Source organism: Sus scrofa, chromosome 12 (genome assembly GCF_054392235.1).
Source record: "Sus scrofa isolate SSC_HxYL_T2T_F1_AM1 chromosome 12, Sscrofa_HxYL_maternal_Yorkshire_Landrace_v2.0, whole genome shotgun sequence".
Lineage (NCBI taxonomy): Eukaryota > Metazoa > Chordata > Mammalia > Artiodactyla > Suidae > Sus > Sus scrofa.
Genome location: NC_139394.1, coordinates 20,380,836 through 20,659,056, shown reverse-complemented (window position 1 = coordinate 20,659,056; position 278,221 = coordinate 20,380,836). Strand labels below are relative to the sequence as shown.

Genomic DNA, 278,221 nt, shown 5'->3' with positions numbered 1-278,221 from the left:
CCCCTGTGACTCACAGCTTTGGACTGCTCTCCTAGGCCCACCCAGTTTGCCTGTTGCTACAACAACTGCCAACACAATCCCAGAGCACCTCCCCCACCCCTGGGCACACACAGGCCAGGCACCCTTATCCCACCCCTGCTTCCCCGGCAGAGCTCCGAAGCCAAAAGAAGGGCCTCGGGGTGACAAAGAGGGAGAGCTCTGCTCGTTTTTTTTCTATATTTTTATTAAACAAAACCACCAGTCCCAACAGGCTTGGTTTCCAGAGTTGCCTTTAATGACCAGGTCTGAACAAAAGCATGCACAGATTCCCCCGTGGCCCCCACCTCCACCCTGCCACACACACCAGGCACACACGACTCCCTAACCCAGCAACACCCCAGTCCAAGGATGAAGTTAGAGGCATCCTAGGGTGGCTCCCATCCCCCACCTCTCCACTCCCAACCCTACTCTGACCTTAAGATCCTCTGGCTTAGGAAAAAGACTTATATGATTATAATTTAATTGAGCACCTACTATGAGCCTGGTACTTGGCCAGGCACTTCACATCTGTCAGGGAAAAGGGACAAGTGTCCTGTGGCTCTGGGTAGAGCCTCTCTTGACTTAGAACTAACCAGTTCTCTCCCCAACCACTGCTTGGGAATGGCCAGAGGAGACACTGGAGAGGTAATTCGGAGACCGAGGATCCGCTTGGGGAGCATGTTAGAGGAGGCTGCCAACTGGCGGAGAGGCCAGAGAGAGGGAGAGTCTTAAAAATGCAGGACCGCCACCTTCGGTTGCCAAGACAAGGGGGTGAAAGATACCGAAAGTACATGGGACCTTCTTTTCTGCTGTAGTATAATTCTCGACAGGGCGATGTTGCCCCGGAGAGGATGGCAGTTGGTTCTCAGGGGTGCGGCATCTTAGATAGTGCAGTAGTTTGTGGTATTCCAAAAAGTCCCAATATGTAGTATATCTGTAGTGTTAAAATTTCATGGTGGGAGAGGACAATTAGGGAAAAGAATGTCTAAAAGGACTCCTTAGGGGAATGATCATATTAACAACAACAAAAAAAAAAGTTGAGAAACACTGTGCCATAGGGAGACCAGAAGATTCAAGCCAGAGCCAGTGAAAAATGTACCTCCTGCTGGCCTCTCTGAGTTGGCAGCTCTTAGGTGCCTCGCCCAAGGCAGGATCTGGCAATCATAAGGGATCGCTTTGCAAAAAACATTTTCTAAAAAAACTGGAAAAAATAAGTATAAATGTTTCCCCCAGCTACAGGGAGGGGGTGGAGAGGGCTCAGAACAGGCCCCAGGCCTGGGCCTCATGAGAGCCCGCTCCAAAGAGGCTTGGAGTCAAAGTGGCCTGTCCCTGAGGAGGAGGCCAAAAGGGGAGGAAGGGGGACTCAGAAGCGTGGGCAGTTTCAGGCAGTCTCATGCAGGTGGCAGTGGGTGCAGCTCAGGTTTGGTGTCTGGAGCATTTACTATTAAGACAGAAACCAGGCAGTAGGGGAGGGCCCCTTCCTGTCACCTTCCACCGGGTGGCTTGAACTCCGCATAATGCGAGTGTTTTCACAGTACCCGTCATCCACTCACAAGGGACAGTGTTGGAAGAGGCCGGCCATCCCAGACTGGCCACTGCTAAGCAGTGAGCCGGTGGTGGACTGGGGGCATGACTCCCCGTGCCCACGGCCCCACGGGACCCAGGAGACCCTAAGCGCCCCCGCCGGTTGTTGGCTCCTCTGGGGTGGGCAGAGGCCCAGGCTCAGGGTAATAGGGCAGTGTCCTAGGCGTCTGGTCAAAGGGTGGGAGTTCAGGCACTGTCTCAGGCTTCAGGTCAAAAGGCTCAGTCTCAGGCAGAAGGTCAAAAGGCACGATCTTGGGTGTGGCCAGGTCTGAGGGTGCATTCAGCTTCTTCTTGGGCTAAGATGAGGAAAAGGGGTTTAAGTGGGGCTTGGGATGAGTGCACGTGGGGTTGAGAGGAGGAGGCCTTGGCTGGCATGCAGACTTGGGGCTGGTGAGTAGGGGGAGGGGAGCACACAGGTATTAGGATGGAAAGAAACCCCCCTGTTTTATTGGCTGCACCTGTAGCATATGGAGGTTCCCAGGCCAGGGTCAAATCCAAGCTGCAGCTGCGACCTGTGTCACTGCTGCGGCAACACTGGATCCTAAGCCACCATACCGGGCCAGGGTCTGAACCTGTGCCTCCACAGCAACCCGAGCCTTTGCAGAGACAAGCCAGATCCTTAACCCACTGCACCATAGCAAGCGCTCCAAGAAACCACATTTTAAATTCTTCATCAAGAGGGCCCCAGGGCCACAAGAGGAGGGACAAACCCAGGTCCATGAATTAATAACTACAATTTAATCAGCACCTTGTGTCTTCCTCCCTCCAGAATCTTCCCCAGTGTCCCATCCTCAGCCTCCTACCTTCTACCCCCACCCAGCTGTGGTGGTGGAATGATGCTATCAGGGGGTGGAATGGTGGGGGCAAAGAGGCGGCTGCTGGAGAGGGGGAAGGAATTCTCTAAGAGGCCACTTGTTAAGACTCCAACTGGGAAGGCTCCAAGGAGTAAAAGAGCAGATGGACAACTTTACTGCCTTGAGTCAGACGCCGCTGATCCCAGTTACTCCCCAGGGCAGGGCGGGCACAAGTGCTGCCCCGGATGAGAGGGCGAGGCATGGAAGAGGGACATCCTGGCTATTTCCCTTTGGCCACGTCCCTGCCTCCTGCCTCCCTTGCCACCCATCCCACCATCCACTCATGGGCTTTCAGACACCGTGATGCACAGAGAAATCAGGACCAAAAACCAAACAATTTTATGACAGGTGAGCCTTTGTCTTGAGGTACCCAGCAGTAGCTCCCAGCTCTCCCTCCTAAGTGGCTGAGCTGCCATTCTGGCTTTGGACAGTCAGGACAGGTGGGGGGAAGGATGTTTGTGGTCACTACCAGACTCTGGTGACAACAGTGTTAAGTAAGGCGTGCAGCCACGAAAACCCAAAGCAGCAGGTGCCCACCTTCCCTGTAGCAGGAAGAAAGGAGCCAGTGTGATCCTCTCTTAGCCAGGGGACACCCCTGCTGGCCAGGGAACCCCTCTTTTTACACCCAGTACCCCTTCTCTCCACTGCCATTGGGCCAGGTGACCACACAGTGCCTCTGCTTCAGCACCAAGAGTCTGAGCAGGTAATGGCCACCAACCTTAGCCACTCAGCCAGCACTGCATGTGCACACACACACACATACACACACACACACACACACACACACGAGCGTGTGCACGCACAGACACAGCAGCCCCAATGCCAGAACTATCCTAGGTTAGGGGTAGCCTTTCCCCACTGATTTCTGCTTTAGAGCCTGGGAATGGAAGGTGGAGGTGGGGAGCAGAAATTAGAGCAGAAGAAGGGGTACACCTGGGCTCTGGCCCCAGCTTTGACTCCCCCAGTCACTGGAGTGGTAGTAAGCAAGTGACTTTTCCTTTCTGGGCCTCCACTATAAAATGAGAGAGCTGAAGTTGATTATCTCCAGGCATCTTCCAGCTCAAAATGTCAAGAATGACAGAATGATGAAATATTCACAATGGTATGGTTCAAAGTGATGGAACAAACGACCACTCATCTCTGCAGCTGGTTGCCTGGCAACAGTATTTCCTCTCCTTATCAGTTGCCACTCTTGCCGTCTCCTCCCTATTTTATTTTGACCATTATAATAGTCAGACTTTATTACTTAAAAAAAAAATTAGCAGTAATGAACCCTACTAGTATCCATGAGAACGCGGTTCGATCCCTGGCCTTGCTCAGTGGGTTAAAAAAAAAAAAAAAAAAAAAAAAAAACCAGAGACAGGAATATGATTTCCTTTGGTCTTAGGAATACCCCTAAAAATATGCTCCCATGCTCCCTGCTTTGAATCTGGTGACTGGAAAAAACAACCCAACCTCAGCTTTTTGGAGGAAGGGTATAGTAAGCACTCTCCACTAGGCCACCCAGGTAAGGAGTGAGAGGGACCAGGGCCCCAAGTTGGGAAGATTTTTGGACAAAAGTGTGGGGTTCTTCTCGAACAAGCTAGCCCTGATTTGCTTTGAGTCCAGGCAGGAGCTATAGGTTGGGTTAGGATTTGAGAAGGAGAAGCCAGCAGGCCCTCATCCCAGCCCTGGTGTCCTCCCCTTTAATTCCCATGAACCACATAAGCCCTTAAATGCTTCCTGGTCTTGTCCTCATGCACTTGGAGCAGGTCTGATGGGTCCATAGGTAGCTCACTAGCTGCCTCATCAAAACTACTTCGGAAAACGTTTGTTTCCATTTTAGCCTCCTTTCTGGATTCTGAAAGAACTCTGATAATACCCAGATCAATGACTGTCTGGAAGAATTGTCTCTTTGATGACAATGCCTACCGCCTGCTTGCATGGTGCCCACACTCTGCCTGATCTTCCCAGCAGTTCTCAGTCCACTGAGCCCTAGCTACTAGTAGAATTCCCTCCTTCACTAGCTGTTGCCCAGCTGGTTGTCGCCTGATAGGATGGGATGCCAAACCGCTAGCTTTTGTTTGGGAGACAGAGAGGAAAATGCCAAAGGACAAAGGACAGTAATGACTCAAAAGAGAGTTCAAGGTGAGGGCTCTTGATCCTGTGATGGGAGGGGCTGAACTGTGTGTGTGTTGAGGGGGGGATGTCAAATGCAAACTTGACCTGTGAAATCAATATGTCTAGCAGTCCCCTGAATCTGGGTGGAGCCACACAAGGGATTCCCTCTCTTATCCCCCAGGAAGAAGGTATGGGAGGCCAGATGGCCTGACCCTGAAGCTGGGGCCTTCCCACCCTTTAATGCTCCCTCCAGCCAGAGGGCCCCCCCCCCCGCCACATCATCACTTCCTAAGCTCCCCCCCACACACACACATCATCACCTCCCACGTCTGCAGTGGGGAATACCACATCCCCTCCCTGCTCCCACACTGGGAAACACACACACCATCCCAGGAGGCCTTTTTCTTTTCTTTCTTTCTTTTTTTTTTTTTTTTGTCTTTTTGCCATTTCTTGGGCCACTTCCACGGCATATGGAGGTTCCCAGGCTAGGGGTCAAATAGGAGCTGTAGCTGCCAGCCTATGCCAGAGCCACAGCAACGCAGGATCCGAGCCGCGTCTGCAACCTACACCACAGCTCATGGCAACGCCAGATTGTTAACCCACTGAGCAAGAGCAGGGATCGAACCCGCAACCTCATGGTTCCTAGTCGGATTCGTTAACCACTGCGCCAAGACGGGAACTCCCCAGGAAGCCTTTTTCTAAATCTCTCTGCCTGGCCACCCAAACATTCTACCCCTCAGCCTGACTTTATCATCTATGTTGGTGCCCCCAGTCTTCCCTATTAGGTCTGCCAAGGCACAGAGCTATTTTTACCTCATTCTTTTCCCAGGCCTGCGGACCTCAGGGAGAAGCAGCATCTGCTTTCCTCCCAGCAGCTGAGTACCCGCCCCCCACCCCGGAGGGGGGGCCGCCACCCCCATCTGGAACATCTGCTCTGCAGCTCAGGGAAGTTCTGCTTCCCTGAGCCCCACCCCTGCTGCTAGAATCCTGTCCTTACCCCTCAGTTCCTCTGCAGGCTGCGACCGCTTGAGCTATCAGTTATTTCCCCCATGCTTTGGGAGCTCAGAGACCCCCAGCTAGAGACATTCCTTTTTTTTTTTTTTTTTTTTTTTTTTTTTGTCTTTATGCCATTTCTTGGGCTGCTCCCACAGCATATGGAGGTTCCCAGGCTAGGGGTCTAATCGGAGCTGTGGCCACCAGCCTACGCCAGAGCCACAGCAACGCAGGATCTGAGCCGCATCTGCAACCTACACTACAGCTCACGACAACGCCAGATCCTTAACCCACTGAGAAAGGCCAGGGACCAAACCCGCAAACTCATGGTTCCTAGTCGGATTCGTTAACCACTGCGCCATGACGGGAACTCCCTAGAGCCATTCTTTCTACCTTAGCTCTCTTTCCCTCACCAGCCTTGATGCAGTCAAAGCCACCCTGTGGTTAGACCTCCACTGTGCCTCAGATACACAATATACAGACACAGTCCAGGCCAACTGCCTTGGGGCAGTAACAAAGGCACGCCAGGGGCTTCTGCACCGAAGTTTTTCTCCATACCCGTCCTCTCATCTTTGACAGGGAGGTTTACCTCCAGGCTGAGAACTTCCCCAGGTCCTGGGTTCTGGGACATTTTGAGTGACAAGGGTCCACCCTTCCAAACCCTTCATGACTCCCCTCTAGCACACCAGCCTCTGGAGAAAAGGCAGAGCTGGCTTGCTGTCCCAGACCCCTGCCTTGCTCTCCTTCCTTTGATGCACTTCAGTGCTCGGTGGTTCTCTTAAAAAAAATCTTACCTCCCTATCCTCCTTCCTGGAAGCAGTTAAAGTCGAAACAATCCTGAGCAAATATTTCCTACCAGATAGTGTTGTGTGGGGGGTGGCCGACTGCTTAACTGCCAGTACCTCTTGGTAGGAGTTCTGGGCTTTGGGGAAAAGGGGGGGAGTATCATTTCGGCCTCTGTCCCACCACCACCTCCTAAGATAAGTGCCAGCTCACTTATGTCTGTTGCCCCCAAACTCACTTGCCCCAATCTGCGTTACCCTCAGCTGTACCAAATTGACCAAGCCAAAGGCCTCAGAAGCAGCCCTGATGGTCAGAATCCAGCTTACCAGGGCCTCTGAGCAGTGAAACCACGGCTCCATGACAGAGGTCCTCTCCCTGGGGTGGGGGGGGGGGGAATCTGGTCTTCTTTTCTTTCCATTCCCTTTGGTAGGGGGAGGAAGGGAAAGAGAGGGCACAGACTAACCCCTCCACCCCCACGATCCCAAGGGAAGCAGAGAGGAGGGGAGGCTGGGCACATTGCCAGCCCACCATAGATCACTGGAGCCCTTGGCTCAGACCCACCCCTAGTGGAACTGGGGAGGCAGAGTAGAGAGGAGCAGCAATACTGAGATTTCCAGGTTTACTTGGTTATGGTAGAAAAACTCGGTTTTTATCCAGGCAGGAGGAATGGGGAAAGGTACAGAGGAAGCAACAAGCTGGCTGGGCGGAGCCTGGGGCGTGCCAGCCTCCAGCTGCCTGTCCCCTGCGCCTCTGCAGCCCCCGCAGTTATGCGGGGTGATTCACCGCGCCCAGATCTCGGGCCGCCGGGGCCGCCCCCCCCCCCTCCAGCCCCTCTAGCACTCCTCACACCACGCTCCCGTCGATTGCTTCCAAGAGGCCAAGGGTACGGGGCGCCCTGGGTTAGGGTGCCTCCAAGGGCTGAAAGTGCGAAGAGGCCAGGAGGCGGGAGCAGATGCAGCGCGGGGACGGCGTAGGCAGCCGAGGCTGATGCGTGGGCGAAGGGTCCGCGGGGGCGTGCTGGCAGTCGCGTCCCTCTCCTGGCGCAGCCCCCGCAGTGCGTGCCTGAGCCCTGAATCACCCGCTATATCGGGCGGGCAGCGCCGGAGGCCCCAAACTCGGGCCCGCGCGGCCAGTGTCCGCTTACAGCGGGCCCCAGTGTCCGCCAGGCACCCCGGCTTTCCCCAAAACTTCCTCCAAATAGGGAGACTTGACAGAGCTAGGTCGGGAGCTACCTGCGAGGGTCATTGTTCCTGAGACCAGCACCCTAACTCAGTTCTGCTACGCATTTGACACCGGAGGGAGGGGCCTGGGTAAGAGAGGAGGCGCGGAGTGCAGAGCGCGCCCCTCTGCGCGCTCCAGGAGCCCGCCACCCACCCCACGGCACCCCACCCCTGCAACCCTCACCGGAAGAAGGCTGGGTCCCCCGAGCGGAGCCAGGCTGGCAGAAGAGCCGCGCCACGGGCGGCTTCCCCCACCCCAAGCTCCAGTAAGGGGAAAAGTGGGCCTCTGGGCGCGGTCCGCCCGCCAGCTCACCTGGTAGATCATGACTTTAAAGTTTCGGCGCCGCAGCAGCTCGGCCTCGTTGACCTCCAGCTTCTTGATCTGGCCTGCCTGGCGTTCCAGGCTGCCGCGCACGGTCTTCACGTTGACGCTGACCTTGCGCACCTTCTCCAGCAACTTGCTCACCGTGTTGCTGGTGGTGGCGTGTGCCTTGCCCAGCTTGCTCAGCTCGCCCTGGATGCTCTGCACGGCGCCCTCCATCTCCGCCTGCCGCTCTTCCAGCTGGGCTTGGGTCAGCTGGATCTGGTCGACGGCGCCGATGATTTTGTCCAGAAGGCTCAGTACCAGCACGCCGTTCACCTGGTCCGATTTGATCAGCTCCTCAGAGCCGGCCCCCGACGGCTCCTCGGCCGCCGCGGCCGCCGGAGCCCCCATGGAGGAGGACCCCTGGTCCCCGGCGTCAGAGTACCCGGGAAGCGGCTGCTCGATGATGTGGAGCTGGGTGTCCTCCATGGCTGCCCGGAGCCGTGCGGGTCCTGCCGGCTGGAGCTGGAACAGGAGACCCGGAGAAGAGGAAGAGCAGGAGGGGAGAGAGTGGATAGCGGAGGAAACTCGAGCCACGTCCGTGCGCACCGGGACGGTGGCCAGAACTGTGGGGCGGGGGATCGGTGAGTTCCCCGGCTCCCAGACCAAACCCCGGAGTCTCATCGCCCATTGGCTGGCCCGACCCCAGAAAAGGAGGGACCGGGGCAGAAGGGGAGACCGACGCTGGGGAAGGGGGGGCAACCCAGGGGGACCCAAGAGCCGAGCGCCCCACCCTTCCCAGGATGGTTGGAATAGTTGGAGCGGGAGACTAGGGCCTCCGCCGGCAGCGGAGGCGGCGGGAGCGGGAACGGGGCTGAGGAATGTGAGCTGGGGAAGGGAAACAGGTCCCGGAGTGTTGCTGTACGTTTCCCTCTCGCTTTTTTCGCTCACTCCCAAACCCACCTCTGCATTTTTCAGTTCCAGGTCGGGTCGACAGACGCGACAGGAGATCCCGAGATTATGTGCAAAATTTTGTATTTTGTCCAGTTTTTGAGAGGGAAAGGATCCATGGCTTCCACAGTCTTTTCAGAGAGGTTTCTAATTGTCTAGCCCGCCAAGTTACCCACCAGTGTCGTGAAAGCTTGAGGGGTGGTTTGCCCAAGGCAAGGGAGAACTGAAATTAGAGTCAGTGGTAGTGAGGGGCTGCCAAGCTTCCTGGAGGTTCCTCTTAGAATTATCCTCAGAGGAGGATTCAGATGGGTGATAAAATAGAAACTAAAGCCTTTTACTCATCTCTCACCTTTCGCTGTGTTTCTGCCTGCCTCAGACGTCTGGCTGACACCAGTCTGGAGAGCAGGGTTGGGAGTACCTCTGCCTCTCTGGAGACGGGTGCTCCGCGGTCAGAGCCATCGGACCCGGAATGAGGGATTGGAGAGGGATGGTGACTTGCCAGGAGGTTATTAGCTGGTTAGCACTGACGTGGCACTCGAACCAGGTGTGAAAACTCCTCTCTCGCACTTTCCACCTTAGCAGGCTGTACTGGGACAGGGAAGGGCCGACCCAGATGTGCACCAGCCTGTTGACTTGAGGATTAACTACAAACATGTTTTCAACCATAATGGGTGTCAAGCAGCAGGCATCTCTGAGCACAATCAAGGAGGGCCCATAGCTCAAAAGTCCAGGGAGGAGAAACTGCCCATTCTCCCCTATTTAGGCCCCTAACACGGGACTGGAGCTGTGAGTTCCCTGAAGCAGCACTGCCCCCCTTTACCCTAGAAAAGCCACAAACCTTTTCCCTGCTTAGGAAACCAAGCTTGGGTTTCCCCAGCTGGATAGATGATGGTCTTGGCAAAAGGTCACTTCTAGTCTGGCAGGCATTATCATTAGGAAGAGTGGGAAAGTGTTTGGTGGGGAGCCCGGGCCCTATTAATCTAGTTAGAGAACCTACCAAGCCAGAAAGGAGCTGAAAAGTTGACTGTCTGGAATAGTGTGGGATAGCCTGGGATCGTCCGCGATAATCTGGGGTAGTGGGGGGATAGGCTGGGATTGTCTGGGGTAGCCCCAACAACTATTGAACAAGATATTTCCCCTGACACTTCATAGCTGTTTCCACAGAAACAAGTGGCTTTCTTGAATCTCGAAGAGCGTGAACTGGTACATAAAGCCACTGGTATTTATATGCTGGAACTGACAAATTAGCAATTTATTTTAGAATTTGAGAGAAAATGTGTTATAACATTTTAAGTTTCTTCCATTGAGGATTGATAAGACTTCTAAGGAAAAAAAAGTGTGACAGTCGAGAAATGTACTGGATGTTCATAAGGTTCTGACTTTTATAACTTGATTAGGTTGTTTTCACAGGTGACATGTAAGGTACAAATTGCAAATAGAAATATAGCAAAAGATGTTTTCTTTCTACTTCTGTCTGCAGCAAATTAATTTCTGACTCAGGAGACAACAATTGCTACTGTTTTCTTGTGTAACTTCTAAACCAAGTCTCTGCACATCATGTATATAAAAGCACTACACTATGCTTTTTGTCAATTACCAATACATCTTGGAGGTTATTCTATCTCAGTATATATAGAGCCGCCTTGTTTTCTGGTATAGGGAGGTACTCTACTTATTTAACCAGTTCTCTATCAATGGACATATACAGATTACAATTTAAACCTCACTTGGTGTAGGAGAGCTGCTGAAGAGGAGTTTTAGTGCTTGATTTGTTTTTTGTTTGTTTTGTTTTGTTTTGGTTGCATGTTTCCTAAAAGGAATCAAGTCCATGCCATTCTGATTTTCTCATCAGGAAAGTATTTCTCTTCTTCAAAAAGGAATGTCCGTATTTATGGATGAGTCAAATTATGTCCCAGGGATAGTCTAGTGGCTATGTCTCTGACTCATCTGATGCCTCTTTAACAGACAATTTCACGGAAAGGGCCCTACCCCTGCATGCCTATGTCCAACACGTATTTGCATCAGTATTTCTTTCCTTTTCTTCTTCTTACTAAATGCCAGCCAAATCCAACAGGGGGCGTGCTGAGCCTTGGTGCAGTAGCTTTATCAACACCAACACCGACACCCAGAAATGGAGCCGAACAATCCTTCCTAGAGGACTGCAATCCAGTTCAGTGAAAATAAGCAGTTTCTCTTCATTTGGAACTGCTTTCAGTAGGCCATCGCTTGCATTCAGGGTTGATGCTTTGCATTTTCCATTGCTCACTCTATTTGCTGAAAGGCGCACTGTTCCATTGTGTGCTTTCAGCTGGTGAGGCAGTCTTTAAAAGGGATAGAGAGGTGGAAACAAACAACCCTTTGGCCCAGAAAAAGAACACCAGGATGCAACCCTGTCAGCAGCTGAGATCTCACAGCTCTCTGTTATGCTCCTCCATCCATCCATTTGTTCAGGAAAGTGTGACTGTTTACCACGAGCCAGCTGCTGGGCTAGGGAATTCAATAAAGCCCAGGAGTTCTTGTCCTGGCTCAGCAGAAACAAATCTGACCAGCATCCATGAGGACATAGGTTCAATCCCTGGCCTCTCTCAGGTGTTGCCATGAGCTCAGTGTAGGTTGAAGACGAGGCTTGAGTCCTGTGTTGCTGTGGCTGTGGTGTAGGCCAGCAGCTATGCTCCGATTTGACCCTAGCTTGGGAACTTCCATCAGCCGGGAGCAGCCATAAAAAGATTAAAAAAAAAAGAGGAGTTCCCGTCGTGGCGCAGTGGTTAACGAATCCAACTAGGAATCATGAGGTTGTGGTTTCGATCCCTGGCCTTGCTCAGTGGGTTAAGAATCTGGCGTTGCCATGAGCTGTGGTGTGGGTCGCAGACACGGCTTGGATCCCACGTTGCTGTGGCTCTCCGTAGGCCAGCAGCTACAGCTCTGATTAGACCCCTAGCTTGGGAACCTCCATGTGCCGCAGGAGCGGCTCTAGAAAAGGCAAAAAGACCAAAAAAAAAAAAAAAAAGGAAAGAGCAGTAGATGCATAAATAGTTTTGTTTTGTTCCTCCCCACCCCTGGCCCCTGGCCGCCACAAGGCATATGGAGTTCCCAGGCCAGGGGTCAGATCAAAGCCACAGCTGCGATGATGCTGGATCCTTTAACCCACTGTGTCGAGCTGTGGATCGAACCTGCGTCCTGGTGCAGAGACTCCGAGGATCCTGCACATCCTGTTGCACCACAGCAGGAACTCCAGTAGTTTCTGCGCAAAGGGTAAGGTGCTCCAGCAGCTCAGGGAAGGTGACCACTACTTCCTGGCAGAGTGAGGAAGGCTTCATGGGATACATCTTTGCCCCCCACCCACCCACCCACCCCCACTCCCGAGTGGTGACTCGAGGTGTAAAAGCCCAGGCTGGATGAGGTGGAGGCGTAGCCAGGCATTCTCATCTCTTACCATGGTTCTGCCATAAGTCTTTACCAATTTACATTTAGGGAGATTCATCAAGATATGAGGGGTGCAGCATGCAACATGTTCCATTCAGTGTGGGATCTGTGCTGGGGGAAACCCTAGGGAGACAGTGTGTTTTGTTAAAAACAAATGACTGGGATGAATGATGTGGCTTAACATCAGAGAAACCATCTCGAATGCAAAACAAGTCTTCAGCAGCGGTCTCACAGCTGCCACCAACAGCAGAGTGTTTTTCTCCCCAGATTTATAGGCACTATTCTTGTCCTTCTGACATATTTGAAAAGTGCCCAAATATTTGTATATTTCTCCTCCTCAAAAATTCCTTCCTTCTCCATTGAACATTAAAAAAATAGAATAGCTTTCTTGAACCAGAAAGCAATCAAGGAATTCCTGTTGTGGTACAGCAGAAACGAATCTGACTAGGAACCATGAAGTTGCAGGTTTGATCCCTGGCCTCGCTCAGTAGATTAAAGATCTGGCGTTGCCATGAGCCATGGTGTAGATCACAGACGAGGCTTGGATCCAACATTGCTGTGGTGTAGGCCAACGGCTGTAGCTCCGATTTGACTCCTCGCCTGGGAACTTCCGTATGCTTCGGGTGTGGCCCTAAAAAGCAAGACAAACAAACAAACAGAAAGCAATCGAAATTATTTATTAAGTGCTAATTTATGCATAGTTTGTGCTAGAAAACATTCAGAGGACACAGAATTTGCTGTGGGGTAAGAGCTTTGGTCTCAGAGAAGCAGTCATTCAGGCTCATACACATAAAAGTCAAGAAAGTAAACGAATGAAAATGCCATAAAACGTCTTTTCATCCTCTGTCTTCAACATGCACTGGTCTCATCCTAAAAAGCAAACAAAAACAAATCAAAACTGCCATCTTAACTGGTTTTACTTTCCTGCCTCCCCACGGTTGGGTCCATCTGTTTTCTCCTGTTCAGATTTCACTGTTTTCTAGAACTGTTGGTACATATCCCTTACCTCTAATTCAGTCCTTAAATTTCTGCAGTTTATCCAAACAGGTAGTTTCCTTTCTACTAAAAGAACACATAAAAGTCACTAATAAACTCCATGTTCTACCAGTTGTCTCTCCTTTTCCAGTTTTCCTGGAACTCTGCACAGCATCTAGCACTACTGACCAATTTGTCCTTGAGACTCTCTCTCTTGGCCTTTGTGGGGCTGTATTATTTTTATTTACAGTATTTCTTTTTCTTTTTCTTTTGGCCACACCCACAGCGTACAGAAGTTCCCAGGCCAGGGATCTAACTCTGCGAACAAAGCTACTGCATGCAGTGACAACTCCAGATCCTTAATTTGCCGAGCCACAAAGGAACTCCTACTTATAGTATTTTAATTTTTTAATTTTTATTTTATTTTTATTTTTTATTTTTTATTTTTTTAAGAGCTGCACCCCCGGCATATGGAGGTTCCCAGGCTAGGGGTTGAATCAGAGCTGCAGCCTCTGACATACACCACAGCCACAGCAACTCGGGATCCTAGGCACATCTTCGACCTACACCAAAGCTCACAGCAGTGCCGGATCTTTAACCCACTGAGCAAGGCCAGGTGTCGAACCTGCAACCTCATGGACGCTAGTCAGATTTGTTCCCACTGAACCACGACAGGAACGCCTAAATTTTTTTTTTTTTTTTTTTTTTTTTTTTTTTTTTTGTCTTTTTGCTATTTCTTTGGGCTACTCCTGTGGCATATGGAGATTCCCAGGCTAGGGGTCTAATCAGAGCTGTAGCCGCCGGTCTACGCCAGAGCCTCAGCAACACGGGATCCGAGCCGAGTCTGCGACCTACACCACAGCTCATGGCAATGCCGGATCGTTAACCCACTGAGCAGGGGCAGGGATCGAACCCACAACCTCATGGTTCCTAGTCAGATTTGTTAACCACTGAGCCACGACGGGAACTCCTAAAATTTTTTTAATTAAGTATATATATTTGGTTTACCATGTTCTGTCCATTTCTGCTCTACAGCAAAGTGACCCAAACATATATATATATACACATTCCTTTTCTCATATTATCTTCCATCATGTTCTATCACAAGTGATTGGATATAATTGCCTGTGCTGTACAGTAGGACCTCATTGCTTATCCATTCTAACTGTAATAGTTTGTCCCACTAACCCCAAACTTCCATCTATCAACCCCAAACAGTATTTCTTATCCCATTTGCTAACTTATTTTTTCTTTTTTTAATTGTCTTTAGAAAAAAAAAAACAAAACAGATTTTAGGGAGCTCCTTAGTGGTTTGGTAGGTTAAGGACCCAGCATTGTCATTGCTGTGGCAAAGGTTACTGCTGTGGCGAAATTTCGACCCCTGGTCTGGGAACTTCCTCAGGCCTCAGGTGCAGCCAAAAAAGAAAGAAAATAAAACAAAAACCAGATTTTAAAACAGCTCAAAAAAAGCAAAAAAAAAATCCCAGCAACAACCATTAAGCCTTTTTAAGATATAACTCACATACTATACAGTTCACCTATTTAAAGTACACCATTCGGTGAATTTTAAAACATTCACAAAGGTGGCAACTGTTAATCAATTTTAGAACATTTTCATCACCTGAAAAATAAAGTCTTTTGAAGAAAAAGCAACCCAGAGTTAGTAAACAGAGTTTTTACTAGAAAGGATCTTTGCAGCGGGGGAAAGGGACTATTGCACGGAGAGGAGGGGGTGTATTGTAATAAAGGAACGCTGTGACTGTCAGATCTTCAAGTGTGCAAGGACCAGGCAAAAAGGGGTTTTCTTTTACAGAGAGGAGTAAACAAAGCTAGAAGGAACCAGGAGCAGGGAAGGGATGGAAGGGTGGCATGATCAGGGAGCAGATCAGAAAACACTTTGCCCTGAAGCCAGCCTGTCCTCAGCACCAGTTGTGTGCTGGCCGGGGCTGAGAGTGGGCCAAAAAGGTCAGGGACCTGGAAGCAGAGGAGTTTAAGCCAAATTTTGTTAATACGCGTTTGGTTCCGAGTGATCGGTAGGGATGAGCTGTTCATTTCATTTCTTTTTTCTTTTCTTTTTTTTTCTTTTTAGGGCCACACTTGTGGCATATGGAAGTTCCCAGGCTAAGGGTCAAATTGGAGCTCCAGTTGCTGGTCTGGCCTATGCCACAGCCACAGCAATGTGGGATCAGAGCCGAGTCTTCAACCGACACTGCAGCTTGCAGCAACACCGGATCCTTAACCCACTGAGCAAGGCCAGGGATCAAACCCATGTCATCGTGGGTACTAGTCAGGTTCGTAACCTGCTGAGCCACAGTGGGATCGCCTCATTTTAATTATTTAGGAGGCAAATATGGCAATGAGGAGGGTCTGTGTCTGTTCTTGTCATAAATAAACAAGAGAGGCATCCGTGAGTCATAGGGAGAAGGGTGGTTCTTTGCAGAACCGAAAAAAGGGAGATTCCTTTAAAACTCAGTGTTTTCCAGGAGCACAGGACTGAGGTTACAATTCAGTTTTTCACCCCATACCCACAAGCTGTCACTCCCCATTCTAGTCCCCGACTAATCTACTCTCTGTCTAAAGATGTGCCTATTCTGGAGCTTATACATGGACTCGTACCGTATGTAGCCCTTTGTGTCTGGCTTCTCTCACTTAGCATAGTGTTCTCGGGTTGACCCAAGTCTTACTGTGCATCAGCCCTTCATTCCTTTCAATGGCTGAATAACATTCTGTCGTATAGACATGCTACGTAGTGTTTATCTGTTCATCAGTTGATGGACATTTGGAGAGTTTCCTTTTTTTTTTAGCTATTAGAGATAATTCTAAGAACATTCATGCTATTTTCTTTTTTTCTTTTTGGCTCCACCCTCAGCATTTGGCATTTCCCTGGGTGAGGGATCAAAGCTGCACCATAACAGCGACCCTGGGCTGCTGCAGTGATATCGCCAGATCCTTAACCCACTGCCTGCTGTGCCACAAGGGAACTCCATGCCATGCTGTTTTCTTTTCTTTTTCTTTTTCTTTTTTTTCTTTTTCTTTGTTTAGGGCTGCACCTGCAGCATATATAAGTTCCTGGGCTAGATTTTGAAGCAGAGCTGCAGTTGCTGGCCTAGGCCACAGCACCATCAGATCTGAGCCACATCCTTGAGCTATGCCACAATTTGTGGCAATGCCAGATCCTTAACCCACTGAATGAGGCCAGGGATCAGACCCTCATCACAGCAGCGACCCAAGCTGCTTCAATGACAACACCGTATCCTTAACCCACTTCACCACAGAACTCTATTAATTCTGTTCCTTTGCATTAAACTCCTGTTATTCCAGTTTGCCTGATAGACCATGTTCCAAAAACATGCCATGAGCATCGTTCCTTTTGAAGTCTCTCGTGTTAGTATTTCTGTGTTTGCTCCCTTCATTTCCTATGGGCTTGGAACTTTTTGAAATCTATACAGCACCTAGCACTGCTTGATATATTCAGAAGGTACTTAGTTTAGAATTATGGCTTGAAATAAATGAATTAGGGAATGTTTCATCAGTAAGGGATCCCAGTAATGTTCTCTCACGGTCATGTATTACCTTAGGAACCACCTGATTAATGTTTTTCAGATGAGGATTTCCGTCATGGTGCAGCAGTTAATGAACCCAACTAGCATCCATGGGGATGCAGGTTCGATCCCTAGCCTTACTCAGTGGGTTAAGGATCTGGCACTGCCATGAGCTATGGTTTAGGTCACAGATGTGGCTCAGATCTGGCATTGCTATGGTGGTGGTGAAGGCCAGTGGCTGCAGCTCTGACTGGACCCCTAGCCTGGGAACTTCCATATGCCGAGGGTTCAGCTCTAAAAAGACACACAAAAAAATATTTTTCAGATGAGAAAACTAAGGCCCAAAGAGGTGGGTACCTAAATGGAAAATTGCTTCACTGCAAATAATTTTAGGAAATGAATTAGTAGGGTTTAAATTGTAGGATAGTAAACAATTTTGAAAAGAAATTCAACTTTATTGTTTCCTGTCGTGTATAGTTACTCTGATCGCAAGTTTTCCTAGTGTGGATTATGCTTAATCCTTCTGTGATAAACACATTCAGGCGATTTGAAAAAAAAAAAACCCAAAACAAACAAACAAAAAACCCCTATCTATTTGCATGCCAGCAATACTTAGCACAAATCCTTCTATAAAAACAGTTTAATTTTTTTGATTTTTGGCCACTCTGTACCATACAGAGTTCCCCGGGCCAGCCTATGCCACTGCTATGGCAATGCCGGATCCTTAACCCACTGTGTGTGGAGCTGTGACTCAAACCTGCCTCCTAGGGCTCCAGAGACGCTGATAGTCCCATTGTGCCACAGTGGGAACTCCTAATTTTTTTAATGTAACCAGAGTCACCTATAGGCAGAACTGGTGGCAATAATGAGTTTCTCCTAAACAACTTGGAAATAGGATTGTCTTTTGGGAGTTTAACAAATTTAATTAACACATAGTATGAGTATTCATGGCGCCTCCTAGACATTGGAAATAATGACTTACTTGAGTTTAATCAGACCTCCCAGCAAGCTGAAGAAAATAAGGATTCTGGACCAAGTTAATAGAAAAAAATGTATCCCAGTTCAAACTGAAATATAATAAACAGTCCATTTATCTGCAAAAGCTAGAGGAGGGATCCTGTTACTTTGATATTTGTTTAATTGAATGTATTAATCTGATTAAAATAGATTGTACATAATCTATTAGACTAGATTTTACACAAAACATCTGATGAACAGAATGTTTATCCACAGCTCTGCCTCCAAATCAGTGTGTGATTTCAAGGGAATAACTTTTCTTCTCTTTGCTCCTCACCTCTCTCTTAGTTCTTAGTTTTTTTTCAATCTGTAAATGAAAAAATAATAGATGATTTCTAAGATTCCTTTCAGTTCTGACATTCTGTGACTCTGATTCTACTCTCAGAAAGCCCTTTGGGATCTTATAGTATTTCAGAAGAGTTTTGAACATCATTAATTCAAGCAAACATTTAGCAAATAGTTATCAAGTGCCTATACATTGCTAGTTCTAGTGCTAGGACATAGGGACTCAAAGATGGAAAGACATGGTCCCTGCCATCAGGAGCTTATGGTGGAATATGGGAACCAGATATATATCTCAACAGTTACAATTTAGTGGGATAACTGCCATAAAAGGCAGCATATACAAGGAGCAAATGTTTACATAATTTTCAGAGTGCTTATATTTACGTAAGGGACACAGGGGACACTTCAGGGGAGTTGAGTTGTAGCTTGAAGAACAAATAGGCATCTGCCAAGCAGAAAAATGTATCTGGGGGCTGGGATTCTAAGGAGAGGAAAGATCTTGGTAAGGGCATAAAGACCTCTGAGCCTATGGCAAATAGCTTATTGAGGCTGAAATATAAGGTATTCAGAGGCAGAGAGGCTAAAGGTGAGGCTGAGCAGTAAATGTCCAATCACAGAGCCTCATGAAATCATACTAAGAGGTCTGGATTTTATCCTAAGGGTTATAAGGCACTATTTAAGGACTTTAACCTAAAAAGGGAGAGGAACTGATTTGCATTTTTTTTTTCGTTTTTTGTCTTTTTAGGGCTGCACCCATGGCATATGGAGATTTCCCAGACTAGGGGTCTAAACGGAGCCGTAGCCACCGGCCTATGTCACAGCCACAGCAACACCAGACGTGAGCCATGTCTTCGACATACACCACAACTCACAGCAACGCCGGATCCTTAACCCACTGAGCAAGGCCAGGGATCAAACCCGCAACCTTACGGTTCCTAGTCGGATTCGTTTCTGCTGCGCCACAACGGGAACTCCTAATTTGCATTTTCGAAAGAAAATTGATTTGAGGAAATGCAAGTGGTGGTTTGGAAGGGGCTGAGATCAGAAGCAAGGAGATCTATCAAGAGGCTACTGCAGTAGTTCCAGCAGGAGAAGATGATCATCTGAACTAAAGCAGTGCAGTGTACATAGAAGGAAGAGATCTGGTGGGAGAACTCTGTAGGAGGGAAAATCAGTAGGGTTTGGTGATTGATTAACGTAGAGAATGAGGGAAAAGGAGGAGTCTAAAATATTACAGTTTTCAGGAGTTCCATGGTGGCTTAGCGGGTTAAGGATTTTGTGTTATTACTGCTGTGGCTTGTCTCTCTGTTCAATCTCTGGCCCAGAAACTTCTGAATGCCATGGGTGTGGACAAAAAAGTATTACAATTTTCATTATGTAGGAGCACATCTGTCGAAACTGTAGATTGGATTATATATATACTAACCCTGTGCTAGTCCCTGGAAGTGCTTTTTAAAATTTTCTCTCTTTTTGTTTTTTTTTAATAGGTTCAGAAGTTCGTATTTATTTATTTATTTATTTATTTCTGTCTTTTGTCCTTTTTTAGGGCCGCTCCCATGGCATATGAAGGTTCCCAGGCCAGGGGTCGAATCGAAGCTATAACTGCGGGCTACACCACAGCCACAGCAATGGGGGATCCGAGCCGCCTCTGCGACCTACACCACTGTTCATGGCAATGCTGGATCCTGAACCCACTGAGCGAGGCGTGGGATCGAACCTGCGTCCTTGCGTCCTTGCGGATACTAGTCAGGTTCGTTAACTGCGGAGCCATGATGGGAACTCCCAAAATTTTCTCTCTTTATGGAGGTCTAGTTGATGTACAATATTATATGTTTCAGGTGTATAACATAGTGAGTCACAATTTTTACTTATTACTATTATTATTTTTCCTTTTAGGGCCGCACCTGTGGCATACGGAAGTTCTTGGGCTAGGGGCTGAATCAGAGTTGCAGCTGCCAGCCTATGCCACAGCCACAGCAACTTGGGATCTGAGCCTCATCTGTAACCTATGCCGCAACCACAGCTCACAGCAGCACTGGATCATTAACCCACTGAGCTAGGCCAGGGATTGAACCCCCATCTTCACGGATACCAGTTGGGTTCTTATCCCCCTGAGCCACAATGGGAACTCCTCGCAATTCCATATATATGGATTATAAATGGGTTATATTCCATCTATAACTATAAAACATTGGCTGTATTCCCTGTGCTGTACAATATATCCTTGTAGCTTATTTATTTTATACACACTAGTTTGTACCTCTTAATCCCTTACCCTTATCTTTTTTTGTGTGTGTGTCTTTTGTCTTTTTAGGGCCACACCCATGGCATATGGAGTTTCCCAGGCTAGGGGTCCAATCGGAGCTGTAGCCACCAGCCTATGCCACAGCCACAGCAACACCAGATCCGAGCTGCGCCTGCAGTCTACACCACAGTTCACGGCAGTGCTGGATCCTTAACCTACTGATCCAGGGATGGAACCTGCATCCTCATGGATGCTAATCAGATTCGTTTCCACTGAGCCACTACAGGAACTCCCCCTTACCCTTATCTTGCCCTTCCCACTTCCCTCTCCCCACTGATAACCATTAGTTTGTTCTCTATATCTGTGAGTCTGTTTCTTTTTTGTTATATACACTAGTTTATTTTAAAGATTCTACATATATGCAATATCATGCAGTATGTCTTTCTCTAACGTATTTTACTTAGCATAATACCCTCCAAGCCCATCTATGTTTTTGCAAATGGCAAAGTTTCATTCTTTTAAAGACTGACTAGTTTTCCATTGTATATTTTTTACCACATCTTTTTTTTTTTTTTTTTTTTTTTTTGTCTTTTGTTGTTGTTGTTGTTGTTGCTATTTCTTGGGCCGCTCCCGTGGCATATGGAGGTTCCCAGGCTAGGGGTCGAATCGGAGCTATAGCCACTGGCTTACACCACAGCCACAGCAACGCGGGATCTGAGCCACGTCTGCAACCTACACCACAGCTCACGGCAACGCCGGATTGTTAACCCACTGAGCAAGGGCAAGGACCGAACCCGCGACCTCATGGTTCCTAGTCGGATTCGTTAACCACCGCACCACGACGGGAACTCCTTTTACCACATCTTTATCCATTCATCTGTTGACAGACACTTGGGTTGCTCCTGGAAATGCTTTTTTAAAAAATTCCTTACGTTAGTCTATTTCTTTATAATTAATCTCTTTCTTTATATAAATAGCAAAGTATGTGTAGAAAAGCATTGTTAGTTTACTTGTCCAGTTGTTTGATTTCAGATAATTTACATCTAATACATTTAAATCCATGAATTCATATCGATGCTAAGTAAACAAAAAAAACCTCCTTTGCCAAAAAGTAGAAAACCGACTCATGATTCTGATAACTGGAAATGTAAGGAAATACTTAAGCATTTACCCTACCTTTTCTATTTGAATTATACCTCAGGGCTACCAAATAGTTGATGAGGGGAAGTTTGTTTGCTTTTTGTTTATTTGTTTTGGCCACTACTGCAGCATGTGGAAGTTTGGAAATTCCTGGGGCCAGAGATTGAAACTTCACCAGCAGTAGCAACCAGAGCCACTGCAGTGACAATACCAAATCCTTAACCTGCTGAGCCACAAGGGAACTCCCAGAAGGTTCTTCTTTGTAGAATAATTTCAGCTCATAGATAAAGAAGGAATTAGTCAGAATGCCACTATTTTTTCGACTCTAGTGAAATAATGATCTGGTAAATTGTCATTAGGAGTTCCCACTGTGGTGCCATGGGTTTGGCAGTGTCTTGGGAGCGCCTAGATTCGAGTTGGATTCCTGGCCAAGCACAGTGGGTTAAGGATCTGGTGTTGCTGCTGCTGCTGCTTAGATGGCAACTATGGTTCAGATCTGATCCCTGGCCCAGGAACTCCATATGCCACAGGGTGGCCAAAAAAAAAAGAAAAACAAAAAAAAGAAAATGATCACTAATGCCTGCTAAAAATATTAGGTAGAAACTGATGGAGAACTCTGTAATTGTTTTATCAGACTAACAACACCTAAACCCATCATTAACCTTTTTTTGGCAGGGGTGATGGGGTGTGTTTTCTTTATTGAATGAAGATTCAGGAAAATGCCCTCCCACCATTCATTAATCATAATATCACTCAAAAGAAGAAAGAACCGACATATGTGTCTGGAGTGTGATGTAATAGGAAGTACATGCCAACACTTAGGAAGTATTCTTGGCAAAAAACAACAACAAAACAGTCAAACTTGAATCTGATCAAAAGTCCAGATCTAGCTACCAGTTCACAGGATATATAGGAGTCATGGAAATACATTAAACAGCACTGTAAGTATGCAATAAACAAAGTCCAGAGGTGGGAAATTCTTCAGGACAAACAAAGTAGGGGGGAGGGGGAGGAAGAGATGATGATGAAGGGAGAAACCACACGAAATTAAAAGGGACTTTAAAAATCTATTTTATAGTACTGTATCGCATATTTGAAAGTTACTGAGTAAGATCTTAAAAGTTCTCACCTTAAAAAAAAATTCTGTAACCATGTATAGTAATGGATGTTAACTAGACTTATTCTGGAGATCATTTCACAATATAAACATCAAATCATGTTGAATAAAAACTAATATAATGTTTGTGTTGCCTTAAAAAAAAAGCCTATTTTTTAAAAAAAGGAGAAAAGAAAAAGAAAAAGCCAGTCAATGAATTAGTGTATGGACCTTATTTAGATCCTGATTTGAGCAAATTGTTAACAAACAAACAAAAATTATTAGACAATCAGGGAAGTTTGAATACTTATTAGGTATTTGCTGACATCAGGAATTATTATTAAATTTTAAAGTGCGATAGTGGCATTGTGATCATGCTTAAAAAAATCTCTATTTAAGAGGTACATACTGAGGTATTTACAGATTTACAGATGAAATGAGACCACTTCTAAGATATGGTTTAAAATAATCCTGAGGGAAGTGGATAAGGGTATAGATGAAAAAGGATTGGGCATTTATTAATAATCATTGGGGAGTTCCTGTTGTGGCTTAGTGGTAATGAATCCAACTAGTATCCATGAGGATGTAGGTTTGCTCCCTGGCCTTGCTCAGTGGTTTGAAGGATCCGGTGTTGTCCCGAGCTGTGGTGTGGGTCCCAGACGCAGCTTGGATCTGGCGTTGTTGTGGCTGTGGTGTAGGCCAGCAGCTGCAGCTCCGATTAGACCCCTAGCCTGGGAACTTCAATATGCTGGGGGTGCAGCCCTAAAAAAAAAATTGTTGAAGCAAGCGATAGGTACATAGATATTCCTTATACTCTTCTCTCTACTTTTCTCTTCATTTGGACCTTCCCATAATAAAAAATACTAAGGTTGTTTGAGGATGAAATGTATTCATATATGTAAAGGCATACGTCTGAATGGTTGACCTCCCATTGGTGTCAAGACACACAATTCTTTTCCCTTTGGTGTACTTGAACCTGTCAAGAACTGGTATTCGAAAAGATTTTCTGATAAACCCATTCTGTCACACATAAGAGGAACCCCTTCCTTTCAATTTTGCAGTTGAAAGATCTGCAGTTACAGATCTTTAAAACCAGACACTCTCAATAAGCACAGTAAGTGTTTAGCAGCTGTGCACATTTGAGCAAAACCATTTCATTTATGGAATCTGGCCCTTTTCCCAGGAAACGATGTTTCCATTACACAGTAACACAGTGTAACAGAACAGGAAGCTGTGAACTCTTGTTCGGATATAGATTCCTTGTGCTCCACTTAGATTTCCACATTTCCATTGTGGTCTGGGTGTGAGAGTCCAGCTGCGCGTTGGTGGAGTGACTCATTTTTCCACCAAGATGCATATTTCTGTGAACCCCAGAGGCAATTAATTGGTGTGAAAGAATAGTCAGCACAGACTTGGTTCCTGGATTCATCATGTGACTTAAGAGGGGTGATTTAGTGGGGTTTTTTTTTGCATGGGCTTGAATTGAAAGAGGCAATTCAACTATTCAGATAATTCATGCTCCAAAACCTTTAGTATTTACAAGTGGCTATTAAGAGCAGCTACTTGATAGCACAAGGAAATACAAAGGAAATAGAGGCAAAATTACAGCCTTTGGGTGTTTAATAATCTCATCAAGGAAATAAATGCCTGAGAAGTAGAAAGATTTCCAAATGAGTAGATAATATCCAACGCAAATGTATATAACATACATCCATCAGTGTTTAGGGGCACTAGAATAATAGAGTGATCAAAATGGAAAGAGGCCATCTGGAAATGTTTTTAATTTACAAAATTTTTAAATTCTTTAAAAGTTACAGAAAAGAGGGGGTGGGTTGGGGATTTGGGATGGAAATGCTATAAAACTGGGTCGCAATGATTGTTGTACAACTATAAATGTAATAAAACTCATTGAGTTAAAAAAAAGTTACAGAAAAGTCTCTTTTAGGTACAAAAAAAATTTTTTTCTGAACCATTTGGGAGTAAGTTGGCAACCTGATATCTCATCACCCCCAAATTCTTTAGTGTGAATTTTCTACAAATAAGGGCATTCTGATACATAACCTTAGTACAGCCATCAAAATCAGGAAATTTATATTGATACATCTGATTCTCAGCAGCCTATTACATTTCATTGTTTGTTCCAGTGGTGTCCTTCATGACTTAATGATCCATTCTAAGAACACTTTTTTTTTTTTTTTTTGGTCTTTTTAGGGCCAAACCGGCAGCATATGGAGGTTCCAGGCTACGGGTTGAATCGGAGCTGTAGCCACTGGCCTACACCACAGCCACAGCATTGTGGGATTCAAGCCACGTCTGCGACCTGCACCACAGCTAACAGCAACACCAGATCCTTAACCCACTGAGCGAGGCCAGGGTTTGAACCACCACCTCATGGTCACTAGTTAGGTTTGCTAACCACTGAGCCACAACAGGAACTCCCTAAGATCACATTTTCAACTTAGTTGTCACATCTCTTTAGTCTCCTTCAATCACAGGAATAGTTCCTCATTTTTTTACTTGACTTTCATAATGTTGGTATTTTTAAAGATTATAGGGCAGTTATACAGAATATTCTCAATTTGGGCTTTCTGATTTTTTTTCCGTGATTGGATTTAGGGTTTTATCCTAGACAGGAAGAGCATGAAAAGGATACTGGTTCTTTTCATTGGATCCTATTGGGTGGTAGAGATTTTGATTTGTCCCTTGCTAGTGATCTTAATCTTGATCAATAAGATGATCTCTGTCAGACTTTTCCAGTGTGAAGTTACTCTCTCTGTACCCATGGCATATGGAAGTTCCCAAACCAGGGATCAAACCCTCGACACAGCAATGACTGGAGCCACAGCAGCGACAACGCCAGATCCTTAACCACTAGGCCATCATGGAACACCCTGTAAAGTTACTCTTTTCCCCCTTGTCATTCATAAGTATTTTTGCAGGGTGGTATTTTGAGACTAATTAAATATTCCACACTCCAATTTCTCAAAAAGACCACCACAACTCAATATGAAATAGATAGTTTGGATCACTCTACAACTATAAAGAAATTTAATTTGTAATTTAAAAGTCTAAAAAAGGGAAATATTCAGGTACATATGGTCTTAGTGGAGATTCTACCAAACGTATAAATAATTAACACCATTTCAACACAGTCTTTCCCAGGAAATAGGAGAGAATCCTTCCCCGCTCATTTTATGACAATAGTATAACCCTGATATAAAAAGCACACACACACAAAAAAACCAGACAGGAGTTCCCTGGTGGCCTAGTAGTTAAGGATCCAGCATTGCCACTGCTGTGGCACAGATACCTGGCCTAGGAACATCCATATGCCATAGGTGTGGCCATAAAATTAATTTTTTTTTCTTTTTAGGGCCATACTTGTGGCATGTGGAGGTTCCCAGGCTAGGGTCAAATCAGAGCTATAGCTGCCAACCTACCTCACAGCCACAGCAACTCGGGTCCTGAGCCTTGCCTGTATGCGACCTACACCACAGTGCATGGCAACGCCAGATCCTTAACCCACTGAGTGAGGTCAGAGATCGAACCCAAAACCTCACGGTTCCTAGTTGGAATTGTTTCCGTTGCACCACAATGGGAACCCTCTAAAAATTTTTTAAAAATATTGAAGTATGGTTGATTTACAATGTTGTGTTAATTTCTATTGTACAGCAGAATGACTTGGACATTCTTTCTCATATTCTTTTCCATTATGGTTTATCACAGGATACTGAATATAGTTCTCTGTGCTATATAGTAGGGCTTTGTTGTTTATCCATTCTTTTTTAAAAAAATATGTAGTTGCACTGACGGCATATGGATCTTCCCGGGTGGCCAGGGATTGAATCTGCGCTGCAGCTGTGACCCACACTGCAGCTGCGGAAACACTGGACCCTTTAACCCACTATACTGGACCACGGATAGAACCCCTGCCTGCCCAGCAACCTGAGTCACTGGAGTCAGATTCTTAACCCACTGCACCATAGTGGGAACTCCTGTTTACCTATTCTATATAAAATAGTTTGCATCTGCTAACTCCAAACTCCCACTCCATCCTTCCCCCACCCCCTCTTGGTAGCCACAAGTCTGTTCTCTCTGAGTCTGTTTCTGTTTTGTAGATAAGTTCATTTGTGTCATATTTCCAAGGAATGTACTTTTAAAACCCCTAGAACTAATAGACAAGTTCAGCAAGGTTATAGGATATAAAATAAACATCTAAGAATCAGTTAATTTTTTTTTTTGTCTTTTTGCCTTTTTTAGAGCCGCTCCTGCGGTATATGGAGGTTCCCAGGCTAGGGGTCTAATTGGAGCTACAGCTGCCGGCCTACACCACAGCCACAGCAACATGGGATCCAAGCCGGGCCTGCAACCTACACCAGAGCTCACGGCAACACCGGATCCTTAACCCACTGAGCAAGGCCAGGGACCGAACCCGCAACCTCATGGTTCCTAGTCAGATTCATTAACCACTGAGCCATGATGGAACTCCAGAATCAGTTAAATTTTTACACAGTATCAGTGAACCCATGGAAGCTGAAATTAAAAATATAGTACCATCAGCACAAAAACAGACATATGGATCAATGGAACAGAACAGGGAGCCCAGAAATAAACCCACACACCTATAGTCATTTGATCTTCAACAAAGGAAGCAAGAATATACAATAGGAAGAAGACAGTTTCTTCAGCACCTGGTGTTGGGAAAGTTGGACGGATGCATGTAAATGAATACAGTTAGAACACACCCTCACACCATGCACAAAAATAAACTCAAAATGGCTTAATGACTTAAATATAAGACAGGACCCCATAAAACTCCTAGAAGAGAACAAGAACAAAACATTCTCTGACATAAATTGTACCAGTGTTTTCTTAGGTCAGTCTCCCAAGGCAACAGAAATAAAAGCAAAAATAAACAAATGGGACTTAACCAAACTTATGAGCTTTTGTACAGCAAAGGAAACCATAAACAAAATGAAAAGACAACCTACAGCATGGGAGAAAATATTTGTAAACAGGGTGACCAAAAAGGACTTAATTTTCAAAATATAAAAACAATACGGCTCAATAACAAAAAAACAAACAACCCCATCAAAATATAGGCAGAAGACCTATAGATATTCCTCCAAAGAAGACATGCAGATGGCCAACAGGCCCATTAAAATATACTCAATCTCACTAATTATTAGAGAAATGCAAATCAAAACTGCAATGAGGTACCACCTCACACCAGTCAGAATAGCCATCATTAAAAAGTCCACAAATAATAAATGCTGGAGAGGTGTGGAGAAAAGGGAACCATTCTACATTACAGGTGCGAATGTAAGTTGGTGCAGCCACTATGGAAAACAGTATGGAGGCTCCTCAAAAAAACTAAAAATAGAGTTGCCATACCATCCAGCAATCTCTCTCCTGGGCATATATCCAGATAATACTATAATTCAAAAAGACACATGCACCCCTATGTTCATAGCAACACTATTCATAATACCCAAGGCATGGAAACAGTCTAAAAGTCCATTGATGAATAGGTAAAGTCCATTCCATTCCACATATACAATGGACTATAACTCAGCAATAAAAAAAGAATGAAACAATGCCATTTCCAGCAACATGGATGGACCTAGAGATTATCATACTAAGTGACGTAAGTCAGGAAGATAAAGACAAATACTGTATGATATCACTTATATGTGAAATACAAAATATGACACAAATGGGAGTTCCCGTTATGGCTCAGTGGAAATGAATCTGACCAGCAATCATGAGGATGCAGGTTCAATCCCCAGTCTTGCTCCGTGGGTTAAGTATCTGGCGTTGCTGTGAGCTGCGGTGTAGGTCGAAGACATAACTTGGATCTGGCATTGCTGTGGCTATCTCGTAGGGTGGTGGCTATACCTCTGATTTGACCCCTAGCCCTGGAACCTCCATATGCCACGGGTGCAGCCCTAAAAAGACAAATAAATAAATAAATAAATAAATAATATGACGCAAATGAACTTATCTACGAAACAGAAACAAACACACAGACATAGAGAACAGACTTGTAATTACCATGGGGCAGGGGAATGGGGGAGAGTTGGAGTGGGAGTTTGAGGTTAGTAGATGCAAACTATTATATATAGAATGCATAAACAACAAAGTCCTACTGTATAGCACAGGGAACTATTTTAATATCCTGTGATAAACCATAATACAAAAGAATACGAAACAGAATATATACATGAAAAACCGAATCACTTGGTTGTATAGCAGAAACTAACACAACGGTGTAAATCAACTATACTTCAATTTAAAAGTGCAATACTATTTATAGTTGCTAAAAAATGAAGTATGTATGAATCTAACCAAAACATAGTTAGGGGAGTTCCTGTTGTGGCGCAGTGGTTAACGAATCCGACTAGGAACCATGAGGTTGCGGGTTCGATCCTTGGCCTTGCTTGGTGGGTTAAGGATCCGGCGTTGCCGTGAGCTGTGGTGTAGGTCGCAGACTCGGCTTGGATCCCACGTTGCTGAGGCTCTGGCGTAGGCCGGCGGCTACAGCCCCAATTAGACCCCTAGCCTGGGAACCTCCATATGCTGCGGGAGTGGCCCTAGAAAAGGCAAAAAGACAAAAAAAAATTAAAAAATTAAAAAATAAATAAAATACATTAAAAAAAACATAGTTAGTTTTGTTAATTTAAAATGTTTTATTTTTATTTTTTACTTATTTTAATGGCCACATGCACGGCATATGGAAATTCCTGGGCTAGGGATTGAATCCACGCTGCAGCTTCGAGTTACACTGCAGCTTCGGCAACACTGGCTCCTTTAACCCACTGTGACGGGTGGGGGATCAAACCCATACCTCCGCAGCGACCCAAGTCACTGCCGTAGAATTCTTAATCCACTGCACCACAGTAGGAACTCCTATTTATAATTTTTAAAATAAAGTCATTCAGTATGTTAAAGTTCTATAACATTTATACTTAGTTTTATATAGTATTTTCATGTTTTATCTTTTTTTAATATCTGCGGTTAAAATCAAATCTCATTCTTATTATATTTGCCGTCTTTTTCTCTCTCACCCTCTGAGATATTTTTCCAATTTATATTAATATTCAAAAAAATGAGGGGTTTTTTGGCTGGTTTTTTTTTTTTTTTGCTGTGTCTGAGGCATGTGGAAATTCCCAGGCTAGGATCAGACTTATTCCACAGCAGTCAAATGCCTGATCCTTAACCCACTGCAACACCAGGGAATTCCCCCAGAGAACTAAATTTTATATTTGTTACTCTTTAAGTCATTTGTTAAAGTTTTTAAATTTTGAACTCATGTTTTGTACTAGGGTGTTTTTTTTTTTTTAATACATTCCTTGGAATTTTCTGCATGGAATTTACCATGCCATCTGCACAAAGGCAAAATTTATTAATTGTCCCTTTCTGCTTATTTGGGTTTATCTTGTTGTGTTTTAAAAGCATGTTATGGAGTTCCCATCGTAGCACAGCAGAAATGAATCCGACTAGGAACCATGAGGTGGTGGGTTCGATCCCTGTCCTGGCTCAGTGGGTTAAGGATCCGGCATTGCCGTGAGTTGTGGTGGAGGCCACAGACAAGGCTCGGATCCCACGTTGCTGTGGCTGTGATGTAGGCCGTCGGCTACAGCTCCAATTAGACCCCTAGCCTGGGAACCTCCATATGCCACAGGAGCGGCCCTAGAAAAGACGAAAAGCCAAAAAATAAAAATAATAATAAATAAAAATAAGTACATGTTGAGAGGGGAGTGACCAAGATGGCATAGTAGGGAGACCCTGAACTCATCTCTTCCTGTGGGCAGACCAAAATTTTAACTATTTTCAGAGGAACTATTGATGAGAAAGACCTGAGGACTAGCAGAAAAGATCTCCTACAGTTAAAGATATAAAGAAAGAGGAGTTCCTGATGTGGTGCAATGGAAACCAATCCAACTAGTATCCCTGAGGGTGAGGATTCGATCCCTGGCCTTGCTCAGGGTTAAGGATCCCGCGTTGCTGTGAACTGTGGTGTAGGGCGCAGATGTGGCTCAGATCCCACGTGGCTGTGGCTGTGGCGTAGGCTGGCAGCTTTAGCTCTGACTCAGCCCCTAGCCTGGGAACTTCCATATGCCACAGGTACAGCCATAAAAAGCAAAAAAAAAAAAAAAAAAACAAAACAAAAAAAAAAACACAAACAAACAAAAAAACACACATGTAAAGAAAGAATCACAGCGAGATGGGTAGGAGGGGCATAAACACAGAATAGTCAAGCCCCATACTCCTGGGTGGGCGACCCACAAATTGGAAGATAATCACCATTGCAGAGCTTCTCTCCAAGGAACAAGGAGTGAGAGCCCCTCACTGGGCTCCCGGGCCCAGGATCTCTGCACTGGGAAGGTGAGCCCCTGGAACGTTTGGCTTTGAAGGCCAATGGGGAGAGCCAGAGAACTATAGGAAATAAAGACTCCACTCTTTTTTTTTTTTTTAGGGCCGCACTTGCAGCATATGGAGATTCCCAGGCTAGGTTTAATCTGAGCTACACTGCTGGTCTACTCCACAGCCACAGCAACGCCAGATCCAAGCCCCGTCTGTGACCTACACCACAGCTCACAGCATCGCCAGATCCTTAACCCACTGAGCAAGGCCAGGGATCGATCCCGCAACCTCATGGTTCTTAGTTGGAATCATTTCCACTGCGCCACAATGGGAACTCCTAAAGACTCCACTCTTAAAGGGTGAACACAAAACCTCATAAGCTCTGAGACACAGGGAAGAAGCAGTAATTTGAAAGGGGCCTAGGTCAGACCCACCGGCTGATCCTGGAGAGCCTGCCAAAGAAACAGGAGGAGTCTGGACCTCACGCTGGGGACGTAGGTACTGGCGGCAGCCAGGTGGGGGAACTCATTCTGCCACAAGGACACTGGTGTTGACAAGAGCCATTTTGGAATCTTCCCTCTAGCTTATTAGCCCTTGGGGCCTGGCCCCTCCCACCAGCATGTCCGCACTGGGACACCTCAGGCCAAGCATCTTGCCAGTAGGGGACATGGACCCTCCCCATCAGGCCAACTGCCTTGAGACCCTCTGATTCCCCAGATGCTCAGACCCCAACCCTGTCCGCTAGTGGGCAGGCACTCGCCCCAGGAAAAGGGCAGGCACCACCCCTAGGAGCAAGCCCTTGGGCTCTGGCCCCACCCACAAGCAGGTTGACACTGGTTTGTGGACATCCTCAACCCCATGACCAGCTGTGTCAGGAAGCAGCCCTATCTACCAGTGGGCCATCACGAGCCCTGGGACTCCCAGGGTCCTTCAGCTCCACTCACCAGTGGGCCTATACCCACTAGCAGGCTGACACCAACTCTGGGGCCTTCAGGGCCCTGTAGCCAGAGACCACAGGACCAGCTCCACATATCAGCAGGCTGGCAATAGCCCAGTACCCTTTGGGCCCAGACCCCACCCATCAGCAAGTTGGCACTGGCTGCAAGACACCATAGACCCCCTCGGCCAGCTGCTCTGGAATCCAGCCCCACTCACCAGCAGGCCAATACCTGACTCTGCCCACCTGTGAGCTAGCACTTGTCCCCAGACCCCTGGGGCTCTGCAGCCAGCCACCTGGACCCATCTACCAGCAGCTGACACTCTCTGCATAAGGCAGGGCCTGGCAACCTACCAAACCAGGGACCAGTCTACCAGAGCTACCACACCACCCACAGTAGTCAACCCACATAAGGGACACCCCTAGAGCGTATAGCTCTAACGACCAGAGGGGAATGTGCTTCTGGGGTACATAGGACATCTCCTACAAAAGGCCACCAAAAGGGGGTCTCCAAAGGCAGGGTGAGAGGAAGAAAGAAATAGGTGAGGGAGATTAAGAGGTACCAACTTTCAGTTGCAAAATACATGAGTCATGGGTATGAAATATACAGTGCCATTAGTCAATAACAATATGATATCTTTCATGGTGACAGATTGTAACTAGACTTATCATGGGCATCATTTTGAAAAGTACTAAAATTTCAAACCACTATATTATGTAACAGGAACTAACATGATAAATATAGTTAACACGGCTGCATGTTATGTATGAAAGTTAAGAGAGTAAATCCTAAGACTTCTCATCACAAGAAATTTTTTTTCTATTTCTTTAATTTTTAATCTATATAAGATATTCACTAAACTTACTTTGATAAGTTTAATGAACATCTTATCACTTTGTGATGAGGTAAGTCAAATCATTATGTTGTACACCTTAATCTTAGACAGTGCTGTATGTCAGTTATATCTCTATACGACTGGAAGAAAAAAGCATGTCACTTATGTAATTATTTCTTGTTTGATAAACACATTTTAAACTATATTTATTTTTTTAACTTTTTTTTTTTTGTCTTTTTAGGGCTGCGCCTGCAGCATATGGAAGTTCCCAGGCTAGGGGTCAAATCAGAGTTGTCGATGCCAGCCTACACCACAGCCACAGCAACGCGGGGTCCTTAACCCACTGAGCGAGGACAAGGATCAGACCTGCATCCCCATGGATACCAGCCAGATTCTTGACCTGCTGAGCCACAACAGGAACCCCTCCACTACATTCTTAACTCCCATAAATTAAGAGGTTTCTTGCCTCATGTGTTGGTCACAAGAATCTAAAGGGTTGCATAAAATGTCACATGCCTTAAGCCTATTCATATGCCCTTGTGAATGTAATCATTACCAGAGCTAAAGGAAGCTAACATTCCTTGAGTTTCAAAGGGAGATTCAAGATATATTATGAATAGATTTTTTACTTAAAGGCTTTTCTTGGAAACACTGACCGGCTTTGCAAGTAAAAGCAGAGTATTGTCTTGAGGAACTCAGAGTGAAACTGCAAAAGTAATTACCTGGTTCTGTGGAAATAAACTGCTAATTAATATTTTAAGAACAATGGTCAAGGTGATGACATGTCATCTAAAAAAAATGGTCAAGATGATGACAAAGCAGCTAAAGGTTGTGGCAGGAGAATTCGCTCAGCCAACACTCAAATTAGATTTTTTCATATAATAGTTTAAGAATTAGAGGTCATCTTTATACAAAATGGAAAAACAACAACAAAAAAATTTTTTTGTTTTGTTTTTTGTCTTTTCAGGGCCACACCTGTAGCATATCAAGGTTCCCAGGCTAGGGGTCAAATAGGAGCTGTAGCTGTCAGCCTATGCCACAGCCACGGCAGATCAGAGCCGAGTCTGAGACCTACACCACAGATCATGGCAATGCTGGATCTTTTACCCACTGAGCAAGGCCACAGATCAAACCTGCGTCCTCATGGATGCTAGTCAGATTCGTTTCTGATGAGCCACGATGGGAACTCCCAATGAGGTTTGTTTTGTTTTGTTTTTATTTTTCTTTTTAGGGCCTCACCCTCAGCATATGGAGGTTCCCAGGCTAGGGGTAGAATTGGAACTGCAGCTGCTGGCCTATACCACAGCCACAGCAACGCCAAATCCTTAACTCGCTGAGCAAGGCCAGGGATCAAACCTACAACTTCATGGTTCCTAGTCGAATTTGTTTCCGCTGTGCCACATGGGAATTCCTGGATACACACCGAAGGAAGAAAGCCCTGTGAAGACAAAGGCAACAACTGGAGTTGCATCCCCAAGCCAAGGAACATCAACGGTTGTGGGCAACCACCAGAAGCTAGATAGAGGGAATAAAGGATTCTTCCCTAGAGCCTTTAGAAATATCATGAACCTGTGGATACCTTGATTTCAGACTGCTATCTCCCAGAACTATGAGGGAATAAATTTCCGTTGTTTTAGGCCACCCAGTTTGTGGTAATTTATACGGCAGTCCTAGGAAATTCATACAGGAAGCATGTAGAAGAGGGAGACACTTGAGAAAACAGGTACTTCAAAATACTTGGTTTAACTTTAATATTCTTCTCGAGGCCCAATCTCAGAATCTAAGCTGATGAGCAAACATGAGCTAACCTTTCAGTGGTGGAAGTTTGGACAATTGCTGTGCATTCATTCAAAGTGAAAAGTAAAGAAACCAACTATGATGGAAAAAATGAAAATCATTGAAGTTAAAAAAAAAAAAGAGTTCCCATTGTGGTGCATCGGAAACAAATCCGACTAGGAACCATGAGGTTGTGGGTTCGATCCCTGGCCTCGCTCAGTGGGTTAAGAATCCAGTGTTGCCATAAGCCATGGTGTAGGTCGCAGATGCGGCTCGGATCTGGCGTTGCTGTGGCTGTGGCCGGCAGTTGTAGCTCACATTTGACCCCTAGCCTGGGAAACTCCATATGCTGTGGGTGCAGCCCTAAGAAAAAAAAAAAGACCAAAAAAAATTCTGTAATGGAAAAAAAAAAATAAAACTTTTAAAAAATTTTTAAAAAGAAAGAAAGAAAAAGGAAGAAATTCCCTGGTTTGCTAGTAGTTAAGGACCTGGCGTTGTCACTACTGTGGCTGGGGTTCTATCCTCAGCCTGAGAATTTCTGCATGCCACGGGTACAGCCAAAAAAAGAAAGAGGAAGGAAAAAAAAAAAAACATTTATTTTAGTCATTCCACTATAGTAACAAATTCTTACAACCTTTTTTGGCCATCCCGAGGCATATGGAATTCCCAGGCCAGGGATCAGATCTAAACCTTTGTCCTGGTGCTGCAGAGACACCACTGATCCTGACGCACCACAGCGGGAACTCTGTAACCTTTGTAACTTTTTGAGACTTGGTTAGATCACTGCCTCTGTTCTCTCCTTTATCTTGGTAGCAGAATTGATTTTTGTAACTATTGTTTAGACATTTCCACAAATGCTAAGAGGTAGCTCAGTTTAGACACTTAGAACTGCATTAGTGGCCATGAGCCACTTCAATTGCTGTCATATCATGTATGTTATATCATAGTTGTTTGTCTCCCTGATAGACTGTGAGCTCCTTACTCCTCTTTGCATTTCCAGTTTTTAGCATTGTGCCTGGTATAAAGCATGCACTTAATAGATGTTTGCTGAAAGAATGATGGATTTTTGATGACTGAAACTATTTGTTAAAGTGCTCATCATTGAACTTAAAGAACATTTTCCTCAAAGGAATGCTCAAATGTAGAATAACTTTGAGAACTATAAACGGAATACAAACATCAGCACTGTTATTGTTCTGAACTTGATGACACTGCAAGTTTTCACGGATTCCATACACTTTTTCTGATTCTAGCTTCTGCCCTGAACCCTTCCCAGCTGTACCTCATATCTCTATTACCGGAAGACAGCATCTGTCATGAGCTCACATCCTCAAAGATAATGAAGTCCATAAAACAAGAGGGACAGGGAAAAAGCAAGATGTGATCATATTCCTTTTGGTCTGACATCTCTGTTCTTTTGTTCGTTTGTTTCTTTTTAGGGCCACTCCTGTGGCATGTGGAAGTTCCCAGGCTAGGGGTCGAATCAGAGCTGCAGCTGACAGCCTAGGCCACAGCCAAGGCAATGTGGGATCCGAGCCACATCTGCAACCTACGCCACAGCTCATGGCAACGCCAGATCCTTAACCCACTGAGAGAGGCCAGGGATCAAACCTGCATCTTCATGGATACTAGTCAGGCTCTTAACCTGCTGAGCCACATGGGAATTACCTCTGTTTTTCGTTGATAGTAGATATCCATTAGGAAGACCCCATTTCTTTCAGGGTCATCTGCCCAGTTACCCATTCATTCAAGAAATAATACTTGCTATTGAATGACTAGGCTCAGTGCTATGGGGGGAAAGTCAGGTGGGAAGTACTGTGTTTTCGAGTTCCCCAGTGGCCCAGCAGGTTAAGGGTCTGGCGTCATTGCTGTGGCTTTGAATACTGCTGTAGCATGGGTTCGAACCCTGGCCTGGGAACTTCTGTATGCTGTGAGTGGGGCAAAAAAAAAAAAAAAAGTACTATGAGTTCCCATCATGGCTCAGCGGGTTAAGAACCCGACCTAGTGTCTGTGGGGATGTGGGTTCAATCCCAGACCTCACTCAGTGGGTTAAAGATCTGATGTTGCCACAAGCTGCAGTGTGGGTCACAGATGCAGCTCGGATCCCACATTGCTGGGGCTGTGGTGTAGGCCTGCAGCTGCAGCTCCGATTTGACCCCTAGTTCAGGAACTTCCATATGCTGCAGGAGTGGCCCTAAAAAAAAAAAAGTACTGTGTTTTAAAAAAGAGATACAGTACCCTTGAGAGTTCCAGTGAGAAACATGAAGCTCAAAGAGGTGAACTAACTTGCTCAAGTTCACACACCTTGTAAGTGTTAGAGCTATATTCCTCTTACATTGATATCAGACGGAATAAATGAAGGAACTGAGATTCAGGCCTAGTTCGGGATGGTACAAAAGCTTGTGGTCTTCTATTATACTACACCACGCTGCCTCCCATAGGCTACTGTTTTATTTCTCTAACAGAGGAATATGGATCTGTACTAGGTTATCAATGAAAATAAAAAGGATAAAGGGGTAGAGGCAAGAAATAAATGCAGAACATACAATGAGTACAACATAGTAGCTGACTAAATTTGGAATGTGAGGGAAATAATGGAATTAAAGATGACTTAAGCTTGGAGCCTGGGTAACTAGGAAAACAATAATGTCATTAGCAGGATTAAGGGTCTCAGAGGAAGAGACAGTTTTTATTCAGTGAGAGCTCTAAATCTTCAAAATTCACATTACCTCCTCAATATAACCTTTTTATAACATCCTCAGGTCGATTACATAGTATTTTGTATCTCGACAGTAATAATGATGGCTAACAGATTTTTTTTTTTTTTTTCCTGCATCCATGGCATGCAGAAGTTTCCAGGATAGCAGTTGAAGCCTAGCCACAGCAATGACCATGCAGGATCCGTAAGCACCACCAGGGAACACACCCCTCCATCCTTTTTTTTTTTTTTTTTTGTCTTTTTGGGGCTGCACCCACAGCATATGGAGTTTCCCAGGATAGGGGTCTAATTGGAGCTGTAGCCACCGGCCTACACCAGAGCCGCAGCAACACAGGATCCGAGCCACGTCTGCAACCTACACCACAGCTCATGGCAATGCCGGATCCTTAAGCCACTGAGCAAGGCCAGCGATCGTACCCGAAAACTCATGATTCGTTAACCACTGAGCCACAACAGGAACTCCCCGAATGGCATTATTTAGGCGTTTGAAATTCTGTCTTGAGTCTTGGAGAAAGGAAGTGGATGGAAAAATAGGTATGAGTCCTACACACAGACATATGAGACTGACAATAGGCAAGACTGCCAAGAAAGAGAGCATGGAAGGAAAAGAAATAGAACACTGGAGAAAGATTGATGGCAGGAGATGAAAAGAGACAGAAAAGGAGAATATACTTTCAAGGAAGCCATGAAAAAAAGAGAGTTCGGGGAGTTCCTGTTGTGGCTCAGTGGTTAATGAATTCGACTGGGAACCATGAGGTCGAGGGTTCGATCCCTGGCCTTGCTCAGTGGGTAGAGGATCCGGCGTTGCCATGGGCTGTGGTGTAGGTCGCAGATGCGGCTCGGATCTGGCATTGCTGTGGCTCTGGCTCAGGCTGGTGGCTGCAGCTCCAACTGGACCCCTATCCTGGGACCCTCCATGTGCTGCAGGTGTGGGCCCTAGAAAAGGCAAAAAGACCAAAAAAAAAAAAAAAAAAAAAAGAGAGAGAGAGAGAGAGAATTCAAGGGAACTGAGATTAGTCCAGATAAAAGGTCATAATAAAGGTATCAGTATGAAAACTTGTGGTTAGCAAACAGCTGACCCTGAGGTTAAACAAAATTTTTTTTAAGATTCAAAGGAAGGAAATGACAGTCATTGTGTAACTGTTTTTGAAAACTTGGCAGGCTTTCAAATGTGGGTCCCTATCTACCTTGAGGGGGGAGGGGGGAAGTTGAGAGAACTAGGGAGCATTTAAGCACAGAGGGAAAGGGAGGGTCTGGGGCTCTCCAAGGTGCTACTTCTCAACTAAATCAAAATGAAGTCATTTTATCTTCATTCACGATGTGAGATACAAAATGCAAATAAAACATCCTCTCCCCCACCCCTTATTTCATGAGGCTGGTAAAGCAAGATTGATATGTTTTGCCAGGTAGCCTTATCTCCTTCACTACATCTGAATCTCAGTAGGGTTCCACCACCCACGAAGTATGAATAACTGGTTTTCCAAGTTTTTCCTGACACAGTTCTGGTTATGATAAACGATCTACGATCCCTACTCCACCTTAAAAGAAGGTCAAGACATGCCTAAGTAATAAATAATAGGTAAGCCTCACTTACAAGTTTTTAAAAACTTAAGTTATTCTTCTACAAATTTTACAAATGGGTGCATGGGCATCCACAAATTTTACATTCATAATATATGGTCTAATAAGGGATCGCTGTTTTTTTGCTTTTTTTTTAAAGGACCGCACCCGCAGCATATGGAGTTCCTAGGCTAGGAGTCCAATCCGAGCTACAGCTGTCAGCCACAGCCACAGCCACAGCCACGCAGGATATGACCCGCCTCTGCGACCTACACCACAGCTCACAGCAAAGCCAGATCCTTAACCCACTGAGCGAGGCCAGGAATCGAGCCTGAAACCTCATGGTTCCTAGATACATTTCCACTATCTGGATACGTGCCAGGACCGGAACTCCAAAAAGGGACCACTGTTAATGGGAGAAAGACCCTGGACAGTTGCTGGAAAGACTGAACCAAATACTGTTTTGTTTTTTGTTTGTCTTTTTGCCATTTCCTGGGCCGCTCTCGCGACATATGGAGGTTCCCAGGCTATGGGTCGAATCGGAGCTGTAGCTGCCAGCTGACACCAGAGCCACAGCACCAAATACCTTTCTAAAGAGTTTTCCTAGAGTTCCCATTGTGGCTCAGCATTAGCAACCCAACTAGTATTCATGAGGATGCGGGCTGGATCCCCAGCCTGGCTCAGTGGGTTAAGGATCCAGCATTGCTGTGAGCTGTGGTGTATGCTGGCAGCTACAGCTCCGATTGGACCCCTACCCTGGGAACGTGCAGCCCTGAAAAACAAAGAAAAGAAAAAAAATAAAGAGGGTTTTCTCATATTTACATGAGCCCCTGTTCAAGGCTGGACTACAGGACCTAGCACCTTTAGCAAGCCGCTCCCCAATCTAGGCCTCAAATTTTCTCCTCCTTAGAATAAGACGTGTGTTTGTGTGTGTGTGTGTGTGTGTGTGTGTGTGTGTGCGCGCGCGCGCATGCCCTTCATAGAATAAGGGAAACGGGTGTGTGCGAATAGAGGAAATTGGTTGGAAGCCCTTTAAAGCTCCTCTCGAGCTCTCTTTTCTAAAGATTTCTCCCTTTTATGCTAATTCCCTAGAGAAGGAAAAAATTGTGAAGTAATTAATTAAGTCCTTCTGTATGAAAATAAACCGGGCAGGCTGACCTCAAGGATATGTGTTAGGGAAAAGAGATTCTGAAGGGCTCAAGAACGTAAGGCCTCAAGCACATACGGCGCTGACCCCACACACCCGCCCTTCCCGGGCCAGCAGACGCGACTGCGGGATACAAGATGGCGTCAGCACACCGGGTCTCGCCCGCGCTCCGCGACTCCGCAATGCGGCAGGCGGCCGAGGCCGCACCCCATTGGCCAACGGCAATGAGGTCACCGTGGGGGCGGAGGCCGGCGGCTGCGCGGGGGCGGGGCTTTACAGACGCACGCACGTCAAGGTTCTGCTGCTCTGAGCTGCGGAGGCTGCGGGTTTGGTCTTCGGCGGCTGCGGGTTTGGTCTTCGGCGGCTGCTTTGGCTGCGGCCCGGCCCGCGGCTGGAGGTGAGCCGGGGCTGTAGATACAGGGCAGCAGGGTGCGGCCTCCGAGGGGCACAGCAAATCCTTCTAACGGCCTCCCTCACTTGTCAAAGGAATTAGCAGAGACCTCAGGTCTCTGAGAGAAAATAGGGGTTCACCTCTCTTCGGGCACCCCTCCTGTGGGCAGAGGAACTGGAGGTTCACTCCCTTTTGGAGTCCCTGGTCCCGTCCCCCATTTAAGTGGAAGAAGAGGGAACTGAAGGTTATTGGGTAGGCAGAAGAATTTGGGGGGCTTATTAAAAGGGCTTCCAATTTGAGGAGCCTTTTATTCCCCACTCCAGGAGATAGGTGTGCCTGCGCTCAGAGAATTCCTGCTTTCTCACTGGGTGGACAGGAAATGAGGCAGGTGAATTTAAATACCTCCTTAGGTGGCGAGGACTGTAAGACTTGTAGTGAGGCTGGGCGCGGGAGCTCTTTATTTATTTGGATTTATCTTGTGCAGGATATGACAGTTTCTTCATATTTTGTTTTGAGACACCCCCCGCCCCCAGCCCACGGATCGCTTTGGCCTTTTTAGTTTTTCTTTTTGGCTCCAGTGGAATAGAGATGTTCTCGGGAGACCTGTAATCTTTAAAGAACAGAAACGGGCGACTCTTTGACAGCCTCTGAATTATGCTGATGAGGCATAATTTTATATGTTTAGAGGTTGTAGGATCTACTCTTGCTGAGGGGGGTGTAGGGGACTGGTAACAGCTGTTTTGGATGATTCAGGTGTAGGCAATCTTAATTAAAGTCAAGCTACATAATCTCTTGAGAAATTCTTGCTTCTATGTGAATGTGTTGTTTTGCTGCCTTGAATATCATCAAATGCACAAAGGTTTTTTCATTCAGATTTCTCAAAATGTCTCCCAGGCTTCCAGAAGAATAACTCTTCTTTTGATGCCACTTTCACCTATCATTAGGGATGCTCTCATGATACTAAAAATACATTGTGTGGGTTTTGGTAAGGGCTGTGCCTTACAATAGCTGGTTAAGAATAAATAATTGCAGTTTCAGGACCACTGATAGCGCCAATTGTCTTTCTTACCGGGTAATGGTTAAGACCGCCCCCAAAGGAAACCTTTATTGGCTCATGCCTGAGAGGCTTTAACAGATGGAAGAATGTAGTTAATCTTGAAGGTGGGGATAAGAAACAGAAAGCTGCGGAGGTCAAAAGCTTATTCTGTGCTTGATAAAATTGCTTTGTCATTACCAAGTGTTCCTGACATGCTTGACTTGAAATTGAGTTTAATGTGCAACCTGTTTTTTGTGCCTTTTTTTTTTTTTTTTTTTTTAATGCTTATGTGTTTAGATTCTTTGGGGAGAAAACGGTGTCTTCTGAGGAGTTTGGAAAGTTAAACCCTTTAAGTTAATATCTTTAGGGCAATGTTGGGACTTTGGCTATTAGAAACTAATCAAAAAGGGTAGAAAACTAGTTGCAACGGAGACATCCTTTTTAAGAGGATAACCCAGGACTCGTCTGTTTCCTGACACAAGCAAAAAACAAAACAAAAAAAGTGTGACTCTCATAATATTGTGTCCAAGGTATTTAAAGATCTGTTTCAGATTCCCAGTTCCTGTTTTTAATCTGTATACATGCTTCTGTTTTGAGATGTCCCAAATTATTGTCATTTGATCCTGACATTGACTGCAAAGGAAGTGACTGTCAGGCTCGGGAGAGGATTCCGTATCAGCCTTTGGAATTCCTCCATTCTGTCTTTGTAAGGAGGATGTCAAAACAGTTGTTAAAGAAAGATCTGTCACCATGCAGTGAAAGAAATGAAATGCAAAATGGAAGAGGCTTTCTGGGGTGTTGTTTGCTCTCAGTTCTCTGGTAATCCCAAGGTCATTTAATTTTCTCTTTTTGCCTTAGTTTGGAGAGAAATCCAGGTACTCAGTTGACCCACCCTTTCTGCTGCCATGGGGGAGCTTTTCCGGAGTGAGGAGATGACGCTGGCCCAGCTTTTTCTCCAGTCAGAAGCTGCTTATTGTTGTGTCAGTGAATTAGGAGAACTCGGAAAGGTTCAGTTTCGTGATGTAAGTAGTTGTGGGGCTGCTTCTTGATTACTGCCAAACTGTTTTTCTTGTCATGGCCTTATGATGAATGTTTTGCTTTTCATGCAAAAATAACATGGTGTTGGCTCACTATTGGAAGTGTATACACTTCAAGTTGTGTTTGTAGAGGAGAGAATGTTTTGTGCCAACCCTTCGGTACTTTTTCTAGCTACCCCTCGTGAGAATAATCCTAAGCATTCTCTAGGTGATTACTCGGGATGCCGGTGGAGGACACCAAACTAGCCTATTCAAGACTTGCACTTTGCTTTTGGGCTCCTTAACACCCATAACAGGGTATTTTAAAAAAATTGTCATAGCTCTTCCATAAAATAGGACATATTTATTACAAATCTGAAGCATTCAGTTACTGCTGTATAGTTATAAGTAAGCATACACTGAATACCCATTATTTTAAAGCATTGTGCTGGGTCCTTGGAGGAGATATCAAAAGAAAATGGACAGTCTTAAGAGTATAAAAAGTACACTCTGTGGGGTTTACAGTCTGATCAGGAAGACACAATATATGCTGCTGAAAGGCAGGGGCAGTTAACAATTCCCTATTTACACAATGTCAAAGCTCCATGTACATCTCATTTATAGCATTCATCGTAGTCATGATTTTATACTCATTGGTGTGCATGGCTGATTAAAGAATCTCTCCTCAACTATGGTCTAAGCACCAAGACAGAGACATTCATTATTATATCCTTAGTGCCCTCATACAAAATAATCACTGTTTGTTGGAATGGATGGATGGATGAAAGTGAAGTGGTCAGAAAAGGATGGAATTAATCAATTTTGGCTTCCTGGACTTGGCAAGCTTTCAGGAACTTCTCAGTCTGAGCTGAAATTGCGCTAGTTCAGTGATGTCATCTTATTCCTTATTCTCTGAATTTTTTTCATATCACCTCTCTGATTCCTTTTCTTACCTTTTTTAGAACTCTTTATCTTCCACTAACCTCTCTTTTATCTTCCTCACCCCTACTCTCGGTGACAGTATTCCCCAAACTCTTTTCTTTGCTCTCTCTGGATTAGTCTCTCCATACCTGTATTTCCCTGTCACGTGTATGTGTGAGCTCTCATCTGTTCTCAAATCTATCTTTATTCACTGCATCCCAAATCTTTGTCTCTGGTCCTCACCTCCCAAACACCACCCCTGAGTTTACAACTCTCTAAGATTTTTGTCATGTCTGCTTCTCAAGCTTGGTCTATCTAAATCCCAACATTTTACCTTTTAACAAACTATTTCTTCATCTAATTTTTTAAACATGAGCTAAAAATCCATCACTATTCTGGTTTTCTAGACTTGAAGCCTAAATCGAACTTAAGTCACCCTTAATTTGCAATCTTTCATCTGGTGCCATCATCTCCCTTCCTAACACCCATTGTGTCTATTCAGTGTTCTTAACTTTTCCTTTGATATATTTCAATCACACAAAAAATTGTAGGGAGTAATACAATTAATATTTATTGTAGTTCCAGACCACTGAAATAAAATGAATGCCTCTGGAGTTCCCGTTGTGGTGAAGTGGAAACGAATCCGACTAGGAACCATGAGGTTGTGGGTTCGATCCCTGGTCTTGCTCAGTGGGTTAGGGATCCAGCATTGCCGTGAACTGCAGTGCAGGTCGCAGATGCAGCTTGGATCTGATGTTGCTGTGGCTGTGGTGTAGGCCAGCAGCTGTAGTTCCTATTTGACCCATAGCCTGGGAACCTCCATATGCCAAGGGTATGGCCCTAAACAGCAAAAAAAAAAAAAAAATTCTCAAAAAAGCAAGTCATGCGAATTTTTTGGTTTCTCAATGCATATAAAAGTTATGTTTCCGCTATACTGTAGACTATAGACTATACTGTAATCTCAGGTGTGCAATAGCATTATGTCTAAAAAAATGAATATATGTTAATTTAAAAATACTTTGCTGCTAAAAACTGCTAACCATCATCTGAGCCTTCAGAGAGTCGTAGTCTTTTTGCGATCAAGAGATCACTGGTTGGAGTTCCCGTCGTGGCACAGTGGTTAACGAATCCGACTAGGAACCATGAGGTTGCGGGTTCGGTCCCTGCCCTTACTCAGTGGGTTAACAATCCGGCATTGCCTTGAGCTGTGGTGTAGGTCGCAGACAAAGCTCGGATCCCGCATTGCTGTGGCTCTGGTGTAGGCCTGTGGCTACAGCTCCGATTCGACCCCTAGCCTGGGAACCTCCATATGCCACGGGAGCGGCCCAAGAGATGGCAAAAAGACAAAAAAAAAAAAAAAAAAAAAAGAGAGAGAGCTATCACTGGTTACCATAACAAATATAATCATGGAAAAGTTTGAAGAGTGTCCGTTGTGGCACCGTTCGTTACCTGTTGTGGTAACAAACCCGACTAGAATCTATGAAGATGCAGATTCGATCCCTGGCCTGGCTCAGTGGGTTAAGGATCCAATGTTGCTGTGAACTGTGGTATAGGTCCCAGATACAGCTTGGATCTGGCATTGCTGTGGCTGTAGTGTAGGCTGTCATCTGCAGCTCTGATTTGACCCCTAGCCTGGGAACTTCCATATGCTGCACGGGTGCAGCCCTAAAAAAAAAAAAAAAAAAAAAAAAGTTTGAAATACTGTGAGAACTACCAAAATGTGACACAGAGACACAAAGTGAGCAAATGCTGTTGGTGAAAATGGCACTGTTAGACTCGCTCAATGCAGGGTTGCCACAAACCTTCAATTTCTAAAGAAAAAGAAAATGCAGTATCTGCCAAGCAGGATAATGTGTTATCCTGCTAAATGAGGTATGTCTGTAACTGTACTTTTACTATCTAAAAGAAATATTCCACCTGTAATTGAAAGCTCCTGGAGTTCCTGTTGTGGACAGCAGAAACGAATCTGACTAGGAACCATGAGGTTTCGGGTTTGATCCCTGGCCTCGCCCAGTGGGTTAAGGATCCAGCGTTATAATGAACTGTGGTGCAAGTCTCAGACACGGCTCAGATTCTGAGTTGCTGTGGCTGTGGTGTAGGCCAGCAGCTGTAGCTCCTATTTGACCCCTAGCCTGGGAACCTCCATATACAGCAGGTGTGGCCCTAAAAAGCAAAAAAAAAAAAAAAAAAAAAAGAAAGCTCCTATGTGTTCTCCTTCTGTGCCCTCCATTTCTCACCCCTGCCCCAAAAGTAATCTCTCCAGTGATTTTTGCTTTTATCCTCCTCATGCGTGTGGGTTTTGTTTTTTTTTTTCACTTTTGCTGTGTATGTATATATCACTAAATAATAATATATAGTATAATTTTGTGTGTCTGTATATTAGGTAGAGCTAAGTTATTTAAATTTCTATCTAATTATTATAAAGATATATTGTTGATCATTTTTTTTTCTTCTGATGAATATTTTGGTTGATTGCAATTCTTTGCCCTGTTACAATGAAGATTCATATATATGTCTTGTAGTATACCTGTGTGATAGTTTCTCCAGGACCATGGTTGTCAAACTTTTTGGTCTAAGGATTTTTTTACATACTTAAAAAATTATTGAGGACCCCAGAGGGCTTCTATATGAGACACAGTCATTGATATTATTATACTAGAAATTAAAACTGAGAAATGTTTATAGCATTCACTTATTAAATCATTTTAAATTATAATAAACCCACTAATTTTATCATAATATTTTTATGGAAAATGATTAAATTTTCCAAAACAACAAAAAAAATTGTAGAAGAGTCGTACTGCTTTTACACTTTTGAAAATCTTTTCGTGTCTGAAATAACAGAAGACAGCTGTATTTGCTTCTGCAATCAGTCTGCTGTGAGTCTGGAAAGCTTCACTGAACACTCATCAGAGAGAATGAAAAAGGCGAATGATGTCTTAGTGTCATGTGACAATGGTATTGATCTCAAGGACCCACTACTGCTCTAGGAATTATAACCAGGAGGGGCATTGCTGAGCATTGTGTGCGTCCCTAATGTTAGATACCATAATAGGCGTTTCCCTGTGGTTCAGCAGGTTAAGGATCTGGGGGTGCTGCTGCAGCAGCTCTGGTCACTGCTGTGGCTCAGGTTTGATCCCTGGTCCGGGAACTTCCACACGCCAGAGGTACCGCCAAAACAAATAAACAAATGTCAGAGTAAACTTCACAGTAGATGTACCTGTTCATGTTCCCATCACTGGTTGGGAGTTCTTGTTGTTCCACGATCGAGTCAGCGCCTCTCTGCTCAGACAGAAAGAATTTGCCACTCTGACAGTTGTGAAGTGATATCTGGTTGCTTTAATTTACATTTTCTAGATTGCATTTAATATCTTTTTGTTTGTTTTTGAACATAATGGGTTTCATTTTCCATGAATGCTTTTCCATATTATCTGCCTGTTTTTTTAATTGGGTTTGCTTGTCTTCTACTTATTGACTTACAGGATTTTTTTTGAAAGTTCTTCAAGTACTCTGGAAGCTACTCGTTTTCCAATCCTTTACTAATAACTTCTTCCAGGCTGTGGCTTGTCTTTTCCCTGTTTATGGTATGTTTTGTCATATATAAAGTTTATTTTTCTTTTTTGCTTATCCATATTTTCTTTTTTCTAAATTTTTATATTGAAAAATTTCAAGTCTGAATACTCTGATGTAGATTCACTAGTTGTTTACATTTTGCTACATTTAATATAATCTTTTTTACTGCACTATCAGAGTGTGAGCTGCTTCTTTCTTTCGAATCCTTTTCCTTTTCTTTCTCTTTCTTTATCATACACATCTGGACCTTCAGTAACATGTTGTTGAAGAGTAAGAGCAAGCGAATACTGGTTAGGATTGTGTTTAGCTGTATGTAACTGAAAACCCGAATGGTCAGGGTGTACTTTTTCCCACGTAACATGAAGCCCAGCTTCATGCTATTATCAGTGTCCTAAGATCATTTTGTGTTTCTGTTTGGCCATCCTTAAACATTTGGCTTTTGTCCTTACAGATGACCACTGCAGCTCCTAGCATTTCAATCAGTCTAGGCAGGAAGAAGGAAGTGCAAGGAGAAAGGGGAAGTATTTACATATGGAGAAAAAAAACATTGCCAGAAATCCGCAGCAGACTTTGCTAAAATTTATCACTGGTCAAAATTATGGCATACTACAGCTGCGAGGGAGTCTGGGAAATGTGATTTTTCAACTGAGCAGCTACTGCCCTGAACAAAATTGGCGTTTTTGTTAATAAGGAAGTAGAGCAAAATACTATGTATCTGTTTCATAGTGTGTCTATCTTGCTTCTGACTTTAAGGGAATTTTTTTATAATTTTTTTTTTTAATGGCCACACCTGCAGCATATGGAAATTCCCAGGGCAGGGACTGAATCTGAGCCACAGCTGCAACAATGCCAAATCCTTTATTTATTTTTATTTTTTGTCTTTTTGTCTTTTCTAGGGCTGCACCAGTGGTGTATGGAGGTTCCCAGGCTAGGGGTCTAATTGGAGCTGTAGCCTCTGGCCTATGCCACAGCCACAGCAATGCCAGATCCGAGCCTCGTCTGCGACCTACACCACAGCTAATGCTGGATCCTTAACCCACGGAATAAGGCCAGGGATCAAACCCACAACCTCATGGTTCCTAGTCAGATTTGTTAACCACTGAGCCACAATGGGAACTCCCAGTGCCAGATCCTTTAACCCACTGTGCCAGGCCAGGGATCAAACCTGTACCTCCACAGCTACCTGAACTGCTGCGGTTGGATTCTTAATCCACTGTATCATAGTGGGAACTCCACAGTTTTTATAATTTAAATAAGATGTTTATTCTTAAGTTTTTTGAAAATTCTATTATATTATATAGATTCCTTTCAAGTTATGACTTGCTGAAGTTATTGTCACAAATGACTAGAATTTTATGGAATGCTTTCTCCTATATATTGAGGTTACCATGTTTTTTCTCCTTTAATCTGTTCATTTGGTGAGTTACATATCCATATTTTTTCCTACTAAATTTTTTTTGGCTGTGCCCACAGCGTACAAAAGTTCCCAAGCCAGGACTCAAACTTGAGCCACAGTAGTAACTGGAGCCACTCCAGTGGCAACTGCTGATTCCTTAACCACTAGGCCGCCAAAGAACTCCCCTACTAATTTTTTAACAGCGCTACTGAGATATAATTCATATACCATACAATTTGTCCATTTAAAGTGTAGAATTCAATGATTTTTAACATATTCACAGAGTTGTACAACCATCACCGCAATACATTTTAGAATGTTTTTATTATTACCCCAACAAGAAGCCCTGTACCCATTAACTGTCACTCCTCATTTCCTCCTAACCCCCTTCCCCACCTCCAGCCCCTAGCAGCCACTACTCCTCATTGCTATTTCAGTGGATGTGCCTATTCTGGACATTTCTTGTGAAAGGAATCATACAGTATGTGGTTTTTTTTGTCTGGCTTCTTTCATTTAGCGTAATATTTTCACAGTTTATCCATATTGCAGCATGCTTCTGTACTTTTTAAATCTTTTCTTACTATGAAAATATGCAGCATATTAAAATGAGTGGTTTCAGTATAAGAACTGGTTCTTATCTATCCTCTCTACAAAAGATAGTACCCAGAGTTTTTAGAGAGACAATTGAGTAAGACATGTTTCATTGCTTAACTTGTTCAAAATCTCCTGCGGCTGATTTGTCCCCTCATTCATTCTCTTTGACATGCTTCTTATCTATTCTTCAGTCCTTTACTGTCTAACACTTAGAATCATGATGACTGTTTACATTTTTTTGTTGTTGTCTTTTAGGGCTGCACCCACGGCGTGTGGAGGTTCCCAGGCTAGGAGTAAAATCAGAGCTGTAGCCAGAGGCCTACGCCACAGCCACAGCCACAGCCACTTGGGATCCAAGCCACGTCTGCTACCTACACCACAGCTCACGGCAACGCCAGATCCTTAATCCACTGAGCGAGGCCAGGGATTGAACCCACATCCTCTTGGATGCTAGTCGGGTTCGCTGACTGCTGAGCCACAATGGGAACGTCTACATTTTTTTAATGGATGCCACACCGACCATTTTACATTATTATTGCAGGCATTCATCACAACCACCCTGAAAAACAGAACCTCCTTTTGAATAGTGGAAGCTACCACTTTGATTTTATAGATTAGGAATCTGCATCTTAGATGAAAATAACTACCCCAGGGCACACAGATTTGTATCCAGGATTGTCTGATTCCACTGCCTATGTTTTTTTCAATTGAGATATACCAAAAAAGTCACCCTTTTACAGCATACAGTTCAGTGGTATTTAGTGTATTCACATGTTTGTGCAACCATCACACTATCTAATTCCAGAACATGGATTTACTCCCTCTCTAAAGAAACCCTGTGCCCGTTAGCAGTCACTCCCCATCCCTCCTTCCCTCGCCCCAGCCCTTGGCCCTTGGTCACTTTCACTTAATCTACCTCTGTCTCTGTGGATCTCCCTACTCTGGTCATTATATATGAATGGAATCATATGATGCATTGCCTTTTGTGTCCTGCTTCTTTCACTTAGCATATTGTTTACAGGATTTATCCATGTTGTAGCACATATCTCTACTTCACTCATTTTTATGGCTGAATATTTTCCATTGTATGTGTATACCATCTTTTGTTTTATTCATTAGTGGATGAACATATTTGAGTTGCTTTCACTTTTTGGCTGTTGTGAATAATGTGGCTTTATAAACATTCATGTACAACTGTTTTCACTTCTTTTGGGTATATACCTAGGAGTATGCACCTGGAATGGCTGGGTCATGTGGTAATTCTGACTTGGAAGAACCTCCAAACTGTTTTCCACAGCAGCCACACCACTTTACATTCCTACCAACATTTTATGAGGGTTCCAGTTTCTTCACATCCTCATCAACACTGGTTATTTTCCTTTTTAAATTATAACTGTTCTGGCATTCTTTTGTGGTACAGCAGGTTAAGGATCTGGTGGTGTCACTGCTGTGGTGTAGGTTCTATCCCTGGCCCAGGAACTTTCTGCATGCCGTAGGTGTGACCCAAAAAAAGTCCTCTACAGATAGAATTTTTTTTTTTTTTTTTGGCTTTTGTCCTTTTAGGGCCACCCCTGTGGCATATGGTTCCCAGGCTAGGGGTCTAATCGGAGATGTTGCTGCCGGCCTCCACCAGAGCCACAGCAACGCCAGATCCAAGCCACCGCATCTACGACCTATACCACAGCTCAACGGCAACTCCAGATCCTTAACCCACTGAGCGAGGCCAGGGATCGAACCCACAACCTCATGGTTCCTAGTTGGATTCGTTTATGCTGTGCCACAACGGGAACTCCCAGATAGAAATGTTAACAACTAAAATATACCCATCTAAAAACACCGGGCCTAGCTGTATAGCCCAGGTAATTCCTGTGATGGACTTTTTAAATTCTTATGCTTATTTATGCCTTCTCCTAGTCTTATAAAAATTTGGTTTTTTTGGCCACACCCTTGGTGTATGGAAATTCCTGGGCCAGGTTTCCCAGCCAGGAATCAAATTCAAGCCACAGCTGTGACCTACCCCACAGCTGAAACAACGCCAGATCTTTAACCCACTGCACCAGGCTAGAGATTAACTCGAGCCTCAGCAGCAATCCAAGCTGCTGCAGAGACAACATCAGATCCTTAACCCACTGAACCACTGCAGGAACTCCTGTATTTTCAAATAACCAGCTTTTAAGAAAAAATAATAAAATGATAAAAAAGAATAAAAGAAAAAAATCAGCTTTTGATTTGGGGTATCTTCTGTGGACTTTGTTTTGTTCTGGAAATTTCATTTCTGCTCTTTGTTGTTTTCTACTTTTTTTCTTTTTTAATTTGAACACTTAGCACATTAGTTTTTAGTCTTTTCTATTTGCATGTAAATCTATAAATTTCCCCTTAAATACCACTTTAACTGCATCCTGCGAAGTTTGATCTTTAGCATTTTCATTATCATTTCATTCTAAATATTTTAAGATTTTCATTATGATTGTTTTTCTTTGAGCTGTGAATTTAGACCTATTTTAAGATTTCCAAATATATTGTTTAACTTGGGGTTTTTTTGTTTTTTTGTCTTTTTGCCTTTTCTAGGGCTGCTCCCATGGCATGTGGAGGTTCCCAGGCTAGGGGTCTAGTTGGAGCTGTAGCCACCAGCCTACACCAGAGCCACAGCAATGCAGGATCCAAGCCACATCTGCAACCTACACCACAGCTCACAGCAACGCTGGATCCTTAACCCACTGAGCAAGGCCAGGGATCGAACCTACAACCTCACAGTTCTTAGTTGGATTTGTTAACCACTGAGCCACAAGGGGAACTTCTTTAATTTGTATTTTTGATATGGGTTTCTAACTTAATTGCATTATAATCAAAGAACATTTTATGACACCAGTTCTTTACTGGGACTTGCTGTATGACCTATTTTGTAGTCTTATTATTATCATCATTATAATTTTTTGCGACACTCATAGCATGTGGAAGTTCCCAGCTCAGGGATCAAACCTGCACCACAGCAGTGACCCAAGCTGCTGCAGTGACAATACCAGATTCTTAACCTGCTGCACCACAAGAGAACTCCCATAGCATCTATTATGTCCACTGCCCCAATTTTTTTTTTTGAGGGGGCTATTCTCCCTGAGACTTTTGGCCTGCAAAGAACATTTTATACAACTGTGTTTTGTCCAGTTTGCCTCCATTCCAGTAATATGTTGCAGTAGTGAGGGAGGGGTTTTCATCATTTTGTTGTATAACTGTTCCCAAAGCAGGTTGTATGAATCTGTAAACAATTTCTACTAGCATTGCATCATACATTGACACAAAATTAGGTTTTCACATTGAAGGACGTATTGCTTGTGATGGAGAGGAAATCGATGTATTTGAATTTTTGATATTCTGTTCGTATTTTGCAGTTAAATCCAGATGTGAATGTTTTCCAGCGGAAATTTGTGAATGAGGTTAGAAGATGTGAAGAAATGGATCGAAAGCTCCGTATGTGCATTTTGGTCTTGTATGAAGTTCCACTAGTGAGCCCTATGTCTTTGAGTCCTCTTAATAAAGGAAGATAACACTACCAGAGGAAAAGGAGAGAGGAAAAGCCTTACAGTCTGATGTGAAGATGAATTTCTTATGTATAAGTAGATGTGTGTTATTTAGGCTAGATCACTACCTAACCTTAATGAAAACTTTGACATGACAAGGCTGCAGGCTGAAAATACTGTGGGTTTGTTTGTTCGTTTTCTTATGGTAAGGATTTTGTAGCAGTACTACACTGTACAATTCTGAGAGGTAGAACCCAGAACACTGTCAACTTTAAAAGTCAGCATAGCCACCTTTTAATTTGAGCTCTTCATCAGGGAAGAATCTAACATTGGTTAAGGTCCTCTTGAGAGTTAGGATGCTCCTATACTTTATTCCATTCATTCCCCACAACATTTCTTCAAGATGAATGTTGCCTTATTTAGTAAATGAAGAAACCAAAGATCAGAGAGGTTAAGTGACTTGCCCAAGAACATAAGTGGTCATGGTGGAATCAGTGTTTGAATCCAGGTTGTCTGTCTGTCTCTAACACCCAAGATCTCATTATTTTACTCTGCCAGCTTTCAGCTAGCTGTTAGATGAATTTAGTCCTTGTGCTAAAAAATAAGTCTGTGTTTACCACATGAAACACTTTTCTGGTGTTTTGAGACCTTACTCTGTGTGTGTGTATGTGTGTGCTTTGTTTTGTTTTCTTTCATTTAACTCAAAACTGACCTGTTTTCAAATTTAATGAGACACTTATGGCCTGGAGTTGTCTGAGTAGTGCGCTAAGTGTCAAATACTCTGTTGAATCGCACTTCTCTGTAGTTCTCCTCTGCCAACAATCCTGTGACCAGAACCATCCTGCAGTGGTGGTCATGAAGGGTGGAGAGCTGCCATGGATGAGGACCAGTTTTCAGGTCAGAAGAGGGAAAGAAGACTGTAGTGGGGTGATAACCTCCTTTGGAGTAGCTGTGCTTTAGAGACTGTGAAGTAGGAGGAAGAGGAATGTGGAGAAAAAAATATTTACATGTTCTGCTTCTTTTAGGTAAAAGTATCTTTCTTAGAATGAAGCTCTCTTTAGCCAGGTTTGGAGTCTTTTTTTTTTTTTTTTCCTTCAAACTGGTAATTCCATACATGTGCAGCTGGACATAAATGTTTTGATTCTGTCTTTCTAGGATTTGTTGAGAAAGAGATAAGGAAAGCTAATATCCCAATTATGGACACTGGCGAAAACCCAGAGGTGCCCTTCCCCCGGGACATGATTGACTTAGAGGTAAACAATTCTAAGAAGGCCAGATATGTTTCTTCCTACTTAAATGCAAACATTGCTTTCCCGAGTAGATGGAGAGCAGAATGACTCTTTTTGTCCTTGTCAGTTGATTGCGAGTTTCTTCTTATGGATGGGATTAAAATGAATTCTCTATTTTATGGTATAGAGAATGCTGTGGTATCTCAAACATGCCACTACATAAATGTTTATTGGCTTATTGAAGCCTTATTGGATTAATGTTAATTTATCCAGTAATTTATTAATATCATAGACTAAACAAATAGCCAGTAGACTTTTCAATAATTATTTATCTAAAGTCTCCTGAGGAATTTAACCAAGCGTGTAATGGAATCTATAGACAAAGACCATTTTAAGCAAAAAAATTTTCGTAAAGTAAATTGCCCTGGCAAAAAGCACAGTGCAGTTGTTCCTCAGTGTCTGAGGGCGGTTGGTTCCAGGCTTTAGCTTGCATACCGAAATCTGCTGATGCTCAGGTCCTTTATATAAAATGGCTGTAGTATTTGCATAAGACCTATGCGCGTCCTCCTGTATACTTAAAATCATCTCTAGATTACTTGTAAAACCTAAAACAATGCAAATGCTATGTAAGTAGCTGTAAATCCAGTGTAAGTGCAAGGCAAATAGTTGCTGATGGCAGGCAGCTTCAAGTCTTGCTTTTTGGAACTTTCTGGAAAATGTTTTTCCCCAAATATTTTCAAACCATGGTTGCTTGAATCTGCAGATAAGGAACCCAAGGATACGGGGACTGACTGAGCTTGCTGGGTAGATACAAGATACCTTTGAACACAGCACTGTAAATCAACTATACGCTTAAAACAAAATAGAAAAGATACCTTCGAACCGTCGGGGTAGGATAGTTCTGTGGGATGGATAAATTCATCTGTCTTTCAGAGCAAACATATTGAGCTTACTTTGAGCTAATATTTGGTGGTGTTTTTTTATTTTGTTTTGTTTTTGTTTTTCTGTAGGCCAATTTTGAGAAGATTGAAAATGAACTGAAGGAAATCAACACAAATCAGGAAGCTCTGAAGAGAAACTTCCTGGAACTGACTGAATTAAAATTTATACTTCGCAAAACTCAGCAGTTTTTCGATGAGGTCAGACTATTGTTTCTTTTAGTATTTGAGCAGCTGATATTGTACCAGCACAAGTGGGCCATATTTTTATTCCAGTAATTATTTTAATTTGCTAGTTTGAAAGCAATGCCATTTTTGCACCCAGTTTTAGTTGAAGAAATGTCAGATTGTGTTCCATTTTTCATGAAGTACATAGCCAGCCATGGTTTTGTATATTTTTGCATTTTCAGCAATTTTTCATCTCAAGATGGGGAAAGGAACTCTAAAGTAGTTGTATAACATAGTTAGATGAAATTTTTACATGATATTTTAAGGTAAGTATATGCTTAAGGTTAAAGTTGAAGCAATAAGAAACATTTGGTTATACATGAAATTATAACAAAGGTTGAATCTCCTAAGCCTTTTGTCATTAAATTTTAATTTTTATCCTCTATGTTTGCTTGTCAACCTTTGAGCATGTTTTCAGGTACTTCAGACAGCATTTAATTTTTCAAGAGCTTCTCTTGATGTCATATGGAAATATTGGTAGATTTTCATATAAACTCAATTCCATCACCCTGTAGGGAAAAATGTTAATAAGTTCCTGGGTTTAAAACGTAGGTAACTGGGAGTTCCCGTTGTGGCACAGCGGAAGCAAATCCGACTAGGAACCATGAGGTTGCAGATTCGATCCTTAGCCTCCATCAGAGGATTAAGGATCCAGTGTTGCTGTGAGCTGTGGTGTAGGTTGGCAGCTGTAACTCCGATTAGACTCCTAGCCTGGGAACTTCCATATGCTGTGGGTGTAGCCCTAAAAAGATAGAGACAAAAAGAAGTAGGTAACTGGAGTTCCCACCATGGCACAGTGGTTAAGAATCTGACTATAGTGGCTCAGCTCACTGTGGAGGCAGGGTTTGCACTCCAGCCCAGTGCAGTTGGTTAAAGGATTTGGCGTTGCCACAGCTGTGGTGTAGATTGCAATTGCAGCTTGGATTCAGTCCCTGGCCCAGGAACCTCCATAAGCTGTGGGTGTGGCCATAAATTTAAAAAAAAATTATAGTAAATAAAATAAAATATAGATAACCAAGTTGCCAGATGACAACTTGCTGAGACGACCCCATGGAAAAGATTTGGGACAAAGCTTTCAGAAGACTTCCTTCTCCTAATTAAACCGGGAGAGGAGTCTTGGTGCTCAGCCTGGACATGCCCTTTTTATAAAAAGGGCAGCTCTCCTTTTTATAGGTGTCTTTTGCCACCAGATTAGCAACATCAGACATTTAAGAGAGTGTCCCAGTCATTGCTCAGTGTGCCTTTCCGTAAGTTCTTTATTTCCTTTGCTCAACCACAACAACAAAAATTAGCAAAGCTTTTAAAAGATAGAAGGCCATTTTAGTCAGCTTCTGATATGCCTTCAGTTTTAATTTCTTTTGAGGAAAAAACAACTCTCCCTAGTTCTGTAGCCTAGAGCAGAGATTTGCCAACCAGCAACATCAGCCTCACCTGGGAACAGGTCCGAATGCAACTCTTCAGTCCTCATACCACATTTATTCAGTCAGAAACTCCGAGGGTGGGGCCCAGCAGTCTGTTTTCGCAAGGTGATTCTAAGGCATGCTGGTGTGAGAACCACAGGACTAGAGAAAGTCAGCTGAAGATATGATACATTCCTCAGTAACTACGGATTTGACTCAGAGAAGCCATGCTAATTAAGAAGATCTGCTAGAGCAAGGGGAAGGGGGAAAGTTCCTATGAATTTAACAGCCAGGTCCTCCTGAGAATCAGGATCTGGCTGCCTAACAGGAGAGGGCTGCTGTGAATATTGAGTTTTCTCGCTGCGTTGAAAGTTTGAGACTGATGGTAACTTCTTTCACCAGTCCCCGATATCATCAAATTAGAGGGTGTGGGACAGTGTGATTAACTCTTTCCAAGTGTTTCAGATCTTTTGCAGCAGGCATGGCCACTTATGCCAAATGGCTTTGATGAACAAAGAATCTGGAATCCCAGTATACTCACTGCCTAAACATTGTTGTATTTATATTCATTATTTCACAGAATTAATGTGAATTGTTGGTGCATTTGATGAGCACCTACTCCTGTGACACATAAGATATGGTCCCAATGTTCAAGAAATATATCACTTAGTCATATCAGGAGCACTGCCTCTCTGTGCTCACAGATGTGTGCTTTTCTATATATGTCCAACCTACTGCCCATAGATCGAAAGTAAATCTGGCCTCAAGATCAAAGCTCAGCTACTTTTATCATTATTTGGAACTTAATTCTTTTATACCCTCTCCTTTTTTCATAACCTGCTGAGTTTAAGAATTGGGACAGGCTTCCTAGTCTAGTTCGTTCTGGGCAAAATTCTGAATAGGCTGACAAATGGACTCCCTTAAGGGAAATAATTATTTAAACTGTTAATTTTATAATTAAAAATAATAAAAACAAAATAAGAGGAACTGCTTGGGAAGATGATATAAGGTTTTTAGATTGTAGCTATGGGTTTAGGAATTTTCTTTGTGATTAATAGGTCTAAATAGGAAATGGCAATCCTGAGCAGTATGTTTATCTAAGTCTTTATGACTTTCATGCCTATGCATTTTGCATTGTTTTTCCTCTCCTACTTGTGCAAATCCAAATCTTTTTTTTTTTTTTTTTTTTCCATCTCTGGAAGTGCTTTTTTTTTTGGCTGAGTTGTGCAGCAGCTTAATGTGGGCTCTCAGTTCTCAGACCGGGGATTAAATCCAGGCCTCAGTGGTGAAAGCTCTGAATCCTAACCACTAGACCACCAGGGAACTCTCTGGAAGTATGTTTGAGCATGACTTTGGCTCTGAGAGATTCTGCTGCTTCCATCATCTGTCCCTCTCATTCCAGTGTTAAGAGTCTTCTGGTATGAACCACTCTTCCTTTTCTCTCCTAGTGCATAGTGTCTTGCCCGCTTTTGCCATTAGCTCACAGTCTCAGCCAGGTCCCTTTCGGTAGCCAAACAGTGGTCTCAGGTGTCACTGCCTTGATAGGAAACAAGGCCTCACAGAGTTAGGCCCAAGTCACATGTGAGTGCACATTGCTTTACATAATGCACAAAATAAGGAAACGGAGCTCTCAAATCTCAGAAATGTAGGTCTTTTCATTAGACTTTCTTCCATGCCTGAGATTATAATGTTTGCAAATGGCCTGAAACACTTCCAATTTTAAGCCCCTCTTTTTAACATAATTTGGTGAATATGACCAGTAATTTACAATAAGGAGTTAGCAGAAAATGGCTAAATCAGAAAATGACTCTTTCTGATCAGGGGTTATGATTGGTGAGGTGTGTAGAAAGGGAGAAGGGAACATATATTGAATATTTTTATGATCTATGATGATTACAAATTCAGTTTAGCCATTTCTTATCCAGAGCATTTAAAATGACTTGTTAATGATTATCCTTTTCTCAGTCTTCTTGCTTATGAAGAACTGTAAGAGCTGGAGAGATTTCTCTGCATCTTTTACCATAAGCACCATAACATATGAAAGCGTAAAGAAGACTGGAAAAGTAATGGTTAATGGCATGCAGATCCCTGCCTTCCTTTCCTTCTGAGTTTTCCATCCATCTGCTTTCTTTACTTTTCTTTCCCATCTGCCGTCTCCTTTGGGGCTTGAGTGAATACCTTAGGTGATGAAATGTAATTTCTTTCTCAGCATAGAGAGAAATAAAAGTGTTTGCTCTTGGCAGTTAACTTAGCTTGAACTGCATGTGCTGCTTATACTGGAGAATAGAAATAGAATGACTGAAATTCTACGTCCTTTTTCAAGGCATGTTTTTAGTATTCTTCCTGGGGGAAGGGATAAACCAGAGGGCCTACCAAGTATTTTAGAAAAACCTTGGCAGTACTTTTATTAGAGAACCCAGATTAGGATTTTTATACTTGATGACATGGTTTTAGGTATTGCTTTACAATCTCAGTTAGTGGTTCTGGACATGGTAGTTTGTTTTTTTTTTTTAACCAGGCACAGTTATTTCATTTGAAAAAGTTTATTTTCTTCTCTAAGACTTAGGATTCTTAAGTATGAAATACTGAAATTATTAATTAGAATGTTATTGCAAATTTCTATTTAATTGTAATTCTACTGAATTTTGTCCATTTTTAAATTCCCAGAGATTCCTAGGTATAGTCTAGTTGCTAAGCACTATTTGCTGTTCCATAAGTTGTCCCCTTTAGAGCACATGTGTTTACACTGAGTCTGATCTTTAGGGTTTACTTACCAGGTCTGGTGAACCATATAAGAAAGTAGGCAGGAGTCTTGTGAGTAGTAGTCAGTTTCCCTGGTTTTCACCAAGGGACATTCTAAGAGCAAATTGAAATGCAGTAGTCATCTGGATCCTCAAAGCACGTTGCCTGTGGCTTGCAGTCAGCTGATTTAAGTAGAAACAAAAAGAGTCCCCAAACTTCCATTTGACAGCAAGTGGTGCCCTGTGCCCCCTTTATCTAATCTTAACATTTTCCATATCTCACTACAGTATTTCTCTGTACCCCACCCCTTACCCTCTGACTTTACATTTCTGGTCCTGTGACTTTATCAAGTAAGTTCCCCATGTGGCTTTTGTTGATAGCAGTATTGACAGGAGTAGAATCAAATTGAAATTTGGAGTGAAAATGATAGGGAAAAATTCTCCTGACTTCTCGTTTAGTTTTTCTTTTGAAAAGGAAGATTATTCTGGCTGACTTGTAGTCTTTGGTCAGACAAGTAGTGCATAGATTTTGAAGTTAAGGAGATCAGACAGTGGAGAAGTCAGTTGGCCTTCATTTTTTAGAGCAGCTTCTCTTTCCTAAGGAGAAGAAAGGTGAGGAAGTGGACTGTGTGGAGAGAGGCTAGGAAATGTAGATAGACCTCCATCTGAGAAGGACCCGCTCCTCCTTCATTTTATGTATAAACTGTCGTGGTGGAAATCATTTTAAAGCTAAACCATCAAACGAGTCCACATGCTCTGTATCGGCTTATTATCTGTTTCTCTTCACTTCACTTGCTTTAAATTGTTGGCTTAAGCTATGTTCTCAAGAATCCTTAAACTGTAAAACCTATGTAATGTTTTAGTATTCCTAGATTCCCTGTTAGAAACTAGGACATTAGATATGTTTTTACTTTTCCATCCTTTTATGGATGCAGTGGAGGCTCATGCCTGCCCAGCTATTGTGCTGCTTATCCTTTTGGAGAAAGAAATACTCTTTTTAAGTCCCGAGGTTTGGAGCATGTTTTGCAATGACCAGGCTGAGAGTTCACATGTTCCGAGTTGTTAAATCTGGAGTCTTCCCTTTTTCCTGTTCAAGTCAGTGATGGCGCCTTGCTTTCTTCCTCGGAGAGTGAGTCTCCATCTTTCATATTCTCACACAGGAAAATTCTAGTTTGTAGCTGCCTAGAAATTTGAAGTTGAACATATCTGCAGAGCAGCCTTGTTTTTGCTCAAAAGGAACACTTCAGCTTCTATCCTCAGGCAGAGGTATTTCCTGGTACTTTCCTGGCTCATTCAGGGAAGCAATGAGAAAAATGGTTTCCACCAAGTAACAGATTTATACAGGTGTCACCATCATTTAATGTTTTTTTCCTTATTCCTTATTTCTACAACCATTTCCCCAGATGCTTTACTGGGGCAGTTGTGCTTTCTTTACCCTGTTTCTTTCCTTTGTTTTCTTCCCCTATTCTTCTTGTCTTCTTTTTGTGGGTATGTCTCTTCTCTTTTGGTGGTTTTTTTTTTTTTTCCATCTTTATTTTCTGAACTTATCTCCTGGTTCCTCGTTCCCTGCATGCCACTAACTATTTTCATTAGATATTAATTGATTTGTGAATTCAGGCTGAATTGCATCATCAGCAGATGGCGGATCCAGACCTGTTGGAAGAGTCGTCCTCCCTCCTGGAGCCAAACGAGATGGGAAGAGGCACGCCTTTAAGACTCGGGTAAGTACCACTTCAACCCTCTGTACTCAGTAGAGTCATGTTCATTTTTGTTGTTCAAAAGAGGAGTGAGGCTAGGCGTTCACCTGCTTCCAGGATGCTCTCTCTTCTGAGCCCGGTGTGAGGTATTCCTAAGTCACTTTGGATTCAGTTCCTGAGTTGTTCTGTCAGCCCTCTGCTGAGTCCAGACTTTGGCAGCCCTTTAGACACAGCAATGTGTAGCCTGCTGTTTGTCCTCTTTGCCCCCTCCTCTCACCTTCCTCCCTTCCCATGGCATAGAATCGTTCCCAATGTGGCTCTTCTCCCCACAGCTTCGTGGCTGGTGTGATTAACCGCGAGCGCATCCCTACTTTTGAGCGCATGCTTTGGCGGGTGTGCCGGGGGAATGTGTTCCTGCGGCAGGCTGAAATCGAGAACCCCCTGGAGGATCCTGTGACTGTAAGACAAGGAAATTGTGTCCCGTGGAGTAGGTCTTATAAAGGGAGCTCAGAGCAGGAATGCACCAGGTGCCACCTGAGCCTGACTCCCCAACAGAGGGGCCCTTACGTTTACCTTGCTTTGATCTGTGAATTTAGTGAACTGCTCTTTCCCTCTCCCTCCATTGTCTGCGTCCATATGATGTATACATGATGTATACGTACGCATTTCCCAGCTTTACTCTTATAGGTATTATATGGATTGGAAATATGTTTTTTCCCAGTTATTTCAGTCTTTAACTCTATACATTTTCTGTTACTTTTCTGGGACCAAAAGAAAATTTTCTATGAAAATTAGCTTAAAGCAAGATGTCTGGTTCCAGGTTTGGTAACAGCCATGTATAGAAAGAGGAGAGAATTCCTAAACTGTGACCTTTATTAGTTGATAAAACTTTAGCTGGTAAAATTTTTTGTCTGCTTGCTTGTTGGGAGAGTTAGGAACTTAAAGATTTCTATTACGCAAGATAGGATGATCTTCCCCACCCAGCGCTTTGGAAGGTAGGAACAGCTTTACATCTTGGCTTGTGACATAGTGGGAGAGAGTTCTTAATCTAAACTTACATTTAGTATGGTGAGTCCTGATTTCGCGGATGACAAGCAAAGAAGATTAAATGTTCTGCCAAAAATTTACTTCACCTTTTTATTAGTCTTATTTAGAAGTCTAGAGTTGGTTTTTAATGTTCTCAGTTATCTTTTGGGTGTCTTAAATTAGTATTCTTTTTTCAACCTAAGAAGAGAGATTGAGTTATGAGACATCTCAGAGTGGGTGGGTCATGTGAATAATCCTGGTAAATGGATTTTACCCTCGGCACTGAGGAGGAGTGTGGTGACACTTGGGTTACAGTGAGTCTCCTTACCCGAGGGGCAGTGTTATATAGTCTTACTGAAGGCTGTCCTGGTCGTGGAGACATTGCAGTCAGCAGTCACACCTAGTGTGGAGCTGTTCTCAGGAATAATTAGCCAGGTTCCTGGGCAACAGAAATGTTATTTTATCTGGGCAACAGAAACAAATTGAGGAAAGAGAGTATCTGGCTATCTGCAACAGGGCAGCTGCACAAAGAATGTATTCTAGTTTATTCCTAGAGAACTTAGGGATTTAAGAGTCCTGAGCCGTACTTTCTTCACCCCTCTTCATCCTTCCAAAGTTTTGTTTTCCTGTTATTAAAAACTCTATAGGAGAAAATGCAACCAGAGACAGTCCCGGTTAACACCCAGTACAGCTTATTTCCCTGATCTTTCCTACTAGTCCTTGCATCATACCTCAGGTGTAAACTTGGCGTTTGGAATGGAACACCTTCCTCTCTGCCCCCTAAGGTCTAAATTAGCACAGATCATGAGATCCTACATCAGCGTTCCTCCTTCCCAGCTACTCAGTTCCTTGTAGTTATTCAGTCCCCTCTGTCTGGAGTGTCCAGCATGGGAACAAGAAGGAATGGCTTCCTCTCTTTCCTCTTCTCTGTCCTCATGTTATTTAGGCAATATAAGATCTAAAGTTGAACCGATAAGTAGGACTAAATTCTACTAAGAAGAGAATCATCTTAGCATCTGTGTCAGGCAGACTTCTGGTTGAGTCTAAAGACAAGACCAGAAAGACTTTTGTGAACTAGACATTACAGGGCAAATGTTCGTGTATTGGAGCTTCAGAAGTGGATTGAGGATAATAGTTAAGGTACAGGGTTGCCATGTCCTTAAAGGATTCCAGTTGTTTCTTTATCACCAAGAAAGTAAGTTATTGAAGAAGTGTTCTTCTGGATCACGTCTGATTTCTCGGTTTTTGGTTTGGGGCCTAGGGAGACTACGTGCACAAGTCTGTGTTCATCATTTTCTTCCAAGGCGATCAGCTGAAAAACAGAGTCAAGAAAATCTGTGAGGGGTAAGAAAATCATGCCTCCCCCAAGGGTGCAGCCTTGCTACCTAACTATTAAGCCTATAGAATGGTGAAGCACAAAGCCTATTAGTCTACCTCTCGACATGGTGAATGTATCTTTTAATGACGTTAATGTTATTTTAAACAATTAGAAATGGCCCAAGTTTATTTTTTAAAAAGACCATCAAAATCAGTTTCCTTTCCTTGGAAAAAAGAAATTAAGACTCATGGTTTACAAATTCTACATTGTTCTGGGACAATGGGTCTGCATACCTAGCCGTGTATCATAGGCACCATGCCCTTAACTTTTCTGAAATTTTGCCCACAAGATCTTTTTTCTGTGCCTTTTTTCTCTAGCAATTTATAATGTAATTTGTATCACTTTTTCTTTCTTTCTTTAAAGGAGTTTAAAAGCTACAGAGAGGAGTTCCTTGTGGCTCACTGGGGTAAAGACCCAGGGTTATCACTGTTGTGGCTTGGGTCCCTGCTGTGGCTCACTGCCTGGCTCTGGAATTTCTGCATGCCGTGGGCATAGCCAAAAAGGCAAAAAGGCAAAAAAAAAAAAAAAAAAAAAAAAAAAAAAAAGCTATGAGAATGTCAAGAGAGTTCAGATGTTGTTGCTCTGTCTCTAGACTCCTTCCCATAAATAGTTATTATTGATCAGTGCATCAGTTTGAACTAATCCTGTTTTGGTCCTTCTAGTAAGTTAGGATTACTTTCTGAGACTGTTAAAATTGGCCAGGTTCAGAAATTCCATTGTTCCTTAGGCTTGTCTGTACATTCCAGGTTCCGGGCCTCACTCTATCCCTGTCCTGAGACGCCACAGGAGAGGAAGGAAATGGCTTCTGGAGTTAATACCAGGATTGACGATCTCCAAATGGTACACAGAGGCCTGGAGGGGATTTGTTTTTGTAAAATGCTGTTACAGAAGACAACCCTGAGACACTAACAATTAACTTATTAGCACCTGCAGCAGCTCAGGATACTTTTATTTTGCTGTTAAGTCATTCGCTGAAACTTTTCCCCAGCTTCAATGGGGGATGACTTGACAATGGCGTTAGTCATCTTCAAATAAGACAGGGGTGCTGTGCGTATGAAGTCCCCTCCTCATGAATCTAACAAAGTAAACTTAGTTAAGAAAGTAAATCAAATAATACAGAAGTACGTATAAAGTCAGTTCTGCCTCTCACACTCAAACTCTGCCTCCAGAGGCAGCCACTCTTAACAGCTTGGTATGTACCTTTCTGGTCACCATGGATCTGAACCACAGAGTCCTGGTGTAACTCTTGTACCCTAGAAGAGACTTCGTTAGATTTTTACCAAATCGCAGTGTGTGTGGTTTGCACACACCGTGGGTTGTCACAGGGCTCTAAGGAAGGAGTCATGACATTTGCATTCACGTAAGGAAGAGGGTACCCAGTTGGAGCCTTGTTCCCTGTCATTAGAGTGTGGTGATTGCCCCCTTAAACATTGATAAACATACTTAATCCCAAAGGCAGTTCTTCTCAGCAGTGGCAGAATTGTCAGAGATATGTTGTAACTCCCATTTCAACATCTTTTCTCATCTTTCCCTCCAACGCTGTTGTATATATGACCCACCAACTTGATGTATTGCCAGCTCCTTTCAGATGCACATAACTGTTTAACCAAAGGAAGAGAATGTTTTAAGAACTGCTATTCGGGAGTTCCCGTCGTGGCGCAGTGGTTAATGAATCCGACTAGGAACCATGAGGTTGCGGGTTCGGTCCCTGCCCTTGCTCAGTGGGTTAACCATCCGGTGTTGCCGTGAGCTGTGGTGTAGGTTACAGACGCGGCTCGGATCCCGTGTTGCTGTGGCTCTGGCGTAGGGCAGTGGCTACAGCTCCGATTCAACCCCTAGCCTGGGAACCTCCATATGCCGCGGGAGCGGCCCAAGAAATAGCAACAACAACAAAAGACAAAAAAAAAAAAAAAAAAAAAAAAGAACTGCTATTCGGCAGTAAGCCGTATTAGTACAGTCTGTGTTCTAGGGCTATTCTCTCCGTTCTTAGGAGGTAGGCTTGTGGTAGATTTTAAAGAGCATGTGCAGGAGTTCCCACTGTGGCATAGTGGGCTAAGAATCTGACTGCAGCAGCTCGACTTGCTGCAGAGGTGTGGGTTCAATCCCCAGCCCAGCTCAATGGGTTAAAGGATTCAGGGTTGCCACAGCTGCGGTGTAGGTTGCAGCTGTAGCTCAGATTCAATTCCTGGCCCAGAAACTTCTGTATGCCATGAGTGCAGTCATTAAAAAAAAATAATAATGCAATATAATTATAAATGACTAGAATTTTACTTTTTAAAACACCCAACTGTATGAACTAAAATTTAAAAAGAGCTTTAAACCAGCTATGATGGAAAAAAAAATAAAAATCATTATATTAAAAAAAATAAAAAGAGCTTGAGTATCAAGTAGTGAGGTGTGGGGGTAGGGGATAGGGAAAAAGAAAAGCAAATGAAACATTGCTTGCAAGTTTATGTAGTATCCTTTCAGAAGTTTAAATAATAATTGTGAAATTGTCAACAGCCAGAAGGAGAGAAAGTACCTTTGTTCTTTTTTTTGTAAACCTCTTGTGGAAGTTACTTTCTACTGCCCAAGACAGTTTCTCAGGGAGCAGTTACTACTTTTTTCCTAGACTGACTTGAAAAGTCAGCTGTGATGGAGACTTGTGCCAAAATGATTAATACGTCATTTTATTCCTCCTCAGACAAATGTGGAGATTTAAGATAGATTCTCGGGCAGAAATGTGAGTGGTGGGTTGCTTGCCCAATTTTGACTTCGCTCCCCTTCGGCTCTAGACAGATGTTAAACGTTTGGTGATAAATGAGGCAGTAGAATGGAAAGTGTCCCTGCCCTTCCTCCCATTCTGGCCTTGGCCAGGTGATTCCTCCAGGGGAATTCTCTACCATTTCCAAAGGACCAGCTGTGAAACTCTTTCCCTCCAAGAAGCCTGACCGGAAAATAAAGCCTGATCAGCTCCATGCTGTCAGTGGTATGTGACAGTGGAAATGCCTTCTAAAGGCCGAGGTGTCTGCGTCTTCTCCTCCTCCCTGGCACAGAGTCTGTCTTGGCATAGGCAGCAATGGCAGTCAGCAGTGCCTCTGTCCCATGTGCCCTGATGCTGGCTTATGTGCAGGGCCTTCTGCAGCTTGCTGTTCTTAAGTATGGATTTGACACCTTGGTCTGCTCCTGGGGCTGTGAAGCTGACGTCTTCCAGTCTCAGTCACAGGCTCCACGTGGAAAGTCGTGGCTCTTTAATGATCCAGATAAAAGCCAGTGACCTACGCTGTTTTGCCATGGATTTGGTGAGATTAACTGTAGAGAGAAAAGCTAAAACTGTTTTCTCAGATTTCTCTTTAGCTCGAAGCTAAATAAAAATGTTAGTAATTGGAACTCTAATTTCTTTAAAAACAAAATAAAACAAAAGCCATTCTAGCCTGAAGAAGGAAAAAAACCAGATTGCCAGCAACCTTTCTCAGAAAGCTGTGCCTCTTTGCTCTTCATATCCTAAATCTAAGGATATTGGTAGGATCCCTCTCTTGCTCCTTTCTCTCCCAAAAGGTTCTGAATCAAACAGAGGATCACCGCCAGAGGGTCCTGCAGGCGGCTGCTAAGAACATCCGAGTCTGGTTCATCAAGGTGCGGAAGATGAAGGCCATCTACCATACTTTGAACCTGTGCAACATAGACGTGACCCAGAAGTGCTTGATTGCGGAGGTCTGGTGCCCTGTCACTGACCTTGACTCCATCCAGTTTGCACTCAGAAGGGGCACGGTGAGTCCCCCACAGCTAGTAGTGCAGCCTGCAGCCAGGAAGAGAGAGGTTCCTATTGATCAGTTACATCTTTGTGACATTTTTAGTCTCAGCATTCTTTGATATACTCATCTTGTATCCTGGCAGTATATTTCATGTACCCTTATTTTCCAAATGTAGAAATTGCAATTCAAAAAAGATTAAATGGAGTTCCTGTCGTGGCACAGTGGTTAATGAATCCGACTAGGAACCTTAAGGTTGCAGGTTCGATCCCTGGCCTTGCTCAGTGGGTTAAGGTTCCAGCGTTGCTGTGAGCTGTGGCGTAGGTCAAAGACGCGGCTCGGATCCCGTGTTGCTGTGGCTGTGGTGTAGGCCAGCGGCTACAGCTCTAATTAGACCCCTAGCCTGGGAACCTCCATATGCCGCGGGAAGCAGCCCTAGAAAAGGCAAAAAGACAAAAAAAAAAAAATAAAAGATTAAATCATTTGATCATATCCATGACCCTTTAGGCTAGCTCATGACCAGAATCATGAATTTCCCGAACCACTTTCTCTGTCCATTAGACTAGTTCCATAGCATAACCCTCACAGTTCCAGTTAGTACTTAATTAGAGCTTGCACCCTGTCCTAGGCATAGTCAAGGAGCCAAGAGGTGTAGAGATGTAAAAAATAAGCCCTCACATATCTTGGAGGGACTGATGTGTGAACATACAGGAGAGTCATTTGTCTGTGGAGGGAAGGAAGGTGCTAGCTTTTCCAACTAGAATGATTAGAAAAAGCTTTAAAAGGTGACATTTACTGAGGCCTTTGAAGAATAGGTAAGATATTATTGGCAACGATGAAGAAAACAGTATTGGAGTTCCCTGGTGGCTCAGCAGTTAAGGATCTGGCATTGTCACCACAGTGGCTCAGGTTACTGCCATGGTATAGGTTTGATACCTGGCCTAGGAACTTTCACATGCTGCGGGCATGCCTCCTCCAACCACCACCACCACCAAAAAAGAATCAGGGACAAAGGCAGAAAGTACAGTACAACATGTGTGGCTGGGCCAAAACAGAAATTGTAACAGGTGAGCTAAAAGAGCAGAAGGTAAACCTGGGTTGGGTAAACTGGAACCTAATTGTGAAGGGTTTTTAATACCAGGTTAGTGGGTTTAAATTTTACCCCAGAGGAAGTGGAGGGGCAGTGGAAATTAATTAGCTGTGAAAAGACATGATAGAAGCAGTTTTAAAAGAGTAATTCATTGACAGTATCTGGGTTGGATTGGAGTAGAGAGAGTCTAGAGGTGAGGGGTCAGTTAGGAGGTTATTGTCAACACAGAGTAGTGATAATGACCCCTGTGGTAAGATGTGGCAGTGGGAAAAGCAGATAAAGATGAGTTTGTGAGACATTCTGAAGGAAGTATCAACAGGTGTACTTGGTACTTGTGCAGGAGAAATACAAGGAGAGAAAAGTAAAAATATTTCTGAAGCATCAAAGCTGAGTGGCTGGTAGAATAAGGTTCCACTATTGGAAGTGAAAGTTCAGCAAGAGGAACTTATTGATAGAGGGAAGATGGTAAGTTCAGTTTTAATAACATTGAGGGGGCTGGACAGAAATCCACATGGAAATGTCAAGCTGAAAGTGGGATAGGTTCTCAAAAGGAAGGACTCCATGAGGTTGGAAGGGAATGAGACCCTTCCAGAGAGAAAATAAGGGGCTAATAATAGAACCTCCGGGGCTCTACAGTGTTACAGACAGGGGAGGAAGAGCCAGCAGAGAGACAGGAAAGGCATGGTTAGTGGGCAGAAGAGGAAGATCTTCAGTGTCAGGGGCTTGCATGTAAGAGAAAAGACCTTTGGATCTGGTGATGAGTCAGCTACTTTGACCAAGCGTGCTTAGGGATTAGGAAATTAAGAATAGGTGGTGAAGGAGGAAAGTCAGGAATAACTTCGCTTTTTCCGTGAAAGGAGGTAAGAACAGTGATACTTGTGGACAGGCAGGTAAGGCTGTCTCCAGTGAAGGTTACATGTTGTAAAATTCTTTTTTTTCTCATAGTAAGAATATTCTTTCTGAGACTTAATTTAAATCTTTCATTGTAAATTTTAGAGCTAGTTCCAGTTTCCCCAAAGCCTGGAAAGATTGCAATATAGTTTGCATGAAAGAAAATATTCATAGTTTATGTGTGCTGTTTGATGGGCTTTGATAAATATATACTCATGGGTAACCACCACTGCAATTAGGAGGATGACCAGTTCTGATACATGTGCTTCATGTCTCCCAGGAACACAGTGGTTCCACCGTGCCCTCCATTCTGAACAGGATGCAGACAAACCAGACTCCCCCAACCTATAACAAAACCAACAAGTTCACATGCGGCTTTCAGAACATAGTGGATGCTTACGGAATTGGAACTTACCGAGAGATAAATCCGGGTAAAAATGCTTGAATCTTTTCCCTCTAGAGGTGTTTTTTTGTTTTTTGTTTTTTTTCATTTATTTATTTATTTTTAGGGCCACACCCACAGCATATGGAAATTCCCGGGCTGGGGGTCGAATTGGAGCTGCAGCTGCCAACTTATGCCACAGCCCCAGCAACGCCAATTCTAAGCCGCATCTGCTACCTACATCACAGCTCATGGAAGCACTGGATCCTTAGCCTCCTGAGCGGGGCCAGGGATCAAACCCGTGTCCTCACGGATACTAGTCAGGTTCGTTACTGCTGAGCCACAGCAGGAACTCTTAGAGGTTTTATTCTTTGTTTGTTATTTCTTTTAATGCCTCACTTTGTTTTTTTTTTTTTTTTTTTTTGGCCCCACCCATGGCATGCTGAAGTTCCCTGGCCAGGGATTGAACCACAGCAATGACTCAAGCTGATGTAGTGACAATGCCTGATCCTTAACCCTCTGTGCCACCAGGGAACTCCTAATGCCTCACTTTAAATGAAATAGAACAGCTGGCTTAAAACTAAAGATGTTGTCAAGACCTTACCACTTGTGTAATTCCTGTGAAGAGGTGCCTGTTTGTATGTAGGGAGTGAGCTTTATGGCTGGATGGCTCTCCCTTAGGAGGTGGTGGTATTTGAAATTTATAGGAATGAGCTCAGTGGATTGGATTCCTGTTTGCCCTCACAGCTGTATAACACCTGGCTTTCTCTCATGCACCATTTGGTGGAACTGCTTTCAGCAAAATGTTTTTTCCAAGATAATTGTTATTTTATTTTAATTTTTTTTGTCTTTTTTTGCCTTTTCTAGGGCCACTGCCTCCGCATATGGAGGTTCCCAGGCTAGGGGTCGAATCGGAGCTGTAGCTGCTGGCCTACACCTGAGTCACAGCAGCGCAGGATCCGAGCCGCGTCTGTGACCTACACCACGGCTCACGGCAACACCGGATCCTTAACCCACTGAGCAAGGCCAGGGATCGAACCCTCAACCTCATGGTTCCTAGTCGGATTTGTTAAGCACTGAGCCACAAAGGGAACTCCTCCAAGATAATTGTTATTTTAAAATAGCTTCTCTGTTCCACGTTAGACAGAAAATACAGCACTTACTGACCATTTAAGGTGCAAGGAAGATTTCTCGTTAGTTGGGAGAGTTAATGATTAAATCAAATGTCTGAGAATTCACTTTTGTTAGGAGCCTTCTGCAGGACCTGCTCGGCTTTGGTTCTGGGCTTTCTCCCACTTACCCAGTAGCTTTATTCAGCTCTTTGCTGCACATGGAAGGAAAGCTGGCCTGCACCAGGAGCATTGTCTCAGGGGTGAGAAAAAAGAAATGGAAGAACAAACCACCTGTTTACCAAGGCTAGAGATGGAACTTTCATTTCCTGTTTTTTTTTTTTTTTTTTTTTTTTCAGCTGCCTTCATTGCGTGTGGAAGTTCCCGGACCAGGGATCGAACCCTTGCCACAGCAGTAATCAGAGCCACTACAATGACAACACCAGGTCCTTAACCCACTGGGCCACTAGGGAACTCCTTCCTGTATTGTTCTTTGTTGAAAATCCTGGCAATAGCTGGGATGCCATCAGAGCTGCTTGTGAGGCTCTGCAGATCCTGCCCTGGAGGTGATTTTCTGGGAGTCTGACCAACAGCTTGGGAACAAGTCACCTTATATTGACCTTAGAGTACAGTAAGAATGTGCTATGTTGGGAGTTGTTGCAGTTTTCCATACTTTGTCTTTTCCTTCTTTGGTTTCTTTACAGCTCCATATACCATCATCACTTTCCCTTTTCTATTTGCTGTGATGTTTGGAGACTTTGGCCATGGCATTTTGATGACCCTTTTTGCTGTATGGATGGTGTTAAGGGAGAGCCGGATTCTTTCCCAGAAGAATGAGAATGAGGTAATGTTTTGTTTTTCTTTTTGATAGAAGCATAATTTGATTATTTTCTTGATGTATCTAATATTTTTCTCCTACAATCTTTGGCTACATACCATCATTGTCTCGTCATAGGGCAGCAAAATTATAAGAATTTGTGCAGACCGAAGGGTAATTCAGTCTTTCCTTTAGCATGATTGATGGAAATGTTTATTTTATTTTTAATTTTTATTTATTGAGATATAATTGATTTACAACATTAGTTTCAGGTGTACAACAGTGTTTGAAAATTTTTATGAATTATATTCCATTTATATTATTAAAATATTGGCTCTCTTCCCTGTGCTGTACAGTATCTCCTTGTAGCTTATTTATTTTCTGCACAGTAGTTTGTACCTCTTGGCTGCCTACCGCATCTTACCCGTCTTCCCTTCTCTCTCCCCACCAGTAACCACTAGTTAATTCAAGAAGGAGATAATGTTTCAGTTATATTTGCCTTGATCTGAAACTTTCTCAAGCATTCACTGTGAAAATTATGATGTGGACGTCTTTTATCCATGAATTTACCCAGAGGTTATAGAGACTATTTAGAGAATAGAGACATTTGTTCATTTTAATGCTAAAGAGGCCACGTGCTATGAAAGTAAATTTCTTTTTAGTGTTGTATTTTGGTCTTTAAGCTCCCTGACCCAGAATGAGATAAATGGTGTGAGAGGAAGGGTCTGGTATGTTCTGAATGACATAGTCACAATGTGAGCTTCAGCGAGTGTGTCTCATTGACATCTTTCTTCTGGCTCCCAGATGTTCAGCACTGTGTTCAGTGGCCGGTACATTATTCTGTTGATGGGTATCTTCTCCATCTACACTGGCCTCATCTACAATGATTGCTTTTCCAAGTCTCTTAATATCTTCGGGTCATCCTGGAGCGTACGGCCAATGTTCGATGGATATAATTGGACGTAAGTTGCAAAGAAGCCAAAAGTCAAAGTTTATTCCTGTCATGTTCAGCTCTGGTTTTCCAGACAAGTGGTGAACTAACACTTCTTTAGGAAATGGTTGACACTGTTTTTGTTCCAGAAGAATGCAGTGTCTTCTCTTATTTAAGCTCCAGCCTGAGAAGTGCTTGTGATTTGTTCAGCCGTGTCAAGGAACTGAAACTAAATTAGGCACATTGATTCTTTTTGTAAATTAAAAGCAGATTCCCCAGTTTCCCTACCTGGTCTCCCATGTGTGTTTAATTTTCCTTTTTGTGATCTCTGATCCCTTCTCACTCTCTGGTGCTAATCCCTCCTCTTTCATTGAAGAGTCAAGAGAGCTGTGGTAGTTTCTTTTGGGATCAGTTTGTGGATCCCAATAGTTTCTCTCTCTTGATAAAGAATAAATGTGGGAGTTCCCATTTGTGGCTCAGTGGTAATGAACCCAACTAGTATCCATGAGGACGCGGGTTTGATCCCTGGCCTTGCTCAGTGGGTTAAGGATCCGGCATTGCTGTGAGCTGTGGTGTAGGTCACAGGTGCAGCTCAGATCTGGCATTCCTGTGGCTGTGGCATAGGCTAGGAGCTGCAGCCCTATGATTCGACCCATAGCCTGGAAACTTCCATATACCGCATGTGGGGCCCTAAAAAGAAAAAGAAAAAAAAAAAAAAAAAAAAAGGAAAGAAAAATAAATAAATAAATAAATAAATAAATAAATGCAGCTTTTCTCCTAACATGGTAGGGAAGAGACGCTTCGGGGGAATCCTGTCCTCCAGCTGAATCCAGCTGTTCTTGGAGTTTTTGGTGGACCATATCCTTTTGGCATTGATCCAGTAAGAGCACTTATTTTCTGTATGTCTAATACCAAATTTTTTAACTGTAAGCCAGAAGTGAGAGAATTAAAATGAAGATAAACTGGGAGTTCCCATTGTGGCTCAGCAGTAGCAAACCTAACTGGTACCATAGGACACAGGTTCGCTCCCTGGCCCTGCTCAGTGGGTGAAGGATCTGGCATTGCCGTAAGCTGCAGTGTAGGTTTCAGACTCAGCTCAGATCCTGCATTGCTCTGGCTGTGGAGTGGGCTGGCAGCTACAGCTCCAATTCAGCCCCTAGCCTGGGAACTTCATATGCTGCAGGTGTGGCCCTAAAAAAATAAAAGTAAAAAAATGAAGATAAATTGTTATTTGGATGTTAGATAACATATTTTTTGAAAACCTCAGTGTAGCTGTCCAGTACTTTAAAGCTACAAGAGACCCAAATGCCTTGGGGAGCCAAATAATTTTTCCTGCACTGCTTATTTTAGAGGCGACTAATAATATTGACCCTGGGAAGTTTGATTTTCAAGATTCCTTCCCAGTTTATTTCTGTTTAACTTAGTTTGGTTTTTATTTTTAGTAGATGTTTTAACAAAGCAAAAATAGCTCTTTTCTATGGATTTTAGATTTCCATTCTTTACATAGTTACAAAAACTTATCCCAGAAATTTATTTTTTTAAATGCTTAGGCAGATAAAGTATGATCATGTCTTTTATATTGTGTGCCTAAAAAGGGGCGGGGGTATTTAAGTCTAAGCATTAGACTGTAAGGATTACAGAATTCCAGAGGAAAAGCAGACCATTATAGATAAGAAAGATTAAGGTTTCTTGTAAAAAAAAAAAAAATGGGAATCTGGCCTTTGAAAAATATTTCACATTGTTGTAGGTGAGGAGAACTATGTGCAAAACCACGGAGGTAGGGAGATACCAAGTAATTATTTTAATTATTGTAGAAGCTAATGTTACTGAAATGCTCACTATGGGCCAGGCATTGTACTGAGCCCTCAGCATATCTGATTTACCCCCAAACAATTCTATCAGGTAGATACTGCTATCTGTGTTATACAGATGAGGAAACTAAGGCCTAGAGATTTAATAACATTTCTCATTTGTATTTAGCAGATATTTACTAAATCCCTATTGTCTGAAAGGCATAGTGTCTGCTGGGGGAATCAACGTAGTTCTAAGGCATAGTTCCTGCCCTCAAGTAGTTTGGAGTCTAATAATAATATTACCCCACATTTACATAGCGTTCTGTAGGAACAAAGTTTTGTCTGCAGACATCTCATTTGCTGCCTAGAGGGTTGATACGGAGTTTAAAGTGCCTGTGGGACGACACCCAGGTGTTATCTATGTCCTTCAGGCGTGTGGAATTGTAGAACTTCAGGCAAGACGAGGGCTACGGAGAGAACCAGCCACAAGCTTTCAGGTTGGAGGTCACTGAGGATGACCTCTTCACAAAGAGGCCAGTTCAGGAAAATATGCCAGCTGCACGGTGGAAGATCTGGCTTATCAGGGTACAGAGTTTGTACTTTATCATGGCACTTCTAGGAGGTTAGAGTGGCACTTCTAGGAGGTTTTGGCACAGGTTTTGTGACTGCATCAGAGTCATGATTTAGGAGACATAATCTGATGGCCAAGTGGAGGCAAAACAGTCAGGAAATTTTTTACAGGTGTCCAGGCCTTGGGTGACAAGGCTTAAGGTAATTAATATTTAAAAATAGGTGGAACAACAGCACCACTGGGTTTCAGTCAAGAAAACACAGATTGTGGGAGCATCTATAAGATAAATGTCCTAATTTCTTCCACAAATATTTTGTAAAAATAATAAAGGACAGCTGGAGGGAGAACAGAGACTTAAAAGCTGTATCAGCAATGACAGTGTATGGACCTTAACTGGGCCCTTCTGTGAATAAATGAAGTGTAAAAACATATGGAAAAAAAAATGGATACAATCAGGAAAATTTGAATACTATCTCATGATACTAAAGAATCATTGTTAATGCTTTGGAGTATGATACCAGTATTGTGGTCTTGTTTTAAAAATAAGTTTTTACCTTTAGAGATCCATACTGAAATATTTACAGGTAAAATGAATGCTGTCTGGACTTTGCTTCAAAATAATATGGCGGAGGGGGGTGGGTTGGGGCTGTGATCAAACAGGATTGACTGGGAGTCGATAAGTAGTGGTTGAAGCCAGGCTGTGGATACATGGGAGTTTGTTGTACTGTTCTCTCTACTTACATATATGTTTAGAATTTTTTATAATAAAAAAAAAAATCTTTTAAAAAAAATTTTTAGGGAACACCAATTTTTTACAATAGGTGGCTATTTTTCCATTTGTGAGCTCTTTGTAATGCCTTTTCTTGGGTTGTGACAGATTTGGAACATTGCCACCAATAAGCTGACCTTCCTCAACTCCTTTAAGATGAAGATGTCTGTTATCCTTGGTATCATCCACATGATGTTTGGAGTCAGCCTGAGCCTTTTCAACCATATGTGAGTCGTTCGACCTGTCATAAGAATGCAGTGCTTTTGCCTAAAGAAATCATAACATCTTTGGGAAGGAAGTGCTTTTATAAAAATCTCATTTCTTTACATGAGGCTTACTGAGCATTAGTCCCTTAACAATGTGCAAATTGTACTAAAGATCTTTGACAAAACCTTATATAATTGTCATCAAAATGAGTTATGTTTTTTCCCCTTCATGTGTTTCTCACAGAAACTTAAGAACTGTGGGCTCAGAACATGCTAGATTTCCCCACCTCTTTCTTATGGTCAATTAATGAGGGTGGTACTGGTGCTGTTCAAGGTACAAAAGTTTGGAAGTCATGGTTAATCCTGCTTATCTCTGTTGCCTCCGGTGCCTCAGGCTGTTGCTTCTTAAAGTGATAAACCCAGAATTGAGGGAGTATTGGTAGGAAATGTAGTGGACACTCCATTTGGTGTAGGCGTGATCCTGGGCCTGTTCACCTTTAACATTTTTCTCCTCTCTTACTTTTTAGTTATTTCAAGAGGCCGCTGAATATCTACTTTGGATTTATCCCAGAAATAATCTTCATGACTTCTTTGTTTGGCTATTTAGTTATCCTTATTTTTTACAAGTGGACAGCCTATGATGCTCAGACGTCTGAGAAAGCACCAAGCCTTCTGATCCATTTCATAAACATGTTTCTCTTTTCCTACGGGGACTCTGGTAATTCGATGCTGTATTCTGGACAGGTGCGCCAACCCAGAGGTGGACTGTCTTAGGTGGTTATCCTAGGTCAGGAAACCAGATGTTTCTGGAAAAGCCTTTAGAAATCCCTTTCTAGGGAGTTCCCGTCGTGGTGCAGTGGTTAACAAATCCTACTAGGAACCATGAGGTTGCAGGTTCCATCCCTGGCCTCGCTCAGTGGGTTAAGGATCCAGCGTTGCCGTGAGCTGTGGTGTAGGTCGAAGACGCGGCTCGGATCCCGCATTGCTATGGCTCTGTTGTAGGCCAGCGGCTACAGCTCCGATTTGACCCCTAGCCTGGGAACCTCCATATGCCATGGGAGCGGCCCAAGACATGGCAAAAAGACCAAAAAAAAAAAAAAAAAAAGAAAAGAAATCCCTTTCTCTAGTATTTGGTTTTTAGTCCACACATCCAGATCTAAATTTAGCCCATCCTCCTTCATTGGGAGGGTCAAGTATAATTTCTGTATCCAGGAAGGATAGAATTTCTAACTTATCCTGGGGAACAGTTCTGGGCTTTGCCACAGCATTTGCTAATTATTTTGAGTAACTGGATAGTGTTATTTATTCATAGCTCGGCAAGAAAGTACTATTGTAGGGGAAGTCTGTGCTGGAGTTGGAAACTCCATGTTTGATTAACGTGACATGCCTTGTCTTTCTTGCTTTGCAGAAAGGAATTCAGTGTTTCCTGGTAGTGGTTGCACTACTTTGTGTACCTTGGATGCTTCTGATTAAACCACTAGTCCTTCGCCATCAATATTTGAGGAGGAAGCATTTGGTGGGTGTATTTCTGTTGCTGAAAGTTACTAGATTTTTTTTTTTTTTTTAAAGATCAGGGTGATTCCTCATTGGATATAATGAGTTGTACATAAGTCTCTATTCTCTTAAAATGCATTTGTGGTATATCCCAGCATGAACACTGAACCTGCTGAAATGAAAAAAGAAAACAAAGCAAAACTTGTAAATGCTGCTCAGACACCCAGATTCATCTTTGAGTAGCCCAGTTAGAACAAGTCATAAGGTTTTACCTTTCCTGCTCATGCTTTACTCACGCTGTGCTCAGCAAAATCCCAGCCTGGGCCTGTCTGGATGCAGCATCAGCCAAAGCAAGGCTGTAAGAGCTGCAGACGGTGAACCCACTCATGTGGTTTGCCTGGGCAACCACAGGGCTGACGCTGAGACGTTTTCTTTTAAAACAAGACCGTGATACTTTCACCAACCAAAACATCCGGGGGAAAAGATTTGATTTAAAGCACACTGACTTTTTTTCTTTTTAAAAAGCAGCATGCATATTTGTGTTTACTTAATGTATGTGTGTGTGCATCTGGATTACATACACACTGAGGTTGCCAAATGTCCATTTCTGGCTATGCATTGAAGCTGACCTGTTACATTTCCTGGTCAAGTCCGAAAGATCTTGTTGCATGACTCATATATGGCTGTTAGAGTGTTGCTCCTATTGGAGAGCAGCTGAGTTACAAGACCCTCCTTCTCCCTTTCTGACCATCTTCATCCTTCCATGTCCCCTCCATTCATCTCCCCTTCCACCCCCTCCCTCTTTTGTTTCCTCCTCCCTTCCTCTTTTCTTCCCTTCACTATCAGGAAGGGCAGCCTGTGGAGGCCCCAGTCAGCCCAACCCCGAGCCAACAGGGACTAGAGGCAGCAGCGGCTGCAACAGTGAGTGAATTAAAACCAGCAAACCATCACATTTTGTTTAAAGAGGTGGCAAACAGTGCAGCAGAATTCTTTTCAATTATATTGAGAGTGTGGGACATGTGCGCTCTTGGAAAGTATGTCCTTGTTACTCGTTGAGACGATGACAAGATTTCCACCTCTTAGGAAGAGATTCCAATATCATCTTTACCATTGGTTTGCTAAGTTTCTATTCCACATGTAAGTGCAGTCATGTCTGTGGAAGCAAGGTGGTTGTTATACCCTCTCCAAGTCCCATCATCTTCATCCAAGAGGGCAGCTCTTGGACTCATCCATCCACTTTCATGTATTTTTGTGACCATGTATTGGATGAATTTTTTTAACATGGAGTGAGAACATCTCTGTGACTCTTGAGTTGATTTCCCTGCTCTTTAAAGTTCTGCTTCAGAGTGATGCTTGGACACTTGGTCCATCTTAGCTGTGTCTTACTCTCTTTCCAGTGGAAACATATACGTGTCTACTTTTTTGTGAGAGACTCAGAAGCCCTGGTGTCCTTAGCTGTTTGTTCATTGAGACCTCCTCCCTGCCATGTGTCTCCTGTATACTCTGCATCTGCTGTAATAACTGAAGTCATCTTCTGTTTTGATCTTTCCTTCTTCTCGTCCTGGCTCATGATTCAGTAACAGCACTTTGTATGTTAAGCATTTCAATATTTGTCCTTAAAACATGTCTTAACCAAAATCATACAATGTACTGATTTCATAGCCCAGTCTGTTCTAGGTACTGAGTCAATAAGATTTTTTTAAAATCTCGTCAGTAATGATTATGCTCATGTACTATTGTATTCTACTAGCATCACACGCCTTTAAATAAATGAAATATTTAGATGGATGACCATTTCCATTAGGTGTTTCTGATCAGAAAAACTGCTGTAATCATCCTTCTAAAAACTAGTATAAAAGGGCTATTATTTTGGATCAGAAGATATTTAAATGTTGCTGCTTAAAATTATTTTCAAGTGGGGACTCTCTCCTTTCTTAAGAGAAATTAAAAACTACCTTAAGCACATATTCTCTGTGTATCGGCATTCTTTCCATGTGCTCTTCTTTCTGCTAGTCTCAGTTTATTTAAGATGGGCTTCTGCTGATCAGTCCTAATCCTTATCAATCCAGCATCTTCTTGTATGATACTATCCAAGCTAAAAGTCCCCAATCTAGAAACCGGCACATTCAGAGGTTCTTCTTAGCCCACTGGTTCTTTAGCCAAACATCTGTTTTTGGAGAGCAACCCAAAAGCTTCAAGACAATCATTCTACAACAGGGGCCCTGGATTCTTGACCTCAGAGGCTGAGGATGTGAACACTGATCTGTTTCTGTTCTCTTCTCTGTCCTCTTGGTTGTCTGTAAGCAGTGTTTCACAGTTTGTTTTTTCTTTTCTTCTTTCTGCTGATGTGTGTTTCTCATCTTCCTTCCTGTAGCTCATACTCCCTCCCTTCCGAATGGACAGGTAGTAGTGTCTGGCTGGGAGGCTTAACCTGTCTGCCCCTCACTACATCTGCCCATTGGGGAAAGCTTCCGGAATGACTTTCTGCTTTAGGCCTTAAAGCCTGAAGCCTGCCTCCTCAACCCTCAGACCCATCCCCGTCCTTTGGAGTTCTCTCCTGTCACCAGTGTTGTGCAGAAGGTACCCCTGTGTTGCCCTTTTGGCCCACATTTTGAGAGATCTCAGGTGTAATATCTTCATGACCTGGAGGTGCCCGGGGCTTCAGTGGTTCCCAGGTATGACCACACATAAGAATGACCTGGTGAACTTTAAATTTGTTTCTTGGGGCACTAAAACAAAACAGCTAAGTGGAAGAAGACATAAAGATTGCCCATAACACCATGACCCAGACAGCCCACTGCTGACATTAAAAAATAAAATTGAGGCAACAGGTGCACTTGGTTAGAGATGCAAATAGTACTGAAAGTGAGAGCCTCCCTGTTCCCAGCCCTCTGCCTCCCAGGGTATCATTGACATCTGGGGGGATTTTGCCTTGCATTTTTTTCTGCATAAACCAGCATATATCTATCATCTATCGATAGAAATATGTATATGTGTATGCACATATATATAAATATATATATAAAACACAGTATATGTATATATACACATTAGCAGTTGTGCTTTAAATTTGAGCACTCTTCTGCCCTTTGATTTATTAAATTTTGAGGTGATACTCGATCTTATAGTTGCCTAGTGTTCCATAGAACATTCTGTTGGATGTACTAATATTACATAATCGTTCTCTTGTTGATGGTCATGTAGATTGTTCCCAATTCTTTGCTATTCCAAATAACATAGAAAACAGCCTTATCCATGTATCTTGATAAAACTTCACATAGGCGTAGATGTTCCCAGCAGTGAGATTGCTGTCTCAAAAGGTGCATGCATTTTTTGTGCATGCCTTTTCAATTTTGAGGGACAGTTAAAACAATCACACAGTGTGTCCTTGAGAAAAAAATTTTTTTTCTTGTCATTTGCCTTTTTAGGGCCACACCCACAGTATATGGAGGTTGCCAGGCTAGGGGTCTAATCAGAGCTGTAGCCGCCAGTCTACACCACAGCCATAGCAACTCAGGATCCAAGCCGCGTCTGCGACCTACACCAAAACTCACGGCAACACCAGATCCTTAACCCACTGAGTGAGGCCAGGGATCGAACCCTAGTCTTTATGGATACTAATTGGGTTCGTTAACCACTGAGCCACGATGGGGACTCCAAAATATTTTTTTAAATATGAATTTTCTAGACCCCACCCCAGACCTACTTACTAAACTGATAATTTCTGGAGGCGATATTTGAAAATCTCTATTAAATGAAATTCTGCTTTCAAGATGATTCTGATACCACTGGTTCTCTGACCAGCATGTGAGAACCACTGCTAGAAGACTAGAGAGAGAGTTTGCCCAACCCCTCAGGGTTGATGGTTATATGCTGTGGTCAGAGGTGCACACCGCAGCTGAAGCTGCAAGCAGGGACCTTCAGGTGGTTGACCAAAGCCACTTGCATTTGGTTTGTGCTGCTGCTCGGAGGCCATTTTGCAGGAGAGCCGACTTTGAACTCTTGCCTTGTTTAGTTCCCCTAACAGAAACCACATGAAGTAGGTCTAGGAGCTGTTTCTTCAGCTCCTTTTCACTCTGTGGCATGTTAACGCTAATTTTGGTATCTGTCCGTCGTAACCCCAGTTCTTCCTGTTTTTTTTTTTTTTTTTTTGTACCCAACAAGTCCTTTTGCCTCAACAAACCCAAACTTTTCCAAATCAGGTTGACTTAGAAATTCTGATTCTGGAAACCCTGCATTTGGGGAGCGAGGAACAGCAAGCGCCCAATCAGCATCTGCCAGCCGGCCTGTGAAAGAGCTGTGTTAACACTCCAGAATCCTCCAGTGAAGGAAAGGAGCCTTTTTTATTTTTTTTTTAATTCCGTATTCTGTAGCTACAGGCCCATGTACATTAAGCTTTTTTTTCCCTTTGGTGACCTAGGAAGTCCTTTGTTCCTGGGCAGAGACCCAGTACATTTCAGGGAGAGGTATTGCTGGAACTCTTGGGCTCCTGTTGAAAGCGTATCAGACCAGGTTGCAATCACCATGCCATTTGGCTCCCCACCCTCTTAGAAAGTCTAATCTTTAGTTCCAGAAAGACTTGGGCCATTGAAGTCTTTACAGATAAAGCTGCGCTTGTTAGGAGAGTCTGTTCGTATTAAGCTTTTCATTCAAGCAGGATTCTCAGTTGCGTTGGCCAAGGCGTCTCCTGATGCAGCAGGCACAGCCTGTTACTTCTGATCAAGATGAGGTGGTAAATGTAGTTGGGGTGGGGCCTGGGCGGTGGTGGCTGGGGTGGGAACAGAGGTTTGGTCTTGGCTTGGCTTGTTCGATGACTGGGTTTTGTTTTTGTTAGAATACATGCTTTTCAGAGGTTTGTATGTACTAACCATCGCCGTTCCCCACCTCACAGAATGTCACATTTAAAGCCCAGGCAAATTCTACTCTTTCTGTTCATCTGTGTAGGGAACTCTCAACTTTGGTGGGATCAGGGTGGGCAACGGACCGACAGAGGAGGATGCTGAGATTATTCAGCATGACCAGCTCTCCACCCATTCAGAGGACGCAGAGGAGGTAAGATCAGTGGTGCGGGCTTCCTCTCCTTCCACCTTGGGTCAGCCCTAGTCTTGTGTACCTAAGTGGCCTCACTCCTGTCCACTCTTTGAGACATGAAAACACTAATACTGAGGGTCAGCCTGCCTTCTGGACCTCTTAGGGCACCACAGCTCTTTCCAGTGGCCCCTGCTTTAAACTCCAGGTGTTGCCTGCAGAGTCTGCAGCAGTCTTGTTCTGTTTGTCCGGCTCCTTGGGTTCCAAGAGGCCCGCAGGACTCTGCGTGCAGATCTCAGGCACGGCCCACTCTTCATCCTTTGCCCCCCCCACCCCCCACGAGTGTTCCACTTGGAACTGTAATCAGTGGTACTTTTGAAGTCCTGTTCTATTCATGTGCTCTTGTTGCAGATGTTTTATTTGAGCCTTAAGAAAAATGGCATTTGCTTGCTCTTTAGAGGGAGAGTGAAGTCGAGCCAAGCTAGACTTTTCCTTACGCCACCACCTGCAAGCTCAGATTTTTAAAATCCAGTCTCCTTGCCTGACTGCTCATACTACAGAGGCCCTGCACTGAACTTTTGAACCTCATCTAGTCATTATGTTCTTTTTAAAGCAAATAGAATAGGAGTTGAGGACCCAGGGGACTGGACTTTGCAGTCTGACCACGACTGCCATGTATATGACTTTTTAAAAAAGAAATTGCAAGGCTTGGGATGCCTAATAAGTACCTTAATGCTCTAAATCCTGCTGATTTTGCTTTCTGTGTATGCTGCGGAGGCTTGCCTCCAACACGTTAGACCATTTAACGTTAACAGACCCCACCCCAAACAGAGAAACAATCCGTAGCCTTGTGCTCGTGACTTGTAACCTTGTGTGTGGCGCGGCTTCCCACTAAGTGTGAATTTGTGTTTTCAAGCCTACCGAGGACGAAGTGGTAAGAAACAAGCTGGCTTTGGCTTCATGTTTATCTGGGGCTTCTCTTCCCGTCCTTGTGATCACTCTGCTATTTGGGGCCACACGTGACACCCATGTATCCTGCATCTCACTGGCCATTTATAACCAGTTTGTGAACCCATGTTCTGAAAAAGCTCATCTCCATTAACTGCATCTCATGTCAGTCACCTCTGTCTTTGTTTCATTGACTTTGCTGATCTAATGCCTTGAGAATGGCTTTACAAGAGCTACAAGTAATGTCTGCACTGGCATTCTTGAAGTGACTCCCCTTGGGAGTGAAATCCCATTGGCCTCTGCCTTCCTCTCCTGTGATGTTATGTATGGTCGCTCTACCCCTGGGAGTAACAGTTTCCTCCCTGCTCCTCTGAGTGCTTGCGAGAAAGCTAACCCTTCCTCCCTGTCCGAGATGCAGCCAGCCTCTTCCTGCTGCCCTCATCGGCTTGATGCTTAGAGTGAGAATGCTGGACCTTCGCTTGGGGTCCGCTTTACTTCCCTGTGACCCAGTTGGGAGGTAGACAGCTTTCAGAAGGAGTCTTTGCCTCTCCGATGCATCCCAGGAAAAATAATCCATCTGCGTGAAGGGAGTTCATATTATACCAGCACAGAGAGTAGAAAGGAAATTGGCTAAAGATTTAGGCCTCAGCCAGAGTGGAAGACCTTCTAGCTCAGCAATAATTCATTTAGCAATATACAAATTTGAATTGGATTTTTAATAGGACATGCTGCACTGTTTGCATCTTCCTCCGAAACCTCTCTAAAATACCTCAACCTGCGAACCCTCCCCTTTCCTGGCTTTCCTGGGCCTAAGCGGACAGTGGGATGGGAATGGGAAAAGCTTTGCTGTTCTGTGTGAGGGCAGACAGCCCTTGGTCTTCCCAAAGGCCAGGGAGGCTCCTTTCCTGGCATCCAGGAACGTCTATGTCCAGGGCCACTCCTCTGCGCACGGTTGCAGCCTGAGCCTCCTGGAAGGGCCTGGCGGGAGTGTGTTCATGTTAGTGCGGAGCCCAGCCTTCCCAGGAGGGCCGCCTCCGGCAATAGGGCTCTTCCTAAATGTCTGTCTAGTTGAGCACCAATGCCCTGGTCCTGTCAGCACAGTCCTTGTTTGTAGCCATGTCCCAGGGGAGTTGACATCCAGATGAGACGGATGGGAATTCGGCCTCCGCAGTCTCGGCCCCCCAGCTCCCTCAGAGGTTCAGTTTCCAATAGCTTCCTAAGTAGTTAGAACATTTTACCTTCGTTAGGCACATACGTGGTCTAGATCTCTTCAGCCAAATTCAGACAACTGTCACAGTGACCCAAATACGCCACAGGTGGAAGCAGCGGTCCCTCTCCCTGGGGGGCGCTCAGTCCAGCTGCAAACAAGAGCCAGGCCAGTTGATTGGGAAATCCTTGAAGGCTGTCACCATTCAGCAAGGGTCAGCGGGACCTCTCCCTACTGTGTCATCTCACCAGGTACATTCCTCCAGCCCATCCATTCATTCACCTTCCATGTGCCAGCCACTCTTTTTAGTGCTGTAGGAACGGAGAGGAGAAGTCATAGTCCTTGCCGTCAAGGAACTCCCAGACAAATTGAGACAGTCTGGGTGGCAGATGCTGTGATCAGGGTGTGCCCAGCATGCTGTGCGAGCAAAGAAAGAGGACATGTAACAGACCCTGGGTGGGCTGGGGGATGTGGGGGAGGAGACCGGGAAAGGATTCCCTAAGGAGGTTATTACCAAGGTTAGTCTGGTCAAGAGGAGTCTCTGTGGAGGGAAGGAGGGGATGCAGACCCATCGGTATATACAGTTGTCATAAGGACACAGGGGCCTGTGTTAGAGGGACACATTTGGGGGATAAACATGTATTCAGCTTGGCTGGAGCCAAGAGTCGGGGGTCAGGGGACTGGTGAGAAGTGCGACTGGAGTTTGGCAGACACCTGCCGTCGCAGAGTGTTTGGGTAAGGAGGAGCATCAGAGGGCGGTGAAGCTGCAGGTAACAGAGTGGGTGCCACTGCTGAGATACCCTAGTGGAGGTGGGAGAGGATATACTGGACGAGGAGGGACACAGTCTGGAGACTAACTAGTCTGATGGGAGTCAGGAAAGAATTGAGAGGCCATGTGCAGTGGGAGTTGGAAAGGAGGGAACCAATATGAGATTAAGGAAGTAAAAGCTACAGACCTCAGTGCCTTCATGAATGTAGGCAGTCAGAGCGAGTGACTTCCAGGTTTGGGTGCCTGGGCACTAGTAGTGACCCTCTAGTAGACATGGGACAGGGTGCAGAAGTAGGTGGTGGTGGGGTCAGACGAGAGCAATGAGTTTAGTTTGGGAGGAGAGTTGGAAGCTCCTGTGGTGCAGCAGGAGGTGACGGGGCACAACGGGTTGAAGACAGGCAGTGCAGAAGTGGTGTCCATTGGGGGGGTCCCTCCATGGCCGCTGAAGGCCTGAGCGGCAGTGCTACAGGAGACGTGTGAGGGCTGAGGCAGGAACCCCCGCATTGAGGGAGCAACCAAGGTGGAGGCTGAGAAGGACCGTCCAGAGAGGTAGGAGTGTCTCAAGGCGGGGGAGGACAAGGTGATAGAGGCAGACACTGCAGAGGCTCAGGCAGGACGCAGAATATCTGTTAGACCCTCCAGGCCAGAGGGGAGGGCGAGCCACCAGGGAGGTGCGTGGAGCCCAGAGGGCAAATGCCAGGGCCAGGGCGCAGGAGGAGGAGGCGCAGCCGGGCCGTAGTCTGACAGGGCGTCTGCAGCGGTTCACGGTCAGTCGCAGCTACTCATGGGGCAGTGACAGACTCCCAGGTGCTTGGCTGGTCCTCCGTTAATTCTCACCCCACTTCTTGTTTTCCTCCAACGTGTAGGTAAGAAAAGTTGCCGAGGGTTACAAAGCAGGAAGCCGGGAATGGTGGAGAGGAGAAAGAGAGGGAAGCTTCCTCTGCCATCTCTGTGCTTTTTTTGTTAATGGGAGAAATTCAAGGTGGAGTAAAAATGCTGAAAGGGGCTGGTTCCAGGGGCGCCCCGCAGTCACCACTTTCGTTGAGCTTTGGGTAAAGCTCTGTGCTCCTTGGAGCCATGGTCCTGTCCTTCCTCAGCACGGGCTCTGGGGTGACAGCCAGCAGTGATGGCCAGAGCTCTTAACAGCATTGTTGGGGTACCTAGACTCACCCTGGTTTTCATGGTAACTAGGAGGCTTGAAGAACCTGTTTCGGAAGAAAAACCCAGAAATACTCTGGGTGTAGATAGTCAGAGGTAAGGGAAAAGGGCGGTCGCCCAGAGATGGCGAGTTGGAGCTGGCCTCTCTCCCCACCAGCACACCCGTGAGGCCCTGGCTGTTAGTGCCTTACCCGCCAGCCCTCCTCTCCTGCCCTCGTGTGATTTCTCAAGGCAGTTCTTTCTGGTATCTTTTGGGGGTGAAGTCATGTGAGTCTGGAAAGAAACTGGTGAAAAACAGACTCTGGCCTGTGGCAGGGCAGGCTGGGAGGCCCATTAGGCAGCAGGCCTCTGCTCTTGGGGGCCTTGTCTGGGCCGGGTGGGGAGGCCCCAGGGAGGGGAGCAGCCTCCTGGCTTTCAGTGACTGTGGCTCCCGGAAGAGTGAGAGGCCAGGAGAAGCACCTGGCACACCAAGTGTGGCACCCAATGTGCTTCTGCAGCCGAGCTCAGAGCAGTCCTAGGAGGAAGCTTCCGGACGCTCGCTCCAGTCCCTGCCCTTTGTTCCGGAAATAATTTTTGATGTTGAAAACTGGAAGAAAGTGAGTGAAGAAGAAAACAAAAACAAAATAAGTGTCCTGTTTGGTCTTCATCAATTTGCCCAAGTAGGAATTTATAAAACTTTAGGAGTTCCTGTCGTGGCGCAGTGGTTAACATATCCGACTAGGAACCATGAGGTTGCGGGTTCGGTCCCTGCCCTTGCTCAGTGGGTTAAGGATCCGGCGTTGCCGTGAGCTGTGGTGTAGATTGCAGATTCGGCTCGGATCCCAAGTTGCTGTGGCTCTGGTGTAGGCCTGTGGCTACAGCTCCGATGAGCCCCCTAGCCTGGGAACCTCCATATGCCGTGGGAGCGGCCCAAAGAAATAGCAAAAAAAAAAAAAAAAAAAAAAAACTTTTGCCAGAATGTCACTGCCAAAAGAATGTAATCTTTTCAGAAGACTCAAAAGTAAAAGGAGGTGATCTTGCTGCCACCATGTTGTAAAAATTAGTGGCTGCAGAGGTTTAGTCTTCTCCAGGCAGTTCCAGCCTGGTGGCTTGTCCCCTGACACGCAGCCCCAGGAACAGCCCTTCCTGCTCTCCTGGCTCATTCAGAGCAGGGGCTTTGCTCTTGGGCACTGAAGGCAGAGGTCAGCAGAGCAGGTGCTGCCCGGCAGCTGTTTTCTCTGAGAGCACTTACCTCGAGAACACTTCACGCCTGACCTGACCGCCCAGCGGGAAGGAAAAGCAAATGCGTTGAGAAGGACTCATTAGGATGTAGTTCGTTAAAATGTAGTGTATTGAGAGGCCGTGGGGTGTCCAAGTTGGGGGCTGGGCCAAGCGGGATATCTGGGGACGATGGCATAGCTGAAATCCCCACCAGGGGCTCCTGGTCCAGGTTGCTGTTAGTGCCAGTGCTCAGACCCCCACGCATTCCCCTCCCAGCCTTATAGCTTCTCTCTGGTTTCCTCCCATGACAGTTCGACTTTGGAGACACCATGGTCCACCAGGCCATCCACACCATTGAGTACTGCCTGGGCTGCATCTCCAACACCGCCTCCTACCTGCGGCTCTGGGCCCTCAGTCTTGCTCATGCTCGTGAGTATATTGCTCTCAGGTCAGAACTATCTGTCTCCCCTTCTCTGCACACTCCGGGCGGGAGGGGATGGGGGCGGCACAGCTTAAAGAGATCAGAAATTTCGCAGAGGCTCTGGAATTACTGACTCCTAAATCCAGGGAGAGTGATGTCCAGAGGGGAGCATCAGTGCTTTGCCAGCCTAGCTGGTAAGGCCGCAGGAAGCCAGGGGTGAGGAGCATGCGGTTGAGGGAGGGCAGAGCAAAATGCAAGGTGCAACGGCGCCCCGGCCCGACTGAACCGCCCGTGGTGTCTCTCCTCGCTCCCCAGAGCTGTCTGAGGTGCTTTGGACCATGGTGATCCACATCGGCCTGAGCGTGAAGAGCTTGGCAGGAGGTTTGGCGCTGTTCTTCATCTTTGCCGCCTTCGCCACCCTGACCGTGGCCATCCTCCTGATCATGGAGGGCCTCTCAGCCTTCCTCCACGCGCTGCGGTTACACTGGTGAGGGGCAGCCCGGGGCCGGGGCCGTGTCCTTAGCTGCACTATGCACTGAGGGTGGTTTTACTTCTGTCCGGACTCCAGGGACGCTAGGAAGTGTCTGGTTTCACATCCTTACCCCCAGGGGCCTACTTGGTAGTGAGCCTCAGGAAATGTCCATGGAAGAGCACAGCTCACTTTCCTGGCCTCCGGCAGGGTTCTCTGAAGAGTGCTGTCAGAATTCCTCTGTTGTCTTTAGCCTTCTTTGTTGCTTTTGATTATGGCTTAAAAAATCTGCTGGGTTTTATTTGTTTATTTGTTTGTTTGTTTGGGGGTTTTTTGTGCTGGCATGTAACTTTCCTATCTTCACAGCAATGAAAGCAGCTCTGGAAGAGATTCTAAGTCCAGGAAAGTGCTAGAGCACACTGTGCCCTCATTTTCTCCTCTTATTCTGGCATCATGCCAGTGTCTCTGGGTGGGACGCCTGGCAGCTCTCTATGCGCAGGGGGTTCCTGATCCCACAGCATGTAGCTCAGTATGCGGAAGCAGCTTCTTCAGGAGGGCAGGTTTTGGATTTCTTAGGGTGTGTGTGTGTGTAGTTTGTGGCTCTTAATGGTTCTGCATGGAGATTAGCTCAGTCACAGGGAGTGGGAGAGCTGGGATCTGGTCTGGACTGTGACTCCATGACCTCAAGATAAAGTTGCCAGATTTAGAAAATAAAATTCCAGAGCATTCAGTCAAATTTGGGTTTCAGATAAAGAATGAATAATTTTTTTACTGCAAATATTTCCCAAATGTGCATGGGACATACTCATACTAAAAACTAGGCATCCTATGCTTTAGCTGCCCTCCCTCAAAGCCCAGTTCTTTTTTTTTTTTTTTTTTTTTTTTTTTAATGTCTTTTTGCCTTTTCTAGGGCTGCTCCCACGGCATATGGAGGTTCCCAGGCTAGGAGTGTAATCGGAGCTGTAGCTGCCGGCCTGCTCCAGAGCCACAAAGCAACGCGGGATCCGAGCACCATCTGCAATCTACACCACAGCTCATGGCAACACTGGATCCTGAACTCACTGAGCGAGGCCAGGGATCAAACCCACAACCTCATGGTTCCTAGTCGGATTCATTAACCACTGAGCCACACGGGAACTCCAAAGCCCACTTCTTTGAGTCTCCAGTTCCTCCTGTACATTGTGATTCTCCCTCTCTGTTTTGGGTCCAGCGGCTCTAGAAGCTCTAGACCCTCTCCTCAGAGAAACACCTCCCCACAGTATGTACACACTCAATTTTACCAGTTTAGGGGCTCACAAACTCACTGACACTACCTCTGGGAACCCCTAGGCAACATCTGTGGTGTTGATGATCTCCAGCTCAGACGGGGATTTGACTTTCTTTTTCCGTCCACTTCTCCAAACCTGAAGAAAACCAAAATCTGAACCCTAGAAACCACCTCTTCCCCAATTTTTTTTTTCTGTCTTTTTAGGGCCATACCTGCAGCATATGGAAGTTCCCAGGGTAGGGGTCAAATTGGAGCTATAGCTGCTGGCCTACACCACAGCCACAGGAACGCCAGATCTGAGCTGTCCGCAACCTACACTGCAGCTCATGGCAATGCTGGATCCTTAACCCACTAAACAGGGCCAGGAATCAAATGTGCATCTTCATGGATACTAGTCGGGTTCATTACCGCTGAGCCATGAGGGGAACTCCTTCCCCACTCTTCCTATCTTTGTTTTTTCTACTGGCTTGGTTACAGCTAAGCCTGCTCAAAGATTCTGCCATTTGTCATTCTAAATCACAGAGGGGAACTGGGAGGCAGGTGAGGGCGAATTGTGGCTGGGACTTACTCTTCCCTCAAAAGCTCCTTTAGAAGAATCTGTCCTCATTGCTCTCTCTGGCCTGGCCCCTCCTGCTGCTTCCCCCTCCCCGCCCAGCTGTTGTTTACCAGCAAGCCAGGAGTAAGCGCGGCTGCCTGCGTGGCTCAGACTGCTGGCCAGGGACCACTCTCAGCTTATCAGCACACGCTCTCCCCAGCACACTTCCTCAGCCACTTAGTGGGAGGGGACATCTGTGCTGCCAGCTTGTGGTGACTCACTTTTTCTTGCCCTCTTGGCTTCCTTCCTTTTCTCTTCTCTGTCTCCTGAGCCCCAGGCTTGAGGGAGCAGTTACCACCCCACCTTGACTCCAGCCCACATGGGGAGCCTGCTGCCTCCCCCCTGGGTGGGTGGGGAGCAGTCAAGGATCCAGAGCAGAACTGTCAGAGCAGGAGCCAGGCACGACATGATGCCAGGAGGGCCACCAGGGCTGGGGCCCCACCTCCAGAGTAAGCTGAAGTAGCTGGGAGTCATGGTTAGTTGCCAGAAGGATTTCTTCTTCCTCAGGATCACCTGTGGCCTTCAAGGGACAGCATCTTCCATGTCCTCGTGAATGACCCAAGGAAGGGAGGAGTAGCGAGAGAGCAGGTTCAGAATCAGATGAGCCAAGTTGGAATTCCAACTCTGCAGGCACTGGCTGGGTGACCCTGAGGAAAGCATTTACCTCTCCGAACCTCACTTTCTCTCATGTGAAAAGCAAGGAAAATGTTCACGTGACAAGGTGGCTGTGATTAAATGTGAAATAATGCACAGACCAAGCAACCGTCACGGTGCGCCCTCGTGCGCGTGCAGATGGTGGCTGCCCTGTGGAGAAGCCTCTGGCCGTGGGCCCTGTAAAGATCTGCTTTCAGTCTGTTAGAAGGGAGACCCCATGGGGCGGCATGTGATACCACCTGAATGCCTCTCAGATGTGGTTGGCAGGGAATGTGCTTGTCAAGCATACCGTCCTTGCAAGGGGTGGGGGGGATGTTAGTGGAAATATCGGGTGGAAGAGAAAAGACAGTAAAAACTCCTTTGTACAACTTTCAGAATCCTATCATTGGAGGCCTGTTTGAAGCATCTTCCCCACCACGGAAAAAAAGAATGAATGACAGAGTTCCCTGGTAGTACAGCGAGTTAAAGACCCAGCGTTGTCACTGCTGTGGCTCGGGTCGTAGATGGGGCCTGGGTTCTGTCTCTGGCCCCAGAACTTCCAAATGCCTTGGGTGCTGCCAAAAAAAAAAAAAAAAAAAAAAAAAGGAGTGAATGAAATTGGTGCTTGTGTGCCCCCTCCTGGCCGAGTGTGGATGTGCCTCGAGGATTCCTGGGTCCTCTCAGTCCGGCAGGACTGCAGGGATTCCTCTGAGGGGTGGGAACAGCTGAGCCTCCTGAAAATGGCTGCAGGGACATTGCTGTGATTTTTCCTGGCGTCCAGCCTGGCGTCTTCATACCTGTCACTTTATCCCAAGTGTTCAGCTTGGGTTTCTTGATGCTGATGCAAGGGCTGCCCCATTATACAAGTTCTGAATCTCTTCTTGGGGACAAGAAGAAAAACATCTGATTTGATAACGAGGATAAACCACAAGTCTGAGGTTCAGATTGGGTCATGAGGAGGTGGGTGACCTATTTGAAAACAGCAGTGAGCAGGTTCATGCACCAGCCTGCTAATGCTGTCTCCTCCTGAGTTACGTCAGTCTTTTCGTCCCACTGCCCGTGTGCAGTGGCCTGCTTGCCTTCCATAGTGAGATGTCTTTTCCTGCTCATAAAAGGCAAAGGCAGGGCTATGATTGTGGTTGTAACTGTGGACACTGGACCAGGGTTCACAGACAGACTGTTGCCCCGTGGCCTCTCTTCACAGGAGCTTCAGCCGCCTTACCCAGCAGATTGCAGTTGCACATGCACAGACTGGTGGCTAAAGGGACAGACTTGGGAACCAGTTTGTTGTAAGGAATGCAGTGGCACCACAGCAGGACACCGCAGGGTGGCTGAGGGAGTGGCTGCTCAGGAGGATGAGAGCACCTGAACTGTAGCCCCAGGCTGACCTTATCGCCCTGGCACGTGGGCCATCAGCCAGCTGTGTGTCCCAGGCCTGGCACTGCTCAGAGAGGGACAGAAAAGGTAGCTGGCATCTTTCTGCAACTGCGTCTCCTCGGTCACACCCCCACAGGAAAGGGAAGAGGTCCAGACTTTACCCCTTCATTCATGCAAGAAAAAGTTTCTGTCACATAGCGGGAGCGCTCTCTCCAAGGACTCCCAGTTAGTCCTTCTGGGCCCCTGGGTGGCCTTTGTCAAGTGTTGGAACTGGAAGGGGTGACGGCTGACTGCCTGAGGGCTCTCACATCTTTTGAGTCCTGAGACGGATTTTAGTGGCCTGGGGTGTGGCAGGGCACTGGAGGCGCACCAGGAAGAGCCCCTCAGGAAGGAAGAACTTGCAGGGCAGCCCCCGGGGCCCTACTTTCTCAGGAAGCACACGTTTCCCTGGCTGGGAGGGGAAAGAGGGTGGGGAGACCAGCAGGGCCCATGCTTTCCAGCTTTGTGTTGGGAGCCGGTGAGCACGGCTGAGAGGGGCGGTGGAGTCAGGCTGGTGAAGGCCCCCCTAAGTCCCTAACCTCGAGCAGCGGCTGGTGGGAGAAGTGGTGTCAGGGGCTTTATCAGAGGCTATCTGTCCCCTGATACAGATGAGGCAGGCAGGGGCTCTGCCGAGAGAAGAGTGGGCATCCGAAAATATCTAAAGCTTGTCTATTCACCATTGTTTGGAGTTAGACTTGTTTGTGTGATTAACCAGCTAGGTCAGAGTTCCAGATCCCTCAGTGACCTGAAGGTAATTGCCCACTATCTGGCTGTAAATTTCATGAAATGACATACCATTGTCATATTCAAACACAGCCTACCCAACATGAAGAATTGTCTTTTTTTTTTTTTTTTTGTCTTTTTGCCTTTTTTTCTGGGGCCACTCCCGCAGCATATGGAGGTCCCCAGGCTAGGGTTCTAATCGGAGCTGTAGCCAACTGCCTATGCCAGAGCCACAGCAACGCTGGATCCGAGCTGCGTTTGCAACCTACACCACAGCTCATGGCAACATGGGATCCTTAACCCACTAAGCAAGGCCAGGGATCGAACCTTCAACCTCATGGTTCTTAGATTTGTTAACCACTGAGCCACGACGGGAACTCCAAGAAGAATTGAGTCTTAGCAGCAGTGGGCACGAAGCAGGAACCCAGCACCTTCCCCCCGCTCCCCCCCTTCCCCCCACCAGGAGGCCTCCATAGCTGGAAGGTCTTCTTGGGGTGTTGGGATGTGAAGCTGAATCCTGTGACTGACTTCAGTTTGAAGTGCCCCCTCCTGATCCCATTTCTTGGGTGCAGCGGTGGCCGAGGCACCAATAGGGATCCTCCTCTGGGAGGCTTTGGCACCTGAGCCCAGCCCCTGGAATGTGAAGCTGGGGAGCAGCCTGCCTGTTGGTGTGCCCACACAGAAAACTCTGTCTACCGAGGCTCCCTAGGGGCGGAGCTAGCAGCCCTGGGGTCAGGGGCCTCGGAGCCTCCTCCCCCGCTTGGCTCATTCCTCCCTGGGCTTGGAAGGAGGATGCCCGTCTGAAGCTCAAGGCTGAGTGAGGGGCACGAAGGTGGACAGTGTCTTGGAGCCCTGCCCGCAGCCGACCCTGGGCCCCAGCTCAGCCTGCTCTTACAGGGATCGGGGGCCCCCAGGGTCACACAGCACTGAGTGGAAACTATTCTTCAGGGCAGCTCTCCTTGGCTTTTTTATCCTCTGAATCATGCATTTTTCTGCCCATATTTGGTGGTGGTTTGCTTGCTGGGCAACTGTCCAGGGCGAGCTCGCAGCCTGACTCTGCTTACAGGCGTGTCCTCCTCTTCCTGCCCCCTCAGAGTCGGAAGGGCCCAGGAGACCATCAGGGATGGATGTGGAGTGGCGGGGAAGGGAGTTAAAGCTGTTTTTCCTTTCAGTCCCCAAGAGGAGAATTCTTTCTCAGATGTTTTTGTAGTTGGAAAATATTTTTGCCGTTGCTTTGAGAAGACTTCCGCTCCTAACTTCCCCCTTTCCTGGGAATTTCCTCCCCAAGCCTCCACTGTTCGCTGGCAAGCCTCCCTTCTCCTTCCTCCCCCAAGAAGAGAAACAAGAAAACAGTGGCGCCTGCCAGGGCTCCTTGCAGCCACTCGGGGGCTTCCCTTGGAGGTCTGCTGGGGGCCTGCCCAGGAGGGGACACCTCCCCCCCCCCCCCCCGCCGTTGTAGTTAGAGACTCAGGCCGTCTACCGAGAACGCGGCATAAACACACCCTCGCAGAGCAGGCACTGAGACCAGGCTTGTGCCTTGGTGTCCTGCGCTCTCACAGAGGGCAGGCCCTGGGTGTCCTACGCTGGAGGTTGCGGGGCCGTGGGAAGCAGGGGGCAGTGGGGAGCTTGGGGTCGGGCCTTTTTCTGGCCCAGCTGCATAGTCCCAAAGGTGTCTGTGGAATGATGACTCTCCTCTTCCCTTTCTCCAGGGTGGAGTTCCAGAACAAATTCTACAGCGGGACCGGTTTCAAATTCCTACCCTTCTCCTTCGAGCACATTCGGGAAGGGAAGTTTGACGAGTGACCCTTCAGGGGGGCTGTGTGCCCGGCTGCCCTCCCGCTCCCTCCGCAGTGATTAGCTGTTCTCCACTTGCCTGTTAGTTGTGACCCCTGGGTGTTGGCATCTGTGCCATCTGGCCCATTTCCCCCAGCCACCTGTGAGTCGTTTAGATAGATCCAGCCCTCCCTGGGGCTCCCCGCCACCCCCAGCTTTGTGTGTGGTAGTGTAGTGATTTTCTAGAGAGAAGCTGGGCTCTGGCCATCACCCACACCCCCTGGGCGCCAGCCTTGCCCTCTGGGCCTCAGGCCAGCCCTTCCTCTGCCCCCTGCTGGCGAGCCAGTTCGGGCATTCAGAGAGGAGCCGGAGCGCCTTCACCACCCACACCCAGACTCTGAGCCCCCTGCTCCTACTGGTTGGGGGCGGGGGTGCTCTTTAACACTCCCCCCTCTTGGGTTAGCAGGGGTGGGTCCAGGAAGGTGGTATTTCTGTCCTCTGCCCACCCCCACTCCCACCCCGTCTTCAGTGTGCATGTTAATCAGGAATTCAGCTGGACCCACTGTACCAGCATGCATGGCTCCTCCCTAGAAGCCCCAAGGGTCCCCACATACCCCACACCTTCACCTTCCTGCCTCACCCTAAACTCACACCCTCTCCCCCTCCCTCCCAGAACCCCCATTTAGCACTGGGCACAGCATACGCAGCTGGGAGTGGCCCGGAACAGAGGTCCTGGCTGGCCTGTTTGGTTGGCTGTGTCTCGGGCCAGGCCTGAGCCCGACCGCAAGCATACTCTAGGCAGAGGGTTCAAGTTGATGCTCTTTCCTGGTGCAGACCTGGAGACCTTTCCCCACCCCTAATCATGAGTCTTGAGTGCAGCACTCTAGTCATCCGGTGGGGGAGTCTGCCCTCCAGCGCTCTCACTCCCCCACCCACCCCCGACCCCAAGTCAGGTGAGTGGGTCCTGGGCCAGGAAGGTCCGTATCATTTACTGTTTGCTGAGTGGAAGCAGCTAGCAGGGCTGCCAGTGTGTGTGGCTGTGAAAGCTGCGTGGCCCTGCCCTGCGGGCTGGTGGGGAGCACCCCCAGGAGGCCACCTCCCTGTCACCCCCACACCAGGATGTGGATCTTGGGGCCTTTCGATCATGTGTTGGTGCAGCACTGGCTGCTTCAGCTAAATTGAGCCCCACTCCTTCAATAGTTGAGAGAAGCCCCTAAATTGGTCGGCCCTGACCATCCCACCCCGCCCCCTGCTTGTCTGAGGGAGCGGCTCAGAGCTGCTCACTGGACTCTCCCAGGCTGGGCCGCCCACCCCGGCCTCACCGCGCGCCAGCCAGTGTGACCTGACCCAGCCCTTGTGCAGAGCCCCCTCCTGTCTGGCCCCTGTGGTTTACATGATCTTTGCTCTGTTTACAGCAGGGTTTGAAGCAGGGTTCTTTGTCCGGAATCCTGCCCAAGGCCCTTCTGTTCAGACATTCCTGTGCTGAATAAAGTGTGTTTGACTCTATCAGGGAGGCTGCCTGTCTGCATGCCCAGAGCCCCCATGTCGCTCAGGGCTCAGCCCTCTTGAGCCCACCTAGTATCTTAATGCCAGCATTTCTGCTTTTTTCCCTGATCAAAGGCCACAGCTGCGGTGGCCCTGGCCAGGCAGTTAGTTTGTGAAATTCTCACCTTATCTCAAGTTTCCCAGGCGCCTCTCCACTCCCTGAGCCAAAGCAGTTTGCATACACTACCCTTGGTGGGGAGGGGACTGGGGAACCCGTCTCCCTGCCAGTGCCTCACACGCAAAAACCCCTGGCGGACGACTGCGGGGGAGGGGGGCATCTGGGAATCTGCCCACCCTCCTCTCCCTCTTCTGCAAGTGTGCTCTCCAGGGCTCAGCAGCCTGGCTATTTTGAGCCCTGGTGCCTTTGGCCTTGGTGTAAGTGGAGGCTCAGCGTGGGGTTGGTTCCTCAGGGCAGCTGGAGGATTCGAGATGCTGAGGCAGGCAGCCTGAGAGCCAATGGGCTGTCCAGGCAGGTGGGCTGGCCTAGCGGGTGCCTTCTCCCTCCTCACTGCCATGTAAGGTGTCCACATTCTTTCTCGGCCCTCCCCCTCCATTCCTCCCTCCAGGGCAGGGGCTGCACCGGAATGTGAAGCAGGCTGACAGCGGCTGCTCCAGGAGGGCCAGGGACACCCTGTTCATTCCATGCTTCTCACAGCCTCCTCCCTGCCAGGCCACCTGCCCCAGAATAGGCCTGTGGGCGGCAGCCAGCACTCACTCCTCAAATGAGAAGTTTAGGAATTCCCCTGTACAGTGCTTTTAAAGTATCTGGCGTTGTCACTGCAGCAACCCAGGTCGCTGCGGTGGCACAGATTCAGCCCTTGGTGGTGGAACTTCCATATCGTGTAGGCAAGGCCAAAAAAAAAAGTTCATGGAGTTCCTGTCGTGGCTGGGTGGTTAGTGGACCCGACTGGTATCCATGAGGATGAATGTTCGATCTCCGGCCTTGCTCAGTGGGTCAAGGATCCGGCATTGCTGTGAGCTGTGGTGTGGGTCGAAGATTCAGCTTGGATCCCTCGTTGCTTGGCTGTGGTGTAGGCCAGCAGCTGCAGCTCCAGTTCGACCCCTAGTCTGGGAACTTCTATAATAACAAGGGTGTGGCCCTAAAAAGACAAAAGTTAAAAGTGAACATTCAGGTAAATGAGCTCTTTTAGCCTCTGCTCTGTTACTGACTCAAAAGGTGGGGGGCATGCTGGCTGCAGCGGGAGCCCTGCAGTCCCCTTGCTTGCCTGTTCTGGGTTCTCTGGGGTCTCACCAGCAGGAGCATGGGTGGTCATCCTAGAGCCCCAGCCCCTCGGAGCCCCTGTCTGCATGTGTTCTCACTCCCTCAGCCTGCAGGAGTCAGATTTGCCATAGAAAATGATAACCTTTACTTTTTTTTTTTTTTTTTTTTTTTTGTCTTTTTGTCTTTTTGCCTCTTTAGGGCCGTACCCGCAGCACATGGAGGTTCCCAGGCTAGGGGTCGAATCAGAGCTGTAGCCACTGGCCTACACCACAGCCACAGCAATGCAGGATCTCAACCCACAGAGTGAAGCCAGGGATCGAATCCATGTCCTCATCGATGCTACTCGGGTTCGTTAACTGCTGAGCCACAACAGGAACTCCTATAGCCTCTACTTTTTTCTTTCTTTTTTCTTTCTTTTTTTTTTTTTTTTTTTTTTTTTTTGTCTTTTTGCCTTTTCTAGGGCCACTCCCTCGGCATATGGAGGTTCCCAGGCTAGGGGTCTAATCAGAGCTGCTGGCCTACGCCAGAGCCACAGCAACGCGGAATCTGAGCCACATCTGCAACCTACACCACAGCTCATGGCAACGCCGGATCCTTAACCCACTGAGCAAGGCCAGGTATCAAACCTGCAACCATATTTTTTTTTTCCGCAAAAAAAAAAAACAAACCTGCAACCTCATGGTTCCTAGTCAGACTCATTAACCACTGCCATGACAGGAACTCCTATAACCTCTACTTTTTTCTTTTGTATTTTGATAAACACTGAAGAAGCTGGAGCTGCTCAATTTTATCTTGGGGAAAAACCTCAGAAATGGTTTATTTGGTGTCCTGGAATCTCTTACTGCTTTCAATATATGATTAGTAATATTAGAAAAAAGGGGGGGCCATGGAGTTCTCTTGTGGTGCAGCAGGTTAAGGGTCATTGCTGTGGCTTGGATTTGATCCCTGGTCCTGGAACTTTAGGATGCTGCAAGTGCAGCAAAAAAAAAAGGGGGGATACTCAGAATCAACAGAATCAATGGAATAGAACTGAGAGTTCAGAGGCAAACCCTAACGTTTATAGTCAAACTGATTTTCCACATAGGAGCCAAGATAACTGAGTGGGGAAAGAGCAGTCTTTTTTTTTTTTTAAATGGCCACACCTGCATCCCCAGGCCAGGTCAGGGATTGAATCCGAGCCGCAGCTGCTGCAACACTAGATCTTTTAACCCACTGCATTGGGCCAAGGATCAAACCCTGTCCTCTGCAGCTATCTGAGCCACAGCAGTTGAATTCTTAACCCAGTGCGCTATAGTGGGAGTTCCAGAAGTCTTTTCCACAGATGGTGCTGGTACAACAGGGTATCCACGTGTGAACGAACAAATTTGGACTTTGACCCGCTATATACAAAAATGAACTCAAAATGGGTCATAGACCTAAATGTAAGAGAGATCTTAAAGGAAATCATAGGAGTACATCTTTCTGACCCTGCGTTAGGCAATGGTTTTTAGATATGATGTCAGAAGCACACATGATTAAAAAAGATAAAAGATAAGTTGGATTTCCACAAAACTAAAAACTGCTCTTGGGAATTCCCGTTGTGGCACAGCAGAAACAAATCTAACTAGGAACCATGAGATTGCAGGTTCAATCCCTGGTCTCGCTTGGTTAAGGATCCGGCGTTGTTGTGAGCTGTGGTCTAGGTCACAGATGTGGCTCAGATCTGGCATTGCTGTGGCTGTGGTGTAGGCCGGCAGCTGTAGCTTTGATTGGATCCCTAGCCTGGGAACCTCCACGTGGCCCTAAAAAGCAAAAAAAGAAAAAACAAAACTGTGCTTTGAAAGACAGATTCAAGACAGCTCTTTTTTTTTTTTTTTTTTTTTTTCCGTCTTTTTGTCTTTTCTAGGACCACACCTGCAGCATGTGGAGGTTCCCAGGCTAGGAGTCCAATCAGAGCTGTAGCCGCCGGCCTACACCACAGCTCACAGCAACGCCAGATCCTTAACCCACTGAGCAAGGCCAGGGATTGAACCCAAAAACTCATGGTTCCTAATTGGATTCGTTAACCACTGAGCCATGACGGGAACTCCTCAAGACAACTCTTAACACTGGAAGAAAATACTTGTAAATCATATCTAATAAGGGGCTTGTATCTGGGATATATAAAGAACTTTTATAATAAAAACAGTAATAAAAACAATTTTTGAAAGGGCAAAAGGATTTGAATAGTCATTTCTCCAAAGAAAACATGAATAAGCCCATGAAAAGATAGTGTCATTAGTCATTAGGAAAATGCAAATCAAAACCGCAAGGAGGAGTTCCCGTCGTGGCGCAGTGGTTAACGAACCCGACTAGTAGCCATGAGGTTTCGGGTTCAATCCCTGGCCTTGCTCAGTGGGTTAACGATCCGACGTTGCCGTGAGCTGTGGTGTAGGTCGCAGACGCGGCTTGGATCCCGCATTGCTGTGGCTCTGGTGTAGGTCAGTGGCTACAGCTCTGATTGGACCCCTAGCCTGGGAACCTCCATATGCTGCAGGAGCAGCCCAAGAAATGGCAAAAAGACCAAAAAAAAAAAAAAAAAAAAACCGCAAGGAGACACCACATCACACCAACTAAAAAGACTATTCAGAAAAAGACAATTACAAGTGTTGGCAAGGATGTGGAGAAATTGGAACTGCTGGTGAGAGTGTAAAATGGTGCAGTTGCTTTGGAAAGAGACCTGGCAGTTCCTCAAAAAGTTAAACATAGGTCAACTCATGACCCAGAAATTTGGTTTCCAGGTATCTACTCAAGAAAAACAGAAAAATGTGCACACAGATTTGTGCATGAGCATTTATAGTGGCGTTATTCATAATAGCCCCAGAAGGAAACCAAATATTTATCAGCTGATGAATGAATAAGCAAAAAGCAATATATCCATATAGGGGATATTATTCTCTCTCTCTCTCTCTCTCTTTTTTTTTTTTTTTTTTGCTTTTTAGGGCCACACCTGCAACATATGCGGGTTCCCAGGCTAGGGGTTGAATCAGAATTACAGATGCCAGCCTATGACACAGCCACAGCAACGCAGGATCTGAACCATGTCTGTGACCTACACCACAGCTCATGGAAACACTGGATCCTTAACTCACTGAGTGAGGCCAGGGATAGAACCCGCAATCTCATGGTTACTAGTCAGATTTGTTTCTGCTGCACCACAACAGGAACTCCTCCCTGCTGCACCACAACAGGAACTCCTCCCTCCCCCGTTTTTTGGATATTATTCTTCAGTAAAAAGGAATGATAGGAGTTCTGTTGTGGTTCAGTAGGTTAAAGACCCAATGTTTCTGTGAGGATGCAGTTTTGATCCCTGGCCTCACTCAGTGAGTTAAGGATCTGGCATTGCTGCAATCTGCAACAGAGGTCGCAGATGCGGCTTGGGTCTGGTGTTGTCATGGCTGTGGTATAGACCACAACTGCAGCTTCGCTTCAACCCCTAGCCTGGGAACTTCCATATGCCGCAAGTACAGCCATAAAAAGAAAATTTAAAAAAAGGATGATGTACTGATAGATGCTACAACATGAATGGAACTCAGAAACACCATGCTAAGATGTTAGACACAGGACCACATAATGTATGATTCCATTTATGTGAAATATCTACAATGGGCAAATCTATAGAGACAGAATGTAGTTGGGTTTTTGCTTAGGACCTGCTGCTAGATGGTGCTGGGGACTGGATGATGAAATCCAAAATTAGATTATGGTGATGGTTGCACAACTCTATGGATATACTTAAAACTACTGAGTTGTACGCTTTAAATTGGTACACTTTCTGGTAAGATTAATGAAATGGGGCGGGGGAGGGAGGCCTAGGACTTCCCCAGGAAGAAATTCCTCCCTGGCCTGGCTGGAAGGACCTGGGCCAGTGGGTCATTAGCTAAGCGGAGCTCCCAGGATCTAAGTGGCCTGGGGCTGTTTCCAGCCCAACCAGCTGAAGATGGGACCGACTAGGAACTGAGCCAGCAAGGGTGTGGGAAGTCCTGGGAGCCCTGGGGTGAGGGGTGAGGAACAGGATGGCTCCACTGCTCCTGTTTTTAAGGGACATGGCCTTTACTCTGATCCCCTTCTTGTAGAATTCCTGAACCCCGATATCTGCTAAGTGAGTCTCTGCCCTGCCCAGTGAGTGCTTCTCATCTTGAAGTCCTAGAACCAGATTGGAGAGGGTGGCTTGCTCAGTGCTATAAAGATGGGGGAGGAGTTCCTTCAGTGGTGCAACGGGATGGGTGGATCTTGGGAGCACTGGGATGCAGGTTCGATCCCTGGCCCAGCACAGTGGGGTTAAGGATCCGGCGTTGCCAAAGCTTCAGCTTAGGACCTGATCCCTGGCCTGGGAACTCCATATGCCACAGGGCAGCCAGAAAAGAGAAAAGGTGGTGGTGGGGAACAGTTCCATCACCACCTTCAGGACACCCCCTCTCCCTCTCTCTCTCTCCCTCTCAACTCTCACTGGGGATCTGAGAGAGGCTGCACCCCTTTCGCCCCAGGAGCCCTGGTTGGAAAGGGCACTGAAGGTCCCTCAGACCTGAGATGACCGCTCCAGCCTACCTGAGGTGAGGCCCAGGCATGGGCTGCTCCCTGGTGGCCAGACAGGGAAGGACTCAATCCTCCTCACAGGTAAATTGGGTGGGATCCTAGTGGAGCTGTGACAAGCAGTCAGCTGGATTGGCGACACAGAGGGACAAGTGATCTGGAGGTATTCTGGGATGCAGAGGCAGAGAGTCAGCTGGCAGGAATGAAAGAGGAAATGAGATAGGAGCAGAAAGCCTGGCCAACTTATTTCACACACACCAATGGAAAAAAATAATTAAATGTGTCACATGGTAAAAAGATCAAATAGTACAAAAGGCCCAAAAGTGGAGTTCCCACTATGGCACAGTGGGTTAAGGATCCAGCATTGCTGAAGCTGTGATGTAGATCACAGATGTGGCTCAGATTCAGTCCCTGACTCCAGAACTTCCACATGTCACAGAGACAGCCAAAAAGAGAAAGGCCCAAGAGTAAGTCTTCCACTTCGGGGTCCCAGTACCCCACCAGAGGCAAGCACTATTTTTACATAGCCTTTTTTTTTTTTTTGTCTTTTTAGGGTCGTACCCACAACATATGGAAATTCCCAGGCTAGGGGTTGAATCGGAGCTGCAGCTGCCGGCCTACACCACAGCCACAGCAACTCAGGATCTGAGCTGCGTCTGTGACCTACACCACAGCTCACGGTAATGCCAGATCCACAACCCATGGAGTGAGGCCAGGGATGAAACTCGAATCCTTGTGGATACCAGTCGGATTCGTTTCCGCTGTGCCACAGTGGGAACTCCCAGATGCTTGATGGTTCATCCCATCTACTCACCTTAATTTCTTCAACCAGCCGCCTATCATCCTCAGAGCTCCCAGCTTGATGGAGAAGATGAGAAAGACAGTGTGACACACCCAGAATAAGCAATGATCCTTCTGCTCCATTCATGAGCTCAGGCTGTGAAATGTGCTACCAATGCCCCCCAACCTGCTGCTCCTGCTAGCAACTGTCCACCATTCTGGATGGACCCAGACCCCACAGAGAGGGACCCTAAGCCTGACAGTGGAACTGCAGCCCAATTCCCCTGACCCATGTGTTCCCTAAGATCCAAAGTGCTTCCAAAACAGGTCCTGGGAGGAGAGTCTGACATACCCCACCTGGAGCAAGGGGTGTTTGAAGGGGAGTGTTGGAGGAAGTGGAGAGGGGCCGGGGGACTATAGGCTATAGCTCCACGAGGGCCCAACTCTCTGGGCAGGTCTTGGAGCTGCTCCTGGGAAAGGCTGAGAACCTTTTGCTATTAGCAACTGAGTGGAACAGGGGCTGCACCTTCCACACTAGCTGCTTGCTGAGCTGGGAACAAGGCAGTGGGGTACTGCACAGCTTGAATATGCAGCTAGGGGCAGGGGAGCAGAGAGGCAGGGCAAGTTCAGTGGACTCACATGTTCCCTTTCAGTCCAGGCTCTGGATTTTCTGGATTGGCAACCCTGACCCTCTCCCTGTCTCTAAGCAGCTGTACTTGGGCCTGACAATCTGGAAAAATTTACACCTGCCTCCAAAAGGACTCAGAATCCTTTTAGAAATTACAGTCTTGGAATCCCTTGGTGGTTCAGTGGGTTAAGGATTCAGTGTTGTCACTTATGCAATGCAGGTTCAATCCCTGGCCCTGGAAATTCTGTATGCTTCAGGTGCAACCAAAAAAAGAGGAAGGAAGGAAGGAAGGAAGAAAGAAAGAAAGAAAATGTAGTCTTTCTAAGGGCCCAACACTCCTAGCCCCTACACAGCCCCAGTCAACCTCTCCCCACCGGGAGGCAGCCTAAAAACTTGCATTTCTTAGGGGATAGTGGCAAGAACACTGATCTGTGAGTGTTCTGGATCTAGTCCCAGACCTGCTGTTTTACTGGCCATTGATCTTCTCAGAGTCACTTCCTTTCTCTGACCCTCAGTTTCCCAATATGTATCGATTTTTTTTTCATCAGCACCTGAGGCATATGAAAGTTCCCAGGCCAGCTGCCGCATTGTCAGATCCTTGACCCACTGTGTCGGGCCAGGGAGCCTTCAGGTACAGCCACAGAGACAAGATGGATCATTAACCCACTACGCCACAGTGGGAACTCCTCCAGTATGTAAAATGAAGATAATTTCCGTCCTGTTCAGCAGCTGCTACCCCTTAAGGATCAAATGAGAACCCTTCACACACCCACCAGGCCCTGCCCCATGGCCAGTCCAGGCTCACATGGCTCATCCATCCTCCAACTTCCTGATCTTTTAGTTCCTCAAATTTGCCCAGCTCTTTCCTTACCCTTCCTGCGTCTCCACAAATGCATTTCTTCTATGTGGAGTGCACTTCCCCTCTCTCTTCTCCTAGTCAATCCCAGTTTTATTCAGATTAAACATCACCTTCTTTCCCAAGCTTTTGTCTGGGTACCCTGCACAGCATCACAACTACAGTGGATCCTTGCCCACACGGGTTTGAACGGCCCACATCTACTTATACACGATTTTTTCCCCCATAAGTACCTGCCACAGTACTGCATAATCCGAGGTTGGTTGAATTCGCAGATGTGGAACAGTGGATACAGGAGGGCTGACTGTAAAGTTATATTTTGACTGCCAGGGGGTCATTGTTCCTAATACCAGCGCAAGGTTCAATAGTCAACTGGATAACATAAGTATTTATTTATATAAGTACTTGGTTTCTAGGTCTCCTCGGTAGAAGGGTGGCAGTGCCTAGTACAAAATCAACTCCAAATATTTATTAGATAAGATGGAGGAAGGAAAGTGATTTGCATGTGAAAGCGCGTTGTGCTTGAAGGCGCTAGAGGACTGAGAGTCACATCCGGCCCTGATCTTTTGAAGTCACTGGGGTCACGCGCTCTTGCACCACGTGTGGTCAGAAAACACGCTCACGAACTGGCGAGGGACCCGGAAGCTGGTCTCCCAGCCGCCAGCGGGTACTTTGCCTTAGGTTCCACGTGACCTGAGGACCGCAGCTGATTGGACGGGGTCTCGTTCGTCCCGAGTTCCCACTGGTTCCCGCCGCCTGGCTGAGACCACTGGACCATGGAGGCGGTAGTGGTGGCCGCGGCTCTGGGGCTCTTGCTCCTGGCAGCTGCGGGGAGCTCGGCCGGGGATGAGGCCCGGGAGGCGGCGGCCGTGCGGGAGTTGCTGGCCCGGCTGCTGGGGCCTGGGCCGGCAGCCTCCTTTTCGGTGTCGGTGGAGCGCGCCCTGGCGGCCGAGTCCGGCCTGGACACCTACCGCCTGAGCGGCGGTGGCCCCGGGGCTCAGGTGCGGGTGATCGGCTCCACAGGCGTGGCCGCCGCCGCGGGGCTGCACCGGTACCTGCGTGACTTCTGCGGTTGTCACGTGGCCTGGTCCGGCTCTCAGCTGCGCTTGCCGCAGCCGCTGCCCGCGGTGCCGGAGGAGCTGACAGAGGCCACGCCTAACAGGTACGGCAGCCTTCCCGCAGCTCCCCAGCAGCAGCTTGCAGCCTCCAGACCCCAGCACCAGGGCGCCAGCCAGAGCCAAAGTCCCCGCCTCGCCCCGTCCCTGCGCCAGGCAGCTGGGAAGCTCTGGCCTTTTGGTTGCAGGACTCTGGCTTCAGACCGCAGCTCTGATCCTAAAAGCTGTGTATCCTTGAGCAAGTCACTTAACCTCTCTGAGCCTCTGTCGGCTCATCTGAAAAATGGGCAAAATGGAAGTAATAACATCTCCCATGCAGTTTCGTTTTGGTTGTGAGGATTTGCACTGTGGTGGGTATAGAATTTGTTGTGCATAATTGGTGATAAGTAAATGCCATTCCTTTCCTACCCCACTCTCTCTTCCAAGATGTTTTGTGAGGAATGACACCTGGCCTCTGACGGGCCTCTGTTCTAACACTTGCCCCACTGCACAGAGGTGATGTGTTCACACAGCTGTCTCCCCATTAAACTGTGGGGAGAAGGACCACCCTTTAAGGACAGGGGCCAGCTTTGCCATATGGCCCTTATACACTGTACACAGAGTAGGAATGAAAACGGAATGTGCTTTCCTAACTATCTGGGAGGTTAAAAAACCCTGGAGGAGTTTTGGGCATATATGGGTAGGCACCTCAGAAGCTCAAGCATCCCAATTCTAGCTCTGCCTGGGATGGACCCGGGAGCGAAGCAGTTGAGAAGTCCTGTCTGGAGCCACTCCCCGCTGGGCTAGATCTGGGGTGCCCTGGGGGATGGTTCCAGGGCCAGGTTGCCCTCCATGCTCTTCCTGGGTGGTGGACCTTCAGGGGTGGGGGACATCCTCTCTTTGCCCCCATGGACACGGCCCAGCTCATGCCACTGCCTGCAGGTACCGCTATTACCAGAACGTGTGCACACAGAGTTACTCCTTCGTGTGGTGGGACTGGGCCCGCTGGGAGCAGGAGATTGACTGGATGGCGCTGAACGGCATCAACCTGGCACTGGCCTGGAGCGGCCAGGAAGCCATCTGGCAGCGGGTGCGTGCCCACCACATCCCAAGTGTCCCTGCCTCCCCAGCATCAGTGCAGTATCTGGCCCCGAGAACAAGGGCTCCAGAAGTGTTGGTGGCATGGATAATGGCTCCAGCCTCCCAGAAACCAAGGCTTCCACGGTTGAGGCAAACACATAGAAGTTCTCACTGAGCACTGGACCCCAGAACCCCACTGTAAAAACTCGAAGAAGCCAGCCTCCCCTCTCTTCCCACCCCCACGTCAGTCAGTCAGCTGCTTCTGTGGATTCTGTCTCATTAGCAGCTCTGAATCGGCCCTGTCCTCTCCATCCTTATCACGGCCCCGGTTCAGGCTCTCATCCCCTCCCCCTGGACCCCCACCTGAGCCTCTGAACAGTGTCAACCAAAAAATGATGCAGAAGACTGCAAATAAGAAGAGTTTATTTGGGGGTCTTTACTAACCGCAATTTGGGAGACACAGGCTCAGGTAACCCTGAAAGGGTGTTCTGAGAAAGAGAAAGAGGGGTGTGTGGTTTTTTTTTGGTTTTTTTTTGGTTTTTTTTTGCCATGAGCTTGTTCAAAGTTGCCTGGTGAGAGTTGGGACTGACTCTGGCGTAAGCTGGAAAATATTTGTTTGCAAGGAATCACGAGTTGTTTCAGGGTTTGGGGTCCGATAAGTAGATAGCTATCACGAGTTCTTAGAGGGTAAGGGTCTGATAAGCATCTTGAGTTTCTAGTAGGCTCTGGATAATTCGACCAGGTCAAAGGGTCAGATTCCAACCAAGCTAAGACATGCATAAGCTATACTTCCTTAATTTCCTCCCAGTCCCCTTTTGGAAAGCTCTCCAAGCAATATTTTCCTTTCAAAGCAAGACTCCTGGCTCCCCAAGTTCCACCAGAGGGTCCTTTCCGAAATGCAAACCTGGTGGAGACCATCCACTATTAACACACTCAGGATTCCCCCCTCCCATTACCTTCAGGCTCTGCCCGGCCTGGGAGCTTCCGTGCCTGGGCCTGGAGAGCTCTGGCTGCCCCTGGCACTGCTTAAGCTCCCTGCAGAGCTGCCCTCGCCCACCATTCTAGCCCTCCTTGCTCCATGGAGCCTACTAAGGCCCCTTCCCCACTTGGAGGAGAACCCCTTTGTGCCTCATCTCACCCATGCGACAGGGGTGGCATAATAGCAAACTCATCTGTTCAAGGATATTTCTCCTGGACCGAGTTCCTTGCAGTCAGGAATTGGAATTTTGTCTTAGGAACCCTGGGGCACAGCACAAAGAGATGAATGTGTGTTAGTTGAATGAATGAAGCAATGGATAGAAAGAAATATTTATGCACCTGGGACTCATTGTCCTCAGGTGTATCTGGCTTTGGGCCTGACCCAGACAGAGATTGATGAGTTCTTCACTGGTCCTGCCTTCCTGGCCTGGGGACGCATGGGCAACCTGCATACCTGGAGTGGCCCCCTGCCCCGCTCCTGGCACCTCAAGCAGCTTTACCTGCAGGTAAAAGGATGGGGAAGGGAAGGAACAGAATTGGTGCTGGACAGTCACAGGCCTAGGGAGGGTGGTGTTTGGCACAGCTCGGGACTCTTCACTGGACAGTAGGGACTCTGTGCCCTGGGAGAGTGAGGGCCTCCCACCTCGGGGGTGGCGGGGGGTGGGGGGGCATGCTCACCACCACCCCTCCCTTCCTGCCAGCATCGGATCCTGGACCGGATGCGCTCCTTCGGCATGATCCCCGTGTTGCCAGCGTTCGCCGGGCATGTCCCCAAGGCTCTCACCAGGTGATGTGCCCCACCCCCACCCTGACTCAGCTCGGAGAGAGAATTTATGTTCCTCTGACTTACGAAGTTCCCACGGTGGCTCAGCAGGTTAAGAACCCAACATAGTTTCCTTGAGGATGCAGGTTCGATCCCTGGCTTCGCTCAGTGGGTTAAGGACCAGGCGTTGCCAGGAACTGTGGTGTAGGTCGCAGCTGCGGCTTGGTGTAGGTTGTAGATGTGGCTCGGATCTGGCGTGGCTGTGGCTGTGGTGTAGGCCGGCAGCAACAGCTCCAATTAGACCCCTAGCCTGGGAACCTCCATATGCCGAGGGTGCGGCCCGAGAAAAAAGAGAAAAAAGAAAAGAAACGAAAAGGACAATTTAAAGACCAAGTTAAGCTCTGCACATAGGCCTGGGCTTGATTCCCGGCTCTGTTACTGACTAGCCGTGTGACCTGGGACAGATTACATGACTGCTCTGTGCCTGAGTTTCCTAGTGTAATGTATGCATGGCTTAGCACAGTGGCGAAGGGCAGCTCTTAGTGAGAGTAGGGATGCACTGGTCTCCCCTGTCCTTCCTACTCCCCTGTTCCTCTGCTACCCACCCAGCCTCCCTGTGGCTGGGAAAATTCTTCAAGGCCCAGCTGAGCACTCTTCTCCCTCAGGAAGCCTTGCCCGGGCCCCACATTGGTGACCACCTCCCTCGTGCCCATGAGCACCTGGTTCCCACCACTCACAATGCTCAGCACACACTGCTGGCCTCTCTGGCCACCCCTTGGCCTCCTGATTGGGCAGCAGGAACCTCATTTGTACATTCAGCCAACGTTTGTCAGGCTCTCTGGGGCCACAGGCGAGCAAGGCTCTGTGCTGAGGCCCAGGGATGCAGCGACAGAGGTGCACAGAGGCCCCGCCCTGTAGGAGACCCACTGCCAGGAGGATACAATTCTGCCATGAGGGCAGGAATATATTTTCTGCCAAAGTCACTTCTGCCTGGGGAAGCGGGGTAGTCAGAGCTCAGAGAAGAGGTGGTGTCATTTGGTTCAGCCAGTGGGATGGGGAGAGACAGCAAAAGCTTTCCACTTGAGCTGGAACTTGAAGGAAGTCAAGGAGTAACCAGATGTATCAGCAGGAAGGGAGGTGGAAAGGGTCCAGGCACAGGGCACAGTCTGTGCAAAGGCACTGAGGCACGAGCGTCCCAGGAGCTGCAGGTAAGTTAGGGAGGTTGCTGTTAAATACTGTGTCAGGGGAGTTCCCTTGTGGCACAGTGAGTTTGAGGATCCAGCGTTGCCACTAACAGTGGCTTGGGTTGCTGTTGTGGCGTGGGTTCAATCCCTGGCCCGGGAACTTCCATGTGCCGCAGGTGCAGCCAAAAAAAAATCAATCAATGCATATACACTGCGTCAGCCTCCAGTAAATGTCTGAACTGTCACCTCCCCCCACTAGGGTGTTCCCTCAGATCAGTGTCACCCAGATGGGCAGCTGGGGACATTTCAACTGCTCCTACTCCTGTTCCTTCCTCCTGGCCCCGGAAGACCCCCTCTTCCCCATCATGGGGAGCCTCTTCCTGAGGGAGCTGACCAAAGAGTTTGGCACGGATCACATCTACGGGGCGGACACTTTCAACGAGATGCAGCCCCCCTCCTCAGAGCCCTCCTACCTCGCTGCAGCCACCGCCGCCGTCTACCAGGCCATGATCACAGGTACGGTGCCACCAGGAGGTGGGCAAGGGCAGCCCCCCCCCGACCCTCAGAGAGATGGGGGTGGCAGAGGTCACCGGGGATGGGAGGAGGGACTGGGAATAAGAACACCCTGCAGGGAGTTCCCGCTGCGGCTCAGCAAAAATGAACCCAACTAGCAGCCATGGGGATTCAGGTTCTACCCCTGGCCTCGCTCAGGGGTTAAGGATCCAGCGTTGCCATGGCTGTGGCATAGATCAGCCGATGTAGCTCCAGTTCCACCCCTAGCCTGGGAACTTTCAAATGCCACAGGCGTGGCCATTAAAAAAAAAAAAAAAAAAAAAAAGAACACCTTGCTGTAACACACAGCACTTTACAGTTTACAAAGCACCTCTACACCCACATATCCTCTCATTTAATCATAACTGTGGTTGAGAGGCGAGCCCTGGAACGGGACACCCTCTGCACTGGCACTGCCATTTCCTGCCTGCAAGACACAGTCGCTCGCCTCCCTCCCAGGGCCTCCCCTGCCTCCGCTGCTTCCCCTGTAAAATGGGGCCGCCTCATAAGCAGAATGACACCTGTCCAGAGAAAAGTGTCATGAAGGGCTGGCTATTCAGAGTGTCTTATCTGGTGCCTAAGTCTGCACTGAGGTGGGTAACGCAGGCCAGAGGTCAAGGGCCATGCCCAGTGTGGGTTGGTGCCCTTCCTGGTGCACAAATGTGACCCCAGCATTCCTTCCTGCCCCTGGCAGGGGAGCGGCAGAGAGGGGCCAGGTCAGGAAGAGTGTGGCGAGGCCTCTGTGCCAGCCAGGGAGGGGGAGATTGGCTCAGGCTTCCAGCAGCACTGTTCCAAGTGTGGTCCGGGGACCGCAGCATCCCCGGAGCCACCAGATCTGCAAGTTGTCAGCACCTCCCCCACTTCCTGAATCAGAATCAGCCCTCTGGGTAATTCTTCTGCTCCATTAAGCTATACAGCACTATCCTGGCACTCCCCGGGGGCGGGGGGGGGGACAGGGAGATAGGAGGGGTGTGTGTGATGAAATTCCCCGCTGGCTGGGGGGTCCGGGAAAGCAGTGTCCTGTGAGAGAGTCAGTTAACGTCCCTTCCCGGGGCCTCTGTTTCCTCATCTGTACAATAGGGCCAACCTTCCCCTGCGCCCTCTCTTCTCAGCATCCTCTTTTTTGTCCCCCCTGCCCCAACCACAGTGGACCCTGACGCCGTGTGGCTGCTCCAAGGCTGGCTCTTCCAGCACCAGCCCCAGTTCTGGGGGCCCGCACAGGTGGGGGCTGTGCTGGGGGCCGTGCCCCGCGGCCGCCTCCTGGTTCTGGACCTGTTTGCAGAGAGCCAGCCTGTGTACGTCCGCACAGCCTCCTTCCTGGGCCAGCCCTTCATCTGGTGCATGCTGCATAACTTTGGGGGCAACCACGGCCTGTTTGGGGCCCTGGAGTCTGTGAACCAAGGCCCCGCAGCCGCCCGCCTCTTCCCCAACTCCACCATGGCAGGCACAGGCATGGCCCCTGAGGGCATCGGCCAGAACGAGGTGGTCTACGCCCTCATGGCTGAGCTGGGCTGGCGGAAGGACCCAGTGGCAGATTTGGGGGCCTGGGTGACCAGTTTTGCGGCCCGGCGGTACGGGGTCTCCCAGGGGGATGCGGAGGCGGCCTGGAGGCTGCTTCTCAGGAGTGTCTACAACTGCTCTGGTGAGGGCTGCACCGGACACAATCGCAGCCCCCTGGTCAGGCGACCATCCCTCCAGATGGCGACCACCGTCTGGTACAACCAATCAGATGTATTTGAAGCCTGGCGGCTGCTGCTAAAAGCCACTCCCACCCTGGCCAGCAGCCCAGCCTTCCGCTATGACCTGGTGGACATCACTCGCCAGGCGGTCCAGGAGCTGGTCAGCTTATACTATGAAGAGGCGAGGAGGGCCTATCTGAATAAGGAACTGGTTTCCCTGATGCAGGCAGGAGGCATCCTGGCCTACGAGCTTCTGCCTGCTCTGGACAAGGTGCTGGCTAGTGACAGCCACTTCCTGCTGGGCAGCTGGCTGGAGCAGGCCCGGGGGGTGGCAGTCAGTGAGGCTGAGGCCCTTTTCTATGAGCAGAACAGCCGCTACCAGCTGACCCTGTGGGGGCCAGAAGGCAACATCTTAGACTATGCCAACAAGCAGCTGGCGGGACTGGTGGCTGACTACTACACCCCCCGCTGGCGGCTCTTCATGGAGATGCTGGTTGAAAGCCTGGTCCAAGGCATCCCCTTCCAACAGCACCAGTTTGACCAGAACGTCTTCCAGTTGGAACAGACCTTTGTCCTTGGCACCAGGAGGTACCCTAGCCAGCCCCAAGGTGACACGGTAGACCTGGCCAAGAAGCTCTTCCTCAAATATTACCCCCGGTGGGTGGCTGGCTCCTTGTGACGTATCAACCATCCTTGGGCCACATTCTCCCCAAACTCCAGGCCTGGACAGGTTCCCAGGGCCTGGGGCTGGACAAGCCTCACAGGAGTTCCCCAGGCCTGGGTGAAGGAACTCATGCTGGTGGGATCAGGCATGGAAGGTTTGGAGGGGCCTGAGCTGCCTTCCTCCCTCATCTCAAATTTGGGATCAAAGTACTGTTTTAATACAACTTAATAAACTGATGAATCACCTGGACCTGTGTGTCGGAATGTCAGTGCCATGACACCTAGGAGGATTCAAGGCTATCGCATAGACACTGGTGAGGCCACTTCTCCCTGCCCCCTTGCCTCAGCTCCCCCATTTTTAAAAGTAACCTTTGACCTTTGAATGGAGACTGCCCTGGAGTTCCCTTCGTGGCACAGCGGTAATGAACCAGACTAGTATCCATGAGGATGTGTATTCAATCCCTGGCCTCGCTCAGTGGGTTAAGGATCTGGCGCTGCCATGAGCTGTGGTGTAGGTCACAGATTCCTTGGATCCTGAGTTGTTGTGTAGAGTGGCAGCTACAGCTCTGATTCGACCCCTAGCCTGAGAACTTCCATATGCCCCTAAAAAGACAATAAGTAAACGAACAGACACACTGAGAATGCCCTTCCGAAGCATTTGCTTTCACACCCTCAGCAACAAACCTTGGCAACTAGGATTGTCCCTGTGTGTCAGAGGCTTGCTAGGGGAAGATCAGCTCTGGGGCACTCAGTGCCCACACCTCCTGTTTGCAAAGCTTCACCCACCCTCTGACCAGCAACTAAAAGGGGATGTTCCAGGCAGTGGCCTCATCTCTGCCTTGACCTAGAGAAAATTGGGGAGAGCAGGCCAGCAACCCACAGGAGGGCTCAGCCTTGAGATTGTGCTGAAGACATAATAAGGGGTGGGGACCCCAGCGGGCAGGGGCGGGTCACAGCAGATGATAACTATCCCGGAGACCAGAGCCCAGCATTCCTCGCCTTTCCAAACTGCACAACCCAATGGACCGCACCGTGGTGCTCATCACCGGCTGTTCCTCCGGCATCGGCCTGCACCTGGCCCTGCGTCTGGCATCTGACCCATCTCAGAGCTTCAAAGGTACAGGAGGCTGGGAGTGGAGAGAAGCCACAGCTCCTGGTAGGAGGGGGCCTAGGTAGGGTTGGGAGCCAGGAATTCAGAGCCTCTTCTTCTCCCTGCACCTCCAGTGTACGCCACCCTAAGGGACTTGACGGCACAAGGCCCGCTGTTGGAGGCTGCCCAGGCCCGAGGGTGCCCCCCGGGCTCCCTGGAGACCTTGCAGCTGGATGTGAGGGATGCAGATTCAATAGCGGATGCCCGGGCACACGTGACCGAGGGACGCGTGGATGTGCTGGGTGAGCCTCCCCGCCAAACAAGTTGCCCTTCCTCACCCTGTGTCCAAACCAAGATGTACGGAGGCCCAGGGAGCCCCAGGGGACAAGCGGGGTGCAGGGCTCTGCGTGAGGCGGACAGGGTGTGGTCTCTCTCCCCACAGTGTGCAACGCAGGCCGGGGCCTGGTGGGGCCCCTGGAGGCACACAGGGAGGGCGCCGTGGACTCCGTGCTGGATGTGAACCTGGCCGGCACCGTGCGGATGATGCAGGCCTTTCTGCCGGACATGAAGCGGCGCCGCTCGGGTCGCATATTGGTGACCGGGAGCCTGGGAGGCCTGATAGGTGAGTAGAAAAAGGAGGGGCCAGAAGCGGCAGGAGGTGGGGCGTCTGATAAAAGCGGGGAGGTGGGAGCTTCGCTTGCTTCTGCTGCTCCGCGCACCTCAGCAGCCCCCTCTCCCCTCCAAGGGCTTCCCTTCAACGCTGTTTACTGCGCCAGCAAGTTTGCAATCGAAGGCTTATGCGAGAGTCTGGCGGTTGTGCTGCAGAGCTTCGGGGTCCAGTGAGTTACCGCCCCGCCCCCGGGGACCCTCTGAACCCTGCCTTTGGGAACCCCAGCACCCTGCCTTGTTGGAGCCGCTCCCAGGCGTTCTCGCTGGCCCCTCCCTTGTGCGGGTCCCATTCGTCGTGTGCCAGGCACAGTACTGGCACAGTACTGGGCGCTTGGCACGCGTCCTCCCACTCCGCCTGAGCTAGTGAGGCGTCGGTATCGTCATGGGGAAGCTCAGGCCTAGAGAAGTTCGGTTGCTGACCCCAGGTCGCACAGAAGTTAGTGTCCCAGGCAAGTTGGCATTTTGACGCCAGAGCCTCTCACACCCTCCAAGGGATGTGGGGGCGCTTTGGGGGCAGTGAGCCGCTTTCAAACCACCCCCCACCTCCTCGCCCGCCTCCCTCCCGGCTGCGCATCCACTCCCGCTCACTCGCCGCCCTCCGGCCCGCAGCGTGAGCGTCATCGAGTGCGGCCCGGTGCGTACTGCCTTCCCCGAGAAGCTGGAGGACGGCCTGGGCGGGATACTGGATCGCGCGGACGCCGAGACCCGTGACCTCTTCTCCCGCTACCTGAGCCACTTCGAGCAGACGTTCCTTGAGGCGGCGCAGGACCCGGAGGAGGTGGTCGAGGTGAGCGCGGGCGGGGCTGCGGGAGCGGGGGCGGCGCTCCAGGCCCCAAGCCCAACCCCGACCAAGTTCGCCTGCTCCCGCCGCCGCAGGTCTTCCTCCAGGCTCTGCGCGCGCCGCGCCCGGCTCTGCGCTACTTCACCACCGAGCACTTCCATCCCCTGATCAAGCTGCGCTTCTCCGACCCCAGCAGCAGCAGCTACGTCGCAGCCGAGCACCAAAGAGTGTTCGGCGACCAGGCCACCGAGGGCTTCGAGGGCACTGATTGCGGCGAGGCGGAGGCGGGAGCTGGAGACCTGGGGCCGTCTGAGCTCGGCGCTCCTCTTGCCACCCCGCAATAAGGGCTTGGTCTGCCGCTGTCTCCCGCACTCTCCTTTGCGGCCCGGAAGGTGTGCGGTTTAGGGATGGAAAGGGGCTCCTGACTGCTCTGCACTTGCGCCTGCAGAGGGTGAGCCGTCAGGAAAGGTCGTGTTAGCCCGGGTTGTACCTACTGAAACCGAAGCCCAGAAAGGGAAGGAGCTTTGCCCAAGGTCACTCCTCGTCCTCCACAGGGCAGGGAGAGTGGTCCTCGATCCCCAAGGGGTGTCTGCAGCAGGAGGCGCTAGTCGGACTTGAGTGCGGGGAGAGTTGGCTTGTGACTTGGCTTCCACCAGTCATGGGACCTTAGACAACGTCCTTACCCTCTGCTTTCTTATCTGTAAAATGGGTTTAATACCTATGTCATGGATTGTGGTAAGAATGAATTGAGATAATGCCAGAAAGTGCTGGTTTGGAGGTTTTTTTGGTTGTTGTTGTCGTTGTTTGTTTTTTCGTCTTTTTTGCCTTTTCTAGGGCCGCTCCCGCAGCACATGGAGATTCCCAGGCTAGGGGTCTAATCGGAACTGTAGCCACTGGCCTACGCCAGAACCACAGTAACGCGGGATCCGAGCACCGCATCTGAGACCTACACCACAGCTCACGGCAACGCCGGATCCTTAACCCACTGAGCAAGGTCGGGGATCGAACCCGCAACCTCATGGTTCTTAGTCGGATTCATTAACCACTGAGCCATGACGGGAATTCCTGGTTTGGAGATCTTAATAGCAGGCACTGGCTATTATTATTACTACTAGTAGTATTACTGTCGTTTTTGTGTTCCCAAGGCTAAATGAGCCAAAAGGAGACAGCCCCACTCAGCCCCCCTCCGTGCCCTCTGCCCTAGACAACACTCAGCTGGAGAGATCCCCACCCGGCTCAGAAGCTGCCTCTCACCAGGAGGTCTAGCTGAGGCTCAGGTCCTGGCTGATTTGCTCAAACATACATCCTCCTTCTGGAAGCCAGTGGAAGGAGCTAAAGTGGCAGGGGCCACTGAAAGGACCTGCAGGGTTGCAGAGTCGGTCTCCTTCTAACTGTCTCTGAAGTTGGATGCTGGACAATGGGTGGAGATGGAGACTAGGTGAGGAGGTTGCTGGTAGAGGAAGGTGATACGGGTGCCCCAGGAGGGGACTTAATAAAGATGATACAGGAGTTCCCGTTGTGTCTCAGTGGAAAGGAATCTGACTTGTATCCATGAGAATGCTTTGCTCAGCATAGGATCCAGCCTTGCCATGAGCTGTGGTGTAGGTTACAGATGAGGCTCTGATCTGGTGTTGCTGTGGTGATGGCGTAGTCTGGCAGCTACAGCTCTGATTCAGCCCCTAGCCTGGGAACCTCCATAGCCTCGGGTACAGCCCTAAAAAGACAAAACAAAACAAAACAATTTCTCACTGTGTGGGAACTCCAATGGATGCCCTTAGACTCCTTTGGCTGTTGCCTTAAGCATTGTTTAGGACACGTAGGTCATGGTGTTACTGCATAAACCAAATCACTGTATTTCAGGGGCAATCTGGCCCTGACGCCAAGTATTTGGCCCTGACGCCACTGTATTTCAGGGGCAATCTGGCAAGACGCCATCCCACCTGGGCTCTGCAGCGGCTGCTCTTCCTATGCACCCAACCTGCTGTATCTGCTGAAGGGTCAGTTGCTGGGGCTTGTACCCAGGCTAGGCTGCCAGCTTCCTGACTGCCAGGGGATGTCAGCACCTTATGAGCCAGGATGTGGAAGACAGTGAGGACTGCCTCAGGCTCTTGCAGACGAACTCAAATATCTTTTCACATGTCTTAACCGTACAAGGACTTATTTACGGTCATCCATCCATTGTATGCCACTTGTCCAAGCCATAGGGTTAATCCCTTTACAACAGCCCACGTGTCAGTGCAGAGGATTAACAGCCAGGGCTCCTAAATTCTGATCAGCAGAACTGTGGGGGTTCAGCCCATCAGCTGCTGCAGTTCGTTTCCGCTTCTATCCAGATGGTGTCAGTGTTGAGCAGAATAGCAACTGCAATCCGTGTGGGTAGGTTGATGAGACTCAGTATACTGGACATGGAGAGGGGGTCCCCCCTCCATCTCTACAGGCTGCAGGGGCCACCACAAGTTTAGAGGCAGGGGCATTTGGAAGATCTACATGCTTTCGGGGCCTAGCAATAGTCTTGGCAGACAGGGTGCCTCTCCCCCACCCCCCACCTCCCGTTGCAAATGGGCCACTTAGTCAATGCGGAGGTTGAGCCATGGCAGAGGTGCATCAACAGAACATACTCTTTTTTTGTGTGTGTCTTTTTCTAGGGCCGCACCCACGGCATATGGAGGTTCCCAGGCTAGGGGTCCAATTGGAGCTATAGCCGCCGGCCTACACCAGAGCCACAGCAACATGGGATCCGAACCGTATCTGGATCCTTAACCCACTGAGCAAGGCCAGGAATCGAACCTGCAACCTCATGGTTCCTAGTCGGATTCGTTAACCACTGAGCTACGACAGGAACTCCCAGAACATACTCTCAACCCATCTCTGGATGGGGAAGTTCCTACCACCACACACTGTTCTTTGAAGAGAGGCTCTATCTGGTGGAGCTCCGTGTACATTGCAAGCAGCTGTTGTTCTATGGGGGTAGGTGGGGTTTCTGGGCCCTTCCCAAGCTGGGACCAAAGTCCTAGGGGTGCTCTCTCCCTCTGTTGTTCTGCCACAGTGTGTTCCAGAGTGACAGACACGTCTAACTCAAATGGTAGCCCTGCTTGGGAGATGCCCAGAGCTTTGATCGGCATCACTAGTATTTTTGCCATCTTCAAGGCGGCTTCAGTTCCCTCCTGGCTCAGTGGGTTAAGGATCCAGGGTTGTCACTGCTGTGGCTCTGGTTACTGCTGTGCCATGGTGGCACAGATTCAATTCCTGGCCCAGGAATTTTGCATGCCAGCGGTGCAGCCGGAAAAAAAAGAAAATAAAAAAAGGAGTTCCTGTTGTGGCTCAGTGGGTTAAGAATCCGACATAGTGGAGTTCCCGTCGTGGCGCAGTGGTTAATGAATCCGACTAGGAACCATGAGGTTGCGGGTTTGGTCCCTGCCCTTGCTCAGTGGGTTAACGATCCGGCGTTGCCGTGAGCTGTGGTGTAGGTCGCAGACGCGGCTTGGATCCCCCGTTGCTGTGGCTCTGGCGTAGGCCGGCGGCTACAGCTCCGATTCAACCCCTGGCCTGGGAACCTCCATATGCCAAGAAATAGCAACAACAACAACAACAAAAGACAAAAGACAAAAAGACAAAAAAAAAGAATCCGACATAGTGTCCATGAGGATGCGGGTTCGATCCCTGGTCTTGTTCAGTGGGTTAAGAATCTGGTGTTGCTGCAAGCTGCAGATACAGCTTGGACCGCACATTGCTGTGGCTGTGGCGTAGGCTGGCAGCTGCAGCTCTGATTCCCCCTGGCCTGGGAACTTCCATATGCCTTAGGCAGGGCCCTAAAAAAGAAAAAAAAAAAAAAAAAAAAAAAAAAAAAAAGGCAGCTTGCTGCCCTGATCCTCAATCCCACACATGCCTTCTCTTTACCAGGAGGTATAAAAGACAGAGGCACCGCACCAGGTGGGGAAGAGAAGTCCTCCCAAAGCCCCAGAGGCTTGCACGTCTTTCACATTCTTAGGACTCGGAGAGGCCTGTACCTTATCAATCACTGCTTCTGGGACAATTTGCATCTTACCCCACCGAATGACTCCCAGAAGCTTTACAGGGGTGCATGGGCCTTGAATTTTCTGAGGGTTCACCACCCATCCTCTCCCTCACAGATGTATTAGATTACATCTAGCTCCAGTATCCATCAGAGTTTCCAACTTTTATTTCTGGAAGGTTACCCAGTAGTGAGCTCAACAGGAGGCCTCTGATGGCCTCCAACTGCCATCATCTAGAGGCAGTCTTGGCTTGAGTCCTAAACCTGGGATACTGGGGGCACCCCCCTCCAATAGGAGTATCCCTGAGGCCTCTGCTGGAGCAGGCAGGGCATCAGGGATGCTAGGGGCGGGTGGGGTAGTTCTGAATTGCTGCTCACGTTTTGAGCCTTTCCACAGGCCGACCAACACAGCGTCGGATTGCCAGTTTATCTTTTCAGGTAGGAGCCCTCTAGCAATGAGGGCAAACCACATTCACTTCCATGGTACTTTTACCAAACACTACAGCTTTTCAGGATAGCCTTAGGGCTTTTTCAACTTCCTCTCTGACCTGGGTCTTTCCTGAAGGCCAGTATGTGCTCATTCCTGGGACTTGTCAATTTCCTCCAGATCAGCCATGATTGCCCAACATCATGAATGTCTTGTTCCACAACTGGGCTCAGCATGGATATCAGAGTCCCACACCAGGGAAGGAGGGCAGACTGGAGCTTTTTTTTTTTTTTTAAGGGCTGCACCTGAAGCGTATAGAAGTTCCCAGGCTAGGGGTAGAATCGGAGCTGCAGCTGCCAGCCTATGCTACAGCCACAGCAACGCAGGATCCAAGCCGTGTCTTCGACCTACACCACAGCTCATGGTAGTGCCAGATCCTTAACCCAATGAGTGAGGCCAGGGATTGAACCTGCATCCTCATGGATCCTAGTTGGGTTCTTTTTTTTTTCTTTTCTTTTTTTTTTTTTTTTTTTTTCCGCTTTTTAGGGCTGCACCCGCAGGATACGAAGCTTCCCAGGGTAGGGGTCTAATCGGAGCTACAGCTGCCTGCCTATGCCACAGCCACAGCAACGCCAGATCCAAGCCCCATCTGCCACCTATACCACAGCTCATGGCAACGCTGGATCCTTAACCCACTGAGCAAGGCCAGTGATCGAATCTGCAACCTCATGGTTCCTAATTGGATTTGTTTCCGCTGTGCTATGACGAGAACTCCCCTAGTTGGGTTCTTAACCCACCGAGCCCAACTTTCTAACAGGAACTCCCCAACTTTCTAACTTGAGCTTTGGCCTCTAGTTGGACACCAGTGGTCAGCGACCTGCCCACAGCAGCAGCCAGCTGACTTTCATCCCTCACCCTTGCCGTGGCGCACCCTGCGCAGTTCCTCAAACAAGGGCGTTAGCCCAGCCCAAATTTCCCAGGGTTTCCCATGCAGGTGCCTCTTTCCCAAGGCCATTTCTTTGGTCTCCTGGCCAGCTTGCCAACTGTTGATTCGTAAACTGGCCCTGTACACAGAGGGCAAAGAGGCTGAAGAAAAAAGGCAGCCAGTCCAGATTGGTAGGTGGCTGGTTTAAGAAGCAACCTCAGGCTTGTTCTGGGCAGTGCAAGAGGAATAGATCTCCGCACCCACCCACCAGAACCTGCAAGTTTCTACAGAGGCCTTAACTGGGTTCAGTCACATATACTGTCCATGTATATCACTGCCCTCTCAAGGCTGTGTCCTTGAAACAGCTCCCACTGTGGGAATGGTGGGCAGACCACCTTTCAAGGACAGGGGAGGGGTGAGTAGCCTCTGGCTGCCCATGTCCAGCTCAAGGCTGAACTGGCGGTCATGTCCACCAGATGACCTCCTCGAACAGTGACTCTGCAGGCATATGAGACTGTGTGTCCATATGTCTCAGGGAATTTCCTGAAAGTGTGCAGTTTGCGTCTTCAATTGGGTCCTGTAAAACTCAGCTTAAGATATCTTTGCGAAAATTGTGGTCTCAGAGTTCCCTCGTGCCTCACCACATTAAGGATCCAGCATTGTCACTGCTGTGACTTGGGTCAGTGCTGTGGCCTGGCTTCGATCCCTGGCCCGGGAACTTCCACATGCCACAGGCAAGGCAAAAAAAAAAAAAAAAAAAGCTTGGCCTCAAGTCCTTAAGTCCTTATAACTCTTCCATCCTTGACTCTAGGATTAGATCCAGGTTCTGTGGGGCCAGAGGCATATACATTTGGGGAGACCTCTTTAGGAATAATACAAAAAAAAAAAAAACAAAAAACAAAAAACAAAATTAAGTATGAAAGTGAGCATTTATTTAGTTTGGGAAAATAAACCACAGCACATTACTGCAATTTCCCAGATGGCAACTTGGCTTTGCTTCTCGAGGACGACTGCCAATTCCACCCTCTCCAGCGCTCATTAGGTAAACCCTTGCCACTAAGTCTCTCCTTTCTCCTGTTCACAAGGTCTACCTTCTGGCAGCTCTACTGAGCTCCCACACAGAGCTTTCCTGCTATTATCTCTGGAAAACTGGCGTATCACTAACTCTGGGTGATGTGGGGAGTACTGCACGGGAGCCACGGCACATGACCTCGGTCCTTACCTCCCTAAATATCCCTGGAACATACAGGACCTCAATTTCTCCATCTGTGAAACTGGGTGGTGGCACAGGGGTGTGGGGGGGGGGGGGACTGTTCTGTGATCTCCCACATGAGGATCCTAGACTGGGAGGACGCCAGTCGCTGGGCTGGGGACACCAAGCCCTAATTTAAGTACTACCCTATAACCTCCACCGCCGTCCCCGCGATTTATTAAGAGGGGAAGCCAGTTGTTAGTTCTACTTTAGCCGCTGTCTCCTGGGTGACCTAGCTAAAGCCAGTCTCTTCTCTCAGAGTCTGAAGGGCACCCGTGAAACGGGCTTTCCAGCCGACCTTGCTCTATTAGACCTAGTCCAGGCCAGATTCTGTAAATGTGGTCTCACGCCACCTCCCAACTACCGAGCTCCGCCTCTCTGCAAAGGCAGGCGCCCCGCTCCATGAAAAATCTCGCGAGAATCCCTCGACTCACCAAAGTTGAGATTTTTGGCCTTTTCCAGGTTCCGTAGCTCGGAGTCGCAGCGCCGGAACTAGTGTTAACGGGTCGCGGCGGGGGAAGACTCCGCGGTGGTGCACGCGGAACCAAAGTCCGGAGGTCTCAGTAAGTAGGGGACCGACCCGAACCTCAGCGGCCCCCTCTAGTCCCCTCCTCCGATTCCTTGAAGATATTGGTGCCGTTTATCAAGAGCGCCCAGGATTTCTGAATCCCCAGCCTAATGACTTAGCAGCTCCTGCCTATTTCACTCCTCCCAAGTTTTCGATTCAATTCTGCGAATTCACTGCTCCATCTGAGTTGATAAACCGAGATTTAGAGCGTAGCCCCGAGGCGCCGTTTCCTGGGCCCTGTCCCCTCCCCCGGGTCTCTCTCAGTCCGCCCTGAGACCCCCGTCCCTGGTCCAAGTCCCCTCTCTTAGGTCCACGTCCCTCCTCTTAGGTCCAGGTCCCCCAGTTGTCTTCGGCCTCAGCCACATAGCTCTCAGTCACCCTCGCCTTGTCTCCTTGACCGTCCACAGGCCGGGCCATCATGGCTGTATTCCGATCGGGCCTCCTGGTGCTGACAACGCCGCTGGCCTCCCTGGTCCCTCGCCTGGCCCCCATCCTGACCTCGGCGGCCCGGCTTGTGAATCACACGCTCTATGTACACCTGCAGCCCGGCATGAACCTGGGGGGCCCGGCTCAGCCCCAGTCTAGCCCCGTGCAGGCCACATTTGAAGTTATCGATTTCATCACGCACCTCTATGCTGGCGCCGATCTCCACAGGCACCTGGACGTCAGAATTTTGCTGACCAATATCCGAACCAAGAGCTTTCTCCCTCCCCTGCCTAGCTCGGTCCAGAACCTGGCCCACCCACCGGAAGTAGTGCTGACTGACTTCCAGACCCTGGATGGAAGCCAGTACAACCCGGTCAAGCAACAGCTAGAGCGTTATGCCACCAGCTGTTACAGCTGTTGTCCGCAGCTGTCTTCGGTGCTGCTATACCCCGATTATGGGCCCGGAATGCTGCCTGTGCAGCCCCTAGATGTCCCTTTACCCTCCACCATCAGGCCGGCCTCCCCCGTGGCCAGGTCTGCAAAGCAACCAGTGCGTGGCCACCAGCGAGGGGCTGTAGGTGGCACCTTTGACCGCCTACACAATGCCCACAAAGTGTTGCTCAGTGTGGCCTGCATCCTAGCCCAGGAGCAGCTTGTGGTGGGAGTGGCAGACAAAGACCTGTTGAAGAGTGAGTGAGAGAGACCCTGGATTAGGGCAGTTTTACCCCCACCCCACCCCCAACCCCAGGCCAAGACTGAGGAAGAGTAGGGTGGTCCAGTACTTCCTGCCCCTTCGCACATGTAACCGTGCGTGGCACTCAGTTCATGCTGAGGACATTTTGTTAAATGAATAAATGCAGCTTTCTAGGTGTGTGGTCTAGTCACCAATCAGGATTCCCCCAAATGTGGAGCCAAGGAATCTGCACTTTTATTTTTTTTTAATTTTTTGTCTTCTCTAGGGCTGCACCCGCAGCATATGGAGATTCCCAGGCTAGGGGTCTAATGAGAGCTGTAGCTGCCAGCCTCCGCCAGAGCCACAGCAACTCGGGATTCAAGCGGCATCTGCGACCTACACCACAGCTCACGGCAACGCCGGATCCTTAACCCACTGAGCAAGGCCAGGGATCGAATCTGCAACCTCACGGTTCCTAGTCAGATTTGTTAACCACTGTGCCACGATGGGAACTCCAGAATCTGCACTTTTAAACAAGTTCTCCAGGGGATGGATCCTAAAATTTGAGACTCTGAACCTAGGTGGATGACTAGGTTGTAGGTCGCAGCGCCAGATACAGTAAGAGGACCATGGTGGATGGCGTGGCTCAGATGGCATGGAATTCTCCATCTGACTCTGATGCCTCCTGGCACTGCTAGTTCTCTGCACACACGCCAACCCTTGCAACACTAACGTGCTTGCCTGCTGTCTCCTCATAACTCTCCTGTCACAGGCCACTTCCCAGCTCAGCCCCTTCTCCCTGCCTCCACCTGCCCTCTGGAGATAGGATGCTTAGGGAAACTCTTTGCAAAACTAGCCCCCCACTCTTCCTCCCCGCTAAAAAGATCTCACTGTTCTGGGCTCCTTCCCCAGGCAAGTTGCTCCCTGAGCTGCTCCAACCCTACACAGAACGCGTGGAACATCTGAGTGAGTTCCTGGTGGACATCAAGCCCTCCTTGAGTTTTGATCTCATCCCCCTGCTGGACCCCTATGGGCCCGCTGGCTCTGACCCCTCTCTGGAGTTCCTGGTGGTCAGCGAGGAGACCTATCGTGGGGGGATGGCCGTCAACCGCTTCCGCCTTGAGAATGTAACCCCTGAGGGAGTCTGGCAGAGGGCGTGGATGGGGACGGGGAAGGCCCCTGAGGGCTGCTGGAAGTACCGTGACCCCAGAGGAGGGAAGAGAGGGCTCGAGGTGGTGGGAAGAGGTACGCGGAACGGGCTCCCAGCCTGCACTCTGAGGCAAGCTGTGCCTCGGGCGGGGAGGGGGGAGGATTAGGCCAGAGATTCGCCCTTCTTCCTCTCACCCCTTCTTCCCTCTCCTCCTCTTCCTTTACCTCAGGGCCTAGAGGAGCTCACCTTGTACCAGATCCAGCTGCTGAAGGACCTAAACCCCAAGGAAAATGAAGAGGACAAAGTCAGCTCCTCCAGCTTCCGCCAACAAATGCTGGGAAACCTGCTCCGGCCTCCACATGTAAGGCTGCCCTTCCTATGCCCGCTGGAGAGGAGAAACCCAAGGGTCCAATCCTGAGTCTAGGGACCCTAGTCACTGTGGGGTTCCCTCTTCTCTGCCCCTAGAAGAGGCCAGAGCTCCCCCCAGGTTGCTACGTGATCGGGCTGACAGGCATCAGTGGCTCTGGGAAGAGCTCAGTAGCTCAGCGGCTGAAGGGCCTGGGGGCGTATGTCATCGACAGTGACCAGCTGGGCCACCGGTCCTATGCCCCGGGCGGTCCTGCCTACCAGCCAGTTGTGGAAGCCTTTGGAACAGGTAATAAAGGGGCGCGCTGGAGGCCCCCTGAAGTGAGCAGATGGCCTGGCCTCCTTGCCCAGGTGTCTGTCTCTGTTGCCCAGATATTCTCCATAAAGACGGCACCATCAACAGGAAGGTCCTAGGCAGCCGGGTGTTTGGGAACAAGGTAAACACCCACCTCTCCAAGGGCTCTGCGGCCACCACTAGACTCAGAGCTCGGGACCCAGCGGACCTCTCTGGTCTGGCCCAGAAGGCCAGTTTCCACTCGTGTGTTCCCCCGCACCTCCGCCCTGGGGCGGCTCCATCTCCAAGGGAAGGTAAAACTCGGCCCACCCCTTCCATTCCCTTCCTCAGAAGCAGCTGAAGATACTCACGGACATTGTGTGGCCAGTTATCGCAAAGCTGGCCAGAGAGGAGGTGGATCAGGCCGTGGCTGAGGGTGAGTGGGCAGGGCGGTGGGAGGAGCCCGGGGAACAGCTAAGCAGACTCTCCCCTAGGAGCTGCCCCCACCCCAAATCAGACCACCCGCTTTCCCTGGGACTGCGTTTCCTTGGTTCTCTGACTGGGAGCAAGTGGCAGGGTGCTGCTGGCTTTCTCCCCACAGGAAAGCGTGTGTGCGTGATCGATGCTGCCGTGCTGCTTGAAGCCGGCTGGCAGAACATGGTGCACGAGGTGTGGACTGTTGTCATCCCCGAGACTGAGGTATCTGGACCCCACCCCAGTGCCAGCCCCATCGTAGACCGCATCCTGCTCTGAGCCAGGGACTGACAAATGCATCGTCTGCCCAGGCTGTACGACGCATCGTGGAGAGGGATGGCCTGAGCGAGGCTGCGGCTCAAAGCCGGCTGCAGAGCCAGATGAGTGGGCAGCAGCTTGTGGACCAGAGCCACGTGGTGCTCAGCACCTTGTGGGAGCCACATGTCACCCAGCGCCAGGTTGGTGCCCAAGGAAAGGCTGGGTTGTAGGGAAGGAGCCTCTGGTGGATGCCTCTCTGATCCTGTTCTCTTTTCTTTGGAACATTCTGGCCTGTCCAAAGGTGGAGAAAGCCTGGGCCCTCCTGCAGAAGCGCATCTCTGAGGCTCCATCAGACCCATGACTGACGGGTCAGAGGAGATCCAGGGGTGACTAGAGGAGATCCAGCAGTGAGGAGGAGTCAGGACCTTGAAGCTCACCCTAGTTTGGGCCTAGAAGGCTCTCAGCTAAGCTGGGTGGGGCAGAAATGGGCCTGCTCGACTGAAGAAGCCTAACCAGCTTGCTGGTGTTTGGCCAACACTGAGAGTGCGGCTCATGGGGGGAGCTGGTCCTCGGCACTGCATTCCCACGCTTGCCCAAAGGTCTGGGTACCCATGGCACGCCAGGGCCAAGGCCAACACTGGGACTTGTAACAGAATTAAAGGTGAATGTTACCAGGTGCTGTGAGGTGTCTGCTTCCTGCTCCAGTGCCTCTGGGTAGCTTTGTGACCCTTGAGCCCCACGCCTGAGCTGGAACCGGGAGTACGGTGGTTAAGAGCAGCCAGTCTGAGGCCAGCTCTGGCACTTTCTCTGACTGGCTGTGTACTTTCGGATGAGTTCTGGACTTTCTAGGTACCTCAGTTTCCAGATCTTACAAAGTAGCATAACCTGGCTAATAGGCTCTTTGAAAGAGCCAGACTGGGTGTTGGAGAAGCTTCCTTCAACAAGCCACACGGGGAGTTCCTTTCCTGGAGCAGCTGAAACGAATCCAACTAGGAACCATGAGGTTTCGGGTTCTATCCCTGGCCAATGCGTTGCTGTGACTGGTAGTGTAGGTCGCAGATGCGGCCCAGATCCCGCGTGGCTGTGGTGTAGGCCGGCAGCTGTAGCTCCTATTAGGCCCCTCCACAGAGAACCTCCTTACGCCGCCGGTGCGGCCCTAAAAAAAAAGGAAAAACAAAAAAAACCAAGCCAGGCAGGGCCCTCTCCAGAGCGCTGGCCGTCGGGGACTGCCGGCTGGGCCGGGCAGTGCGCACGCACGCAACTATCTGCGACACTACGGCAAGACGTCTAAGGGACCTCGTATCACCGAGTGTGCTTCACGTCGCGGCGGCTAGGACGCTAGCCTGAGGGAGGGCAGGGAGCGCGGCCCCAAGGAGCCGGGGTCGGACCCCGGCGCCAGCCTGGGGCCCATCCCTGCGCAGCCCGGGGGGGAGGGGTTGGTTCCCGGCCGCGCACGCGCGGTGACCCCGCCCGGCCCTCGCCTCCGGGCCGCGGGTTGGCCGACTAGAGTCACGCGGTGCGCCTCGCCTCTTCCTCGCGGCCGGGGGCCCGCCCCGCGGGCAGGTTTCCGGTTCGGTGGGTCGGAGATGACGGAGCCGGGCGCCTCTCCCGAGGACCCCTGGGTCAAGGCAAGCCCCGCGGGCGCGCACGCCGGCGAGGGGAGGGCGGGGCGGGCTCGGGCACGTAGGGGGTCCGGAAGACGAGGGGACTCCCTGCAGTCCCTAGCGCTCCCCCCGCTCTCCGGGCCCCGGGGCTGCAGAGAAGACAGCTCGCACCCCGCGTGTGCCAAGGTGGGAAGACTCCTGAGGCGTGTGCGCGCGGGTGTGAGGGCACGGGGCTGGAGGGCTGGGGGCGTGGAGTGAGCAGACGGCGTCCTGCCGAGGGGTGGTGCTCCCGCGGCCTAGCCGCTCTTGGCTCTGGGGGAACCCTGCAGCTGCCCGCGCACCCCAGGTGTGTGCGGGCGTGTACACAGACGCAGGGGCAGAAGTCCGACGGGTTTCTCCCTTGCTGCCGCAGGTGGAGTATGCCTACAGCGACAACAGCCTGGACCCCGGTGAGTGCCTCCCCCCCCCCCCGCCCCCGTCTTCGGCTCTGAGGACACTCCCCCTTCAGCCCTATAGATTCTCGTGGCCTTACCAGCCACACCTGAGCGCAGTCCACTGTCCCTGAGCTGGGTCTGTGCAGTGAGGGAGGAGCTGGAGGACGGGGGCAGGAAGCATCCGAGGGTGACACCTCGTTCCCTCAGCCCTGGAGCAGGGAGGTGATGGAAGTAGTGACAGCTGGTCACTCACCATCATCACGCCCCGATGCCACTTGGGGAGCCAGGAGGTATCATTGCAGGCCTGTGGAGCAGTGTAGACACTAGGAATGGGAGCATCGCAGCAGGGCACTTCAGGAAGTGGATGGCCCGGTATGGCTGGCCTTGGGGTTGAAGGGGAGAGGTCAGCGTTTAAAGCCTAGGAAGCCATTGTGCCCACCGGGTGTCTGAGGGCCTGGCAATGCCCCTCCTCTCCACCCTACTCCTTAGTGATCGGGGCCTCTCTTTTTCCAGGGATTTTTGTAGAAAGCACTCGCAAGGGAAGTGTAGTGTCCAGAGCTAATAGCATCGGTTCCACCAGTGCCTCTTCTGTCCCCAACACAGGTAGGCAGCAACATCCCCACCGTGGAGAACCAGCTGCGCCTCGTTTGAGTATCTTTCCTAGATAGGGCAGCTCCAGCCATCCACATGGGGGCGCTGGAGCCCTAGCGGTAGGGGCCGAGTCTCACCGTCTTTCCCCTCATCTAGGATATCGGGTTCTTCTATTCCTCTTCCTTCTCTGGGCACCAGGTTCTTCCCAGCTGGGAAAAAGTGGGCTAACTGAGCTCCACTAGGCCCCAGAATGACCTCTTCCTGCCCCCAACTCTGAGTGTAGATGACGAGGACAGCGATTACCACCAGGAATCCTACAAGGAGTCCTACAAGGACCGGCGGCGGCGCGCGCACACTCAGGCCGAGCAGAAGAGGAGGGATGCCATCAAGGTGATGGGGGAGGCCTGTGCTCTTCAGATCCACTCTGCCCGGACCCCGACAGGCAGTCCCAGGCAGGCTTCCGGGCCCCTAGACCGGGCCTTGGACACAAACTTCTCTCTCCTCCCCTCCCCTTTGAGTGCGTGAACGTGGAACTTGGCATCGAGGAAGAAAAGCTTTGTGCCCATTTGCCTTAACCCCTCAGTGAAGGAACCCCCGTTTCCCCTGCTCTCCCCACAGAGAGGCTATGACGACCTACAGACCATCGTCCCCACCTGCCAGCAGCAGGACTTCTCCATTGGCTCCCAGAAGCTCAGCAAGGCCATCGTTCTGCAGAAGAGTATGACTGGGGAGCACAGGAGGCCTTGGGGTCGAGGGGGCTGTGAGCGGCCTGGCTTTGGGGGGGCGGTTGTAATGAGAGGAGCAGGGTCTGGGGGGAGGGGAAACAGAGTCAGCCTTGTCCTTCTGGTTGCGGCTTCCTCTGTACCCACCTCCTCGTCCCACCTCCTCCCCAGCCATTGACTACATCCAGTTTTTGCACAAAGAGAAGAAAAAGCAGGAGGAGGAGGTGTCCACGTTGCGCAAGGACGTCATGGCCCTAAAGATCATGAAAGTGTAAGGGGCGCGTGCCCTGGAGGTGGGGGGGGGACCAGGGCCTCTGAAAGGACTCTGAGGCCGACCTCAGTTCAGAAGCCGCCTCAGATAATATGCTCACTCCCGGAGTTCCCGTCATGGCTCAGTGGTTAACGAATCCAACTAGGAACCATGAGGTTTCGGGTACGATCCCTGGCCTTGCTCAGTGGGTTAAGGATCCAGCGTTGCTGTGAGCTGTGGTGTAGGTCAAAGACACGGCTCGGATCCCACGTTGCTGTGGCTCTGGTGTAGGCTGGCAGCTACAGCTCCGATTCGACCCTTAGCCTGGGAACCTCCGTGTGCCGCGGGAGCGGCCCTAGAAAAGGCAAAAAGACCCCCCAAAAAAAATACTCTCGCAGGTGGCCACTTGGAGGCAGGACTCTACCCCACGGTGTAGCAGATACTCTGGAAATGCCCCGGGATTAACGGGCAGGCGGGGGCAGGTGGGAGAGGGTGGTCACCACTTCTGACCTGGAAGCAGCCTCTTGCTACTTGGATTGTATCCCCAAGCTCCGTGGGAGTCCCTTCCCGGGGAGGGCGCGGGATGACGCCGTCCCTCTGCCTGGGCCGGGGAGCTGCGGCCGCCGCTCAGCCCTGGCCTGCTCCCTTTCAGGAACTATGAGCAGATAGTGAAGGCACACCAGGACAACCCCCATGAGGGGGAGGACCAGGTCTCTGACCAGGTCAAGTTCAACGTGTTTCAAGGCATCATGGACTCCCTCTTCCAGTCCTTCAACGCCTCCATCTCTGTGGCCAGCTTCCAGGAGCTGTCGGCGTGCGTCTTCAGCTGGATTGAGGAGCACTGTAAGCCTCAGGTAGGGGCCGCGGTGGTCACGGCCTTCGGGGCTCTTCCCTCAGGCAGAGTGACCCAAGCCCTTGTTGTTGAGCAAGGCGAGGCAGCAGCTTTTCCGTTTCTTGAGGGTGTGGCTACCGCCTTCAGGGTTCTTGTTTCCGCCTTCCTTTACAGCCCAGATTTTCCCGTTAAGGTTTCATTTGACGAGAAGGGCCTGAGCCCTCACTCAGGCAAAGCCTACTGCTTGGCCTTTGTCTAGCCTGGGTGGCAGGTAAGCCTTGATCACTGGCGGCAAACTGACTGGGGATATTTACCCTCGGCCACTAAAGCGGTTTTCCTCGGGGTTTCTAATTGTAATGGAGGGTGAGTTAATGGTTGTACCGAATCTGCTGCTCTTGAGGCCTGGTTGCTTTTTCTCAGGCTTGACCTATATCTCAGATTCTCACTTTCTTGTTCCCTAACATTTTTTAATACAATTTTTAAAGGTTACGCTTCGTGGGAGTTCCCGTCATAGCGCAATGGTTAATGAATCTGACTAGGAACCATGAGGTTGCAGGTTCGATTCCTGGCCTCGCTCAGTGGGTTAAGGATCCGGCATTGCCATGAGCTGTGGTGTAGGTTGCAGATGCGGCTCGGATCCTGCATGGCTGTGGCTGTGGTGTAGGCCGGTGGCTACAGCTCCGATTGGACCCCCTAGCCTGGGAACCTCCATATGCCTCGGGAGTGGCCCTAGAAAAGGCAAAAAGACCAAAAAAAAAAAAAAAAAGGTTATGCTTTGTTTACGGCTATTACAAAATATTGGCTGTTCCTGGTTTATAGGCTACATTATCTTAGGCCCAGCAGTTTGTACCTCCCACTCTCCATCCCCTGTGTTGCCTGTCCCCAACCACTGGTTTTGTCCTCTGTGAGTTATATTGTGTTTATTATGTCTGTGAGTCTGCTTTTTTGTTATAGTCGCTAGTTGTATTTTTTATAGATTCTGCATGGAGCACAGAAGTGACATCATACAGTATTTTTCCTTGTCTTACCTTACTTAGCATAATGCCCTCCAAGTTTCCACATTGTTGCAAATGACAAAATTTTCTTTTCTGTGGCTGCGTAGTATTTTTGTGTGTGTGTGTACACTTTTTTTTTTTTTTAAACACATCTTTATCCATTCATCTGTTGATGGATGCTTTAGATCTGCTTCCACATCTTGGCTATTGTAAATAATGCTGCTAGAAACATTGGGGCACATATATCTTTTCAGTTTAGGTTTTTTTTTTTTTTTTTTTTGAGAAATGTCTATGCTGTTTTCTACAGTGGCTGCACCATTTTACGTTCCCCCCAACAGTGTACAAGGGCTCTCTTTTCTCCGCATCCTCACATTTGTTGTTTGTGTCCTTTTTGATGATCACCATTTGGACAGGTCAGAGTTGGTATCTCTTTGTGCTTTTGATTTGCATTGCCCCGATGATCAGTGATGTTGAGCATTTTTTGTGTGCCTGTTGGCCATCTGCATTTCCCCTGGAAAAATGTTTATTCAGTTTTAGCCATTTTTTAATTGGGTTGTGTTTTTTTGATGTTGAGTTGTGTGAGCTGTTTATTTTTATTATTTTTTTTTGTCTTTTTGCCTTTTCTAGGGCTGCTATCGTGGCACCTGGAGGTTCCCAGGCTAGGGCTCCAATCAGAGCTGTAGCTGCTGGCCTACACCACAGCCACAGCAACGTGGGATCCAAGCCACGTCTGCAACCTACACCACAGTGAGCTGTTTATGTATTTTTTGATATTAACCCCTTATCTGTTGTATCATTTGCAAATATTTCTGACTCAGTAGGTTGTCTTTTTGTTTTGTCAATGGTTTCCTTTTCTGTACAAAAGTTTTTAAGTTTATTTAGGCCTGATTTGTTTCTGCTTTTCTTTCCATTACTTCAGGAGACAGATTTAAAAAAAAAAAATACTGCTGCAATTTATGTCAGAGTGGTCTGCCTCCATTTTTCTCTAGGTGCTTTATAGCATCCAAACATCTAGGTCTTTAATCCTTTTTGTTTGTGTGTGGTGGTAGCAAATGTTCTGATTTTATTCTTTACATGTAGCTATCCAGTTTTCTCAGCACCACTTGTCGAGCAGACTGTCTTTTCTCCATTGTGTATTCTTGTCTCCTTTGTTAATGAATTGACCTTGATTGCGTGGGTTTGTTTCTGGACTTTTGTCATGTTCCACTGATCTATGTGTCTATCGGGGGAGGGGGCAGTACCATACTGTTTTGATTACTGTAACTTTGTAGGATAGTCTGATGTCAGGAAGCATGATTCCTCCCTCCCTGTTCATCTTTCTCAGGATTGTTTTGGCTGCTCAGGGTCTCTTGTGTTTCCATACAAGTTTTAAAATTCTTCTAGTTCTATGAAAAATGCCATTGGTATTTTGATAGGGATTGTATTGAGTCTATAGACTGCCTTGGGTAGTATGATCATTTTAACAATATTGATTTCTCCAAGAAAATAGTTTTTTTTTTAGGGCTGCACCCACAGCATATGGAAGTTTGCAGGCTAGGAGTTGAATCAGAGCTGTAGCTGCTGGCCTACACCACAGCCACAGCCACATCTGTGACCTACACCACAGCTCATAGCAACACTGGATCCTTGACCCATTGAGGCCAGGGATCAAACCTGCATCCTCATGGATTCTAGTCAGGTTTGTTTTTCCGCTGTGTCACAACAGGAACTCCCAAGAATGTGGTTCTTTTTTTCCATTTTTTGTGTTGTTTTCAATCTCATTCATCAGTGTTTTCTAGTTTTCAGATATAGATCCTTTGCCTCCTTAGGTAGGTGTATTCTTAGGTATTTTGTTATTTTTGATATGATGGCAAATGGGATGGTTTTCTTAATTTCTCTTTATTAATAGTGTATAGAAATGCAAAAGATTTCCATATTTAATTTTGTGTTCTGCAACTTTACCAAACTCATTGCTGAGCTCTAGTAGTTTTCTGGTGGTCTTAGGGTCTCCTAATGTATCGTATCATGACATCTGCCAAAAGCGACAATTTTACTTCTTCCTGTCCAATTTGGATTCCTTATGAAATTCTTCTTTTCCAATTTCTGTGGTTAGGACTTCCAAAACTATGTTGAATACAAGTGGCAAGAATGGGCACCCTCGTCTTGTTCCTGATTTTAGAGAAGATGCTTTCAGGTGAAAGCATCTCCCAACATTTTTATTCTGAAATAGTTTAAATCTTGCTGCAGCATTGAGAAAATTTTACAATGAACTCACACACCCCCACCCCACCTAAAGTCTACCATTAACTTTTTTTGTATTTGCTTTATCACATAGCAGTGCATCTCTCCATCAGAGTCCATCCTGTTTGGGGGGCTTCGCAAAGTCAACCAGTCATCAGCACTTTCCAGGGGCTTTTTTGGAACTGTATTCTAAAAAGCGCACCTGGGAGTTCCCGTCATGGCGCAGTGGTTAACAAATCCGAATAGGAACCATGAGGTTGCGGGTTCGGTCCCTGGCCTTACTCAGTGGGTTAAGGATCTGGCGTTGCCGTGAGCTGCGGTGTAGGTTGCAGACTCAGCTCGGATCCCGTGTTGCTGTGGCTCTGGTGTAGGCTGGTGGCTACAGCTCCAATTGGACCCCTAGCCTGGGAACCTCTATATGCCGTGAGAGTGGCCCAAGAAATAGCAAAAAAAAAAAAAAAAAAGACCAAAAAAAAATAAATAAATAAAAAGCGCACCTGGCCAGGCAGGTGTCACCGAGCAGTCTGCCCTCTCTGAGCATCACCTCTCTCTCCTTTTGCTGCCCCTGCCAGACCCTACGGGAGATTGTGATTGGTGTCCTGCACCAACTGAAGAACCAGCTTTACTGACCAGCTCTTGGAACCTGCAGAACAGCCAGCAAGAGGCCTTGACTTTCCTACCTGGCCGTGGAGCCACTGGGCTTGTGAGACTGGACTGTGACACTGCACAACGGTCAGCTTCTTGGTGTTTGGCTCCCCACCCCTCCCATCTTCAGTGGGGGAGGGTTTATTATGAAAGCTTTAATTTATTATGTTGACTGTATCTCAAACCTGCCTGGTCTCCCCTTCTCCCTGTAGAAGTCCTCAGGATGGGGGGGGTCTGCTCTGGGCACCCCAAAGAGCTCGTGGCCGCTCCTCGTTTTCTAAGCCTCAGATTTCTGCTCATACTTGGCAACTACCATTTGCATGTTTTGGTCTCTTCAGTAACTTTTAGCCCAGGTTTGGCCATTCTGGTGGTAGTTTGGCCATGAAGGGTGAAAGGTCACCTCATGCCTAGGCTACGGCTGCCTGGTCAGCCCGAGGCATGGTCCGAGCTTTCTCTAGCCAGCTCAGGGCAGGGCTGCCCGGTTCCTGCCCTTGCCGCCTGTTCCACTGCCTTTGCCGCCTCCCCACCCACCCCACCTGCTCTGTCCCCACAGGCAGTAGCACTGTGCAACGAAGTCAAGTGACAGAACACTACATGTTAAATTTTTTTTTAATTTTTCTAAACAACAATGCAATTTTGCTAACGTTATAATTTTGGAAAACTAACTGGCCTCAAGGCCACTTGTGGCCTGTCAAGTGTATCTGGTTCTCGGCTGTCTCGGTGCCACCTGCATGAGAAGTTACCCAGGACTTGGGGTGGGGGAAGGGGTTGGAGAAGCTACTCTCCGGGTCTTCCGGAGCAGAGGGGCCAGGCCAGTCCTGGGTGAGGCCCGGCTCCCTGAATGCGTGTACAGTAGCCTCTCTTTACTCTTGCCCCCCGAGTTCCCTTTTGCCTTCCTCAGATTTGATGTCCGGGAGGTTTGATTATCCAGAGGAAATGAAATATTTTTATATCAAATTATATAACAATAAATATTGCCAAATGCTTTCCTCGAGCGTTGTCCAAGTCTAAGTGTTAAATTCAAACAGTTGAAACGTGGATGATGAAATGAGTGTGCCTGTCCTCTCCGGGCCCCTGGGGCTCGCCCCCTCCACCCGGCACGCGGTGTACGCCCAAGGGTGGGCAGCAGCGGACACAACAAAAAAAGGTGACTTAGACAAGGCGGCTAGTCCGGGACAGCCCTGTTCCGCCCCGTTCCTGGAGGCGCCCTCAGGGGTCTGGGAGCGTGACCTTGTGGTCTTCATCTGTCTCTATCCCCACTTCCTCCTGTGGGCCAGAGGGAGATGAGAATGAGACCGGCCCCACGGAGGCCCGGAGCCGGGGAGGGAGAGCGGCACTTACGAAGAACTGCTTCTTGCTCCTGGGATAGCCTTCAAGGATTGCATCAAACAGCTCAGTTGCCTGACAAGAAACAAAGCCACCCCTTTTCATGGGCAGTACTGGGCATGCCTGACGGCCCCAGGATGCAGGGCCGCGGTTCGGTGGCTGCCATTGTCCAGGGCCTGCCGAGAGCACCCGCCACTTACCATCCTCTTCCGCTTCCTCCACTCCTTGCAGTACCTCTGCCTCTCTCTGTGCACCTAGATAGGGGAACAGGTCCCTCTGACCCCTTGGCCCCACAGCTGCCGCTGGGGTCAGCCTTCCTCCTCACTTGAATCTGCTCAAGCAGCCCTCCCCGCTACCCTGCCTCCCAACCCACCTGCTCCTTCTCCTCGGGAGTCACGTGGTTGGTGGCCGCTTTGATGTTCTTCAGTCTCTCGGTGTAGCCAGCACATTCCTTCTTTAACTCCTGAATCTCCTTCTGCATCTCCGGTGTGGTCAGGGCACTTGTTAACTCCTTCAGCTCTAAAATCACATCTCTCGAAGGTCAGTTGCTGCCCTGAGACAGGAGACCAGGCCTCCACCTTGCTCTGGGCTCTACACACAGGGTCCAGAATGGGCCCCATAGTCTGCAAATCTCAGGAGAGATTAAGGCTTAGAGAATTATCAGTTTATTCTACTTTTTTCTCTCTACCATCTGCAAATAGTTGGGGGTATGAGTTTGAGTAGACTGTCAGCTGCAGCCAGAAGCAAAGGAGTTCCTGTTGTGGCTCCGCAGTAATGAACCTGACTAGCATCCATGGAGATGCAGGTTTGATCCCAGGCCTCACTCAGTGGGTCAAGGATCTGGCGTTGCTGTGGCTGTGGTGTAGGCCAGCAGCTGGAGCTCAAATTTGATCCCTAGCCTGGGAACCTCCATATGCTGCAGGGGCAGCCTTCGGCCCCCCAAAAAGGAAGGAAACAGAATAAAGGGAAATAAGGGAACTGTATACTGATAGTCACAATAGGGAAGGCAACTACCTGTTCTGCCCATTTGTCTTCAAAAGCCATGAGCTGTTAGGCAATTTTTTTTTTTTTCTCCTAAGATCGAACCTGAGCCACGGCAATGACAAGCTGCTGTGACAAGCCAGAATCCTTAACCGCTAGGCCACCAGGGAACGACTACATTTCTTTTTTTCTTTTTATGGCTGCACCTGAAGCATATGTAAGTTCCTAGGCTAGGGGTGCAATCTGAGCTGCTGCTGCTGGCCTACACCAGTCATGGCAATTCTGGATCCAAGTTGCATCTGCAACCTCCACTGCAGCTTATGACAATGTCAGATCCTTAACCCGCTAAGCAAGGTTGGGGTCAAACCTTCATCCTCCCAGAGACTGTTGTCTTAACTTGCTGAGCCATAAAAAGAACTCCTACTATATTGATTTTAATATAATGCCTATGGCAGCCAAGCAAAGAGATCTTTGCTACAAGGAAACACTGCAGTCAATGAAAGCTTCACAGAGTTCCCATTGTGGCTCAGCAGATTAAGAACCCAACTAGTATGCATGAGGATGCTGGTCTGATCCCTGGCCTCACTCTGTGGCTTAAGGATCCAGCCTGCAGCGTAGGTCACAGGTGCAGCTCAGATCTGGCGTTGCTGTGGTGCAGGCCAGCAGCTGTATCTCTAATGCGACCCTTAGCCTGGAAACTTCCATATGCCAGAGGTGCAGCCCTAAAAAGACAAAAAACAAATGCTTCACTCCGGTAGTTGCTGACCGCTGGACCCTGACACTAGGGGCCCCCTCCTGGGGGCTGCCCAGTCCTACCAGCCTCCATATGGCGGCAGCTCTGCTGCAAGCTCTGCACCTTAGCAGTAAGGGCCACGATTTTGGCATCCAGGCCTTGGAGGTCAGCATCACTGACCATGTCAAACTGGTCCTGCCAGAGACAAAAGGAAAAACAGGCTAGTGTGAGGCACAGGATGGAATCCCACCTCTGGGAAGGCAACATCCACATACACTGCAGAATCTGGGACCCCTCAACCCTCCCAAGGGCCTGCGAAGATAGTGGGGGAGGATACTTTTGAGAAATCACTTTAGTCCTGGTCCCCCCAAAAAGCTATAAAAGAGCAAGTTGAAACCTATTTCTTGTCCTCATGGGGCTTTGAGGTGCAGGATACTGAATAGGACAGACATTGTGCTTGGGTTTGGCGGGGGGCTTTGTCAGTTGGCAACAGGAAGCAGGATGGAAAGGACGGGAATGCCAGCCTGGGCCGTCTGGACTCTACATTCAGCTGAGGTAAACCTTTAGGGCAGGAGGCAGCAAACTACAGCCTGCAAGGCAAATCCTCCCAGACGCATGCTTTTGAAAAAAAAAATGTATGGACACAGCCGCGCCCATTCACTTATGTACTGTCTGTGGCTGTTCTGCTCTACAATGTGGCAGACTTGAGTACTTGTGACAGTTGTGTAGCCAGGACGAGAGACCATCTGGCCAGCAAAGCATAAAAATATTAACTGGCCCTTTACAGAAAGCAAACCTGCCAACTTGTCCTGCAAGGGATCTTCCACAGAGGCAGTGAGATTAGCCTGGATGGTGCATGTTAAATGCTGTGGGGGTTCAGTAAAGGCAGAGGGATGGGAAATGGGGTCCGCCCTAGAAGAGCTTCAGCTTTGTGAGGGGGACGAGTGAAAAGAGGTAAACACTTAAAGAAGGCAATCAGCACGTACAGGGAAGGTTTGTGGAGGTAACGCCTGAGTGAAATCCAAAGGGATGAGTAAGAGCTGGGCAAGAAGAAGGGATTCAAAACCTTGAGGGGAGGGGAGGTGTAGTGGTGGGGATGGGAATTCCTGTTGTGGCTCAGCGGCTAGCGAACCTGACTAGGATCCAGGAGGAGGTAGGTTCGAACCCCAGCCTCACTCAGTGGGTTAAGGATCTGGCGTTGCTGTGAGCTGTGGTGTAGGTTGCAGATGCAGCTTGGATCCTGAGTTGCTGTGGCTGTGGTGTAGGCCAGTGGCTACGGTTCCAATTAGACCCCTAGCCTGTGAACCTCCATGTGCTGCAAGTGCAGCCCTAAAAGATTAAAAACAAAAACCAAACCAAAACAAAAAAGGACCAAAAACTCTGGGGAGGAGTTTCCTGGTGGCTATGATTCAGCATTCCTAGGTGGTTAAGGATTCAGCATTATCACCGCTGTGGCAAGGGTTCAATCCTCGACCCAGGAATTTCCACATGCTGTGGGCATGGCCAAAAACCCCCAAAAAACAAAACCCTCTGGGCAGAGGAATGACAAAGAGCAATGGACACGAGAGTAAAACTCATCTAAACAGTCTAGTATTTGGAGTTCCCATTGTGGCTCAGCGGGTTAAGAACCCGGCTGGTATCCATGAGGTTGTGGGTTTGATCCCTGGCCTTGTTCAGTGGGTTAAGGATCCAGCGTTGCTGTGAGCTGTGGTGTAGGTCACAGACACGGCTGGGATGTGGTGTGGCTATGGCATAGGCCAGTAGCTATAGCTCTGATTCAGCCCCTAGACTGGGAACTTCCATATGCTGTGGGTGCAGCCCTAAAGACAAAAAACAAAAATATACTCTAGAATTGATGGATGGAGAAATAACAGGGACAGGGGAGGCTAGAGGTAGACTGGGGCCAAGTCTCTTATCTGTTCTAGGGAGCATTAGTTTAGGGGAGGGAATGGCATGACTACATTTGCATGTACATAGATCGTTTAAGCTGTGTTTGAGAAAGCCAGATCAGTTAGGAGGATATTGCAATAGATGAGGAGCACCTGAACTAGAGCAATGATGGCAGCTAGAAAGAGGATGGATTCAAGAAAAAACAGCTGGACTTGATGGCCGACTCAGCACGTGAAATAAGTTAAAAATGACTCCGCAGGAGTTCCCGCGGTGGCACAGCGGAAACAAATCTAACTAGTACCCATGAGGGTGTGGGTTCTATCCCTGGCTTTGCTCAGTGGGTCAGGAACCTGGCATTGCCACTGTGAGCTGCAATGTAGGTTGCAGATGCAGCTCAAATCTGGTGTGGCTGTAACCATGGTACAGGCCAGCAGGTACAGCTCCAATTCAACCCTTAGCCTGAGAGCTTCCACATGCCCCAGGTGCAGCCCTAAAAAGAAAAAAAAAAAAAAAAAAGACTCCCCAGTTTCTGGCCTCCATGCAGAATAATTCCATTAAGGGAGAAGAATGTAACAGGAGCCAGTTTAGGAGCGAGATGAGGCATTCTACTTTGGTGATGAGGGCTCTGAAGGGACTGAAAGGCATCCAGGTGGAGATCTGGGTTAGAGATTCAAAGTTAATGTGTGTGTTTAAGGAGGGGGTGGAGACAGAAGGAAAATAATCTGACAGAGGTGGTCCTCATTAGATGATTGGGAATTAGAACTTCCACGCGTAAACAGATGTCCATAGCAACAATTCAGGATCTTCTGTAACCTATCACATTTCAAGTCTGGAAACCTCCTTCAGTTTGGATCACAGCAAAGGCAGTGCACGCTTTGACTTAAAGGCCGGCTAGGACCCTTTTAATGGTGTAAGACCGCTGAGTTTCATGGAGAATTCATACTAGGGACTGATTCACCTAATGCCGAGCTCTCACCGAGGTGCTAATCTGCGCCGGTTTCCCTCACCTGGTCTGCAAAGTATATCTTCTGCTTGCCGTACACCTTCTCTTTGATCTTGCCTTGCTGGGCCAGCTGCTCCAGCGCTTTGACCACCGCCTGGCAGAGGGGAGGGGGTGGAACAGTCGGGGGAGTGAATGTCACCAGTGATGGGGAAAGCGCCCGACGAGCCTTAGGAAGCCCAAGGCTAGAATGGCAGTCTCGAGAGGGCAGGGCCCCAGGCTGAGTCGTGGGGTTCTAGGGGAGGAATCCTGATAGTGGGGCGGGGGTGTCCTCACCGCCTTGCCCAGTCCGTGTTCCCGCTGCAGGTTCCCGAACACGTCCTGGGCGCTGTAGGGCCGATTCTGCTCCTGCAGGTATTTCAGCAGGATCCCGGGGGCTACGGAAAGAGAAGAGGCAGTGGGGTGGGGGGCCCCTCAACCGACCCCTGCCCGCCCTCTCCCAGGTCTTCCAGGGGGCAAAGCCGTTACCTCCCGCCGCGGCTTCCGCCCGGCCTTTACTCATGGTTTTTCCCGCCGCCAAACTCAGAAAGCCGGAAGTTGCAATTACTCGGGGCAACGGCCCCTTCCGGCCACGGGCTGGGCGGGCCTCGGGCGGTGATTGGCGCAGGGAAAGCTTCGCGAGGAGCGCAGCGGCCCCTCCCGGGCACCGTAGTTCGCCCCGGCCCGGCGCTCCGGCGCGGCTCTGGCCGCGGGGGTCCAGGTCTCATCGTGGGAAGCGGGGCGCGTGCTTGGAATCTCTCCCTTGCTCCACTCCGAACCAGGGCGGCAGGGAATCATGCCCCAAAGTTTAGGGACCCAGTTCCAGCAGCCACCGAACACTCGAGAACCTAAATGGGCAGTGTTCAAATGGGAAGAGACCTCCAATATCAACTCCCGCTTGGCAAGCGAGTTGCTTAAGGTCACAGGGCCAGTTATCCAAGGACGTGCCCCGTCCTACAGGCCAAGGCTTCCCGTCGGTTACCCTTAACTTCTGTAAGATAAGAACAAGAGGTGCCTGCAGGAGTGGGTTGTGAAGACCGTGAAACACCCTAGAAGGAGTAACGCTGCCTCTATTTGCCCGATACCGAGCTTCGCACACAGGGGGCGCTCAGCACATTGCTGTGGTTGAAGGGAGTGTTGGGAGCTGCTCTTAAGCCACAAAGCTTGTAGAAGTTTCCTTGTGGCGGTCTTATGACAACACCTGGCAGGTGCTTTCCACTCCTGCCCACCGTGGCCAAATGGACAAAGCCTGAAATAAGTATTTCTAGTTTCTGAGGTCAGCCAAAGGCCAAAGAGCAGCTGTTCCTGCAGCTCAAACAAGCCTGAGGGGCACGGTGCTTTTTCAAGCCTTCTGCTACCCAAAATTTCATTAAGTCTTTGAAACCTGTACTTATCATCACGCGTTTAGGCGATGATAGTAAGAATTAGAAATGATGGAACTGCAGGCTAGATGCCAGCCAAGAGTCCGCTATGCTCATGTCATCTCAGTTCAGATTAACAAAAGAAGGCCTATCAAGGATAAGAAACCATTCAACATCAGTCTCTTAAAGATGTTCTCATACAAGATTTATTCCCCAGCACCCCTCCCACCCTCATCCCCATCCCAATTCACAGTGGAGGATTAAGGAGATTCAGAGCAGGATCCGCAGGTACAAGAAACACCTTCCAAAGATTGTGCTCTCCTTCCTTCCCCTCCCTCTTACCAACTGCCAAGGCCTGAAGCTACACACACTCATGCAAACACACAAAATCCCACTCCTTTCCCACACCTCCACGTCAGAGCTCACCTGTAAGACATCTGGGCTCTTAGAAGAGAGAAGGTGTCCAAAGTGAGAACCCTAAAGTGGGGAGAGGCTGCTACCTAACCTTCACACAAAGGGAAGGGACTATGAATCAGATACCTAGCTCTTCTCCCTTCTCACTGTTGACTATTTTCACTCCCTGGCCTCTAACTTGTCCATCAACCAAGAGCAAACATGTTAGTGCACTCCCAGCTGCAGCACATGGAAATGGGCTCTGTCCAACATCCCTCACCCAGGTATGGGGGTGTTGGGGGAGTGGTCCCTGAGGATCAGCAAAGGGTTAATGCAGAGGGGAAGAGGGCAGAAGAGTGGCTTGAGTTTTGTTTGGGGAGGCACAGGTTCAGAACTAATTACCAGTTTTCGTTTTTGTCTCACATGATTTTACTGGGGGCAGTAGCCGTAGAGCAGATAACCCTTACAGGGCTCTCTGCTTGCTTACAGTCACATTCTTGCTAACTGGGCTCATCCTTAAGAGAGGCCCTGCCAAACTGGGAAGCAGTCGAAAATAAAAGTATTAAAATTGCTGAACAGAGAGTAAGAATAGCTGGTGCAAGTAGAGCTGGTGGCTTCTGGGATGAATGCCACTGAGCCATTTGTAAAGTGCTACTCTGACATCGCCCATGGAATTATTGCTTCTCCAAAGGAGGAGCAGGGGAAGGAAGAGGAACGTGGAAATGGGTAAGATATGGTATTGCTTTGCTCATTGCTCAGGCGAATTGGCAAGTGGAGCCAGGGGTTAGCAGCACCAGAGATAACCAGGCAGCTCCAAAAGATTCAGTGAGACCATGAGATACAGAAGGGCTCACCCTCCCGGTCAGCTGACCCCATGGCCCAAAGTAATGTAGAAGAGGCCCACTGCCACCTCGCGTTCACATTCTTAAATTTCACAAGCAATATTTTGGAGCATTGAGGATTGGGCCTCAAGAAATGAGGATAGGCTGGGGCAGAGGGAGCAGGCCTGCTCTGCAGAACCAAAGGACAAGCTTGCTTAGAAAAAGACAAATCAAATCATGGCTTAGCAAAAGAGGAGGATGACAATCTAACTCTCCTAGCTGCCTGACTTGGAGCTCCAGGGGGACGATAAAGGGAGGAAGGAAGGGAAGGGATCTGTCACTGAGGGCCTCTGAGCACCCATACCTAGAAGCACACAGCAGCATCCCCTCAAAAGGGAACCAATACCCCTGACAACTATGTTCCCCAAAAAGTACCACCGTCCTGATGGAGAGCAGTGTCCCTTGGGGGAGCACACTCTCACTGCAGTGACTTGAGCTCAGAAATAAGTGTCCAGCCAGTAGCAGGGGAGTGAGTGTCCTCTCAGCAGGCCTCTGAGCATCAGCCAGGCCGCTGAGCATACAGATCTAATTCGGGGGCTGGGACCTGGGTTCCTCCCTTGCCCCTTCACCTTAAGTGGAATGGGGAGAAAAAAACCTAAACCACAGTGACCCCCCAAAGGGAATCTCTGCCTCAGTGGCTCCTGGAACTGGCAGGGTCCAGCTGATTCAGCTCCGACTGGTCCAGAAGTTCAAAGTCATCCCCCTCAGCATCAGTGTCCAGGTCTGAACTGGGGGCTCGGAGGAAGCCTCTTGCAGCTCTCCGGGGAGGTAGGCCAGCAGGGCCTGGCTGGGAGGCCCCTGACAAGGCCAGCTGGATCATGCCCTGGGAGACCAGGCTAGCAAGGTTGCTGGTGAGGCTGGATCCCGTGGGCAGGGCACCAAGCAGGAGCTCTGGCAGCGCGGCCTCATCCCGGCTGGCAGGGGGGCCCTGAGGCGCCTCGGCCCCTGGCGGGGAGCGGTACAGCAAGCTGGGCATCCCGATGCTGGTATCGTCCTCATCATCCAGGCCAGCAGGATCCACATTAATGGAAGGGAAGTCTGGAAGGTCTCGGGCGAAGGATTCCTCTGGATCACTGTGACCATCTAGGTCTGGGAGAAGAGAGGACCGTCGGAGAGGAACGGCCACCTGCCGGGCCCTCCCGTGCCCCAGCTGCACAAAATCAGCCCCAAGTAACCAGACTCCCCCCCTCGGTTTCCGGCACTGGTCAGCGTTCCCCCTCTGCTCACAGACTGTTGTGATCGCTACTGGCAGACGACTCCCCCTTTGTCCCTCTGCTATGTCCCCCAGGAGCCTAGAACCTGAGGCCACTAAGGGACTGAGGATTTCTAGGAGAGCAGCAGTGTCATCCTGGCTGGAGCCACACCCCTAAAGCTGCTCTGCCACCTGATCCACAGCTCAGAAAACACTCGAGGAGGGTACGGTAACCCCGCAGCCTGAGACGCTGAGGGGCAACAGTCAGAGCCAGTAGCACTCAGGTCCAAAGCTCCTCTCACCTTCAGAGCCTTCTGTTAGAGGTGTTTGGCCCCGTGAAAGATTGAATGTGCCATTGTCTGTACAGGAGACCTCGGCATCCGAGTGCTCAGAGTCTGTGATGGCCAATTCCCTGGCAACAGTAGAATCATCCAGCTTAGGAAAAGAAAAGACCAATAAGCCTGAAGAGAGGGTGCCAGAAGGAAGGAAGCGGCGCAGCTCCCCAGTTACAGCTTTACCCACGGGCTGGCCCTGAGGCCAGCAGTGTAGCCAGGCATGGTGGGGACTTCAGTCAACATCTTGACCCCTTTTAGGCTGTTCTCCCGGGGAAGACAGCTTTGCTCATCAGCCTTGTACACAGGAGGGGACACAGTCTTGGGTGCCAACTTACTCTGAAGGAAATAACTGATCCAGAGAATACTTTTCACAGGTGGCCGGGAGGATACACACACTCCCTGACCTAAGGTGGGTGGGCCGGGCTGTTTAAAAGATGATCACACCAGTTCCAGAAGCTCTGCCATGATGGTGGGGGTTAAAAGGAGACATGGAAGAGGGCGTGCGGGTCAGCAGGCTCAAACTGAGATCTACGTACAAAGTTTCACTATAAGATACAATACTAGCTTGCTCTTGGGGGCAAAGAAGCTGGGTCCTTGAAGTAAGTGCCCACAATGAGCTTAAAAATCTGATTAACTACCTAAACTTGAACGCCTGATGGTTAAAAAGGAGCTAAAACAAAAACAAAAAAAACCTGGCCAGTGTGGCAGCTCCCAGGCCCAGGATACCTGAGGACAGAAGGCAGCAAGCTCCTCTTCGCTGTCACTGTGGTTGTCCACGGCACGTTCTGGGTGCAGGGCTCTGCGGCGCGCTGTGAAAGAGCAGCAGGCCTTAGCGCCTTCCCCCGCGGGGCAGCCCCCACCCCCTTTGGATGTCAAAGGCGTAAAATCAGAGCACCAGAGAAGACACCCCCTAAGCCTCCACAGCACGGCCTGAGGGCGGAGCGGCTGAGCCCACGAGACGAGCTAAGCTGATAACATAGGAGAGAAAGATCTCTCTCTCAACATCCCTCCCATTTTGTTCTGGTCGATGATCAACTACCAGACTTGTCAGCAACTCTCAGGATCAGCTGGGAGACCAGATGTCGGCGTGTAAAGCAGACACCAGCATAGAGAGGAAAAAGGGAGACGGCCCGCCTGGGTTGAACAGGCTTTTGAGGACTGATACTATTCACCTGGCTGCACTGTGGGAGCTGGGCCTTGCTGCCCACATACAAGGCTCTTTGTTCTGTTGTTTTGTTTTGTTTTGTTTTGTTTCTTTTTGGCTATGCTTGGGGCATGCAGAAGTTCCTGGGCCAGAGAGCAGACCCGAGCCACAGCAGTGACACTACCAGATCCTTAACCTGATGTGCCACCAGAGAACTCGCACACAAGGCTCTTCGAGGGCCAGGGCTTAAGGAAAAGCCAACTTGACCACACCACAGAAGAGAGGGAAAAGTTCGCACAACTGTCACTCCTGTGTTAGAGCATCTTGGGCTCGTAAGCTTCAGGCTTCTGAGGCCAGTTTCAGATCACCTTTGGAAGGCAGCTTTCAGAAGTGAAAAGAGGCCCAGTTCAGGAGTTTAAAAGACCTGCTCTGCTCTCTACTAACTGTGAGCTTCAGTTTCCTCAACTAGAAAGAGATAATACCCCCTCTTCTCAAGGTGGTCATGAAGGCTAAATAAGACAACATCTGCAGAGCAGCCAGCACGGTGCCTAGGCGCACTGGAAGTGCTTCAGAAAAAGCAGCTAACACTGGGAATACCCTCATTGTCTTCTGTTTGATGTGGGAGAACTTTTTTCGCATTTGTTTAAAATGGGAGTACCTAGAATTCCAAGTGGGAGAAACTGGTACCCCGGCATAGATGTTCCTGCAAGAGAACATACCACTTTCACCTGCCGCCGCCACACCAACCACCCCCACATCGCTCCTGTTCGGAGACCTACCGACCAGGTCAGACCTCCAGGCTTCTCCTCCTCGTCCCCAAACTGCCCAAGCGGAAGGAAGCGTCCCCTTGACACTTACATTGTCTCTCTCTCTGCTTGGACATCATGTAGCCACGGACACTGAAGTCCAGTCGCTGCAGGGCTGGCTTCAACCGTACATATGCTCGATCCCACAGTCGGTGGTACACAGCAAGGGGCCACATCATGGCAGCGACAACTGAAAGGGAGAAAGAGCGGCAAAATGGAGACGGCGCTGTACGGAACAGTCCCAGCTGTGCTTCTGCTTTCTGTCCTTCGGGCTTGGACACTTCGTGTGGAACGGTTCTGCTGGGTCCTGCTGGTCATCTTTACTGACGTGAAGGTCTGGAGGGCAGAGACTTCTGCAGTCACCTGCCGCGCTGTGCACAGCCGAGTGTGCAGCTGCGACATCCAGGGCAGAACCAGGCAGTGCCGTCACTTGCGTGTGGGTGTCGCTGAGCCACAAACAAGGCAACTACACAACAAATCACGTGAGCTTCTGAGCTATAATGGCCGTGGCTGTCACCACTCAGTTCTTCCAGTCTCAAGCAGACAGCGTTCTTGCCAATATGAAGTAACTAAATTTATAGAACTGGGCCCAGCGGGGAAAAAGTGCTCCCAGGTAGACAGGACCTAAGACTTAGGTTCTGCTGTGATACAACACACGGACTCTACAAATCCTCCCCTGAAAGAGGGACAGTCCTTTACAGTTGGTAATACAATCTATGTTGGTGGACCCTCATCAGTTTCTACAGCTGACCTGGTAAGAAAAGGACTTCATATGTGGGAAGCCTGACACAGGTGAGAAGATATTTTCATGACACTCAAGAGGACATGAAAATATAAAAAAGTCATTTCCTAGAGAACCAAAATATCAAATCAAAGTCCTCTCCCAAGACCCAGAGTTAGCTGTGGCTGGAAAAGCTATGAGTAGGGTAAGCTTGTGGGGGAGGGAGACGCCATACTTACGAATGAAGTAGGAGAGCAGGAGCCCAGGGATGTAGCGGCCCAAGACAGCCAAAAAGGTCAGTATCCCACAGCTCAGCAAGCAGAACTGGGGGAGTTAGGAAACAGAATTAAGTCCTGCTATGTGGGAGGGGACTGGGGCGGGGGGTTGGGCGCGGTGGAGATGTGAACGAAATGACTCTTTATGAATCTCTAAGTGTGGACATGTCAGAATGACATGCACCTAACCCCTGCCGCATCCAGCGGTGACTCCGGTGGGGAGGAAAGGGAGGATGTCCACTTCTATTCAAACTCCTCTCCCATGGCTCACCGCACAGGGCTGCACCTTTCATGCTAGGAAATTGGTTTGAATAGGACTTAGCCAAAAATTCTCTCCGAAAACAAGTGTTAGTGGTGGGCTTTTTAAGACAAATAAAATAAAAACCCCAACCAGCTACCACATGTTTAATATGACACAGAATGCACACAAGCAAGCTTTCTTTCCCATCTTGGGGCAGGAAGATGGCCTTATCTATGTGGCAAGCATCCAAAGAAGGAGTTATCAAGCTCTTGCCTTAGTCCCAGTGGCTGGTCAGAAGCCCCTTCCTACAACGTCCCTTTGTCTCTACAAACACCTTTTCTTTCTTGAATGAGGATAGGCAGTAAAAGAACTGTTTCAGTTTAGCATGAACTGAACTCAGAAGCCAGAAATGAGAGTGAAAAAGGGAAGAGTCTTACCTTGCCTGGGTTTTGCTTTTTGAAAAGCAAAAGATTCCTTATGAAAATGGTCCCACTAACCCAGACTTCAGCTACATGGTGGCAGAGCTCGGGCACGCTGAGCAACCGAGGGTGCACAAAGCCCCAGCTACGGGAGAGAGAAGGGGGAGCTGTGAAAGGAAGGGGTTGAGGGCTCCCCCCCATCCTGCTGTGAAGGCAGCCAATGCTTCCGGGGTTCAGCAGGGGCTGGGGAGTGGCTAATGCTGGGTGCTCTGGAAGTGAAGCATGACTTTCTTCTTGGCTCACCAGGTTGAAACATGAATTTAAGGACTAGGAGGGCAAACTTGTTCTGACAACTCCACCCTCTAAGCAAGCGGCCAATCCACATGTATTCACCTGCCAAAAGCTCCAAGGCCCTTTGTGCTTAGAAACATCTTTCCTGTGCTCAGACCATTGCAATTCCCACTGATTGCAATCCAGGGAAAAAAAGTAGAGCATAGTCTGCACGGGGGTGGGGGCTGGAGGTGAGCATGGATGTGCCCCTCAGAGAAAAACAAATAAAGCAAAACCAAAATAAACCAGAGCAAAGGAAATTCCTTGGATCAAACATATGAGATGCATGAACTAAGAAATGAAAGCAGGAGCTGTAAGCCACAACAGGAATCTTTGGCTTGCTGATGCCAGGGACCAATGTGTTTTCTGACCAGGAACTTTAAAGAGCCAGAGGTCACAGAAAACACTAAATGACCTTGTATAAAAGCCAGGAGACAAGTGAAGTAAGTTGCCTCTAAGTTTTCACACCAGGGCTGAATAATGCAGCTAATTCCTTGGCATGTCAGGTTATGGGGCACTGTAATGCTGCTTCTTCAGAAACATCTCTTGTAAATGTCAGAGGACACTAGCCATCTCAACATATTGCTGCCTGAACTTTAGGATTTGTTAAAATGATTATTTGCAACACACTAGGTTCTCAACTTATAGTTTGTGCCCAGAACATGGAGTTAACAACCTGTAACCAGAATATAACGACAAAGGAATCAACCAGAGCAACAAAAAGGCATTTAATTAGTGTTCCATACCTCTCATTGTCTAATGCGTCGGGTCGTGGCACTACAATATTAAAACAAACACCAGCATTAGTTGGTAGGGAAAACTAAACACGAAAATGTTAGGCTGTTGGTCTGATAGCTCAAGTTTTAATAGATTTGGGGAAAAGAAAACAGTAATAGCTGATAAAAAGGAAACATCATGTTACGCTGCCAGAGTTAGGGAGCTGCAGACAAGGGAATGAGGCTGATGCCTGCTCATTTCTCTGGCAAGCTAGGGTCAGGATCCAAACAGAACATCGGGGCCCCTTCTAATTACTACAGTTGAGAGCTAAGGTGGACGCCAGAAATGGTCCAGACCCGCCCCCCAAGCGTATCTGGGTTGCTCATATGCATCAATGTGCGCCAGGTTACCAGGTTACAATCACTTCAACTCTAGAAATCTGCCTACTCTTTTTTTTCGGGGGGGGGGGGGGCATTGAGCCCGAGGCACATGGAGATTCCTGGGTCAGGGATCAAATCGGTACCACAGCTGCTGCAGTGACAACGCCGGATCCTTAACCTACTGCACAAGGGAAATTCCTGCTCATTCTTTTTAAGAAAGAGACCCGTTAACTACCATCCATGATGTACACAGTCTTTTAACATTCGCCAACAATAACACAGGTGGATATGAACTACGCAATTCCCTGAAGTCTTTGCAGAATAGGATAGGAGTGTATTTAAAAGCTGTATATTCTGGTTTGAATATTCTGCCAACCCTTCAACATGTCCAACCTACATCAATTTTCGTGAGTCTCACTCCCCACCCAAACCAACTGCCCTGCCTGATGCTGCCTACATCTGCTAACTTGTTAATGCCATTCCTACCCTCCTCGCTTTGAAATCCCAAATCTATCAGTCCTTACTTCTCTAACCTCCTATTTATCTGTCTTGATGTGTCTTCCTTCTTCACAGCTCTCCAAGGCATCCATCATTTGTTTACACTGACACCTCTTGAACTAATTCCCACACAGTTACATCCAGAGTCTTCTGCCCTCTTTTTCTCCTTCCATGTGGTCAGGTAAAATGCTATCAGATTAATCTTTCATATCACCTCAGCATACAGCTCCAATAAAAGAATCCTCAATGACCACCTAAAGGACAAAGTCTAAACTTCTAAGCCTAACTTTAAGGCCTTATAAATCTGATCCCAACAAACTTTGATTTCTTAGCACTACCTTTAATGACTCTCCCCTCCCATGAAAATGATCAGTTCCTTGCCCTCAGGAGATCCTTTGCAGCTTCTGGTTCCTCGGACTAATCAAGCCTCTGACTGCTCTAGAAACACACATCTCTCTCCTTGTGCAGATCTTTGGCTTCGTTCAAGGCTAGCGCAAGGGCCAAAATTCATGACAAACATACTGATTACATACTGCACTGTGACATCTCTGAGGCTGTTCTATAACTTTTCTTTCTTCCTAGGGCTGCACCTGCGGCATATGGAAGTTCCCAGGCTAGGGGTCAAATGGGAACTAGAGCTGCCAGCCTACACCACAGCCACAGCAGTGAAGGATCTGAGTTGCGTCTGTGACTTACACCACAGCTCATGGCAACACCAGATCCTGAGCGAGGCCAGGGATCAAACCCGCATCTTTATGGATACTAGTCGGGTTCGTTACCACTGAGCCACAATGGGAACTCCTATCATTTTTCTTATGTTTATGTATGTTTCATCTTTGAGAAAAGGAACATATCTTAAGAATACTTTATATAAGTCATAATGCCTAACTTAGTGCTTTGCAAATAGACAACTTTATTTTATATATTTTTCTTTTAATGGCCGCACCTGCGACATATGGAAGTTCCCAGGCTAGGAGCTGTAGGTCACAGCCACAGCAAACCGGATTCCAGCTGCATTCTGCAACACATGTTACAGCTTGCAGCAACGCTGGATGCTTAACCCACTGAGTGAGGCCGGGGATCGAACCCATACCCTTATGGACACTATGTCGGGTTTTTAACCCACTAGGCCACAACAGGAACTCCAGCAAATAAATAACTTTAAAGAAATTCCTAAGAGGCAAACTGATGCCACCTTGGTAATGATGTAGTATCCAGGGAGGAGAATTATTTTTTAACAACTTGAGGACTACTTATTCTGCAGGCCAATTATGAGCACAGGAATATCTCAAGTGGTAGACATAGATTTCCTGAGCTTAATAACAATGGGAACGGCGGAATTCAGCTCTAAGGAACTACAGATGGGGCACTAGCCCATCAAGTGTCTGCTAAAGCAAATAATTCAGACTTCAAAAGATACTCCCACTTTCGTGTGCTCTCCCACAAACCCCTAAAACTAAAGGTAAAAATTATAGAAAGGCCATTTTCAGTTCAGATTGCTCTAAAAGCTCCCAAACTCACCTTTTATTTCAGGCCAGATTTTGTTCTTCCACTGATCTATACACACAATGATCATGGAGCTGAATGCAAGTAAAAACACAAGACGAAGGGATGTCAATGCAAAGAACCTAAAGAGAAAGCAAAACAGATCATTATCCAATTAAGCTAATTTCAGAAAAGACCACACATGCACTAATGGTTCTGTGGTGAACAGACTTAAGTGCTAGCTACATACCTTGGGAAAATCAAACTTTCTGGACTTCAGCTATTTTACTTATGGTGTAGAGATAGTAATTTGCTTCTATAAAGGCAGAGGACTAAAGCAAATAATGCCTTTCAACTTTCAAGTCTTTGATTCTATTAATTTCAAGAAGTTCATTCTTGAACACAAGTTGATATGATGAAAGCAAACATCTTTCTACCAAACAGACCCTGGTGTAGGGCAACAAACTTGACAGAGATGCATTAAAGAGCATCTAATTCAATTAGATACCCTTTTACAGATGAAGGAACCAAGGCTCAAAAGAGTAAAATGACTTGTCAAGGTCACATAGAAAGTGAGCACTGAGGCTACATCTAAAAGCCAGTTCTTCAGAATTAACACCAACCCTTCATAAACGCTTCCAAAAAATTGAAGACAGATGCATCTTGGTTCATTTAATGAAGGCATTACTCTGATACCAAAGCCAGACAAAAACACTTAAAACTATAGGCCAATAAGCATTATGCATATAGATGCAAAAATCCTCAATTAAATATCATCAAAAAGAATTCAGGAGTTCTTGGTGGCCTAGTGGGTTAAGGATCTAGAGTTGTCACTGCTGTGATGTGGGTTTGATCCCTGGCCTAGGAACTTCCATATGCCACAGGTGTGGCCAAAAAAAGCAGATAAATTCAGCAACATATTAAAAGGATTATACACCAGGACCTATTCCTGGGATTTATTCCGGGCATCAAAAGTAGTTCAACATACAAAATCAGTAATTGTAATGTATTACATTAACAGAATCAAGGAAAAGCTAGTTCTTATTTGAAGGAATCAACCATAAAGAGATATTTACTCATTGTACAACTACAGGTGTGATAAATTCACTGAGTAATAAAAAAAAAGAAAAAAGATATATTGACAAAAAAAACCTGGGAAATATGAAAGACAGTACATCTGAAGATATTCGGACAGTATTATTAATTTGGGGGTATGATGATGTTACAGCAGTTATGTTTTGAAAGAGTCCCTATCGGAGTTCCCATTGTGGCTCAGCAGGGTAAGAAGCCGACTAGTATCCATGAGGATGCAGGTTGGATCCCTCGCCTTGCTCAACGCGTTAAGGATCCTGTGTCGCCGTGAGCTGTGGTATAGGTCGCAGTGGCGGCTGGAATCTGGTGTTGCTGTGGCTGTGGCATAGGCCAGCATCTGCAGCTCTGATTCAGCCCCTAGCCTGGGAACTTCCATATGCCACAGGTGTGGCCCTAAAAAGAAAAAAATAGCCTCTAGGGCATTGCCCTATAAAGGGTCTGCAGACCAGTGATTTTACCAGGCTGTGGGGAAGTAAGTATAGAAATTGAAAGTAAGCATTTATATGGGTTTGATCCCTGGCCTCGCTCAGTGGGTCAAGGATTCAGCATTGCCATGAGCTGTGGTGTAGGTTGAAGACACTGCTCGGATCCCACATTGCTGTGGTGCAGGCCTACAGCTGCAGCTCTGATTCGATACCTAGCCTGTGAACTTCCACATGCCATGGGTGCAGCCCTAAAAAGACAAAAAAATAAAAAAAGGAGAAAAGAAAATAAGCATTTAGAAATTTTTATGGCAATTTGATCAAGCAATTGACTCTAAGAATATATGTGGGCTTGTATTTTGTATGCTTTTTTTTTTTGTCTTTTCAGGGCTGCACCCACAGCATATGGAGGTTCCCAGGTTACGCCAGAGCCACAGCAACATGGGATCTGAGCCGCGTCTGCAATCTACACCACAGCTCATGGCAACGCCGGATCGTTAACCCACTGAGCAAGGCCAGGGATCGAACCTACAACCTCACAGATGCTAGTTAGATTCATTTCCACTGTGCCACCATGGGAACTCCGGCATGACTTTTAAAGTTAGGTTGACTTGGAGTTCTCGCCAGGGCTCAGTAGTTAACAAATCCGACTAGGAACCATGAGGTTGCAGGTTCGAACCCTGGCCTTGCTCAGTGGGTTAAGGATCTGGCATTGCCATGAGCTGTGGTGTAGGCTGCAGACGCGGCTCGGATCTGGCATTGCTGTGGCTGTGGCACAGGCTGGCGGTTACAGCTCTGATTAGACCCCTAGCCTGGGAACCTCCATATGCCACGGCAGCAGCCCAAGAAATGGCAAAAAGACAAAAAAAAAAAAAAAAAAAAGTTAGGTTGACTTGAGTTTGTATCTCTGAACAGCCACTCTTCATTGTGTGACCCTGAATAAATTACCTTAACCTCAGTTTCCTCATCTATATTTGATATTAACAATAACAAATCTTGCACTATTATTTGCAGGTTATTAGAAACAACATAATCACTTACAAAAAATATCACAGATGATCTTGCTAAAAAGTCAAGAAAATACAAGGCACCTAATACATGTCTAACACAAAGTCCTATTCGGTTTTACAATGTAGAAATGTTATTAGCTATCATCATAGCAACTCATCAAACAAGGGTAAGGATGACGAAGGGCTGCTTATAAATGACCTCTTCTCAACACATGACCTAATGACTTGACATATTCACAGGACGATGCTAAGAGTATAATCCTTATTTTTTTATTTCTTAAAGAGCCTGTGTGTATCTGTATATGCATGCAGGGATTGGCAAAGGAACTTAAATTTTGGTCCCTGGACTTATCTGTACTGTTTTCATAAACATGAATCCATATTATAATAATTTTTTTTCTTTTCCTTTTTTTTTTTTTTTTTTTTTTTTTTTGGCTATTCCTGCAGCATGTGGAATTTTCTAGGCCAGGAATCAAACCCACAATGACCCAAACTGCTACAGTGACAAGGCCAGATCCTTAACCCACTGAGCCACAAAGGAACTCCTATATAATTTTTAAAACTATATAAGGGAATTCCCTTTTGGCACTGTGGGTTAAGGGTCCGGTGTTGTCACTGCAGTGGGTCAAGTTCAATTCCTGGCCCAGGAACTTCCACATGCTGCGGGTAACAGCAAAAAAAAAAACAACAAAAAACACTATACAAAGAATGAGGGATGGAAGGAATGAAGAACTTAGAAATCCAGTCACCAATGACAACTCTATTCCATTATTTCCACCTCATCAGTTAAAGGATACTTAAAGGACACTGTAATTATACTGAGATTAAAGAATAAAAGCAGTTTAACAGAAATAAGCCTCTAGAGCTGCTCCAGGCCATTAATCTCTCCAAAGCCAGTTCATTACCCCAACAAACAAGGAAAATTTAACAAGGCCAAGGACAAGGGCTTGGCTTGAGAGCATCTTGTTCCCCAGTGCTGCTGCTTCCATGTCCCAGCAGCAGGATGTGGCGCGACTCTGTTTTCTCCAGAGTACTTGAAAGGGCTCTCTGGGGAGGCAATCCAGACCGTCTGCAACCTCCACTTCCCAGACCATGATCACCAACACAATATAAACTGGGGTAGGGAAAGGACAGTAAGCCCTCCTAAGAAGGGTCAGTTTTCCAAAGATGATGACAATGAGATACTGTTTCTCCAAGAGCTGGACTATTTTAGTAGCCTGTTACATCCCTCACCTATGCTTCAACTCAACATTCATTAATTGCCTATTATATGCCAAGGCCTTGCGCTAAGTAGCCCAGTTACGGAAAAGTATGAAACATGAAACTTACTCTCAAGTGTATTTATATCCGTATGTGTTTGTAACATAGCATTGACAAAGCCATGATAATGAAGACGACATCTAAGCTGGGATTTGAAAAATAAATGGTAAGACGACAGGACAAAAGGGTGTGGGGAAGGAGAGGACATTCAGATAGGGAGAAAAGCCAGCTGGCATGACATACTTAGGGAACGACAAATAGTTTGACAGAACTGAAACATAAAGAACAGAGGAAGGGGGAGTTCCCATCATGGCTCAGTAGAAACGAACCTGACTAGTATCCAAGAGGATGCAGGTTCAATCCCTGGCCTCACTCAGTGAGTTAAGGATCCAGCGTTGCCATGAGCTGTGGTATAGACGGCAAGACGTAGCTCAGATCTGGCATTGCTGTGGTGTAGGCCGGCAGCTGTAGCTCCTAATCAATCCCTAGCCTGGGAACTTCCATATGCTGTACCTGCAGCCCTAAAAAAAAAAAAAAAAAAAAAAAAAAAAATTAAAATTTTTAAATTTTAAAAAAAGAACAGAGGGAAGGGATGAGTACGGGGAGAGAGGCAGGAATCAGATCATGAAGGGCCTTTCTATGCAAAGGGTATTTGTTGGATTTTATCATGAAGATGAATCAGTAGAGTTTTGCAAAGACTATTTTCTGGATCATGAAAGCTTAAACAGTGAGCATCTTGTTGAACCGGATTAATCCTGGTCCATAACTCAATTTTCAAACCAGATACAAGACAACCTTTCCTTGAATAAGCCAATGTAGAAACTTAAGAGGAAGAAGAGTTTTTCTGGGTGGTGTAAAATAACAATTCTTGGGAAAATAGCTTCTTCCATATTGATTTTAAAAAATTAATGGGGGGAGTTCCCTCTGTGGCACAGTGGTTAACGAATCCGACTCGGAACCATGAGGTTGCAGGTTCGATCCCTGGCCTTGCTCAGTGGGTTGAGGATCCAGCGTTGCCATGAGCTGTGGTGTTGGTCGCAGACGAGGCTTGGATCCCGAGTTGCTGTGGCTCTGGCGTAGGCTGGCGGCTACATTTCCGATTAGACCCCTAGCCTGGGAACCTCCCATATGCCTCAAGAGGGTCCTAGAAAAGGCAAAAAAGACCAAAAAAAAAAAAAAAAAAATTAATGGGAAGAGCACCTCAGACTACTAGAGTTGACCTCTCCAAGGTAACTAGACAAATAATATCAAACATTATTAATTCCCTCAAGGGTCTATTCAAATATAAAAGAATATGGATAAGTATGTGCTCCTTTACTTTCAGCCCTCAATACTAAATTTCTAAAGAAAAAAGAAATATCAATCTCAGACTGGTGGGTTTGGGATGTACTGAAGTCACATTACATTTGCTATTTTATGGAGGTAACATGGAAGCCAACTTTAAAAAAAAAAACTCTGCAATTGTGTACAAGGACAAGACAAAACTGAAGATAAAGTAGTTGTGAGACTGGTATAGGTAGGGGAAGAGAAGAAATAAGGGAGGATTGTCTGGATTAGTTTAGTCCTGCAATGGCTATTCATGTAGGCCAAAAAGTTCACACGCAGATATAACAGTGTACAAGTTTGATAAGACAATATGCAAAATATTTTTCAGCAACTATAATCAGCATGAGAACTTTCCAACTTAGCAAAAACAACTATGAATGTAGTCAAGTCTGGATAGTCACATGTGAATTATTTAATTTGGTTATTGCCTATGGCCCATGACTCCTTCTATACATTGTAAGCTTATGATAATTTTTTTCCTTAATGATATTTATTTTTTTCTTATTTCTTTTTTTTTTATTTTTATTTTTTTTATTTTCCCACTGGACAGCAAGGGGGTCAGGTTATCCTTACATGTATACATTGCAATTACAGTTTTTTCCCCCACTTTTTTTTCTTATTTCTAAGGCAAGCATGTTTATTGGAGAAATTTTAGAAAATGTAATTATAGTTAAATACAAAAATAAAAACAAAATCAGTACACTATCAGAGTGAAGCAATTTGCCAAAACTAAAAAAAAAGTTGGAGTTCCCATCATGGTGCAGTAGAAGCGAATCTGACTGGGAACCATGAGGTTGCGTGTTTGATCCCTGGCCTCGATCAGTAGGTTAAGGATCTGGTGTTGCTGTGAGCTGTGGTGTAGGTCACAGACATGACTCAGATCTGGCGTTGCTGTGGCTGTGGTGTCGGCTGGCAGCTGTAACTCCGATTCGACCCCTAGCCTAGGAACTTCATATGCCGAGGGTGTGGCTCTAAAAAGACAAAAAGCAAAAAAAAAAACCCACAAAGTGACATTTATGAGAAAATGGGAAATCTGAACACTGACTGGAACCATGAATTTGTTAATGTGATAATGGTAATGATTTTTTTAGAGTCACATACTGCAATATTTACAGATTAAATGATATGTGTCTAGGATTTGCCTCTAAATCCTCACATATACCCCCAAATGTCAACAAAGGTTATTCCCTTCATTAAAAAAATATTCACATAAGGGTTCCTGCTGTGGTACAGCAGGTTAAGGATCTGGTGTTGCTGCGGCTGTGGCATAGGTTTCAGCTGGAGCTCAGATTCAATCCCTGGCCCAAGGACCTATATGGGCTGTAGCTATGGCAAAAAAAAAAAAAAAAAAAAAAAAATCACATATAAAAACTCCATGGGAGAAAAAAAGAAAAACCTCCATGGAAGTATATAGCATATCTGATTTAAAAACCTCCTCCTTCATCTAACAACATACTTATATGTTTTCCTTTATCATCAGAAAAGCATCTAAAACTTTAAAATGACTACATCATACAAAAATACAAGCAGTCTTTTAAACCTGTTCCTAATTGAACTAAGATGTTTCCAATTTTTGATGTAATAAAGTAAAGCTGAACCACATTTCACTGAGTATAAATCTTTGACCTCACTTATGATTAACCACTTTAGGTAAAATTACTAGGTCAAAAAGCATTAACTTTTTTTTTTTTTTTTTTTTGGTAACACCATTAGTGAGATATAGTTTGCATACCACAAAATTTACCCTTTTAAACTGTCTACTCCAATGTTTCGAGTATATTCAGAGTTGTGAAACTCCACCATTATCTAATTTAGGACATTCTCATCACCCGAAAAAGAAACCCATACCATTAGAACCACTCTCCATTTCTCCCAGCCCTTGAAAAGGTAAAACCTTTTTAGTACCTTAATACACAGTGCCAAATTACTTTCCAGAACGGCTGTCAAATTTCTGTTCCCAACAATCATACACCAGTTTTTCCGTATTTGCCCAGAATTTAAAAAATCATTAAAAAAAAAATAAGCAGAAATCAGTAAGTCATTGCCATTCATATTAAATTTTTTCATTACTAAAGAGTAAAAAATTGTATATCCATTGATTTATTTTTATTTTTATTTTTTCCTGTCCTTTACTAGGGGTTAAAATCCAAACAATTATCAGCCTAAATAAAGTATTCCCTGGAAAAACAATCTGGTGTTCAAAAAAAAATAAAAAAAAATTCCAAAAACACACAATTTTTTTGAGGTCAGCTATACCATGGATCTTCATCATTAGTACAGGTAAATCAGAGTTTGCTATAATCATAAAATAAAGATCACATGCCTATTTTCAATCAAAGAAGATACTATTTCTGGGTTCCTTTGTTATTTGCAGAGTGAGCTTCTCTCAGAGGCACTTCAGAACAAAGCATCTCATCCTATAGGGACAGAAAACCGATTATGTACAGCACTTGTGGCTGTTTCGTTAATGAGCCAGTCACTGGTAAATTAGAATGAAAAAAAAGTTAACATATCATGTAGTGATAGCTGCTGCTTGCAGAAAACCAGAAATGAAACCAGCTAGCTGCAAATGACCTACCTTATGCTAATGGACAAAAAGCACCCAACCTTATAATCAGAACAGATAAAAACTGATGGCAACAGAGAGGCAAAAAAAAGTAAACCAAGGCATCTCAGGAGTACTCCCAGGTACCAAAAGCAACAAGAACTGTCCAGAAACTATCATCAGAAACATTTGCTCAATAGATTTCTTGTGAATTTTGATGTGTATGGTTTTTTCTGTTTTGCAGAACAAATGTCTGTGTTTTTTTGGGGTTTTTTTTTGTCTTTTTTTTATTTTTTTTTTGGTCGTCTTTGTCTTTTTTTGTTGTTGTTGCTATTTCTTGGGCCGCTCCCGCGGCATATGGAGGTTCCCAGGCTAGGGGTCGAATCGGAGCTGTAGCCACCAGCCTACTCCAGAGCCACAGCAACAAGGGATCCGAGCCGCGTCTGCAACCTACACCGCAACTCACGGCAACGCCGGATCGTCAACCCACTGAGCAAGGGCAGGGACCGAACCCGCAACCTCATGGTTCCTAGTCGGATTCGTTAACCACTGCGCCACCACGGGAACTCCTTTTTTTTGTCTTTTCTAGGGCCAAACTCGCAGCATGTGGAGGTTCCCAGGCTAGGGGTCTAATTGGAGCTGCAGCTGCCAGCCTACACCAGAGCACAGCAACGTGGGATCTGAGCTGCATCTGCGACCTACACCACAGCTCATGGCAATGCCGGATCCTTAATCCACTGATCCAGGCCAGGAATCGAACCCACAACCTCATAAAATGTCTCTGTTTGATTACGTCCTCTCTTCCATTTCCTATTTCTCACTATTGGTTTTTTTTTTTACGCAAATTCTAACCTTTTAAATCAGAATTGCTACATACCTTTAATCATTTCTTCGGGTCATTTTTTTAATTTGGGGGGATTATGGAAGCAGGGCAGAGGAGGGAAACCTTGTTTTTTTCAATCATGAAAACAAGAGATTTGATAAAATCCCCTAAAATATAGTATAGTCACCTCGGACTAGAGACTGTAAAAGCATACCCCAACAGAGACCTTTTTGTTGTTGTTATATGGCTGCACTTGCGCCATGTGGAAGTTCCCAGGCCAGGGACTGAATCCCACTGCAGCAAAACTGGATCTTTTAACACAATGTGCCAAGATGGGGGATCAAACGTTCCTCCGAAGTGACCTGAGCCCCTGCAGATTCTCAACCCACTGTGCCACAGGAGGAACTCCACAACAGAGATCTTAACAAAAAACCAGCTTCTGCAAAGGAGCTCAGCCGTTATCTAGCCCTGCTTGAACCACGTGCTCCTCAAAAAAGGAGAGCTGGGGGCTTAAGAGTTCACACTCGTTTCCGGGGCTCTTTCGTCCTTCCCCTCATCTCCTAGGTATGAGTCAAGCCAAAAAAGTTACTCGAATCTGCTGGCCTTTTTTTTTTGGTGGCACCCATGGCATATGGAAGTTCCCAGGCCAGGGACTGAACCCACGCCATAGCAGCAACTCAAGCCACAGCTGTGACAACACCAGATCTTTTTAATCCGACGCACCATAAGGGAAATCCAAAGCTGTTTTTTTCCGATCCTGTCAGGACATTCTCTTGCTGACAGATATTCTTCCCCCAAATCACTCATTTACAAATGGTGCTGAGGCTAATGAAAACACAGGCTATTGATAAGGAAGGCCTGACATTTCCGTTATTACAGTGCTAGAGAAAATAACGTTTATCAGTAAGCAGAAGCAATATAGGCTGGAAGACCTCTGATATGATCACTATAATTTTTCTGGAAGCTGAAAATAAGAGTGAAAGCCTTGAAATACTATAGCAGCAAGGCATCTACCTCTATCTTTTTTTTTTTTTTTTCTTTTTTCTTTTTACAGCCACACCTGCAGCATGTGGAAGTTCCAGGGCCAGGGGTCAAATCGGAGCGGCAGCTGAGACCTGCCCCACAGCCACGGCAAGCCAGATCCTTAACCTACTGAGCGAGGCCAGGGATCAAACCCACATTCTCACAGATGAGCCACGACAGGAACTCCCTATCCTTATCTTCTATGTTGTTTTTAATTAGGATGTAAGAGGGCACAGAGGGACAGAAAAACCTCAACTGAGAAGACAGAACATTGAAAAGAGCTACCTACCTGAATTCTGATGATTTGTTTGTACTCCTATCCAGTCTTCTAATACCTCAAAATGTATAAAACATCTCAGTTAATGACGTATCATTTTTCAAAACAAATAATAAAAGAAAAATATTTCGGATTTGATTTCCCCCTGATCTGAGCCAATGATCCTCTTGTGTTTCCTAAATTTTTTAATTTTTTGGCCTTGGCATACAGTGGCTTGAGGTGGGATCTCAGTTCTCAGACTAGGGATTGAACCTGGACTGCAGTGGTGAAAGCACCAAATTCTAACCACTAGACCACCAGGGAACTCCTCCTAAATTCTTTTTAAAATAAAGTCGGAGACTTATTTAAAATAAACTCGTCGACATTCCTAAGCAAAACATCAAGCCCCATATCCAATTTGATGCTACTGGAAACTGAAGTCTAACTTCTATTTTGAACCTCAAACTACCTTCCACAGAACCTCATTTCCTAAAACAAACAATCCTGTGAACTCCAATGCTAAACTACCCTAGCCTCTGGGTCCTTAACACTGCCAATCATTCTGTCCCCTTCACAGGTGAGTCCTCTCCACAAATGACATACACAATTGCTCTTCCACTCTCAGGAGTCACACCCTCATTTTGCTGCATTTCTCCCCCACCTGCTTAGAGCCGGATGGGAATGTAACAAGAATAACTGCTTTCCGTATACACAGCAGGCAAGCTACCAGGAAATGCCAGAGATAAAGACCAACCACAACAACAGCTTCAAGAGAGAGTAGAAAAAGTGGATCTGAGTGAGATTCTAAACATAGCCTATTAGTAAACTCAAGTGAATACTATTGGAGGCCAGCAAATTAAAGGTAACAGTAACATTTAAAGATGTGTCTGGGGGCTCCTATGTGCAGATCTCAACCCCACACTCTACTCTGAAAATCTCTCTCAGGCAAGGGTGGAAAGTCCTCTCCTCAAAAATAACAACATGTATGCTACTGACCTATCTGCATTAATAAGCTCTTGGTTTATCAGGATTCATTTAAATCCTGATAAAGCTTTTGTTTATCAATCAGTCACATTTTGAGACAAACTGGTTTACTGAAGATCAACCTTTTTTCCTAGGAGTACGATCCCAATGTAGGAAATGAAGTTTTCACTATATGGTCTGAGGTTAGCGGTTGGGATAGGGAGATGAGAAGAAAAGGTCATTTTGAAAGATGCTCTAGAATGAGGTGCTATAGTGACGGGGTTCAGGAGTAGGTACCTGAAGATCAAGAAAGAAGCGTTACCAAAAATAACTGAATGCTGTAGGAAGAGTTCATCAAGTTTGAGCAAGACTCTAGAAGCAACTAATGCCAGAGACTGCTGTGACACCTTTAACCTCAGACCCCTTCAAACTGTGAGTTTAATGTAATAGCTCAATACTGCGTCTTACTGTCAATGAACTTGGGACTATTTGCTTTCCTCCAGCCTACTGTGAATCTTTCAGACAAAGGATAATAAATGTTTTGGTTTTAAAACCAAGAATTTCAAGAGGAAAGTTACTTTTAGCAAAAACAAAAAAGAATTTGGAAATACACACTTTACTGTTTCACGCTCATCCAGAACAGCTCTATTTCATTCAGCTGTAGAAGCCCCCCTCCACTGCAGTTTCCTTGGAATTTGATCAATAATACTTCCCTAGTTATGGATAAATCCAAAATATGCTTGGCAGACCCTATGAAGATCAAAGTCCATTTTAGGTGATGACAATTCAGAGAAGCAGCAGTTCCATTTTCACTGAGCATGACACATACAGATTCTTAAAGCATATTTACATCCCCACTTTTCCAGCTCAGGAAAACTCACATACACTCTTAGACACCCTCAATTTCCCTGCCTATATACTGTGGCTAAGGATGCCTCTCTAATTCCTCGGAACAGGGAGGAGTGGCCATCATAAGTGGCTTTGAAATGAGTGAAATCTCACAATCATTATTTCTATAACTGTTCTTTAAAGGCTCATAATTCTCTCTCACGTTGCAGCTATGGAGGCTCTTACTGACGCTCAGGCTTCACAAACTTCCCCGAGTGAGAGAAAGGGTGTCTAACATGCTAATTCAGATTGCTCAAACTTGTTTTCTCATCACACCTAAGCATACCTTCTGAAGATCTCACGCCTCACACATCTATCCAAATAATAACTACTAAAATCTCTGGAGACAATCTTCAAAGCACCTTTGAGCAAACAAGAGAAGAGAAATGATGGCCTTAAAGGAACACAGTTTTCCCCTGGCTAAAACGAGGCGCCCTCACTCACTGCGAGCGGCTCAAGAGGTTACTAGAAGCTCCTGGTCACTGGAAGGCTCTGGGGAGAACTGCGGTGCCAAAGCCGCACGCGGGACGGAGTGGAAGGAGTTGAGGCAGAAATCAGGCAGGTACAGGAAGGAGTCAGTGCAGCGAAGAAACAGGAGAGGTGAGAGATAAAGCCCTAGAGAAACCTGATGATTTCGCGCCTCGAAGGGTTTCCGAGGATCCAGTTCTCTCACCAGAAAGCCGCGTTCAGCCCCAGGCACCACAGGGCGCTCCTGGCTGGCCGCTCCCACACCAGGGCTGCCTGCACCCGGTTCAGCAGAGGCTCGTAAGGCCCCAGCACCTCCACCAGGGCCCGCTGCGCCGCCTCAACCTGCTGGTCCCGCTCGCAGGAGCCCGACATAGTGCGGCGGCCTCTGGAACTCTGCCCCGAAGCAGGGCCTGGGGCCACAACTACCCCCTCTGCCTCCGCCATCTCCCCCCGGCAGCCACAACATCCGGGGCCACGGCCCGACAGTCACAATAACGCCGACTGCGCAGGTGCGCGATTCGGCTGGGGAGGCCGCTTCCCTCAACACTGCGCCTGCGCCTAGGCTCTAGCTCGCGTCCACCCAGTGGGAAGCAAGCTGCGTCAAAGTACGTCCCGAGTGCACCAATCCGGAGCCGCGCACGCGCAATCTGCAAGACTGAGGCCGAATGAATAAGGAAGTGCCATCACCAGAACTCACTTCTCATTGGAACCGAGAGAGTTCGTGGGCGGAGCAGGTTGTTTTGGCGCCTGCGTCGTGCTGCTAGCGGGCTAGCGAGTGGCGGCTTTGCTGGCGGGAGCTGCTGCAAGGCCCGCGCCTGAGGAGCGATGCCGAGGGAGATCATCACCCTACAGTTGGGCCAGTGCGGCAATCAGAGTGAGCGAACTTCCGGTCCTTCCACTAGCCAGGTTTTTTATTCTCTATGGTATCTCGCTCTGAGATCCTGGACTCCATCTGCCCTTCCCAGAATCGTAGTTCTCCGAAGGCGGGACATGCCTGACCCAGTGCCCAGTTGCCCAACCCCGAAAGGCCCTCCCCTGCGGGGTCCCTGACATATAGCCCTGTCCTCTGACACGGGATACCCCCGAGGATTGACCTCCTATCCCTGGTCCCAGGCGCTCAGGCCCCCAGCTTCTCGTTGGAACCTGCCCAGAACCAGATATCCTCTTTCTCCCCCGCCTGCCCATGCCCCCACCCCCAGTTGGGTTCGAGTTCTGGAAACAACTGTGCGCCGAGCATGGCATCAGCCCCGAGGGCATCGTGGAGGAGTTCGCCACCGAGGGCACTGACCGCAAGGACGTCTTCTTCTACCAGGTGCCCCCAGCAACTTGACCAGGGCTGGCAGTGGCCCAGGGGGCCCGAAGGGAAGGGCAGTGGCTTGGTACTAGGAAACCCGTTGAACAGAGTGGCCAGGGCGGCTGGCTTGAGGAGGGAGGGCGAGCAGGAGCCAGAGTTGGGAGGACTGGAAGACTGGGCGGGCCGAGCTGACTGTGCCCCCTCCTGGACTCCCCTTGACAGGCGGATGATGAGCACTACATCCCCAGGGCGGTGCTGCTGGACCTGGAGCCGCGGGTGATCCACTCCATCCTCAATTCCCCCTATGCCAAGCTCTACAACCCAGAGAACATCTACCTGTCGGAGCATGGAGGAGGAGCTGGCAACAACTGGGCCAGCGGATTCTCCCAGGTCATTTGCTGTTACTCCCTGGCAGAAGAACCCCATTCTTATGATTTCCTAGAGAGAGATGAAGCCAGATGGAGGATGTAAGAGTGTAGAAAGAGAGAGACATGAGCTAAGAAAAATTCTTTTTTCTAAGCCATCTATGTAATATTAAGAGACTGCATTAGCAAGTGCTGTGGGCCAGGCCATACTAAATGCTTTTACCTTTAGTAACTTATTTAAACCTCCCAACAACCCTATGGGCAGGTACTATGGGTCCACAGTCTCTGGTTTTCCAGAATTCAGAAAACTCTGAAACCAGCTAACTATTCATTTAGCAGCAAAACCAGATCTCCATGGAAGCAGGCTAATTTATAGTTTCTGTCCAACTTGTTATCATTACTCACACCTGTCATTGCAGAAATATTAATGTATCTGATTGGCACCCCTTCAGACCCCCACTGGCGTTTTTCTTAGCATATGTTATTCACATCATATGGCCTTCCTTGAGCCTGAAATATCTGAATTCAGAAACGTAACTGGACTTCCCGTCGTGGCGCAGTGGTTAACGAATCCGACTAGGAACCATGAGGTTGCGGGTTCGATCCCTGCCCTTGCTCAGTGGGTTAACGATCCGGCGTTGCCGTGAGCTGTGGTGTAGGTTGCAGACACGGCTCGGATCCTGCGTTGCTGTGGCTCTGGCGTAGGCCGGTGGCTACAGCTCCGATTAGACCGCTAGCCTGGGAACCTCCATATGCCGCGGGAGCAGCCCAAAGAAATAGCAAAAAGACAAAAAAAAAAAAAAAAAAGAAAAGAAACGTAACTGACCCAAAGAATTGTAGGTAAGGTACTGTGGACCTGTGTAAATACCTTCATTAGACAGATGAGAAAACCGAGGTATATAGAGATCAAGTAACCTGTCCAGAGTCACTCGGCTAACTAGGTCTAAAGCTCACATAGGAACCCAGGCAATCCGGATAGAGAGGGCCTGCTCATAACCACAGTGGAATATTCCCTTTTCAATGCAAATAAAAAGGGAGTTCCCACTGTGGCACAACGGGACTGGTGGCATCTCAGCAGCACCAGGATACAGGTTCAGTCTCTGGTCCCTGAACTTCATATGCTGTGGGACAGCCAAAAAAAAGAAAGAAGAAGAAAAAAAGGCAGGGAGTTCCCATCGTGGCTCAGCAGTAACAATCCCAACTTGTATCCATGAGGACATGGGTTCAATCGTTGGCCTCGCTCAATGGGTTAAGGATCCAGCGTTGCCGTGAGCTGTGGTATAGGTTGCAGATGCGGCTTGGATTCCGTGTTGCTGTGGCTGTGGTGCAGACTGGAAGCTGCCGTAGCTCTGATTCGACTCTTAGCCTGGGAATCTCCATATGCCGCAAGTGTGGCCCTTAAAAGGCAAAAAAAAAAAAAAAAAAGCAGGACCACTGTGCTCCAAAAAAGAACTCTTAGGTGCCATAAGGAGATTCGAGGATGGCTATCCCGAGGTCACAGCCCTTATCCCATATTTCTGTCCCACGATGACACACACCCCTGCCGTGTCTATACAGGGAGAGAAGATCCATGAGGACATTTTTGACATCATAGACCGGGAGGCAGATGGCAGTGACAGTCTAGAGGTGAGCATCTCAGGAATGCTGGTGGGAGCTGACGTGGGGAAGGCTCAGCAAAACCCTTTAGAGGCCCCCTGTTAGGTATGAGACCCCCCATGTACCTTTTGCATTGAACAGAAGCCACAGGGCCTTGCCAGAGACAAGGCAGGATCTCCTAAGCTGTATTGTGTCGGGGAGGGGAAATGGAAGAGAGGTCCGGGGAAGAGCGGAATCCAAGAAATGAGATGGGTTGAGTTTGAAGTCCTACCCCTAGATACCTAGATGCTGACTGCTGCTTCCCCATGTAGGGCTTCGTGCTGTGTCACTCCATTGCTGGGGGAACAGGCTCTGGCCTGGGCTCCTACCTCTTAGAACGGCTCAACGACAGGTAAGTCTGTGTTTTGAGGGGCTGGGAGGACTTGGTTCCCCGGGTGACTTGGAGGCCCTCCAGATAAATCTTCCTATCCACTGGAGCAGGAAAGGGCCCTTCTACTCCCTCCTGTGTTAAGGGAGAACAAGTACAATGGTCAAGAACCTGATCACATTCCCAGTGGCTGGAACTGGAGTCTTGCACCTAGACTTGAGTGAAGATTCAAGGAGTATGGCTGATTGGAGTTAAACCCTAGATCCTAAGATGTCTCTCTGCCCTGCCCCTCTTTGGGTTACAGACTTCCAAAAGTCAAGATTCCCTTCTCTGCCATCCGGTGACCCCACCCCAATTTCCCCATTCAGACTTAGCTACTTCCTGACCATTGTTGGGAGCCCCAAGCTTACCAAGCTTCCAGTCTGGAGCCCTTGACTATCCGCTCTCAAACTCCACTAGGTACCCCAAGAAGCTGGTGCAGACTTACTCAGTGTTTCCCAACCAGGACGAGATGAGCGATGTGGTGGTCCAGCCCTACAACTCGCTGCTCACGCTCAAGAGGCTGACCCAGAACGCAGACTGTGTGGTGAGTCCCAGATTTTACCTTTCTCCACTCCCAACCCCCCATTTCATCATTTTTGTGTATTTTTTTTTTAATTTTAACTTTAATTTTTTGTCTTTTTATGGCTGCACCCACAGCATATGGAGGTTCCCAGGCTAGGGGTCAAATCGGGGCTCTAGCTGTTGGCCACAGCCACAGCCACATGGGATCCGAGCCACATCTGTAACCTGCACCACAACTCATGGCAACGCCAGATCCTTAGCCCACAGAGGGAGGCCAGGGATCGAACCCATGTCCTCATGGTTCCTAGTCGGATTCGTTAACCACTGAGTCACAACAGGAACTCCTCATGCATTTTTAAAAGTGCACTTTGAACCTTCCTATGCAAGTCCCTCTGTCCATGAGATGCCAAGCAAATTAAGCTTCAGAACCCAGACTGAGGCAGAGCACCTGTTCTTTCTTCCCCATAAATCTGTCCCTCTTCTGTCCCCCCAGGTGGTGCTGGACAACACAGCCCTGAACCGGATCGCCACAGACCGCCTGCACATCCAGAACCCGTCCTTCTCCCAGATCAACCAGCTGGTGAGCACACACCCCCCCCAGCCCCCCGCGCCTGGACCCCTGTGGACTGGAACCCAACCCCGCCTTGCTGGAGCACCGCCCAAGGAAGCCAGGACCCCCGGGCCAAGGCCCGTGACACGAACCCCGCCCCCAGGTGTCCACCATCATGTCGGCCAGCACCACCACCCTGCGCTACCCCGGCTACATGAACAACGACCTCATCGGCCTCATCGCCTCGCTCATCCCCACACCGCGGCTCCACTTCCTCATGACCGGCTACACCCCGCTCACCACGGACCAGTCGGTAGGAGCAGCCCTCGGGCCCAGCAGGCCCTGACCCGCCTTCCTCTTCTCCTCTCCCTGCTGCGCCCGGGCTGCCCCTCGCAGCCCCCAGACGCCCTGGGCTCGGGGACCTTCCTGGCTGACCTGCGCTCCTCTTCCCTCTGCCCGAGGCTCCCCGCAGGGCCTGGGCTGGGCTGCGCGGGGGCTGCTCCTGCTCCTGCTCCTGACAAGGGCGGGGGCTGCTGAGCTCGGGAGGGCTGACATCCAGACCCCACGGCAGAGGCTCCGTGTGCCCCTGAGTCTGAGGACAGTCCCCAGAGAGAGCAGACCACCCCGAGTCTGACGGGGACACGTGGTGCCCGCTCCTCTCTGTCCGTGCGTCTCTGGGCTGTGCCTGAGTGCTGGCCTGGTCCCCGGGGCCCCCTGTCCCCTCAGGTGGCCAGCGTGAGGAAGACCACGGTCCTGGACGTCATGAGGCGGCTGCTGCAGCCCAAGAACGTGATGGTGTCCACAGGCCGGGATCGCCAGACCAACCACTGCTACATCGCCATCCTCAACATCATCCAGGGGGAGGTGGACCCCACCCAGGTAGGTGCGGCCCCTTCGTTCTACCCCCGGAGCCCACAGGGGTAGAGGAGAGGCTACCACCACCACGCCTGTGCCCGCCCCAGGTCCACAAGAGCCTGCAGCGGATCCGGGAACGGAAGCTGGCCAACTTCATCCCCTGGGGCCCAGCCAGCATCCAGGTGGCCCTGTCGAGGAAGTCGCCCTACCTGCCTTCTGCCCACAGGGTCAGTGGGCTCATGATGGCCAACCACACCAGCATCTCCTCCGTGAGTCTCATAGTTTGCACCTATTTTCCCATAGTCATTGTCCTGGTTGTGCCTCACCTTTCAGCATCCTTACTATCTCTGCTTCTGGCTTTTTTTTTTTTTTTTTTTTTTTTGTCTTTTGTTTTTTAGGGCCACACCCACAGCATATGGAAGTTTCTAGGCTAGGGGTCAAATCGGAGCTGTAGCCACCAGCCTATGCCACAGCCACAACAACGCCAGGTCCAGGCTGCATATGCAACTACACCACAGTTCACGGCAATGCCAGATCCTTAACCTGCTCAGTGAGGCCAGGGATTGATCCCCCGTCCTCATGGATACTAGTTGGATCCATTACTGCTGAGCCACAACGGGAATTTCTGGCTTTTTCTTTTTTAATGGCTGCACCTGCAGCATATGGAAGTTCCTGGGCCAGGGACTGAATCTGAGCTGCAGGTGCGGCAATGCCAGATCCTTTAACCCACTGCCCTGGGCCAGGGATTGAACCCACACCTCCACAATGACATGAGCCACTGCAGTTGGCTTCTTAACCCACTGCGCCACAGCAGGAACTCTGTGCCTTGGCTTTTTTTACTGTGGCGATTGCCCAGAAATGGTTCCCTGGCTCTCAGCCATGCTGTTCCTTGACATTCTATGACCCCTGCTTTCTGCACACCCCAAGCTCTTTGAGCGGACCTGTCGCCAGTACGACAAGCTGCGGAAGCGGGAGGCCTTCCTGGAGCAGTTCCGCAAGGAGGACATCTTCAAGGAGAACTTTGACGAGCTAGATACTTCCAGGGAGATTGTACAGCAGCTCATTGACGAGTACCACGCAGCCACACGGCCAGACTACATCTCCTGGGGCACCCAGGAGCAGTGAGTCCCCTAGGACAATGACCCTCATCTGCCTTACTGGTTGGCCTAGGCCCCACCTGACTGACCACCCCCTCAGAGCACAGATCAGGGACCTCGCACTTCTTTCTGACACACACACACACACACACACACGCTCTCTGTTGGCCTGGGGACACATTGACTTCACCTCTTACGAGACTATTTATGTTTAATAAAGCACTGGATGTAAATGAAGTCATTGGTCTTTTTGAAGACTTGGAGAACTGGGAAAGGGGGTCCCTCTTCTTTCTCCATCATTCTGATCGGGTCTTCCTCTACTCCCTACACCTTCAACTCCAAGCAGCCTCCCCTGGCTTTTCCTTCTCTTGCCTGATGCTGGAGAACATGGGTGGGGTTGATTCACCTGAGACATTCCTTTTTGGGGTAACAAGGCCCACAAATACTGCCTTGCTGTCTATCTGATGCTCTGTGTGTCCCAGTTTCCTCCCACCCCTCCTGGTAGAGGTGACCATTCTGCCAGTTTCACATTCATATGTCAATGTCCTGTGGGTCATCACAGCAGCTGGCCCTCGGCCATCGCCCCCACCACCAAGCCCTGGGCAAGCAATAAAATCAGCCTGAGTGCCTTTAATCTTCCTGCCAGCAGGGAGGATGCCTGCGGCAATGCCAGATCCTTTAACCCACTAATCGAGGCCAGGGATCAAACCCACATCCTCATGGATACTAATCAGGTTCTTAACCCACTGAGCCACACCGGGAACTCCCAGTTATGTATATCTTTAATAAAGTTCTGGCCATAAAGCCAGTCCCAGAGAGCCCTGGTCAGGCAGCTGGTGTCTAGGACGGTCAAACCAGGAGACCAAATCTGAAGCCTAGACTGTAAGAAGGGCCAAATATGGGCCTGTATTTAAAGTTAACACACTACTTTTTTTTTTTCTCTTTTTTTCATTTTTGGCTGCCCCACAGCATATGGAGTTCCAGGACCACGGATCAGATCGGAGCCGCAGTTGCAGCAACACTGGATCCTTAACCTGTTGTGCCAAGCCAGGGATTGAACCTGTGTCCCACTGCTCCAGAGACGCCACTGATGCTATGGCACCAAAGCAAGAACTCCTAAGGCGCCATAATTCTCTTCCCAGATGCTCTCCAGTTATTTCAAAGGCCAGTGCCTTCCACTTCTGGTGCAAGATTGTAGGGAAGCAGTAAATACATAGAGGCCTAAATCTTCAGGTTGTCCTAGAGTGTGGTGGGTTGTGAGGGCCCCTCGTGGGCCCTTGTATACCTGGAAGGTGAGGACTGTGGTAGCAGTAACATGCGTGGCCCCCGGCGCTAGAGACTTCACCTTGTCTTCCTTAATCCTCATGACAACCCTATGACATAGGAGATACTACGAATCCAATTTTGTAAGTGAGGAAACTGAGGCTAAGAGTAGTTATTTTATCAAGTCACCCAGCTAGTGAATCGTAGAGTTAGAATCAAACCCTGGTTTGACTGCTTGGCATCAGTGTCCCTAACCATTGCCTGTCCTGCCTTTTGTGATATCAGACAGACTGGTATAGAATCAACCCATTTCTGAGGTTTGGAGCCACTGGATGGGCCCGTGTTTGTCAGATGTGGAGACCTTGAACCTCTGTACAGACCAGGCAGGTGCAGTCCAGGGGTGGAGGGGGGATGTCAGCCTCAGAAGGCGTCAGGTAAACCTGCAAAGTATCCCCATCACCCATCAGGGTAGCTGGGGACCTGCGCCTGCCTCCTCCTCACCCTCACCACCAGGATGTCTGGGGAGGCCCAGAGGATCTGAAGGATTGAGGCTGGCAGGACTCAGCATGCGGGTGAAACACAAGCCCAAGAAAGTCCCTGCAACTCTGGAGGCTGAAGAGAGTCCCCAGGAGTTTTGGGTGAGCTAAGACTTTTCCCGCTCTTAGTCACTTAGCCTGGAGACACACTTTTCCTTCCACGAACCGTTCTGTTTTTCTTTTATGCCCACACCTGCAGCACATTGAAATTCCTGGCTAGGGGTCAAATCAGAGCTGCAGCTGCCAGCCTACACCACAACCACAGCAATGTGGGGTCCAAGCCACACCTGCAACCTCCAGCACAGCTCACGGCAACGCCAGATCCTTTAACCCACTGAGTGAGGCCAGGGATAGAACCCTCATCCTCATGGATACTAGTCAGGTTCTTAACCTGCTGAGCCACACCAGGAACTCCCAGTTACGTTTATCTTTCATAAAGTTCTGGATGTGAACAGTGAACAACATATAGGTCAGAACTTCATGAACAAAGAGGACAGTTACAGGACTGATGGGCAAAGAACAGGCAGTTGCAAGCCAGGCCCTAGGCTGCCTGAGGGATGGCAGGGAGGCCACAAGCCTGTCACCACCACCATCAAAGCATGAGCCTGTCACTTTGGGTTGCCAGGGTCTGCAGGCGGCTGACTTGGGAGAGCCAGCCTGGTGGGTGTCAGCCAGCTTGCCTGTGCTTCCAGTAGGAAAGATGACATCATGGAAAACCCATGAGTACCTGGTCCTTCCTCAGCCCTACCTCTGACCCTGCACCACTGGCTGCCTTGCTCCTGCTCCTGCCCCTGCCCCTGATGAGCAGGCTTTTGTCACTGGGGGCAGCCACACAAGTGGCTAGTGCTGAGTGGGGGGATCATGAGCTGGCAGATGTGGTGTGGCTGCTCTGTGTAAAGAGCCAGCTGGCCCCCCTCCAGGTCACAACCCACCCCAGGGCCTTCCTCTACAAGACACAGTTAAAGTGTGGAGCCCCAGGGGGAGGAAACCCCTAGGTAGTCGAGCAAAAATACCCCAGTATGTGGGTATTACCACAGTCACCAACCCAAAGCAGTGACTACCCGGCATGGTGAGATTCCCTAGGAGAAGCGGACTTAAAAAGACACCTCCTTTCTCTGACTGCTAAGGGTCCAACGCAGACAAACACCTCAATGCCAGCTTCAGAGCCAGGCCCCTCCCCCAAGGCTATTTCCAGATCACCCATCACCCCACACCCTGCAGCCCCTCCCTGTTCTTGGCCAGCAGCAAACGCCAGAGTGTGTCAACTAGAGGGCAGCGAGGAGGCCAGGTGGAAAGGGAGAGGCCTCTGGGAATCAGGGCAGCAGGTGGTGCTGGTGGTGAAAAATCCCTGTGGTCTGAGAGCCTGCCAGCCACAGAAGAAACTCCTGATGAGAGACGAGGGCTGCTTCACAGGAGCTGGAGAGGGCAGAATGCTCAAGCCTGGAGCAGGAACCTCTCCTTGACCAAACGAGTCAGAGAAAACGAGCCATTTAAAGGTAATCTTCCTAGGAGTTCCTGTTGAACCCAACTAGTATCCATGAGGTTGCCGGCTCAATTCTTGGCCTCACTCAGTGGGTAAAGGATCCGGTGTTGCCGTGAGCAGTGGTGTAGGCCAGCAGCTGTAGCTCCGATTCGACCCCTATCCTGGGGACTTCCATATGCCTCAGGCGTGGCCCTAAAAAAAATAAAAATAAATAAAATAAAAATAAAGGTAATATTCCTAGGAGTTCCCGTCGTGGAGCAGTGGTTAACGAATCCAACTAGGAACCATAAGGTTGCAGGTTTGATCCCTGGCCTTGTTTAGTGGGTTAAGAATCCAGCATTGCCGTGAGCTTCGGTGTAGGTTGTAGACGCGGCTCAGATCCCGCCTTGCTGTGGCTCTGGCGTAGGCAGGCAGCTACAGCTCCAATTCGACCCCTAGCCTGAGAACCTCTATATGCCGCAGGTGCGGCCCTAGAAAAGGCAAAAAAAAAAAAAAAAAAAAAAAAAGGTAATATTCCTAGAACACTCCAGTGGGATGTGACTCCAGGGATGCTCAAACATGCATGAGACAGAAACTGAGCAACAGGAAGCACTTAAAAATAGAGTGGTATAAACAAATCTGAAACTTGGGGAGTTCCCTGGCCTTGCTCAGTGGGTTAAGGATCCAGAGTTGCTGTGGCTGAGGTGTCGGCCAGCAGCTGCAGGTTCAATTTGACCCCCTAGCCCAGGCACTTCCATATGCTGCAGGTGCGGCCCCAAAAAGAAGAGAAAAAAAATCTGAAACTTAAGGATTGTAACTTTGGAAAGTGTGTTGAGATGAAGCCAAGAGGGAATGAGCACAAAGGCAGGTTAGGGTAGCTTGTGGTGAGCATGGCCACCGCACAGAGTTAGTGACTCAGTCTAGCAAGCCCTTATCCGTGGTCCCTAGCAGTCACAAGTATTCGAGAAATCCCTGGAAATGGGCACTCTGCAGCTGGAGAATCAATTAAAATCCAACATAGGGAGTTCCCACTGTGGCTCAGCAGATTAAGAACCCAATGTTGTATCTGGGAGGATGCAGATTCCATCCCTGGCTGTGCTCAATGGGTTAAGAATTGAGCATTGCTCCAAGCTGTGGCGTAGGTCACAGATGTAGTTCGGATCTGGTGTTGCTGTGGCTGTGGTGCAGGCCAATAACTGCAGCTCTGATTTGACCCCTAGCCTGGAAACTTCCATATGCCACAGGTGTGACCCTAAAAAGAAAACAAAAAAAACCCAACATAGTCCCCCTCTCCAGGCAGGCCCACCTCCACCACTTGCTCACTTTCCAGTCCCTTGTGAGTACCTTAAGCAGGTAAGAGGCTGCCTTAGAAAAGTCACAAGTAAATCTAAATTGACATTCTGATTTATTACTGCTTGCATCAGAGCCTGATCACCACAGTGTGAATTGGTAAAACCTATTTCTTCCAAAGCTTCAGGCCCTGTCAGTCAGGGTCTAACACTCCAATGAGACCCAATTGGAAACACCGCCCTCAAATCTGTGGCTTTGCTATAGTGGTGACACTGGTTGTGGAATCCAGAGGGAGGTGGCTCTTCCTGCTAAGCCTCAACTCCAGTGGTACTGAATAATAATAATAATAATTATTATTATTATTATTTGTCTTCTTAGGGCCGCACCCGTGGCATATGGAGGTTCCCAGGCTAGGGGTCGAATTGGAGCTACAGCTGCCAGCCCCCACCACAGCCACAGCAACGCCAGATCCAAGCTGCGTCTGCAACCTACACTGCAGCTCAGGGCAACAGTAGATCTTTAACTCACTGAGAGAACCAGGGATCAAACCCACGTCCTCATGGATACTAGTTGGATTCATTACCACTAAGCCACAAAGGAACTCCTGGTACTGAATTATTAATAGTGTGACCAGTTCATCCTGGTTTTAACACTGAAAGTCTTGAGTCCCAAGAACCTCCTCAGATTTGTTTTGTTCTGTTTTGTTTTTGTCTTTTTTTGCCTTTTCTAGGGCCGCTCCCGAGGCATATGGAGATTCCCAGGCTAGGTGTCAAATCGGAGCTATAGCCGCCGGCCGACAGCACAGCCACAGCAACGCGGGATCCAAGCCGCGTCTGCAACCTACACCACAGCTCGTGGCAACGGCGGGTCCTTAACCCACTGAGCAAGGCCAGGGATCGAACCCACAAGGTCATGGTTCCTAGTCGGATTGATCGAACCCACAAGGTCATGGTTCCTAGTCGGATTCGTTAACCACTGCGCGACAAGAACTCCTCCCAGATTTGGTTTTAAAAATAAAATTCCTTTGGGCTTAGTGGATGCAAACTATTGCATTTGGAGTGGATAAGCAATGAGGTCCTGCTGTATAGCACAGGGAACTTTATCCAACCACTTGTGATGAAACGATGGAAGATAATATGAGAAAGAGAATGTGTGTGTGTGTGTATACACACACACACACACACACACACACACATATATAAAACTGGGACACTTTGCTATATGGCAGAAATTGACAGAACACTGTAAATCAACTACAATAAAATTTTAAGAAAAATTTAAGTAAATAAATTTTTAAGGTTACCAATGAACTTATTTGTAGAACAGAAACAGACTCACAGATTTCAAAAAACTTATGGCTACCAAAGGAAACAGGTTGGGGGGTGGGAGGGATGGACCGGGGGTTGGGACTAGCATATGTACACTGAGAGGACCTGCTGTACAGCACAGAGAACTCTACCCAGGATTCTGTGATAATCGATGTGGGAAAAGAACGTAGAGACAGGAAATGTGTAAACGTACGACCAAATCACTTTGTTGTACAGCAGAAACTTTGTAAATCAACTATACTTCAATAAAACTTTTTTAAAAATCCCTAAAATTCCCGCCTTTCATAATTCCTAGGAACCCTAGGATGATGGGTCACCCTAAATTAAAGAAACCACAGAAGATGATGGGAAATCTCAAAGCAGTATATGTGAGTCATCAGGGCTGAGTTAAATCCTAGTAGATGTTTGTTCATTTGCTCAATAATTAGATGAGCATTTATTAAAAATAGAGACCAGGGAGTTCCTGTCGTGGCGCAGTGGTTAACGAATCCGACTAGGAACCATGAGGTTGCGGGTTCGGTCCCTGCCCTTGCTCAGTGGGTTAACGATCCGGCGTTGCCGTGAGCTGTGGTGTAGGTCGAAGATGCGGCTCGGATCCCGCATTGCTGTGGCTCTGGTGTAGGCCGGTGCCTACAGCTCTGATTAGACCCCTAGCCTGGGAACCTCCATATGCCACGGGAGTGGCCCAAGAAATAGCAAAAAAAATAAATAAATAAAAGTAGAGACCAGGAGTTCCTGCTGTGGTGCAGCAGGATTGGAGGCCTCTTGGGAGTGCTGGGATGCAGGTTTGATTCCTGGAGCAGCCCAGTGGGTTAGGGATCTCCCATTTCAGCAGCTGCTGGCCTGGGGAACTCCATGAGGTGGCCAGAAATAAATAAATAAATAAAGAGACCAAGTTGCCCATTAAGCTTCACAACATACCGTGCCCAAGAGGATTCTGAATTTTATTAGAGGTTGGTAATATATAAAGTAATTTATATTAATATATTTATAACATTAATAATATAATTTTTGCATGTGATCATATATTTTGTGGTTTTTAGGTAAATGTCTCAAAATATAAGTTGCCAAATTTTAAGTACTATGTGTAAAATATAATACAAAACAATACTGGAATAACTGAGCACTTAATATACAATAAGTGCTGTTCTGAGCACTTTACATATATGAGCTCATTTAATTTTGACAGTTATATAGGAGGTACTGGATTAGCCCAGGATTTTTTTAATTCGTTTTGTTTTGTTTTGTTTTTGTTTTTGGCCATGCCTGAGGCATGCAGAAGTTCCCGGGCCAGGGATTGAACCTGAGCTACAGCAGTGACAACACCAGATCCTTAACCACTAGGGCACCAGTGTTTTAGCCCAGTTTTTACACACAAAGAAACTGAAGCTCAGAGAAAGTGAAGTTCAGGGTCACATGGCTAGAAAGTGGTTTTTCCCCACCTGGAAAGGAGATGTGATAACTCCCAAGTATATGAGCAGCTGTCAGCAGCAAGAGGGAGGGGACTCCTGCCACAGTCCTGGGAGCAGAATGAGGACCAGCCGAGGGAACTACAGAGGAATTGGCTCTAGCTCTACGGCAGGAAGAATTTCCCCACCGTCTACACTGTCCTCAGGTGGAATGAGCCGCCAGTTGGACCGTGAGTCCCCTCCACTGAACTGTGTCAGATTCTGCCGGATGACTTGCCTGGAATGGACAGATCCTAGGAAATGGAGGAAGTGACCTTTAATAACGTGCCTTCCAGCCTGAAGGACTACTAGGAGTTCCTGTTGTGTCTCGACAGAAATGAATCCGACTAGATCCATGAGGATTCAGTTTCAATCCCTAGCCTCGCTCCGTGGGTTAAGGATTTGGCGTTGCCCTGAGCTGTGGCATAGGTTGTAGACAAGTCTTGGATCCCGAGTTGCTGTGGCTGTGGTGTAGGCTGCCAGCTGTAGCTCTGATTCGACCCGTAGCCTGGGGACTTCCGTATGCCTTGGGTACAGCCCTAAAAGCCAAAAAAAAAAAAAAGGGAGGAGTTCCCATCGTGGCGCAGTGGTTAACGAATCCGACTAGGAACCATGAGGTTTTGGGTTCGATCCCTGCCCTTGCTCAGTGGGTTAACGATCCGGCGTTGCCGTGAGCTGTGGTGTAGGTCGCAGACGCGGCTCGGATCCCGCGTTGCTGTGGCTCTGGCATAGGCCGGTGGCTACAGCTCTGATTGGACCCCTAGTCTGGGAACCTCCATTTGCCACGGGAGCAGCCCAAGAAATAGCAAAAAGACCAAAAAAAAAAAAAAAAGGAATTTCTTGAAAACGACTTTCTTTTATAATAAAGCTTATTCATTTTAAAAACAAATATATTAAGGGCTTACCACATGCCTGAATCCTCTTCCAGGAACTGGGAAACACTTAGATGAACAGGTATTGAATCTCAAAAAATTCACAGCTCAAGACATCTACACAGACAAGTGACAGTCGAGGTGGTAAGCAAACATCAGTGGGATGGCAACAGTTGTGGGCTCAATAAATATTTGTTGAATATTGGCACGACTGAAAGGCTGTGGGAGGCCGGTGCGGTAGTCACACCGAGGAAGAGTCACTTGACCGGGTCTTGAATTCTGAAGGAAAGTGTCCCGAATGGAGATGTCAGAGAAGGTTGGGGGGCTCTCATGTGCCAAGGCCCTGGCTGGGCAGGGGAGGGAGAGGTGGGTTCACCTCTGTTCTAAAGTTCAACAGGAGTTCCTATTATGGCCCAGCATGTTTAGAACCCAGCTAGGACCCACGAAGATGCAGGTTTGATCCCTGGCCTCGCTCAGTGGGTTAAGGATCTGGCGTTGCTGTGAACTGTGGCGTAGGTCACAGATGCGGTTCGGATCCAATGTGGCTGTGGCATCAGCTGCAGCTCTGATTCGACCCCTAGCCTGGGAGCCTCCATATGCCACAGGTATGGCCCTAAAGAGCAAAAAAATAAAAATAAAGCTCAACCACTCCTTCCCATCAGTGGCTGGGAGGAGAAGCTCCTACCAGGCAACAGGCCACCAGGGCTCACCTGGGACTGAGGGAAGACCAAAGGCAGAGAAAGGAGGAGTTCCCATTGTGACTCAGCCATAATGAGGCCGACTAACATCCATGAGGTTGCAGTTGGGTTCCTGGCCCCACTCAGTGGGTTAAAGGATCCCACGCTGCTGTGAGCTATGGTGTAGGTCGCAGACAGCTGGGATCTGGCGTTGCTATGGCTGTGGCGTAGGCTGGCAGCTGTAGCTCCAATTCAACCCCTAGCCTGGAAACTTCCATATGCCACAGGTGCGGCCCTGAGAGAAAAAAAAGAGAGAGAGAGAGAAAGGAGTTGTCACCCAACCCAGCTACGACAGTAGGCTTCAAAGAAACAAACCATCAGGGCCATGCCCGCAGGGGAGCAGTTCATGCACTGAAATCCAGAGAGAAAAGCAGGGTAGTATGGCACTGGGAAGAGTACTTGAAAAGAGAAGAGAGGCTTAAAGACAGGATAGTGGGTTCTAGAAGCTGCACAGGCTCAGAGGTACCTGGGGAGGAGCAACAGGAGACCAGATCAGGGAGATATTCCAGGTCAGATAGGGCCTCTTATGCCATGCAGAGTTTGGACTTTAATCTCGGAGCAAAGGGGAACCCCTGAAGGCCAGCTGGGAAGCCTGCCCTTCTGGACTTTTCCCCCAAAGTGACCCCCACACCTGGCGTCTGCTTTCTATGCCCTCCTGCTCCCTAATTCTTTCTGCAACCAACATGTGGCAAATCTGATACCAAAACTCTTGTCTATGTCTGCCACACCTTCCTGAAGAGGGTTCTTGGATGCTGTGGAAGTTCTTGGGTCAGGGATTGAACCCAAGCCTCAGCAGTGACAAAACCAATCCTTAACCACAAGGCCACCAGGGGAACTACCTGGTTCATTTTTAGAGTAATCAAGACATGTGGATATGAGATGTGGACATTCTCTTTCTGTTAAAAATGAAAATATAAAGGGAAAGTCACGGTACAAAACTCTAGCTACAGACTGATTATTATTATTATTATTATTATTATTATTATTATTATTTTTGTCTTTTCTAGGGCTGCACCCGCAGCATATGGAGGTTCCCAGGCTAGGGGTCCGATCAGAGCTGTAGCCGCCAGCCTATGCCAGGACCACAGCAACTCGGGATCCGAGCTGCTCCTGCAACGTACATCACAGCTCATGGCAAGGCCGGATCCTTAACCCACTGAGCAAGGCCAGGGATCGAACCGGCAACCTCATGGTTCCTAGTCGGATTCGTCAACCACTAAGCCACGACAGGAACTCCTACAGACTGATTTTTTTCACCTCACTTGTAAAATGGGAATAGTAATATAATAATAATAATAATAATAATAATAATGTAAGAATAAGCTCATGGGGCTATTCTTAGGATTAAATAGTTAATATATGTAGGATTTTTTTTCTTCTTTTTATGGCCGCACTTGCAGCACATGGAAGTTCCAGGCTAAGGGTCCAATCAGAGCTGCAGCTGAGGCCTATGCCACAGCCACAGCAGTGCCAAATCTGAGCCACATCTGCTAACTACGGGGGGGGCATTAAAAAAAAAAAAGATGTCAGGATCATGGGATAAACCTTGATTTATTTTTTATTTTTACATTTTCAGTCCTTTTTTTTTTCTGCAGTGAGGATCCATTACTTTTATGAGAAAATATCTTTTTTTTTTTTTTTTGGTCTTTTTGCCATTTCTTGGGCCGCTTCCGCGGCATATGGAGGTTACCAGGCTAGGGGTCTAATTGGAGCTGTAGCTGCCAGCCTGCGCCAGAGCCACAGCAACACGGGATCCGAGCCACGTCTGCGACCTACACCACAGCTCACGGCAACGCCAGATCGTTAACCCACTGAGCAAGGCCAGGGATCGAACCCGCAACCTCATGGTTCCTAGTCGGATTCGTTACCCACTGCGCCACGACGGGAACTCCTACAAGAAAATATCTTAAAGAAATGTATAGCATATACCATATTATTTATAATAGCAGGATCCAACAATTTTCAAATTGGGAAAAGACCTGGTAGATTTTAACTTGTATTAAAGTTTACCTTACCAGCAGATAAAAAATAAGCCCTTCCTTTCCAAGTATAAAATTTTTTCCATCTCCTACAGAGGAATTTAAAAGTAAAACATCTGGAGTTGCCGTCGTGGCACAGTGGTTAACGAATAAATAAATAAATAAATAAAAGTAAAGACAAATAAATAAATAAATAAATAAAAGTAAAACATCTAAGCATTGTTATAATTCTTTTTTTTTTTTTTTTTTTTTTTTTTTTGCCTTTTTAGGGCTGCACCAATGGCATATGAAAGTTCCAAGGCTAGGGGCTGAATCAGAGCTACAGCTTCTGACCTACACCACAGCCACAGCAATGCCAGATCCTTAACCCACTGAGTGAGGCCAGGGATCAAAACCCTGTCTTCAGAGTTCCCTCTGTGGCTCAGTGGTTAACGAATCTGACTAGGAACCATGAGGTTTTGGGTTCGATTCCTGGCCTTGCTCGTGGGTTAGGGATCCGGTGTTGCCGTGAGCTGTGGTGTAGGTTGCAGATGCAGCTCGGATCCTGCGTTGCTGTGGCTCTGGCGTAGGCCGGCGGCTACAGCTCCGATTCGACCCCTAGCCTGGGAAAACTGGGAACCTCCATAGGCCGCGGGAGCGGCCCAAGAAATGGCAAAAAGACAAAACAAAAAAAAAAACAAAAAACAAAAAACAAAACCCTGTCCTCATGGACACTAATTGGGTTCATTACTGCTGAGCCACAATAGGAACTCCGCATTGTTCATAATTCTATCTTCCCCTGCCTTTAAGGTTAAACTTGAACACTGTAAGAGAACATTGTTTCAGCGTTTTGTTTTGTTATGTTTTTCAGAGCCCTACTCAAGGCACATGAAAGTTCCCAGGCTAGGGGTGGATTCAGAGCTACAGCTGCTGGCCTACACAATAGCCACAGCAATGCAGGATCCAAGCTGCATCCTCGACCTACACCACAGCTCATGGCAACACCAGATCCTTAACCCGTTGAGCGAAGCCAGAGATCGAACCCGCATCCTCATGGATACTAGTCGAATTTGTTTCTGCTGCACCACAATGGAAACTCCTGTTTCAGTTATGTGTTGATTGCATAAAGAGTCATCATAAAACATAGAGGTATAAAATACTGACTTATTGTTTTTCTTGATTTTGTGTTGATTGGAAAGTTCTTTTGCTGGTCTCCTCTGGTTCATCCAGGCTATTACAGATTGCTGAAACAGCTGGAAAGTCCAAGTTGGCCTCAATCACAAGTCTAGTAGTTGGTGCTGGGTAGGGAGTCTCAGCTCTTCTCATGACCTCACAACCTCCAGTAGACTAGACACTGGTCCAGGACTGTGTTCCAAGAGGGCAAGACCCAGTGCACACTCCTATGCTTGTGTGATTCACAAGCCCAAAGTCAATTAGAGAGGGAGCTACACAAAGGCTTGAATACTGGGAGGTGGATTCATTAGAGGCCATCAAAGGCAAACAATCTACTACCAGCATGAAGACTTTAAGAATTTAAATATGATAAAGCTAATTTTTTTTTTTTTTTGGCTTTTTAGGGCCACACCTGTGGTATATGGAAGTTCCCAGGCTAGGAGTCGAATCGGAGCTACAGCTGTTGACCTATGTCACAGCAACAGCAACGTGTGATCCCAGCCGTGTCTGGGACCTATACCACAGCTCATGGCAACACCAGATCCTTAACCCACTGAGGGAGGCCAGGGATCGAACTCACATCCTCATGGATCCCAGTCAGGTTCATTAGCCACTGAGCCACAAAGGGAATTCCCAAAATAAAATATTTCTTTAGGTCCAATGATAAGTAAGGCAATTTCTAATCTGCATTTAACTGTGACTCAATCAATATAATAGAAAAGACCAATTTCCCCATGGCTAACTCAATAACAAGTGCCTTATTGAGTTGAAGACTATAGTTACATAATCAACTAGATGTTACATTCCTTTTCCCATCAAGCCTAAATTTCATACATCTATTTCCGTATGTAGAAAGTAACATAGATAAATTCTCTTAACATCCATCAAACATAATTTAGCTCTTTATTTAAAAAAAAACACTGTTTAAAAACAAGTATTTGTGAAAACTCTAATTCCTGAAAGATACATATTAAATCAACTTTTGCCTCAGAAATAATTTCTGCAAATACAGGAAATATAAAAATCGATGCTTTTTTTTTTTTTTTTTTTTTTTTGTCTTATTGCCTTTTCTAGGGCCGCTCCTACAGCATATGGAGGTTCCCAGGCTAGGGCTCTAATCAGAGCTACAACTGCCAGCCTACACCAGAGTCACAGCAACACGGGATACCAGCCACGTCTGTGACCTACACCACAGCTCAGGGCAACATCAGATCCTTAACCCACAGAGCAAGGCCCGGGACTGAACCCACAACCTCATGGTCCCTAGTCGGATTTGTTAACCACTGAGTCATGACGGGAACTCCTCCAAAAATCGATGCTTTTTAAAAATGTAATGAATATGTTTCTTTCCCTATAGAGCAGAATCAACACATAATACAACTGATTTTTTAAAAAACTTATTCTAGGAGTTCCCGTCGTGGCGCAGTGGTTAACGAATCTGACTAGGAACCACCATGGGGTTGAGGGTTCTATCCCTACCCTTGCTCAGTGGGTTAACAATCCAGCGTTGCTGTGAGCTGTGGTGTAGGTTGCAGACGAGGCTGGGATCCTGCGTTGCTGTGGCTCTGGTGTAGGCTGGCAGCTACAGCTCCGATTAGACCCCTAGCCTGGGAACTTCCATATTCCACAGGAGCCGTCCAAGAAATGGCAAAAAGACAAAAACAAAACAAAACAAAACCTTATTCTATTGAAGTATAGTTGATTTACAATGTGTTAATTTCTACTGTAGAGCAAAGTGATTCAGTTATACATATGTATATGTATGTGCCTGCTTTAATGAGAACAGACTGAATTTCATTCAATATATTACAATTAAGACAAAAGAGAGTATATTTTACAAATATTTCCAGCAAAAAAATTTTTTTTAATGTCTTGAGTTATGGGACCTAAAGAGGTAAGCCTGGCTATCTGGAAAATTCACTTATCTACATGGGAAAAAAAATTTTATTCTGTGATAAAACAGTGAGGAGCTACTGATTTTCCATTAAAGAAAGCAGAATCCTAAAAAAAAAAAAAAAAGGAGTTCCCGTCGTGGCGCAGTGGTTAACGAATCCAACTAGGAACCATGAGTTTTTGGGTTCAGTCCCTGCCCTTGCTCAGTGGGTTAATGATCCGGCGTTGCCGTGAGCTGTGGTGTAGGTTGCAGACTTGGCTTGGATCCTGCGTTGCTGTGGCTCTGGTGTAGGCTGGCAGCTATAGCTCTCAACCCCTGGCCTGGGAACCTCCATATGCCGTGGGAGCGGCCCAAGAAGTAACAAAAAAAGACCAAAAAAAAAAAAATCAAAAAGAGGGAGTTCCCATTGTGCCACAGCAGAAACCAATCCGACTAGCATCCATGAGGAGGCAGGTTAGATCCCCGGCCTTGCTCAGTGGGTCAGGGATCTGGCGTTACCGTGAGCTCTGGTGTAGGCAGGCAGCCAAAGCTTCAATTCGACCCCTAGCCAGGGAACCGCCATATGCCACAGGTGCAGCCCTAAAAAGAAAAAAAAAAAAAAGAAGGCAGAATCCTTCCTCTAGGATACCAGCCCCCGGCTCACTGCTCTCCTGGCAATTACTCCACTACATTTCAATTAATGATTCACTTCTTTGTCTCTCTGATGGCCCATGCATGCATTTCTTGTGGGCTGGGATACTGTTGTTTTTATCTCTTGGCCCTGATATCGCCCACAGTCCTAGCACATTGTAGCTGTTCAGCAAACACTAAACACATGAAAGAATTGTGTCAAGGCCATAGCTTCTACTCTCTGCCTTTCCTTTAATAGGAAGACATTAAGGAGTTCCTGCTGTGACAGAGTGGGTTAAGAATCCTCCTGCAGTAGCTCTGGTCACTGCCAAGGCATAGGCTCAATCCCCAGTCCCATGCAATGGGTTAAAGGATCTGGCATTGCCACAGCTCCGGCATGGGTTGAAGATGTGGCTCCATTCGGTCCCTAGCCTGGGAGCTTCCATGTGCTAAGGGTACGACTGTAAAACAAACGAACAAAAAAAAAAACATTAAAAAACTTGCTTGCCACACAATCGCATCATAGTGTACCCTGGATAAATGTGTGTGTTCACACACACAAAGAACACTGTTACTTTGTTTTTGGTTTTTTAGCTGCACCTGCAGCATGCAAAATTTCCCCGGGCCAGGGACGGAACCTGCGCCACAGCAGGTCCCTGAGCCACAGCAGTAACAGTGCTGGAGCTTAACCTGCTGGCCACTAGGGAACTCCAAGAACATTGTGACTTTAATCCCAGACCATTCTCTTTTCTTTTTTTTAGGGACACTCCTGTGGTATTTGGAAGTTCCTGCGCTAGGCGTTGAATTAGAGCTTCAGATGCCAACTTTGCTGGATCTGAGCAAGGCCAGGAATCAAAAGTGCCTCCTCACAGACACTATGTCAGGTTCTTAACCCACTGAGCGACAGTGGGAACTCCCCCAGACCATTTTTGAAGAGGAGGGAAAGGGGGACAAAAGATAAAACTTTTGCAAATTTACTTATTTATTTATTTCTTTGCCAATTCTTGGGCCGCTCCCATGGCATATGGAGGTTCCCAGGCCAGGGGTTGAGAGCTGTAGCTGCCAGCCTACGCCAGAGCCACAGCAACGCAGGATCGAAGCCAAGTCTGCAACCTACACCACAGCTCACAGCAACGCCGGATCGTTAACCCACTGAGCAAGAGCAGGGACCGAACCTGCAACCTCATGGTTCCTAGTCGGATTTGTTAACCACTAAGTTAGTCGGACGGGAACTCCTAACTTTTGCAAATTTAGAAAAAATTTTTTTTTCAATTCCTTAAAAGGAATTATGTGTGACATAAGAAAAGATATCCCCAGATTCTTACACTGAATAGCTTTATGGTATCAGGAACCAAATGGCTTGATGTTGCTGAATTTCTGATATTTGATCCTTGGGAAATTTTCCCAATGGATATTATACAAAATGCCATTAGCACCTGAATGGAACAAACTAGTGACAACAAGTATTTTACTTCCTGTAAGATCAAATAAGAGTCATGAATCATGAACCACCTCTGTAGACAGCTGCACCAAAGCAGAAAGTCAGTGGAAGGTATGGCAGTTCCAAGGCCCTACCTGCAAAGTAAGTCGGGGTGTCAGATCTGGCACAGGGGGAAGGTCACCCAGAGGGTAAAACAAAGTGGCCAACTGGATGAGTTCCTCTGAAACTGCTTTGCAGTGGCTCACCTTGCTCAAGGAGCACAGCCACAGTCAAGAGCTCGCTAGAAGGAGGTGGTGAGGAAGGGGAGAGGGCCTCAGGGACACCAAATGACAGCTGGGCCAATGGGGGAAGCACTGGGCCAAACATCCCCAAGGCTTGCCCTGAGACTTGAAAATGACCCCTCTTCCTTCCTGTAACCTACAGTCCTCCCTGAGACTTTCCGTGCCCACAATGTCTCATTCTTCCCTAGGATTCCTGAACCTACAGAGAACTGCTCCCCAAAACTTTTCTCTTGCCCATTGAGATTCCAGTTCTGGAAATGGTACTATTATGGGTATCCCATCAATGGGGACCCCAAGGATGGAAATGAATCACACAGGGCACTGGCCACAGGGATGGCATGAAAACAAAAAACAAGTCACCTGAGGTTCATGAAAAGGATGAAATTGCAATGAACACACTAGGGTTTATGTCAAGGGGCTACTGAAGGCCAGACTACTACCTCTGCTTCTAGGACATTACCATAGAAAATACAGCTTACGAGGATCCCCTATCGAGAACCAGGGGACAACTTTTTTTTTTTTTTTTTTTTTGCTTTTTTAGGGCCACATCTGCGGCATCTGAAAGTTCCCAGGCTAGGGGTTGAATCTGAGCTATAGCTGCCGGCCTACACCACAGCCACAGCAATGCCAGATCCTCAACCCCCTGAGCAAAGCCAGGGATTGAACCCGCGTCCTCATGGATACTAATCCGGTTGGTTACCACTGAGCCATAATGGGAACTTCCAGTGTTAACATCCTGAAGCCACCCTGGAACAGATGTCTTTTTTTTTTTTTTTTTTTTTTTTGGTCTTTTTTGTCTTTGTTGTTGTTGCTATTTCTTGGGCCGCTCCCGCGGCATACGGAGGTTCCTAGGCTAGGGGTCTAATCAGAGCTGTAGCCACCGGCCTACACCAGAGCCACAGCAACGCAGGATCCGAGCCGCGTCTGCGACCTACACCACAGCTCATGGCAACGCCGGATCATTAACCCACTGAGCAAGGGCAGGGACCAAACCCGCAACCTCATGGTTCCTAGTCGGATTCGTTAACCACTGCGCCACAACAGGAACTCCTGGAACATATGTCTTGAAGCACCTTTCCAGGCAGGACTCTGATGAGCTCAGTAATGACTGCCACCCAGCCACTGGCCAGATTACATTTCCTGGGTCACTCTGACCTCCTCAAAGGCCACAGCCATCACTGAGCTGGTATTCTCAGCTGACATCTAGCCCAACCCTCTCTGCCTCAAAACAAAACAAAGCAGCCTTGATCTTGGCACGAAACTAAATGTTCATCTCACACACACACACACACACACACACACACACGCAGGATTACTACCAATCTTTCCCAGTCTATATCCAAAATAATTACATATTTCTAACAAAGACTGACCATGAACATAACCAAGGGTCTATGGATCTCAAGGATGGGGAGAGAGCTCCCCGCCCTTCCACAGACTAGGGACTTCTCCCATTCTAGCCTTTCCCAGTTGTGGGAAAGCTTCCTCCTCCCCACAAACATATACCTGTCTTTCCTACTGGTAGAGTATTAGCAAAAGAAACAAAACACTAAGGTACCAAAAAAACCTCTCAGGATGGACCTCAGAGTCAACTCTTGATGCTGCAGACCATCAAATGATTCATGTGAGGGGAGTCCCATCATGGCTCAGTGGTTAATGAATCTGACTAGTATCCATGAGAACTCAGGTTCGATCCCTGGCCTCGCTCAGTGGGTTAAGGATCCAGCCTGTGGTGTAGGTCGCAAACACGGCTTAGATCCTGTGTTTCTGTGGCTGTGGTGTAGGCCAGCAGCTAAGTTCCAATTGGACCCCTAGCCTGGGAAGCTCCATATGCTGCAAGTGCAACCCTAAAAAGACAGAAAGAAAGACAGAAAGACAGAAAGGAAGGAAGGAAGGAAAGGAGGAAGGAAGGAAGGAAGGAAGGAAGGAAGGAAGGAAGGTGCAATGGGATCAGTGCCATTTCTGCAGTGCCAGGGCGCAGGTTCGATCCCCTGCCCAGCATAGTGGATTAAAGGATCCGACATTGCTGCAGCTGTGGCATAGGTTGCAACTATGGCACAGATCTGATCCTTTGCCCAGGAACTCCATATGCCATGGGGTGGCCAAAAAAGGAAAAAAAAAGTCATGTGAATAATGTGTCACTAGAGTTTTACTCCAAGATCCAGTCCAATTCTGGCCTCTCCCTACACGCTGTCAAGCACTGGAATGTAATTAACATGTTATGAGAAGTTCCTGCTGTGGTACAGTGGATTAAGAATCTGACTCTAGAGGCTTGGGTCTCTGCAGAGGCACAGGTTCCATCCCCATATGTAGTTGCAGCCCAGATTCAGTCCCTGGCTGAGGAACTTTCATATGCGGTCAGTGCAGCCATAAAAAATAAAATAAAATAAAATATTATCATAACTAGTAAATCTAGTTACTAACTAGATTTGTGATCTTGGGCAGGGTACTTCTTGCTCCTGGGCCTCTGTTTCATCATTCATTCATTCAACAAATATTTACTGAGAAACTAGTAAGTTCCAGGCACTGTGCTAAGTGCTAAAGACAACAAAGATGAGCCAGATAGAATCCAGCTGAAGAATTTCCCACTCTATTGTTTACATGTTAATGTAAATAACTCATCATGCATGATTAGGGCAATAATAGAGGTTAGACAAGGTATTAGAAGAAAACTGGGGAGTACCTGTGTCTGATTAGGGGCATAAGGGTCTGTAAAAATGAGGGGGTTGGACTTCTAGATGAACCAGTCTGTTATTCTGAGCTCAAGATGCATTCCAAAAGGGCCCAGAAGCCATTTGAGTATTTCGCTTCAGGGAAATGTGTACAATACCATCCTCCACTAGTGCAGAGAAGGAGTTTACCATTGATAGTTGACCATGTGGGACCAGTATCTCTTTCAAATTAAATAGAAGCCAGATTCTCATTATCAGACTTTTGCATTATCCAATTCTAATGATTACCTAGGAGTGCAAATGACACTTGGTACAATTAAGTTTTTTTCAATTCAACGGTCAGAAAAACATCATGTATACTTGCGCCATGTGTATACTTAACTGGGTGATGAAACAAACACATCTTTTAGGCGGCGTAAGAAACCAAACCCAGGAGTTCCTGTCATGGCTCATGGGAAACAAATCTGAATAGCACCCATGAGGATGGAGGTTCGATCCCTGGCCTCACTCAGTGGGTTGAGAATCCAGCATTGCCATGAACTATGGTGTAGGTTGCAGACATGGCTTGGATCTGGCATTGCTGTGGCAAAGGCCAGAAGCTGCAGCTCCGACTGGACCCCTGGCCTGGGAACCTCCATGTGCCGCAGATGCGGCCCTACAGAGACAATAAAAGTGGAGGACAGGGAACCTCCACTTTTATTGGTGTGAAGAAACTTGTTCATTCATTCATTCATTCAACGGCGGGAGGGTGAGGGTTTGTCTTTTTTTTTGGTCTTTTTGTCCATATGCCACTGGTGTGGCCCTAAAGTAAAGGACAAAAAAAAAAAAAGAAAAAAAGAAAGAAAAAGAAACCAAACCCAGACACACATAAAATGAATCCTTCATAAGGTTTTCTTTCAAACAAAACCAGAAATAAAACCTATTATTATTATTGTTATTATTATTTTTAGCTGTATCCACGGCATGCAGAAGTTCCCAGGCCTGGGATCGAACCCACCCTATAGTAGCAACCCAACCTGCTGTAGTGACCATGCTGTATCCTTAACCCACTGCACACAGGAGAACTCCAGAAATAAAACCTATTGCTATGTGATTACCCGAAACTCAGTATTTACCCTGAGATGCTACCGAACTAAAGTCTGCTAATTATGCCTTACAATCAACTCAAGCACTGGTTAATACTATTTATTATTTTTATGGCCACACCTGCAGCATGTGGAAGTACATGGGCTAGGGGTCGGATCCGAGCTATAGCTGCTGGCCTATGCTGCCCCTGGATCTGGGCCGCATCTGCGACCTATGCCTCAACTTGCGGCGACGCCAGATCCTTAACACATTGAGCAAGGCCAGGAATCGAACCAGCATCCTTGTGGACACTACGTCAGGTGCTTAACCCGCAGACCCACAACAGGAACTCCTGGTTAATACTATTTAAATTCTTAAAGACTGAAAGGAACAGAGTTATGAATGCCTAAAAGGTCAGTATCAATCATTCTAAGTTATTTTCTTTCTCGGCTTATCTGTTTTATGTATTAAAAAGCTGCCTCAATGATTGCACACCAATGTGAATGTACTTAAAGTCACTGAACAGTACACTTAAAAATGGTTAAGATGATAAAATTTAGGTGATGTATATTTTACCACATTAAAAAAATAATTTGAGGAGTTTCTGCCATGGCTCAGCGGAGACGAATTCGACTTGGCACCATGAGGTTGCAGATTCGATCCCTGGCCTTGCTCAGTAGGTTAAGGATCCAGCGTTGCTGTGAGCTGTGGTGTAGGTCACAGACGCAGCTTGGATCTGGTGTTGCTGTGGCTGTGGCATAGGCCAGTGGCAACAGCTCCGATTACACTCCTAGCCTGGGAACCTCCATATGCTGCAGGTACGGCCCCAAAAAGACCAAAAATAAAAATAAAAAAATAAAATAAAATAAAATAGAATAAAATAAAAATTTGAAATGTTTTATTTTTTAAAATGTGGAGTTCCCATCATGGATTAGCATATCCAAGAGGATGCAGGTTCGATCCTTGGCCTCACTCAGTGGGTTAAGGATCTGGCGTTGCCATGAGCTGTGGTGTAGGTCTCAGATATGGCTTAGATCCTGCATTGTTCTGGCTTTGGTGTAGGCTGGCAACTATAGCTCCGAGTCAACCCCTAGCCAGGAAAATTCCATATGCCATGGGTGTGGCCCTAAAAAGACAAACAAACAGGAGTTCCTGTTGTGACTCAATGGTTAACAAACCTAAGATCCATGAGGTTGAGGGTTTGATTCCTGGCCTCACTCAGTGGGTTAAGGATCTGGCATTGCTGTGAGCTGTGGTGTAGGTTAAAGATGCAGCTTGGATCTGGCGTTTCTGTGGCTGTGGTGTAGGCCAGCAGCTGTAGTTCCAATTAGACCCCTAGTCTGGGAACCTCCATATGCCACGGGTAGGGCCCTAAAAAGACAAAAAAGACCAAAAAAAAAAAAAGACAAATAAATAAGTAAATATAAATAAAAATGCAATTTATTTGTGTATATGGACCTTGTATCTTGTAATTTTCTAAACTCCCTTATTAGTTCCAATAGGTTTGGGGAGTATTTTCTTTGACAATCATATCTTATATCTTCTGTAAATATAGTTTTATTTCTTCCTTAAAAAAGGAAAAATATCTCTCTATTAAGAAAGCAAAGGCTACTAGAAAAATCTTTTTTTCTGTATCTTCAAATGCTTCTAAGATATGCCAAAGAGGAAGAATGGTGTCACACAGATGTCAACTCAGATTAGGGAAGATACGATTAAAATTACTTTGATTCCAACACGTGAAAACAGTTTGAGAATGACTTGGCTTCGACATGTGACTAACAGAGAAACACCTTCAGTCATGTATCGTTCCTGAGCCATGGAGGAACTAGGGCAGAGGGAAGTGGACACAGGGTTCCCTGGACTATCAGCTTCATATTGGATCACAGGGTGATTCAATCAGGGAGCACTGTTTCAACGGGGTTGGTCTTGGTCCATCCAGAAGACACACTCTATGACTTGCTTCCATCACTAATTTACAGAGGAGGCTGAAGCAAGGGAGGGAAGAGACTCAGACAGTTCTGATTGGGGGATCCTCAGAGTAGTCACAGACACCCGCCCCCCCGCCCCCGCCCGCTTAGAGCCTGAACAAAGGGACTGTCTGAGATCTGCAGAGCCCTGGGGTCAAAGCCAAAGTCTTATACTGGAGAGGTAAGGAGCCAGGGGGAGCAGGCAGGCCAGGACTAAGAAAACAAGAGCTCCAAAACAAAAACCAGTAATAGGAGTTCCTTCGTGGCTCAGCAAGTTAAAGATCCGGTGTTGCCACTGTAGTGGCTACAGCAAGAGTTTGATCCCTGGCCAGGAACTTCCGCATGCTTAGGGCACCCCAAAACAAAACAAACAAACAAAATGGTAATAAAAGTGCTAAAAGGTGTTCCCGCTGTGGTACAGTGGGCTAAGAACCTGCTTGGAGCAGCTCGGGTCCCTGTGAAGGTGCAGGTTCAGTTCCTGGCCTGGCACAGTGAGTTAAAGGATCTGGCGTTGCCACAGCTGGGTTATAGGTCAAAGATGTGGCTTGGACTGAACCCCTGGCCCAGGAACTTCCATATGCCATGGCTATAAGAATTAAAAGAAAAAAAAAAGTGCTAAAAGTTGAATATAGGGCTGGATTTTCCAATTTTCTTTCTTTCTTTCTTTCTTTTCTTTCTTTCTTTCTTTCTTTCTTTCTTTCTTTCTTTCTTTCTTTCTTTTCTTTCTTTCTTTCTTTCTTTCTTTTCTTTTCTTTCGGCAGCGCCTGTGGAATGCAGAAGTTCCCAGGCCAGGGATCTAACCCGCACCACAACTGTAACGAGAGCCACAGCAGTGACAACACTAGATCCTTAATCTACTGAGCCACAAGGGAACTCCTGGATTTTCCAATTATTAGTTCTAAGAACTGCTAAATAACTATTCTTAGAACTTTGTCATGTTGATTTAACAAACCAAATGATAGACAGCAGGAAGCTAAAACCACGTCAAAATTTAATTTTTAATACTCTCCTGAAAAGCTTTTTTTTCTTGTCTTTTTAGGGCTGTGCCCACGGCATATGGAGGTTCTCAGGCTAAGGGTTGAACTGGTGCTATAGCTGTCGGCCTACACCACAGGCACAGCACTCGGGATCCTTAACCCACTGAGCAAGGCTAGAGATTGAACCCACAACCTCATGGATACTAGTTCAGTTTGTTAACCACTGAACCACGATGGGAACTCCACTCCTGAAACGTTTTAATTATCTAAATTAATAAATTATCTATTATTTATCTAATCATAAATTATCTAAATATACTATTTGGCATAGCTAGAGAGACGTATTGATCAAATAATAAACATTGATAGAGTCAAAATGGACTACAAATTTCAACATATAAAAACAATGGAAGCCCTAGAAATAAAGGAATAATAATTTAGTCCCAGATACTTTAAGTGATCAAATTATTAAAAATAACAACACATTAAAGTAGTAATAGAAGATATTATTACATCTTATTATTATTACATAGAAGATACTATAGTAGAAACATTTTTAAAATTTCATCCAAAAAAAATCCGATTATTATTATTTTTTTTGGTCTTTTTAGGGCCACACCCATGGCATATGGAGGTTCCCAGGCTAGCGATTGAATTGGAGCTATAGCTGGCGGCCTATGCCACAGCCACAGCCACAGCAATGCCAGATCTGAGCCACGCCTGTGACCTACACCACAGCTCAGGGCAACACCAGATTCTTAACCCACTGAGCGAGGCCAGGGGTCAAACCAGCATCCTCATGGATACTAGTCAGGTTCGTTTCCGCTGAGCCATGACGGGGAGTCCTGATTAAATTTTTTCATGGCTGGGACAATAGGATCTTAAAAACAAACCCTGACAAGAGCACCAACACAAATATATCACAACTTAAACAGAAATCAACTTTACTGTAAGGAGAAGATGGGGTATGATGTTCTGCATTTATACCAAGTTCCCAGGCAATGCCAACGCTGCTTGTCTGGGATCCACACTTTGAGAATCGCTGCTGCCAAGGAAAGCATATTAGATTGTGAGAGAGAACACCTGGGTTTAGCCTCCGCTCTGTTACTAACTGGCCCTCTGACTCTATCAGCTAGAAATGCAGTCAGCTGCCCTGCAAAGAACAATCAATGGACCGCAGCTTAAATAAACAGGAGTTTGTTTCTCTCCCTTGGGAGTTACCTTTTTTTTTTTTTTTTGTCTTTTTAGGGCCGCCCCCAGGGCATATGGAAGTTCCCAGGCTAGGGGTTGAATCCGATGTTTCTCTCCCTTGGTAAATCCAGAGGTGGGCAGTTTAGGGTGGGGGTACCTATGAGGGAGCCATCAAGGACATGCGGCCTTTCTAGCCTTGTGTTCCTCCATCACTAATGTGTTGCTTGTGTTCTCGCGGGTACAAGACGGCTGCAGAACGAAGTACTAAGCAGAAGGAAGGGAGCAGAGCGAAGGTGGAAGGGGCACCCAGATGCACCTGCCCTTTTGGAAAAAAAAAAAAGTTTTCCCAGGAGTCTCACTCCATGGCTTCTGTTTACATCCCCCTGGCCAGAGACCAACCATTGGGAGAGGGGACAGGACTTGCCAACCAACAATGTCCACCACAGCGATCTCAGACACAGACACAGACACAGATCTTAATACAAGATCAAGAGTAACAGAAGCTCCAAAACATAAGCGCACATCTCAGCACTCTGAACCCCAGTCTCCTCATTTGGAAAGTGTATGAGAGGCACTGCGGGCATTTTGAAGGACACTTTATCACTGTTTGAGTCTATCCCGTACATGGCAGGACATTTAGCATCTCTGATCTCTAGGTACAAAAGTCCGTATTGCACACCCCTACCTGTGTGATAAACCCCAATAGGTCTCTGCGGGTTTGCAGATGCCTCCTGGTTGGGATGCGGCCTGGGAAGGGACTATCTTCTGGGATTGGAAACCACTATGCTGGATGGTGTCTGGCCCAAAATTGTGTGGCCTCTTTAATAAAGACTAGTTATTTGTTTGTTTTTTGAAGCCCTGGCTACACAGCAGGAGCACGGGTCCCCACTCTCCACCTCATGGTGTGTAGGCCTTCTTTCATCTCCTTATTTGCTACTCTTAAACAACTGCTCTTTTACCTGCTGAAAAAGACCACCTTCTCGGTTCAAGCACCTGTTACCAGCACCACCACACTCTTCGACTGCTTGTTCCAAAGATCTACCTACTTCCAAGTCACTCCTGCACATTCTCCAGACTAAGTCTCAACTCCACTCCAGATGACATTTATATCTGTATGGATGATCTTTTTTGTTTGTTTGCTTTGTTTTGCCTTTTATTTATTTATTTTTTTTTTTTTTTAGGGCCGCCAGTGTGGCATATGGAGGTTTCCAGGCTAGGGGTCGAATTGGAGCTACAGCTGCCAGCCTATACCACAGCCACAGCAATAAAGGAGCCAAACCATCTCTGCCACCTACACCACAGCTCACGGCAACACAAGATCCCCAACCCACTGAACAAGGCCAGGGATCAAACCCGCATCCTCATGGATATTAGTCAGGTTTGTTTCTGCTTTGCCACAACAGGAACTCTGATATGGATGATCTTGACCACAGTGGCTGTTCCTCGACCTCCTCGTCTCCAATGCCTTTTACCTCTTCTCTACTTGTCACCTTATACTAGGGATAGACCTCAGCACTTGCCATCCCACAACCTATTCCTTAACCTTAAACTTGACTGGCTCACTCTTGCACCACCTCTTCCTGAACCTTTACCTTCTCATTCTCTTTGTTCCATTCTTTTTTTTTTTTTTTTTTGCCATGTCCTCAGCGTGCAGAAATTCAGGGGCCAGGGGTCTAACTTGCACCACAGCAGCCACTCAAACCACAACAGTGACAAACGCCAGGCCATTAACCCGTTGTACCACCAGAAAACTCCTGTCCCATTCTTCTAATGTAGATTTCACTCCCCCAAGCAATCAGTCCCTTCCCAGCCTCACATTCTTCTCCAGGCAGTCTGGATAATCTGACCCATCCCTCCTTATTCCCCTGATCTTCACCTCAACCTCCTAATAAAACCCAACCCTGGCTCATACTGATCTGCCCTCTGGCTCCTATGCTTGGGCAGCTCACCCCCATGCGGACGCAGAGACTGCCCTGACATCCCGGTGGTCCCTAACTACCCCACCCCTCTCCACCCACTGGGCTGGGAGTCCTTCTCCTTGCCCTTGTCAGCCCTCTCCTCTGCTCCCTACCTTTGTCACCTCCCCTCTCATTCGCACTCTCAGCAGATAACTTCACTCCTACTTGACAGTGAAAATAGAAGCCATCAGGCAGAATCTCCCTCAACTTCCTGCCCCTGACTCCCACCCCACTAAAACACTTATTTTTATCCACACTCATCCTTCCCTCCCTTTCATTGCAGGAAAGTCTCCTTCCTGTAGTTAATCCCTCCACCTGAGCCCTGCATCCCAATAACTCCAGTCTCTCCAGGGACCTGGTTCTTAAAATCCCCTCTGTCCTTTCAGTGTTTTAACATGGAAGCTTCTCTCATGTTCTAAAAAGCAGTGTTCCCCAGACACTATATTCCCACTTCCTCTATACAAGTCTCTCCCTCTCTCTTTTTCCCTTGATAGATGGAGTTCTTTCTCTTTCTTTCTTTCTTTCTTTCTTTCAATTTAGAGCTGGAGTTCTTAACCTTTTTCACACCACAGATGCTTTTGGCAGTCTGATGGATGATGTTTTTCAATGCGTACAACAATACACATAGAATTATCATGGATACCGATTATACTGAAACACCATTATTACAATATATTGTTAAAATGTATGACATAGTAATACATGCACTTCTCTCATTTTATTTTTGTGTCATCCATGAATATATTAAATAACAAGATCTTGAAGTGGGACTAATAACGCCCATATTCCCAAGTAGTGATGATTATAAACAATAATTCACAACATTTGCATCCACTTCAATGTGATCTAAAAATAGCTCTGGTTTTTACAGGTGACAAAGTCACAGGCACTGCCAATATTAGTGAAGTGTGATGCCTACAGTTATAATGGAAGGGAAGGCTAAATTTTAATTAGATGTGAGTAAAAAATCAAAATGTTCTTTTCATCCATCAAAGTTCATGGATCCCCTGAATTTTTTTTTTTTTAACCTGGCTGCTACATGCAGCAACTTGATGTGGGATCTTACTTGCTAGACCAAGTATAGGACCCAGGCCACAGCAGTGAAAGCCCTGAGTCCTAACCACTAGACACCAGGGAACTTCTATGGATCCCCTAAATTCTATCCATAGACCCCTTGGAGGGGATCTGGGGGCCCCAGGTTAAAACCCCTGTTTTCTTTTTTTTTTTTTTTAGAGCCGCACCCACAGGGGTAAGGAGTTTCCCAGGCTAGGGGTTGAATTGGAGCTGTAGCTGCCAGCCTACACCACAGCCACAGCAACGCCAGATCCGAGCTGCATTTGTGACCTACACCACAGCTTAAGGCAACATTGGATCCCTAACCCACTGAGTGAGGCCAGGGATCGAACCCAAAACCTCATGGTTACTAGCTGGATTCATTTCCACTGCTCCATGAGGGGAATTCCTAAAACCCCTGTTTTAAAGTCTATGTAGTTCCTGTTGCAGCTCAGCAGTAACAAACCTGACTAGTAATTATGAGGACACTGGTTCAATCCCTGGTCTTGCTCAGTGGGTTGGGGATCTGGCACTGCTGTGGCCGTGGTGTAGGCCAGCAGCTGCAGCTCCGATTCTACCCCTAGCCTGGGAACCTCCATATGCCTCAGGTGTGGCTCTCGAAAGACAAATAAATAGTCTATACTCTCTCCCCACCTCCTTTCCTTCCATTCATGTCTTAATTTTACAATTCTTCAAATATTTGATAGCACCAACTGTGTATAAGGGTAAGTAATCTTTGGCAATCTAGTTTTTACTCATATAGCCCCGGCCACGTGGAAGTTCTCCAAGCCAGGGATCAAACTGGAGTCACAGCAACGACCCGATCAGCTGCAGCGACAATGCCAGATCCTAGGAGGACCCTCTTCTATCTCCACATTACTCCATCTCCCTGCAGTCTCAGATGTCAAATAATTTCCTCCTTGAAACTTTCTCCCTCCTAGACTACTGCAATATCCTTTCCCTATGGTTGTGCCTCTAGCTGCAAGCACAAAAAGAACTTTAAAAAAGCTTAAACTAAAAGGAAATATCCCACGTGTGTGTGTGTGTGTGTGTGTGTGTGTGTGTGTGTGTGTGTGTGTGTGTGTGTGTCTGCACTTGGGGCATTACACGGGATCCTTTAACCCACTGCAGCAGGCTGGGGATCAAACCCTAGCCTCCACAGTAACCCAAGCCGCTGCAGACAGATTCTTAACTCACTGCACCACAGCGGGAACTCCAATATCCCACATTTTAAGAGGTCCGGAGAGTTCCCATCGTGGCTCAGTGGTTACAAACCCGACTAGTATCCATGAGGATGTGGGTTCAATCCCTGGCCTCCCTCAGTGGGTTAAGGATCCGGCATTGCCATAAGCTGTGGTATAGGTCACAGATGTGGCGTGGATCCAGCATTGCTGTGGCTGTGGTGCAGGCCAGCAGCTACAGTTTCTTTTTTACCCCTAGCCTAGGAACTTTCATATGCCGCACATGTGGTTCTAAAAAGACCAAAAAAGAAGAAGAAGAAAAAAAAAAAGACGTCCAGATGTGAGGCAGCTCCAGGACTGATTAATTTGATGGCTCAGTGGCATCATCAGGGACCCAGGTGCCTTCCATCTTTCTGCTCCACCACCTTCAGCATGCTGGCTTATCAAGAAGCTCTCTGCACAGCTGAAGGACGACTGCACAGCAGTTCCACGCGCCATATCCAAACCTGACAACACGCAATTGAAAAGAGTGTGTCTCTTCCTATCTGCCTATTTTTAACCAGTGAGGATACCTTCCCCAGAAGCCCCAGAAGTCTTTTATCACATCGCAATGACCTGAATTGCATCACGTGCCCCTCCCTACATCAGTCTCTGGCAAGAAAACTATAATAACCAGAGTTGGCTTGGACTAATCAGGATTTACTGCTGAACCACTTGGAGGAAGGATGGAATGCAGAACAAAATCAGGATTCTGGCAGGAACAAAGAGGGTAGGCAAACAATCTCACTGATAATGCCCTAGGTTTTTTCCTGCCTCTTTGCATGCTTCTTCATTTTTCTTTGCAGGACAATCTCCCTACCCCTTAGGTGTTGTATTCTATCAGGTTCTCTTCCCGTCCTCTTCCAACCTAGGACCATCCCACGCCAGGCCTTCTCTCTGAGCGACCCTATTCATGCCTATGGCTTTAACAGCCACTTGGGTACAGCCGATTCTCCACCTATTTGCTCCTTAGCTCCAGGACTGTGCATCTCTCTCCAGGCCTCCACCACCATCTGGATATTCCCATCCTCTCAAACTCAACCCGTGCAGGCATTCCTGTTATGGCTCAGGGGGGTAGGAATCTGACTAGTATCCATAAGGATGCGAGTTCCATCCCTGGCCTTACACAGTGAGTTAATGATTCAGTGTTGCCTCCAGCTGTGGTATAGGTCACAGATGCAGCTCGGATCTGGCATGGCTGTGGCTGTGTCATAGGCCAACAGCTGCCTAGCTGGGGAACTTTCATATGCTACAGGTGCAGCCACCAAAAAAAAAGGAAAAGGAGTTCTCGTTGTGGTTCAGTGGTTAATGAATCCGACTAGGAACCATGAAGTTTCGGATTCGATCCCTGGCCTTGCTCAGTGGGTTAAGGATCCGGTGTTGTCGTGAGCTGTGGTGTAGGTGTTGCAGACGAGGCTTGGATCCTGTGTTGCTGTGGCTGTGGCGTAGGCTGGCGGCTACAGTTCCGATTGGCCCCTAGCCTGGGAACCTCCATATTCCGCAGGAGCGGCCCTTGAAAAGGCAAAAGGACAAAAAAAAAAAAAAAAAAGGAAAACAACCCGTGCAAACATGCTCCTGCTGAATATACCCCATGTCTCAGTACACGGCCCTACATTCACCCAACGTCTGGAGACTGAAATCTTTCTGGTCAAACTCTTCCCTCTCCCGTACCCCCATGACACGTTCAATCATCTTGAATTGCTATAGATTCTCTCCACTCAGTATCTCTAGAATCTGTCCCTGGGCAGGGCCTTCCTCACTTCAGGCCTGGCTGGTAACTTTGCCTCCCATGCCACTCAAGCATCCCTGTCTCACTGATACCAGGGGGATCTTTCTTTCTTTCTTTTCTTTTTTTTTTTCTGTCTTTTTAGGGCCATACCTTTGGCATATGGAGGTTCCCAGTCTAGGGGTCAAATTGGAGCTGTAGCTGCTGGCCTACACCACAGCCACAGCAACACCAGATCCGAGCTGCATCTGCAACCCACAGCACAGCTCACAGCAACGCCGGATCCTTAACCCACTGTGTGAGGCCAGGGATAGAAACTGCATCCTCATGGTTACTAGTCAGACTCGTTTCCGATGAGCCACAACAGGAACTCCAAAGGGGGATCTTTCTAAAACACAAATCTGAGTCTGCCCCAGCCCTGTTCAGGATTCTTCAGTGGCTTCCTAGCCCTCAAGGCACATCTGGGTCTGGCCCCTGCTGACTTTGGTTCACCATTTGAAACTTCCTTCGTTCCCCCTAAGTTCAATATATCATTTCCCACATCCGGACTGTACACAGGCCATTTCTTCCCCACCATAAACTCCCTCAACACACACGCCTTTTTTTTCCTCTCACATGCACTCAAAAATACTTTTGGTTTTGATTTGTCATATGGAATGAGACCATGCACATACTTGTTTTTGTTGGCCGCTTTTCCACGCCAATGATAGCTCCACCTCATATTTCTTACAAACGGGTCCTTTGTATTCCTTAATAGGGCTACGAGTAGTTCCTTTAACCACACCTCTCTTGATGGACACATGGACATCCAGGTTGTTTTTCACCATTATAGTCACTGCTGCAGCAAACATCCTTGTACATATACATCTTGGTGCACATGTCCCAGCATTTGTGTCATCAGGGATCCAGGTGCTTCCTCCAAGTGGAATTGCTGGGTCAAAGGTTACATGTATTTAACACATCAATAGCTCTGCCAGTTTACCCTTCAGAATGTATCCATTTATACTACCACCAAGAGTAGAAAAATAGTGTATAAAAGCACCCATTTCTCCGAATCCTCACAAAAGCTAGATACTGGCAATCTTTCAAATTTTTGCTCATGTAATTTTTTGTCTTAAAGGTGTTTTTCTGATTATAGTGAGACAGCATTTTTAGAATTTATTTATCATGAACCATTTATTCCTTTTATCCATTTTTTTTTTTTTTTTCTGTTTGTCTTCTTACTGATTTGTATCCACCACCACCACCACTTCCACTTTCTCCACCTGTCTAATTCCTACCAGACAGTCAAGACTTAGGCCAGGCACCACCTTCTCCAAAAAGTCTTCCCCAATTCCCTGGCCTCTCCCTATCCCCACCCCCAAGTTAAGCCCCCACCTCTGCACTCTGTACACACTAACTTTGATGTATGTTTATCTCCACAAGTTCATGAGCACCTGGATCTGTTACCTCTACTTCCCCAGTTCATATTAGTGAGCCCTGCACAGTGTAGGCACATCATAAAAGAATGGGCAAATAATCAGCAAAAAGGATTACTTTTTGGCTTATTTCCTTTTTTCTTATTCCTTGAGAAAATAATACAATGGTTTTGTTCTATTCCAGAACCAAAGTATGAATTTAGCATAACTCCTTTTACATAAAGAGCTTCAGCTCTTTGCCTTCATGGTTTAAATCCTTCTGTGGCTTCATTTTGTTATTATTATTCTTCGACTTTTTATCTTTTTAGGGCTGCATCCACAGCATACAGAGGTTCCAAGGCTAAGGGTCGAATCGGAGCTGTAGCTGCCAGCCTACACCACAGCCACAGCAATGCAGATCCGAGCCACAAGCTGCATCTGCGACCTACACCACAGCTCACCGGCAAGGCCAGATCCTTAACCCACTGAGCAAGGCCAGGGATCGAACCTGAGTCCTCAGGGATACTAGTTGGTTTCATTAACCACTGAGCCACGATGGGAACTCCCTGGGCTTCATTTTGAAAGTTAAATTCCCTAGAGTCAGAGGATCCCAATCTTGAGACTGAAGCTGTTCTTCCTCCTGGTCCCTGAGATACACCCTCATCTCCCCACTTCACACCTCTGCATCCTAACCTCCCAAGACACCAGTGCTCCTGGCAGACCACAGGCCAGGTATCCAGGAAAGGCCAGAAATGAAGGTGCATCCAGAGTTCCCGATGTGGCACAGCAGAAATGAATCCGACTAGGAACCATGAGGTTGCAGGTTCAATCCCTGGCCTCGCTCAGTGGATTAAGGATCTGGTGTTGCCGTGAGCTGTGGTGTAGGTTGCAGACTCGGCTCTGATCTAATGTGACTGAAGCTGTGGCCAGCAGCTATGGCTCTGATTTGACCCCTATCCTGGGACCCTCTGTGAGTGTGGCCCTAAATAGCAAAAAAAAAAAAAAAAAGGAAAGAAATGAAGTTGCATCCAAAATAATGTCTTATTCAACTTGGAATGTTCAATAAAACCTTAGGACATTTAACAAACTTGTTAGTTGACAAATGCTACATTTATCAGACGCAGACAAAGCCCTCAGACAAAGGAATGTCACTTCCCACTACATTATCATAACCTGGATCAGGGAATAGGGAGCCAAGCAAATTAAACTCGACACTCAATAACCAAATCATAGGCAATGACCTTGAGACCCTGGATCTGAAAACTGTGAGAAGGACCACGAATCTGGGCCTTCTGTTCAACCTCAAGAGAAGTCAGAACTGAAACCTGAATCTGTAGGATCATCACAAAGCAACAAGGTTTTAATTTTTTTCAAATTTATTTAAAACAACCCCTCATTTTGCTTTTAACTGAATAAGATCTTTCATTTGTAGCAGCAGCTAAGCTATACTTTAGTTCTGATTGTATCTAGTGATAATAACAGCAGCTAATATTTGTTGAGTGTTGACGATGAGTCAGGGACTGTGCTAAGTGCTCATGCATCATCTCATTTAACCCAGACAGGTCAGTTCTCAGGAAAAATGGAAAGCACAGCCTGCTAATAACTGGGAGGATTTATGTCCAGTTCTGCTAATGTACACAAGCATCTCTGTCTCCAACCCATTTCTACAGACTCAGAGGAGCCTCCAGCTTGTCAGAGACGGCTTCTTAGAGAAAACTTAGAGTGCAACTTCTCCACTCAGGGAAATTCACACGTTCTAACCTGTTTGCCTGTAAAGTAAGACTTGAAGGAAGTGTTCCCACTTCTGGGAGAACAGGAGGAGGAGCAAGACACGGTTATTAATCAAGAAAAGGCCGAAATGAAACGCTACTGTTTCACAAGTGTTCATAAACTGCTTACAGCTCATTATTTTAAAGAAAGCAAACCAGCCATGCTCCGGGCTCACAAGGAGGGGAGGCTTGGCAAGTTTACTCGCACTTCTGAGCCTTCGCCTTCAGCTGGGCAGACTCTGAAGAGGGGCCTGGCAAAAAGCCTCTGAAGACGGGCAGCCCTAAGGAGCGGTTCTACCCGGGGGAGGGGAGCCTCCGGGCTAACGGAGCAGCTCCAACTCCACCGTCCAACGTCAAAGGGAGCAGCCGGACTCTCCCTGAAAAGCCCGGGCTGCCCAGGAGGACGCTCGGGCGGGAGCAGGAGGAAGCGGGCGGGGAGGCCGGGTGGGGTGAGGGGAGGAGAAGGGAGCCCAGGCCCGGGAGGGGGCGGGCGTGGGGCGAGCCAAAGCCTTCTAACGCAGCCCAGAAGATTCTTGGCGGCCAGGGCTGGAAGGCGGCCGAATTCTCTCGTGAAAAAGGGGGAGAGAGAGAAAAGAAAACCAGTCAACAACAACAACAACCCATCTCCTCTTGTCCGCGGTGCTTTCACCAGCGCCCCTGCTGTGACGCCCAGCGAAAACTCGCCAGACTGAGGCGGACCAACAGCCAAAGGGAGCGAGGAGCGGCCAGAAGCCGGCTTGGAATGTTGGGGGCGGGGTGGAGGGATGGGGTGGGGGCCTGGACCTCACCAACTCTGCAATAATTGGTTCAGAGACAATTGCCCATCCATATGGAAAAGATAAAATAGATTCCTATCTTACAGCAGGCCTCCAAATAAGTTCCAGATGCACTAAAGACCTACGAGGAACAAGCAAACTACTCCGGGACTTTGGGGGAAAAAACATAGAAAGACAGCTTATTAATACTGAGAGAAGGGACAGTTCCTTTAAGAAGGTATAAAACGTGCAAAATATAAAGGAAAAGATGGTAACTTTGTCTACATTAAAATGAAAATCTTCTCTAAGGCAAAAGACATGCACAGTATAAGGACAACCCATAGACCCATAATATTTGCAATCCATACAACCAAAAAAAAAAAAAAAAAATTCAAGTGTCTAAGAGAAACAACCCAATAGAAAAGAAAAAAAATGGACAAAGGAAATGAACAGGCAATTCCAGAAGGTCAGTAACAAAAGAAAATGGAATCCATCTTGCTTGTGATTTTAACTAGCAGTTGCAACCATGAGATCCCATTGGGCATCCATGGGAATGGACAGAAGTTAAGATCTGATAATCCAAGGGTGGAACTGAGTGTCGGGAAATGAAAATTCTATTGCTGACAAAAGTGTAATTGGTACAACCATCTGGTTGTATGCCAAACCTTGTAAAGCTGGAGCTGCCCAAGCTCTTGGTAGAGATGTTTTCCTTCATGTTCACGAGTGGACAAGTCCTGCGCTCATATGATGTAATAGGTAGTAAGTGGAAACAATTAATGGCCCCTGTGTGGAAAAAGAATAAACTGGTTTTATTCATCCAATGAAAGGAATGAAATAAATCGACGTGTATCAGCATGACTAAATCACGAAATCTAACGAAGGGTGAAAAAAACAGGTTACAAAAGGATATTACACTCTGATACTATTTATTCGATATTTCAAAACAAAAAATATATTGTAAAAATACAAAATCATGCTTGTATGTGTAAAATTATTTGTAATTTAAAATAAAATAGGGAGGGAATTCCCATCGTGGCTCAGCAGTTAGTGAACCCGACTAGCATCCATGAGGATTTGGATTCGATCCCTAGCTAGCCTTGCTCAGTGGGTTAAGGATCTGGCGCTGCTGTGAGCTGTGGTATAGGTCGCAGACGCGGCTCAGATCCATGTTGCTATGGCTCTAGTGTAGGCCGGTGGCTACAGCTCTAACTGGACCCCTAGCCTGGAAACCTCCATATGCCACAAGTGTGGCCCTAAAAAGACCAAAAATGATAACAATAATAAAAATTAAAATAGGGAGTTCCCGTCGTCACTCGGTGGTAACAAATCTGACTAGTATCCATCAGAACCAGGGTTGGATTCCTGGCCTTGCTCAGTGGGTTAGGATCCAGTGTTGCCATGAGCTGTGGTGTAGCTCACAGACAAGGCTCAGATCCCTCTTTGCTGTGGCTGTGGTATAGGCCAGCAGCTACAACTCCAATTCCACCTCAGCCTGGGAATTCCCATATGCCACAGGCATGGCTGTAAAAAGCAAAAAAATAAGAAGAAAAAGAAGAGTTCCATGGTGGCTCAGCAGGTTAAGAATCAAGGCCACTGCTGTGGCTCTGGTTGCTGCTGTGGTTTGGGTTCATTCCCTGGCCCTGGAACTTCCACATGCCTTGGGCACAGTCAAAAAAAAAAAAAAAAAAAAAAAAAGAGAGAGAGAGACCACGAGATACCACTTCACATGCATTAGGGTGGCTATTATTAAAATAAAAAACTAACAAGTGTTGGTGAGGATATGGAGAAATTGGAACTCTTGTGCATTGCTGCTGGGAATGTGAAATGGTGCAGCCATTTACTGTGGAAAGTGGTACAGAAATTCCGCAAAAAAAGTAAACACAGAATAACCCTGTGATCCAGCAGTTCTGCTCCAGAAGAACCTAAGAAGCGAGGATTCAGACAGATATTTGTACACCTATGTTGAGAGCAGGATTATTCACAATACCCAATAGGTAGAAACTACCCCAATGTCCATCAACAGATGGGTGGATAAACACAAAATATGGTATAAAGGTATATGCATACATCCTTAACAAGGAATAAAAGTCCGATATATGCTACAATTATGGAGTAACCTTGAGGACATTATGCTAAGTGAGATAAGCCAGACAGAAAAGGACAAATAGCATGTGATTCCACTTATAGGAGGTACTCAAGAGTAGTCCGACTCAGAGACAGAATAGAATGGTGATGAGGGCAGGGTTACTGTTCAATGGGTATAGTTTCAGTTTGAGAAGATGACAAAGTTCTGGAGATGAATGGTGGTGACAGTTACAGAACAATGTGTATATACCTAATCCTACAGAATTGTACAGTTTAAAATGGTTAAGATGGTAAATTTTCTTTTTCAGCTGCCCCTCCCCCCATATGGAAGTTTCCGGTTGTGGATCCAACCCTGGCTTCCACAACGACTCAAGGTGCTGCAGTCTGACCCTTAACCCACTGGGCCACAGCGGAATGCCTACATGGTATACAATGTGTTAGGTACATTTAACTTTAAAATTGAAAATAATTTTTGGAGTTCCCATTGTGGCCCCGTGGAAACAAATCCTCCCAGTATCCATGAGAATGCAGGGTCAATCCCTGGCCTCGGCCAGTGGGTTGGGGATCTTGAGTTGCTGTGGCTGTGGTGTAGGCAGGTAGCTGTAGCTCAGATTCCAACCCTAGCCTGGGAACTTCCATATGCCGAGGGTAGGACCCTAAAAAGCAAAAAATAAATAAAATTTAAAAGAATTTTAAAAAATTCTTTAAACATTTAAAAGAAGTTGGGAGTTCCTGTCATGGCGCAGAGGTTAAGGAATCCAACTAGGAACCATAAGGTTGCGGGTTCGATCCCTGGCCTTGCTCAAAGGGTTAATTAAGGATCCGGCGTTGCCGTGAACTGTGGTGTAAGTCGCAGACGCGGCTCGGATCCCGTGTTGCTGTGGCTCTGGTGTAGGCTGGTAGCTACAGCTCCGTTTAGACCCCTAGCCTGGGAACCTCCATGTGCCGCGGGAAGCGGCCCTAGAAAAGGCAAAAAGACAAAAGAAAAAAGAAAAAATTTGGCTTGAATCCACCTCTTTTACCTAGCAGGGCGGGCAGAGCCGCTCACCTACCTAAGCAGCGCCTCAGACTCGGGACACCTGGACCGCCCCTCCCTTCCCCTCCCCTCCCCTCCCCCACACCCGGTCGCTACCCTGCTGCACGCAAGTCTAACCGCGCAGGCGCGGAGCTGGGGTGGGTGGGCAGGAGGAGGCGTGGCCTCACTCTGCGCCTGTGCAGAGTTCCAGCTGCTGCTGCCGAGGGGAAAATGATGCCCAGGTTGGGCTCCCAGGGCCGCCGGCCGAGGGGAGGCCCACACTGCACACGCGCAGACCGATCACCCGCGTCAAAAGGCGAAGAGAACGCGCGTTTCCCACGTCCTGCGCACCCAGCTGCCAAGCGTTCGTCTCTGCCTTGACTCCCGCCACCGCAGCAGGGCTGGCGCGCCCACGTCTGAAGAGCGATGCCGCGGGAGATCATCACCCTGCAGCTGGGCCAGTGCGGCAACCAGAGTGAGCGAACGAGCGCCGGGCCCCGCCAGTCTGCGGTTCTTCTCCCTTCGGGTCCCACCCAAGTGCTTGGCATCCTCCAGCTACCCTTTCCCTTCCATGAACCCCCCCCCGCCTTACTGCGTATGATGAACTGAGCCACAGACGGTCCCCCTACCGCACCCCGACAGAGAGCCATGCCTCCAGCTGTCACTGCTCCCAGACCCAGGCATCTTGGGTCCACCCTCTGAGTGTGACAGCCTCTGAGCCTCATCCTGGGCTCCTGAGGCCTTAGGCTCTAGCAGACCCAGGCGTCTCTCCCCATCCCCCAGTTGGGTTCGAGTTCTGGAAACAACTGTGCGCCGAGCATGGCATCAGCCCCGAGGGCATCGTGGAGGAGTTCGCCACCGAGGGCACTGACCGCAAGGACGTCTTCTTCTACCAGGTGCCCCCAGCAACTTGACCAAGGGCTGGCAGTGGCCCAGGGGGCCCGAAGGGAAGGGCAGTGGCTTGGTACTAGGAAACCCGTTGAACAGAGTGGCCAGGGCGGCTGGCTTGAGGAGGGAGGGCGAGCAGGAGCCAGAGTTGGGAGGACTGGAAGACTGGGCGGGCCGAGCTGACTGTGCCCCCTCCTGGACTCCCCTTGACAGGCGGATGATGAGCACTACATCCCCAGGGCGGTGCTGCTGGACCTGGAGCCGCGGGTGATCCACTCCATCCTCAATTCCCCCTATGCCAAGCTCTACAACCCAGAGAACATCTACCTGTCGGAGCATGGAGGAGGAGCTGGCAACAACTGGGCCAGCGGATTCTCCCAGGTATCCAGGTGGCCATCCCAGAAGATCCTCATGTCCCCTTCCTGGGGCAAGGCAGGCACAAGCAGCCTGGGGATTTGACCAGACCAGATTGACAATAAATAAGAGACAAAGGAATTATGCTGATAAGAGGGACAGCCAGATAGAGGTTTATGCAAACTTTGTGCGTATCATTTGCAAAGTAGCATTTCTGGGGTGAGGGCCCCAGCTGAAGCTCTGCTTAAAGTGTCCCAGAGTAGAGTTATTGGTGCTGAAAACAGATGCTTTCCAGAAATGTCATCCAGACCCTCCCTCCTCATGTTTCTGTACAGGGTGAGAAAATCCATGAAGACATCTTTGATATCATAGACCGAGAAGCAGATGGAAGTGACAGCCTGGAGGTGAGGTGTCAGGGGAAGCTGAAGAGTGCTGGGAAAAGGACAGGAGGTAGCCTGATCCGATGTGTGAGGGGGGCATTTCAATTCAAAACCCTCTTAATGAGAATCAGATGTGAGATAGTGAGGTGAAGAAGGTACAGTCCTTGTCCTCAAGGAGATCCTAATCTGGATGGCATCAGCTCCTTGGACATGGGTCTTCCTTCTCAAGGAGCCTCAGCCTGGATGGACACAGAGGAAGCCTTGAGATATGAGTGTGTTGGGAATGGGGAATGAGACAGGCCAGAGCCTCCCCCCCAACTCCCCAGATTCCTGGAGACTGCCTCTCCACCCCTCCCTCTGCAGGGCTTCGTGCTGTGTCATTCCATCGCTGGGGGGACTGGTTCTGGCCTTGGCTCCTACCTCTTGGAGCGTCTGAATGACAGGTAAGCCTGTGTCTGGGGAGAGGGCTTTAGCCCTGTTTCCCTAGCTAATGTCTTTCCTTTTTGTCACTTTTTTCATTGAGACTGGAAGACATATCATGACTCCCTTTGAGTCAGGTAGGAACAGAGCCTGGTCACCCAGGGAACATCTTGGAAGCCGTAACTCCCAGGAGGGGGGTTCACCTAGGGAGAGGAGGGGAGCTACCAAGTTTGATGCTTTAGGCTTATCTTTTTTGGCTCTGGAGCTCTGACCATTCTGCCCTCACCCCTTTTGTACAAGACCTTGGTGGCACTTGGAAAGGAATAGCCCCTGTTATCCTTGGAGAAACCAGAGATGGGCAGTGATGGGAGTCCTTCCAGTTCCCTGTGCCATCTTCCCCTCTCCCTCCTCCCTCCTCACCCCCAGGTACCCCAAGAAGCTGGTGCAGACTTACTCAGTGTTTCCCAACCAGGACGAGATGAGCGATGTGGTGGTCCAGCCCTACAACTCGCTGCTCACGCTCAAGAGGCTGACCCAGAACGCAGACTGTGTGGTAAGCATGGGAGGAGGGAGTGGGGGCTTTGGTCCCCCTCCCCACACCAGTGAGACACCTACACCCTGCCCTTCCCCAGAGAACAGAGGACCAACAAAGCCATTCCCCGTGGCCCAAATTATGAAATAAGGACCTGATCCCAAGTTTCTTATAGTCCCTTTAGGCAGCAAGACTCTCAGAAAGTGAATAAACTCCCACCCCCACGTGTCCCCACTTTGTCTATTTAATGCCTACTCATGCTTAGATTCTCATCCCAAGGTCAATTTCTTAGCAAACCTTCCCTAATCACCTAGGTAAGGTCAGTTCCTTGGTGCATATTTCAGGCTATAACTGTACTTTTTTGGGGGGAGGGGTCTTTTTAGGGCCACGCCCGAGACATATGGAAGTTCCCAGGCTAGGGGTCAAATCAGAGCTGCAGCTGCTGGCCTACACTACAGCCACAGCCACACGAGATCCTGAACCCACTGAGCAAGGCCAGGGATAGAACCCGAGTCCTCATGGTTACTAGTCAGGTTTGTTACCACTAAGCCAGAATGGGAACGCCTTTTGTGTGTGTGTGTGTGTGTTTAACTGTACTTTTCTGTTGTTTTGTATTTAATGTTGGTTTCCCACCTCTAGATGGTAGATCTGGTGAAGGGGAAGACCCTGCCTGTTTTACCTTGGCATGCTTTCTCCAGAGCCAGGCAGCGTGCCTGGCACATATTAAACATTCAAAAATGTGTTTAATGCACTGGATGGTAGAAAAGTGTCTCCCGATGCCCCAGAAACAGTATTTACCTTTTAAATTAACACACCTACGTGTTAATTTTGGAGGTAAGAGGAGGGCTAAGCTAATAACTTTTTTCTCTGCCCCTTTTCTCCTCAAAAAGGTGCCGTGACCCTCTTCTGTCCCCCCAGGTGGTGCTGGACAACACAGCCCTGAACCGGATCGCCACAGACCGCCTGCACATCCAGAACCCGTCCTTCTCCCAGATCAACCAGCTGGTGAGCACACACCCCCCCCCGCCCCGACCCCCGCGCCTGGACCCCTGTGGACTGGAACCCAACCCCGCCTTGCTGGAGCACCGCCCAAGGAAGCCAGGACCCCCGGGCCAAGGCCCGTGACACGAACCCCGCCCCCAGGTGTCCACCATCATGTCGGCCAGCACCACCACCCTGCGCTACCCCGGCTACATGAACAACGACCTCATCGGCCTCATCGCCTCGCTCATCCCCACACCGCGGCTCCACTTCCTCATGACCGGCTACACCCCGCTCACCACGGACCAGTCGGTAGGAGCAGCCCTCGGGCCCAGCAGGCCCTGACCCGCCTTCCTCTTCTCCTCTCCCTGCTGCGCCCGGGCTGCCCCTCGCAGCCCCCAGACGCCCTGGGCTCGGGGACCTTCCTGGCTGACCTGCGCTCCTCTTCCCTCTGCCCGAGGCTCCCCGCAGGGCCTGGGCTGGGCTGCGCGGGGGCTGCTCCTGCTCCTGCTCCTGACAAGGGCGGGGGCTGCTGAGCTCGGGAGGGCTGACATCCAGACCCCACGGCAGAGGCTCCGTGTGCCCCTGAGTCTGAGGACAGTCCCCAGAGAGAGCAGACCACCCCGAGTCTGACGGGGACACGTGGTGCCCGCTCCTCTCTGTCCGTGCGTCTCTGGGCTGTGCCTGAGTGCTGGCCTGGTCCCCGGGGCCCCCTGTCCCCTCAGGTGGCCAGCGTGAGGAAGACCACGGTCCTGGACGTCATGAGGCGGCTGCTGCAGCCCAAGAACGTGATGGTGTCCACAGGCCGGGATCGCCAGACCAACCACTGCTACATCGCCATCCTCAACATCATCCAGGGGGAGGTGGACCCCACCCAGGTAGGTGCGGCCCCTTCGTTCTACCCCCGGAGCCCACAGGGGTAGAGGAGAGGCTACCACCACCACGCCTGTGCCCGCCCCAGGTCCACAAGAGCCTGCAGCGGATCCGGGAACGGAAGCTGGCCAACTTCATCCCCTGGGGCCCAGCCAGCATCCAGGTGGCCCTGTCAAGGAAGTCGCCCTACCTGCCTTCTGCCCACAGGGTCAGCGGGCTCATGATGGCCAACCACACCAGCATCTCCTCCGTGAGTCTAGCCTCCAGGTCTTCTGTGGCCATTCTGTCCCACCAGCCACCTTCATCATTCTCCCCCATGTCCACTCCAATCCCCTGTCTTGCACTGGCTCCCATCCTGGAGATTTCTCTCTCTTTCAGCTCTTTGAAAGTTCCTGCCAGCAGTACGACAAGCTGCGGAAGCGGGAGGCCTTCCTGGAGCAGTTCCGCAAGGAGGACATCTTCAAGGAGAACTTCGACGAGCTGGACAGGTCTAGGGAGGTTGTGCAGGAGCTCATTGACGAGTACCACGCAGCCACACGGCCAGACTACATCTCCTGGGGCACCCAGGAGCAGTGACTTCCTCCCTCCTACACCCCCTGTACAGAAAGCACAGCCCCCATCATGCCTGGTCCCTCTGACCCAAATTTCCTCCATCAACAACCTTTCTAGGTTCTTCTCCAGCTTAGGAGTTCGCCCTCCTTCCTCCCTTCCATGCTCTGACCCTTGATATGCTTTAATAAAGTAATAAAATAGAGTAAGCTTGGTTGTAAATATAGTCAGGGCTTGGGCTGTGAATATGGGGGATGACGAGAAGGTCTCCAGGGTGGCCCACAGTTCTAGGCATGTGTTGGTAGGGTGGCCTTTACCTGCTGTAACTTCTTACCACTTAGTCCCAGTCTAGAGCATCCCTTGCCTAGAACCGAGCTCTTTTACTGGAGCCAGTCCCACTCTCAAGACTACAGAGCGGTCCTGAGGTCTGCCGTCGCCTCGGTGTCTAACTCCTGCCCTGGGGGGATCAGTATTGCCCCACATTGCTCCCACACTCACAGCCGAGGCTGGGGGAGCTTCTGAAGGAGGACCTGCAGCATTCTGAGCAGGTCAGGAAAGCCAAGACTCTGGATTCCAGGCTCAAGGCAATTAGATCCTCAGGATTCAACCCAATTCAGCCCCATCTGATAAAGCAGGAACAGAGCTCAGGAAAAAGCTGTGTTTATCTGCGCCAGAGAAGTCCTTCGGTCTGATCCTGCCTCAAGCTTCTTCCATTCCAGGCCCAAAGCAGTAGACACATTAAAGATGGACCCAGATTGCTGGACACCAGGGTAGGACTGGGTAGTGCCAGCCCTGATGACTCACTGCCATCAGGCCTCAGGGACGCCAGGAGGCCACCCCTATGCCACTCAATGGAAGCGGGGATGAGTAATTGCCAGCTTCCAAAGCTGCTCTCTTGCCTGCCCCACCCACCACCTTAGGGCATATACTGGCCAGGAGGAGGTTAAATCCAGAAGGTCAAAGAGGGTGGAGCCCTGTGGTGTTCAGACTCCCCTCAGTGCTGGTAAAAGCCCAGAGTGTGGGCGTCCCCAGGGGTGGAGCTCTGAGCTATGGGGCTCCAACTTGTCCCACTGACAACACTCCCACAGGAAGGGTTTGTGTAAATAAGGATTTTTTTTTTTTTTTTTTTGCTTCTCTTCTACAAATAAATTAAGAAACAAACTAGAAAATTGTCTGCACCCATTGCAGCCCTTGGGTGTGTGCCCTGTCCCTGCAGGGCCAAAAGGGTCCATGGTTCCCTGAAATCTCAGCACAGTCCAGGTCCAGGCTGGAGGCAAGAGGGAGGTCGTGACCTCTTGGCAAGCTCAGTCCTGCAGCTGCCCCAAACAGCCAGACTGTCCCTGGGACTCGTCCAGGGCCGGGTGCTGGCTGGGAGGGGAGGTGTCTGGCAGGTCTTGGCATGGAGGAGAAGGGCTGCTGCTGGGCCTCTCGGGGGAGGGGTTGGCCAAGTAAGCGTTCACCAGCTGCATGATCTCTTCCACCTAAGAGAGGGCAGAGGGCAGAGAACAACAGGGGCCACTGGGTTCTCCTTTGTCTTATCCTCCACCCAGGCCCCTTCCCAAGGCCATACCTGAGCTGCCCCCTGCACCATTTCCTTCCTCACCATTGCTCTCTCTCACTCACTGTGTGCCAATCACATTTGTTTTTTCTACTCCTCTAATATCCTATGTTTATTCTCCTCTCTCTTTGCACCTCTAGATCCCTCTACCTGGAATGCTGTGTCCTCAGATCTCCCTTTGGCTAGCTTAAATGTCACTTTTTTTTTTTTTTTTTAATTTTATGACCATATCTTCAGCAAAGGGAACTTCCTGGACCAGGGATTGATCCAAGCTACAGCTGCGGCAATGCTGGATCTTTTAACTAACTGCACCAGGTGGGGGGTCAAACCTGCACCTCTGCTCTGAGCAGCTGCAGTAGGCTTCTTTTTGTTGTTATCTTTTTAGGGCCGCACTCGCAGCGCACAGAGGTTCCCAGGCTAAGGGTCGAATTGGAGCTGTAGCTGCTGGCCACGGCCACAGCCACGTGGGATCCAAGCCATGTCTGTGACCTACACCACAGCTCACGGCAACGCTGTATCCTTAACCCACTGAGCAAGGCCAGGGATCAAACCTGTGTCCTCTGGATACTAGTCAGGTGCATTAACCACTGAGCCACGACAGGAACTCCTGCAGTGGGATTCTTGACCCCTGCACCACGGCGGGAACTCCGGGTGTCACCTTCTTTGAGGATCTTTTCCTGATCATCCTACCTAATGCTATGGCCCCCTCTGGTCACTTCCTGTCACACTACCTTTTCCTTTGGAGCTTTATCGGTATTCTAAATTGTCTTTGATTCCTTGTTAAGTGTCTGATCTCCAGCTCTTGTTTGTCTTTAATCACTGCTGGATCCGCAGGGTCTAGAGCTGTACCTGGTCCATGCTCAGTGTTTAATAAATGTTTCTTGACATCCTTTCTCTTCCTTTCTCCTTCTACGCCCTCTTCCCGCTCACCTGGGGACTCTGCAGGAGGAGCTGGCTCTCTCCCACCCTCAATGCCAGCGTGTGGGGGCCCATTAGCTGGCAGGCGGCCACATGGCCATAGCTGACACTGTGGATGGGCTCTGTCTCACCCGGTCGAGAGAGGGACATGGCCTTGGCTCCCAGGCCCAGGCATAGTTTCTGTGGAGCACCCCCACCAGGCTCCTGCAGACAGACAGGCAGAGTCAGGGTGGAAGGACGGGACCCTGCAGCATTACTCTTGGTGGGGGGAGATGGTTGTGAGCTAGAAGTTTCCTGGGCCCCCCTATAATCCACGCTCCAGAGAGGTGAGGACCCAAGGGCCAGCGACTCCTGGGGTTTGAGAGGGACAGCTGTGCTGGGTGGAGGGACTGAGGTGGCCCACAGTGGGGGCCTGTGGCTCTGGGGCAAAGGTGTGGGGCTCGGGCCGCCAGAGTCCCCCTCTCCCTTCTCCCCCTCACCGTGCTCAGCTCCAGAACGTCATACCGAGCAGCGCCGAACCCTGGACACTGCGCCGCAAGAGCCAGGTAGGCAGCCATGGCCTCAGCTCGGCCCATGCCCCGTAGCCGCTTCCAGCCTCCCAGCACAGCCGCCGCCGTGCCGGCGCCACCTCCTCCCTCGCGGGCCACGCTTCCCGCCGTGCGGCCGGCCCCGCCACGCCGGGTCCGCTCCGCCCGCCTCTTGGCCAGGCCCGGGCTCCAGATTGCCCCGGCCAGCAGGGCGGCGGAGGGGGGAGGCCTGGGGACGGGGCGGGGAGGGTCTTCACGCGGCGGGGCTGGGGTGGGCAGCAAGCGGTCCAGGCGCGGTAGCGGCGCCCGTGGGGAGAAGTCCCGGTGCAGGCTCTGCAGGCGCAGCGCCGCCAGGGCGCGCAGCGTGTCGTCGGGCGGGGGCGGCCGGCCGCGCAGCAGCAGAGCGTGAGCCTACGGGGTGGGGGGGGGCAGTGGGCGTCAGCGTAGGAGCCGCGGGGTACCGTCGCGAAGACGCCTCGGGGTTTGGAATCGGAGGCCTGGGGTTCGAGCACAACCTCCCCCGGGGTTGCCGACGAAATGCACTGGCCCAGAAGGGGAGGGATTCAGTCAGCGGGGGGTGGTTTGGCGAGGCGTGAATGCCGGAGATCCTCACCTGCTCAAAAAGGAAAGGCAGCTCGTGACCATCTGGGGACAGCCCCTCAGGGTGCAGAGGTCCGTGAAGACGCAGACACAGTCTCCAACCAGAGTCGGGCGGGTCTTCCAGCCCGGGTTCCTCCGCCGCCAAGCTGTAGAATAAAGGGCCTGTTGCAGCGCAGGAGCAGGGCCCTCGAAGTCCCCGGCCCCGAGGAAAGGGGCGGAGCCAGACGTTCGGGGCGGGGCCCCGGCAGAGCGGACCCGTGAGGTGAGCCTTGAAGCCAGACGGCAAACCGCCCGCCCGCAGGGATGCATCTGTGAACCAGCGAAGGTTACTTTGCCGGGCAAATGACAAGCGCTCCGTAAACGTTTCCTTAGGGTTTGACCGAAGCTGAGAAGCGAGTGGGCTAACGGAGAGTAGGGCTGGGGCTGGACATTTACTTCTCAAACCTGGTGAGCACGTCGGCCACGAGGGTGCCCCCAGCCAGGGCTCGCTCCTGGGCCCCTCGCTGCTCGTACAGTGCGAATGCATTGCGGCTCCGGGTCAAGCCCAGACGCCCCACCAGCTCTCGAGCAACCTGGGGAGAGAGCATAAGAGGAAAGTCAGGCCCAGACCTCGCAAGGGTCTTGCCAGTACTTTTGGAGGGGCCGATCCAACTTGGAAGGGTCTTTCAGGTCTTAGTCCTGCCACACACAGCCCTGCCTTACTCAAGTGATGACTTTCCGGCTCCGGCAAACCTAGGGCCCAGGCACCAGAGGAGCCAGGCGTGGGAAGCTGGGAGGAAGGCCGAAGTTTCAGGAGTCCCTGTGGTCTTACCTCTCCCGCTGTGGTGTGGGAGTCTATGGCCACAGGGCAGGCACCAGCCCCCGGACAGTGCACGGTGCATAGCAGCTCCTGCCGTCGGCTCAGCGCAGAAATCTCTGCCAGAGATGGCACCAGCTCTCGGCCTCGAGTCCGGGCTAAAGCTTTGCGGATGAAACGCGCATATTCCGCCAGTTCCGAGTCCGGGAGCGCCTGCTCAGTCCTGGGTTGGGGAGAAAGAACCCAAGGATCAGTGCTCAGACGCCTTTCCTTCTCTCCTCCTTCTTGCTTTCTTACTTTACAGTTTATGTTATCTTGTCAGTTCCCCCCCCCCCCCAACTCTAAGTTCCTTGAAGGCAGCACACCTGGCTCTTTTGAATCTACCCCCGATAGTCTGTATGGAGCTGAATTACTTTCTAAGCCCCCTGGAAGCTTTCAACTAACTGCCGCCTCCCTCTTCCCAGAGTTTCCATGATCCTCTTTTGGGTCGAAATCCAAACTCCATTCGCATTTGGTTTTCCAACCTAAAAGGCCTGGCGCTGCACTGCATTGGCCTTGAGGGAAAACAGCCTTTTAATAAAATTCCTTTGCCCAAAGTGGAAGCCTTTTTGTAATTCCTCCACTCGCAAGTGGGATATGATCTCTTGTAAGTCCCACAAAGGCGCTGTACATATTAGCAGTGGCCCTGACCCTAGGCAAGTCCCTTCTCTTCTTCGGGTCTAAGTTCTCCATCTGCCAAACCCTTTGGAAAGGCCTGCCATTCTTTTCCAGCCCTGTAGCTCCCTTCCCTTGGCCTTACCCCCCCTCCCCTCTCACCTCTCCAGATGCCCCAAGAGGTGCCCCCGTACAGCTCCCCCAGGCCGGAAGGTGCAGCTCATACAAGTGAGGAGCTGCCAGTACCGCAGGGCCGCGGGGTCTTGGGTAGCCGGGGGCCCGGGGGGGCCTGCGGGGCCCGAGGTCTGCTTAGCCAGCTGCAGGAAGAGTTCGTCTCGGAGCGCGGGCAGGTCCCGGCAAGTCTGGAGCACACCCTGCATCAGGGGCCCGGGGCGCCGCGCCCCCTCCAGGGCCTGCAGCGCCAGGAACAGCCGCACCGCCTCCTCGCGCAAGGGTGCGTAGCCCGGACCTGCGGGAGGGTGGGGGCGGAGGGACGGTTTGGAGAGGGGACACAGAGCTGGGCCCTGGAAGGAAGGCACGAACCAGGGGAAGGTCGGAGGAAATATAAGGGGACAGGGAGTGGCAAGGAGGGGAGAGTACGAAGGACAGGAAAAGTGAAGGGAAAGCAGTGGTCCCCAAAGAGCCAAACTCGACCCCTGCTTCCCAAGGATCTCCCCCTCTGCAACCCCTAAAGCTGCACATTGAGTTAGTAACTTGGAGGGACACTAAAGGACACAGGGTCAAACCTCAGATTCTGTAATTGGGTACTGAGAGCCATTACTATGGGCCAGAAAACAGACTAGACTGGGAATCAGAAAACCAGGGTTCTTCTCCCAGCCCCCCACCCCCTTAATCCTCTAGCTTGAGGACTTGGGTCTGTCACTGTTCCCTTTTGGGGAGAAGTATAACTAGATAAGGCCAGCACGTTCTCCCAAGGTGATGGCTTTCCCACCACTTGTAAAGGCAGTACGCCATGGTCTGGAGAGTACAATGAAAGAACAGAAGAGAATATTAAAAACTCATGCAGTCAGAATGAGACCCATTGAGAAGGTGGTCCAAGGGAGCCTTATTTTCTGTGCTGGTTTCCCCCCCCCCCATATCATTCTGCTCAGTTTCTGATTTCATCTTCATCCTTTGAAAAATGAGGGGCTGGGTAGGCCCCCTGAGGACTCCTAGACCCCTATCAGGTGATGCATTCAGATCCCCCATCCAAGGGACTTGGGCCATGGAACCACTCACCTGGGGAGCTGACTCCATAGGGCAGGGGCAGGAGTGGGGCATACAGAGCTCCACTGGTGTGCCTCAGAATTGGGTTCCGATGATAAATGAGGGCGACGGCTTCCGGGTCTCCACCACTCTCCTAGAGGCCAGGGAAAGGATCATGGCGATGGAGAAGGGGGCTCCGCAGAACGCCGAAAGCTTGAGTCCGCCACCCTCCTCTCTCTCCTTGGTGTGCCCTCCTTCGCACCTGAATGTCCCTGAGCAGCAGCTGGGTGGGGGTCTCCAGAGGCGCCTTGGACGCGATCACTTCGCGCAGCGCTACCCCCCAGCGCTCCGCCTCGGCCTGGCGCGGAGAGCAGAGCCGAACGCTGTGCTTCCGGCCAGACACCGTCACGGACCACAGACCTGGGGGAAAGAGGGGCCGCAGGGGGGCAATCAGGGCTGGCCGGGGCCGCTGCCCTGGTAGGTAGAAGAATCCCCATGAGGTCTCACCGGTCTCCTTTGGCCTGCGCTCCGGGCCGGTCACCGAGCACAGGCTGGTGAGCACGAGGCTCCCGAGCCGCCGCGCCCCCTTCCCGTTGCTGCTGAACTGGTCCAAGGAGTCCCGGGTGAGCACGAACCAGGCTCGGCGCGGGGGCAACCAGGGCCGCGCCCCTCCTCCACGGGGCTCGCGGTACAGCCAACCTGGGGGGCGGGGGAGAAGGAAGGAGAGGGGAATCAGCAGGAGAAGACATTATCCCCTGGAGGGTTGGGGTTGGGGCCTCCAGAGTGCATAAGGTGGATCCCCACCTTTGACGACGACGTCCGGGTCGTCTTCCGGCGGCCCCTTCTCTGGGATGAGGCTCCGCGTCTCTTCCCAGCTTTGCAGCCTGGGCAAGAGCGGAGGGAGGGTTGGGCAAGGCTGCTGATCCTGCACCCCGCCTCCAGGGGGCTCCTCGCTAAGGGCTCCCCAGACCGCGAGGGGTGCCTGCTCCCGGACTGGGCACCCCTCCCCCAGGCTGTGGGAACTTCTAGGCCGTTCTGACCTCGCGCCAGAAATAGCCGAGAGCCCCCCCCTTCCTCCCCGCGCCCCCAGCCGGACCGCCCCCCGGGACCCTGGCCAAACCACAGCGTCCGGCGGCAGCGTAAGGCCTCTCCCTTATTGCACAACCGCAGGAGGGAAGATGGAAAGGCCAGGGGTCTTGGGAATGGGCTAGGGTCTCCAGATCATGGGTTGTAGGGCTGTTCTCACCTGTCCGAGACTGGCCCGCTCCTCACAGGCTGAGTCAGCGTCACATCCAGAGGGCCCTGGGGAAACAGGCAGGGCAGCCTTTAGGCTCAGAGCCCTACCTCTCCAGATGCCGGTGGCCTCTGCCCCAGGGCAGCGCTGCTCAGGGGATTGAGGAATCAAGGACTGAGGTGATGACTGTGATTGTGACTGTGACTGTGACTGACCTGAGCTGAAGCCACTGGGCTCGCCCTTTCCACCAGCCTCTACAGAACAACCCAAGCTAAGAAGCCAAGACTCTAGCCTTGTCTCTGTTACCCTTTAAAGATGCAATCAAAGGTTGGGGTAGAATAGAAAGAGCACTGGGCAGAGAGTCAGGAGACCAGGGTTCTAATACCCACTCAGTTACTAACTCTGATCACAACCCCCTTGTGCAACTTTGACAATCCCCCTCGAGTCTTTGGGCTTTAGCTTCCCAATTTTTGGAAAAGAAGAGGTGGATGAAGCCTTTTCTTGCTCTGGCAGGCTTGAAGTCATCCCCTCCTCCTCCTTTTCCCTTCATTGACAGGTGGGCATTCAGGCTGGCAGGGTGGTGGTGGGCATGGAGATGGATGAAGGGAAGAGGGACCCTTTCAGTATAGGGCTTTCTCCAAGAGCTTCTTAAACCCTCCCACAGACACCTCTGAGAGTCAGTGGTAAGCAAAGACCCTGCCCTTTTGCTAGGGCTCAGGCCAGGCTGAGGATACTCTCCATGGGAGGTAGAGTCTGGAATTTTGTCCTCCCCCCACTTGCCCCCTGTGCCCTGGAACTTCTACTGAAGACTGAGGTCTAAGAGAGGCCAAAAACCCATCCAGGAGCCAGGTCACTCGGGAATGGTGCCATGGTCCCATTGCGTCCAGGCAGTTAAAGCCAGGAGGGGGAGGAGGGAGGGGGGCCAGGGACACCTGTCCCCAAGCTCCAGGGAGGGGGGCGGTGGTGGATGTGCAGCATGAGGGAGCAATGGCAGGGTTTCACAAAGCCGGCCCTGCCCAGGCTGGAAGCTTGGGGATGCCTGGGTCCTATGCTTCCCTGGGGGGGAGATCCACTTATTTTCTGGAGGGTCTCAGTGAGGCTCTCAGCCACACGACCAACGGGGCAGGTGCTGACCCCTCTCTTAGACCAACTCCCCTAATCGCAGTCCCCTGCTTCCCTCCCTCTCCCCTCTATATTTATCCGCCCTCCGCCTCCGCCAGGTGCTGGCGCCGGCCCCAGCGGCGCAGCCCGCCCCACCCGGGCACCGAGCCACCGGGCCTGCTGGGGACCCCTGAGCGGGGGATGGGAGCCTGACCCAGGCCACAGCACCCGCGAGTCTGGTTGCCCTGCGTCTGGTTGCTGGCATGCAGGGGCATCAGAGGGGACATCAGGGGATGATGGCCTTCAGCACCAATAGAGCCTCGGTTTCCCCACCGGAAGAGACGACAAAACTGGGGAGCCCTATGTCCCTACCTGTCCCCTCAGGGATTCCCCAGGAGCCTCACCAGGGAGGGCCCAGCGTTCTGTCCTGAGTGCCAGAGTAATAATGAAGGGTCCTCAGAGAGTTGTGGCCCCCAGCTCCCTCTCCATGGGGTCCCTGCCACAGACCTCAACGTGAGGATGCCTGCTTCCCCTGGCCCAGGTCCCCGCGGCGGGAACTCCCGCATCTGGCTCCCAGCACTGAGGAACTGGGAGCGGAGCGGACCCAGGCGTCCGAGCCGCCCAGCCGGCCTCGCCACATTCCTCGGCGCTGGCGGAGGCGGAAGGAGACGGGATGGGACGCGGGCCCGGCGGGGAAGGGAGAGGCAGGCCAGGTCGGGCCAGGCGTGACGCCTCCCCTGCCCCAGGGCCCCCAGCAGGTGGACAGCGCCCAGCGTGCAGCGCGAGGCCCACAGGCACATCTCAAGGCGGGCTGCTGCTTGAGCTCCTGGGGGCTTCTGGCCCCCAGGCAAAAAAATCCTCTCCCGAGTCCCCACTCGGCAAGAACACGGCGTTTGGCTGGAGTAGGGCAGGATCAGGCGTGACGGCTGGCTGCAGTGAGAGGGAGAGACAAGGCTCCAAACCCCCCGGGACTTACCCTCCCGCCGCCCGCTGGACTCGGGGTCCGTAGCTCAAAGCTCTCCTCGTCCTCGTCTTCGTCCCCGTCCCCGCTAAGCTCGCCGTCCCCGTAGTCCCGGTGCAGAAGAGTAAAGCCTCGACGGCAGCAGAGGAGCCACCACAATCCCCCGGGGAGAGGCATCCGGGCGAGCAGCCGGGGGAAGGGGACGCGGGCAGTCGGGGCCGAACTGCAGGGGGTCGGAGAAACTGGCGGGGCTCCGACACCAGCCGGGGAAAGATGAGGCGGGAGGAGGGGAAGGGAGAGGGGGACTGGGAGGAGGCGTTGTCTTGCGCTGAGGTGCAAGGGGTCGCTAACTAGAGCTTGTGGGGGGCTTAGTGTCTGGGCCCCCGGAGGGGGAGGGAGGAAAGGGTCCAGGGCCCGGGGGCGGGGGGCGGGGGGGAGGGAGCAATGTCCGGAGCTGGGAAGTAGTGTCCGTTGTAGTGTCCAGCCCTGTGGGGGGCAGTGTCCGGTGCAGTGTCCGAGGAGGGCAGTTGTCCGAGCTCCAGGGAGGGTCGTGTCCGGTAGGGCGTCCGGTGGCCGGGGCCCGGGCCGCGCGCGCTGCGCTCCCTGCAGCCCCGGGACTGGCGCGCTAGGGGCACGAGCACAGCGCTGGGACCCCGCCTCCCCGCCCCCCTCCCGTCCAGGCTCCCCCTCCCTCTTCTTTCTCTCCTCCCTTCTTTACAGGGCAGGGTCCAGTTCTCGTCACGGCCTCCACGGTCCAATCCTTGTGCCTGGCGCCGGGCGCGGCCACCAATCAAGCCACTGAAATCGCGGCGGGTTGCATCATGTGCTCCTGGCTTGGTGACAGCGGGGAGGGGCATGGGAATAAGGAGGGAGGGGGCTGTGAGCTGTTAACCACGCCCCCATCTCTGAGGTCGGACTCTGACTGCTAATGACGTCACGGAAGCCCGCCTTCAGCCTCTTGTTTTAACTCTTGGCTCACCAATCGACAAATTAAAAGCGCTCTTGAGCTGGAGCTTTGGAGGACGAAGGGCCCATAGGGCATAGAGGAAGGCTCCGATTGTTGCCCTCTGAACCCTTGTCTCGGTCTTTGAGAAAGGAAAGAGCCTTAGCTACCTGTGCCAGGCACAGCCCTATAGGTAGTAGCCCTCCGCCCCTGGATGGAGGAGTCCTGTTCCTCTATCTGAGTCATCTTCTTTTTGAGGCGAAGAAGCTGAGGCAGAGACTCCGGGAAAGTTCTGACCTAGGCCGGAAATAAATCTAATTTAGAAGGCACAGTTCAAGGAACTCCAGTTGGAAGAGTGACTTGGAATTCTAGGGAATTCGAATGAAGTGGAGGCCTCTCAGGGTGACTATCCCTGCGGTTCTGTGTAGGAAGGGGTTAACAGAGGCTCTAAGCAGACGGGGCGGGGTCAGGGACGGGGCGGGGCCAGAGCGACCGCGGGCGCGCGCGTGCATTGCTGACTCAGCGGCGATTCCCGCGGTCTCCGGTGGATGGTTCCAGGTTGGCCCCCAGTGGCTGGCGTGTGGGACCCTTTGAGGATCGGCGCCATCTCCGGTGCTCCCCTAGATCCTGTCCCTTGAGGCCGTGGTTCTTGGTCTCAGCCGCCAGAGGCTCACGGAAGGAAGGCTAGCTCGAGCTGGGCGGGGCGGGACAGGGCGGGGACGACAGGCCAGCGCCTCCCTGGAGACATCCCCGCCACGCCCCGCCCGTCTTGCCCTGGGTCCCCAGACTCTCGATTGGAGCGGTTGGGGCAGCTTTGATGACCGGATATTAAACCGGGAGACTTGTCACACGCGGACACCATCGTGCCTGTCGTGACTGTATAAAACAAAGACCAAGAATCAATGTCTCTAGAGGCCATCCCTGCCTTGACCTCGCCCCAGAGGAGTGTGGCCTGTGCTGAGGCTTCCTAGGGACGTTAGCACCACAACCATGTACCTGGATCCCAAGCCCTTGCCTTCAAGGGAAGTTTTTTCCCTTGTCTAACCTCTCTCCGGCAGGTTCAGTGCATTTCCTCTGACCTCGTCCCCAAAGAAGATGGAGAGTGGCTGTCACCCCTACTCCACCACGCCCGTGACAGCCACTCTTTGGAAATTTGCAACTTGGAATTCTCTTCTTGGATCTTCTCCAAGGTGAAAAACTCCGACAACTTCTTAAATTGCTTTTTTTTTTCTCTCCACCAGAGAACCTTAGAAGGGACTGTCGAGTGGTAATTGAATCCAAAAGCACACCCAAAACGGGAATCTCCTGGCGCCGTCCCTACCCCCACACCAGGCATAGGCACACACAGTCCCCGACAGCCTCAGCTTGAACATTCCAGAGGCTGGGAGCTCGGTACTTGCTAAGGCAGCCATTACTGGATAGCACTCTGTGGTTGTTAGAAAGCTCTTCCTTACACTATTTCGGGAGGAACCCCCGCCCCTCCTCGCCTGGCAGCTTTCCCACCTCACCTCTGTTAGCAGAGTCCAAGGAAAGGTGGAGAGGGTGTCAGTGCCTAGAGCTTTAGCAGGCTCAGCAGCCCCCCACCCCCACGCAGGCTCTCAGCACCTTCCACCAAGAGTCAAGCTCCGCGGAGTGGGAAGGGGGGGCGGGAGGGGGAGTTACCCTCCAGCTCTGCCCTGCTACAAATCACTTCCAAGCCAGTGTCTCAAAAATAGTAACAGTTGTTGGGTTGCATCTCATTTCCATGTTGTAAATTTAATATGCCAAAGAACAGAAGCAATTCCTTTAGGTCCCTACCTCTTCCTCCGTGTCCCCCGCTTATTCCCCTTTCCCACTACCCTCCCTGGAATCATTTCCTCAGCCCTCCCCCTTCTCTTGATTCGCAGCTCTAGTGATCCCAGAAGGAGACACTGTTGGTCTCAGTGGGAGCCGAACAGGAAGAAAGGCGGGGCCGGCGGGGGCAGCGGCCGCGGGGGTGAGGCCCTGGACTGCAGCCCCCACTCCGAAGCAGCCTCCGCAGGTCCTGGCGGAAGCGCAGGCCCAGAAAAGCGTAGAGCACTGGGTTGAGGCCGCAGCGGGCGAGGGCCAAGCCTCCGGTCACCAGCAGTGCCAGATCCTTGCGCTTGCTGGCAGGACAGCTCCGCTCGCGGGCCGCCAGTAGGTCAGCAGTATCCAACAGCAGGGCGAGACTGTAGGGCAGCTGCAGTATCACAAACGCCGCCACCAGGGCCACCACGACGCGCAGCGCGCGCCGGCGCTCCGGCCCCCTGGTGGCCAGCAGCGTGCGGCCCAGGAGCGCGTAGCAGGCCGCCATGACGCCCAGCGGCAGCGCGAAGCCCAGGACCACCTGCGCTACGGCGCTCGCCCCCTTCACCGTCTGCGTGAGGCCCTCGGGGAAGATGAGACGGCAGCGCCGCTGGCCTTCCCGCTGGCCGTCCTGGCTGAAAAGGAGAGCAGGCAGCGCCAGGAGCAGCGATAACAGCCACACGACGACGGAGACCAAGTGTGCGCGGCCCGGCGCGGAGGGTCTCGGTCCAGCTGGGAGGGCTCGCGCGATGGCCACGTAGCGGTCGGCGCTGATACAGGCCAGGAAGAGGAAGCCGGCGTGGAAGGAGGCCGAGTAGAGGCCCGAAATGGCGCGGCAGGTGACACTTCCCAGACTCCAGCCCTGCAGAGCCCCGGCTGCAGCAAAGGGCAGAGTCAGAGCCAGCAGGAGGTCGGCCAGGGCCAGCTGGAGCAGGTGGGCGGAGGTAGGCGAGCGGGCAGCGCGACGGGCCGCCAGATGGGTGGCCAGGACCAGGCCATTGCCCGCCAGACCCAGAGCAGCCACGGTCAAAGAGACACTGGGTTGGAAGGCCCGACTGAAGGCCTGGACATCAGCCTTGTGGCAGAGCTCTGGCAACGGTTCAGCAGAATATGCCTCTTCATAGTCCCCGGAGTAGGGGCCCCAGGAAACCTGGGGAGGCCAAAATGAGAAGAGAGACCTTATGAGACATGCCTCCACCACAAGCCTCCCCCTCCCACACATGCATTCCAAGCTGGGAGCACCTGTGTGACCAGGCACAATGGTACAGTACACGGTGAGAAGACAAACTCTTCTCCAAACTCGTCCTAGCACACCCTCAACAGGCCCTCGCTTCCCTTGCACCCCTTCTGCCTCTGTGTCCAGCTTCCTTTGTGACCTTGGGCAGGCCTTTTTCAGGATCTCCAGTTGACTAATCTGTAATGTCGAGTTTAGAAATCCTGACTAGCCCACCTAGCAGGGTTGTTTGAAGCAAGGACGATAAAGGGTGTGAAGCATCAGTGTTCCGGGTAGGCCAAGCGTTTGTATTATCAGTAAATCTTAGAGAGTCAGTTCCTTTGCAGCGCCCTCTCCTGGAAGAACACTCACATGCAGCCTCTGCCTCAGACCTGGTCCCTGGAGGCCAGGCTTGGTCTGGAGTCCCTCCCCCCAACCCCCCACCCTCCAGTACAGGTGCACTGAACTACTTATACCGAGGTGGTCATAAGGGTTGGGGCTTAGGTTTTCTGGCCTCGGTTGGGAACTCAGACTTCTAGCTTCAGCTCACCCTTCCGCTCAGCCCCAGTCCCGTCCCCCAACCCCAGCCGCACAACCCCAGCCCCATCTATCTGGTCCCAGAGGGCTCCAGGTGCCCTGGATAGGTCACAGCCGACCAGAGGCCTGGTGCCAGGTGGGGAATCCCATCCCTTCACCTTACCTCCCTCTCTGTAACCCTCCCCCCCTGCCCCCACTCCCACCTGCTCTGCGGGCACAGTCCCCATCTCTGGCTACTCAGGTTTCTGAGGTAAAGCCACTGCAGAGAGAAGTTAAACTAGAGGGACAGGAAGGAAGGGGCGGGGAAAAGGGCCAAGAAGGCGGTGGGGATTAGGGTCTGCGGGTCCTCTTTACCTACCTTTTTCCATTCTACCCCCTAAAAATAACTTCTCTTTACCCTGCCAGGAGAAAAAGAATGGGTTTTGGCATCTCATCATTTCCTGGCTACCTGTGTGATCCTAAGTAGGTGTTTTGATCTCGCTGAGCCTCAGGTTTTTCATCTGCAAAGTGGAGTAAGGGAAAAATGTAGAATTCACAGGGTGACAAGGGTGCCTAGCATGGGTGCCTGGAGCATAATTTCCTTTCAGAAATATTAGATTCTTTCACTTACTCTTCTCCCTGTCCCCAAGCACCCTCGCCTTCCACCTCCCTTTTCTCGGATTCTTCAGGACCCTAGGCTCCCTTCCCCCATCGTTGCGGCCACAGCCCCTCTCAGCCTCGGGTTATTCAGGGTATTTCCCGGTGGCTGGATGCTCTACCCCCGCCCTTTCGCAGCAGGGCTGAGGCGCGCGCTTGCGCGGGGTCCGGGAAAGCGGCGCGTGCCAGGAGACAGAGGCTGGGGAAGGGGGGAGGTGAGAAGAGAGAGGGTGGAAGGAGAGGAGAGAACAGCGGCGAACCGGGAACGGCACGGAGAGAAGGGAGAAGGGCTCGGGGAGAGAGGAGAGAGGGAGGGGTGGGTAAGGAGGAGAGACAGCGATCCGCTGCGTACCCCAGGAGGAAAGTCGAACTGGAACCGGAGCCCTAGCTGGAGCCGGGCTCTGGGAGGCGGCCGCCGGACCCGTCAGCCCTGCATGATGCGTCTCCGGCTCTTCTGCATCCTGCTCGCCGCGGTCTCAGGAGCCCGGGGATGGGGCTACTGTGAGTGCAGGGCTCGCAGGCAGGCTGCGTGGGGGCCGGGAGTCCAAGGCCTGCAGGGCGGGTCCCACACCGCATTGCGGCTGGGTGGTCGCAGGTGCCTTCCCCGCCGGCGCGCGCTCCTCCGCCTTCATCCTTGCTGCCTCTCCCCCGCGCTCCGCAATGCAGCTCCGAGGCTGGCGCGCGTGCTCCAGGCTAGGGATTCGCTCGAGCTGAGGACAGAGTCGGCCCGGGGTCGGCTGGGATTTGGGACTGGGATCCAAGAGGGAGCTAGTGCCCGGGTTTGAGGGTTGGGAATATGGGTAATACAGGTGACCGGGGCTACGGTTAAGGTTTTGCCAGGGGCTGGGGCTGGGCTTGGAGCCGGCCCAGGGTCTAGGGTTTGGGGCTGGGGCTGGATTCGGGGGCTGGGATCCACGCAGTATTTGGTGGTCCTGAACAGTGCTAAGATTGGACATGGAACTGGTAATGGTGTTAGGACTGGCTGGGGTTGGGACCAAGGCCTGGAATCAGGGTTGGTGCAGGTTTGGGGTGCTGAAGAATGAGATTTAGGCTAAATCTGGGGCTGGATTAATGTCTTGAGGTGACTCGGGCTCTGAAAGATGCTGAGGTTTGGCGTTGTGTTTTGGCGAGTACTGAAACTGAATTGGGAAGGGTCTGGACTAGGGGTTCCCCCAGAAGGAGAAGGCAGCCTCCACTAAGTGTGCAGCTGTTGCTGCGGCCCAGATGAGTAGATGGGCTGGGTCAGCCACTGGGGGATAGAGAAGAAAGAGCTCCAGATGCTCAGCTTGCTGGGCCTGTGGAAGCACCGGGAGGGGCCACCTTGATCAATATGTCGGTTTCCCAACCCAGACGGCTGTGACGAGGAGCTGGTCGGGCCCCTGTACGCTCGCTCCCTGGGCGCCTCCTCCTACTATGGGCTCTTCACTGCACCGCGCTTTGCCCGGCTGCACGGTGAGCGGGGCAACACCCCAGGGTGGGGCGGGGGACTCTGGAGGGCTGGAGGTAATGAGGGAAGCCAGTGGTGAAAGCCCTTGCCCCTTCTATAGGCATAAGCGGGTGGTCTCCCCGGATTGGGGACCCGAATCCCTGGCTCCAGATCGACCTCATGAAGAAGCACCGGATCCGAGCTGTGGCCACGCAGGGCTCCTTTAACTCTTGGGACTGGGTCACACGGTACATGCTGCTCTACGGTGACCGAGTGGACAGCTGGACACCGTTCTATCAGCAAGGGCACAACTCGGTATTCTAGGCTCCCTGTCCACACACTTGGGGAACCTCCTCAGCTCTGACAGCTGGGCCTGGCTGGGCGCTAGCTTGGGGGGAGGGGAGGAGGCGGGGCAGGGCACAGATGAGGAGCAGTGACTTCCACTCCAGGGACTCAGTCCAGAGAGGCTGTCAGCTGGCCATGTGTGCAAGACAAGATGCTCCCAATGACAGTGTTGAACGCACTTCGAGGTAAAATCTAGGAGAGCTTCTTGAAGGAGGTGACATCTGAGTTGAGCTCTGAGGAAATAATAGCACGCCGAGAGGACGCTCTAGGCTAGGGAAACAGTGTTTGCCTAAAGCCAAGAAGGCAGAGAGATAAGGAGTGTCTGCCTTCCAGAAGCCGAGATTGGCTGGATGCGACAACCGTGGGCTGGGGAGGAACAAGCAGAGGGTGGGGCCGTGGTCATTCCTCTCCCCTTGCCCTCAGACCTTCTTCGGTAACGTGAACGAGTCGGGGGTGGTTCGCCACGACCTGCACTTCCACTTCACCGCGCGCTACATCCGCATTGTGCCCTTGGCCTGGAACCCGCGCGGCAAGATCGGCCTGAGGCTCGGCATCTACGGCTGCCCTTACAGTAAGGCTGCGAGGTCGTGGGGGGGCCCCGGGAGACACACGGTCTCCCCGTCCCCCACCCACCTACTGTCCTGCGCGCAGAGTCCGACGTGCTCTATTTCGACGGCGATGATGCCATCTCCTACCGCTTCCCGCGAGGGGTCAGCCGGAGTCTGTGGGACGTGTTCGCCTTCAGCTTCAAGACGGAAGAGAAGGACGGGCTCCTGTTGCACGCCGAGGGCGCCCAGGGCGACTACGTGACACTCGAGCTGCAGGGGGCGCATCTGGTGCTGCACATGAGCCTGGGTGAGCTCAGCGACCCGGGCGCCAAGCCTGAGGCTTTCCTGCCACGCCCTTCGCTGCACCTCCTCCGCGAAGCGGCGCCCACGCCTGACGGTTCCCTTCCCTACCGTTTGGACCAACTCACCTTTTTCGTGTAAAATCTGGTGCTAGCAAAACACTGGACTCGAGTCAGGAGAAGCGGATTCTAGCCTCAGACTTTGGAAAAGCACTTTCCAGTCTGTTTCCTCAATGTAAAAACAATGTATACATACATATACCTACATACACACACGCACCCAAAGCGTTGTGATTATTTCGTATCTCCTTCTCTTTTCATAACATCTACATGATGAGGTAGAAGCAGCTATCTTGCCTACATTTTACTGATAGGAAAACAGAGGCTCAGAGAGGTTAAGTGACTTACTCGAAGTCTGTACGCGCAAATGGCCGGGCCTCCATCCCAGGCCGGTCGCTGTATGCCCACCCTCCCTGGCTGCCCTGGGCCCTGGGCAGTCCCTCTGCACTGCTGTCTCCTGCTCTGCCTGCGAACTGGCTGGGGAGCAGGGCTCGCTGTGGTTCTCCAGGTTCCAGCACTGACCCCGCTCCACCCCACCCTCAGGCAGCAGCCCCATCCAGCCAAGGCCGGGTCACACCACTGTGAGCGCTGGCGGCGTCCTCAATGATCAGCACTGGCATTACGTGCGTGTGGACAGATTTGGTCGAGATGCAAATCTCACCCTGGACGGCTACGTGCATCGCTTCGTGCTCAATGGGGACTTCGAGAGACTGAACCTGGACAATGAGGTGAGCGGAGAGGGGAGGAGCCATTTGGTTAACTGGGGTGCTGGGTGGGTCAGTGGGGGACAGCACTTCCTGCTTTTTGGTTTCTGAAAATGCTAGCAGCTCTTGGTAAACTTTTGGCGCCCAGAAAGACCTGGGCTTTTGCTGTCGTTGTTGCAAATTCCCGGACTCCACTGCAGAACTACTGAGATGGGGTCTGGAAATCTGGATTTGGGGGATCAGGGAGGATAAGAAAAGTGCCCCCTTCTGGCCCTGATCTGCAGACCAGGAATCCCAGACGGGTTAACTGATTTACCCAAGGGCCTGCAGCCAATTTTGTGGTAGTGTCAGGGCTAGAACCCAAGCCTCAGGAGGCCTAGCGAGCTTCCAGCTTCAGTACTCATACTGAGCCAATGTGTGTCTCAAGCCTTCTAAAGCTCAGCCTGGAGCGTGGGAAGGTGTACCGTGGGGGAGCGCGAGAAAGGCATGTGCGCTGCCGCATCCAGGGCAACTCTCTCCTCACCTCGCCTGCAGATGTTCATCGGGGGTCTGGTGGGCGCTGCACAGAAGAACCTTGCCTATCGGCATAATTTCCGAGGCTGCATAGAAAATGTAATCTTCAACCGAGTCAACATCGCGGACCTGGCTGTGCGGCGCCATTCGCGGATCACCTTCGAGGCCAGTGGGCAGGGGGATCTGGGAGGACGGGGCATCAAAGCCGCTTGGAGCAAAGAGGCTGAGCGGGAAGAGATCTTGAGAATCAGATAAAAGCTGAGGACCCCTCTCCCTGCCAGAAGCTCATGTAGGGGGCATGACCGGGCTCACGGGAGGTGCAAAGGCCACCCACACCCCCCAATTAAAAGCTGTGGTCCAGGAGTTCCCTTCGTGGCGCAGTGGTTAACGAATCCGACTAGGAACCATGAGGTTGCGGGTTCGGTCCCTGCCCTTGCTCAGTGGGTTAATGATCCGGTGTTGCCGTGAGCTGTGGTGTAGGTCGCAGATGTGGCTCGGATCCGGTGTTGCTGTGGCTCTGGTGTAGGCTGGTGGCTACAGCTCCAATTGGACCCCTAGCCTGGGAACCTCCATATGCCATGGGAGCGGCCCAAGAAATGGCAAAAAGACAAAATAAATAAATAAATAAATAAATAAATAAAAGCTGTGGTCCAGTCTAACCACCTCCGTGATTATAACGGAGGAAAATAAGGTGCACCGACCCCCAGTGGGAAGGACTTGAACTCTGGGCTGTTTCGGTGTGTGCTCCCCCCATCCCCACCACTCTGGAGTGTAACCTGGTGCTGCTGTGAGAAGCTGGTGGGAAATTGCCTCTCTATGCTGGAAGAAAGGGAAGGAGGGGTAGCTGGGATTCGATGTAGAGCAGTGGTAGAGTCCTGAGGGCCGACTTGCTTGGAGAACCCCTGGATAGCTAGACAATGTTTCTGAGGGGGTTGGGAGGTTCACCCGGGGAACTGGGTGCTGATGGATCCTCACCTTGGCCCCTAGGGTAAGGTGGCGTTCCGTTGCCTGGACCCGGTTCCTCACCCCATCAACTTCGGAGGGCCTCACAATTTCGTGCAAGTGCCTGGCTTCCCCCGCCGCGGCCGCCTCGCTGTCTCTTTCCGCTTCCGCACCTGGGATCTCACCGGGCTGCTACTTTTCTCCAGCCTGGGGGACGGGCTGGGCCACGTGGAGCTGATACTCAGTGAAGGGCAGGTCAACGTGTCCATCGTGCAGACCGGCAGAAAGAAGCTTCAGTTCGCTGCTGGTGAGGGGGGCGAGGCACGAGGAGGGTGGAGAAGGGCAGAGGACAGCTGGGGAGGTTGTAGGCCTGGACTGAAGCCTTTGCAAACTGGAGAGGGGTGAGGAAGTGAAGGGAGCAGGGCAGGAGGTTTCAGGGCTCTGGGAAAAGGTGGGAATGGATGGAAGGAGCTGGGAGTTGGGGGTGTGTGTGCAGATCTGAGGGGCTAAGGGTGCCAGGAGGAGCCGGGAGGCTGAGGGTCCTGGTATTCTCTGCTTCTGGGAGGTCTCTGGAAGTATTTCAGACGCTGTGTCAGCCATTGGACTTCCAGATGGAGAAGTGACATTCAGACATGTCACCAGTCAGTTTGATAAGTGTAACAGTGGAACACACATAGGCTGCTGTTGGGACAGAGTGGGGTTGCTGCTTCCCCGCTCAAGACACTCCTTTCCTAGAATGTGCTGCCTCCCCTACCTATACCATCCTCCTGTCCTGTCCAGGGTACCGCCTGAATGATGGCTTTTGGCATGAGGTGAATTTTGTGGCACAGGAAAACCATGCAGTCATCAGCATTGATGATGTGGAGGGAGCAGAGGTCAGGGTCTCATACCCACTGCTGATTCGTACAGGAACCTCATACTTCTTTGGAGGTAATGGTGAGGGCCAACCTGGCTAGACCCCTGTCTCTGGGTGGGAAGGCCCCATCTACGTCCACTCAGACAGGGCTACATGGAGAGTTTTATAGCGGTAAATCCCTTTCCCGTCTGGGGCCTTGGAGGCTGCACGGTCACTGTCATTGTCTACCGGCTCCCTTTCTTCCTTCATGTCCGGCCCTCCCTTGGCATCTCCCTGGGGGAGGGTCTCTGGAGTCTCCTCTGGGGAGGGCCTCACAGGGGTGGTTGCTCCAGGTTGTCCCAAGCCAGCCAGTCGATGGGGCTGCCACTCCAACCAGACGGCTTTCCATGGCTGCATGGAGCTGCTCAAGGTGGATGGTCAACTGGTCAACCTGACTCTGGTGGAGTTCCGGCGGCTTGGATACTATGCTGAGGTCCTCTTTGACACATGTGGCATCACTGATAGGTATCCAGAAGCCCTCTCCCTACAAGAGGTGACCCCTCCAAAGCCCTCTTCCATGACCCCCCAAAGGGAGTGGTCTTTCTCAAGACGCATCCCCTCCTCCCAAATCTCCCACCGGGGGTGATTCCTCCTTGACCTTTCACCTCCTATTTCTTCCCTTAATGTGACACATGTTCAGAAAGGAAATGAAGCATCTGTTTCTGGTCCTAGAGGGTTTTATTTGGGGAGTGCAGGTAAATAAGGCATTACTTATTTTGGAGGGAAGGAGAAACAGTAGTACTTGAACCCTGAGGCCTGCCTAATGCCCCAACATTTAGGCTCATACCTGGCTAGTTAGGTGGAGTATGTTTCACTGGGTTCTGGTGCTCCCCGGAGCTTGGAGTGAAGCTTGTAGGGACCAGACGCTGCTCTCCATAAGCCTCCTTCCTTTGGTGCTGACCCCCTGCCCTAGGTGCAGCCCGAACATGTGTGAGCATGATGGACGCTGCTACCAGTCTTGGGATGACTTCATCTGCTACTGTGAACTGACAGGCTACAAGGGGGAGACCTGCCACCAACGTAAGACAGCTGGGGTGTGGGGGAGGCTCAGGAACAGGGGAGGGATCACGAGGCTGCTCTAGATGGTGGGGCTGGCCCTCCTAGCCCTCTGATCCCCAAACTCACCTCCCCCCGCCCCCTTCCCACTGACTAGCTTTGTATAAGGAATCCTGTGAGGCTTATCGGCTCAGTGGGAAAACGTCTGGAAACTTCACCATTGATCCTGATGGCAGTGGCCCCCTGAAGCCATTTGTAGTGTACTGTGATATCCGAGGTAAATGGCCCCGATGGGTGGCGAAGGGGCAGCTGACAAGGCAGTGCGAGAGTGTAGGGAAAACAGGGAAGGAAGGGTGGACAGAGGCCAGGAAGATTAAACGGGGGTGGGGGTGATGGAGGGCAGAGGGGAAAAGGCACACTCAGGAATTTGTAATCTAGCCTTGCAGACAGATTCCAGCTTCCTGATCCATTCCAGCTGTCTCATCTCCGGCCTGCAATGTTGGGGACCTAGAGTTGGGCTGGGATGGAGCTGCTGAGCGTGTTTACTGGCTCTGAGTTGTGGCAGTGGTGCTGGAGGCAGCAGGGACATGGGTAGAGAATGCTAGTCTCCAGCCATAGCTCTGCCTTGTCCCCTCCCCCAGAGAACCGGGCGTGGACAGTTGTGCGGCATGACAGGCTGTGGACCACTCGGGTGACAGGGTCTAGCATGGAGCGGCCATTCCTCGGGGCTGTCCAGTACTGGAATGCATCCTGGGAGGAAGTCAGTGCCCTGGCCAACGCTTCCCAACACTGTGAGCAATGGATTGAGTTCTCCTGCTACAATTCCCGGCTCCTCAACACTGCAGGTGAGGGCTGGAGGTGAGGGGGACAGAGAGCTGGAGGAGAGAACTAGGGGGGGGTGGCTGGGAGAAGAAGACTGGGAGGTTTGGGGGTGCCCTGGGCTAGAGGATTGGAGAAGGGATCTGAGCTGGTTGGAAGGGTGAGAGAAGAGCCCAGAGGCTAATGGAGGGACAGGGCCTGGAAGCTGCCTGCATCTCTCCCCCAGGAGGCTATCCCTACAGCTTTTGGATTGGCCGAAACGAGGAGCAGCACTTCTACTGGGGCGGCTCGCAGCCCGGGATCCAGCGCTGCGCCTGTGGTCTGGACCGGAGCTGTGTGGACCCCGCTCTGCATTGTAACTGTGATGCCGACCAGCCCCAGTGGTAAGGGGAGCAAAGGGCCAAGGCTTTCAGGATGCCAGGGGCAGCTGAGCGGCAGGGGCTGAGCCGCGGCATCCTGCTCCCACAGGAGAACCGACAGGGGCCTGCTGACCTTTGTGGACCATTTGCCTGTCACTCAGGTGGTGGTGGGGGACACGAACCGTTCCAGTTCTGAGGCCCAGTTCTTCCTGAGGCCTCTGCGCTGCTATGGCGATCGTGAGTGGCAGACCCCTCTGGTGTGTGCGCCCTCCTGGGGTTGGCTTTCCAGTTTCCAAAATTTAAACCGCCTGACCCGCTTCTCTAGGACACACTGCCAGACACCCCAGCTCCCGCTGTGATGGGCCTGCCCCTGTGTTCTTCCTCTGCACCTTAGTCTCCCCCGGCTCCCCCTAGCTGTCCCCCTTTGTCCTATCTGCCCCCTCCTGAGGCTGCCTTACTCCCCCCTCCTCCCATCTCGCTGATAGAACCTTCCTCTCTCTGGTTTTGTAGGCAATTCCTGGAACACCATCTCCTTCCACACTGGGGCTGCGCTGCGCTTCCCCCCGATCCGGGCCAACCACAGCCTTGATGTCTCCTTCTACTTCAGGACCTCGGCTCCCTCAGGAGTCTTCCTAGAGAATATGGGGGGCCCTCACTGCCAGTGGCGCCGACCTTACGTGCGGGTGGAACTCAATAGTGAGCAGGCAGATTCTGGCACCGGGTGGGGGAGTGGATGAAGATCCCTGGGGAGATGTGGGGTGGATGGAGCCTGGGGTAAGCCACAAGGCCAGATGCTCCCTTGAAAGGCAGCATGAAAAGGGCTTTAGACGGCCCTGGCTTCTAGACCCAGCTTTTTTTTTTTTTCTTTTTTTTCTTTTTTGCCTTTTAGGGCTGCAGGTGCAGTATATGGAAGTTCCCAAGCTTGGGGGTCAAATTAGAGCTATAGCTGCCGGCCACAGCCACAGTTACAGCAATGCCAGATCCAAGCTGTGTCTGCAACCTGCACCACAGCTCACGGCAACATGGATCCTTAACCTGCTGAGCCAGGCCAGGGATGGAACCCGTGTCCTCATGAATACTAGTCAGGTTCATTTTTGCTGTGCCATGACGGGAACTCCTAGACCCAGCTGTCTTGATGGTTGGTCTCCTGACCCTGGGCACCCACACAGCCTCTCTGGGCCTTAGGCCCCTACTTGCGAGCAAGGAAGCTGGACTCCTGGGGTCTCCTACCCAAGGAGCTATGCGTCTAAGCTGAGAAGTGGGGCTGGGAGGCTGGTTCCAGGGATCTGGGAATTAGGAAGAGACCAGGAGTATGAGGTTTTAAGCAGTTTATGGCTTTTGTCCCAGGCTGTAGACAAATTGGAGGGACATTCAGGGAGCACCAAAGAGTGAAGAAGAGGGGTTGTACTGGGTGAATCCGTGAGGGATTCTGAGGATCTGATTCCCCTCCCCCACCCCACCCCGAATTGTCCAGCATCCCGGGATGTGGTCTTCGCCTTTGATGTGGGGAATGGGGATGAGAACCTGACCGTGCACTCGGATGACTTTGAGTTCAACGATGACGAGTGGCACCTGGTCCGGGCTGAAATCAACGTGAAGCAGGCCCGGCTCCGTGTGGATCACCGGCCCTGGGTGCTGCGGCCGATGCCCCTGCAGACCTACATCTGGCTGGAGTATGACCGGCCCCTCTATGTTGGTGAGCAGCAGCCCAGAGGCAGGCCTGAAGCTTCCGTCACCTCCCTGCCCTCCCAAGGCCACTCTCCTTGTGTCCAGGAACTGCATGTCTTACGTCCCAACCCCCTCAGCCTCAGAGTGAGTCAGAGGCCCCCCCCTTCCCTCTCCTCCCTGGCATCTATTCCATTCTTCTAGCCTCCTGGGCTCCCTTTCCAACCCCGGTACTTAGCCCTATCTCCAGCTTAACACCCATTTCTTGACCTGTTCACTTTCCCCAGGATCTGCGGAGCTTAAGAGGCGGCCCTTCATAGGTTGCTTGAGGGCCATGCGTCTGAATGGAGTGACCCTGAACCTGGAGGGCCGTGCCAATGCCTCTGAGGGTACCTCGCCCAACTGCACGGGCCACTGTGCCCACCCTCGCTTCCCCTGTTTCCACGGAGGCCGCTGCGTGGAGCGCTACAGCTACTATACCTGTGACTGTGAACTCACGGCTTTCGATGGGCCATATTGCAACCACGGTCAGTACTGCCGGGAAGCATAGGGCACAACGGGATGTACGGAGGGCAGGGAAGGAGGGCACAGAGTCAGCATCAGGGGAAAACGTGGCTGTCCCTGGGTTCCTGAGCTCTGAGCTGGGGCTGTCAGGCAGTTGAAGAAGCTGGGTGGCTCCAAAGGCATAAGGTGGGGCAAGGAAGGGATGGCACAGCTAGCTGGCACTAAAAGAACTCACAAGCAACAAGCAAATAACTTCCCCATCTTCCCACTACCACCAAGGGAACACAGGCTACCCCCCTTGCAAGCATATCCACTTCAGGCTGCACGCTGCCCTATGCCATGTCCTATTGACAATCGCTGCACTCCTCAAACATGTCTACAACCTGGTTCTCGGTTAAGGTGAGCCTTGACATTCACCATAGCAAGATTCTGCACATGTACCCAGACTGCATCCTCTCTAAGGCTGGTCTAGGAGGATGCATGCGCAGGTAGGTTACCGGTGGGAGCCTGGTGAGGTAGGGGAGATACAGGGACTTAGGGACCAATAGAAGACCTCTGGTCTTGGTTTGGAAGTGTGAGTAGTGGCAAGTGGAGCAGACAGGCTTATGGGATCTGATCTCGACTGTCCGCTTACTTGCCTAAGGATAAGGATAAGTGTCCTCAGGCAAGTCACTACCATTTCTGAGTTTCCGTTTCCCCATCTGTAAAATGCAGGGGTTGGATTAGATGATGTTTTACATTTCTCATGATTTTAAGGTTCCATTCTATGACAGAGGGGCTCCAGGGGACCTAAAAGGTACTGGAGATGGGTTGTGGCGGTGGCAGAAACTGGGGGCAAGTGCCAGAGGGTGTGTGTGGATGACACTTCCAGCTCGGATGTGGGAATCGGCCCTGACCTCACGACCTCTGTCTTAGATATTGGCGGCTTCTTTGAGCCCGGTACCTGGATGCGCTATAACCTCCAGTCGGCGCTGCGCTCTGCAGCCCGGGAGTTCTCCCACATGCTGAGCCGTCCGGTGCCTGGCTACGAGCCTGGCTATATCCCTGGCTATGACACTCCCGGCTACGTGCCTGGCTACCACGGCCCAGGGTACCGTCTGCCTGACTACCCTCGGCCTGGCCGGCCGGTGCCGGGCTACCGTGGGCCTGTCTACAATGTGACTGGAGAAGAGGTGTCCTTCAGCTTCAGCACCCACTCCGCCCCTGCCGTCCTGCTCTACGTCAGCTCCTTTGTGCGTGACTACATGGCCGTGCTCATCAAGGAAGACGGTAAGCTCCCAGAGACTCTCGCCCTCAACTCCAGCTTACCCTGCGTGCCCTCCATGCTCAGATATATGGTTTTTTTAGTGCCACATGTGCGGCATGTGGAGACTCCCAGGCTAGGGGTCGAATCAGAGCTGCAGCTGCCGGCCTACGCCACAGCCATAGCAACTCCAGATCCACGCCACATCTGCGACCTACACCACAGCTCCCAGCAATGCCGGATCCTTAATCCATTAAGCGAGGCCAGGGATCAAACCCACATCCTCATGGAGACTAGTTGGATCCTTAACCCACTGAGCCACAATCTCATAACTGTTGATTCACCAAGGCCAGGACCCGAGAGCTCTTACAAGATGGGGGCTGTGGGAGCTGAGACCCCCACTTTCCCCTCCCTACCTCCAGGGACACTGCAGCTGCGCTATCAGCTGGGGACCAGCCCCTACGTGTACCAACTAACCACCCGCCCTGTCACTGACGGCCAGCCCCACAGCGTCAACATCACCCGGGTCTACCGCAACCTCTTCATCCAGGTGTGTGCCAGGACGGGGCAGTTCAGATCATAATCTCACCATCGAGGCTGTGGCACAGGAAAGCTCACATGTTTAGCATTTGTAGAGCACGTTCCAATTTACAGAGGATTTTTCCGTGTACTACCTCATTTGACAATCGCTCTAGGAGGTCGTTCAGGTGGGCAGCTCTTCTTTTTTGTCTTTTATTTTTCCTTTAGGGCCACACCCACGGCATGTGGAGGTTCCCAGGCTGAGGGTTGAATGGGAGCTGCAGCTGCCAGCCTATACCACAGCCACAGCAACTTGGGATCTGAGCTGCATCTGCAACCAACATCACAGCTTATGGCAACACCAAATCCTTAACCCACTAAGCAAGGCCAGGGATCGAGCCTGCACCCTCATGGATACTAGTTGGGTTTGTTACTGCCGAGCCACGACGGGAACTCTAGCAGCTCCTCTTATCTCCTTTTGAGAAATCAGTAAAGGGGCTCAAAAAGTTAAGTGGTTTCCTAAAGTCAAATCCCTGTCAGCTGCAAAGACAGGGCTCAAAACCAGATGGGTTTTTCATACCAAATCCTGTGTCTGGACCCAAGGGTTGCATACCTAGGACTGAGCTGGGACTCACGGCCAGTGGGGAGAGGAGGGTTCCCGCATGACCTGGGCTATGTCTGCCTCTGGTTCTCCCTCCCTCATCTCCCTTCCCCTCCCCGCTCAGGTGGACTACTTCCCCCTGACAGAACAGAAGTTCTCACTGTTGGTGGACAGCCAGCTGGACTCCCCCAAGGCCTTGTATCTGGGGCGAGTGATGGGTACGCTGGGGCTAAGGCTGCGTGTTGGGTGAGGAGCGTGGGAGAAGTTCCTGGAGCCCAGAGGAGGGTGAAGGACTGGGAGGTGGTGACAGGAGAGGGAAGCTGTGCATGGTGAGAGGAGGCAGGCTGTTTGCCATCCAAGCCCCTTTCTTTCTGGGCTGCGTCCCCCTCAGAGACGGGAGTGATTGACCCGGAGATCCAGCGCTACAACACACCAGGTTTCTCAGGCTGCCTATCTGGTGTTCGATTCAATAACGTGGCTCCCCTCAAGACCCACTTCCGAACACCTCGACCCATGACCGCAGAGCTGGCTGAGGCCCTTCGAGTTCAGGGAGAACTGTCTGAGTCTAACTGCGGAGCTATGCCCCGTCTGGTTTCAGAGGTGCCACCTGAGCTGGACCCCTGGTATCTGCCCCCAGGTATGTCCCGGGGACACAGGGGAGGGAGGGAGGAGAGGGATGATGGGGAAGGGGAGGATTCTTAACAAGGAGGAGGTGCCTCCTAAGCGATGCTTTCTCCGCCGCAGACTTCCCGTACTACCATGACGACGGATGGGTCGCCATACTTCTGGGATGTGAGTGGCACAATTACTATACCCCCCGGACCTCCTAATTCTCCCCTCTGCCTGCCAGCATTCCCTCCCTGTCCTGTATCCTCAGGGCTGAAGGGTGGCGCAGGCACTAGATGCGGGGTGGTGCCAAGAAGGATGAGCTGGGCCAGGCTGAGGACGTCCATGTTTGAGGATGCTCTAGACTTTTGACTGAAATATTAAAACGCGGCCAGAGCTAAGGGGTGAGGAAATGGGGAGGTAGTAACATCCAGAGAATGAGAAACTGGGGTCTGTACTAGAGATATGGAAGGAGAATATCAGAAATCCAAGACGGCAGGCGATAAGCTAGGAATTCAGACCTACCGGATACTCGGCAATAGCTTGCTGCGGCCGTGTGGCGGATGCTGCCGTACACGTGTGCTTTTGGCCCAAAGCACACACGTGTCTGTCTGTAGGTGAAGCCCCAAAGATCTGCCCTGAATTGTTCCTTTTTTCTCTTTCAGTTTTGGTGGCCTTTCTGCTGCTGGGGCTGGTGGGAATGCTGGTGCTCTTCTATCTGCAAAATCATCGTTACAAGGGCTCCTACCACACCAATGAGCCCAAGGCCACTCACGATTACCACCCCGGCAGCAAACCTCCCCTACCTACTTCAGGCCCGGCCGCTGCCCCGGCCCCGGCCCCGGCCCCAACACCAGCTTCCGCCCCAGCCCCAGCCCCAGCCCCAGCCCCTGGCCCCCGGGATCAAAACCTACCCCAGATCCTGGAGGAGTCCAGGTCTGAATGAATCAGAAGGGCTTTCCATCTCCTCCGTGTTCCCCAATTCCTGCCTCTACCCCCACCCTGTCAGGGACATTTGGCTCCTCTTAGCTGGCTCTGCTCATCCAGAGGATTTCCCTCCTGCCAAGCTCAGTGGCAGAGCTACAGATGGGACCAAAGGGAGTAGCCGAGCCTCACTGCCTAAACCAATGCCCTGCCCATCCCCGTTTCCCCAGGCTCCTGGTCATTTGCCTGCCCCAAAGAAGCCTCAGGGGGTTGAGACAGGTCCTTCCTGCCATCCCTGTCCCAGCTGCTGCCAGGGATTAACCACAGAGTGCAGGGGGGATTAACTGCCTCCCTTCAAATGTCCAGTCTCAGCAGGGAGAGACGTGTGGGGTTGTGGGAATGCATGGGGTGAGGGGGGAGGAGGCTGCTAAATCTTATCCCCCAGCCTCCCTCCTGCCCTGCAGAACATCTCCCATCTGCTCCCACTCAGTGGGGGGCTAGGGAGGGTTTCATTCCTGTCTCCCATCTCCTCACTTTTTTTGTTTTCTACAGAGACTGAGAGGCCTCAGTTTAGCACCTTAGTACCTCCGCTGCTTCACATGCTTTAGCCAAAGCCATAAAAAACTTGCAATGTAGAGAGAATAATGCAGATACACTGACTAGCCAGCCCTCTACTCTTCCTCCCTCTTCCAAGATATGCAATAGCCTTGGTGCCTGTCCAAAGGCTTGGCCCCCTCTCTCCAATGCATGAGGAGCCCTCTTTCCTCCGCTCAGAGATGCTGCTTCGTTTGCCCAGGAGGTCGTATTCTTTATATATATTTTTTGTTGCAAAGTCTCTCTCTAGAGAAACTCTATATATTACTCAAATTTTTTAAATTATCAGTTTATATATAAAAGAAGAAATCAATTGACTGTCCTGTCCTGTGCTGTGCCCACGGTCTGTAGTGTGCTTCTCCTGCGTTGGAAGTCTCATGAGGTCTGCTGGTCACTTACCCACATCTGGTCCAGCCTCCACTCTGAAGCTGTGCTCTCAGACTTGGAGCTGTTCTAATAAAGCAGAGTGGCAGAGCCCCAGTTTTTGTGTGGTAGCTGCGTCGTGGCTGGGGGATAAGCAGGATGATTTTTTTTTTTTTGGCCACACTTGAGGCATGCACAAGTTTTGGGGCACAGGGATTGAACCTGAGCCAGAACAGTGACAACACCAGGCCCTTAACCCACTGAGCCACTAGGGAACTCTAAGATTTTACAGGAACTAACCTGAGGGCTCAAGAATCTGTATGGGGAGTGCTCAGAATCCTTGCATCACCTACTAGGAGTCTGCTTGGTTCTAGCCACCCCCCTACCCCCAATCTCCCCCAACCCCAGGTCTCAGTGGACAAGTGGGATCAGAATGCTGAAGCTTCAGCCTGAGCTGCCCCTGCACTGCCATCCCTGAGTCCTTACCGGGATCCATCCTGGGACCCAAAGCACACAGTACACAACTTAGCAAAATGGATTCTACCATTTTATTCAGATAAGAGGTCACAAGCCACAGGACTTTAAAGTGCGTGAAATCCACTGGCAATAAAGTCGCACATATGCCAGCCTCCCCCCACATCCCACCACCTTGCTCCATCCATCATTACATGTCCGGGGGGGAGGGGTTGAGACCCGTCATTTAAAGGTGAGGGGTGGCAGGGGAAAGGGATGGGAATGCTGGAGGAACAGGAGTCTTAGTGGTCTGATGCTGGGGAACGAGGGGATCAGCCGCAGTGACTCTGCACACCGAGGGAAGGGTGGGCTCAGCTGAGCCTCTCAAAGGCTGGAAGTAATTTTTTTCCCCACCTACTCCTCACAACCAGCCCCTAGCACTTCAGACAGTCCTAACTCCTCCTCCTTCATCTGTCTCTGGTTTTTCTCTATAATTTATGAGTAATTCAGATCCCACAGTCCAGCCAGCGTGTGTCTCCAGTACACAGTGCATACAAACCACAGCAGACGTAGAGTTCAGACTCATGGCGGGGCTGGCCCCATCAGGTGGGAAGAGGCTTCTGTCAGGAACTGGCTAGGCGTGTGTCAGTGCTGAGTGCATGTGTGCCCACAAGTGTGGTGAGTGAGAGTATGTGAGTGTGTGTGGTGTGTGGTGTGTGTGTGTGTGTGTGTGTATCCCACAAAAATCCCTAGGTGACAGCTTGGCCAGAGGGACCCCCACTCCCTGCTTCACAGGACAGCCAATGGGGTTAGAGGAAGGGAGTGGGCAGCCTAGACTGGGGGGGTGGGGTGGGGGAGAGAGGCTCTGATTCCCCAGAGAGAAGGGAGAAGCTGATCCCGATCTAACACTCCCCGGGCCAGTCAGTACCTGCCCACGTCTTTTTACCCAGCGCAAGGCTCCTTAATCCCTGCAGCTCAGCACCAACTGTGGATACAGGCGCAGCTCTTCGAGCTAGTGCCCTTCTCACGCAGTTCTGTTTCAAGGCAGCTCCTCCTGACTCCACCAGGACATGAGACGGAACTGGAGGGAAGCTTCCACTGTCTCCTTCCCCCTCCCTCAGGAACAAGATGCGGGCGGGGACCCCAGAGCCCTTAGCTCAAACTCCGTCTCAATCTATAGACCTTCTAAAGGAAATAAAGTGCTTTGCTCTGCCTGACTCCCAGAGAGAATGGCACCATGAACTGGCATGGGTGGTTGGCCTGTGTCTTCTCGAGACTTCACATACCCTCTGCCAGTCTGCACCGCATGCATGATGCCATCCTAAACACGTGCAATTTGCGAGCTCCTCGCCCACCTCCAAACACTGTCAACTCGCCCTTTCCAACAGCAGGCGCTACAGACAGGAAAGTAATCAACAAACAACCTTCCCCCTCACTAGTCCAGGCCTGCGCCCCTCTACCCAGAAGAGAGAAGCCAGAGTGGCCCCGGAGGCCTAGCCTCTCAGGGGAATGAAAGGCCTGCAAAGGACTACAGCTGCAGGAAACCAGCGTCACACCCAGGCCACATCCCCCTCCGCCTCTTCAGCAGTGGCCCAATGTCTGCCTGCAGCTGCTAAGAGAAAACTTTGGAAGGAGCTGACAGGGCACTGGCACCTGCTCCCAGGAATCTGAAAACTTATCCATCCATCTCCAGGGCATATACAGGAGGTTTCTCAAAGCCTGCTGGGCCCCAGGTTTGGCAGTTTAATTACCGTCGTCAGGCTGGTTCCCACTTTGCCTATGGAAGGATGGCACCTGGCTTTCCTTCTCCCAGCACTGAATATCCACACTTAGAGCCCACACTCTTTTGGTTTGAAAGAGGGAGAGTAAGGTGACCCACCGCCCCTCTGAGGTCAGTCTGTGCTGCCCATCAGGCTCACCTCTAACCTTGCCCACTCACAGGTTCCTGGGACCAAATGTCACTTAGCCTCTCCTCTCCAGGTCTTGGGACCACAGGGAGATACGCTGGCCACCCAACTACAGAAGGACTCTTGATTCGGAAAGTCAGAGTTACAGGCTAATGCTTGTTAGGAGCTGTCCAAGTTGATTCCTGAGGCCCGTGGCCTGGGCAGCTGATAAGAACTTAAGCCTAAGCTACCCGCCCCCAGCCTGTGCGCTCCTCCTCCGAGGCCTGAGATGCAGTCTCCCACTTGTGCGACTCTCTCTCCCGGGAGCCCAAGCCCTAGCTGCCTCCGTCTCCCCTCTCACTGAAATAGTTCTGTCCCCACTGGACACAGCAGAGGCCTCACTAGATGGGGCAGGTGGGGGTTTCTCGGTGTGGGAGACACACAGTGCAGGAAACTCCGAGCAGCAGTGGTGTGTGCATGAAAGCAGGACAGTGCCGCTACCATAAGCGCTGGTGTGGGGCCCAGGCGGCCTAAAGGACATCGGTCTCCCTCTCGATCCCCACGTACTTGAGGGCATCAGCTTGGCTGTACCTGTCTCAGAGCAGGAGGAGGAACGGGGTTACTACCAAGGCCTCTGCGATTGAAAAGATGGAGTCCCCTCTGGTTTCACTTCCTTTCCCACCCCCTACGAGCGGTTCACAGCGCTCCCACTTCCGAGGCAAGGTACAGAGGGCAGAACAAAGAGAAAGCCTTGACTTCTGCGAGATCCTCCCCTTCATCCCCATCACTCACCTTAAGCCCTCAAATCAATTTCGACAGCCACCCCTTCCACCCCCGAGGCCACCTCCCTAGGACCATTCCTGGCTGCCTCACCTGTAATCAAAGAAGAGCTCTTCGCCAGCTTGAATTGCCCTCTTGGCAAAGATCCCAATCCGATGATCCCCATTCACCATGACCACTGCAAAGAGGATAAACCCAAGGCTAGATTCCTAGTCAACTCCAAGGCAACAATCAGTAGTGAGTCCGGGCTGATTCTCTCCAAATTCCCAGTGAAAACATAAATGAAGAGGAATTAGAAAGCAGTCAATGAAGGAAGCTGTTTCTATGAGTTTTTTTTTTTTTTTGTCTTTTTGCTATTTCTTGGGCCGCTCCTGTGGCATATGGAGGTTCCCAGGCTAGGGATCTAATTGGAGCTGTAGCTGCCGGCCTACGCCAGAGCCACAGCAACACAGGATCCGAGCTGGGTCTGCAACCTACACCACAGCTCACGGCAACGCTGGATTGTTAACCCACTGAGCAAGGGCAGGAACCGAACCCGCAACCTCATGGTTCCTAGTCGGATTCGTTAACCACTGCGCCACGATGGGAACTCCTTTTTTTTTTTTTTTTTTTTTGGGCTGTGCTGGTGGTATGCAAGAAATTCCTGGGCCAGGGATCGAATCTGAGCCATAGCAATAACAAGATCCTTAACCCACTGAGCCACCAGGGAACTCCATCTCTATTCTTTTAAATCTGTTATTCTGGTTAGTGACATGGGGAAAGAATTATCTTTAAAAGACTCATGGTTTGGGAAAAATGTTTATAATGTATTCAGTGAAAAAAGCAGATTATAAAACTAAGAGAGAGAGAGACTCAGAATGATACCAGACATTAATCATGATAATCCCTTGACAAAGAAACGACTCAGCTATTTAAAAAACAACAACAACAAAAAACAGAATAATGGATAGAAATCATAGTAAATGAAGCATCCATCCCCCAGCCCACCTGCCATATTACTGCCAACTCACCTTTGGCATAACAGTTGGGGTTCACTGAGTGGTTTGCAAATCGAATTTTGTTTCCTTTCCGGGTAGCATCCACCACAAAATCTGTGTTAAGTAAACCGAGGAAGACCATGGGCTCACCAGGCAGCTCTATGGCCTTCCAAGCCTGAATTTGAAGTCAATGGAACAGTAACAGAAACAATACAATCCAGGGGGATCTGAAGCCCAGCACACCAACAGGAGCTGAGAAAGCAGGCAGCCTAGGAACCAGCCTCATGTAGAGGCTCTCCCATTACGTGCCTCCTTCTTGTTGGATCTATAGGCCTCCCCTCCCACCTACTGGGCAGGAAGGATTCTAAGGTGTAAGTGCCTAGTGCTCCAATTACAAACACAACCCAGAAATGGAGGTTCTCCCAAAGCAAGTGAACTGGCGCTCAGAGAGTCTAAGTTCAGTCTCACCACCGTGCTCTACGCACCTCTCAGCAGCCTCAGAGCGGACTGGAACCTGCACTAGTACCAGGGGAACCTGGTAGAAAGGCCTGCCCGAGACCAGCTGGGGACGAGGGAAAGAGACTCCGTACCATTGTTGAGGTTGAAGAGGAAGCTGGACATGTACTTGTCATAGACCTTCCCTCGTCGATCAGCCTCATCCTGAGAGATGAGCTGCAGAGACAGACAAGCAACAAACAGGGATGCAGTTGTCCGCTGCGGGCACGGTACCCTGCCCCTAGAGCGGGCTTTCCGAGGACCATGACCAGAATCATAAGAGGGGGAGCCTGGGTTACTCCATCGCCATCCTCACCCAGGCTGACCAGCATCAGAGCTGACCAGAGTCCCGCGCCTGGCCCCTCATGTAGCCTCAGTTGCCAAAACGTCGAAGCAGAGTGGTTTGTTTCAGGGCTGCAGACAGTTCTGTGGGATCCCCCCCAGAGGCCACATGAGAACTCAGCTGAGTTATTTAGAGATTAATTCACAGAAGTGTGGCCCACAGAAAATCAGGGTTTCTCATCAGATAAAGACTGTGGGCCAAACCGATAGCACTCACCTCACCACAGTATTCAGAAATGAATTCATTCTTCTGCACAGACTCCTTGATGAAGGTGCCCCATCCGGCCACATCTGAGGGGGCCAGCAGCAGGTGCTGGGGGAGAGGGAGTCAAACCTCAGGCTACAGGGCGTGTGCAAGCCCAGGGGCCTGCGTGCTGGATGCGCACGTGTGCTGTGGGGGAGCAGGGTGGAAAGAACTAGCAACTGTAAGAGGATCTGAAAACAGAAAAAGGGCTCAGCCATTGTGTTCTGGTGGGGGGAAAACAACAAAAGGAGGCGGTACAAGGAGACGTGGCACCCCTTCCTCTAGCCCTGGGGACTTCCTGGACTGGAGCCGGTGGAACGCACTGTGGTGCCGAGTAAAAATAGACATCAGTGGCATGGCCCTCCTCTCTGCTCCTCTGTCTGGCCAGTCCGGGGGGCACTTTCCTTCCTTTCTTTACATTTTATTTATTTATTTATTTATTTATTCTTTTTAGAGCCACACCTGCGGCATATGGAGGTTCCCAGGCTAGGGGTCGAATCGGAGCTGCAGCTGCTGGCCTATACCACAGCCACAGCAACACAAGATCCAAGGGGCATCTGCAACCCACGCCACAGCTTGCAGCAACGCCAGATCCTTAACCCACTGGGCAAGGCCAGGGGTCGAACCTCAGTCCTCATGGATACCAGTCGGAGTCTTAACCCACTAAGCCACAATGGGAACACCTGGGGGGTCACATTTATAATCCCTCACGAGGACCAGAAGCTTGAACTCAGGAAATGTGTGTCTGTTAGGATTTACCAACACGCTGGTGTACAAACCCCCTAAGGAGGCGGTAGAAGAGGCCGAGTGGATTATCAGTCTTTCCCGCTCTATCTGGTCCTCAGTCCTGGCAAGAGCCCTCACCTTCTTGAGGCCGCGCTGGATGCTGCAGTTCTTACAGGAAACCACCTTGCAGTCCCAGTGCTCTGAGGCACCACAGGTGAGACACAGGTCGGGGTCACACTCTCGCACCGCCAGGTAGCATGGGCACTGCTTGGTATTGCACTGGGTCTTACAGCGACAGCCAGGAAAGCGATTCTGACCTGTGTGGACAACAGGGAAGGTTAGGGAGAGAAGCAGGCTGATGCTGGGGCTCAGGTTGGACTCAAGGGACAGCGGGGATGTCAATGTTATGGATTCAAGGATATCTGGCAAAACAGGAGAGAAGCTGCCTTCTCCATAATTACACAGTCACATGTTTTTCAGAGAGAAGGGAGTGCCTCCCAACATTCATGCCTGGGAGCAAGACAGCAGGTTTGACCCTGGAAATGTGTCTCCTAGAGATTCCCTGACAATGCTCTCCCTTTGCTTTGCTGGTAGAATTTGGAAGGTGGGTGGAGAGAGCCCCAGAGAAAAAGCAATCAGTGCTATTCACTGGTAAATCCTCACCGTGAAAACAATAATCATTTTGAAAACAGAAGGCATCCGTTCTATGCTACCCTCCTCCACCCACTGCCCTCCCAGCACGAGCACCCACCCCTCCACTGTGGTTAAGATTGATATCTGCTTTGTGGCCAGGAGGTGCTTCCAGCACAACTGCCTGGGCACCAAGGTCTGCAAGCTCTGAGGCTGCCATCAAACTGCTCAGCCTTGAGTGGGGGAGAAGTGGTGAAACAGAAGCACTCTGAGCCTCCTCCCACCCTCTGCTGACATCCAGACCAACCTGACGCTAAAACTCCAGATATTAGTCTAAAAGACAGAGAACTGTAACCTGGACATGTTGTAAAACAACATCCTGGAGAGGGAGGCTGTGTCTGCACCTTAAAGAAAAAGACTCCAAGTTTCTTAATGCTGCCCTGGAAGGTGAGGTTGGGAAAGCACCTGATTTCTGTGCAATTGTTGCTTTTTATTTTTTGTGAAGTACAGTTGATTTACAATGTTGTGCCACTTGTGCTGTACAGCAAAGTGACCCAGTTTCACACATACATATATATATTCTTTTTCTCTTATCATCCCTCATCCTGCTCTTTCTGTCTTTTTAGGGCCACACCCACAGCATGTGGTGGTGGTTCCCAGGCTTAGGGTTGAGTGGGAGCTGTAGCCGCCAGCCTCCGGCCACAGCCACAGCAACACCAGAGCCAAGCTGCATCTGCGACCTACGCCACAGCTCATGGCAATGCCAGATCCTTAACCCACTGAGCAAGGTCAGGGATAGAACCTGTGTCCTCATGGATGCTAGTCAGATTCGTTTCCGTTGAGCCATGACGGGAACGCCCCTCATGTTCTATCCCAAGCGATTGGATACAGTAGGACCTCTAATGGTTGCTTTTAAAATCATACACCTCAGGGCTTTTAAAAAGGGACTTTTCTAGATCTTAAGTACTGGTTTCCTCTGCAGACTATCAGAGGGCCCACAGGCAGCAAAGGGCTCGGGGGGGGGAGGGGGGGGGAGGGAAACCTGGGGTGCCGAGGCCAACTACTGAGACAGAGAACTTACAGTCAGGGTTGCACTGGCAGAACTTCTCACAGAAATTCTGAGTCATGATGCAGGGACAGGTGCTGTCACAGGGGCGGTCCGGGTGGTCGCACGGTTGGTAGTTGTACACTTGGGTGGAGGAGTTATCTGGGAAAGGAAAGAAGACACAGGACACTGCTGTGCCCAGGCTCCCAGGCCACCCTCCTCCTAAGTGTCTCATCACTCCTCTTCGAAGGAGGTTCTTTTCTTTTTTGCTTTTTAGGGCCGCACCCTCGGCATATGGAGGTCCCAGGCTAGGGGTCCAATTGGAGCTGTAGCTGCCAGCCTACACCACGCCACAGCCATGAGCCGAATCTGCGACCTACAGCACAGCTCACGGCAATGCCAGATCCTTAACCCACTGAGAGGGGCCAGGGGTCGAACCTGCATCCTTGTGGATACTAGTCTGAATAGTTTTTTTTTTTGTTTTTTTTGTTTTGTCTTTTTGCCTTTTCTTAAGCTGATCCCACCGCATATGGAGGTTCCCAGGCTAGGGGTCTAATCGGACCTGTAGCAACTGGCCTACGCCAGAGCCACAGCAACGTGGGATCCGAGCTGCATCTGCAACCTACACCACAGCTCACGGCAACGCCGGATCCTTAACCCACTTAGCAAGGCCAGGGATCGAACCCGCAACCTCATGGTTCCTAGTTGGATTCGTTAACCACTGCGTCACGACGGGAACTCCCACTAGTCTGAATAGTTTTTGCTGAGCCACGACGGGAACTCCCTGAAGAAGGTTTGTTCTGACCGTAAACTTGGACACACATTTAGCACCTGAAGTGAGAAGCAATCACAAGTGCTGGTGGTTCATAAGCTACAAGGGGGTGATTTGCTTTGTGGGGAGAGCGTGGAAATGGTCCAGGTTACGGGGCAGTTATTTTAAACAGTAAATGATGCCTAGAACCTGGCAAATGGCACATGATCAAAGTCAGAGATCACGAGGCCCGTAACTCTACCTCCTGAGTGGTCTTCCTGGCCACAGGGAGGAGCTGAGCTTCCTCAGCCGCTGCAGGGGAATCTGCAACGCGAGGAAACCCAGGGTCAAGTGCAGCCACAGGTGAGGCGGGGAGGGGGGCTTCAGGCTGGACCTGAGCGGAGCGCCCTGGCAGAACTTACCTTTCTTCAGCTGAATTTTCCTGCAGTGTGCAGCCCACAACCTGAAAGAGATGATATGGCTCTGGGTCACAGCCCTGGAGAATTCTGCAGATTTGGGTAAGTGACAGCATGATCCGCTTTAAGGGACTGCGGTCTGATGACTGATGATCCTCCCCAGAGGCCCTCACAGGAGGCCTTTACGCTGCTCCATAGAAGCTGGAGTCCATCCTACCTGCAGCAGGCCTGTGTCTCAAGGTTTAGACACAAAAAAACCCCCTTGATATACAAACATACACAAAAGAACAAAAAACAGATACAAAACAAAACCCAACCCTCTATGTCTATTAAAATGCTATTGTTTCTCCCTTTGGGGAGGTGGAGGTGTGGGGGCGTTTCAGGATGGGGCAGTGGGAAGGCTTTTCTGGAATCTGCTCTGGGTAAAGAAATTGAAAGGGAGAAGCCACAGGGATCTCCTTTCCTATCTAGAGCCCATGTCAGTTCCTTAAGGAAGAAACTGTCAAATTAAAAAACAAAACAGGAGTTCCCGTCATGGCGCAGTGGTTAACAAATCCAACTAGGAACCACAAAGTTGTGGGTTCAGTCCCTGGCCTTGCTCAGTGGGTTAAGGATCCAGCGTTGCCGTGAGCTGTGGTGTAGATCGCAGACGTGGCTTGGATCTGGTGTTGCTGTGGCTCTGGCGTAGGCCGGTGGCTACAGCTCTGATTAGACCCCTAGCCTGGGAACCTCCATGTGCCGCGGGAGAGGCCCAAGAAACGGTAAAAAGACAAACAAAACAAAGCATTTTCAATCCTAAGCAAAGGCTAGCTAGCAATCAGTGTTATTATGCAACTTAAAAAAACAACGCAAGTGCCAAAAACAAAAAGAAACCAAAAAAACCAAAAAAAAAAAAACAAAACTCTGGTCAGAGTTGAGAAGTGGGGAAGTGGTAACTAACAACCAATGAGAAGACATGGCCTCGGGGTGGAGCCATGAGGCCAGTTCACAACCTACTGGCCAGGAGCTTAAACGGAAAACCAGTTCTTTCATGGTCCACAGCACAGAGGGGCAAGGGAAGGGCTGGTCCAAGGCACAGACCCGCAGGTAGCACTGAGGAAGCTGGCTCCCCGCTGGTGATGCCAAACTGATGGGCAGCAGACAAAGAAGGAGACAGAAGGGAAGTCACAGGGGAGGTCAGGGCACAGGGAACAGCCTGGCTACAGAAAGCCCTCCGCCCAAGCCTTGCCTGTGCTTTCTCTTCTTCTTCTGCGAGGGGTTCATGAGCTCATCTGTTGGCAGCTTCAGGATAAGTGATTCTTTCACTGCGAACTGGAAGACCTGGAAGAGAAATCCAATAGGGCCTTGAGCTGAGTGGTCAGATGAGTGACCTAGCCAGGTGCCAGGCTTGGGAGGGTTCTGGAGAGCCTGTGGGCAGATGACTGAGCATCTTCAGTAGGGAGAGAGAGAGTCCCTGAGACATCGGGTCACTGACTCCGAAGTTAATTCTTAAGTGTGTATCCTGATTTGAAAAGAAATACTGGACACAGGTACAGTTCTCCTGGTCAGAAGCTTTCATCTACTGCTCTGCCTACTCTGCCCTGAGTGGGCCAATTCTTACCAATGGTATCTGCCTCTTAGGAAGGGCACCAATGTGTGTGTACCTTGTGTAACTGAGTCTGACATGAGAGGTACCACCTAGCTAAGCACTAGCTCCCTCTGTTGACATAAAAGTGTCAGAGACTTGACTACTTCAGTAGGACAGCATTTCAGAAAGGCTGGTTCCCTTTCAATGTGCTGCTTCTCTCAGAACATTTGCTTTTATTTATTTATGTCTTCTTTTTTTTTTTTTTTTGTCTTTTCTAGGGCCACACTCGCAGCATATGGAGGTTCCCAGGCTAGGGGTCTAATCAGAGCTGTAGCCGCTGGCCTATGCAACCAGAGCAACATGGGATCCGAGCTGAGTCTGTGACCTATACCATAGTTCACGGCAACACCAGATCCTTAACCCACTGAGCGAGGCCAGGGATTGAATCTGCAACCTCATGGTTCCTAGTCGGATTCATTAACCACTGAGACATGATGAGAACTCCAGAACATTTGTTTTTAACTTTTTATTTTCCTTATTGGCTATAAGCCCTCTCTCTCTCTCTCTCTCTCTCTTTTTTTTTTAAGGCCATACCCCAGACCAGAGACAGGATCACAGCCTTAGTTATGACCTATGCAGCAGCTGCAGCAATGCCAGATCCCCAACCCACTGGGCCAGCCTGGGGGTTGAACCTGCAACTCTGCAGCAACCTGAGCTGCTGCAGTTGGTTTTTTTTTTTTTTTTTTTTGGTCTTTTGGCCTTTTAGGGCTGCATCTGCAGCATGTGGGGGTTCCCAGGCTAGGGGTCTAATTGGAGCTGTAGCTGCTGGTCTACGCCAGAGCCACAGCAACACTAGATCTGAGCCACGTCTTCGACCTACACTGCAGCTCACAGCAGCACTGGATCCTTAACCCACTGAGTGAGGCCAGGGATCAAACCCGCAACCTCATGGTTCCTAGTCAGATTCGTTTCTGCTGCACCACGACAGGAAGTCCATGCAGTTGGATTCTTAATCAACTGCACCACAGAGGGAACTCAGAGGTGCTCTTGAAATTCCATGAAAATTATTAATCTTCTCAGGAAAATACACAAAAAAACTGTTTTGCACACAGTTCTGCAGACCTTTAGGTCAAGAACCTGTTTCTTAGGAAAATAGGTATGAGCCCCAAAAGGAAAGCCAAGGGCACTTCAGCTCATGGTTTTACTGCTTGTTCTAAGTAGAGGGAGCATGAAGAAGAGGTCACAAAGACTTTTCCAGAAGTTAGGGAGCTAAGTGAGCAGGGCTCAACCTCTAGGGTTCATCTCTCTTTGGACAGATTGGCTCTAACAACTGACTCCCTGTCTTTGCGCTTCAGCCTATCTTCCCATTGCAGGCTTTTCCTGCTTTCAGAGCATCAGCAGCTGCTATCAAACTGTGATATGAGTGAGAAGGGCAAGGTCCAGGCCCAGACATCAGGGATGGTACTAGAAAATCTAGCAATAGAACATTTAAAGAATAAAGCAACTGAGGAGACCAATGGAGGGAGGGGAGGCTGCAGCCACAGAAGCAGGAGCAGGAGTGCAAGATAAGAAGATCCCCAGAAAGCCCCAGGAGTCCCTTCTAGGAAATGAGGTGCATGTTTAGAAAGAAAGGTGGGAACAGCAACAACAACAAAGCTTAAAGAGAGTAGAAACATCTAGAAAAGTTAGTGCCTAGAGATGGAAATAAGAATTCGACAAGTTGAGAAGCTCCCCAAGCACTGCTAGGCATGAATCTACAGGAGGTAGCATGCTGGGGGAACCCACCTCTCGGCCTAGAAACACAGGTTTATGAGGCACTAAGCCTAAGACAGCTCTGGCCAGACAGGCAGCCCTAAAAGATGGCCAAAAGGCTGCCAGAGCAGGGGATGAAAGGAGGGTGCAGGCTCATTCCTACCCCTTTCAGACAGTACCTGCTTGCATGTCTTAGTCCCCAGAAGCCTAGCTATAGAACAGAAATTGTTGAAGTAGGTGCCATGGAAGACTCGAAAAAGAGATTCTTCAGCCCCGGTCCACTCCACGGGCTCTGAGGGCGCTTCCACTACGCAGAGCTGAGGTGGGGCTGGACTAGCCTTCTGCTTTGTGGGGGTCTGACAGCGAGAATTAGCCTCTAAGAGAGGAAGAAATAAGAGAAATGGAAGAAGGTGGAGTGAGGTTGTCATCAATGGTTTGCCAAAAACTCAATATTTCATTCCATGTTATTTATTTTGTTAAGAAGATGCTTAATTGATTAATTAATTTATTTACGGTGGCACCCATGGCACATGGAAGTTCCTAGGCCAGGGGTCAAACCTGTACCACAGCCATGACAATGCTGGACCCTTGACCCAGAGCCACCAGGGAACTCCACTTCATTCTACTTTTTTTTTTTTAGTTCCCAGGCTAGGGGTTGAATCGGAGCTACAGCTGCCAGCCTACACCACAGCCACAGCAACACGGGATCCAAGCCTCATCTGTGACCTACACCACAGCTCACAGCAATGCCAGATCCTTAACCCACTGAGCAAGGCCAGGGATCAAACCTGCATCTTCACGGTTACCAGTCAGATTTGTTTTTGCTGCGCCACACAACAGGAACTCCAGGTAGTAATTAATGTGAAGTGTTAGGTGATGACCCTGGGTAGAAAGCAAAAATCATTTTCTGTTCCCTGTACCTGAAGAACTGGAGGCCCAGTCATTGCCAGTGTCCCTGTCACTGTCCCCTTCTTTAGTCTCAGCCACAGCAGAGGCTGAAGTGTTGGAGCAGGAAGCGCTGACCACGTGGTGCCTTCGCCGGCGACGCCCTGAGCACTTGGAGCGAGGGTTGTGGAGCATGGCGTACTCCTTTGCTCCTTCCTGCAAGGGACATGTCACAGTTAGGAAACAGGAATAGGCCCAGAGCCACTGTTTTGATTGCTCCCATCATTTCAAACCACCTTCTCCAACATTTCCGCTTACTTGCACCTTTACACTTTTTTTGCTCTGTATGACCACATGATAGCTTTTTTGCTGCTGTTGTTTTTCGTTTTTTTCTTTTTTTGCTTTTTAGGGCAGCACCCATGGCGTATGGAAGTTCCCAGGCTAGGGGTCTAATCAGAGCTGTAGCCACCAGCCTACACCACAGCCACAGCAACACCAGATCCGAGCCACTTTTGCGACCTACACCACAGCTCATGGCAGCACAGGATCCTTAACCCACTGAGCAAGGCCTCAGGGATGCTAGTCAGATTCGTTTCTGCTGAGCCATGATGGGAACTCCACCACGTGACAGCTTCTTCACAAATATTCTAAAGCTTACAAACTTACACCCCTTCACAAAAGAGCTATCCTATAAAATAATCTTTATAAAGATATAATCAATGCATCTATGTATCTTCAACTTTCCATTGAGCTGTATCTTAAGTTTATTTATGTGTTAGCTGTCTGGAATTTGAGAATGCATTCCCCTCTAAATGAGAAAATGATGTTCAGAGAGGGGAAGGGACATGCTTAGGGTCATTGGCTAATTTTTCCAGAATGGGTATAAAAATCAGTTCTCCTTGTCCCCAGGCCTCATTATTCTTTACATTTTACCACATTGCCTGTTTCAATAAGAAAATATATAATCCCTGGAGTTCCCATTGTGGCTCAGCAGTAACAAACCCGACTAGTATCCATAAGGATGCAGGTTTGATCCCTGGCTTTGCTTGGTGGGTTAAAGGATCTGGCGTTGCTGTGAGCTGTGGTGTAGGTCGCAGAAGTGGCTTGGATCCTGTGTTGCTGTGGCTGTGGCGTGGGCCGGCAACTGCAGCTCTGATTCAACCCCTAGTCTGGAAGCTTCCATATGGCGCAGGTGCAGCCCTAAAAAGACAAAAAAAGTATGATCCCTGAATTTGTATAATATTACTACTTAATTTTGGAACTTCCCTCCAAATCAGTATATTAAACTTGGAAGAATACTATTTCATTACTTACGGCTACATTTTTTTTAAGACCAAGTAATTATTATTATTATTATTATTTTTGTCTTTTTGCCATTTCTTGGGCTGCTGCCGTGGCATATGGAGGTTCCCAGGCTAGGGGTTGAATTGGAGCTGCAGCTGCCGGCCATGCCAGAGCCACAGCAACGCCAGATCCGAGCCACGTCTGCGACCTACACCACAGCTCACGCAACAATGGATCGTTAACCCACTGAGCAAGGCCAGGGATCGAACCCGAAACCTCATGGTTCCTAGTTGGATTTGTTAACCACTGAGCCACAATGGGAACTCCAAGACCAATTAATTATCATTTAGCTTATTCAACTATCTCCTCATCAGAAGATTTCCAGCTGTTTCTAGCTTTGGTTCCCAAAGATTTCTAACTGTTTCTGAAAACTAAATTGACAAGGATAAAGGTTTTTACCATTACTAAGGATAGTCAGAATAATACACTGTAGGCCCTTAGAGAAATTCCAAGAGAGAAGTTTTGAATTTAATTGAATATGATATCAGACACCTGTGCTACAATGTGACAAACACAGGGTTCCAGGATAACTGCTGTGAGAAGGGCAGTGCCCTTTTGGGTTTCACAAATGCTGGTATGTTAATATAACACAGTGTTTAAAAAAAGAAAACCATGGAGTAAATTAAACAGCATGGACTGTGAAACTAGGTCAGAGTCTGAATTTCATCACTGCCACACCACTGACATAGTAACAAACTTGAAGCAAAATATGTAACTTTTGGAGTTTCTGCTGTGGCACAGCAGGTTAAGGGTTCAGTGTTGTCTCTGCAGTGGCCTGGGTCCCTGCTAAGGTGCTAGTTCGATCCCCAGCCCAGAACAGTGGGTTAAGGATCCAGTATTGCCACGGCTGTGGCACAAGTTGCAGCTGCAGCTCAGATTCAGTCCCTGGCCTGGGAACTTCCATGTGCCACGGGTACAGCCAAAAAAACACATAAAGTAGCTGTTATAACATACAGTTTCTCCACCTCAGGATGTTGTTATAAGCATGGAAATAAGATAATTTACATTAAGGGTCAGCATAGTACTTGACACATAGGAATTAATACATACCAAGGAAAAAATATATCGTAATATCAATACATACAATACATATCAAGGAAAAAATAAATCAGATAAAGTCTACTTATTCTTATGCTATTACCACATGGCACGCTTTCCAGATTTTGACCCAATGGCACTCTCTACCATCTTTCCTTCTCTTATCCCACTTAAGATGGTCCCTAAAACTTGACTGTATGACCTCATTTTAATTGGGAGCATATATTTTATCAAAGTATTTTTTCTTTACCTAAGCTCACCCTCATTGTGAAGAAAGCAAAACTGTGTCTTTGGCAAGTCCAACTGAACCTAGTCCCTTCTAGGTCTCAGTGTACTGCCTCCCCACACGAATGCAGGAGGATTTATGCTGCATAAGGTCTGTCCATCAGGGAATGGTCCCCCTGGTTGCTGACCTCACAATAAGACATCAGCACCTTCACGTGTTATTCCTCCTACATTTATGGGGGACAGCAAAGAAAATGGTATCTCATACACACACACAGCTCCAATCCAAACAATACAGTTTCAGACGCTGGACTCTGAGTAGATGACATTTAGAGCAGGAAAGATTTTGATGCTCTTCAAACCTCACTCCATAGACAAGCTTCACAGTCCTACTGCTGCAGCATCTGAGCGCACCTTAAGAGCAGAAGTCATGTTTTATCTGTGCTGTATGACCCCCAGGGTGCTAAATACTGGCTCACTTGGTTTGTATTCCCCAGGGCAGTGTCCCCCAGGGCAGTGTCCCCCAGGGCAGAAAGCCGAGGACCATTTCCTGCTCAGTTTTCAACAAAGTTTAACAATGACAGAACATTTAAAATCATACCAGCAAAAGGAAGCAGTCTGTGCCACATGGCTCTGGCTCAATCTTGATTTCTTTGTTCTTGCGTTTATATACATTAGGGGTGGCATGAAAAGCTGGAAAACACAAAATTGTCCTGTTTCCCATGGTTCGTCCACTTGACAGGATGAGGAGGAACAAAAGTGAATCAGGGAGCTATCAGGAGAGGATTTAGATAAAAACAGCTGTTATCAAGGTACACAAAATTTAATCATTTCTAACTATTGCATTTGGAGTGGATAAGCAATGAGGTCCTGCTGTATAGCACAGGGATCTACATCCAATCACTTGTGATGGAACATGATGGAGGATAATGTGAGAAAAAGAATATATGTATATACATATATATACACGTATGACTGAGTCACTTTGCTATACAGCAGAAATTGACAGAACACTTAAAACAACTATAATAAAAACCTTTAAAAATTTTTAATCATTTCTGGAAGTTTCCATTGTGGCTCAGGGTAATGAGCCCGACTATATCCATGAGGATGTAGGTTCGAACCCTGGCCTCGTTCCATGGGTTAAGGACCCGGAGTTGCCATGAGCTGTGGTGTAGGCTGCAGATGTAGCTTGGATTCTGCATTGCTGTGGCTGTGATATAGGCCAGCAGCTGTAGCTGTGATTTGACCGATAGCCTGGGAACCTCCATATGCTGCACATTTGGCCTCATAAAGCAAAAAAAAACCAAAAAACAAAAAAAACCCCACACCATTTCTGACATCAATACAATTCTTCCAAAGCTAGGAGGTACTTGGGGACAATTATGTTGCTGGTTATTCTGTTCTGACCATGCAAAGCACATTTCACTATAACTGAACAAGAGAACATAGAACTGGCCCTTTATAAAACCATCATCAGATCAGAGGCTTGGAACTCTATACGATAAACTAAAATAAACAGAAAGAAATGGTGGCCAGGGATGGAAAACAGGAGAGTCTTTCAGAGTAGTCCCACTCACGATGAAGGAAGCAGTCGTATTTAAAGCAGCGCCGGCAGAAAAGTGTGTGGAAGGAGTGCAGAGACTGCTCCCGCTGCACGGACTTGGCATTGGGGCCATCGATGTTGGGGGTGCACTGAGGGGGAAGAGCGTTGGGGTCTGACATCTCTGTGAGTTCTCGATACCTAGTTAAGAAAAGAGAAAGAAGGGTTCCTTCAAAGGGAATGTCTCCTCTGAGAAAATGCAGACTGAGCACCAACAGTCACCCAGGCCCTGTCTGCCAAGGGAGGATGAGCATTTTCTATGAGTCTTGTTTTGCTTTTGTTTTTGTTTTTTATGGCCACACCCATGCCACATGGAGATTCCCAGGCTAGGGGTCGAATCGGAGCTGCCACTGCTGGCCTAGGCCACAGCCATAATAGCAATGCAGGATCCGAGCCAAGTCTGGGACTTCTACAGGTCTTATTGAGGACGGAATGGTGGCTAACCCAGTGAGTACACCACTGCAGTTATGCTGGGCTGGCTGTACGCCTGAAAGTAAGGGGAGGGTAAGATTTGATAAATATGGTGCTGGATTAACTCTCCAGAAAAGTGGTTAAAATCTTAAAAACGTCTCTGCCCAGATTTACTCAAAAGCCAACAAACGATGGCCCTTAATATGGGAACGGCCATTCAGAGGTAATCAGCAGTGTGGGCAAATCATAACGCACTTACCATAAACAAGGCTTTTTATTAACCAAAACCAAGCTTGTATGAAAGTTTTGCCAGGTACTCTATGCGGCCTCTGGGGGCCGTGCTCGTTACCTCTCCTTCATGTCATCCGGGACGCCGTTCTCAGGGAACATGGAGGCGATCGCACTGAAGATCATGTCGTTTGGAAACTGCTTCTTGGAACTCTTTTTGTTGCCTGAATTGGAAATGATAAAAAGCCCCTGAGGGCAACAACCAGAACAGGCACACAAAGCTTTTGGATCTTTCTCCTTTCGTCACAGCATTTTGATTAGAGCTGCTCTGTAACCTAACCATTGACTATTTAGGAATACATACGGAAGCTCAGTGCTACCTGGATCTCTTTAATAGCCTACTGGTAAATAAGGAACTCAGAGTGATCTACATGTTAACCACAAAATCCATGTTCTAAGACAGAATCTGGAGGTGAAACCAGAAGTTTCATGGAGAGATCTGAGTACAGAAGAACTCCACCGTAATGCTGACGCTGAAGAACAAGACTGATTCTCTAACTCTGTTATAACAAGAGAGAGAGAGACACTGTGTCTCTGGACATATACTATAACTAAATTAAATGAAGAGTTTAATTAAACAGCATGGGAAAGTGTTCACGATGTAAGATTAAATAAAAAGGGATATAAAACGATGTATGTGTATACACACATAAATGTGGCACAATACCAATTTAATATATACCAATACATGCATGTTGATTTACATATATACTTGAAAAAATTGATATATAACACTGTATACATTTTAGGTGAACATATATATGTGTATATACTTACATTTTTTAAGTCTAGAAGAAATATTAATATTGGTTATTTCTAGGTAGCAAGATAATAGGGTAATTTGGTTTCTTCTTTATAACTATCCGTATTTTCTAAACACACAATTTTTTTTTTGGTTGCACCTGTGGCCTGTGGAAGTTCCCGGGCCAGGGATCAAACCCGAGCTGCAGCTGTGACCTGAGCTGCTGTGGAGATAACACTGGATCTTTAACCCGTTTTCCCACAGTGGTAACTCCCAAACACACGATTTTTATGATTAGAAATGAACAATGATTATTCTCTAAGTTCTCCTACTTTCCTCTTCAGCCAGGTTACGGTTATCTTAAGCCATGAGTCAATGAACATGTTTTCCTTTTAAATGGCCCCATGAGAAATACCAATAGCCTTTAATAAGCAATAAAGCTTTTGTGTTTGCCTCCTCACCTCTCCCTGTCACTTTCAAGTGGAATAAGGAAGTCGTGCTATTCACCTTCAATAGCATGTCGTTTTCGCTTTCTCGTTACTGGCAGATCTTCTTTGCTGTCATCTTGCTTTCCATCTGAGTTGTCATTGTGCCCGTCCTCCTCCTCATCCGAGTATTGATTCAGAGCATCTACCAACTCCAGGAAAACAGCATCACTAATCAGCACAGAGCCAGGAATCATCTCTGAAACATAAGAATTAGATGGATGAGCAGTGGTTATTTCACCCTCTATTCATCCTCCTGGGAAGGTTTTCCTGTATTCACTCCTGAGGCCCAGATAGATAACATGTGTATATTTTTATATAGACAACCAGGGAATTGCAATAATTTGATTGGCTCTTACAACTGCAACAGTTCAGCTGACTAGAGTGGGGAATCCAGTTCTGGACTTCATTCTTTCATTCTTTCTAGGGGCTTCACTTCCTCAGTAATACATCAACCTGTATTTATGGCCCAAAAATCTCGTAAAACTGTGCCAACAATACAAATGTGACAGAGAAAGAGTGATAAAAGTGAAAATGTACCTGGTTTTGCTATCCAGAGGTCAACAGTGATTCTCTAAATCAAAAGACAGCACTTTTTTCTAAAATCATACTACATACGACTTAGGATAAAGACTCTGACACTAGGGGGCACTGTGTATAAATAATGTATTTGAACAGCATGACACCACCACCCACCGTTTGTCAAAAGAGCAGGTGAGGCTGCTGGTCTGCAAATCCATAGAGAGGCCCTCTGCAATTTCTCCCTTCTTACATGCTGACAGCTTTCTCTAAAACTACAGCTAAATACAAACAACTTGCTTTTGAAATTGTACATAAACCCCTATGTCTCTTTTTGCTTTAGTCTCCTAGGCCCTCCCCAGTCACAAAAAGGCTGACTCAAGAGTTAATGATGGAGTTCCTGTCATGACTCAGCAGGAACGAACCTGACTAGTATCCATGAGGACGTTGGTTTGATCCCTGGCCCCGCACAGTGGGGTAAGGATCCAGCGCGGACATGAGCTGTGGTGTAGGTTGCAGAAGGCTTGGATCCTGTGTTGCTGTGGCATAGGCCAGCAGCTGGAGGTCCGATTAGATCCCTAGCCTGGGAACTTCCGAATGCCATGGGTGCAGCCTTAAAAAGAAGAAAAACAGGAGTTCCCGTTGTGGCTCAGTGCTAATGAATCCGACTAGTATCCATGAGGTTGAGGGTTCGATCCCTGGCCTTGCTCAGTTGGTTAAGGATCCAGCATTGCTGTGAGCTGTGGTGTAGGTTACAGATGTGTCTCAGATCTCTCGTTGCTGTGGCTGTGGCCTAGGTTGGCAGCTACAGCTTGGATTTGACCCCTAGCCTGGGAACTTCCATAGGCCTCAGCTGCAGCCCCAAAAAAGACAAAAGGAGGAAAAAAAAAGGACAAAAAACAAAATTTAACTGGGGTACTTTTAATATAAAAATTTTTACTCTCAGTCATGTGATGACATTGAAATATTCTTCCCTGTGTACACCATGAAGAAGCAGATAAAAGTAAGATGAGGATGCACAAACAAGAGGTACCATCCTATCAAAGTTTTCTCAAAGAGCCCAACCCTACTACCTTCTTCACCATGGACTTTGCCATCGTAGTTATTGATCAGCTCCTCAATGAAAGTCTCATCTTCTTCCTTCACCTCATCGCCCATGTAGGGAATATTGCACAAAACGGTCTCATCTTCTACCTGAAATCAAACCAGATGTGATTCATTCCATGAAGCCACTGTGCATCTCCTCTTTCTTCTTTAAAGAACCTTTGCTAAGACTTTTTTTGCCAGTTAAATCTCCTGAAGATGCCTTTTGTTACACAGTTAACTGCACTCTAAAGACTGGCCATTTTGTTTTGCCAACAAAATCTCACATGGAAGAGGATGATGCTACTCGTAGAAGAAAAAAAAAGTCAGTTTTACAACTTGAGAATATTAACTACTAAATGTTAAGCTGGATACTAACAATGGTATTTCCACCAACACCTAGAATTGGATTTATTTTTCACAGTGATCCCATCGATTACATCATTTTACCCAACAAACATCATTGTGAAATAGGTACAAATACCACGTAAACTACAGTCTAAAAGGTGTTCAATTCTAATTCTTCTCATAAGTAGAGAGACCGATAAATGACAAGGAAGGCTTCCAGGAGCATAATCTGCAATATAACTGGAATATTTAGAACTGAAACTGTCTACCATAAACTGTCTGTATATTCAAAGACTAACTTCCTGTAATCATTATAAAAAATTATGATTACAATTCATGTCACTCACACTCAGTGGAAACCTAAAGTCAACTACAGTATGAGCTATGTATAGTTTCTGGCAATAAACAATACTAATGGAATTTGTTTTTTTTTTTTTTTGGTTTGGTTCAGCAGAGAATACAATCATTCTTAGATCTCCAACTATCAAGTAAAGTCATCCTGAAGTTTTATTCTAAGAGATGAATATAAACCTATATCCTATTCTAGTCAGCAGAACTGCTCTCTGTCACCAGGCATTATAAGCAATGGCAGTATTTAAAGAGGACTGATTATCAGGACCACAAACAATCCTAGTAGGAGTCAGCATAAAGGCCCAGATGAAAGGATTGTAGGTCCAAGTGTGCCTCTGTTATCTCAGCTGCTTTCATAGCATCTTGCCTTTAGGGGATTAAGAAAGGATTGCTCCATCAGCAGGGAGTTGTCAACCTGCTTAAGCCTGAAGTGTCTGATTTAGACTGCATTTAACTGCACATAATTGGGCCAAGGTAGTAAGGGAAAATTGGAGTCTTGCCCAGCCTCTTTCATTCAAAAAAGAACCAGCATCGGAGTTCCCGTCGTAGTGCAGTGGTTAACGAATCTGACTAGGAACCATGAGGTTGCGGGTTCGGTCCCTGCCCTTGCTCAGTGGGTTAACGATCCGGCGTTGCAGTGAGCTGTGGTGTAGGCTGCAGACGCGGCTCGGATCCCGCGTTGCTGTGGCTCTGGCGTAGGCCGGAGACTACAGCTCCAATTCGACCCCTAGCTTGGGAACCTCCACATGCCGTGGGAGCGGCCCAAAGAAATAGCAAAAAGCCAAAAAGCCAAAAAAAAAAAAACCCAGCATCAATTCGCAAGCATACTTCAGAGAGCACAAAATATAACAAGTTAGAGCAACTTGCAACATGTGTTTTTCAGAGTAAATAAATTACAAAAACATTCTGCCCTGCATGGCCAAGCTTTGTTAAGTATATCCTGACAACAGCACAACAACATTAAAAAAAGAAAAAATCATTCAGTTTAAACAATCACCATGGTGCTTTCAATACATACCATAAAGTTCTGCTGAAGAGGGGACCAGGAATACATGATGGGAACCAATGCAACTGTGTTCAGAGACCTCATTAACATATGCTGGCTTGCAAATCCCGGGAAAATGCTCTCTATGGTACACTGAAATATAAGCAATGACATGGAGACGGAAAGGCAAGCATAAAACCCAAGAGAGAATCAGTGTTTCCTTCCAAAATAATCCCCAGAGCCTTCTAATTCTTACAAACCAAGAAGCTGAGGGTTTTGTAACAATCAGCTCCTAAAAGGAACCCCTCGACTGCAAACCTGCGGAAAGCAGGAACTGTCTCTTATTCACCTTCCAATCCTCTACGGAGTCCAGCACAGTGCCTCCCACACTCAACTGAGTTTATTTCAATCTAAAACTGTTGGTCTCCTTGGGCTGTGCACAACAGCAAAGGGCCTCTGAGAGTCCTAGGAGATGAGGAGGAAGTCAAGGAAGTTTGCCTGAAGACCTAAACTTTAAGACAGGCGACATCAACATAGCTGCATAGATGACGGGAACAGCAGGGGGAAGCAAAGTAGTATGGAAATTACCGTCACATTCTGCTTTGGGAAAGAAAACTGCTCTCAAGACACTACACCTGTTTTTTCATATTTTAAAAATATTATCTCTATAAGAAACTGTCCATTATCCATGGCATTCCTTTTCCAATTTCAAAGTAGCTAAGGCACCAAAAAGGCACAAAAAAACCACGTTGCTTTGAAGCTGGTATACAGAGCCCAGGAGAAAAGACAGTAAATATCTTGTTCTTCCATTAAAAATTCATGATTATACTCATTAACTGAGGAGAACAGATGAATAGTTACACATTTATCATCCCAGTTAGCCCAACTTGACTATAATGGCTATATCCATTATTCTTATTTTCTAATAAATCACAAATACAGGAAAAAAAACTCTCAAGTCCAAAGAAGAGAGGAAGGCTGAGTTTAGACACTGGAAGTACCTTTTTGAGAAAAGGATGCCCACTCACGGGCTTCATCAACTGAACAGGTTGGACACGAAGCTTCTTCCATTCTTCATTGAGGATCTGGGTTTTTTCTTGAACTTTTGCAAAATTTGCTACATATAGAGCCTAGGAGAGCCAAGGAAAAATGTGTTAGGATTTCAAGATAAGAATTAAAAAAAAAAAAAAAAAGGAGTTCCTGTTGTGGCACAGTGGAAACGAATCTGACTAGGAATCATGAGGTTGTGGGTTCGATCCCTGGCCTCAATCAGTGGGTTAAGGATCTGGCATTGCGGTGAGCTGTGGTGTAGGTCACAGACGCTCAGATCCTGTGTTGCTGTGACTGTCATTTAGGCCGGCAGTTGTAGCTCTGATTCAACCCCTAGCCTGGGAACTTCAATATGTTGCAGGTGCGACCCAAAAGGGCAAAAAAAAAAAAAAAAAAAAAAAGAATTAAAAAAAACCCAACCCCTCCATATTGGATCCATACGTAAAATATTCACTTCGGAAATATTTTTACCTTTGCACCCATATTTGCCTGAAGCCGTTTAAGCTGCCGAAGTCGCATGTATTCAGATTTAACTTTTCTCTTCCAGTATGTGATACATTTGGAAGTTGGGGGATTTTGTATATCCATTTTGCTATAATATAAGAGAGAGAGATGAGAAATAGCATTTTACTGCCTGGAAATGAAGCATTCCTCAAATGCAAATAAACATGATCAGCTATGCTTTCGTTCCTATTACACTTATCCATATAAACATAGATTAAATTAAAGAACCCACATCCATAAGTTCAACACAAAGTTTCAATTAAAAAAAGATTTCGTATCAGCAATTCCTGGTCTGACTGCCTACTAGTTTAGCCTCTGTCCTCCTGTGGTACCTTGTTTTCAATTTAGCTCTCAAGAGTTTCTTTCACTGATATTTAGAAACTTTGATTACTTGGAAATTTGGAAGCCTACTCATAAACTTGATTAAGAAAAATGTTTAGGTGCTCCTGTCGTGGCTCAGCAGAAACAAATATCACTAGGAACCATGAGGTTGCAGGTTCAATCCCTGGCCTCGATCAGTGGGTTAAGGATCCAGTGTTGCTGTGAGCTGTGGTGTAGGTCACAGACACAGCTCGGATCTGGCATTGCTGTGGCTGTGGTACAGGCCGGTAGCTGTACCTCTGACTAGACCCCTAACCTGGGAACCTCCATATGCCGTGGGTGGGGCTCTAAAAGCAAAAAAAAAAAAAAAAAAAAAGAGAGAGAGAGAAAATGTTTAGCAAAAATCAAGTTAATATCAAAGAGTTTCATGGAAAGACCTACCCACGCTATAAAACTTTAAACTGCCTAAATCTACGACATGCCTAGCAAGAAAGGTCAGATACGACAACAGCATAATCTTATCTCTAAGACACATGGAAATATATAACCCTGAAAATCACTTTGTTTGTTTGAATTAAGGTTCACAGTTTTAAAGAAGTACTTACTGGAGTTCCCGTACTGGCTCATCGGTAACGAGCCCAACTAGTATCCATGAGGATGTGGGTTCCATCCCTGGCCTTACTCAGTGGGTTAGGGATCCAGCATTGCTGTGAGCTGTGGTGTAGGTCGAAAATGCAGCTTGGATCCCATGCTGCTGTGGCTGAGCTGTGGTGTAGGCAGGCAGCTGCAGCTCCAATTCGACCCCTAGCCTGGGAACTTCCATGTGCCGCAGGTGTGGCCTTAAAAAGACCAAAAAAACAAAACAAACAAAGAAAAAAAACCCAAACTGGAGTACTTATAGTACTACACTCTACCTACCTTATAGAGTGCAAGGCAAAGTGTAGAGTTTTATAAGTGTCTTCTGTTCTTCAGAGGAATGGCAAGACTCAAAGGCAAAACAAATGCTCAGCTTTTCAAGAGAAGAGACAGCAGTTTTAAGTCAGTGGAACATACTTAGACCTTGACACCCTCAGTAGGATGCTCCCTAAGAACAATGAAGACTTTGAGGTCTCTGCTACCTCTATAGCAGGTAATTCAGGTCCTGATAATGCCTGACAGCATTTGAGAAGGTTGCTTTATTTTATTTAATTTGATCCTTCCAGTCATACTTACAAATATCGTCTCACAATTACCAAGTGTGCTTTTCCGAACCAATTTCTAGGCTCAGCTAGCAGGCCCATCAATTATTTTAGAGAAAGAACAAATATTAAGTACATTAAAAAAATGAATAAAATCTACAAGGGTGTATTTTTACTCTATATCAACTACTTGGGTTTCCTGGAGAATTAATTCTATTCATTTCACCTAACCTTTTAAATTTCTAAAAACATTATAAGGAGCTATGAAGAGCCAAAATTTGAAACAAAGCTAGAGTTTAGAAGCATTTAAAAATTACCTGTTTTCACTCATTAGAAATGATAGCACAGACAAGAAAACAGCAAAATGTGGCCCACTGTCACATATATGCCACAATCAGATCATGACTATAATATCTCATGCAACTAGACTTTAAGAGGACTGTATCTGAATGTTTTATTTGATAAGCCAAGTGGATTGGTGTAATGCTATGGGTTTTTTTGGGGGGGGGGCCACAGCCATGGCATATGGAGATTCCCAGGCTAGGGGTCTGATTGGAGCTGTAGCCACCAGCCTATACCACAGCCACAGCAATGCCAGATCTGAGCCAAGGCTGCGACCTATACCACAGCTCACCGCAATGCCACATCCTTAACCCACTGATAGAGGCCAGGGATCAAACTCGCAACCTCATGGTTCCTAGTCAGATTCGTTTCCCCTGCGCCATGATGGGAACTCTAGCGTAATGCTATGTTAATCCCCCCTTAGAGGATAAATAAAGGAAGGATGGGATAGCAAAGAAACAGACAGATGCACTCTTTATTGTTAACTCAATCAAGTGATTCAGCTCTTAAAAACAGAATTCCCTGTGAGTTAAATATTCTTTTTGTGGGAAGGGAATGAAACACCACCATGATCTAAGAATTTGAATCCCAGAGTGCTAAAGTGCTGGATTATAAAGTTAAGCAGGGAGTTCCCATTTTGGCACAGCGGAAATGAATCGACATAGTATCCATGAAAATGCAGGTTTGAGCCCTGTCCTCTCTCAGTGAGTCGAGGATCCATCATTGCCATGAAATGCGGTGTAGGTCGCAGACATGGCTCAGATCCTCCGTTGCTGTGGCTGTGGCTGTGGCTAGGCCAGCAGCTGTAGCTCCAATTCGACCCCTAGCCTGGCAACTGCCATACGCCGCAGGTGTAGTCCTAAAAAAGAGTAAAAAAAATTAAGTAGACCTGAATATCCAAGAAATTATTGCATCTTCTTCCTCTGACATCTTTTAGTACTTCTCATTCCTCTAAGGAATGGCGGCCAAATGATGGACTCTTCATTTCTGAATGAAAAAACTATTTAAGGAGTTCCCGTCGTGGCGCAGTGGTTAACGAATCCGACTAGGAACCATGAGGTTGCGGGTTCGGTCCCTGCCCTTGCTCAGTGGGTTAACGATCCGGTGTTGCCGTGAGCTGTGGTGTAGGTTGCAGATGCGGCTCGGATCCCGCGTTGCTGTGGCTCTGGCGTAGGCTGGTGGCTACAGCTCCGATTCAACTCCTAGCCTGGGAACCTCCATATGCCGCGGGAGCGGCCCAAGAAATAGCAACAACAACAACAACAAAAAGACAAAAAAGACAAAAAAAAAAAAAAAAAAAAAAAAAAGAAAAGAAAAAACTATTTAAGAACATACACCCCACTCACATATAATGTTAAGTACCTGCTTATATAATTTCTCTTCTGAACAGGCTTAATAATATCTTCTTCAGGAAATGAAAATACTGTTCAAATCTGGGACAAAACTGCCTCCTTAAGATGGAGGCTCTTGCTCTACTGGCTGAACTAGCCAGAGGCTTCTTCACAAAGCTGCCTCCCTCAGAAAACTTAGGTTACCCTTATCAAGACCCAAATGACTCAAATGCTTTAGATTACAACTCAGCCACACATCATAATCTCTTTAAAAAAAATTGGGGGAGTTCCTGTCGTTGCGCAGTGGTTAACGAATCCGACTAGGAACCATGAGGTTGCAGGTTCGATCCCTGCCCTTGCTCGGTGGGTTAACGATCCAGCATTGCCGTGAGCTGTGGTGTAGGTCGCAGACGCAGCTCGGATCCGGCATTGCTGTGGCTCTGGCGTAGGCCGGTGGCTACAGCTCCGATTAGACCCCTAGCCTGGGAACCACCCATATGCCACAGGAGTGGCCCAAGAAATGGCAAAAACACAATAAATAAATAAATAAATACAGTTGGTTTTGGGGAATTCCCTGGTGGCTCAGTGGGTTAAGGAGCCATCATTGTCACTGCTGTGGTGCAGGTTAGATCCCTGGCCCCAGAACTTCCACATGACACAGGAGCAGCCAAAAAGATGGTTTTGAACTGCAATCCCTCTCCCACTCCTTTTGGAATTCATTTCCCTTTTTGAAATAGTAAGCTTAGGGCAGGTTGCTCCATCCATTTAAAAAACTGGAGATCATGGATTTCCCGTCATGGCGCAGTGGAAATGAATCCGACTAGGAACCATGAGGTTGTGGGTTCCATCCCTGGCCTCGCTCAGTGGGTTAAGGAACCAGTGTTGCCGTGAGCTGTGGTGTAGGTCGCAGGCGAGGCTTGGATCCTGTGTTGCTGTGGCTCTGGCATAGGCTAGTGGCTACAGCTCCGATTAGACCCTTAGCCTGGGAACCTCTATATGCTGCGGGAGCAGCCCTAGAAAAGACAAAAAGACAAAAAAAAAAAGGAGTTATAGGAGTTCCCATTGCGGCTTATCAAGTTAAGAACTCCACTAGCATCCATCAGGATGCAGGCTCAATCCCTGGCCTTGCTCAGTGGGTTAAGGATCCAGTGTTGCTGTGAGTTGTGGTGTAGTCACAGACGTGGCTTGGATCTGGCATTGCTGTGGCTGTGGTACGGGCTGGAAGCTGCTGCTCTGATTTGACCCTTAGCCTGGGAACTTCCATATGCTATCCTGAAAAACAGGTGCAGCCCTAAAAAGCAAAAAAAAGGGGAAGGTTATAATTAAAATATAATTTTTTACAGTCTATCAAAAGAGATGATAGTAAACACACCACAACAGTCTAACAATTAATGGCACTATTTCTTTTAACATGGGATCTGAGCCGCATCTTTGAACTATACCACAGCTCACAGCAATACTGGATATTCAACTCACTGAGCGAGGCCAGGGCCCAAACCCACATCCTCATGGATACTAGTCGGATTTGTTTCTGCTCAGCCTCAATGGGAACTCCCTTAATGACACTATTTCTAGTGCTTTATTTGGCCAGTGTAGTACACATATATACATGAAAATGTCATTGAGTTTTAACCAATCATGATGTATAATAAGCCACACTTCCTCCTTGTACAATTAAAGTGCTATCTTAATCTCTTTTGACCATGAGCCAATATCTATTTTGCTTGGCTTTTTACTGGGTCTTCAATGTCTCTAGAAGTTTGTTTGGCAGCTGGACATACACCCCAAAGAGAGTATGAGGAAGGTGAGACATGCTGTTTGGAACAGATAGGTATGATTAAAATAAACACCTGAAACGCAGCCATAAGATGGGTTCTCATAGCTAACCAACAACTACCACTTCAAAGATTTTTTTTTTTTTTTTTTTTTTGGTCTTTTTGCCATTTCTTGGGCCGCTCCTGCGGCATATGGAGGTTCCCAGGCTAGGGGTCGAATCGGAGCTGTAGCCACCAGCCTACGCCAGAGCCACAGCAACGTGGGATCTGAGCCGCATCTGCAACCTACACCACAGCTCATGGCAACGCCGGATCCTTAACCCACTGAGCAAGGCCAGGGACCGAACCCGCAACCTCATGGTTCCTAGTCGGATTCGTTAACCACTGTGCCACAATGGGAACTCCCAAAGATTTTTTTTTTTTTTTTTTTTTTTAAGGCCAACAAACAAACAAAATTCAGCATTCACTAGAAAGGATTTGCAGAAATGGGTTCATTCATTGCAGGCAAAGGAAGTGGCAGACAAAAATTTTCAACTTTACTATACTAGATCTATGGAGTGGGGGGGGCATGCCCATGGTATTCGGAAGTTCCTGGCCAGGGATTGAACCCATGGCACACGAGCAACCCAAGCTGCTGCAATGACAATGCCAGATCCTTAACCCACTGTGCCACAAGAGAATTCCCTACTTTCTCTTCTATAACAAATAATTTTATTAACCAGCAGGCTAAGTAAGGCTTCGGAAGTGGATAGCACTGCAGATTCTTAAGTTTTCCATCTCAGTCTTTCCTGTACAGCTCAGTGAAGCTGAAACATGAACAGAAGGGGTGACCTGTCTTCTGCGAAGAACTTTAGTAACACACAGTTGAATCATTCTGGTGATTACCAATTTCATTAACATTTCCATTAAAATCAGCTCTGTGGCTAGGTATGCGGCCTGATAGATTCTTTAACTAGGATCTATTAAGCACATTTTATATCTATATTCTATTTTTGTTATTAGTTTGAGCTTCTGGGCACTATACCCACAGAAAGAATCTTACTGCAGTTCCCTTTGTCGTTCATCGGTAATGAATCTGACTAGTATCCATGAGGATGTGGGTTCAATTCCTGGCCCAGCTCAGTGGGTTAAGGATCTGGGGTTGCCATGAGCTGCAGTGTAGGTCACAGACGAGGCTCCGATCTGGCATTGCTGTGGCTGTAGTGTATGCCAGCAGCTGCAGCTCCAATTCAACCCATAGCTTGGCAACTTCCATATGCCACAGGTTTGGCCCTAAAAAGAAAAAGAAAAGAAAAAAAAACTAAGAATCTCACTAACAGGAAACCGTGACCCTGAATTCTTAAGATAAAATGATAGCATTAATGTCTTCTAGTTACTTCCCTAAGAGAATCAGGTCATGTGCAATGGAGACAACGGGAGTAAAAATCAAAGCAGGATTAGTTTTTATGAGGGCCAAAGGAAAATGCTGGCACATAGGATGTACAACGCTGATTCAGAAAATTAAAGGAATCTCCTAAGGGTCTAGAGCCCTACCGTGGCTGGTTCTGCATTACACTAGCACAAAGCTTAATATTTACCGACTGCTCATTATCATTCAGTAAAACAAGAATTTTAAGTGATTCCATTTTGAATCAAATTTTTAGGGCCGCTCCCATGGCATATGGAGGTTCCCAGGCTAGGGGGGGAATCAGAGCTGGAGCTGCCAGCCTATGCCACAGCAACAAGGGATCCGCGCCTGTCTCTGACCTACACCACAGATCATGGCAATGCCGGATCGTCAATCCACTGAGCAAGGCCAGGGAATGAACCCGAGTCCTCATGGCCAAGTAATAATATTCCAGTATGTGTGTTTACACATATATATAACCTTCTTTATCCATTCCTCTGTTGATGGACACTTAAGTTGTTTCCATATCTTAACTATTGTAAATAATGCTGCTTTGAACACTGGGGGAGCATATGGAAGTTGCCAACTATTTCTGAATTAATGTTTTTATTTTCTTCGAATAAATACCCAGGAGTGGAACTGCTGGACTGTATGGCAGTTTTATTTTGAATCTTCTAAGGAACCTCCATACTGTTTTCCATAGTGGCTGTACAAATTTACATTCCCACCAACAGGGCACCAAGGTTCCCTTTTCTTCATATCCTCACCAGCATTTGCTATCCTCTTGTCTTTTTGGTAATAGCTACTTTAACAAGAGTGAGGTGGTAGCTCACTGTGTGGTTTTGATTTGCATTTCGCTGATGATTAATGATAGTGAGCATCTTTTATGTGACTGTTGACCATCTGTAAGTCTTTGGGAAAATGCCTATTTTGGTCCTCTGTCTTGTTTTTTTCTCGTTTCTCTGTAGTTTAACTATCTATATAAAAATGTACTTATGTTTTTATTTTTTATTTTTTGGCTGCACACACGGCATGCGGTAGTTCCAGAACCAGGGATCAAACCCGAGCCACAGCAGTGACAGCACCAGATCCCTGACCTGTTGAGCCACTGAAAACTCCCTGTAATGCATTGGTTTTTCTTTGTTCTTCCCTTCCTGGTTTGTTTGTTTTTTTTTTTTTGGTCTTTTTAGGGCCTCACCCTCGGCATATGGAGATTCCGAGGCTAGGGGTCTAATCAGAGCTGTTGCTGCTGGCCTACGCCAGAGCCACAGCAACACCAGATCCAAGCCACGTCTGCAACCTACACCACAGCTCACAGCAACGCTGGATCTTTAACCCACTGAGCAAGGCCAGGGATCAAACCCACAACCTCATGGTTCCTAGTCGGATTCGTTTCTGCTGTGCCACAACAGGAACTCCTCTTCCCTTTCTTTTTAAGGCCACACCTGGCAACATGGAAGTTCCTGGGCCAGGGGTCAAATCAGACCCACATCTGCAACTTCTGCTGAAGCTTGTGGCAACACCAGATCCTTAACCCACTGAGCAAGGCCAGGGATCGAATACGAATCCTCGCAGAGACAATGTCAGGTCTTTAACCCACTAAGCCACAGCAGGAAATGTGTTTTTAGTGTTGTTTAATGTAATGTTTTTTGTTTTTTCAGATTTTCTTTGTCTTTTTAGGGCTGCACCCGCAGCATATGGAAGTTCCCAGGCTAGGAATTGAAATCAGAGCTGTAGCTGCCGGCCTACACCATTGCCACAGCAATGCCAGATCCAAGCCGAGTCTGCAACCTACACATCTCACAGCAACACTAGATCCTTAACCCACCAAGCAAGGCCAGGGATCAAACCTGCGTCCTTGTGGATGCTAGTCAGATTTGTTTTCACTGAGCCATGAGGAACTCCTGTAATGTGTTTTCAGTATTGCTGCCACAAACCTTTTTTGGGAAGTAGCTAGACAACAAAGTAGAAACTGCTTTTTTTTTTTTTTTTTTGGGACTGCACTGGCAGCATATGGAAATTCCCAGGTTAGGGGCGGAATCAGAGCTAAAGCTGCTGGCCTATGCCACAGCCACATTAGTGCTGAGCCACCAAGGAAACTCCCTAGAAACTTTTTAAACTGACTACAAGATAGGAAAAAGATATACTTAGTGAAATAAATTGTTACATGTTTCACATAAGGCACAAATCAAGGGGAGGAATTCTTACCCAGAGAACTAAGGAAGCCAGATTTCTGATGTCAAGAAATAAAGAGACAAAAATAATATTCTGAATAACCTTTTTACAGGCATGCTAATTCAAAGGCAAATATAAGAGAAACGAGTCCAACTACATTTTCTCTCCTTTAACCCTTCTCACGAAAGTCTTCTTGGGAATAAAATTTCCATTTTTTAATCCTAGGCTCCTAATTCTAGCACTGCTTCAAAGAGAATTAGAGTAACAGCATAATGAAAAAGTAATTTCCACCTCAGGAAGTTTTAAAGTTCTTTCTCAACATCAAATTCTCTGATTGGCCTACAAGTACTCTGCCAATTGGCATATCTAGGATCCAGATTGCCCAACTCCCAGTCCCAGAGATCTTCCCACTATTTATTCTACAAATATGTACTGAGCATCTGCACTGCTGTGCACTGTTTTAGGTGCTTAGGGTACCTCAGTGAATAAAACAAACATCTCTGCCCTGGGAGAACTGATCCACATATATCAGTATACACCTTGACAGCAATAGTACTACCACACCTTTATAGATGATCTTTTCCTGTATTATAAATGTGGGTTTTTTTTAATTGCTCCTTTTTTTAAAAAAAGTATATCTCCTAATACTTTCTTCTATGCAATTAAGTAATCTTTTTTTTTTTTTTGCTTTTTTAGATCTGCATTCGCGGCACATGAAGGTTCCCAGGCTAGGGGTCCAATCGGAGCTGTAGCTGCTGGCCTACAACACAGCCACAGCAACGAGGGATCCCAGCCGCATCTGCGACCTACACCATAATCACGGCAACGCCAGATCCTTAACCCACTGAGCGAGGCCAGGGATCCAACATGCATCCTCATGGATGTTAGTGAGATTCGTTTCCGCTGCGCCACGACGGGAACTCCTGGCAATTAAGTAATCTCTTTTATCAATGCCACACCATCCCGGCTCTGGGGATTCCAAGGCTCAATACAGACAAGCTCTCGCGGAAACCTCTGATAGAATTAGCACCTTCTCAAGTTGGAAACTTCATTCAATGCCGGTTTCTTAAACTTAAAAGCCCTGGGTGGGGGATTTTTCTCTTTAAAGGCATGATGGCAGCAAATGCGGAAGAGACCCACATTTCAACGCCATCCTCACACGCACTCAGTTGTCCTGGGCTCTTGTCTACCTCGGCTCTCGGCTCCCCATCCCTACCCCTCTTAAGCCCTAGACTGGACACCTAGGCTACTCCATTTACTACAATCCCGTACTTCATCCACAAAAAGCCCACTCTCAATATTTCCATGCGCGGCACGAACATCCTTCCACATTCCTTCCCCTCCCCGTCCCCGAAACAATTTCTCAGTAGTCCCTATTTACCGAAATAAGTTTGTCCCACATTTCCTAACAGGCAGGTCCCAAATGCACCACCCTGCCTTTGCTTCAAGGCGCTCTCCCTTTGATCCCCAAGAGAATTCTGGGGTAGGCAGGGACTGGCGCGAGACCAAATTGGGAGAGAACCCTCTTACTCAGGGCTGGGGCTTGGGGAGGCGAGCTGGGCGCCGAGCGCGCAAATCTGAAGGAGCCACACGGCACCTGCTCGACCCCGAGTGCGAGCGCCCCTTTCCATTTTGAGCTTTAGGAGTCCCACTCACCGCACCCTAGTCCCGGCCCTGTTTTTACTACCACCGCTTCCTCAACACCCCCCAAAGTCATCGGAAGCTGAGCCTCCCCGGTGTCCGGTCCTCCCCGTGCACTGCCCCAGCACCCTCGGAGTCCACCTCGCCAAAGGCCCCCAGCAGATGCCACCGCCCACCCGCGCCCTCCCTCCGTTGGGGCTCCCGCCCTCCCGACCCACCCCGCCCTCCAACGGGATTCCCCGTCCCGATGCCCGCCCCCGCCGCTCCTCCTCCGGGACACACTGCGCTCCCCGCAGCAGACACGGTCCTCGCCCGGGACTCTGTCGCCCCGTCGACCCCGTTCCCTCAGCCCTCGGAACCAGGAGTGGGCGCCCCGCTAACCCCGGCCAGATGGGTAATGTGCCCCTCCGCTTCCTCCCAGTTCTCTGACCCCTTCGACCCTCCTTCCCTCAGGCCCCGGGTGGCAAGGTGCGGAGGCCCGGCCCCACAGCCCGGCCCCACAGCCCGGCCCGGGCTTGTTTACTCACTCACCCTCCATCCCGAGCCGCAGGGATCGGCCGCTAGGACGCCTGCGCGCCGCGGCCCCGCCCCCGTGGCGCAGCCCCGCCCCGCGCCTCCTCCCGGCGCTTGCGCACTGCGCCGCCCGCGCCCCGGCTGGTGCAGCCGCCTGGGCTTCCTTCTTCGCACATCTGGGGCTTGGCGCCCATACGCCCAACTCCGGAGTCAGAAGTGGTGTAACCCGAGTCCGACGGTTTCCATGGCGGCGCTGTCCGGGGACAGGAAGGGCTCTTGGGAAACCTCCTGGAGCCACTAATATGTTGAAGACCTTATCCAGCGGTTGCACCATCCCCACACGCTGGTGACAAGCCACTTCTCACTTAAGCGTTTGAAACCAACCTGAAACCCCTTTTTAGGAATCTTTCACATCTGCAAATACCCCCAAACACCTGTCTATGGGCTTTAAGTTATTCTTGCCTCATTTGAGCCTGACTTCCCTATTTCTGTCAATAAATTTCCCAGTTATTTAGTAACTGCCTTGAATTCTCACAAGATACCTGTAAGTTACAAAAGGAAAAAGAGTAACTTCATAGGACAGAAATCTAGTAAACAGCACCTTAACCAAGTGATCAAAGTTAACTAGTGCTGAGAGATATCAATATGATGCAATGATAAGGGCACAGACTCACTTCGTAGTATTCTTGAAAAAATAGACAAGCTGAATTAAGGTATGAGGAAGCATCAGACAAATCCAAAATAAGGGGGAATCTATGCAATAACTGGCTGGTATCTTCAAAAATGTCAAGGTTAGGAGTTCCCGTCGTGGCTCAGTGGTTAATGAATCCGACTAGGAACCATGAGGTTGCGGGTTCAATCCCTGGCCTTGCTCAGTGGGTTAATGATCCGGCGTTGCTGTGAGCTGTGGTGTAGGTCACAGATGTGGCTCGGATCTGGCGTTGCTGTGGCTCTGGCATAGGCCGGCGGCTACAGCTCCGATTGGACCCCTAGCCTGGGAACCTCCATATGCAGCAGGAGGGGCCCTAGAAAAGGCAAAGAGACCAAAAAAAAAAAAAAAAAAAAAAAAAAAGTCAAGGTTGTAAAAGGCAAGGGGTGAGGAGTTGTCCCAGATTGGAAGATGTGACAACTAAATGTAATGTGTGATCTTGGATTGGACACCAGTAGGATAATTGATGAAATTAAAAGTCTGGTTCCTGTCATGGCTCAGCGGAAATAAATCTGATTAGTATCCATGAGGACGCAGGTTCCATCCCTGGCCTTGCTCAGTGGGTTAAGGATCTGGTATTGCTGAGAGCTGTGCTGTAGATTGAAGACATGGCTTGGATCGCACGCTGCTGTGGCTGTGGTGTAGTCAGGTGGCTACAGCTCTGATTCAACCCCTAGCCTGGGAACCTCCATATGCCACAGCTGTGGCCCTAAAAAAACAAACAAACAAAAAAACCAGAGAGAGACAAAATAAAGTCTGTACTTTAGTTAATAGTATTTTGTCTGTCTTAATTCCTGGTTTGAGCAATTGCACTTCCTCAACACTTGAGGAAGTTGTCTGAAGAGTATATAGGAACTGTCTACCATTTGCAACACTTTAGTAAATTTGAAATTATTTCAAAATATAAAGTTAAAAATTAAAACAAAGTGCAAAATAGCATTACCTTAAATCTGTCTTGATGTACATAATTTATAAGCCTATAATGTTCTCTTTTTAAAAAATAATTGTCATCGCAACTCTATAAAGTAGGTAGGGAGGATTTCAGTTTTACGCAAAAGGCTCTTTGGCTTAAAGGAATTAAAAGACTTGCCTTATACAGATGAATAATTTCTCTGTCATGTCATAAACTTAGGTCTCTGGATTGCAGATTTACTGTTCTTTTTCCTATTTTTGGCTGTACACAAAGCATGTGGAAGTTCCTGGACCAAGAATTGAACCCCTGCCACAGCAATGACAATGCCAGATCCTTAACCTGCTGAGCCACCAGGGGACTCCCATGGGGAGCTTTAATAACTACTCATTTCTTCCTCCTACCTTCGGAGCCTGATTAATTGCTCTGGGGGTCAGCCTGGGCCACAAGAGTTCTAAGAACATCCCAGGTGATTCCACTGTGTAACCAAGTGTGAGAACAATTACACTATATAAATAATTGCTGAAATAAAGAATATGGGTTTAAAAAGAAAGGAAAGGGGCAGGCAACAGATTAAAAAAAAAAAAAAAAAGAATGTGGGAATTCCTCTTGTAGCTCAGTGGTAATGAACCCAATTAGCATCCATGAGGATTCGGGTTGGATTCCTGGCCTCGCTTGATGAGTTAAGCATCCAGCATTGAAGTTCTGGTCATGGCTCAGTAGTTAAGAAATCTGACTAGCATCCATGAGAACGCAGGTTTGATCCCTGGTCTCACTCAGTGGGTTAAGGATCCAGCATTGCCGTGAGCTGTGATGTAGGTCACAGATGAGGCTCGGATCTGGCGTTGCTGTAGCTGTGGCATTGCCAAAAGCT

General features: G+C 48.7%; 14 protein-coding genes, 1 long non-coding RNA gene, 2 other non-coding genes and 1 pseudogene across 67 annotated transcripts in view; 11 read left to right on the top strand and 7 right to left on the bottom strand.

Moving 5' to 3' along the window:
• The window catches only part of CAVIN1 (caveolae associated protein 1), a 14,468-nt gene extending 5,982 nt beyond the window's left edge, over positions 1 to 8,486 (bottom strand). Inside the window, exons 1-2 of one of the 2 annotated variants that reach the window (XM_084984412.1) lie at positions 7,866 to 8,486; positions 253 to 1,898 (exon numbers count right to left, since the gene is read on the bottom strand). In XM_084984412.1, the coding sequence (XP_084840538.1) occupies positions 1,689 to 1,898; positions 7,866 to 8,345 (690 nt within the window). In that variant the 5' untranslated portion in view covers positions 8,346 to 8,486 and the 3' untranslated portion in view covers positions 253 to 1,688. Of the gene's footprint in view, positions 1 to 252; positions 1,899 to 7,865 lie in introns of those variants that run through there. The other variant, XM_021066983.2, reaches the window with a different exon arrangement.
• A 31,716-nt stretch (positions 8,487 to 40,202) lies between these two features.
• Positions 40,203 to 95,848, top strand: ATP6V0A1 (ATPase H+ transporting V0 subunit a1). 13 transcript variants are annotated; one of them, XR_001299858.3, is made up of 23 exons: positions 40,203 to 40,269; positions 42,158 to 42,321; positions 52,186 to 52,264; positions 53,470 to 53,567; positions 54,554 to 54,682; positions 60,468 to 60,571; positions 60,880 to 61,006; positions 62,835 to 62,917; positions 63,698 to 63,791; positions 66,489 to 66,701; positions 68,944 to 69,094; positions 70,859 to 70,998; positions 71,776 to 71,933; positions 72,692 to 72,782; positions 75,144 to 75,262; positions 75,769 to 75,985; positions 76,650 to 76,757; positions 81,680 to 81,787; positions 82,680 to 82,697; positions 87,357 to 87,474; positions 87,782 to 87,953; positions 91,635 to 91,894; positions 94,279 to 95,848. XR_001299858.3 is itself a non-coding variant. In XM_084984322.1 (23 exons), the coding sequence occupies exons 2-23, from the start codon at positions 42,205 to 42,207 to the stop codon at positions 94,370 to 94,372; spliced, it is 2,613 nt and encodes an 870-aa protein (XP_084840448.1). In that variant the 5' UTR covers positions 40,203 to 40,269; positions 42,158 to 42,204; the 3' UTR covers positions 94,373 to 95,848. The 13 variants fall into 13 exon arrangements, 7 of the variants coding, with proteins under 7 accessions (XP_084840448.1, XP_003483025.2, XP_013836399.1 ...); XM_084984322.1 differs by lacking the exon at positions 91,635 to 91,894 and adding an exon at positions 77,582 to 77,656; XR_014821087.1 differs by lacking the exon at positions 82,680 to 82,697 and having other exon boundaries at positions 60,489 to 60,571.
• On the top strand, positions 95,205 to 96,725 carry LOC146398124 (uncharacterized; annotated as a pseudogene).
• A 7,953-nt stretch (positions 96,726 to 104,678) lies between these two features.
• On the top strand, positions 104,679 to 112,167 carry NAGLU (N-acetyl-alpha-glucosaminidase). 3 transcript variants are annotated; one of them, NM_001444593.1, is given in 6 exon segments: positions 104,693 to 105,086; positions 105,961 to 106,108; positions 107,436 to 107,582; positions 107,778 to 107,863; positions 109,283 to 109,539; positions 110,723 to 112,167. In NM_001444593.1, coding segments are annotated over 6 exon segments (2,235 nt in total). In that variant the 5' UTR covers positions 104,693 to 104,700; the 3' UTR covers positions 111,934 to 112,167.
• Positions 112,168 to 112,937: 770 nt separating this feature from the next.
• On the top strand, positions 112,938 to 114,801 carry HSD17B1 (hydroxysteroid 17-beta dehydrogenase 1). Its single transcript, NM_001128472.1, is given in 6 exon segments — positions 112,938 to 113,034; positions 113,142 to 113,309; positions 113,450 to 113,629; positions 113,753 to 113,846; positions 114,286 to 114,463; positions 114,553 to 114,801. Coding segments are annotated over 6 exon segments (966 nt in total).
• A 6,733-nt stretch (positions 114,802 to 121,534) lies between these two features.
• COASY (Coenzyme A synthase) lies at positions 121,535 to 125,936 on the top strand. 7 transcript variants are annotated; one of them, XR_014820287.1, is made up of 10 exons: positions 121,535 to 121,636; positions 122,049 to 122,756; positions 123,653 to 123,985; positions 124,120 to 124,251; positions 124,356 to 124,545; positions 124,629 to 124,693; positions 124,882 to 124,966; positions 125,132 to 125,229; positions 125,316 to 125,462; positions 125,564 to 125,936. XR_014820287.1 is itself a non-coding variant. In XM_013980931.3 (10 exons), the coding sequence occupies exons 2-10, from the start codon at positions 122,060 to 122,062 to the stop codon at positions 125,621 to 125,623; spliced, it is 1,686 nt and encodes a 561-aa protein (XP_013836385.1). In that variant the 5' UTR covers positions 121,535 to 121,636; positions 122,049 to 122,059; the 3' UTR covers positions 125,624 to 125,936.
• Positions 125,937 to 126,823: 887 nt separating this feature from the next.
• Positions 126,824 to 134,549, top strand: MLX (MAX dimerization protein MLX). Of its 4 annotated transcripts, none has more exons than XM_003131386.5 (8): positions 126,824 to 126,890; positions 127,279 to 127,315; positions 127,814 to 127,903; positions 128,175 to 128,281; positions 128,510 to 128,609; positions 128,785 to 128,884; positions 129,516 to 129,717; positions 133,483 to 134,549. In XM_003131386.5, exons 1-8 carry the CDS (start codon positions 126,849 to 126,851, stop codon positions 133,537 to 133,539), a joined length of 735 nt encoding a protein of 244 aa, XP_003131434.1. In that variant the 5' UTR covers positions 126,824 to 126,848; the 3' UTR covers positions 133,540 to 134,549. The 4 variants fall into 4 exon arrangements, with proteins under 4 accessions (XP_003131434.1, XP_003131433.1, XP_003131435.1 ...); XM_003131385.6 differs by having other exon boundaries at positions 126,824 to 127,052; XM_003131387.5 differs by lacking the exon at positions 127,814 to 127,903.
• Positions 134,147 to 140,007, bottom strand: PSMC3IP (PSMC3 interacting protein). 2 transcript variants are annotated; one of them, XM_003131397.6, is made up of 8 exons: positions 139,954 to 140,007; positions 139,762 to 139,862; positions 139,493 to 139,582; positions 136,679 to 136,790; positions 135,255 to 135,400; positions 135,082 to 135,135; positions 134,897 to 134,956; positions 134,147 to 134,821 (listed from the first exon to the last, which is right to left on the bottom strand). In XM_003131397.6, exons 1-8 carry the CDS (start codon positions 139,985 to 139,987, stop codon positions 134,765 to 134,767), a joined length of 654 nt encoding a protein of 217 aa, XP_003131445.3. In that variant the 5' UTR covers positions 139,988 to 140,007; the 3' UTR covers positions 134,147 to 134,764. The 2 variants fall into 2 exon arrangements, with proteins under 2 accessions (XP_003131445.3, XP_084840570.1); XM_084984444.1 differs by having other exon boundaries at positions 134,147 to 134,956.
• A 1,001-nt stretch (positions 140,008 to 141,008) lies between these two features.
• RETREG3 (reticulophagy regulator family member 3) lies at positions 141,009 to 206,683 on the bottom strand. Of its 15 annotated transcripts, none has more exons than XM_084984398.1 (10): positions 206,586 to 206,683; positions 204,114 to 204,231; positions 150,679 to 150,785; positions 148,309 to 148,339; positions 147,251 to 147,377; positions 146,537 to 146,621; positions 145,629 to 145,766; positions 144,353 to 144,435; positions 143,594 to 143,726; positions 141,009 to 143,188 (listed from the first exon to the last, which is right to left on the bottom strand). In XM_084984398.1, exons 2-10 carry the CDS (start codon positions 204,161 to 204,163, stop codon positions 142,731 to 142,733), a joined length of 1,212 nt encoding a protein of 403 aa, XP_084840524.1. In that variant the 5' UTR covers positions 204,164 to 204,231; positions 206,586 to 206,683; the 3' UTR covers positions 141,009 to 142,730. The 15 variants fall into 15 exon arrangements, 13 of the variants coding, with proteins under 13 accessions (XP_084840524.1, XP_084840527.1, XP_084840528.1 ...); XM_084984401.1 differs by lacking the exons at positions 204,114 to 204,231; positions 206,586 to 206,683 and adding exons at positions 160,433 to 160,478; positions 162,924 to 163,214; XM_084984402.1 differs by lacking the exons at positions 204,114 to 204,231; positions 206,586 to 206,683 and adding exons at positions 160,433 to 160,471; positions 162,924 to 163,214.
• LOC146398123 (tubulin gamma-1 chain) lies at positions 163,485 to 169,643 on the top strand. The gene is made up of 11 exons (XM_084984413.1): positions 163,485 to 163,592; positions 163,918 to 164,030; positions 164,235 to 164,402; positions 165,935 to 166,003; positions 166,285 to 166,364; positions 166,800 to 166,926; positions 167,398 to 167,484; positions 167,618 to 167,767; positions 168,181 to 168,333; positions 168,417 to 168,578; positions 169,237 to 169,643. The coding sequence occupies exons 1-11, from the start codon at positions 163,544 to 163,546 to the stop codon at positions 169,432 to 169,434; spliced, it is 1,356 nt and encodes a 451-aa protein (XP_084840539.1). The 5' UTR covers positions 163,485 to 163,543; the 3' UTR covers positions 169,435 to 169,643.
• MIR9788-2 (microRNA mir-9788-2) lies at positions 168,311 to 168,408 on the top strand. Its single transcript, NR_128468.1, has one exon. It is a non-coding gene; the product is annotated as a microRNA mir-9788-2 (primary transcript).
• A 51-nt stretch (positions 206,684 to 206,734) lies between the features above and the next one.
• On the top strand, positions 206,735 to 211,731 carry TUBG2 (tubulin gamma 2). The gene is made up of 11 exons (NM_001444619.1): positions 206,735 to 207,023; positions 207,332 to 207,444; positions 207,650 to 207,817; positions 208,126 to 208,194; positions 208,534 to 208,613; positions 209,017 to 209,143; positions 210,041 to 210,127; positions 210,266 to 210,415; positions 210,829 to 210,981; positions 211,065 to 211,226; positions 211,355 to 211,731. The coding sequence occupies exons 1-11, from the start codon at positions 206,975 to 206,977 to the stop codon at positions 211,550 to 211,552; spliced, it is 1,356 nt and encodes a 451-aa protein (NP_001431548.1). The 5' UTR covers positions 206,735 to 206,974; the 3' UTR covers positions 211,553 to 211,731.
• On the top strand, positions 210,959 to 211,056 carry MIR9788-1 (microRNA mir-9788-1). The gene has a single exon (NR_128467.1). It is a non-coding gene; the product is annotated as a microRNA mir-9788-1 (primary transcript).
• Positions 211,732 to 212,619: 888 nt separating the features above from the next.
• PLEKHH3 (pleckstrin homology, MyTH4 and FERM domain containing H3) lies at positions 212,620 to 221,699 on the bottom strand. 6 transcript variants are annotated; one of them, XR_014821089.1, is made up of 13 exons: positions 221,096 to 221,699; positions 219,031 to 219,086; positions 218,589 to 218,668; positions 218,292 to 218,483; positions 218,047 to 218,204; positions 217,818 to 217,938; positions 216,741 to 217,047; positions 215,940 to 216,147; positions 215,564 to 215,700; positions 215,142 to 215,274; positions 214,506 to 214,939; positions 214,014 to 214,205; positions 212,620 to 213,006 (listed from the first exon to the last, which is right to left on the bottom strand). XR_014821089.1 is itself a non-coding variant. In XM_003358036.5 (13 exons), exons 1-13 carry the CDS (start codon positions 221,255 to 221,257, stop codon positions 212,830 to 212,832), a joined length of 2,382 nt encoding a protein of 793 aa, XP_003358084.3. In that variant the 5' UTR covers positions 221,258 to 221,699; the 3' UTR covers positions 212,620 to 212,829. The 6 variants fall into 6 exon arrangements, 4 of the variants coding, with proteins under 4 accessions (XP_003358084.3, XP_084840449.1, XP_084840450.1 ...); XR_014821090.1 differs by having other exon boundaries at positions 215,573 to 215,700; XM_003358036.5 differs by having other exon boundaries at positions 214,481 to 214,939.
• Positions 221,700 to 223,911: 2,212 nt separating this feature from the next.
• Positions 223,912 to 225,806, bottom strand: CCR10 (C-C motif chemokine receptor 10). Its single transcript, NM_001044563.1, has 2 exons — positions 225,783 to 225,806; positions 223,912 to 224,979 (listed from the first exon to the last, which is right to left on the bottom strand). Exons 1-2 carry the CDS (start codon positions 225,804 to 225,806, stop codon positions 223,912 to 223,914), a joined length of 1,092 nt encoding a protein of 363 aa, NP_001038028.1.
• Positions 225,807 to 226,402: 596 nt separating this feature from the next.
• CNTNAP1 (contactin associated protein 1) lies at positions 226,403 to 241,257 on the top strand. Of its 2 annotated transcripts, none has more exons than XR_014821073.1 (24): positions 226,403 to 226,716; positions 227,566 to 227,667; positions 227,763 to 227,956; positions 228,410 to 228,557; positions 228,638 to 228,841; positions 229,437 to 229,621; positions 230,132 to 230,275; positions 231,098 to 231,359; positions 231,833 to 231,982; positions 232,241 to 232,412; positions 232,861 to 232,967; positions 233,101 to 233,220; positions 233,585 to 233,788; positions 233,989 to 234,145; positions 234,231 to 234,358; positions 234,632 to 234,817; positions 235,596 to 235,817; positions 236,074 to 236,313; positions 236,570 to 237,559; positions 237,956 to 238,083; positions 238,778 to 238,871; positions 239,045 to 239,290; positions 239,398 to 239,445; positions 239,925 to 241,257. XR_014821073.1 is itself a non-coding variant. In XM_021066979.2 (24 exons), exons 1-24 carry the CDS (start codon positions 226,650 to 226,652, stop codon positions 240,203 to 240,205), a joined length of 4,143 nt encoding a protein of 1,380 aa, XP_020922638.2. In that variant the 5' UTR covers positions 226,403 to 226,649; the 3' UTR covers positions 240,206 to 241,257. The 2 variants fall into 2 exon arrangements, 1 of the variants encoding a protein (XP_020922638.2); XM_021066979.2 differs by having other exon boundaries at positions 237,206 to 237,559.
• LOC146398122 (uncharacterized) lies at positions 235,435 to 239,977 on the bottom strand. The gene is made up of 2 exons (XR_014821135.1): positions 239,785 to 239,977; positions 235,435 to 238,383 (listed from the first exon to the last, which is right to left on the bottom strand). It is a non-coding gene; the product is annotated as an uncharacterized LOC146398122 (long non-coding RNA).
• Positions 241,258 to 241,674: 417 nt separating the features above from the next.
• EZH1 (enhancer of zeste 1 polycomb repressive complex 2 subunit) lies at positions 241,675 to 275,779 on the bottom strand. 6 transcript variants are annotated; one of them, XM_084982733.1, is made up of 21 exons: positions 275,597 to 275,779; positions 266,305 to 266,395; positions 265,033 to 265,153; positions 264,513 to 264,641; positions 263,545 to 263,664; positions 261,818 to 261,938; positions 260,248 to 260,424; positions 259,060 to 259,162; positions 258,277 to 258,440; positions 257,298 to 257,389; positions 254,125 to 254,305; positions 253,384 to 253,580; positions 251,114 to 251,205; positions 249,892 to 249,932; positions 248,755 to 248,880; positions 247,182 to 247,360; positions 246,291 to 246,386; positions 245,827 to 245,908; positions 245,270 to 245,350; positions 244,353 to 244,437; positions 241,675 to 244,070 (listed from the first exon to the last, which is right to left on the bottom strand). In XM_084982733.1, exons 3-21 carry the CDS (start codon positions 265,147 to 265,149, stop codon positions 244,010 to 244,012), a joined length of 2,244 nt encoding a protein of 747 aa, XP_084838859.1. In that variant the 5' UTR covers positions 265,150 to 265,153; positions 266,305 to 266,395; positions 275,597 to 275,779; the 3' UTR covers positions 241,675 to 244,009.
• Between the last annotated feature and the right edge of the window lie 2,442 nt (positions 275,780 to 278,221).

Bases quoted from the DNA above. Each gene is read 5' to 3' on its own strand.
- ATP6V0A1 (XM_084984322.1), top strand. From the start codon at position 42,205: ATGGGGGAGCTTTTCCGGAGTGAGGAGATGACGCTGGCCCAGCTTTTT. The intron at 53,568-54,553 runs GTAAACAATTCT...GTTTTTCTGTAG, and splicing joins GGGACATGATTGACTTAGAG to GCCAATTTTGAGAAGATTGA. The intron at 75,263-75,768 runs GTGAGTCGTTCG...CTTACTTTTTAG, and splicing joins CTGAGCCTTTTCAACCATAT to TTATTTCAAGAGGCCGCTGA.
- NAGLU (XM_084982739.1), top strand. From the start codon at position 107,382: ATGAAGCAATGGATAGAAAGAAATATTTATGCACCTGGGACTCATTGT. The intron at 107,583-107,777 runs GTAAAAGGATGG...CCTTCCTGCCAG, and splicing joins TCAAGCAGCTTTACCTGCAG to CATCGGATCCTGGACCGGAT. The intron at 107,864-109,282 runs GTGATGTGCCCC...TCCCCCCACTAG, and splicing joins GTCCCCAAGGCTCTCACCAG to GGTGTTCCCTCAGATCAGTG.
- COASY (XM_021066181.2), top strand. From the start codon at position 122,060: ATGGCTGTATTCCGATCGGGCCTCCTGGTGCTGACAACGCCGCTGGCC. The intron at 122,757-123,652 runs GTGAGTGAGAGA...CTCCTTCCCCAG, and splicing joins AGACAAAGACCTGTTGAAGA to GCAAGTTGCTCCCTGAGCTG. The intron at 125,230-125,315 runs GTATCTGGACCC...TCGTCTGCCCAG, and splicing joins TTGTCATCCCCGAGACTGAG to GCTGTACGACGCATCGTGGA.
- MLX (XM_003131385.6), top strand. From the start codon at position 126,849: ATGACGGAGCCGGGCGCCTCTCCCGAGGACCCCTGGGTCAAGGCAAGC. The intron at 128,282-128,509 runs GTGATGGGGGAG...CTCTCCCCACAG, and splicing joins AGAGGAGGGATGCCATCAAG to AGAGGCTATGACGACCTACA. The intron at 129,718-133,482 runs GTAGGGGCCGCG...TGCCCCTGCCAG, and splicing joins AGGAGCACTGTAAGCCTCAG to ACCCTACGGGAGATTGTGAT.
- PSMC3IP (XM_084984444.1), bottom strand. From the start codon at position 139,987: ATGAGTAAAGGCCGGGCGGAAGCCGCGGCGGGAG. The intron at 135,136-135,254 runs GTGGGTTGGGAG...TCCCCTATCTAG, and splicing joins CTCCCGAGGAGAAGGAGCAG to GTGCACAGAGAGAGGCAGAG. The intron at 134,957-135,081 runs GTAAGTGGCGGG...GTTTCTTGTCAG, and splicing joins GGAGGAAGCGGAAGAGGATG to GCAACTGAGCTGTTTGATGC.
- RETREG3 (XM_003131384.5), bottom strand. From the start codon at position 163,162: ATGGCGGAGGCAGAGGGGGTAGTTGTGGCCCCAGGCCCTGCTTCGGGG. The intron at 147,378-148,308 runs GTATGGAACACT...TCTCTCCCGTAG, and splicing joins GACGCATTAGACAATGAGAG to CTGGGGCTTTGTGCACCCTC. The intron at 143,727-144,352 runs GTATCCTGGGCC...TCTTTTCCTAAG, and splicing joins TTGCTGCCTTCTGTCCTCAG to CTGGATGATTCTACTGTTGC.
- LOC146398123 (XM_084984413.1), top strand. From the start codon at position 163,544: ATGCCGAGGGAGATCATCACCCTACAGTTGGGCCAGTGCGGCAATCAG. The intron at 166,004-166,284 runs GTGAGCATCTCA...TTCCCCATGTAG, and splicing joins ATGGCAGTGACAGTCTAGAG to GGCTTCGTGCTGTGTCACTC. The intron at 167,768-168,180 runs GTAGGAGCAGCC...CTGTCCCCTCAG, and splicing joins CGCTCACCACGGACCAGTCG to GTGGCCAGCGTGAGGAAGAC.
- TUBG2 (NM_001444619.1), top strand. From the start codon at position 206,975: ATGCCGCGGGAGATCATCACCCTGCAGCTGGGCCAGTGCGGCAACCAG. The intron at 208,614-209,016 runs GTAAGCCTGTGT...CCTCACCCCCAG, and splicing joins TTGGAGCGTCTGAATGACAG to GTACCCCAAGAAGCTGGTGC. The intron at 209,144-210,040 runs GTAAGCATGGGA...CTGTCCCCCCAG, and splicing joins CCCAGAACGCAGACTGTGTG to GTGGTGCTGGACAACACAGC.
- PLEKHH3 (XM_003358036.5), bottom strand. From the start codon at position 221,257: ATGCCTCTCCCCGGGGGATTGTGGTGGCTCCTCTGCTGCCGTCGAGGC. The intron at 218,669-219,030 runs GTGAGAACAGCC...GCTCTTGCCCAG, and splicing joins AGCGGGCCAGTCTCGGACAG to GCTGCAAAGCTGGGAAGAGA. The intron at 218,205-218,291 runs GTGAGACCTCAT...TCTTTCCCCCAG, and splicing joins GCGCAGGCCAAAGGAGACCG to GTCTGTGGTCCGTGACGGTG.
- CCR10 (NM_001044563.1), bottom strand. From the start codon at position 225,806: ATGGGGACTGTGCCCGCAGAGCAG. The intron at 224,980-225,782 runs GTGGGAGTGGGG...TGGCCTCCCCAG, and splicing joins GGACTGTGCCCGCAGAGCAG to GTTTCCTGGGGCCCCTACTC.
- CNTNAP1 (XM_021066979.2), top strand. From the start codon at position 226,650: ATGATGCGTCTCCGGCTCTTCTGCATCCTGCTCGCCGCGGTCTCAGGA. The intron at 234,359-234,631 runs GTGAGTGGCAGA...CTGGTTTTGTAG, and splicing joins TCTGCGCTGCTATGGCGATC to GCAATTCCTGGAACACCATC. The intron at 238,872-239,044 runs GTACGCTGGGGC...CGTCCCCCTCAG, and splicing joins GTATCTGGGGCGAGTGATGG to AGACGGGAGTGATTGACCCG.
- EZH1 (XM_084982733.1), bottom strand. From the start codon at position 265,149: ATGGATATACAAAATCCCCCAACTTCCAAATGTATCACATACTGGAAG. The intron at 258,441-259,059 runs GTAACGAGCACG...TTTCTTAACTAG, and splicing joins CCGGATGACATGAAGGAGAG to GTATCGAGAACTCACAGAGA. The intron at 244,438-245,269 runs GTGAGTTGGCAG...TCCTCTTTGCAG, and splicing joins CCCCAACTGTTATGCCAAAG to TGGTCATGGTGAATGGGGAT.